Source organism: Bubalus bubalis, chromosome 16, assembly GCF_019923935.1.
Source record: "Bubalus bubalis isolate 160015118507 breed Murrah chromosome 16, NDDB_SH_1, whole genome shotgun sequence".
NCBI classification, from domain to species: domain Eukaryota; kingdom Metazoa; phylum Chordata; class Mammalia; order Artiodactyla; family Bovidae; genus Bubalus; species Bubalus bubalis.
Genome location: NC_059172.1, coordinates 40,849,464 through 41,089,494, shown reverse-complemented (window position 1 = coordinate 41,089,494; position 240,031 = coordinate 40,849,464). Strand labels below are relative to the sequence as shown.

General features: G+C 46.2%; 4 protein-coding genes and 1 non-coding gene across 9 annotated transcripts; 3 read left to right on the top strand and 2 right to left on the bottom strand.

Moving 5' to 3' along the window:
* The first annotated feature begins 41,896 nt into the window (after nt 1-41,896).
* Nucleotides 41,897-104,431, top strand: RIC3 (RIC3 acetylcholine receptor chaperone). Of its 5 annotated transcripts, none has more exons than XM_044929476.2 (6): nt 41,897-42,920; nt 74,015-74,241; nt 75,424-75,499; nt 77,827-77,920; nt 88,191-88,339; nt 103,169-104,431. In XM_044929476.2, exons 1-6 carry the CDS (start codon nt 42,797-42,799, stop codon nt 103,369-103,371), a joined length of 873 nt encoding a protein of 290 aa, XP_044785411.2. In that variant the 5' UTR covers nt 41,897-42,796; the 3' UTR covers nt 103,372-104,431. The 5 variants fall into 5 exon arrangements, with proteins under 5 accessions (XP_044785411.2, XP_006051676.3, XP_006051674.3 ...); XM_006051614.4 differs by lacking the exon at nt 103,169-104,431 and adding an exon at nt 99,293-101,493 and having other exon boundaries at nt 42,414-42,920; XM_006051612.4 differs by lacking the exon at nt 103,169-104,431 and adding an exon at nt 99,254-101,493 and having other exon boundaries at nt 42,427-42,920.
* On the bottom strand, nt 104,292-170,120 carry TUB (TUB bipartite transcription factor). Its single transcript, XM_044929474.2, is given in 14 exon segments — nt 104,292-108,878; nt 109,325-109,496; nt 109,710-109,808; nt 112,002-112,119; nt 112,973-113,085; nt 113,346-113,543; nt 113,980-114,104; nt 115,286-115,468; nt 116,648-116,791; nt 119,761-119,917; nt 120,375-120,426; nt 169,378-169,425; nt 169,949-170,061; nt 170,064-170,120. Coding segments are annotated over 14 exon segments (1,698 nt in total). The 5' UTR covers nt 170,106-170,120; the 3' UTR covers nt 104,292-108,744.
* Nucleotides 159,464-159,536, top strand: TRNAE-UUC. Its single transcript has one exon. It is a non-coding gene; the product is annotated as a tRNA-Glu (tRNA).
* Nucleotides 170,121-204,804: 34,684 nt separating the features above from the next.
* EIF3F (eukaryotic translation initiation factor 3 subunit F) lies at nt 204,805-213,445 on the bottom strand. Its single transcript, XM_006051617.4, has 8 exons — nt 213,013-213,445; nt 208,497-208,567; nt 208,152-208,231; nt 207,586-207,723; nt 206,167-206,258; nt 205,654-205,790; nt 205,421-205,534; nt 204,805-205,040 (listed from the first exon to the last, which is right to left on the bottom strand). Exons 1-8 carry the CDS (start codon nt 213,410-213,412, stop codon nt 204,963-204,965), a joined length of 1,110 nt encoding a protein of 369 aa, XP_006051679.2. The 5' UTR covers nt 213,413-213,445; the 3' UTR covers nt 204,805-204,962.
* A 14,668-nt stretch (nt 213,446-228,113) lies between these two features.
* On the top strand, nt 228,114-233,182 carry NLRP10 (NLR family pyrin domain containing 10). The gene is given in 7 exon segments (XM_025265736.3): nt 228,114-229,302; nt 231,258-231,533; nt 231,535-231,603; nt 231,606-231,752; nt 231,754-232,054; nt 232,057-232,071; nt 232,074-233,182. Coding segments are annotated over 7 exon segments (1,092 nt in total). The 5' UTR covers nt 228,114-229,095; the 3' UTR covers nt 232,151-233,182.
* Nucleotides 233,183-240,031: the final 6,849 nt, after the last annotated feature.

Genomic DNA, 240,031 nt, shown 5'->3' with positions numbered 1-240,031 from the left:
ATTATGTGCCTGGAGAGGATTTGCAAGCCCCCAGGGGAGATGCAGGAAGACCTTGATTTTCTCCACCTCCCTGGTCACTGTGTAGGAGCAACTTGGTTAAATATAGCGCATGAATGGTCCTGACCTGGTTCTCCTTGAGGCTGCCTCCTGCCACCACAGGGGAATGGATTAGAGAAGCCAGGTTGCACTGAACACGAACCAATAGAGGCTATAGTAGCTCCAGCCTCAGCCTGGAGCTTGTGGGTGGTGGGAATGTAGAAGGCCTTGCACTGTAGCGATGCTTAAATCCCCTCTATCCCCAACCAGCCCATGGGACCCCATCTCCCCTCCTGCTTTCCTTAGTGGCTTGGCATCAGAAATACTCTAACAAGAGGCCTGGGGCCCATGGAACATGGCACGTGCTTATGCCCCCACTACTTGATCTGAAGCTGGACCACAGAGTCTGTGTTTGGAAAGAAGTTTGATTCTAGCCTTGAGACTACTACAAGGCCCATCCTGAAATCTCACATGGCCCAGAAACTGTGCCCCACACTACAAGACACATAGGAGCCACGGGTGGAATCCACAAGAAATCTCTGCCTGGGACATCTCATCTCTACATGGAGGCAGCTGCTCTTTCCCTCAAAGCTGTCAGAGATAGTGAAGGGCAGGCTAAATCCGGCACTGAGCGATCCCTAGCATCACCCACCTGGGGATGCTGCCACCGGGTGAGGATAGGTTCAGGAAAGATGCTTTGTAGTTGAGGTTGTGTATCACTTGGTGAAAACTCCAGTGAGAAAATTCTGTCAATCTGCAAATCATTATTTCGCTATATGCTGTTGGTGGTTGCTTAGTCACTCAGACGTGTCCGACTCTTTGCGACCCTGTGGACTGCAGCACACCAGACTTCCCTGTCCTTCACAGTCTCCCGGAATTTGCTCAGACTCAAGCCATCTCATCCTCTGTTGCCCCCTTCTTCTCCTGCCCTCAGTCTTTCCCAGCATCAGGATCTTTTCCAGTGAGTTGGCTCTTCACATCAGGTGGCCAAAGTTTGCTATATATTTCCTCCCATACTATAATTGCCTAATAATGAATAGAGAAGAGCTGACATGAAGGTGAGTTGGTGCAGAAAAATACTTGATCCAGACTGGTTTATCATGAGAAAATGAACCAAACACACACCCACACACAGAACTAAGATCCAGCAAAAAAGTTCTGGTTAATCAGTACCTACTGAGCAAACCTCATCTCTGCTCCGGGCCCCTGGGGCAGACTCTCAGGCTACTTTATCCCAGCAAGAGTGGGAACCTCCTGCTCCCAGATGCAAGGTTTGAGGGGTGTCCAGATTTCTTCAGACTCTTGGTGCCTCCAGAGTAGATTGTTCTTGAGCTCCCTCCTGCTGGGGCCATTTTTTGTCCCCCACCAACAGCCCCTCCAGCCAGTGGGTCTGCCCCCAATCTACCAACACCTCTCTGTTGCTGCTACCATGTTGAGCCCCTGAGGCCCCAGTGGCCTCCAGCACTCACCAACTCTGCCCCTGGGACTGGATCCAATGCTCACATAATAAGTTTCACAGCAAACTTCTTTCCACCCTGTGCTTCTCCCTTTCACCGCCTATACCCATCTTGTTGGATCAGGGGACCTTCTGTGGTGTGGCTCCTTCTACCTGCGTTAGACCCTCACGACCCTCTCTAGGGTCTCAGGGCTGCACCTAAGGAAAGAGAACGCCATTGCTGCTCCGGCATCCATCAGGGGTGCGGGGCAGAGGTGAGAGGTGCTTTACTCTGAAATTGCTGTAGCAGGAAGGAGAGGCTGGACCAGGCCTCAGGTAGGAGGGAACCCTGTAGCTCAGAGAGAGAAGTTAGCCTTAAGAACCTATTTTCAGTGTTCGGGGCGGGGGAAACTTGGATGCAAATGTTTCGGATTCTACAAAATGTTTTTTATTCTGGGGCCACATCCTTCTCCTTTCTGAGAACTGATAGAAGCCCTCTGTGCTGCTGGGTACTCCAAATCACCAGTCGCTCCTGCTTTCCAGACGCCCAGTCTGCACAGCTACCCAAGGCTTCCAGTGGGTGCTGCTCAGCCTCTGATTCTCTGGACTCACATGCTCAGAGCCCAAGACAAGCAGCCCAGTCCCAAGTCCATCTCACCGGTACTGGGCTTTACATAGACTATGACTTTGACAGAGAAAGGCTGAGTCCCTCAGGCTGCTTGAAGCACCCAGTTCGGGGGGTCTGCATACCCACATTCCCCTGCCTTCTCTGCAGGCACAACTAGATCCCAGAGAGAAGCTAAGGCGGGGGCTTCTCCCTCTGCTTGACTTACAGACTCATACCTCCCGGGTCTGCTTTGTGAGCGGAGTGGAGTTTCCTATAGTTCTAGCAATTCCATGGTTGTCTCCCAGAGTCTGAAATGCTAAGGGACTGAGGCAGTTCCCAGGCCACACCTCTTGTACCACCTGGTCTCCCACTGCACTTGGGGACATGGGGGCTCATCCCATAGAGGGGCCAAAGGCTTCCCCAGAGGACCCAGGCTCCCCTTCTTCCTCCTCCCTCCCCATCTGCCAACACAGATCAGGGATCACTTCCCCGAGATAGAGGGACAGGGAGAGCTGAAGCAGGGAATGAGAGAGGGAGCAGGAAGGGAGGAAAGGTGCGAATGAGGAAAGGGAGGAGGAAGGGGACGTGGGGGAAAGAGATGAAAAGAGATGAGACAGAGCGGGAGAGAGAATGGGCAAGAGTCTGGGAAGAATCTGCTAACTGCAGGGAAGACTTGGGGTAGGGGCCGCCATGGTGGCAGAGGGCAGTGTGGCTTGGTGGTGGCACATGACCTGGGAGCCAGTTGTGTGGGTTCAGATGCTCCTCCTCTTGGCAGCTTACTGCCTTGGGCAACTTACTTAGCTTACAGATGAGGCATTGCTCATCTTTATAAGGGGCATGTCAATGGTACCTACTTCTCAGAGCTGCCTTGAGCATTAGCTGAGTCATTACATGGACAACATTTACAACTGCAGCAGGCTCGTGGTAAATACCAGAACATGCAGTTCCACCTCTGGAACGTTCACTGCATTCAGCCATGTCTAGGTCTGGTTCTGAGGCTTGGAGCCCTCCCGTAGGAGGCTTGGGCTCCCCACGGCAGCCTCTAGCCACATGCCACTGGTTGTTCCTGGGCATCGGTGTGTGCTCCCTGGAAAGGGCACTGCACTCTGGGACTCATTGGGCTTTCAAAAGCAAAAACATGCCAGACCCAGTTGAGCCATTCTGGAGCTCTGTTGTTGTTGTTGTTGTTTAGTTGTATCCAACTCTTCGGGGACCCCATGGACTGTAGCCTGCCAGGCTCCTCTGTCCATGGGATTTCCCAGGTAAGAATACTGGAGGGTGGTGCCGTTTCTTTCTCCAAGGGATCGTCCTACCTCAAGGATTGAACCCACATCTCCTGCTTTTCAGGCGGATTCTTTACCACTGAGCCACCAGGGAAGCCATAACTCTATTAGGGAGGTGCTATTTTTGTTACCCCCATTGCTATGGGTGCCACGATTATCATCAGCCCCATTTTACAGCTGAAGAAAGAGGCTCAGAGAGCTGTTCTAGTAAGCAGTAGAACCTAGATCTGAACTCAGACCTGGCCTAATCAGATTCCATGCAGGTAATTTCCATATGAGATGAATAGCTAGAGGCAGCCCCACACAGTGAAAGGATCTGAGAGTACACAGTATGTTTTACCTGTGACAGAGCCCCTGGACTTCCACCTCCCCAGACTACCCCTGAGTCTCACAACCCATCCTCCAAATGAGAACTTATTTCTTGGGTAAGGATGGCCCTTCTATCCCTTACTGCACATCCTAACTGAGCCTGTTACTGGGCCTTGCCTGTGCTGGGTTCTGGGTTGGAAGGGAGCAATTTCAGGTGATGGAGTTAGAGGCAATGCAAGGTGGAACAATGGTGAGACTCCAGCAGCTCATCCACTCCTGGGGCTGGAGGTTTCTCAGTCACCAATCCCAGGGCTGGAAGTTTCTCATTCACCCAATCCCTGGGCTGGAGGTTTCTCAGTGAGACAGTCCTCAATGCATCATCATTCAGTCAGGGAGCCAGCCCATCAGTCAGTCAACAGTCATGAATCAAGTGTCTGCCACATGCCAACATTCCAGGCATGGTTCTGGGTGCAAAGGAATGGAGACGCCAATGGAGAAAGCAGATAGGGTCATTCTCTCTGTGTCATTTACACCCTAGTGGGGGAGACAAATGATAAACAAATAGATCAATAACAAGCTAAATATAGTGTCAAGTGGCTTGAAAGAGGCTTACTTCAGACAGAGTGGGAAGGAATAGGCTTTTCTTGCCCAGTCTTATAGACCATCTTAACCAAGGAGCTCACTTTGGGGAAATTGAGGCCCAGAGAGAAAGCAATGTCTGCAGGCTCACTGTAGCCAGACTGGTTTGGAAGCCTGGCCTCCTGGGCCTCAGCCTGACCCAGGGCTCTGTCTCCCGCATCCTGAGACCTGTATTCCAGCCAAGGATCTTCCTTGGGACACAATGCATGGAGGAGAGAGAGCATCTCTCAGCCCTGATGCCTGCTCGCTGCTTCTCTCCTTTTGTTTTCTAGGTTCATAAGAAGTAGTATTCCTTAAAATACCAAGAACCTGGGCTTGGGTTCTTGGCTGCCATCAGCAGTCTCCCTGCACTGTAATACCACTAACTTGGGACACAGTGGCTGGATCCTTGGCTTCTGGGGATTCTAGTCTGATTGTTCTGAACACTTGGAACGACTGCCCTCCACAGAGGATGCGTCAAGAAAGTAGGTTTCTCTGTAGACTCTGTGTGACCAGTTTTCCAGGGAGAAGAGGTGCTTTAAAAGCAGAAATTGGCAGTGCCCAGAGGGCCACAGGACAATGGGGCAGCATGACCAGCCCTCCTTTACCTCTTCTCCAGACCCTCACTGCCCTCAGCTCTGCTGGTCTGTTCTGAGGGTGGAGGTGATCCAGCTTGAGGCTCAGTCTCAGGGCTCCTACTGGACTGACCTGGCCCAGAGAGGGGCCAATGGAGGTGGGATTCTCTTGACTGTGTGTCACAGAGCTGAGGTTGGGGGATGCTGCCAACAGAGCACCCCATCAGGCACCCCCTGGAGGAAGGGTGGTTTTGACCCCTGAGATGCCCCTCCTGCTTCATTCTGGCCTTTCATCCAGGGCTGTAGATTTCTAGAATCCCCCTGACAGTAGAGCCCCTTGCTTCTAGATGAGGGACACCAGGCCCCCACCCAGCCCTATCAGCTCCCAGTGAAGAAGTGAGGGGAACTTTCACAAAGCAGGGTTGGTGTAGGCACTGGTTCTGTGGGGCTCAGGAAACCCTGGACCCCCTTCTCCAAGTCCGCACAGGTTGGATGCCCCTCATTCTCAGACCCAGCTGGCCTGGCCTGTCCTTCACCCCCTCTCCTGCACCTGTCTTCTTACTCAGGGCCTATTTGGAAGCTAATCCCTGTGTTCATTAAATGACCCCTCCTCCTGCCCCTCTGCTTTCATTAGAAACAAGAGAGCTAATTACCAACTGCTCTGAGGCCCCACCACAGGCCATTTTAGAGCTGATGCAGCCCTTAAAATGTGATTTTAAAATCTCATTTCCCTGTAATGAAATGGGCTACCCATCCCTCCCTGGTAAGGCTAATCACTACTGCTTCCCATCTGAAGAGGGACCTTGCTCCTTGTCCTCCCACCTAGCCTCAGGCTGTGGCTTTTTACAGATGCCTTTCCAGGCTCCGAAGCAGGGAGGCAGTGGGAGCATCATCAGAGGATCCTCTCCCTCCAGGCAAATGTCCAAGTGAGTTCAGGAAAGCTGAGCTTGGAGGAGACTGTGCAAGATAGGTCCAAACTGGTAGCTTTGGATGGAGAGAAGGTATTGAGGAGGAGGGATACAGGGAAAAGCAGGGCTGACTGGTGGCCATCATCCCCTCTGGAGCTTCAAAATTTTCCTGCTCAAACCCAAAGCTTGAACATGCCCTGTAGAAGGGAGAATGGGGTTAGGGCTACAGCGCTCCCTGGAGCTCTCCATGGTTCTGAACTTTTTGAGCCTGAGCTCTCTGGTTCTGTCAGCTACCCAGAGTGGAAAGGATGGTGGAAAGCACCTCCAAGTATCAAGATGTCGCCTTTATCTGGAAGACAGGTGCTCACTGTCTCCAGAAGCAGCTGGAGTCTAAGAAGGGAGACCCCTGTTCAGGCCCCTCTAACTCTGGGAAATGATGGCCAACACAGCCCTTCATAGTGACCCATCTTCTTCTCCACCTCCTGCCTGGAACCTGCAGGTAGAAAAAAAAAAAATAAAAATAAAAAAATAAAAAGGGCAAATCTTCTTTTTTTGGTGGGGGCACAGTTTGTGGGATTAGTTCCCCAACCAGGGACCTTACCGGGGCTCCCCCCTACCCTGAAGCGCAGAGTCCACCAGGAAATTCCCAAAGGACAATCTTAATTTTGTCATATATGTAAGTTTGTTTCATCTCAAAAATGCACTTTTCTTTTGCACTTTAGATATTATATTTATTTTAAATAACATAGGGAGATGCCCTAACATTGTTTCCTTAATTTAGGGCCTCTAACTTGGGCTCCCAACTCCATCTGGCTCTGCTTTCCTGAGTTCACTGGGGGATTTGCTATATAATCCTAGAGATCCCTCCCTTCCCACATTCTGGGAGCCCTTGATTCCCCTCTCAAAGGACATGTGGTGATACTGAATGCTCTTTTCCCAATCCCAGCAGCAATAGATGTCCACCTATGTTCAGCCCATAACCTGTTAAAGTGGAAATATAAGAGGGGGAAAAAAGTAGTATGCTCTGTCCTGTTGGGGACCTCCAGGCCTTCATAGTGCAAGCCCTGGGCCCTCTGTTGATTAAGGTCCGGGGATGCCCTTTATTGGGGAGGACTTTGAGAGACTAGAGTGTTCAACAGGTGGCAGAGTTCAGCACCATGGGGTGATATTTTTAAATGCTGCCTCTCCCAAGAAATAACAATGCTGATTGCAAGCAGAGAGGATCACTCTCTTGGCTAAAAATTGTGCATGACATGGCCCAGGACAGAGTGCTATATCTAATCACTGCTGCTGCTTCTGCTGCTAAGTTGCTTCAGTTGTGTCCGACTCTGTGCGACCCCATAGATGGCAGCCCACCAGGCTCCGCCATCCCTGGGATTCTCCAGGCAAGAGCACTGGAGTGGGTTGCCATTTCCTTCTCCAATGCATGAAAGTGAAAAGTGAAAGTGAAGTCGCTCAGTTGTGTCCAACTCTTCGCAACCCCATGGACTGCAGCCTGCCAGGCTCCTCCGTCCATGGGATTTTCCAGGCAAGAGTACTGGAGTAGGGTGCCCTCACCTTCTCCGATCTGATCACTAGGCACCTCCTATCAAGCTACTACATTTTGTGCTTTTGAGGGGCAAGTCTTCAAACACCTAAGTGTGTGTGATGGAGGCAGAAAAAAAATGAGGTTGTTTTAATTTCTCCATCCATCCCTCCCCACTTCCATTCCCCCTTCCACCCACTTCTCTATCTAGCCAATATATGTTGAGCATCTAATATAGGATATGAAAAGTGAGATACAAAAGAAATGAAGCAAATTAACTGCCTTCAAAAACTCTCAAAGAAAGGAGGGGAGGCAGGAGCCAGCCAGTGAAAAAGTCATAACTCAGAGTGTCAGTGTCATGATAGAGCTTCAGAAAGAAGAAAGAGAAGGTGACTAACTGAGCCTGGGATACAAGAGAATTCCTGAGGAAATGATGCTTCAACCATCAAACAAGGGAAGATGATCATGGCAGGCAGTGGGTAAAGGCCCAGAAGTGCGAGAGAATGAGCTCAGGTGGAGGGTGGCCCAGAGCTCGGTATGCCTGCCACACAGAACACAGAGCCAAGGGAGAGCAGCCAGGCTACTGGCAGGAGCCCTCACACCAGGCTGGGAAGATGGACCTTTATCCTTGAGGCGACAGGGAAATGTCAGGCCTTTGTAAATGGAATAAGGACATGATCAGATCTGCAGTCTTTGAAAGATCATTCTGGAGTGACATAAAGGGTGAATCAGAAGGAGCAGACCCCAGGGGTGGGGACACCTGTGGTTTAAATTGCCCAGGTGAGAAATGAGTTTTGCATGACTTGCTCCTCACGGGCCCCTGCTGGGGGATTTTTTTATGTTTATACCCATTCAAAAAACATATACTTGAACCCCCCTGGGGATGCAGAGGTGAGGTGCTCTACCTGCCATGCCTTCCAAGGTCTGCCTTTTTCCTTTTCAGAAAACCCAGCCTCCCAGATCTCCTCCCAAGGACTTTTACCCATGTTCTGCTCCCAGGGCATCTACAAGCACAGAGAATAAAATGGCCAAAGGAACAGTGTTCACATTGTGTAAACAATTTTTTGTGAGTTGAGCTGGACTGTGGCCAGCTCCTCAGTATCACCCCCTCCATTACCAGGGAAGACATTTGGGGCTCATAGAGAAAGGAATTGAGAATGGTGCCAATATCCCAAATGACTCAAGTGGGAGCATTTTCTGTGAATGGAGGAGCCTGGGAAAGCAGGGTCAGAAATGAGTCAAACACTTCCTTAGCACAGTAATTCCAGGTCATAATTATTGGAGAGAAATAAAAATGAGATTATTAGGAGGAACACGCATTCCTCTGGTGAGAATCAGCTATGTTGCAGTGGCAAATTTCTCTTAGGTAAATCCAGGGAGAAGCCGTGTATGTCTGGTTGAGATACTGAAGCAGAACCAGAGCAGCAACATCCTTTTCTCTCTCACAGGAACCAGGGAGCATCTCCCTGAGACACCCTCTCTGGTGGACATTTGGTTCAAACTGCATTCCACAGATGATCAGTCTCAATCAAAAGGGTCCACCTGACACCAATTAGTGGTCCACTGTGAGTAGGTATCCAGGTTGTCCCAAGGAAGCTCTGTTTGCCACTGGAAGCATCTTATGACCACTAAGGAAACCAGCCTTAGAATGAAGCTGACACCCAGGAGGCAGAATGAAGGAATGGAAACACCTATGTTCTTGATGACTTCATTAAGTCTGGGAGCACATATTGGCTTGGCCAAAAAGTTCATTCAGGTTTTTCTGCACACTGCTATGGCAAACTCAAATGAACTTTTTGACCAATCCAATACTTGGGGTCTCACCCTACTTCTGGTGTCTTTATTCTTTTTGGTTCCTTTTCAGAACAATTAATCTGAACCTTGGAGGACAGGTGGTATTGGGAGAAGAGGGACCCTTGCTAAGAACCTTATTGCCAGCGAGGCTGCATTAACACAGTATAGTGTCTACAATGTGGAAGGTGATGGGCTCCCTCTTCTCTCTCCTGGCCAGACCTCCTCTGGGCTTTGGACAGCAGGAAGGAGGCCCAGGATGGCAAGAAGAAGGGAGACCTTGCTAGACGAGGAGCATCTGCAGCATTAACTGCTGAAGACCTGCCTTGGGGCCATGGTGTTCCTGTCTGGGGAGCAGAGTGGTCAAAAGCAGGGTCTGACAAAGTGGGGTTTGGTGTCTGATGGTGCTACTTTCATGGGTGACCTTAGGTAGTATCATATGTCTGTGCCTCAGACTCCCACTTCCCTCACAGGAATATTAGGAAGACTAAATAAGGTGGTGTGTAATAGGTGCCTAGTACTATGTGTGGTGGGGCTTCCCAGGGGGCACAGTGGTAAAGAATTGGCCTGCCAATGCAGGAGACACAAGAGACATGGGTTCAATCCCTGGAGAAGGAAAGGACAACCCACTCTAGTATTCTTGCCTGGGAAATCCCATAGGCAGAGGATCCTGGTGGGCTATATAGTCCATGGGGTCACAAAGGGTTGGACATGACTGAGTGACTGAGCAACTGAGCACACACACACACACACACACATACACACGGCACATAGTAATTCCTCAATTAACATTAGATACTATTACGATTATTGTGTTATTAGCTAAATTGTTGTCAAGGGAAGGGGAGACTCTGGGTGGGGAAGGTGTTGCAGGGAGGAGCATGCAGACTTCATATAAGCGGACCCTTATTATTAAAGTTTCCCTCCCCTGAAGGTCTTCAAACAAAAGCTGAATGACTCCCCCTCCTCAACTCTAAGGGCCACCTCCAGTTCTCAGCCAGACTTCTGGGTCCCTTCTACAACTTGTGCACCTGGTGGGGATGCCTATGACATCTGTCAGGCTGTCCACTGGGACTCTACTCCAGCCCAGAGGAAGGGAAATGGGCAGATGGCATGATCCCAGCCAGTGTCTGCAGAGGGGGATGCAAGACCGTCTTCCTGACTCATCTCTTTGCTCAGAAAGCCCTCAGAATTCCTCTTTCTGAACAGAAGCAGCAGGATAGGGACAGGAACAAGGGCAGGAAGAGGTGGCTTAATAAAAAATCCCAATAAAACTCTGCAGCCCCTGGTGGCCAGGGCCAGGTCCTGGGCACAAGCCTTCCTTAGACTCACCCACTGGGGGCCCCTGACTAATATTCCTGGAGCCTCTGTCTGCCCCCAGCTTCATTAATGATGCTGAAGGGGGCTGGGAGGTCCAACAGGCTCCCGGATGCTGCCTGAAAATATTGCTGGGCCTTCCACGTGAGCCCCACCCCAGTGCACATACCCCTCTCAGTTCCAGGCCCTCTGCTGAGGAATGGGTTTGATTCAATCAGCCATTTGCCTGTGGGACCACCCAGGTCAACTTATTATGGGCGGGTGTCAGCTCCAGGGAGTCAGGCAGCCCTTGTGTAGAATTCAGAACAGACTTATTGAAGAACAGCAGAGAGATGCTGGGATGGGGTTCTGTCCCCCCAGAGCAACCAGACCCAGGTAGGCTCGGGTGAGGGAAGGGTGGGCTATGACAGGCGAGCGCAGAAAACCAGGTAGAGCCCACAGGCGGCGCTGCTCCGCTGGTTAGAGCTGGCCGCCCTCCACTGGGAGTTCTGGGCGGGACAGGCTTGGAGCTTGTTCCCTCTCCCTGCCCACTAATAGAAAGCACAGTGCTTTAAGGAGTTTGGGCTGCAAAAAAGCGAAGTCTGGCCGGTTTGAAGACAGCCAGACAAAGGCCTGGTGCGGGACCGCCCGGAGTGCTTCGGCCCTCAGCTGCCTACAAAAGGGCGGAGAGGAGTGCGGACGCTGCAGTTCAGCTTAAAAAACAAACCTGTGAAACAGAACCCACTCCCCCCACTTCCCCCTCGCTCCAGCATTAGCAGGAGGGGCTGAAAACATTTGTTCAGAGAGAGAGGAGGGGGGAGAAAACCCTAAGTGCTTCTGCTTCCTTTTTTTTGCCAAATCATGCAGAAGACGCTGGCAGCTGCAAAGATTCAATTATGCACAATGCGAAAAATCATTTACAAAAATAATGGCACTCGAAAAAAATGGCCTCTCCAGAAATGGCGTGGAACAATAAATCCGTTAATTAGCTAATTAATATTCAATTGGGGTCAGTGGGCTTAATAGAACCTTTCTTGGAGACCCAAGAAATTCTAAACTGCTGCGAGGCGCCTGCCCACTGCCATTATCTCGGACGAGCAGGCCCTTATCGGGCTGCCAGCTGTCCCCGAACAATGCGGGCCCTTATCAGCTGGGGCAGCAGCCCTGGCCGCTCACTCCAGCTCCCTCCACCCAGAGGAGCACACAGCCTCTTGGTAATTGATATATGGCGCAGCTTTGTCTGAAACTGTTTGCTCTGCTGGTATTTAAGGCAGCGCGGGCCCCCTGATTGATTGCCATTGGCCAAGTTTCTGCCGGCGATGACAACCCGTCAATGAGGGACCAGCCAATGGCAGCGGCTGACACTCTTGATGCCCCGGCCATCTGGGCCAGGCCAGTGGCTTGACATGTGGCAGCATGGCCTGCTTGGGTCTGGCTTGAGTTTCCTCAAATGTGAGCCTGAGCCCATTGACAGGTATTTGCATGGCTGGCCAGAGTCCCCCGCCCAGTTTTGCTGGGAGGTTGAATCAGGTCTTTGTAACTGTAAGTGAGGTCCCTGGACCTGCAGCATCCATCACCCCGGAGCTTGTTAGAAATACAAATTCTTGCTGCCACCTCAGGTCTTGAATCTGAATATCAGAAGAGAAGGTTTGGGAATCTAGGCTTTAATCAAGTTCTCTAGATGTCTCTGATGCTTGTTAAAGTTTGAGAAGCAGTTGACAAGACCAGAGTTCCCACTCCTGGCTGTCTTACCGTTACCTGAGGTGGGGGATAGTTAAATATACAGATTCCCACTGAAGCATGTGTCCTGAGCACTAAGGTACTCTGGCAACACAAGAACTGGCCAGCAAAAAGGCACAGAAACAGGCTGCCATGGTTAAGGCCCTCCAGGGGTAGGGTGCTAGGTGGGGAGGACTTGTCCAGCATGGAACAAGGCTGCAACAGTGTAGACAAGCTCTGGCTACACAGGGTTTGGGCTCCAGGAACCCACGTGGGAGCCATTCTCTATAGAAATGATGTTCCTCATGGGAGAATGTGTCCCTAGACACTTTGAGACCCGTAGTGAGGCTGTCTCAGCACATCTCCTTAGCAGAAGGGGCCATGGGATGGGGAAAAGAAGAGAAGGAAGTAGAGCTAGAGGAGAAACGGATGGAAAAGAAACTTGTCAGTTCTCTTCTCTGGGCTCACAACATAAAGTCGGGCTTTAGGTGCTCTCCGAGTGGGCAGGTTCCTCCATGTGCCATCCTGCCCCATCTTCTCTCTTCACCCTATGGGGCCATTCTCTATCATCATATCCTCTCCAGTCTGCCTTCGTATGCAGGGCTCAGAGTCCCAGCCTTTTGAGGCCTGCCCTCTCTGCAGTCCAGACACATATGTCCAGAGTCCCAAATACTCAGGGAGCAACATGGTCATGTCTCTGCATATGAAAGAGTCATGAGGATAGAAGGGCTTTGGGGGACCTGGACTTGGAGCCTTCCTAGGATGAGGTGGTTGGGAAAGTCCCCTGCCCTTATCGCACCCCACCTTCTCTCCAGGGCTGAGTGAGAATTAGCCATTAATTAGCAATAGAAACCAGGAGGCCACAGGGAGGGCCAATCACCAGGCATAAGGTTCAATGCCCTGATCCCATGCAGTGCAGAAGGGATCTACAGGTCGAGGAGCTTGGTGGTAGGAATTCATAGCCAGGGCCAGGTGCAAGGAGGACTGAGCATCAGCAGGCAACAGGGCCCCAGCCATAGGGGCTGTGGGCAGGGCTGGTGGGGCAAAGCTGCTCTAAGCAATGAGCAGGGGACCTGGTGGAGCCTCAAGCCTCATAACACGTTAGGATAGACAGCTCAGCCCTGGGCTGGAGGCTGAGGCCCAGTGAGACCAGAGGGATGCCCCCTGGGCCCACTGAGGCCACAGGTGCGGTCAAGTGGCTGATGAAGGGAAGCATCGAGCAGCCAATCCAAGCAGTGCCTTCATCTTTAATGCGGCTCAGCAGCAAGGGCTCAACATGCTGTTCCTCCCTGGTCATTTCCAGGGGCCTTTCGACCCCGGGGTCTTCTGGGCCTTGACCGCTGTGTGAGAGGACTGACAGGCATTTCTAGAGCTGCCGAAGGCCTTGGGGGAGGCTCAGACATGTGCTCCATCTGTGTGGAGGTTACTGGCATGCCCCACTGGAAGGAGCACAGCTGAGACTTGGGTTCCTGACTAAATGCTCCCCATCAGTGCCTTCTCTGGGGCTCCTGGTGATTGAAAGGCTGTCGAAGAATAGCAAAGGTAAACACCCATCACCTGTCACTCTGCTAGGTTAAATGACTGCCATTTTGATATTTGTACAAACCCGAATAAGGAAAATAACTTTCTGTTAAGTAAGCAAACCACTGACTTGAGAACCCATGGATTAACCCAGGTCCTAACCTACTAAGTGAATAGTTCGCTTCTAAAACTGCCCAGTGCAATGAAACAGTGCCTTGCTTCCCCTACACATGTGCACACACATGACTTTTGCCTTTGCGGTGACCCTTAATCCCTCACTGAGCAAGTCTGCTCCTCTGGGCAGCTTAGCTTTGGCCCATCTCATCAGATCTTGGGACTGGAGGCCAAAGGTGGGCTGGGCTGTACACTCCCTTTGGGGCGTGAACGTGTGATTCCAGGTCAGGGGTGCTGCCTTGCATGAGCTGGTGCAAGAGCAAGACACCTCAATCCTCCTTTCCTAGATCAAATCTGCTCTGGTTTCAAGAGGGCCCTGAATGCTGGCCCCTTTGGAGAGGCCTCCATAGCCAGCTGTTGGTGGGAAAGAATGAGAAACAGTGAGAGACTCAGAGACAGAGGAGAGGGGCAGAGGGAGCTGGTTGGTTTGTGTGAGAGTTGGGGGCAGCACTCATCATTGGTTAAATTATCTGGACTCTCCTTCGGCTGCCCCAGAGACTTGCTGTGTCTATGATGACAGTTGTCAAGGTACAGGTCATAGCAGGCTGGGACCTCGCATGCTTCCCAAATCTCTATTCTGATCGAGTCATTGACTTCCTTCAAGCTCAAAGTGAGTTCTTTCTTGAGCAGGTAAAAGGCTGAAAAGTGAAAGTGAAAGTCACTCAGTCATGTCCAACTATTTGCCACCCCATGGATTATACAGTCCATGGAATTCTCCAGACCAGAATACTGGAGTGGGTAGCCTTTCTGTTCTGCAGGGAATCTTCCCAACCCAAGGATCGAACCCAGGTCTCCCACATTGCAGGCAGATTCTTCACCAGCTGAGCCACCAAGGAAGCCCAAGAATACTGGAGTGGGTAGCCTATCATTTCTCCAGTGGATCTTCCCAACCCAGGAATCAAACCAGGGTCTCCTGCATTGCAGGTGGATTCTTTACCAGCTGGGCTACCAGGGAAGCCCAGGAAAAGGGCTGAACTTACTCCCAATCCCCTTTGCCACTTGTCCTTGAAACACTAGACTTTGGGAACCTCAGACCAGCGTCCACCCCAATTTACAGATGAGGAAACTGAGGCTGCCCAAGTACACACTACACGCATGGGGTCAGGGATGGGCTGGGCTGGCACTCTAGGAACTCTCTCTTTCACCTTTATCCATCTACCTACTGCCCACCTTCTCACACCCCTCACGGGTCTCCATGGCGGGGGAGTCCAGGCCCCACCAGCAGCTGAAAGGAAGTCCCACTCCCCTGAAAACCAGCCAGGGAAGCAGGAGCTCTGAGTGCCCCTGCAGAGTTTGGAGCTCCCTCAACTTCAGGACTAATTGCAGAGAGGCGGTGGGCGGGCTCTTGGCAAGCGATTAGCTGTCCCACTGCATGAATAATTTGCATAGAAAATGCTTTATTTTGGCAATCTATTAAAGGGCCCACAGTGCTGTGGCTTATCTCCGTCTCACAGCAAGGAGAAGGCTTGGCTATCTCGTTAAGTTCTGTTGATGCATAACAATTTGAAATGGGCACAAGCTAGTATGACATTTAAAGATGCCTTCACTTAATTATATTACACAAACATGGGGTTGTTTATCCTTGGGAATAAAGTCTTTTTGAAGTCGAAGTTGGCATGTGCATAAAGGAAGGCATTTTAACTGATTTTTTCAAGAGGGGGCCTCCTCACTTCAAACTTGGGGGGTTGCATTTCCCTAGGGCCTCGTAACACAGAGGGCTCTGTGGCTGAGATGCAGGCTTTGAGATTGGTTCTCTCATTCTTCTTCTTCTCTGGGGGTGGCCTACAGTTTGGCACTTAATACAGAATTGTAGAAAGAAAAGCTTATTAGAGCAAGGAAAAGAGATGTGCTGTGTGACCTTGGGCGAGCCCCTCCCCTTCTCTGAGCCTCCAGTGTCTCAGGTGCAACATGTTGGGGTGGGACTTTCCAGCCCCAGGCAACGACTGCCAAACCTCAGTGCATTTTTGCTTTCTCTCTGCCTCTGCTTGTTGACTCTGTAAATAAAAACACAGCCTCTTTGGTAAAAGTCAAATGAGATTCAGGGTCCACGTCATACTCTAAGGACTAGAAACGTGCTGGAAGAGGGAAAATAGGAAGGGGCTTGCCGCTGCAGCAGGTATCGGTATGTTTTTGCTATGCCAAGCCCGAAAGCCCCAAGAGACTCCAGAGCTAACAGCCTTGCCTCAGTTCCCTGACAACTAGGAATTGGGCCCTGGCTGGACGAAATGCAGGGAGAGCCCTAGGACATTGAGAAAATCCCTGAAGTCCTGAGAAGCCTCCCTTGCAGACCTGGGGCTCTGCATCAGAGCAGAGACGTGGGAGGAGCCCTGGACATGAGGTTAGGCGGGCTGGTTTCTGGCACAGTAGGGTCTTTGATGTTTCCAGTGACTGTGCTGCCTGAGTAGGTCACTCAAGAGAAAAAGATGCAGAGAAAGAAGGCCTTTGTCCACAGCCCTGGCTTCCGGGCTCTGTGTTCCTCCTGGATTCAAGCTTTCTGGAAAGCAGACCTCATCCCTCTGTCCACCTGCTTTCTTGCCCCTCCAGGACTGAGGACTGCATTCTTCTTCGCTCACAATGAACTTGCTCCTGCTTCTACCTCTTCCTGGCTTGAAAAAAATACATGTGATTAATGGATGTGTTATCTGTGATTAAGTGTAGAGACAATTCCCATTCCATTATGATTTTCTGGAAATACAACTCTTAAAATAATTGAGGATATTAATTAGCATCAGTAGTTAACTTTATATTTAACTGTGCACCACTTTGAATAAGACCTAAAGGAATGTCAACTCCGAGGCACAATTAGGTAGCTCCCTGGCTAGTCTTTAGCTGTGGCGGTCACTGCCTGCTCTAAGGTGATTGTCCCCAGTCTTGCGTAAAACAAATCCACTGAGTGTGTAAACCTTGAGTCAAAACCTTCCTGGTGGTGCTAGAAAGAGCTTCCTCTCCAAGTATCAGCATAGACAAACAGTTGAGGTAAAGGAATTCGCTGTTAAGCTTGTACCTTCTGGAAAATAAGAAGTGAAGGTACTGCTTACCAGCAATTGTTCTGTACCAAGTCCTGTGCTAAGTGTTTTGTTAAGTTAAAACTGTATGGCATTAGTGTTCTTGTGGTTCAAAAGGGCCAGCTGGTGGCAATTTCATATTGTTCAGCCTCAGATCTCGTTTGATCCTTCCTGTGGTTATTACTCTTTACATATTACACATTAGGAAAACGAGGCGCAGAGAAATGAAATAATTTACCCAGATTACGGAGCAAGTCTGTGGGGCCAGGTGCCATCCAAGAGCTCTGATTCTGTAGGCATCCAACTCTGATACTTCACCTTTTACCAAAATGTTCCCACAAGTAGTTCACATTTCAATCAACAAAGGTGGTCAGAATGAACCTGGTGCATATTGTGTGCTCAATAATGCTTATTAAATAAATGGCTGAATAAATCCAGGCCTGACTGCAGGGGTGCCTGAGGCTCCAGAATCAGGATGGTGTGCAGGAAAGGGGCTGCTCGGGTCCTGCCGAGCCATTGAGTGCTAGACTGTGATTCCTCACACTCTCTTCTCCCAGTCTGACCCCCCCCACACTAGGTTCACTCCGGGAGTTAAATACAGATCAGACACGGCTGGAGGGGTGGAGTAGAGAGCAGACAAACCAAGAAGCTTCCTATCAGGGCAGAGCACTAGAACTTAGGTCTTTTTGGAGGAGAGAGTGAGAAGAACCATCATTCCATGAGACGTGTGCTTCAGCTGGGAGAGATACCACCTCCCTGGGTCTAGATTCGCCCTCCAGATCACCTGCAAAAGGCTGTGAAGTGTCCGTGAAGACATAATTATATGCAACTGAATGGCTTCGAATAACAAGAAACAGATGTACTTAGCATACTATAGCTTTTGTTTCCGTGTGAGGTAGTGTTTCAAAAGGGAGTGGTTGATTAGCAGATACTGGTGTGGTGCATTGCCCTCCCTTTGGGTCATCAGCAGCATTGGACACAGTGATGATAACAGCAGTCCAGAGGAGGCAGCTGGTGAAGAGGGAGGCTTCAGATTCCAGGCTGTTTGCTTGAGGCCCTGATAGGTGGCTGCATGGGTGCCAAAGCAGGAACAACTAATCCCCGGAGGGCAGCAGGATGCAGAGCCTTGCCTTCTTTGGGCCCCAAACCTCCAGATCTAGGTCACTGTGCATGTGTATGTGCTAAGTCTCTTCAGTCATGTCTGATTCTTTGCAACCCTATGGACTGTAGCCTGCCAGGATCCCTGGGATTTCCCAGGCAAGAATATTGGGGCGGGTTGCCATGCCCTCCTCCAGGGGAATCTTTCTGACCCAGGTATCGAACCCATGTCTCTTATGTCTCCTGCATTGGAAGGCAGGTTCTTTACCACTGAGCCAGCCACCAGGGAAGCCCCCTAGGTCACACTAAGGGTCTTTTGAAGAAAGAAATTTAGTCCTACTCGATAACTTACTCAGCATCCATGAACTGCAACAAGGGCAGTGGGAAAGCAGAGGTCAATGGGGTTAAGTGTGTTGACAAGACAGTAGTAAAAGTGATGGATCACTGGAAAGATCAAGAGGTAATAAAACCAGGATATGACTGAAAGACTTCTAGGAAGAGGACTTGAAGAGCTGCCAGGCACAATAAGGACCAAGACAGTAGAAGCAGAGGCAAGGACATGTGAATACCCCAAAATATAAGGTTGCAGTCAGAGACGAATACTATAGAACAAGGCTTCAATAAGTAAAGCAGTTGGGGTAAGAGCAAGGTTAAGAGTGTGCCTATAGAGAAGGAGTGTGTAGGTGAGGGATGGCATGATGTGCAGACGAAGGAAGGAGGTGGAGACACCGAGAAGCCAGGGTATTGAGTGGGTCCCCATAGATATTAGAGTTTCTCGCCTGATCCCCATGATGGCTAAGCATGTGTTCTCAGGGGCATCAGTTTCAGGGAGCCATTGACAACTATGAGCATTTCATGTATATGAATTGTGAGAGCAAAGTCGAAGCACTTAGTGAAAAAAAAATCTCCTTGGTTTCCTTTCCCGTCATTGACACCCAGTTAAGCCTACATCTAAAAACACTGGATCTGAATACAAGGCTTAGGAGCAGTTGCATGTATTTCTGAGCATAAGAGCTCCCTTGGGCTATGCATAGGTCCCCTTTGGTCACCATTTCTCTGCCTGCAGTGGAACCTCATGGTCAGAGTTGGGATGTGTGGTAGGTTGTAAACACAGCTGCACATTCTTCCTCTATTTGCCCTTTTGAAATGCGATTTGCAGCACCTCCCACCAAGAGTCTTTTTCCCTAACCCTTGAATCTAGGGTGCTTTTGTGACTCATTGGCCAAAAGAATATGGCAAAAGAGATGTTGTATGAATTCTGAGCCTAAACCAAACCTTGCAAGCTTCCACTTGATTTCTTTGAAACTTGAGCAGCCATATGGACAAGTACCTTACTAGCTGATGACAGACATGTAGCCCAGGTGCCACTGTTCCCTCAAATGACAGTCTTTCAATGTCCAGAATCAGAACTATCAACCATGCGAGTGATGCCATTCTGGGTTATCCAGCCCATAGCTAAGCCTCTAGCTGAGGGCAGACACATGAAGAAGCTTAGCCTAGATCAGTGAAACAAGGTGCAAATCATCACAAACACCCAGGAACTCATGAGCAATGATAAGTGGCTGCCATTTTAAATCACTAATTTGGAGGACTGTCTGAGTCAGCTTGAGCTGAAAAGACCAGAGAACAGATGGCTCAAACTGCAAGTTCATATTTCTCTCAGTGCTGGAAGCTGAGTTGTCCAAGATCAAAGTGCTGGCTGACTTGGTTCCTGATGAGATTCTCTTTCTTGTCTTAGGTGGGTGCCTTTTTGTCATAACCTCACACGTGGGATAGAAATCATCTCTTTGTGACTCATAATTACGGCACAATCTCATCATGAGGGCTCCACTCTCATGACCTAATTATCTCTCAAATGTCTCACCTCCAAATGCTATTACACTGGACACAGTGGGCTTCAACATGTGAATTTGGAAGAGAAACCATAGCATGAAGAGTTGGTTCGTTATGCAGCAAAAGCTAGCTGATACAGGGTGGTATGAAGAATAGATAAAAGATGCATTGTCCTGAGTGATAAAAAGATTATGTGCTAATCACAGTATCTGATGGAGCCACTTTTCTTCAGCTGGAGGCTTCCTTCCTCTGGGCTGGTGCAGCCCCATACAAAGCTGTATGGTTTGCTCAAGAGTGCGGATGGAACGTCAGCCCCCTTCTGCCCCTTTGGCCAGGCACTCTTGGGCAGGACCCCCCTCACCCAACCATAAGCAGCCCCTTTGCATGCCATCCCAGTGTCTGATATCACCCCCTCCAGGCAGCAAGTGTTGTGCTGTGTAATCTTCCGACACAGCCAACTGGACAAGACTGGTATCTGACCAGGAGATGCTTTTGGCAATCTGGATTATAAAATATGGAGAAAATCGCTTTGTAGCAAGAGTAAGAAGGTAAAACGATATATATAGAAAGGCCTTGCAGTAGAGTGTGAGGTCAAGAGTCCTGAAGGCCCATTGAGGGTTCAGGCAAGTGAAAATTCAGAAAGTACAAGTAAAGAGGAGCTGGAAGCTCCGCGGGCATACAGATGGTGTGTGGGAGAGGAGAGGCAGACACACAGGGTTAGCGATGGAGCCTTACAGTGAGGGATGTGAAGATCAGCCACGTGGGACCTGGCGCCTCCCAGGCCAGGCTCCTGACACCTTGCACCCCTAGCGTTCTGTCCTTGAGCTGCCAGAAGATAGAGATCCCCTGCTTTTTGGCCTTCCTTATTTGGATGCTCGGTTCCTTCTGCACTACAGACTACTGAGTAAGAGAAAAGCTTATCCTCCACCATCTGAGGCCTCAAAGTCAGATGGACTCCACCACTGCTCATCCGTTACCTCCTCTCTGGTCCAGGCTTGGGGGCCAGTGCGGGGCTCCAGGGGCAGGACAACAAGAGCCACCGTTTGCTTCTCTGGGCCCATTTTTCAGGGCACGATGGGGGACATACAGATTGTGCCTAGGGAAGGGGTTCCTGAGAACAGGCTAAGGGCCCACGACCCACCCATGCTTCAGGACATGGAGTGGATGCACAGAGAAAAGAAGCTTTAATCTGAGAGCTGGGATGCATGTGCAGCCGCAGAGCTAGTACACAGGGGCAGGCTTCCCCTAAGTGGGGGTGCCCTGAAGGCCTGTGGCCAATCCTGACCCCACTCAGGCCCACACTCACCTAAGCACTGGGCAGGGCAGGTGGGGCTGACCCCTGAGAAAGAGAGAAGGGACCTGCCATCATCCGGCCCAGCACCTCTGGACAAGCTTCCCCTTAGCAGCAGCTCACCAGGGCAGTTTGTGTCTCTTCAGCAGGATAAAAGACCCCTTAACTGGTTATTCAGCTTTTTGCCAAGAGGAACAGTGGTCCTCTTTCTGCCCTCTTGCCTGCAAAATTGCTGGCTGGCGATCCCAGAAACTGTTGCGTTGGTTCCCATACGCACAGTGCCATCTGCTGGGAGGACGGAGAAGTGATCCAGGGGCTGCCCTGCGCTGGGCACAAGCCAGAAATCACATCCTAGGAAAGCCCCTCTCTCCTGACAGTCCAACCGGAAAGTCCCAGCTTCCCTGCCTGCTTCCTCTGGCCTCCCAAACCGTCTCTCACACCCGCTCTGGGTACCCACCCGTCTGTCCTGGGTTCCTCTCCCCTAACTCCTTACTTTATATAGTTGTTGCCTGAGGATGGATTCACATTCAAGCATGGAGGCAGAGGCTCAGAGTAGGAGCTTCGGGGCACGTGGCCCCTCGGGCAGAAGATGATGTCTGTCCCTCTGTCATGCCAGACCAGGCCAGGCAAGGGGCAGGGAGCCACAGGGTTTGACCTATCACAGGTCTGGAGGGAAGCCTCCAAGGATGTGCTGCCTCCAGTCAGTGCACGGGCTGCCAGGCCACCGGTCCAGGCCCGTTCCAGAGCCAACTGCAGCTGAAGCTGGGAGGGGTGAAGCAGAGTGTACCCCCGATTATGAACTCTGCCAGGAAGTCAGGGGGGTCAGAGCCACACAGTAGAGCAGGAAAGAGAGGGAAAAGACCTCTGAGACTTCCCACAACCCCCACTTTATGGATGGGAAAACTGAGGCCCAGAAATAGGGTGCATCATACTAAGCTTTTGCATAAGAAGAGCTAGGAAACCACGTTCCTGAAGGATTCAGAGGACATCTAGTCTAATCCTTTCCTCTATGGATGGGAAAGTGAGGCCTGGAGGGGAGCAGAGGAGAGGGTTGCTGACCCACTCCAGGTTGCCCTGCTAGTTTGCGTCTGTCCTGGGCTTTTCTGTGCCCCAGCCTGCCCCAGGTGGAAGAGGTCAGCTCCTATTGTAGAAACTGCTTGAAGACAGGGGTCTCGGGGACAGGAGGTGGAAGGCCTCCTAGCCTACTGGGGAGGAAGAATGCTGAGGCAGCAGCCACCGCCGGCTGCCCTGTCCTGCTGTGAGTTCCTACTGGTTTCCTTGCTGCTCAGAGCAAGGCCAAGGTGGGAGGCTTATTTATTCCTGTGCTTTTATTTATTCATCTTTTATTCATTCCCATCCTGTCAGTGTATATTGTTTACATTATAAATCATATGTATTCTCACACTCCCTCTTAAGGAAAAGGCCCAAGAATACAGATTGTTGAAAAGCTGTGAAAACGGTGGCAGCTGCAGCACTCTGTCTGCATCCCCCAGGGGCTCCCTACAGGGCTGCGGAAAGCCGTCATCATACCAGACTGAGGGCTGGGACCACCTAGGCCTCCCCGAGCACCCACTCAGTGCAGCATGCTCCCAACAGAGAATGCACGAGAAGGAAGAGGAATGAGAGTAGATGGCGGTCTGCAGGGAAACCCAAGGATGGCATTTTTCCCCACGCCTCCTTCCTGAGCTGGCCGGGTTGGGCTGGGGCACCGGCTGCTTGAAGCCATCTGGAGGAGTGAGCCACATCCAAGGTAGTCTATAGGAAAGCCTCAAGTCACCAGAGACATAGATTGCAAAAGCCAAGGCCAAAGGAGAAGAAGCAGATTTGTGAAGAAGAGATGGGCCTAGAACTGGTAACCTGGCAGGGCATGGCATTCAAGCAGAAGCAAATAGGCACAGAAGCAGCAGGCTCGGGAGGGGTCTGCTCGGCGATCACACTTCGCATTTACAGACTGACTTGAGTGGAGGGACGACCTAAAGTTCTGGCCAGACTGGGATTTGAAGATTTAAGCTGAGCAAATGTGTCTTGCAGCTGTGAGACTGAGCAAATGGGACATGTATCTCTGAGCAGGAAAAAATTCAATATTTTAATTGCATATCAAAACATTTGAATATGTCTAAAGCTATACTCAGAGGAAGAGTCATAGCCTCAAATACATTTCTAGACAAGTAACTAAAAGCTATCACTACAGGCAAACCCCCAAATTGCAGTGATTTAACACAATAAAGGTTATTTCTTGTTCACGCTACATGCCTGTTTCCATTACTTAGGGATGCCAGCTTTTTACAGGATCTTTTGTCTTGTTGCTGAGCCATCCAGAATACAAGGCCTACAAGACTATGATAAAAGCATAAGGAAGAGGAGGGAGAAAACATATTGGCTCAGTTCAAATAAAACATACATCACTTGTGCCCACAGTCCATTGGCTAGAGCTGCAAATCAAATGGCTGAAACCAAACTTCAAGGGCTCTGTGATATGTAGGTGAATAGCACATATGTATCCAGTGAGCACTGTCCCAGCCACATGTTAAACAGTAGACAAGAAACAATTAAAATAAATGACTTAGGCATCCAACTAAACAAACCAAGAAAAAATATCCTAAGAAAAGTTGCAAGAAGAAATTAATAATAAAAGTAGAAATTAATTCATTAAGAACAATTTATTAACTGCCCAATTGACAAAAAGACTAAAATAAAATGGTTAATCAGGCTTTAAAAGAAATACTATACAAAACAGGGAAATAACCACAAATAAGTAGAAAATTAAAGTAATTATAAAATTAAATAAATTTTAATTATAAAATTAAAGTAATTATAATTTTCAAATGTTATAATTATATGCTATTATGTTTTTAAAGTTGTGAAATTACTTCTAGAAACTATTATAAAAATTAACTAGCAATATGTTAATAATCATAGGAAGTACTGAGAAAATTGTCAAAAAAGAGATTCTCCTGTATACACACACTTGCATGTACACAAACAGTTTCAGAAGTGAATTTTTTCCAACCTCTGAGGAACAAATAATTCTGGAGTTGAACTGTTCCACTGCATAAAAAGAAAAGGAAGCTCCAGGTTATTTGTAACAAAGCTAATAAATTATTGATAGCAAAACGGGACAAGGCATGAAAACAACTATAGATTAATCTCACTTTTGAATAACAAAGCAAAAATCTTAAATAAAATATGAGCAAATAGAACTTAGCATATACTACACGATTATCAAGTGAAAAGCATGCCAAAAATGCAAGTGTGATTTTAAATTAGAAAATACAATTTACCATATTAACACATCTAGATATATGTTCTCAAACTAAAAGTTAGCATCATTTTTAATGTTGCTTACTGTTTAACAATAGAATAATTTCTATCATATTAAAACTAAGACCAGAATATACTCTAACACTACTAATTTTTAGCCCTGTTGTGCAGTTATTGACTAATAGAAACAGATTGCCCATCTCCACTTCACTTAGTGGTTCTTCCGGGGTTTTATCTTGTTCCTTCATCTGAAGCATATTCCTCTGCCACCTCATTCTAAGTTGTTATTTGTATTTTTATGTCTGTGGTAGGTCAGCTCTATTTCTCGTCCTTGGAAAACTGGCCCTCTGTAGGAGGCATCCTACACATCCCAGCAGTGCACTCCCCTCTATCCCCCAAGCTATATGCTCTTGGGCTCCCCCTAAGAGGGCGATGTGGGTCCTTCTCTTGTGCTGGGCTGACTGTGTGATGTGGGTGGTCTGGTGGGCTTGGTTGACCCCTAGTCTGGTTGGTTGCCAGGCTCTGCCTCCTATGCATGTGGCTGGCTGCTGTTTAGCAGGGCCTGGCCACAGCGTGGCTTGTGGAATGTTTGGGGACCCTGGGGCTAGAACTGGCTCACTGCTAGGCAGAGTCAGGGTCCTGGAAGACTTTGGGGCTGCTGCCCACCCGCTGGCAGGTGAAACCAGGGCCCCAGGTTAGTGCAGGACTACTGGCAGGCAGAGCTGTTTCCTGGAGTCTGGCTACAGGCCAGGGATTGTTGTTGTTCAGTTGCTCAGTCATGTCCAACTCTTTGTGACCCCATGGACTGCAACATGCCATGTTCATCATCTCTTGGAGCCTGCTCAAACTCGTGTCCATTGAGTCAGTGATGCCATCCAACCATCTCATCCTCTGTTGCCCCCCTCTCCTCCTGCCTTCAGTCTTTCCCAGCATCAGGGTCTTTTTCAATGAGTTGGCTCTTTGCATCAGGTGGCCAAAGTATTGGAGCTTCAGCTTTAGCATCAGTCCTTTCAACGAATATTTAGGGTCGATTGCCTTTAGGATTGACTGCTTTGATCTCGCTGCTGTCTGAGGGACTCTCAAGAGTCTCCTTCAGGACCACAATTCTAATTAGGCCCTGCTGGCCATCAAAGCCACGTGTCCTGGGGGTTCCTCCCTTCCCCGATGCCAGACCCACAGGCTGGGGAGCATGACATAGGGCTCAGAACTCTTACTTCTATGGGAGAACTTCTGCAATATAACTATTCTCCAGCCTGTGTATTGCCTACCTAGGGGGTATGGGATTTGACCATATTGCAAGTGAACCCCTCCTACCATCCCACTGTGGTTTCTTCTTTATATTCTTGGATGCAGAACATCTTTGGGGGCAGGCTCCAGTCCTTCCATCAGTAGCTGTTCAGCAGTTAATTGTCTCCCTGGTGTGTTAGTGAGAAAAGATGAGCCCAAGTTCCCTTAACTCCACCATCTTTGGGGGCCAGAATTGACCAATACAAATAGCCAAGAGAAATTAATACAAGATAAAATTGGAAAGAAGAGGTAAAATTATGGTTATTTTTAAACAATATGAAAAATCCAGACAATTCAATGGAAACAAAAAATGGTAAATGACAATTAGAAAATTGACATATAAAATCAGATTTTTCCTATGTGAAAAACAACAAGTCAAAGAATAATACCGGGGAGAAGTTCACATTCAAATAACAACAAAGAAATACATGTAAGAGAAAATATTCAGAACTATAAGCTTCACCTGAGGAATTAAAAGACTAGAATGAATGATACAACTAGTATACTGGTATTTGGCTGGAAAAATTCAATTTTATAAAGATGATAATCATTAATAAATGAATTTATACATTAATTGTGATACCAATGCTAACAATCAGTTTAGAAAATGATTCTAAAGTTAATCTGGAAAAATATAAGAATAGGCAGTAAAACTCTGGATAACAAGAGAAAAGAGAATTCATCAGCTCTACCAGAAAATAAAACATAAAGCTTTGGTAAATAAAACAGTACACTACTGGCATAATAGACGATCATTGGCCCAGAATGGAGAGTCCAGAGAGAAGTCAAAATATATATCTACATTTATAGTAAAGCATTTTGAATCAATGATTAAAATATTGTATTATTCAATAAAGAGTGCTCATCCACTAGCTAGTCTTTTTTTGGGAGTGGGTGGGGAGGAGGATGGGAAGAAGAAGAAGGATTCCTGCCTCATTCAATTAGCAAAGTAAATTCCAGGTGGATCTAACATAATTGTGGAGCATAGAATCATAAAAGTACCAAGAGGAGACATGGATGGATGCTTTTCAAATTCTTAAAGTGAGGAAAGCTTTCTTAAGCATATAACCCCAAAGCCTTAGATGAAAGTCTAATAAATCAGGTCATTAACAAGGCAAAATCTCTTCTTCAACAAAATCTGGTTATTTCCAAGTAGCATAGTTTGGAGTGGATATTAGCTTTCTTCTTTGTACCCTGTATTGTTTCTTAAAATAGACATGTATCAGTTTTATAAAAACAAAATCCCTATCTTTAAAAAATGATTTACTTTTTTTTTTTTAAAGATCAGATCAGATCAGTCGGTCAGTCGTGTCCAACTCTTTGCGACCCCATGCGATTCATGGGGTCGCAAAGAGTTGGACACGACTGAGCGACTGATCTGATCTGATCTTTAAAAAAAAAGTAAATCATTTAGGTCTTTAATCCATTTTGAGTTTGTCTTTGTGTATGGTGTTAGGAAGTGTTCTAATTTCATTCTTTTACATTAGCTATCCAATTTTCCCAGCACCATTTATTGAAGAGGCTGTCTTTGCCCCCATTTCTTGTCTCCTTTGTCAAAAATAAGGTACCCATAGGTGCATGGGTTTATTTCTGGGCTTTCTCTCTTGTTCCATTGGTCTGTATTTCTGTTTTTGTGCCAGTACCATACTGTCTTGATGACTGTAGCTTTACAGTATAATCTAGAGTAATAGAAATAAAATCAAAAGTAAACAAGTGGGACCTGATTAAACTTAAAAGCTTTTGTACAGCAAAGGAAACTATAAGCAAGGTGAAAAGACAACTTTCACAATGGTAGAAAATAATTGCAAATGAAACAACTGACAAAGGATTAATTTCTAAAACTATACAAGCAGTTCATACAACTCAAAACCAGAAAAACAAACAACCCAATCAAAAAGTGGGGAAAAGACCTAAACAGACATTTCTCCTAAGAAGACATACAGATGGCTAACAAACACATGAAAAGATGCAAACATTGCTCATTATTAGAGACATGAAAATCAAAGCTACAATGAGATATCACCTCACACTGGTCAGAATGGCCCTTATCAAAAAGTTTACAAATGATAAATGCTGGAGAGGGTGCGGAGAAAAGGAAACACTCTTGCACTGCTGTTGGGAATGTAAATTGATACAGCCACTATGGAAGACGGTATGGAGATTCCTTAAAAAACTAGGAATAAAACCACCATATGACCCAGCAATCCCACTCCTAGGCATATACCCTGAAGAAACCAAAATTGAAAGAGAAACATGTATCCCATTGTTCATTGCAGCACTATTTATGATATCTAGAACATGGAAGCAACCTAGATATCCATTGACAGGTGAATGGATAAAGAAGTTGTGGTACATATACACAATGGAATATTACTCACCCATAAAAAGAAACACATTTGAGTCAGTACTAATGAGGTAGATGAACCTAGAACCTATTATACAGAGTGAAGTGTGTCAGAAAGAGAAAGATAAATACCGTATTCTAACGCATATATAAAGAATTTAGAAAAATGTTTACAGGGCAGCAATGGAGAAACAGAAATAGAGAATAGACTTATGGTGGGAAGAAGAGGGTGAGATGTATGGAAACAGTAACATGGAGACTTACATTACCATATGTAAAATAAATAGCCAACGGGAATTTGCTGTATGGCTCAGGAAACTCAAACAGGGGTTCTGTATCAATCTAGAGGGGTAGGATGGGGAGGGGATGAGAGGGAGGTTCAAAAAGGAGGGGATACATGTATACCTAAGGCTGATTCATGTTGAGGTTTGAGAGAAAACAGTAAAATTCTGTAAAGCAATTATCCTTCAATAAAAAATTAAAAAATTCAAAGATAAAAAGTAAATCAAACAATTAAAACAAATGATCACTTTGAAATGTCAAGAATTAAAAGCAACCATATAAAAATGAACTCAAAATAGATAATATACATAAATGTAAAACTATAAAACATATAGAAGAAAACAAAATCTGCTTGACCTTGAGTTAGGCAAAGAGTTCCTTATATAAAATCCAAAGGACAACACAGAAGAGAAAATATTCATAAGTTGGACCTTACCAAAATTAGAAACTTTTGCTCTATAAAGGATACTTTTAAAAGAAGAAAAATATCAGCCACCGGTTGGCAGAAAATATTTGCAAATCATATACCAGATAAATGGCTTGTACCCAGAATATGAAAAGAATTCTGAAAACTCAACAGTAAGAAAGCAATATAATTGTTTGTTTAAATGGCAAAAGTTTTAGATAGACACTTTGCCAAATAATCACATGAAAGGATGTGCTTTCAATACCACTAGTCATTAGATAAATATAAATTCAAAATATCATGACACTAATATATACAGATTAGAGTGGATAAAATTAAAAAAGAAAAACTGACACTACCAACTTCTGATGAGGCTGTGGAGCAACTAGAATTCTCATACATTCCTGGTAGAAAAGCAAAATAATACAACCTACCGGAAAACCTAGTATAGCAGTTTCTCGGAATCCAATTTCTTTGTATTTATCATAGAGAAATGAAAACCATGTTCACACAAAGACCTGTACAAAATTGCTTATAGCAACATTTCTTAATCACCAAAAACTGAAAATAACTCGTGTCCTTCTATGGGTGAATAGCTAAACTGTGCTATATCCACATAAGAGAATACCACTCAGCAACAAAAAGCTATGAACTATGATACACACATCAACTTGGATGAATCTCAAATGCGTTTGGCTAAGTGAAAGAATTCAGTCTCAAAAGATTACTGCCTTGTTCCATTTATAAGACATTCTGAAAAAGGCAAAAGCATAGGAACAGAAAACAAATGAGTAGTTGCCAAGAGAAGGTACAGAGTGAGGATCTGAAGACAAAGATGCAGCACTCGGGGATTCTCTGGAATGCTGGAGCTGTATCCTGAGGTGACAGTTACAAGAATCTACATTCCCTGGTAGCTCAGACAGTAAAAAATCCACCTGCAATCTGGGAGACCTGGGTTCAATCCCTGGTTTGGGAAGATTCCCTGGCGAAGGGAATGGCAACCCACTCCAGTATTCTTGCTTGGAGAATCCCATGGACAGAGGAGCTCGGCAGGCTACAGTCCATGAGATCGCAAAGACTCAGATACAGCTGAGTGACTAAACACACACACACACACACACACACACACACACACACCCCTGTAAAAACTCATAGGAACAAAAGTGAATTTTACATCTGTCAATTTTTAAAAACAAACAAACCAACCCAGTGATTCAGTTTTCCACATTCAAAGCCCTGATGGAAATGAACAGCTGTTATCAACCCAGAAAGTGAGGGAGAGTATAAAGATATATAGGGTACCAAGACTTTATAAAAACACGAGATTGTATCCTTGTGGTGGCAATAGCTTATCCATCCACATAGCTGCATCAGTTTCATAAGAAAAACAAAAACAAAAGAAGACCACCCAAATAATTACAATTTCAAAAAGTACTGAAAGCAAGGGCTATTGAGGAGAGTTTCTGCTACTTACCAGTTTTGGCACCCAATTTATTTCTGCCTTTTGTTTTGATCACATAGTAGTCAGAACATTCTGGTGCTAGAAGAATGTAGTGAAAATGACAATATATTTTAAGTTCACCTTGCAACCTCAGGATAATCTTCAATTAACCCATTTCAGAAGCTTGAAAGTAAACAGTAGAAAACTTTTTTCAATAGAGAATCACCAAAGTTATCTGTTTGCATTCCTTATTGAATAAAGTGTCACAAATGAAGAACTCCAAACTTATCATTTTTATGAACACATTTATAAGAAGTCCAAATATATTTATATCAGTGGCAGAAGAATGAAGAATGTTTATCCTCAGGCTATACTTCTTTAGAATGAGTTAACTTGACAGTGCTCATTAACACATCAGAAATTGTCATTGTATTCAAATTTAATGTATACTGCATTCAAGTCTGTTCTATTCTCAAATAGTCAAAAATATATTTAAAAATAAAATTCAGAACACACATCGAAGGAAGCCCTGCAGCACCTGAATTTCTACAGAACACTGTTATAAAACACCCAGCCACAGCACGAGGGCTTCCTAGGTGGCTCAGTGGTAAAGAATGTGCCTGCCAATGCAGGAGACACAGGTTTGATCCCTAGGTAGGGAAGATGCCCTGGAGAAGGAAATGGCAACCCACTCCAGTATTCTTGCCTGGAGAATCCTATGGACAGAGGAGCTTGGCGGGCTACAGTCCATAGAGTTGCAAAGAGTCAGACATGACTGATCATGCATGCATGCCTCCCAACCCCCACCCCAGCCACAGCATGATACACACCATTTAAGTCAAACATGAGAATGTGGATAATCAATCATTCACTGTAAACCTGTTACCACTTTATTTACTCAGTTGTGGTTTTCAACTGGTATATAATAGGCACATAAACTGATTTCCAGTCAATTTAGGAGTTTTCCCAAAACACATCTTCATTCATTCATCCAAAGATTACTGAAGTTTACCATGTGCCAGGTACTGTTCTAGAAACTGGTTATGCAAAAGCAAACAAACTCCCTGCCCTCATGCAGCTTGTACTCTAGAAGGGAGGGGCAGGAGACAGCTGAAAGTATTTATAATAAGCTGAAGAATGTGGTAAGTTGATGTGATAGATTGAATGTGCTCACTGGCTTTAGTCATGTCCGACTCTATGCAATCCTATGGACTGTAGCCCGCTGGGCTCCTCTGTCCATGGGATTCTCCAGGCAAGAATACTGGAGTGGGTTGCTATGCCCTTCTCATAGACTAAATGTGTCCCCCTGAGATTCATATGTTGAAACCTAACCCTCTATGTGATGATATTTGGAGGTGGAGACTTTGGGAGATAATTAAATCATGAGGGTGATGAGTTTCATTAGTGACATTAGTGCCTTTATAAAAGAGACCCCCAAAGAGCTCCCTTGCCTCTTCCTCCCCGTGAGAACACAGAAAAGACAGATATCCATGAACTAGGGAGCAGGCTCTCACTGGACACCACATCTGCCAAGGCCCTGTTCTCAGAGCTACAATCTCCAGAGCTGTGAGAAATAAAGTTCTGTTGTTTCTAAGTCTCTGGAACTTTTTTACAGCAGCCTGAAAAGACTAAGACAAGTGCCATAGAGGAAAATAAAGCAGAACAGGGGCTAAGGAGTGTTTTACTTTAAAAGGATTGGCCAGGGAAAGTCTTACTGATAAAAGTGACGTTTGAGCATAGACTTGAAGGAGGTGAGGGGTCAAGCCATGCAGATATCTGGGGCAAGACCATTCCAGCAGGGAGCACGGTGCAAGGGTTCAGGGTGACACCGCCCAGGCACATGTGAGTGACAGCCCGGAGGCCAGCGTAGCTGGTAGAGACTCTCAGGAGATGTGCTCAGAAAGGTGAGGATATTTATGAACCCGGGCTGCTTGGGACCCCTAAGCTCATAGCAGGATCCAGTGCCTCTCTTTGCCTCTTCCCTTGAGGGGTAACCATCTTCCCATGCATTTGGGAGAAGCAGAATTTGTCTTAAGTGCATTCTTGACCAGACACACTGCAGCCTGCTTCTCTGCATTCATCTGACTAGCCTGCAGCCCTGCATTCACATTGCTTCAGGTCACCTTGGCTGTTGTTGTTGTTTAGTCACTAAGTTGTGACCGACTCTTTGCAATCCCATGGACTACAGCCTACCAGGCTCCTCTGTCCACAAGATTTCCCAGGCAAGAATACTGGAGTGGGTTGTCATTTCCTTTTCCAGGGGATCTTCCAGACCCAGGGGTCAAAATCATGTCTCTTGAGTCTCCTGCATTGGCAGGCAGATTCTTTACCACTGAGCCAACAGGGAAGCCCTTCCTGTCACCTTAGCTGTTGGGATTAGAATTCTCCCCTGATACAATGCTCCTACCTCTGCCCTGGCCTTACAAAATGACAGTCCCTGCTTACAGTGGGGCACAGCATCAATGACACAGACATGGTGTGTCACAGACTTTTCTAAAGGCTTGAAGAAATCATAAGAGGAATCAGTGCAGGAGGAAAACTAGGATATCACCATAATAAATCCATAGTCTACCAGGCATCGCCTGTCCCAGGAGTTTTTTCCCAGCTAATTCTCTATTAACCCAAGCTCCTCCACAAATCACCAACCTTCAAACGTTGTTTTCTTTTACCCAGACCTTAAGCTATAAAATTCCTGTCTCTGGGCCACCAGAAAGAGTCCCAAATTTTACAATATAGCAACCTCTCATTGAAAGAAAACACCACTTGAATTTATTCGGAAAAGCCGAATAAATAACCTGCTTTCTGGAAGCAGGTTGGACTTTGAATAATAATTATAGGCTGCTGCTGCTAAGTCGCTTCGGTCATGTCCGACTCTGTGCGACCCCATAGACGGCAGCCCACCAGGCTCCCCCATCCCTGGGATTCTCCGGGCAAGAACACTGGAGTGGGTTGCCATTTCCTTCTCCAATGCATGAATAACAATTCGTCTTCATTGTTTCAACTGAATTCAGACTAACCTCTGGGCCTTGCCTGTGCCTAACCAAAAGTTTCATGGAAGCATTTTTCCTCTGCCAAGATCAAGTCTTCTGCCATGCCCAAAACACACACACATCTGCTGGCAACTTTTCTAAAAATGGCAACATTTTACTTCTAGGATGCTTGATACAATTAAAACCTGTTATATGTGATGGAAAACAGAAAAAAAAGTAGCAGCTGCATTACTAACCATTCAGAATGGCAAATAGATGGGGAAACAGTGTCAGACTTTATTTTTGGGGGGCTCCAAAATCACTGCAGAAGGTGACTGCAGCCATGAAATTAAAAGACGCTTACTCCTTGGAAGGAAAGTTATGACCAACCTAGACAGCATATTAAAAAACAGAGACATTACTTTGCCAACAAAGTTTCGTCTAGTCAAGGCTATGGTTTTTCCAGTGGTCATGTATGGATGTGAGAGTTGGACTATAAAGAAAGCTGAGCGCCAAAGAATTGATGCTTTTGAACTGTGGTGTTGGAGAAAACTCTTGAGAGTCCCTTGGACTTCAAGGAGATCCAATCAGTCCATCCTAAATGAGATGTCCTGAGTGTTTATTGGAAGGACTGATGTTGAAGGTGAAGCTCCAATACTTTGGCCACCTGATGCAAAGAGCTGACTCATTTGAAAAAACTCTGATGCTGGGAAAGATTGAAAGCAGGAGGAGAAGGGGATGACAGAGGATGAGATGGTTGGATGGCATCACTGACTCAGTGGACATAAGTTTGGGTAAACTCCGGGAGTTGGTGATGGACAGGGAGGCCTGGTATGCTGCAGTCCATGGGGTCGCAAAGAGTCGGACACGACTGAGCAACTGAACTGAACTGAACAGACCATTACTAAAATGTTTTAATTTCTCTTAGAAGGAAAGAAGAATTTTTAGGTAGAAAGTGTCTTTATATTTTTTTGGATGCACTGTCTGGCATGTAGGATCTTAGCTCGCCAACCAGGGAGCATGAAGTCTTAACCATTGGACTGCCAGGGAAGTTCCCAAAGTGTCTTAATATATAATACTAATGTATTTGTCTTTATAGCAGTGCAATCATAAAACATAGTTAAAAAATTTTCTTTGGCGGATGGGGCTTTCAACAGTCCTGCTGTAACCATGCAGCCAGTCAGAGCTGCCATGACTTGAACCTTAACTGGGCATTCATGCTGAGAAGTTTGTCTAAACCATTCAGATCTGGTAACAAAATGACAGAAAAACCAATGTGATCCTTAAAAAAATAGAATAATATTTAATTGCTTGTTGTCAGTGATCAATAAGAAGACATTAAGGCTATAGTTATTGATTACATAAATATCTCCCAGTGAGAGAGAAAGTGTACATCAATCCAATCAAGTTATGAAAGAAGACAAAAGGGAGGGAATTAGCTAGAATTAAACTGACTTCTTTATGACTCCTTTCTAGGCTCTAGGTCACTGATCCATAGTCATTTCTGGAAGCAGGTTAGACTTTGAATAATAATTATAGGCTGCTGCTGCTAAGTTGCTTCAGTCGTGTCCAACTCTGTGCAACCCCATAGATGGCAGCCCACCAGGCTCCCCCATCCCTGGGATTCTCCAGGCAAGAACACTGGAGTGGGTTGCCATTTCCTTTTCCAATGCATGAAAGTGAAAAGTGAAAGTGAAGTTGCTCAGTCATGTCCGACTCTTAGCGACCCCATGGACTGCAGCCTACCAGGCTCCTCCATCCATGGGATTTTCCAGGCAAGAGTACTGGAGTGGGTTGCCATTGCCATCTCTGAATAATTATAGGCACTTAATAATAATAGTAGCAGTCATGGTAGTAGCATTTAAACTGAGGCAAGCTCTATTCTAAATGTTTTGCATGCAAAGCATTTTGTTGGTTGCAAGAGTCATAGTACTTTCAGTTTCAAGAGATGGAAGTCCAACTCAAGCAAGCTGAACACACACTAAAATATTGGTTGATATGGTGGGAAGGGTTCAGGACAGACCAAGAAATCAAAGGAGGAGCAGAAGCAAGGAGAGTCCTGGGGTAGAAGCAGGCTCAACACCAGCAGGTTCACTTGCTATCCTCCCCATTTCTGCCCATTTCCTCTGGTTTCACTCTCCTCCTTCAGACAAGCCTATTCCACACAGTGGAGAATAGTTACCTGGAAACTCCAACCGTGCATCTATCTTAGTTTGGGCTCCCCCAAAGCAGACCCCAGGGCTTCCCTGGTGGCTCAGAGGTTAAAGCGTCTGCCCATGATGTGGGAGACCCAGGTTCAATCCCTGGGTCAGGAAGATCCCCTGGAGAAGGAAATGGCAACCCACTCCAGTACTGTTGCCTGGAGAATCCCATGGATGGAGGAGCCTGATAGGCTACAGTTCACAGGGTCGCAAAGAGTCGACTGAGCGACTTCACTTCACTAAAGCAGACCTCAAGGCAAGAGTTTGGGTGCACTGTTCTACTGGGGAGATGATCTCAAGAAGTATCATGAGGGAGTGGGGAGGTGAGACAAAGGAGGAGAGCTGCCACATGCATGTGTGGATGAGCAGTTACAGCTGGGGATGGGAGCTCTCTAGCAAACCTAGCTTGCTCCCCAAGCCAGAGAATGGCCTTATACAGAGAAACACAGAGATACCCAAATGGTGTATAGGAACTTCAGCAGGTGACCTCAAGAGTCACCGTATCAAGGGATATGGTGGCACACTTGTAAGAGCCACAACAACTCTTTCCAGTGCCATGGCCCCCAAAGCAGTGTGGAACTGCTTCTCTTCCAGCTCCAGGCCCAGCGAGCCCTGGAGGAACCCTGATCTAGCTGGCTTAGGTCACACGCCCACGATGGACCAGTCATAGGTCCAGCAGAGGGCTGCATCCTAGGAAGGTGAGGAGCTTCAACTGTTGGAATAGGAAAGGTTTCCTTGGTCCTTTCCTCCATCCTCTTCAGTTACCAAAAGCCATTCACTACCCAAGGACCAGGTCGTGAGGAGAAAGTCAGACAGGCACAAAACTGCCTGGTTCTCCAGGTTTCACCAACTTGATCTCCCTGTAGAAAGAAAACAGTCATTATCAAAAAGCCAATTGTCATTCTGCCTCTCTAGAAAAATTCCCATTAAAGATAAAGCAAATTTTAATTAGATTAAGTATCTAATTACTGTAATTACATTTTTTAAAAATTCACATCATGAAGATGACCCTTTTTAAAAGGGTTACAGGAATAATTAGTGTATTCATATTAACTAAAATGTATTGGATAATATTTATACCCAGAAGACAAAGTACATTACACACATTTCACCTTTGGGGAAAGCCTGCAAATGTTTTGGCAGTGGCATGAATATTTATAGGCGAGAGTGTGCTTTAGCAAGATTATGTGAGGAAGCATTTAAATGCTCACCAATTTTTACCCAGGGGTAAAGTATACAGAAAATGTAATGCACAGATTATGGATATGCAAAGTGTGACTTTAGTGGGGAATTTCTATCAGTTTGCTTAATTAGTTGGAGCCAAAGACTATTTCTTCTCATTGAGGGCAGAAAGGCCCAAGGTATGCAACTGTGACCTCTCTCTGCTCTGTGTCACCAGAGGCAGGGGCCAGTGAGGAGCACTGATAGCAAAGCAGTAAGGACATTCTCACCTTGACCCTTCGCCACCAGGAAGTATGGATCTTCATGTCCTTGACCTTTACCCTCTCAGTCCCATTTGGGTAAAGCTTCAGGGTGTGGAATATGGGCCTTCTAGAAGCTTCCTCCCTATACATTTCCCTCCAAAACCATCTACCCTTTCCTGATTCCAATTTGTTTTCACTGGACTCACTTAGAGCTGTAGCTCCTACTGCTGTTTTTGTCTCACGCACAGTTGCCTTCCAGGCTCCATCACATTTGTTAGCTCACAGGAGGGAGGAAGAGGAGGGTGGTGGCATAGACTCCATTTCACAGGTGAGAAAACTGGGGCTCTGAAGCTTGGAATAACCCCCAGAAGTAGCTGGAAATAACTCCACAGAACTAACCTTGAAAGGGAGCTGCCGCTGGCCCGAGACCTGTAGGGCCTCTGCTCTGCCTTTAGGAAACTACTTAGGGCCTCCACCAACTGCAGGAATATCCACTCTGCTACCACTTACAGCCATCAGAAAAAACAAGACAGCCCAGAGACAACCCCAGTGGCCCAGTGGTTAAGAATCCACCTTCCAATGCAGGGGACTCGGGTTCAATCCCTCGTCAGGAAACTAAAATCAGCCATGGGGCAACTAAGCCCACGTGCAGCAACCTCTGAGAGCACACTCTAGAGCCCTCATGCCACAGTGAAAGATGCTGCACGCCACAACTAAGATCCGAAGCAGCCAAATAAGTAAATATATGTATATACACATACATACACACACATACATATGTATATATACATACATACATATCGGAGAAGGCAATGGCACCCCACTCCAGGACTCTTGCCTGGAAAATCCCATGGACGGAGGAGCCTTGTAGGATGCAGTCCATGAGGTCGCTAAGAGTCAGACATGACTGAGCGACTTCACTTTCACGCATTGGAGAAGGAAATGGCAACCCACTCCAGTGTTCTTGCCTGGAGAATCCCAGGGATGGGGGAGCTTGGTGGGCTGCCATCTATGGGGTCGCACAGAGTCGGACACGACTGAAGCAACTTAGCAGCAGCAGCAGCAGCAGCATACATACATATTTTAAAAAGCAGCCCAGGCATTGATGTTTCCTCTCATAGATAACTTCCAAACTGAAATCTGGGTTCATCTGACTGGGAAACAGAGTTATGTGTCTGCACCCCAGGGGCCAGTGGAAATAAAGTTTGTTGGATTCGACATTGAGAAAGTGAGGTTCTTAATGTGGATAACATCTGACAAAGAAAGGGTATTCAAAAGGTGTTTATCAAATCTCCTTATCCCTGATAGAAATGTCACCCATCTCTAAATGCCCTGGTCCAATAGAGCCTCTTGTGTGTGTCCTGTCCCATCTCTTGCCTGCCTCCATTAGCCTTTCCATTCTGTGCTTTGGAGTTACATGCTTTGCTCCCTTCTGCTCAGTGTTCTGGATATTTGGGTATCACTTCCCTGCTCACCACCGTGATTTCTGCCTTTAATAAGGTTTATGACTCTACAGTGGGGCTGTCATGGTTCCTTATAGGCTCTTTAAAATTGTTTTCAGAGGCCAAGGTACAGCCTTGGAATCTCCCCTGGGACAAAGAAGCCTCAAAAATAGAAGAATTACATTTTTAGAAATAGCCAAAGTCACCGTATTAAAGTTCCCCAGAGAAACAGAGCTAATGGTATACTGCTCAGTACATATTTCACTCTGACTCCATCTCCTATCCTTAACTTCCCAAACTTGCTCCTTACTGTGCTTTCTGGATTCAAGATCTGTCATCAGAAAAAAATCAAGTTTGAAAATCACTAATATAAGTCATAGGAGTAAGTCAACAGCTTATTGACAGCAGGCTAAACATTAGGCTATGATCAACAACTATGAATATGACTTCAGGCTGAGTGACTTTTTGATGTCCCTCATGGAGGAACAGTTCAGGGTACCTAGGCAGGCTCAGTTGGAAGCAGCTGCAATTAAGTGGCTCTAGCTGCAGGGTCTTGAGGGACTTATGTCAGGGAGCCCTGCCGGTCATCACAAAGCAGAATGGAAATAGATTCCAAGGAGGAGGCAAAGAGAGGTCCCCTCTTTTGCGGCCTAAGGCTGAGAGAGCCCCTCTTAACCACTTACTGCACATCAGAGGAAGGCAGGTTCTCTTCCCTGGATCTTGTGGCCCATGAGCAGTTTGTTTCTGTTCTGAAATTGGGTGTTAAGAATGACGAAAGGAGGTAAATCAGGAGTATTGGGAAGGTAGTTATCACCAAGGTAAGAATGCCAGCAACATAGGAGGAGCTGCTAGGGAACAATTTACAAGTTACTCAGCAGTGAGATTGCAGGTGAAAGGGAAAAAAGTTTGTTCTCCGTGTAAAACCATGAACAATAGAATTAGTTACTGACAGTGCTTCCCAGGTGGTGTTAGTGGTAAAGAACCCACCTGCTAATGGAGGAGACTTAAGAGATGTGGGTTCAGTTCCTGGGTGGGGAAGATTCCCTGGAGGAGGGCATGATAACCCACATCAGTATTCTTGCCTGGAGAATCCCATGGACAGAGGAGCCTCGGGGGCTACAGTCCACTGGGTTGCAAAGAGTTGGACACTTCTGAAATGACTTAGCATGCATGCATGCAGTTACTGATAAGAACTTGCATGTATTCAGGAAGTTCTGTATAAGAGTCAATGTATTTTTGTACATAAAGCACTTAGAAGTATGCCTCTGAGTGGTTACTGCAGCCACTGCTTGTTGTTGTTTAGTTGCTAAGTCATGTCCAACTTTTTGTGACCCCATGGACTATAGCCCACCAAGCCTCTCTCTCCATGGGATTTTCCAGACAAGAATACTTGAGTGGGTTGCCACTTCCTTCTCCAGGGGATCGTCCTGACCCAGGGATCGAACCCAATCTCCTGCATTGCATCCTTCACCACTGAACCACCAGGAAAGCTCACCAACACTGCTACACGTCCTCTAAAAACCAACTACAACTCCTTAAAAGAGAAGGTCATCTGACTGCTCATTATACTCTCTGTTCCTGTCACCTTCCAGTGTCTTCATTCATTCAAGACTTTAACACCTGAATCACTGTCTTCTTTTCCATCCCACTTTTGTCATAATACTTGGTAACTTCAATAAAAGGGTGTAACCCAAGTTTCAGTTGTGGCTTATCATTTACACGAGCATTCTGGCTGATGTTATCTTCTCCCAGACTTCATTTACAATTGATAGACTGATCATTTCTATTTTTATTTCCAGTCCAAACATCTTTTCTGAGCTTCAGACCCATCTATCCAACTGGATAGCTACCTCCAGGCTCCTCTGTCCATGGGATTCTCCAGGCAAGGATACTGGAGTGGGTTGCCATGCCCATCTCCAGAGCATCTTCCTGGCACAGGAATTAGACCCACAAGTCTGCCTGCATTTTCAGGCAGATTCTTTACCACTTGTACCACCTGAGAAGCCCACCTGGACACTTCATGGACCCTCAAACTCGGCTCATTAAAATCTGAACTCATCTTTCTCACAAATCTGATCCTTCTGCTCTCAAAATCTTGTTATATGAAGTCAATGTCTATCCAATCACCCAAGCAAGAATTTGGGGGTAATCTGAGATTCCCTCTGTGTCTCTTAGAAGCTATATCCTATCAGTCATCACCCTCCTAAGATGCATCTGCTCTCTGTGAGCCCAGAGCTTCTCTGGTTCCAGAAAGCAAAACTGGTAGTTAAGAGAGCAAGTCCTGGAGTAAGCATGCGTGCCCAGTCATGTTCAATTCTCTGTGACCCCATGGAATGTAGCCCACCAGGCTCTGGACATGGGAATTTCCAGGCAAGAATACTGGAGCGGGTTGCCATTTCCAGGAGTAAGCCTGCCTGGATTCAGATAAAAGCTTCCAAAGTATATTGTGCAGTTGTGGGCAAGTTACTTCAGCTTTCTGTTCCTTAGTTTTCTCATGTGTAAAGTGGGTACATAATAATATTTCTTACTTCATAAAGTTAAGAGAATCAATTGTTATGATATGGAAAATACCTGGACAACAGGAAATGCTCAATAACTTTCAGTACTACTGATGACATCAATAATGATGATGCCCGAGTGATGCTAGTAGGGGCGTCCCCCTGGCTGCAATAATTGAGGATTCAGACTTGGAGGATATCAACTGCTTCTTCACAGACTTGCAATCAATCTTTCTTCATTCAGTCCCACTCCATATCTTTGCCTTTAAAGGAAATCAGTACTTTCAATTCAATACTTTACTAGGTAAAGTACCTAATACTTTATAGGTTCTGAAAGCCAAATTGGTTTGCTTCTTAGAGTCTTTCTCTCTGTAGGCACTTCACTTTTTATTCTCTAAACCTGCACTGTTCAATATGGTAGCCTCTAGGCATATGGCTACTAAGTCATTGAAATGTGACTGACTAGTGTTACACATGTGGAAATAATAATATTTGGGATAGTTTGGGTTAAATAAATTAATTTCACCTGTTTATTTTCACTTTTTAAATGTGTGGCTACTAGAAAATTTTAAATTATTGGTTGACTGAAAATTTTGTTCAGGTTTTTAATCCAAACAAAGTGTTTGACAAACCCAATACATAAGTAACTGGCATTTTATTTCTATTGGATAATGTTGCATCTTATAAACATTTTGACATCTTTATCTGCTGTTATGTTTTCTCCCATCCTCTTCAGTATTTTAGTTGATACACTTTTTTTTTTCATTTTTGTGAGGTGTCTGGAGAAAGCAAAGATAAATGGGTGTGCTCCATCTGCCATGCATGTGTTTACATGAAGTTGCTTCAGTCGTGTCTCTTTGCGACCCCACGGACTGTAGGCTCCTCTATCCATGGGATTTTCCAGGCAAGAATACTGGAGTGGGTTGCCATTTCCTATTCCAGGGGATCTTCCTGACCTGGGGACAAAACCCGCATCTTTTGTATCTCCTGCATTGGCACGAGCACCATAGTGGTACTCCGGCACCACTAGGAGCACCTGGGAAGCCCTCCATCTGCCATGTTCAACTGGAAATTATGTCTAAGCTTCTCATAACCTAGTTCCTGCTTATATTGCCTTATCACTTTATGTCACTGACCCTAAATGAATTACAACCAAAATGAATTACTAATAGTTTTCCCAGCACATAAGGAAGCTTCAAGCTTTCATGTCTTTGCTTTCTTTGCAACCTTTTCCTGGACTATCCTTCGAACTCCTCTCACCTGTCTGCCTAGTAACTTCCTCATTCTTTAAAACACTCACTCAAATTTCACCTACTTTGAAAAGCTCTTTCTTTATTTCTCCTCCTTTCAGTTGAACTGAGTGATCTAGAGTCCAGAATATTTGCTGCATTTTCTTGTTTCTATGACTATCTACCCTATAGGGAACCTATCATATTCGTAAGAACCAAAAGAATGTTTGTTAAAGAAATTTATAAGGACAGTAACAAGAACTGTGGGGACACAGAGGAAAGAGAAGCTGGCTAAAAATGTTTCATGAAGGCAGTACTTTTCTGCCGTTCTTCAGAGATATTTTTAGCAGTGGAGATGTGTTAGGAATTTTCCAGGCAGTGTGAACAGGATAAGCAAAGATTCCAGGAAAGCAAGAAATATGTTAGGGAAATAGCAAATGATCTATTTTGAACGGGGGCGCATTGGTAAAACCAGATCAGGGAGGGCCTTGAGGTCTCAGAAAGCAGCTGGACCTTTCTATGAGGATAAAGGGGAATTTTTCAAGGATTTGAAGCGATGGAGAGCTTTAAACGCATTACACCTGAGTTTTAGCATTATCACCTTGGGCTTCAGATGGAGAATGGATGCGCAGGGTCTTCCAGAGGGGCTGGAAGCTTAACCAGTTAACTGATGGGCGGTTAAGGAGGGGAGTGAGCAGTGTGGTGATGAAGATGAAAGAAGGGCGCGGCCATCCGTAGTTTAGGTGTAGAACGCCCCTGTGGGCGTGGGTTACAGGGAGGAGTTTCTAGCTGGAACGTATGAGAGGGCGCGGGTACCATTCAGCGCACCTGGGGACCGCGCGGGAGGAGCGAATCAGCCCCACGCGCCTCGCTCGCGTGTCCCTCGCGCGGCGCCGTCCGCGCAACGCTCGGTGGGGTTGACGGAGGCCGCGGGCGCTGCGGTTCCGGTTCCGGCGGGAGCCCGCACCTGCGGCGGGGGCGGGCGGTCATGGCGTACTCCACGGTGCAGAGGGTGGCCCTGGCCTCGGGACTCGTCCTGGCTGTGTCGCTGCTGCTGCCCAAGGCCTTCCTGTCCCGCGGAAAGCGGCAGGAGCCGCCGCCGGCGCCCGAAGGTAAGCGCGGGCCGGCTCCCCCACCCCGAGCCGCAGGGCGAGCACGAGCGCCTAGAGCCCTGCTGGAGGGAGGGCGGCCGCGGGGGTCTCCGGCCCCGCGGAGTTTGGGAGGTGCCAAGCGCCAGGGTTCACTTGGCCTCCGTGGGCAGCGGGCGGACCGGGTCCCTTCAGGCCTCCCCTGCAGGAGCGCACGCAGACGAGCCTGGAAGCGCTCTCCGGTTGCTCTCACCTCTTCCCCTCGCTGGCCTAACTCGACTAGTCACTATCTGCCCAAGAGCTTTGAGTCAGGAGGGCTCCCACTTGAATTCCCCTTTTTAGGGTGTCCGTGTGCTTTCTCTCGTGCTTTCGAATGGAATAGTTGGACTGGGTATTGTTAACCTTAATTTGTTGTGAATTTTCAGTTTGGTGTCGAGTGCTCACTGCTTCAGGCTCTTTTTGTGCCTTCGTAAATATAACGTGAAGATTTTAATAATCCGAGTTTCAGTTACTGAGATGAACATGGTTCTGCCTTCCCGTTACGTGAACAAGTATTTGTTAATCCTTTGTTACTGGCATGATGTATGTGGTGGTTAAAAATCCACCCTGTGGTTTGCATTCTGGGGCTTTTGCATAATGGGTGAGTGTAACGGCAGGAATGTCAAAGGCTGGGAGAAGAACTAGAACAGTTCTCTGTAGATTGTGAAGTTCTGGTAACTTTCTTCTGGCAATTGTCTGTGTAACATCCTTGAGACACGGTTTTACAGTTTTCGTGCTTCCACTAATATTCAACCTGTTGATGTTGGACAGCTCCTTGAACTGAAACTCATTTCCCTCTACTTTGTGCACATTGACTGTAACTCCACCCTCTTGTACGTCATAGATTATAAATACAAGAAACGCAAAACACCAAGCTCTAGGGGTGAAGGGCAGATCTAACCCAGAATTCTGTTCATAGACTTTGCTTGATAATCTTTATGTTTGTAAAACTATCTCCCTGGGAGAAACTTCTTATTAAAAAAAAAGCAAACTACCTCATTTGTTGGGTTTTCTTTTTTTTTTTCTTTCTGTCTTATTACAAAACCCCAAAGCTTTTACTCACTTTGTCTAATGATGATGAAGAGAAAATTCACGATGACTCTAAGCTATTAAAGATTCGTCTACAATAGTGCCTTACCACATTAAATTTTTATCATGCTGAATTGTCTTGAATAAGTTCTCTTCAATGCGGGTGGGAGATACTCTTCTAAATGTTGTATAGAGAGATGATCGGAGATGGCTTTTTCTCCTAAGAGTTCAAGTAATAATAATCAGTGTTCTTAGAAACTTTGCAGTTTCTGTTCTCTTCATTCCTGAAGTGTTATTTCCTCGGCATCCTTCTCATTTCTCAGCTTAAATGTAATCTCCTCAGAGACTTTCCCTGATGACTCTAACAAAAGTCACTCTTTACACTCCCATCATTTCCTATTCCTATGCTTTATTTTCTCGACTGAAGGTGTTATTGTATCATATGGCATTTTCTTATATATTTTACTAGTTTGTTTTTTTTTTTTTTTTTTTTTTGGTCTCCACTTTGTAGAGTGTAAGCTCCTGAGGGCAGGCAGTTTGTCTTGTTTACCACTATTTCTTTAGCAGTTGGCATATAATGGACAGTCAGTATTTTTAAATGAATAAAGTGCTCTTTTTGCATTCATTATCAAAGTAGTACAATCTAGATAAAAGTAAGTTAGTGTTAGTTTTTCAGTCGTGTCCAGTTCTTTGCGATGCCATGGACTGCAGCCTGCAGACAGCCCCTCTGTCCATGAAATTCTCCAGTCAAAAATACTGGAGTGGGTGGCCATTCCCTTCTCTAGGGGATCTTCCCCACCCTGGGATTGAATCCAGGTCTCCTACATTGCAGGCAGATTCATTACTGTTTGAGTCACCATAATCGATGTAAAAACCTACCTTAACTGACGTATTCCAGTAACTGAAATTTGCTAACTAAAATCCTTGTCTTGGTACACTGATATTTTAAAAACGGTGACTTCTAACCATTATTGGGTTATATACCCATTTGAGAATCTAATGAAAATTATGGATTTTTTCCCCCAGGAAAAATGCCTATACTTTTTGTACATACATCAAGAATTTGAGTATCAACTCAGAGAAACCACAGAATCCAGAAACCCCTGCTTTGAAGAAAGGGCTAGCCCTGATTATTTGAAAATTAGTGTTATCCATGTCTTAAAATTTGTGTCATTATAGCTTCCATCTCTGCCCATTGGGATATATGAAATGAGCATTGTCCCTTTTGCACATGACAGCCATTAAGGTAGTCTTTAGCAAATATTTATGATGTACCCTTTAACATAGCTTACACACAGTATATAAATACTGTTTAATTCTTAAAAAAAAAAAAAAAAAAGAACCAAATCCCTGCCTTGAGGAACTCACAGTTTAGTAGAGGGGAAAAGACATTGAATAAGTGCAAAAAAGTATCAATTGCAGGTACTCAAATCCTTGCAGGGAAAGGAGTTGACACATGTTAAATGGTTAGTTTTATTGGTGTCTCAAGAAAGGTGTTATGGAAGAGAAGAGCCTTTTCTTTTTTTTTTGGTAATAGCTTTCTTGAGATATAATTCACATACCATGCAGTTCATGTATTTAAACTGTGCGACTGAATCAAAAGATACTCAACATCGCTTATTATTAGAGAAATGCCGATCAAAACTACAATGAGATATCAACTCACACTCGTCAGAATCAGTTCAGTTCAGTCACTCAGTCGTGTCCGACTCTTTGCAACCCCATGGACTACAGCACTCCAGGCTTCTCTGCCCATCATCAACTCCCAGAGCTTGTTCAAACTCATGTCCATCGAGTTGGTGATGCCATCCAACCATCTCATCCTCTGTTGTCCCCTTCTCCTCCTGCCTTCAATCTTTCCCAGCATCAGGGTTTTTTCCAATGAGTCAGTTCTGGTCAGAATGTCCATTATCAAAAAATCTGCAAACAATAAATGCTGGAGAGGCTGTGGAGAAAAGGGACCTCTTTTGCATTGGTGGGAGTGTAAACTGATAGAGTCATTATGGAAAACAGTATAGAGATTCCTTTATAAACTAAGAATAAAACTACCATATGCATGAGGATGCAAAGCAACTGAAACTCTCATATTGCTGGTAACGATGTAGAATGGTACAACCACGTTGGAAAACAATTTGGTAAATGCATTTTAATAAAATTAAACATGCTTCAGTTCAGTTCAGTTGCTCAGTTGTGTCCGACTCTTTGCGACCCCATGAATTGCAGCACGCCAGGCCTCCCTGTCCATCACCAAAACTTCCGGAGTTCACTCAAACTCAAGTCCATCGAGTCGGTGATGCCATCCAGCTATCTCACCCTCTGTCGTCCCCTTCTCCTCCTGCCCCCAATCCCTCCCAGCATCAGTCTTTTCCAATGAGTCAGCTCTTCGCATGAGGTGGCCAAAGTACTGGAGTTTCAGCTTTAGCATCATTCCTTCCAAAGAACACCCAGGAGTGACCTCCTTTAGAATGGACTGGTTGGATCTCCTTGCAGTCCAAAGGACTCTCAAGAGTCTTCTCCAACACCACAGTTCCACATTAAAAAAAACAAAACTACCATATGACCCAACAATCCCACTACTGAGTGTATACCCTGAGGAAATCATAATTGAAAAAGACACATGTACCTCAGTGTTCATTGTAGCACTATTTATAATAGCTAGGACATGGAAGCAACCTAGATGTCCATCAACATATGCTTGGGTAAAGAAGCTGTGGTACACATACACAATGGAATATTACTCAGCCATAAAAGGACACACAGTTGACTCAGTTCTGATGAGGTGGATGAACCGAGAGCCTATTATACAGAGTGAAGTAAGTCAGAGAAAAGCAAATATCATATATTAATGCATATATATAGAATCTAGAAAATGGTACTGATGAACCTATTTGCAGAGCAGCATTGGAGACACAGACATAGAGAACAGACTTGTAGACACAGTGGGGGAAGGAGAGGGTGGGACACATTGAGAGAATAGCATGGAAACATACATACTACCATGTGTAAAATAGATTGCCAGTGGAAATTTACGTGTGACACAGGGAACTCAACCCGTGCTCTGTGACAGCCTAGAGAGGTGGGATGGGTGGGAGGTGCGAGGAAGGTTCAAGAGGAAGGGGACATGTGACTGATTCATGTTGATACATGGCAGAAACCAACACAATATTGTAAAGCAATTATGCTCCAATTAAAAATAAATAAATTTTAGAAAAAGCAGTAGCTATTTGCAGCAATATGAATGGACCTAAGAATATGCATAGTGAAAAAAGTCAGAGACAAATACTATGTGATATCACTTATATGTGAAATCTAAAAAATAACTCGAATGTGTATGCAAAACAGAAACAGAACCACAGATATGGAAAACAAACTTGTGGTTACCAAACAGGAGAGGAAAGGGGGGAGGGGTAAATTAACGGTATGAGATTAACAGATAAAAACTGCTATGTATTATAAAATAGATAAGCAACAAGGATATACTGTATAGCCCGGGGTGTTATAGCCATTATCTTGTAAAAAACCTATAATGGAGTATAATCTGCAAAATGTGGAATCATTGTGCTGTACACCTGAAATGAATATAATATTGTAAATCAACTATATATCAATAAAAAAGTAAGCAAGAAAAAAAGCGTTTGAATGGTTTTTAGCATGGTCACAGAGTTGTGCAACCATCGTCACTAATCAATTTTAGAACACTTTATCATTGCCGCCCCCTCCCCAAACCATCTTTAGCCATCTTTAACCTCTTTAGCCATCTCCCATTAACAGTCCCCCCACCCTGAGCCCCTTCAGCCTTCAATTCAGTTGAGTCATTCAGTTGTGTCCAACACTTTGTGATCCCATGAACTGCAGCACACCAGGCGTCCCTGTCCTCAGCTCAGAGCAATCTCCCTGAGTTTGCTCAAAGCCATATCCATCAAGTTGGTGATGCCATCCAACCATCTCATCCTCTCTTGTCCCCTCCTCCTCCTGCCTTCAATGTTTGCCAGCATCAGGGTCTTTTCTAATGAGTCAGTTCTTCGCATCAGGTGGCCAAAGTATTGGAGCTTCCTAGGCAACCATTAATCTACTTTCTATAGATTTGCCTGCTATGGGCATTTCATGTAAATGGAATCATACAATATGTGATCTTTTGTGACTGGTTTCTTTCACATAGCATGTTTTCAAGTTTCATCCATGTTGTAGCATGTATCAGTGCTTCATTACTTTTCATGGCTGAATAATATTCCATTATGTGGAATATTCCATCTACATTTTATTCATTTATTAGTTGGGCATTTGGGGTTTTGATGATTATGAGTAATGCTGCTATTAACATCCATGTACACATTTTTGTGTGGATATATGCTTTGATTTCTCTTGAATATATGCATTTGGGAAATGTGAACATTTTAGTGTGGCTGGAACTAAGAGTGGAATTTTGCTCATATTATTACTCTATGAGCAGTTTTGAGGAACTGCTAAATTGTTTTCCAAAGTATCTTATGATTTTACATTCCCACCATTAATATGTGAGGCTTCCAGTTTCTCCACACTCTCTCCGATGTCTGTTATCACCAGCCTTTTATTATAGCCATCATAACGGGTGTGAAGTGCTATCTTATTGTGGGCTTTTTTTGGTATTTCCATGATGACTAACAACTTTAATATATTTTCATGTGTTTATAGGCTGTTTGTGTAACAACTTAGAGAAATGTCAGTTCAGACTTTGGCCCATTTTTAAATTGGGTTTCTTGTCTTTATTGTTGAATTATAAAAATTCCTTATGCATTTTAGGTACAAGTTCATTATCAGATATGTGACTTGCAAATATTTTCTTCAACTCTTCACTTTCTTGATGGTGTCCTCTTAAGAAAAGTTTTTAATTTTGATGAAATCTAACTTATTTACCGCCTTCTCTTCTGCTTTTGATGTCAGACCTAAAAAAATAATTGCCAGATCCAAGGTCATGAAGATTTATGTCCATGTCTTCAAGTTTATAGTATTTACTCTTATATTTAATCCTTTGATCCATTTTGAGTTAATTTTTGCTTTTGATATGAGGAAAAGTCCAACTTCATATGGATATACAGTTATCCCAGCATTATTTGTTGAAAAGAATATTCTGTTTACATTGAATTGTTTTAACACCCTTGTTGAAATTCAGTTGACTAAGTGTGAGAGCTTATTTCTGGACTCTCAATTCTGTTCCATTGACAAACATCAGGTATAGAATATATACCTGTCCTTATGTCAGTACCACACTGCCTTGATTACTGAAGCTTTGTAGTTAAATTTTGAGACCATGAAGTGTTAAGTCTCCAAACTGTGTCCTTTTATTATCAAGGTTGATTTCTGAGTGCTGTGGCTCAGGATTTCCATACACATTTTAGGATTAGCTTGTCAGTTTCTGCAAAAACCAGCGGGGATTTTGATTGTGTGGAATCTGTAAATCATTTTGAAGAGTATTGCCATCTTAATAAGTCTTTTAATCTATGAATAGGATATTTTAAATTTTATTTAGGTCTTTAATTGATTTCAGGCTTCCCCGATAACTCAGTTGGTAAAGAAATCCACCTGCAATGCAGGAGACTCACTTTGATTCCTGGATTGGGAAGATCTGCTGGAGAAGGAATAGGCTACCCAGTTCAGTGTTCTTGGGCTTCCCTTGTGGCTCAGCTGGTAAAGAAACCCCCTGCAATGTGGGAGACCTGGGTTCGATCCCTGGGTTGGGAAGATCCCCTGGAGAAGGGAAAGGCTACCCACTTCAGTATTCTGGCCTGGAGAATTCCATGGACTATATAGTCTGTGGGGTCGCAAAGAGTCAGACACGACTGAGTGGCTTTCAGTAGTTTTCAGTGTGCAAGTCTTCTTTTGTTAAATATATCCGTATTTTATTCTTTTTGATGTTATTGTAAATTGAATTATTTTATTAATTTTAAGACTATTCATTACTCAGTTTTAGAAACACAATCTTTGTGTATTAATACTGTATTCTGTAGACTTGCTGAATTGTTTATTGGCCGCAATAAATGATCGTGTTGTCTGCTGCTGCTAAGTCGCGTCAGTCATGTTTGATTCAGTGCGACCCCATAGACGGCAGCCCACCAGGCTCCTCCGTCCCTGGGATTCTCCAGGCAAGAACACTGGAGTGGGTTGCCATTTCCTTCTCCAATGATCGTGTTGTCTCCAAACAGAGATTGTGTTACTTCTTTCTTTCCGATCTACATGCCTTTTCTTTTTCTTGCCTAACTGCCTGGGCTAGAACCTCTAGTACAATGTCAAATAGAAATGGTGAAAGTGAACATCCTTGATTGTTCCTAATCTTAAGAAAGCTTTCATACCATTAAGGATATTGCTAGCTATGGATGCATTAATAGAACTAAAGAATTTTTAAAAGGGGGTCTGTTGAGTATTTTATTATGAAGGGATTGAATTGAATTTTGTCAAGTGCTTTTTCTGTCTATTAAGTGACCATGGGGTTTTTGTCCTTCATTCTATGGATATGATACATTACATAATTGATTTTTGGATGTTAAAACCTTGCTTTTTTTCCTTCTTTTTACTAAATTGAGGAAGTAACTCTAATGTGTTTTTATTAGCCAGATTAACAAGGATATTTCAGGCAGAGAGAACACAGCAAAATCAATACCCAGAGCTTTGAAATAGCTTTAGAGTTGTAAGAGATGAGACAAGGGGCCAAATTGTAAAGATTTTTTTCATGCCATACTTAAGGAGTTTGGATCTTATTCTAAAGATCGGTGAGGCCATTGTGAGTTTGTTAGTAGAAAAGAAACTTACAGTCTGAAAGGACATCTTGGCAACAGTGTAGGGGCTGTATCAGTGAGGGTTTCTTCAGGGAATATGTTGCAGTAGTCCATTTGAGACATCATGAACATCGTTGAGGCAGTGTGTTTGGGCTCATCAGTTTAGGATTGTCATGGTAAGTAACAGAAAATTCAGCTGAGTTGTCAAGTTGAAAGCAGGATGTATTGACTAGTGCACATGAAAAGACTTTGCGTGAGAATTGGCTTCCTGTGTGGTTTGACCCAGAGGTTCACAATCCCATCAGGGCCTCTGAGTTTCTTTGTCCTTTATACTTCTGGGTTCCTTATGTTGGCTCTGTCCTCTGCCTTCTCTCTCAGGCTAGCAACACTAGTTGCAACGATTCCAGATATCACTTCCTCACATTTAATTGTCCAGAGAAAGAATGCTTCTTTTCTTTGGAACTCTTCCTTCACTCCCATCTCACTTTTATCCCCCCACCCCCAGTTCTTTCCCAGTAGTTCCAGCTAACATATCCACCCATCTTACTGACTTGAGTAAAGTTATTTGCAGTGCTCTGGGTAGAAAGAATATGCTGATCCACTGTGGAGTTGAGAGTGGTTCCCAGAGGGAAATAGGGATACCGGAGGAAGAAGGAGTAAATGGAGCAGGGGAAGTGTCCACATTGAACAGGAGGGAAAAGAACAATTTTCAGAGACATTTTAAACTAGAAGTGGAATGTGAGGCAGAGGGAGGCATCTTGAATTATTCTCAGCTTATTGGCTTAGGTGACTATACCAAGTATACTTTTACCAAAATAGTAATGAAGCAAAATAGATTAAAGGGGAAAGACAAGGAGTTCAGAAATTTGTAGAGTAGTATCACGTCCCCCTTTTCCATCTTTTTTCATATGTGACATCCCTAGGTCCCACATCCATTCCTCACGTGATGTAGTCACAAGTATGTAAGTTGGCCCTCTTAGAAGGCAAACAGTAGCAAGTGTGAGCCAGTTAGCTCATGGAAGAGCAGCCTATTGCACCTCCCATCCCCCTTTTTAGGGGGTTCCCTGGTGGCTCAGCAGTTAAGAATCTGCCTGCCAGTGCAGGAGACTCACTTCCTACCCTGGGGGTAGATATTGGAGCAGGAGGAAGTGGCAACCTGGTCCAGTATTCTTGCCTGGAGAATCCCATGGACAGAGAAGCCTGGCAGACTACAGTCCATGGGGTTGCAGAGAGCTGGACTTGACTTAGTGACTAAATGCATATCCCCCTTTTTAAAATTCTTTAGTTCTATTAATGCATCCTGGGGATTGCTTTAGACTTTGGGTGTTTTACTTGCTGATTTTGCTGTGTATTAGAATTTTAAACTTTTTTTTTTTTTAAAGGAGGTACTCCTATAGGTTTGTCCATTTTGTACATTCACTTGGTGTTTTGGAACCAAATAGAGGAATATAGCCTTCCTTGTTGCATTTGATCAAATTCTGGATCAATTTGATCCAGAATTCTAGCCTCTTTTTTTTCAGAACATTTATTGTTTCATTCATTGTATTTGTTTTTACCGTCTCTCTCAGCTATATATCATTCTTGATTTTTAAAAAACCTTTTTTGTTAAAGACATTTTCAAACATAAGAAAAAGTAAAGAGAGTAGTATAATAAGATGAATCCACATCATCCTTCTTCAGCAACCATCATCTTGTATCATGAATATCCCCACTTACTTTCCCCCCTATGAAAATACCAAATCCCAGACATTGGGATTTCATTTCATCCTTAAGTATTTTTGTATACATCTCTAAAGCATAAGAAAATAAAAATTATTTTAAAAATATAGCCTCAATATCATTATCACACCTGAAAGTCAGTAATTCCTTAATGTCATGAAATCAGTATTCAAATTTCTCTCACTGCCTCATAATTTTTTTTCATGATTTCACCCTTGATTGTGATTAGCATATCTTCTTGATCATTCACATTATCTAAAAAAAAAAAATCTGTCAGTCTTTTGAAACTGCTCTTAAGGTCACCCCATTCTCTTCATGGAAACCCATTTGTGTACAGTCATTAAACCAGTTGGTTTGATTGCTTTATTCCATCTTATTCTGCCCAATATAGGCATATGGTTTGCATGCTTCCTTTCTTCCCCCTTCATTGTATCCTCAACATAGAATCCATACTAACCCTGCTAAAGCTTAAGTCTCCCTCCACAGAACCCTCCAGTGGCTTCCTGACTCACTCAGATGAAAAGACACAGTCTGTAGGTGACCTACAAGGCCTGCTTAATCCTCTTCCTGTTGCCCTCTTTCCCATTTTGCTTTGGCCGCACTGGCCGCCGCCTTACTATGGTTTGAAGGTTCCAGCTGTGCTCTCGCCTCAGGGCCTTTGCATTGGTTGCTTCCTCTGCCCCAAATGCTCTTCCTTAGATAGCTGCGTGCATTTCCTTTATCTGCTTTACATCTTAACTTAAAAGACCTCTCCTGAGCCTTCTCTGGATACTCTTGCTAAATCTTTACTTTCTCCCAACACATTCTATCCCCTTTGCCTGCTTCGTTTTTTCTCTGAGTATTTATCATTACCTTGTGTATCATCTCTTTTCTGGTTGAGATAGGAGACTCCATGAGGGTCAGGATTTTTGTTTTGTTCACTGCAGTATCTCCAGCTTTAGATCAGGCCCACACATAGTAGAAAATCAATTAAAGAATTTAATCAATAAATTAAAGAATTAGAATTAAGTGAATTAATGAATTCGCTCCCAAGGATCAAGGTTTCCTCTATTAGCATTTATAAGCCATTATTGTTTAGTTGCTAAGTCGTGTCCAGTTCTTTTGCAACCCAGTGGACTGTAGCCTGTCAGGTTCATCTCTCCATGGGATTTCCCAGGCAAGAATACTGGAGTGGGTTCCCATTTATTATTATTTATGGCTGCGTGAATTATTGTGCATCCATATGATAGACTGTTATGATTCCAGTAAGTTATATTCATGAACTATTTTTTTTGTGTGTGTGTGGCCAGGTTTGTTTTTCTTTGAAATCAAAGGGGAAAAAAATATCGATTTCTCTGGAATCACTAAACCAGTGGTATTGATTTGTAAACAGGGTGGACAATACAAATACAGAATAAATTATACCTAAATTTGAAATCTGGTACTGTGCACCTATTTTTTGAGACTATGTTAATTGAAGTATAGTTGACTTACAATATTGCACTAATTTTTGCTGTTCAAAGTGATTCAGTTATACCTGTATCAGTTCAGTCAATCAGTCGTGTCTGACTCTTTGTGACCCCATGAACCACAGCATGCCAGGCCTCCCTCTCCATCGCCAGCTTCCAGAGTTTACCCAAACTCATGTCCATTGAGTCGGTAATGCCATCCAACCATCTCATCCTCTGTTGTCTCCTCCTCCTCCTGCCCTCAATCTTTCTCAGCTTCAGGGTCTTTTGAAATGAGTCAGCTCTTCGCATCAGGTGACCAAAGTATTGGAGTTTCAACCTCAACATCAGTCCTTTCAATGAACACCCAGGACTGATCTCATTTAGGATGGATTGGTTGGAGAGTCCAGGGGACTCTCAAGAGTCTTCTCCCAACACCACAGTTCAAAAGCATCAATTCTTTGCCACTCAGCTTTCTTTATAGTCAAACTCTCACATCCATACATGACCACTGGAAAAACCATAGCCTTGACTAGACGGACCTTTGTTGGCAAAATAATGTCTCTGCTTTTTAAGATGCTGTCTATGTTGGTCATAACTTTTCTCCCAAGGAGTAGGAGTCTTTTAATTTCATGGCTGAAATCACCATCTGCAGTGATTTTGGAGCCCCCCAAAATAAAGTCAGCCACTGTTTCCACATCTATTTGCCATGAAGTGATGGGACCGGATGCCATGATCTTAGTTTTCTGAATGTTGAGCTTTAAGCCAACTTTTTCACTCTCCTCTTTCACTTTCATCAAGAGGCTCTTTAGTTCTTCACTTTCTGCCATAAGGGTAGTGTCATCTGCATATCTGAGGTTATTGATATTTCTCCCGGCAGTCTTCATTCCTGTATATACATTTTTAAATATTCTTTTCCTTTTCAGTTTATCCTTGGATACTGAATATAGTTCTGTGTGCTGTAAAGTAAGACCTTGTTTATCTGTTCCGTGTGTAATAGTTTGCATCTGCTAGCCCCAGCCTCCCACTTCATCCTTCCCCCAACCCTCTCCCTCGGTAACCGCAAGTCTGTTCTCTATGTCTGTGAGTCTGTTTCTGTTTTGTAGATAGGTTCACTTGCATCATATTTTAGATTCCACATATAAGTGATATCATATGGCATTTGTCTTTCTCTTTCTGAATTCACTTCGTGTGATAATTTGTAGGTCCACCCACGTTGCTTCAAGTGGCATTACTTCATTCTTTCTAACGGCTGAGAAGTATTCCGCTGTATATGTGTACCACATCTTTATCCATTAATCTATCAGTGGACATTTAGCTTGTTTCCATGTCTTGGCTCTTGTGAATACTGCTGCTATGAACATAGGGGTGCATGTATCTTTTTGGATCAGAGTTTTGTCAGGATATATGCCCAGAAGTGGGATTTCTAAATTTCAAATATTTTCTCCCATTCTGTGGGTTGTCCTTTTTATTTATCATTTCCTTTGCTATGAAAAGGTTACAGGTTTGATTAGATCTCATTTGTTTATTTTTGTTTTTATTTCTGTTGCCTTGGGGGACTGACCTAAGGAAACATTGATACAGTTTATGTCAGAGAATGTTTTGCCTATGATCTCTTCTAGGAGTTTTATGGTGTCGTGTCTTATGTTAAGTATTTCAGACATATTGAGTTTATTTTTGTGTATGGTAAGAGAATGTGTTTTAACTACATTGATTTACATAAGGCTGTCCAGTTTTCCCAACACCACTTGCTGAAGAAACAGTCTTTTCCCCATTATTCTTGCCTCCTTTGTTGAGGATTATATATAGTGAAGTCGCTCAGTCGTGTCCGTCTCTTTGGGACCCCATGGGCTGTAGCCTACCAGGCTCCTCTGTCCATGGAGTTTTCCAGGTAATAGTCCTGAAGTGGATTGCCATTTCCTTCTCCAGGGATCTTCCCAACCCAGGGATCGCATTGTAGACAGACGCTTTATCGTCTAAGCCACCAGGGAAGTCTGTTGAGGATTAATTGACCATAAATGTATGAGTTTCTTTCTGGGCTCTCTATTCTGTTCCATTGATCAATGTGTCTGCTGCTGCTGCTGCTACTGCTGCTAAGTCGCTTCAGTCGTGTCCGACTCTGTGCGACCCCATAGATGGCAGCCCACCAGGCACCACCATCCCTGGAATTCTCCAGGCAAGAACACTGGAGTGGGTTGCCATTTCCTTCTCCAATGCATGAAAGTGAAAGTGAAGTCGCTCAGTCGTGTCCGACTCTTAGCGACTCCATGGACCACAGCCCACCAGGTTCCTCCCTCCATGGGATTTTCCAGGCAAGAGAACTGGAGTGGGGTGCCATCGCCTTCTCTGATCAATGTGTCTGTTTTTGTGCTAATACTATGATGTTATGATTACTGTAGCTTTGTAGTATTGTTGGAAATCTAGGAGCGTTACGCCTTCTATTTTGTTCTTTTTCCTCAAGAGTGCATTGGCAATTCTGAGTCTTTTATGGTTCTAAATAAATCTTAGGATTATTTGTTCTAGTTCTGTGAAAAATGTCATGAGTACTTTGTTAGGAATAACATTAAATCTGTAGGTTACTTTGGGTAGTATGGCCATTTTAACAATATTAATTCTTCTAATCCAAGAGCATGGGATATCTTTCTGTTTCTTTGAGTCATCTTTAATTTCCTTTATTTATGTTTTATAGTTCTTAGTGGGTAAGTCTGTCACCTCCTTGCTCAGATTTATTCCTAAGTATTTTATCTTGGGGAGTACAATTTTGAAAGTTATTATTATTATTTTTTACATTCCCTTTCTGATATTTCATTGTTAAAAGAAATACATCTGATTTCTGCATGTTAATCTTATGTCCTGCTACCTTGCTGAATTTCTCAGTTCTAGTTTTTGTATGGAGTCTTTAGGGTTTTCCATTAATATATATAGTATCATGACATCTGTATATAATGACAATTTTACCTCTTCCCTTCATTCGAATACCTTTTATTTCTTGTCTGATTGCCGTGGTAGGACTTCCAATACTATATTGAATAGAAGAGGTGAAAGTGGGCATCCTTGTCTTGTTCTGGACTTTAGTGGGAAGGCTTTCTGCTTTTCACCGTTGAGCCTTGTATTGGCTGTAGGTTTATCATAAGTAGCTTTCATTATGTTGAGGTACGTTCCCTCTATACCCACTTTGGTAAGAGGTATTTTTTTTTTTCAGGATGAATGGATGTTAAATTTTGTGAAATGCTTTTTCTGCATCTGTTGAGATGATCATGTGGTTTTTGTCTTCTCATTTATTTGCTGTATCACATTGATTTGTGTATGTTGAACTAGCCCTGTGAACTTGGAATGAATCCCACTTGGTTGTGGTATATGATCTTTTTATGTGTTGTTGAATTTGGTTTGCTAATATTTTGTTGAACTTTTGCATCTATATTCATCAAAGATATTGGCCTATAATTTTCTTTTTTGGTGGTGTCTTTGTCTGGTTTTGGTATAAGGGTGATGATAGTGGCTTCATAGAATAGAATATCTTTGGGAGTGTTCCTTCCTCTTCAGTTCTTTGGAAGAGTTTGAGAAGGATCAATATAAGGTCTTACTCATATGTTTGGTAGAATTTGCCTGTGAAGCCATTTGGTCCCAGACTTTTGTTTTGCACAGAGTTTTTAAAGATTCTATTTTACTTCTAGCGATCAGTCAGCTCAAATTATCTATTTCTTCTTGATTCAGTTTTGGTGAGCTGTTTATTTCCAGAAGCTTACCCATTTTTCCTAGGTTGTCAAATTTGTTGGCATATAATTTTTCAAAGTATTCTCTTAAGGTTTTTTGTATTTCTGCAGTATTATTTGTTAAGGCCCCTTATTTCTTGTTTTGTTCTTAGTGAGCCTGGCCAGAGGTTTCTCAGTCATGTTTACCCTTTCAAAGAACATGCTGTTGGTTTTACTGATTTTTTTTCTTTTTTTTTTTTTTTTTTTTAATCCCTATTTTATTTATTTCCTCTGTGATCTTTATTTCCTTCCTTTTACTGACTTTAGATTTTGTTTGTTCTTTTTCTAATTCTTTTAGTGAAAGGTTAGGTTGTTTATTTGAGATTTTTTTGTTTCTTGAGGAAGGCCTGTATCACTATGAATTTCCTGATTATCACTATGACTTTCCTCTTAGAACTGCTTTTGCTGCATCTCACAGATTTTGTATGGTTGTGTTTTCGTTGTCATTTGTCTCAAGATATATTTAAATTTCCTCTTTGGTTTCATTATTGGCCCATTGGTTTTTTAGTAGCTTGTTTTTAGTCTCTGTGTAATTGTTTATTTTCTCATTTCTCTTTTCTGTGGTTGCTTTCTAGTTTCATGACATTGTGGTCAGAAAAGATGCTTGAGATAATTTCTATACTCTTTAATTTGTTGAGGCTTATTTTGTGCCCTACTATGTGGTCAGTCTTAATGAATGTTCCATGTGCACTTGGAAGAAATATGTATTCTGGTTTTTTGGATATAATGTTTTGGAAATTTCAACTAAGTCTAAATAGTGTATTGCATAATCTAGGATCTCTGTTGCCTTATTGAATTTTTTGTCTAGTAGATCTATCCGTTGATGTGAATTGTGTTTTAAAACCTCCTACTATTATTGTATTCCTGTTATTTTCTCCCTTTATGTCTGTTAGAATTTGGTTTATGTATTTGGTGCATATATGTTAACAAGTGTAAATTCCTCATTTTGTATCGATCCTTTTATTATTGTATAATGTCCTTTATATTCCTCTGTGGCCTTTGTTTTAAAGTCTGTTGTGTCTGACATGAGTAGTGTAACTCCCATTTTCTTCTCATTTCTGTTTGCATGTAATATCTTTTTGTGTCCCCTCACTTTCATTTTGTCTGTGTCCTTTGCCCTAAAGTGGGTCTCTTATAGGCAGCATATTGTAGCTGTTGTTTTTTCAATCCAGTCTGCTACTCTGTGTCTTTTGATTGGAGCATTTAGTTCATTGACATTTAAGGTAATTACTGATAAATATGAATTTGTTGCATTTTAAGTTGTATTTTCCTGTTGATTTTATATTTATTCTTTTTCTTTTTGCTTTTCCTATTGTGGTTTGATTTTCTTTTGCATTATACTTAAGTTTTCTCTCTCTCTCGCTCTTTTGTTTTTGTGAATGTGTTATGTGTTTTTGTAGTTATTGTGTTTTTCAAGTATGTTAATTCCATTCTTTGTGTACTTTAGACTGGTCATATAGGCTCAGACACACTCTAGGAAATGAAAAAAAATCTACATTTTTTACTCTTCTCTTTCATTTTATGATTTTGATATTTTCTTGTACATCTTCGTATTCATCCATTTGTTTTTCATTGTGGTTATCATCACTTTCACAGAAATTTTGAATTTTTAAAAATCTGTACACTGGCCTTATTTATCTTTTTTAAATTGTAATATTGAGGTTTTTTTTTAATTAAAAAATTTTTTTGACCATACTGCACGGCTTGCAGGACCTTAGTTCCCCAAACAGGAATCAAGCCCAGGTCCCAGGTGGTGGAAGCCTGAAGTCCTAACCACTGGCTCACCGGGGAGTTCCCCGTGTACTGACTTATTTATTAGGTGATTTGCTTTCCAAATGACGTAAATAAGTGATTTAGGTGATTTTGTCTTTCCTATATATTTATAATTTCATTTCTATTTAGAGAGGATCTTTCAATATTTCCTTTAGGATAGGTTTAGTATTGCTGTGTTCTTTTTATCTTTTGCTTATCTGAGAAATTCTTTGTCTCTCCGATTCTAAATGATAATCTTGCTTGGTAGAGTATCCTAGTTTGCAGATTTTTCCCTTTCAGAACTTTGAATATTTCTTGCCATTCCTTTCTGGCCTGCAACATTTCTGCAGAGAAATCAGCTGATAGCCTATGGGAGTTCCCTTGTAATTAACTCCTAGTTTTTTTCTTGCTACCTTTAGAATCCTATTTTTAATTTTTGAAATTTTTATTATTATATGTCTTTTTGTAGGTCTGTTGGGGTTTACCTTGTTTGAGACCTTCTGTGTTTCCTGTACCTAGATATCTGTTTCCTTCTTTAAATTTGGGAAGTTTTCAGCTGTAATTTCTTTTAATACATTTTCATTCTCCTTTTTTCTTTCTTCTCATGACAAGTTGTATGCTATAAATAAAAAGTGAAGATGTGTTCACTCTGCATAGTCACTAGAAAGAAGCAGATCAACATTTTAACAGTGGTTATTTTAGGAATTATAGGTGGTCATTATTTATACTTTTCTGTATTTTTTCAGTTTTCCATAGGTATGCATTTCTTTTGCAACCAGAAAAAAAAAGTTTCTTCCTTCTCATGTCCACTCCATAAAAAAGAGAAGAATCATTTTTAGAATTGAGCCCAAGAGCTACACAAGATGTTCACTTCTCTATTAGTTGAAAAGTCCACTGTCCAGCTTTTGCTTTTTGCAAACTGGAGCAATAGTTATCTATTGCCATTCATTAAAAATTTTTCTTTACCAATTTAATTTCTAAAATTTTTTTTAGTTCAGTGACCTTATTTGCAAGTTTTACCAGTCTTCCTGGAGGAAATTATTTAGTGAATGCATTTGAACTTATTTTCCTCACCCATCTGGGACATTTTTTCCCTCTATAATTGTTAATTTTCTTCCATTTAACCCTAAATTCATATCCTTTGATAGAGAATATGGAAGTAAAATAGAGGTTGAGAAGTTCTGCTTTCTCAGCATTACATTTTATCATCAGGTAAATTTGCATTTTATTTTTTTATTGGAGGATAATTGCTTTACAGTGTGTCAGTTTCTGCCGTACAACAACATGAATCAGTTTTGTGTATATGGGCTGGGCTCCCTGTGTTACACAGCAGCTTCCCACTAGTCATATATCTTACACATGACAGTGTATATATGTCAGTGCCTCAGTTGGTCCAGCCCTCTCCTTCCCCTGCTGTGTCCATAAGTCCATTCTCTATGTCTGCATCTCCATTTCTTCCCTGTGAATAGGTTCATCCATATTATTTTTCTAGATTCCATGTATATGCATTAATATGTGATACTTGTTTTTCTTTTTCTGACTTATTTCACTCTGTGTAACAGGCTCTAGGTTCATTTACCTCACTAAAACTGACTCACTTTTGTTCCTTTTCATGGCTGAGTAATATTCCATTGTATATATGTACCACATCTTATTTATCCATTCATCTGTCAGGGGACATTTAGGTTGCTTCTATGTCCTGGCTGTTGTAAATAGTGCTGCAGTGAACACTGGGGTACATATATCTTTTTGAATTGTGATTTTCTCAGAGTATATGCCCAGTAGTGGGATTGCTGAGTCATATGGTAGTTTTAGTCCAAGTGTTTTAAGAGATCTCCATGGTATTCTCCATAGTGGCTGTATCAGTTTCTATTCCCACTAACTGTGTAGTAGGATTCCCTTTTCTCCACATCCTCTCCAGTGTTTATTGTTTGTAGTTTTATTTTTTTTTAATCTTTTTATTTTGGATTGGGATATAGCCAGCTAACAATGTGGTGATAGTTTCAGGTGATCAGTGAAGGGACTCAGCCACATGTATAGAGGTATCCATTATTCCCCAAACCCACCCCGATCCAGGCTGCCACATAACCTTGAGCAGAGTTATATGTGCTGTACAGTAGGTCCTTGTTATCCATTTTAAATATAGCAGGGTGTACATGTCTATCCCAAGATCCTATGAATTTTGTATTTTCACTCTAAAAATACCCCTTTTGCTTTTGCTAGCCTTTCGTAAACTTATTTTGAACCTTGGCCTCCTTGTGTGGTTTTTCCAAGTCTTGCTACTCTTTCATTCTGATTTCTTGTGTGTTATTTTGTTCATCTTCTGTCTGTTCTTTTAGAACTACCAGTACATGTTTCCCAGGAAAACAGTAGATGTACTGGTAGCTCTTCTAAATATCCAAGCAAAAGTGCATTTCAAGAGCTTTCTTCTTAGAGTTTCATGCCATGGAACTACATGGCTTTATTTTTAGAACTGCTTAATTCTATCTTACTAGAACCTGTGCCACACAACCCCTACGTTATTGCCACAAAGTCTAAGATAGGATGGTCTCTTTTTCCTATGGTTCTCCTTTCATTTCATCAACCAGTTTCTTCTTTGGCCATAACAGCCATTCTCCTCCTCAGTCATCTTACTCACCCGTGGAACATGAAAATGTCAGCATACTAGGTCAGGGGCTTGTCAGTTGTTCCCAGTTAGCTGACTAAGACTTTGCATAGGCGCCAGAGCGTTTGACGTCTTCCACAGTGGCAGAGTGCTGCTTCTGTGCTAGAGTTGACCCCAAGAGAGTCCTGCCCTCCGTCTCTGTTGGCTGGGGCCCATGGCGCTCAACAGTAATGTCACACCTGGCATCTCTCCTGCTGACCCTGCCTGCCTGTTTTCCATTGAGCATCTCACTTTGAATGCCTATAAACAGGGTTCCATACCATCCCCACCTCAGGAACCCTGTTTCTCTGGAATAGTTCAGACTCTTCTCGTCCCCAGATTCTCCTCAAGTGAGTCCTCACTGACTCTTAATCTCATGTATACATATGTTATGTACGTATATAACATCGACATACATACATAATTGTAAGTGCCTGAAACAAATTATTTTGGTCCCTTACTTGTTCTTCTCCTAAGGAAACATCAGGCATCTATTCTGAAAGTGTACACAAAGAAGAGAGGAGACAGTTTGAGAGACTGTGAGTGCATGTGAATTAAACATTTTTTCAAATTCAAAAACCCAGAGGTGTGTGGGTGTGGAGCACCTTGATCAGTCACCCTGACAGCTGTTTTCTTTTCTCAAAACTGTGAAGTTGAAAACACTCAGGATAATGAAGTAAACGTTTAGCCTTGAGAGTGACTGGGCTGGGTCTTGAGATTCCAGAAAGGGCCAAGAGGCCTATATAAGTCATTCAGATCAGTTCAACAAAGTGTATAGCATGTGAGACCCAGAGCATGCCCTGTAGGCATAAAGAAAATACTCGACTTTTATTCAAGAAGTTCATAGTTTATCCTCCAGCCAGGGTACCAGGAGTGCACCTGTAGTTGAGTAAATTGGTTTTATTACCTGTTCAGCAAAGGAAGATGTGTACCATGATGAAGCACGCAGTATCTCAGCAAGAAGAGTGTTAGAAAAGTCTTACTGTAGAGATTGAGGCTTGTGGTAGGTGATTTTGAAGAAGGTTCAAGGACGTGGGGCTTTGCTATGAATTGGGTGCTGTCAGAAAGTTGGGTGAATTTTGTGACTGCGTGTCTTAGTAGAGTTTCTGTAAGGAGAGCAGTCTTAGGAAAAGGTATAGCTATAATTAACAAAGTGGCAGCAGTCAGCAGTCATTCATCATCTAGGAATAGGGGCTGTTTTATATATATATATATATATATATATTTCTTTGGGCAGTGTTTGTGTTTTATGTGTGTTCAGACATTACAGAATGTTGTTATTATTATTATTTTTTTTGCCTTGATCCATCATGGTCACAGAATGGGCTTGTCTGCTGTTGATGTCTGAAATTGCCTACATTTAAGAGAACACCAAGAGCTAACTGTGAGTGCCAGGCCAGCTGGTAGCAACACCAGATCTTTTCTTGTTCTCAGATGTGGTTTGTAGGTTTTGATTAGCACTAACTAAAGTTAAGTAGAAATGGTACTTAGTGGGAGTTGTTACCCATTTCTGTTCCAGTCCATTCAAGTAGGACCTATAAGACACAAAATTTCAATATAACTCTTGAATAAGGCCAGGTGTGATAAGTGTAATTAAAGAAGTTCAGACAGTGTATTCTTAGCAGTGGAGATGATAAGAGAAAATGCTTCAGGGACAAGGGCAGCATTTGGCCTGGGCTTAATCATTGAAGTTGGATGGAGAAGCAAAACCACTGGAATAAGCAAATTTTGGGGCTAAGAGGCAAGAAATGAGAAGGCAGGCTCAAAGCATGGTGAGAAGTCTAGTTTGGCTGAATCGGGGGTATATAATGGGAAAGAAGTGTGAAGAGGTACTTTTGGGCTAGATTATGGAATTTGGTTGTTTAGGAGTTCAGGTTGTAAGGAGGGAAGATCAGAATTTGTTAAGTACCTACTGTGTGTGCTGGGTGCTTTGTATATGTTATCTTATTTAATCTGTAACCCTTGTAACAACTCCAAGAAGGAGGTCTCATGATAGCCATTTTACAGATGATGAAAATGAGCTCTAGGAAGCTTGATTTAACCTCCACTCAAATGTTGGGTGCACAGTGAGAATCTCTGACTGAAGTGGTGGTTCTCATTTTACTTCCCTCTGCCGCCTCCTGCATGATGCAGTCCCTTGTAGATAATGGGAACCATTGAAAGCTTTTGATCAAAGATATGGCAAGACTAGTTAGAATTTTGCTTCAGGAAGATTACTCTGATAACAAACAGTAATGGTTAACATCTGTTGAGTATGTGGACCATACCCTGTGCTAAGCAGCTTAGACCCACAAATATCTCCTTTAGTTACATGTAGTATGAATTGAGAATGGAGAGGTTGGTAAGAGATGAAGAAAGAAATCTGATTAAACAGGCAGAAAACATTAAGGCAGTGGCCAGCAAAGTAGAGTTAGGTAGGAGGGGAATGTGACAAGATGGGCCCTCCGAGGAGACTGGTGAGAAACAGTCAGCTATTGTTGGAGCCGCCACCTTAAGTAATGCTGAATTAAATATGGCCTCGAGAGTGTCCTCAGTATTTAGGGAGAGGCTTTCATATCTTAAAGGACTGGCCATTAAGACCTTTCTTGTATTGTGGTAATCAGAAATATAAACACATCCAGTTCTTTATTGATTTATTTGCCCTGAGAATGAAATGCTGCAGATGGTTTAATGTTGCTTTCAGAAAGCTCTTTTGTTAACAGTGCTCGAGTTTCTGTTTTTGTTTTTAGCAGTGGGGCTGGTTATTAACAAGGGAAAGTAGAGCTTCACTCTGTAAAATCCATTAAGTTTTTAGTCAAGCTTAAATGATTTGCTAAGTGAAATTTTAATAATTAAATAAACCTAAATATGGGGAAAGCTTTCAATAAACAATTGGGATTTAGTCAAGTCCACTTTATAGAATACTTAAGTACATATAGAGATAGGAAACACAGCTGTTTTCTATTTTGGAAGGTCTGCAATTTTAATGTTCTAACATCTTTAATGTTCTGATCTCTCTAGCTGTTTGCTTTAAAGCTTTTTTTTTTTTTTTAATCACAAATCCCAGCTTCCTAATTTATCCCTCTTCTCCTCCCTTTCCCCTTTGGTAACCATAAATTTTCCTATGTCTGAGTTTCTGTTTTGTAGATAAATTCATTTGTATCTTTTTTAAAGATTCCATATATAACTGATATCATACGATATTTGTCTTTGTCTAGCTTTTTTCACTTAGTGTGATAATCTCTAGGTTTATCCATGTTGCTATAAATGGCATTATTTCATTCCTTTTTATGGCCAAGTAATATTTCATTGTATATATATTGCCATATACATGAGATTAATATATGCACGCTGCTGCTGCTGCTGCTAAGTTGCTTCAGTCGTGTCCGACTCTGTGTGACCCCATAGACGGCAGCCCACCAGGCTCCCCCGTCCCTGGGATTCTCCAGGCAAGAACACTGGAGTGGGTTGCCATTTCCTTCTCCAATGCATGAAAGTGAAAAGTGAAAGTGAAGTCGCTCAGTTGTGTCCGACTGTGCAACCCGATAGATGGCAGCCCACCAGGCATCCATCCATGGGATTTTTCAGGCAAGGGTACTGAGTGGGTTTCCATTGCCTTCTCTGATATGCACACTACTATATATAAAATAACCAACAAGGACCTACTGTATAGCACAGGGAACTATACTCAATATTTTGTAATAACCTATAAGGGAAAAATATGAAAGTGTGTGTATATGTGTTTATATATATATACACACACACATATGAAACTGGTTCACTGTGCTGTATATCTGAAGCTAACATGACATTATAAACCAGCTATATTTTTAAAACCCACAAATCCTTCTATAATGTAGCTGTAAAGTAATTTTAATATTTTGTAACATTTATAATAGTGGAAAATTGTGATATAGATATATAAGGAGATGCTATAAAGCAGTTTGAGTGAATGAACTAGAGCTACGTGTATTGATCTGGTTACATTTCTAGGTCAAAATATTAATCCTCACCCAGAAAAAGCAAAAAGAGTTGCAGAAACATCAGTGCAGTGTGATACTGTAATATAAAGGTTTTTTTAATTGTAAAAATATACATGACATTTATCATTTTAACCATTAGGTATACTGTTCAGAGGCATTAAGTATATTCACAGTGTTATACTACCAGTATCCATTCATTATATAAAGTTTTAAAATACTCAGACAATATTGTGCATTGTTCATGGATGTATACTTGCATAGTGAAGCCTAAAAGCATACATTCTGATAATAAGAACTAAATTCAGAGATGTGGCTCTCTCAGTGAGGATGGGAGGAAGAGACACAAGGGGCTCCAGTTAACCTCTGGTGGCAGGTAGTAATACAAGTGCTCATGTATTATCATCTGTAGTTTTTTTTTGTATACTTGCAGTCTTTTCTTTAAATTTTTTTCTTAAAAAAATCATTTCAACCAGACATCTCCAAGTGTTTGCTTGCCATTGACTTTTTAGGCATCCTGGGCTGTTCAGTTCTAAGAAATATGGTGGTACCAAGATTTAAGAGGTCAGGTTACTCCCTATTGAGAACAGTTAACTTTATGGAAAAATCTATTCCAGATTCAGCATTCTGAACTTAGCCTGCCATCTCAAGTATACCTTTGTTTACAGGTGGCAGGGGTTATAGATCCAAAGCCTAATTGACTCTACAAAGAAAAGAAAATACAGGAGGAGAGCAGGTTTTGAAAGGTGAAAACGAGTTTCATTTCATAGCTTTGAGTTGATAGACACACCAAAGGATATATACTAATGGGATTCAGAGATAAGAGATAAGAGCTTGGAGGAAAGGTTAGAACTACTGTACATTTTGGAAATTATAATGTCTGCTTTGAGAATGAATGAATTTACCAAAGGAAAAAGAATAAGGACTTTTGGATCGCAGCCATTCTGACTGGTGTGAAATGGTACCTCATAGTGGTTTTGATTTGCATTTCTCTGGTAATGAGTGATGTTGAGCATCTTTTCATGTGTTTGTTAGCCATCTGTATGTCTTCTTTGGAGAAATGTCTATTTAGTTCTTTGGCCCATTTTTTGATTGGGTCATTTATTTTTCTGGAGTTGAGCTGTAGGAGTTGCTTGTATATTTTTGAGATTAGTTGTTTGTCAGTTGCTTCATTTGCTAAAAAAAAAAAAAAAAAAAGAACAGGTGAAAGAGATGGAAAGAAATAGGTTGACGGACAAGTCAGTGGGCCAAGATCAGGCGAGTGATATGCCACAGATGTCAAGGCAGGAAAGTTTGAGAGATTTGTTCAGATTAATCCAGTATTTATTGAACGACTGCGGTGATCATTTTTTTGTGTAGCAGAGGAATCTTATGAGTGAGAATTGAGTAAAAGCCATTGGACTAGATACTTACGGTATGTTACCATGTTGCTGTAACTATACTTCTTGTCTATAATCTCTTTAAATGCAGAAGTTCTTTTTATTTATTTTAACCTGTGTCTGGCACAGTGTCTGGCATATTGTTAAGTGTTCAGTAGTAAATATGTAAAATGTTACATTGAATATAAAATGCACAGATTTATCCCAGGACATAAAATATGTTTTTACCGTGTAGCCTCTCTCTTCCATTGCTGTCCATTCCCCCTCCTGCCTTTGAAAATAGTATTCTCTACTTTTTCAGTGTTTTTTCCTAGGGATCTTAGTTCCCCAGCCAGGGATCAAACCTGTGCCCCTCATAGTGGAAGCAGAGATTCTTAAACACTGGACCACCAGGGAAATCCTTTTAGTGCTTCTTTGACTCTAATTGTAATCTCCAGTTTGTGCGTGCTAAGTTGCTTCAGTCATGTCCGATTCTGTGCAGCACTATGGACTGTAGCCCTCCAGGCTCCTCTGTCCATGGGGATTCTCCAGACAAGAATCCTGGAATAAGCTGCAATGTCCTCCTCCAGGGGTCTTCCTGACCCAGGGATCGAACCCACATCTCTTAAGTCTCCTGCATTGGCATGCAGGTTCTTTACCACTAATGCCCCCTGGGAAGCCCATAAACACCAATAATCTCCTTTAAAATCAGTTTTATTATGTTTCTCTACTTCTGGCCACATCCTTCAGTGTTGCTTTTTAAACCTCTGTATTACACTTCCTTTCTTCCTCCCATTCAGTTCAGTTCAGTCGCTCAGTCGTGTCCGACTCTTTACGACCCCATGAATCGCAGCACGCCAGGCCTCCCTGTCCATCACCAACTCCCAGAGTTCACTCAGACTCACGTCCATTGAGTCAGTGATGCCATCCAGCCATCTCATCCTCTGTCGTCCCTTTCTCCTCCTGCCCCCAATCCCTCCCAGCATCAGAGTCTTTTCCAATGAGTCAGCTCTTCGCATGAGGCGGCCAAAGTACTGGAGTTTCAGCTTTAGCATCATTCCTCCCATTACTCACCCTTTAACCCAATATAAACAAGATAAATCTAACAGTCACGGCTGTACAGAGGTGGCATGGGCTTCCTGGGGGACATACTGAGTTTTCTGTTTGGTATTTGACAGAATCATGACCACCGCTTAAGGGAAGTTGAGGCTATTGAACGCAGGTGGTTAGATAGCTCTTTTAAAAAATGTCAGCTTTACTGAGATATAATTCACATACTGTGTTGCACAATCAGTGGTTTTTAATAATACTCACAAAGTTGTACAACCATCATCAGAATCAATTTTAGAACATTTTAATCATCGCCCCTCAAGGAAAAATAAAACCCATACCTGTTAGCAGTCACTTTGTTTTGCTCCCTCTCCACCCTCCCTCCCTCTCTCTACCAAGCAACCATGAATCCACTCTGTCTCTGTGGATTTGCCTAATCTGGACATTTCATATTAATGGAATCATATGTGGTCTTGCATGACTGACTTTTTCCCCTTCACTTAGCATTATGATTTCAAAGTTCATCCATACTGTAGCATGTGTCTGTACTTCTTTCCTTTTGTATGGCTGAGTACTATTCCATTGTATGGATATAGCGCATCTGTTTATTAATCAGTTGATGCACATTTTACTGTTACGAATAATGCTGGCTTTAAACATTTGTACATAATTTTTTGTGTAAGCACATTTTGGCGGCATTCTGGCAGCAGCAGCCTGCAGAGGCTGGGTAGAATTGCTGGGTCACAAGGAATTGTTTACCTTTTTGAGGAACTGCCAGACTATTTTTCAAAGCAGCTGCATTATTTTACATTCCCATCCAGCTGAATATGATAGTTCCTTTCTCCACATCCTCCCCAACCCTTTTTATTATCTTGTCTTTTTGATTATAACATCCTAGTGGGTATAAAGTTGTATCTGATTGTAGATTTATTTACTTTACATTTCTTTTTCTTATATACTTGGATACTTGACCTTTATGAGATATGATGTTTTCTTGCATTTAGTGGATTGTCTTCACTTTTTTAAAATGGTGTCCTTTGCAGCACAAAAGCATTAAAATTTGATGAAGTTCATTTAATTTTCTGTTGGTTGCTTGTGCTTTTGGAGGCATATCTAAGCAAGTGTTCCCTAATCTAAGGTCACAAAGATTTATGTTTATGGTTTTTTCCTAAGACTTTTATGGTCTTTGCTCTTATATTTAAGTCTCTATTTTGAGTTAATTTTTAGAAATTTAATGTGGTGTGAGGCAGGGGATCCAACTCATTCTTTTCTATGGATGTCTTGTCCCCATAGCACTTTTTGAAAGATTGGATGGCTTTTAAGGCTCCTTCTGAGTCTGAAGTTTCTATGATCCTTTGTATCATAGTGATTTCTGTTACTGCCATTATTATCCAAACAGATGGACAGTCAAGATTTCATATGTTGGCCATCCTTTTCCCAAGAATACGTTGTGTCTAAAAGCAGGGATAACTATTATTAGTCTTTTATCAGTTTGTTCTAGATTTCTCAGTTGCTTTCAAGTATGTCCTCCTCTGACTTTTCTGATACTGGTTTGCTTCTGGATGCCTTTGACCAGCTAAGGGTTTTTTTTTTTAATTTTCTTTTTTTTTGCTCCTTTTGCACATAACTTTCATATATCCCTCCACTGTTTTTTGGCATGGGGACTGTTCACTCAACTTAATTTTATTTATTAGCTGTGTCATTTAGATAGCACAGGGTTTCTTCTCAAGCCTAACTACAATCAAATAAAAATTCCCTCTGGATGTGCCACCAACACCTAGAATTTAACATGTGCAAATAGGTGTTCAGTCTTCCCCTAACCATAAGCCCTCTCAGTTTTCCTCATTGTTCTCTCTTGGTATCTTAAACCAACCTTCAAGTTTTCTAAACTGCCCCCCTCATTCATTCTTAAATACTGCAGATCATTACAAGGTAAAAGCCCTTGGATCCATCCTTTCCTTTATATAGGTATAGCTGCCACCTTGCTGATTTTCTAGACCCTAGTTTCTGTGTTTGATCTTTACTCAACTGCTAGAATAATCCCCCTCAAACACCCTTCTTGTTAAATCGCTTCCCTGATCCTAGACCCACAGTATTGAATTTATATGACACAAGTTAGCATTTAATCTACCTGCTTTCCTTTCCTTGCTTCTTGTTGCTTCCCTAGAAGGACTTGGTAGTTGGCCTTGTTTATTCTTTCTTTCTTTGTTCGCACCCTTTTCTCATTGCACACATTCCTCTTCTCCTAGTGTGCTTTTGCTTCTCTTGTCTTCTGAATCTCATTCCCTCCAATGATTGATCCCATCTGACTCCTTTCCTTTTTTTGGCATTCTTTCAATACTTAGACATTTAGTTCGTCTGGTAATAAGATCCATGATACTCTGTTCATTTTTTGCTGTTTGTTTTGGGTATACTACTTTTTAAAAGCCTTGCTTCATGTGGGAACCATTGTTTCTGTTTCATTTATGGCTCTCCTTTCCTACCTACAGTACAGAGTAATAATAGCTGTCCAGTACATCTTCTTGGTTGATGGAGCTATATAAGTTTTGGGGGGAGGGAAATGCGTGATGTTTTGCATCATCATTTTTCAATTTTAGAAATGCAAAATAAAGCCTTTTGTGCCATTACTTGGTTTTAATTTTTTATATTTTGTTTTATGCCAAGTTTTGAAAATGGTGTTCTCAGTACAGTAAGATGGAACTCAACAACATATTACTACAGACAGTAAATCTACACTAACCACCGGATATATCAGATTCACTCAAGAAGATGGTTAGCTTTTTGGATGCTGGTTAAGTATTTGTTCAAAGTGCATGATAGCCTTAAAGCTAGTAGTCACCATTTAAACTATTAAGATCCTTGACAATTTAATAGCAAAACAGTCACCAGCACCTAGAATAAACTTCCCAGGCAGCTCAGTGGTAAAGAATCTACCTGCCAATGCAGGAGACCTGGGTTCGGTCCCTGGGTTGGGAGGATCAACTAGAGGAGGAAATGGCAACCCACTCCAGGATTCTTGCCTGGAGAATCCCATGGAGAGGGGGGCCTGGCGGGCTGCAGTCCATAGGATCTCAAGAGTCGGACACGACTGAGGGACTGTGCACATGAGCACAGCACCCAGAATAAGGGGTAGTGACCTGCTGTCTTTCTTCTATTGTCTGAAGCTGTGCTTTTGTTGCTGACCTCCTCTTAAAAAGAAGCATTTCTTCTCAAAATTTCCATGTCATCCAAAGTCATTAACAGGAGGGAAAAGAGGATTATTGGGGTGGAGCTTGTCCGAGAGAAGATACAAAGCAGAGGGCAGCTCCTGGCCAGTGGCTAGCTGTCCACTCTGTGCCTGCCCACCCACTCTCTCTCACCTCAGGAGCAGCAGGCTGACCTAAAGATAGTCCTCAGTTCATCACACCTGATTAATGTCGTCAGTGCAGGCTTGCTTTCTTCATTATTTTCTTTTTAATCCTTTACCTTCAGTCTACATGCCTGTTCCTTTCTCCTGTTCATATGCACCCACTCTAATGTGTCTGTTTTATGTTCTTATGCCTACATATTTGTTTGAAAGATAATGTAGTATAATTATGGTGTGTCTTTAGCTTACACATGGTATTTGCTTATTTATTGTTTAACTCAGTGCTGTGCTTTTAAAAATATGTTCATGCTTCTGTAGGTACATCTAAAGTGTGTTTTCTGAAAGCTACATGAAATTCCATGTTTGTATCTACTCCATTTTGATTTTACGTTCTAACAGTTATGGAGATCAAAGTTCCTTCAGGCTCCCTACTACATCATCACAGGGAACATTCTCACACAGGTCTATAAAGCCTATTGCTTGAATTCAGATATAGACAGCCTTATCTGAGAATTTCTCTGGAACTTATCCATCAGTGTGGGATCACTGGATCATAGGATATACCCTTAACATCACTAAGTACGGCCGTGTCACTAAGAGAATGCCTGCATCTGTGTACGCTCTTACTCATAGTGCACAAGCGTGCTTGTCTCCCACATCTTGCCAGTACCTGCTATTACCCACCGTTCTGATTTTTGCCCTTCTGATAGGTATAGTGCTATCTCATTGTTTAAATTAGTATTTTTCTCGTTGGTTTTACTTTGATCATCTCTTAATATACTTGTTAACCCTTTGAGCTTCTCTTTCTGTGAGTTCCCTACTCATATCTTTTGGGCATTTTTCTATTGGGCTTCCTCTGATGTTCATATTAAATTGTAGGAATTCCTTGACTATTCCAGAGGTTTAATCCCTTGTCAAGTTTAGATACTGCAAAAGCTTTTCCTTCTCTGTCGTCTGTCTTAACCCTGTTCATGGTATTCTTTATTGAACAGAAATCCACAATTTTACTGAAATCAAATCCACCAGTTTTTTTTTTTTACCATATAGTCTGTATTCTCAGAGCCTGAATCAGGAAGTCTTTCTGCTCCTTAGTCTTTTCTGTCAGTGGTTTATCCACAGAAGCCTGTTTATGTGGCTTTTGAAGAGCTGTCCTTCCTTTCTTTCTCACCTATGACTTGGAGGAGGCTTGACAGTTGGTGTTAATGTTTGGCTGCCCTGATGGAGGAAAACTGTGAGAAAATTGATGTGCGCTCCTTTCTCTAAGACCTGTTCTTCCACCCACAGAGATGAGCCCCTGTGACCCTGTTTGTACTACAAGAATCCTGTCTGCTCAGCTGCTGCTGATTGGAAAGTGCCACATACCTACCCAAGCTGAGCCCTCACAATCTTCCTGCAGGGAATTTGGAGTTATGACCAATCTCTGCTGACCCCTTGAAGGACATGCAGATTGAAGGGTTTGGGGGTGAACATCTTCATGTTCAAGGAGAAGCTAGTAACAAAGTAACAGAGAAAAAAACAAAGTAACAGGGAAAAAAGCCTTCTGGCCCTAAAGAGAGGGGGAATGATTGAGGTACAGTGTGAGAGGAGCTGTCTTGAATCCTGATGGCTTTCCTATTTCCAGTTGTATTCTCTTCTGAGACCAAAATTACATATATTGCATTTTCTTACATGTATTAGTTGGGGTGGGTAACTGCTCTAACAGATAGACTCCACAGTGTATCATGGCCCTAACACAATAGAAGTTTATTTCTTACTCACATGAACAGGTCCAGATGGTGCTAAGTTGGTGGGATGGCGACAGTGGAAGGCTCTGTGCCACACAGTTATTCAGGAACTTGGGTTGATAGAGGCTCTGCCATTTTCAACACTTGACTCCCAAATGCCTCCCTAGGTGTCAGAATCCAGCCTGAAGAAAGGAAATGAACACAGAATTCAATACATGAGAAGTTGTATAGACCAGGCCTTGAACTGGCACCTGTCATTCACTTTGCTTTGGCTGGGTCTCATTCACATGGCCATATTTAACTGTATGGGAAGCTGAAAAATGTCATCTACCTGTGGACCAAAAAAGGAAGAGAAAATGGGTTTAGTGAACAGCTAGAGATTGCCAAATAGTGTTTATTATCTGTGTGATACTCTAGTGATACCTGTAAATCCTTATAGTCAAGTTCCAGTTTTTTCTTAAGCTTGTTTGAGTTGGCTTCTATTATTTGTATCTCAGTATGTGACGTGTTTCAAAATAGCTGTATTTAAAATAGTAGAAGAAATAAAGACTGATTAATCTATTTTCTCAGGGAAGTTGGGTCGATTTCCACCTATGATGCATCAGCAGCAGGCACCCTCAGATGGCCAGACCCCTGGGGCTCGTTTCCAGAGGTCTCACCTCGCAGAAGCCTTTGCAAAGGCCAAGGGATCAGGTGGAGGCGCTGGAGGAGGAAGTGGTGGAAGAGGCCTGATGGGGCAAATTATTCCCATCTATGGTTTTGGAATTTTTTTATATATACTGTACATTCTGTTTAAGGTAAGTGGAATCATCCTGATTGTATTACATCAGTGAAAATCTATTATCATCATAATGAGAATCATTGTCAGCATTAAAACCCTTTGTATTTCAGAGCCCTTTTTCAAATCTACCGTCCTTTAAATTTTGCGTCTTCTTTAGAGGATACTTAAGATAGCTGTTATCTCAGTTTCATAGATGAGAAAATCTTCACTCAGAACCCAAATAATTTGCCCCAGAATTCACAATTAAAAATGTAGAAGCAGGGCTTGAACCTGGATTCTTCTAATTCCTAATCCATTGAGCAATAAAGTTCAAAGCCTACTCTCTTGCTGCCCTACCTGGTTTTTTTCTTGACTGGGCATCTTTGCAAGCTGTAAAGGCATAAAGACGTTCTAAGAAGAACTTTGTCATTAGGGTTGGCATTATGATTTCCAGGTAGTCACTGTGAGGCCAAATAGTGACTGTGCCAACACCACGTTTTCCTCCTTTTACCAGGAGTGCTATTTTTAATGTCAGTTGGAGTAATTCGCTCAGTTGTGTCCGCCTCTATGACTCCATGGACTATAGTCTGCCAGGCTCCTCTGTCCATGGAATTCTCCAGGCCAGAATACTGCAGTGGGTTGCCATTTCCTTCTCCAGGGGATCTTCCTGACCCAGGGATTGAACCCGGGTCTCCTGCATCGCAGGCGGGCCCTTTACCATCTGAGCCACCAGGGAAATCCTAATAGTAGCGGTTCTCCTGAAACAGAACTGCCACATCCTGAAACTAAGCCTGATATTTCCTGGTTCTGAGGAGACATGATTTGGGTCCTTTTGAAAGTAGACTCCTAATTAAGTTCCATGTCTAGGCAGGCTGCGGGCCTTAGCACTGCAAGCAGAGGAAGCAGATTCTTTTTGCCCTCCTAACTTGAGTACCAGGTCACTTTTCTCCTGCCTAGGAATTCTACTGGCAGCCCAGGTTGAGTCTTCAGTGAGCATGGGCAAAGCACATGACTTGTGAAGAGACTGTTTTCTTGTGCCTCAATAATTTTTTACTTGGGAACCTTCTGTTGGCTTTTGTTTTTTGAGGTGTTTCGCTAACGTTGCTGCTTGATTTGATTTCTCCCAACCTTTTTGTTTTTTTTTCATTTAATATGAGGGGTTCCGTGACTTTGAGGTTCTGAGCTGCTGTTGATGTGCTGTACCTCCTTCACTTCTCAGCTCTCAAGGGGGAAAAGTACTGCAGAGGATCGGAAGTGCTCTACTGCCACACCTGGAAACACCCACAGGAAAATTAGTGAGTGCCCTTTCAGTATTTCATAAGTTTCATTGAGTCAGACAGCTGTAAAGCAGCCAGAGTGACAGTCTGTGGATATGCCTTAAAAGCATTTCTCAAAAGTTGTCCCAGTTTAATCTGATGCTGTTTTTACCTTAGCTGGCTTCCCTGGTAGCTCAGATGGTAAAGAATCTGCCTGCAATGGGGGAGACCCAGGTTCAATCCCTGGGTCAGGAAGATCCCCTAGAGGAGGAAATGGCAACCCACTCCAGTATTCTTGCCTGGAGAATTCCACAGATGGGCTGTAGTCCATGGGGTTGCAAAGAGTTGGATACGACTGAGCAGCTAACACACACACACTGGGAATTCTCAAAAGTTTCCATGTTGATATTGGGCTTTTAAGGGACAGACAGTTATGAAAAGTACAGAACTGTCAGTTCATTTTTTGTTAACATATATTACAAATTAATATTTTACACTTAGAATGGGTTTCTTCTCATTTCCAGACTTCAGAATATTGGCAGCAAATCTCTTTATTTCACATACAGGAAAACTGAGGCAGTGAGATCAAGTCAGTTGCCAAAGTCAGTTATTAGATCTAGGGATAGAGTATTAAACTGACTCTTGAAACATGATCATCAAATATTTATGGACCAACTAGCATATTCTATGCTCTCTGGAAAAATGAAATGTATATGGCATGACTCTTCACTCAGAATTTATAGTCTAGGATGAATGTTAGGAAGATACAACTGGTGAAAAGTTTATTGCCTAGAAAAAAGGGAGTTGGTGAAAGCCTTCTGGGAAATCGTGTCTAGCTGTGGAGGAGGCCTGATAGGGAACTTGAGTAAGACACAGCCTGAAACAGGGCAGCTGTGTGAAAGCAGGCATGAAGAGTAGGTCAGTTAAGCTGTATTGTTGAAGGCCTTGGAGGCCAAACTATCCTGTGGATAATGAAGCCTCATCAGAGGTTTTTTAAAAGAAAGACATCATCAAAATGAAGAAAGGCTGCGCTACTGAAGCATCTGACCTCAGCCATAGTTGCTGTTTGAATTTACTCTGGAGTCACTATGAAAATAGATATCCCAGTGGCTTCTGCATCCTGAAATCTTAAATATTCAGATTTAAGTGACTGCAATCCTTGCTGTATTCTTAATTGAGATAGTGTCTAACCAAAAGTGATGGTAATATTTGGCAAATCTAATACAGTTATGTAAAGTTTAAAAATAAAATAAAATTAAAGAAAAAAAAAAAAAAAAAAAGATTAATCCAAAAAAAAAAAAAAAAAAAAAAAAAAACAAAAGTGATGGTAAACACATCATAAAATTTTTTAAAAAGATATGTGAGCTAAAGAGTAACAAATTCATAATGTCACATAATACATTTAAAACAGAAAGAAGTAAATAAAATGAATTCCTAAGAGCAGCTGTCTTATGATGTAGTAGCAGTTGTATCAACTTTTTACACTTCAATTTTGAATCATACACAAAATAAAAATAACCCAAGCATTTACATGGCACAGATTGGATGCAGAAAAATATGTTATAAAAGTACTAAAAAGCACTTGAAATGTTACATTTTATAGTGACCCTCTAAATATATCTGTGTAGGATGACACTCAGATATGAAACAGAATGTCTAGATTATCTACATAATGAACAACATTTTATTTTCCTATTGCTTTAAAGTTTATTTCATGTACTGATTGAGTGATTTACTTTTTTGTTCTCCTTTTAGGACCTTAGCATTAGTTTCAGTAGATGTGCTCCTTTCTGACCTTTTTTGAGAAGAGGGCAAGGTTACACAGTTCAAGCACAGATGACTGAAGTGGAAAACCTGGGGCAGGAACATGTCAACCCTAGTTCAAGTCTTTTTCTTTTGAAGAATTAAACTGTTATCTTCCATATGTTTTCAGATCTTAGGTACAGATGAAACAGTGCTCATTTCAAGGCTTCAGTACCTTTTCTGAAGACCTTTACCAGATTTGGTACTTCATCCTCAAGTATTATTTGAATTAGAAAGATGATATTTACCTTCATTTCTTCTTGGCTGACTGTGTAGGGCTGTGTTTTTCACTTGTAGGTGTTTCTTTGGCTGGTCCTGCTGTATTTCTGTGTGTAAGGGAGGCTGATTTATTCATCAGTTTCTCAACGTGTATCCTTTAGATCTTGGTACCTAGACTTCAGTACCCTTTGTGTCTTGATTGGATTAGGTGCAGAGACTGTCAGGCTCTTCTCTGAGTCTCAGGACCAGCCTGGATTATTGTAGAATGTCACAGCCCGCTGTGTTTCAGAAAAGAGCTTAAGGGGTTGTATATGATGGTTCTCAGATTGATGCTTATTTTTCAGCCAATTTTGAGCTTGTTCAACTGCAAGAAAAACTGAAGGAAACAGAGGAAGCCATGGAAAAATTAATCAACAGAGTGGGGCCTAATGGTGAGAGGTATGTTTTCACATAACAGGGATCAGACTGTTGCCCATTTAGAGAGTTAATTCAAAATTTTATTTTTCTGATTTCTGGCCCACTTGATTTCACTTTATATTATTGTTATATTAGTCATTTGCATATTATTTTTCATTTAACATTTCCATTTTCACACTTTCAAGTGTCATTTTCAAGAGTATATGTTCTATGTTGTGCAACGTTATTGTGAGAGTGAGTAAATTTGTGAGTGGATGCCACAAGGTAAAATGACTGGGTTTTAAGGAAGTCATTTCCTAGCTGTCTAAAAATGGCATTATCTTAAGTAAAACAAGAAAGCTATTAAATAGTGTGCTTTCTGTGTGAGACAAAATGGAGGAGCCTAGGTATGCTCAGAGTAGGCATTTGCTTTTTGTTGACTGTGCCAGAACAGAACTGAGTGTGTGAAGTAGGTGTCAGGAGCCAAACTAGCCCTTTAGGATGCCCCATGGTGCAGACACACTCCTCTTGCTACAAGGCTGGCTGAGGACCTGAAATGGTGGCTTTGGGGGCCAGTGGAAGTTCTATACCCACTAAGAAAACGTGGGTATAGAAAGGCGAGAGAGGAGAAGCCGGAATGCGAAATTGAGGACAGAGGGATTCGGTTCATGCTAGGCCTTCTGACAAGGATGGGGTGGGAACTGGGGTGAGTGGCATGCAGGAGGTCCCATGCAGGAGGATGTCTTGAGAGGTCCCTCCTGTAGACTCGGGCTCAGTGCAGAGTCTTCGCCTCAGAAAACTGCTCTACTTTGGCCCCTTCTGTTTGCCATCCATGGTGCTGTTAGTGCCCCGTACTCTTTTCCCTGCTTTCTGGCTCCTGCCTTGCCCATCTTTGGCTGGATATGAAAAAAGTAAACATCCTCAAATTATCGTCCCTTGGTTTGGCTTTTCCCTGCAATGTCTACATTGCTGCTGAAGTGACCTTTTTAAGAGTGATCCCTGCCTAGCTGGGCCCAGCACCCTTGACCTTCTTTTGGTCCAGAAAGCACAGTGACCATCTGGCCTTCTCCAAAGCAGTTGAGGTAGGTGTACATATCTATACATGAGTATATCTGTGTGAGTGAGTAATACTATTTGGTGTTATTAGCAGTTACTAAGAACCAAGCTGTAAGCTAAATACGTACATTATCTGTTTCAATGTTTCATATGAATGTGACTAGTTTGTGCAACTATATGTTTCTGGCCTTTTCTGCCCTTCCCCTATACCACTCAGTCTGGGTGGGCAAGTACCAGACTTTTATAGACCCTTGTGCCTCAGAAAATATCATACCCTGGCCTGGTCTGTTTGAAGCCCTGCTGCTGCTGCTGAGTCGCTTCAGTCGTGTCCGACTCTGCACGACCCCATAGACGGCAGCCCACCAGGCTCCCCATCCCTGGGATTCTCCATGCAAGAACACTGGAGTGGGTTGCCATTTCCTTCTCCAGTGCATGAAAGTGAGAAGTGAAAGTGAAGTTGCTCAGTAGTGTCCAACTCAGCGACCGACCCCATGGACTGCAGCCTACCAGGCTCCTCTGTCCATGGGATTTTCCAGGCAAGAGTACTGGAGTGGGTCGCCAGTGCCTTCTCCAGTTTGAAGCTCTAGGCAACACCTAAAGGTCAGAAAACTATCAGTGAGTATCTGTGGGCAGGGCCTCCCACCTGGGAGACCCAGTCACTCAGCCTTGGGATAAAAAACTACGTGAAGATATTTTCTCACTATTATTCACTGCTGTTCAGACTCCCTTATCTCAGATCAAATAGTGCTACCATGCATCCCATCTGTCCCATTGTCCAGGCTAGGGGTGCGGTACTGTGACTCCTAACTACTGTCTGTCCTCCTTGTGCCAGCCAGCATTGCGTCTCCACATTTCATGTGCAAAAGCAGAGGAGTTGTGTGTCTCCTCCACCACCATGCCATCACCGTTGCATATGAAGTTGTGCCATGATCACTGTTTCTGGGGCAACAGGCCCTAGCTCAGATTATTTCCTCCTTGTCAGATGCTGGAGTGGGGACTTTCTGAGGACACTTGGATTGCACTGCCTCATGGCAGCGGTTGTGTAAAATAGATATTTCCACAGTACCTGTCAGGAACCAGGGATCAGCTCTCCTTTCACTCACGAGAGCATAGCTTGTGTCTCCCTTTCCCACATCTCATTTTCCAGTCCACAGGAGGTGACTTTCTCTCTGAAACGCCTTAATCTAAAACCTTTTATCCTTACGGGTAGGCCCTATGGGTCTTACACCTTCAAAATTGCAAGGGCTAGGTAGCCACATGTTTTATATTCTTGTCCTTTTTATATTTAAATCCTTTAACCTTAGTTTCTGTAGCATTTGTTCTTTTAAGTCTGTGCTTCTAGGGTTATTAGAAGAGCCCAAATAACCCAGTATTTTTTCTATCAGATCAAGATTTTGTCACATTGCCAGGCTTCTGGGGGTCAAGGAGAGGATTGAAGACAAAGAAGACATGTTCATTTGCAGCCTTCCAAGTCCTTTTATATAATATCACTCCGTAACTGTAAGATTTTACTTAAAATTCCCAATATATGCCACTTCTAATACTTTATTTAGAGCTTATGAAAGAATCAAAATATGGGAAAACTTTTCAGACAGCTTTCACCTGTGAGCAATATAAGTCTGCACACATTTTAAAATCATTAGGCCTCCTAGAAGGTTGGTATTGCGCCATGTTATGTCTGATATTAAGCAAACTCTCTAGTCCTGGGACACAAAGACTAAGCAAAGGATCTCGGAACCAGAACTGAGGTGTCCTTATTTCTGTCCTTGTGATCAGCAAAATTTCCTTCCTGGAGCAGCATGTTCAGCTGTAATTATTTTCCTAGAAGCAGGGAGTGCCCCGAGAGGAGACATGAGGTGCAGCCTCTGGCAGCAGACACTTGGCAGGCGTGTTGTATATGTATGTGGGACTGCATGTTTCTGGCAGGCATCGTTGGGATATAAACTCTGCGAGGACAGGCTTAGTCTCTTGCCTGTTCACTGCGTTCACATAGTAGGTGCTAAGTAAATACTTGCCATTGAAAGAGTATATAGTCACTTTTGAGGTGAGCATTTGTACTTATCATGGTAGAAGAGTAAATCCTACCCGTTCCCTGTTGACATCCTTCTCTTCCTTTCCTGATCTTTGTACTCAGAGTTCTATAGGACATGTCACATAGATAGCTGCTCTTTTCCTCATCAGACAGTAAATGTCCTTTGAGTGAATGAACATCCAAAACAGAGCTCATCATCTACCCACAGATGAGCCTATTCTACCTGTAATGTTCCCCATCTCAGCAAACAGCTCCACCAGCTACTTAGTTGCCCCAAAGAGAAATTAAATGTCATCTTAGATTCATCTTTTCTTCACTTCTCATATCTCATTAATTACCTGTCCTGTCATTTCTTCCTGGTTAATAAGTGTCTCCTTGTAAAACATTCTAAACTCTCCCAGGGCAGGAATCCTTCTTATTCCTGGTGCCTAGCACAGGACAGCGGTAGGCTTTAGAAAAGTATTAGTTGAAATGGAAGAATGAGTGAGCGAATGGAGAATGCCTTAACTTTTTTTCCGTAAAGAAATTGGTGTCTTTTAATTTTTTTTTTTTTTTTGGTCCATGTTGTGTGGTATGTAAGATCTTAGTTCCCTGACCAGGTATTGAACCTGGGTCCTCTGTATTGAGATTATGGAGTCTTTGGACTGTCAGGGAAGTCCTGAGAATGCCTTTACTTTTGACATAGGTCAGAACTAACTCATGTGGTTTCTTTTCTTCTAATTTGCCTCCCTTCACTTTCTGCTTTCCAAACCAGTGGATTACATCTTTCAGCCCTTCATTAGGTCCCTGTTGCTTTTGATTAAAAGTAGAATGTTTTACATGACTTACATAGTCTGGGCTCTGCATACCTCAGTTGCTTTATCTTTCCCCATTACTCTTTCTCCATGTCTATGATCCAGCCACACTGAGTACGTGGTTTTCCTCTGAAGTACCTGTGCATTTTTGCTTCTAGGACTTTGCATATACTTTTTTCCTTTGTTTGCCTTTGTTGCCCCAACCCCCTCCCCACAGACACTTATTTTATTTCTTAGTTGTCTTAGAGGTCTCAACTTAGTCATCATTTCCTCTGAGAGCCTTTCCCTGGACCCACAACTTGGTTAGGTGTTCCTCCTATATGCTCCCAGGCCACCTATGTTTACTGGATATTGTAAGCATCGTGTTACTTCCTAATCTTTTGTTAACTTTTCTGGCTTCCCTAATGCCTTATAACCTTCTTGAGAATAGGGAATTTTCATTATTCAGACTTGCATTCCTAATGCTGGCACATTTGACAGTGTCTGTACATGTTAAAAGAATGAATGAGGTGGATGTAAAGAAAGTACTTTAAAGCAGGCATTTTCAGCAACAATTAGAATATTTTTGGTACCTATTTTGATTTGTACAACCCTCTATGGTTGTCAGTTGCAAGTATTATTTTCTCTGTAAGGCACTGCATCTCAGAAAGAAGAGGTGTGCTCTAGGAGTGTGTATTAGTTTTCTGTGGCTGCTGTAATGAATTATCCTGACCTTAATGCCTTAAAACAACACACATGGTTATCTTATAGTTCTATATGTTAGAAGTCCTACATTGGGCTAAAATCAAGGTGTTAGCCAGACTTTTCCCTGCATTCTAGAGGTTCTGGGGTAAAATCTTTCCTCGCCTTTTCCAGATTTTAGAAGCTGCCCATATTCCTTGGCTCATGAACTCTTTACTTTTCACAGCCAGCAACAGTGAGTTGAGACTTTAGCTTCTTCTGCCTTCCCCTTCTACTTTTAAGGACCTTCATAAATGCATTGTGTCCTCCCAGATAATCCAGAATACAGCCCAAACTGGTAGGAATATTATAGCATCAACCAAAATAAAGCACAGAAGAATGAAGATAAGGCTTTGCGATATGAGTCATGAGTTCAGCTTTGAGTATGGTTGAAGAAACATCAGAGCATCCGTGTATTGTATATGGATGGCTGAGTCCCTTCACTGTCCACCTGAAACTATCACAACATTGTTAATCGGCTCTGCTGCTAAGTTGCTAAGTTGCTTCAGTCGTGTCCGACTCTGTGCGACCCCATAGACGGCAGCCCACCAGGCTCCCCCGTCCCTGGGATTCTCCAGGCAAGAACACTGGAGTGGGTTGCCATTTCCTTCTTCAATGCAAGAAAGTGAAAAGTGAAAGTGAAGTCGCTCAGTCATATCTGACTTCACCATCCCATGGACTGCAGCCTACCAGGCTCCTCCGTCCATGGGATTTTCCAGGCAAGAGTACTGGAGTGGGGTGCCATCACCTTCTCTACTCCAATACAAAATGATATGTTTGAAAAGAAAAAAAATAAACAGAACATCCATGTATGAAATATAGCAGCAATAGTAAATTGGGGTATTGTGGTCAGAACAAAGGACTCAAGTTTGGAAGTGTCCATTTGGCTGGGAGTATGAGGGGGAAAAGATGAGATTACCAAATCCTTGAAGCATGTTATGTCATGTGGCCATTGCCAGCAGTCTTCTGCTGGTCTGATTTCTTTTCTCATTTGAGTGATGTTGTAAGAAACTGTTTCATTCTGTGTTTAACTCTTGAATTCAAAACTCGATGACTCCTCGGAGTTTTGAAACATTCAAAAGTCTGAGTTATCTCCCAACTTGACCTTTTATTTTTCTAATGTCTTGGAATCAGCCATACCCAACCTCACCTAGCTTACCTGTTCATGCAGTTGCTAATGATCCTGGGCCACTAGGACATGGTTTTGAAGGGTGAATTTAAGATTAACTTTAGTATAGTGACAAGGCCTCCAAGTAGAAATGCCCAGGAGGTAACTGGAGTTATGAGACTGGCCTTTGTGTGAGAAGTCAAGATTAGAGGTAGAGGCTGAGCATCATGTATGTAGAGGTGATGGTTTAGTCTGTGAATTGGGTCTGCTTCCTGAGGACATGTCTATAGGAGTGGATAAACAGGAGCCCTAGGATTGAGCCTTCAGGAAAACCATGTTGTAGGAGGAGGACATTTCAAGGAGAAGATGGGCTGTAGTACAGAGAAGTCAAGAAGAATGAAATGTGATAAAAAGACTTTTGGACTTAAGAGTAAAGTGGTCATTGGAGAATTCCTTAGTGGTTCAGGGGTTAGGACTCCATGCTTCCATTGCAGTGAGTACAGGTTTGATCCCTGGTTGGGGAAATAAGGTCCTGTGTGCTGTGTGACAAAAGGGACAAAAAGTGGTCATTGATTTTCACAAGGTTTGGTAAAATGATGGAGTGGCAGCCAGATTTCAGGGAGGTAAAAGAAAATGGATGGTGAGGAAGTGGGGACCAGTCAAGCGAACACATTTATTGAGCACTTAAAACGCTCATGGCAGTGTGCCTGTACTGTAGTGAACTTATCTCTGACATCCAGGATTATCAAACCAAAGTGAGACAATGAGGAATCCGTGAAAGTGCTTATTGCAGTAAATTCAGAAGATGTAAAGTGGACCATGATTAATTGCCTAATGCGTGATGCAGACACTGAGTACATTTGAGGACACTTTAGTTTGGAAATCTCTAAGCAAGCTTCTCTCTTCTGTTTCTGCTTTTCTTAGCCTACCCATATCCCTTTAAATTAAGGGCTCTGATTTTCCGTGAATTAGAAAACAAAGTCAAGATTGTTGTATTCAGTAAAAATCAGAATGTACTAAGTACAGTCCAGAGAAGTACATGTGCAACGTGTCATGATAATCACGTAGGCTCTTTGAGCTAAGGGTGACCCAGCTGCCCCAGAAGCCTCCCACAAAATGAGTTGTCATAACAATAAGAGTTAGGGGTTATGGAACAGATGCGTAGTTAAGGTGAGTCAGGTCTCCTCTGCTGATGGAAAGTATAAAGCAGCTGTTCACATCCATGTAGAACAGACAGGCTGTCCTCAGTTCATGGCTTTGAGACCATTTATTGTAGAAAAAGTGGAGCTCCTGGGGTTTTTATTTTCCTCCCACTGAGATTTGTAAAAATGTTGCACCTACATTTTCCTCAGTTAACATCTTAATGTTGACAGGACAAGCAGTTTTTTCTTCTTCCCTGTTAGTCATTAAGGGTAACATAATGTAGGTTAAATGTAAAAAGAAATGTAGGCTCGGGACTGGGAAAGATTGATGACACCTCCATGAGGCTGGTACAGAATATATCATTTCTTTCCTCTTCATGGCTGTTATATTGACTTTCGAGTGCTTTGGGGTTTTAAGAGGAGAATAAGTAGCCTCTGTTAAATCCTGCCAGTAGATAAAACTGGTCCCAAAGCAGACAATTCTCAGTCTTCTGAGTGGGGCCTTGCCTGCCTGTCGATATGATGCAGCGCTTCCCTCTCAAGTAGTCACATGTTATCCTTGAGCCTCATCTTACTCATGCAGGCATTTCCCCAGAGCCAACACAGCTGAATGAGGGGGTCACATACAGGTTTTCTGAACTGTGGAACTTGAGCACTGTGCTTCAAGAATTGCACCGAATGTTATTACAACTTAGGAGACTAGTTTTAAGTAGAGTGCTGACATTAACTAACAGTGTGAATAAATATATAATTTCTTCTCCATGGGCCTCAGTTTCCCCAATTCCTTTGGTCTAGATGATTTGTCAGAATGATCCAACTCTCACATTTTAGGGTATGTCTTTATTTCTGCACAAGTAGGTTCAGTCTGGCAATTCTAGGGTTAGCCTCAGATCAGATCAGATCAGTCACTCAGTCGTGTCCGACTCTTTGCGACCCCATGAATTGCAGCATGCCAGGCCTCCCTGTCCATCACCAACTCCTGGAGTTCACTGAGACTCAAGTCCATCGAGTCAGTGATGCCATCCAGCCATCTCATCCTCTGTCATCCCCTTCTCCTCCTGCCCCCAATCCCTCCCAGCATCAGAGTCTTTTCCAATGAGTCAACTCTTCGCATGAGGTGGCCAAAGTACTGGAGTTTCAGCTTGAGCATCATTCCTTCCAAAGAAATCCCAGGGCTGATCTCCTTCAGAATGGACTGGTTGGATCTCCTTGCAGTCCAAGGGACTCTCAAGAGTCTTCTCCAACACCACAGTTCAAAAGCATCAATTCTTCGGCGCTCAGCCTTCTTCACAGTCCAACTCTCACATCCATACATGACCACAGGAAAAACCATAGCCTTGACTAGACGAACGTTTGTTGGCAAAGTAATGTCTCTGCTTTTGAATATGCTATCTAGGTTGGTCATAACTTTCCTTCCAAGGAGTAAGCGTCTTTTAATTTCATGGCTGCAGTCACCATCTGCAGTGATTTTGGAGCCCAGAAAAATAAAGTCTGACATTGTACAGGAGACAGGGATCAAGACCATTCCCATAGAAAAGAAATGCAAAAAAGCAAAATGGCTGTCTGGGGAGGCCTTACAAATAGCTGTGAAAAGAAGAGAAGTGAAAAGCAAAGGAGAAAAGGAAAGATATAAACATCTGAATGCAGAGTTCCAAAGAATAGCAAGAAGAGATAAGAAAGGCTTCTTCAGCGATCAATGCAAAGAAATAGAGGAAAACAACAGAATGGGAAAGACTAGGGATCTCTTCAGGAAAATCAGAGATACCAAAGGAACATTTCATGCAAAGATGAGCTCGATAAAGGACAGAAATGGTATGGACCTAACAGAAGCAGAAGATATTAAGAAGAGATGGCAAGAATACACAGAAGAACTGTACAAAAAAGATCTTCATGACCCAGATAATCACGATGGTGTGATCACTGACCCAGAGCCAGACATCCTGGAATGTGAAGTAAAGTGGGCCTTAGAAAGCATCACTATGAACAAAGCTAGTGGAGGTGATGGAATTCCAGTTGAGCTATTCCAAATCCTGAAAGATGATACTGTGAAAGTGCTACACTCAATATGCCAGCAAATTTGGAAAACTCAGCAGTGGCCACAGAACTGGAAAAGGTCAATTTTCATTCCAATCCCAAAGAAAGGCAATGCCAAAGAATGCTCAAACTACCGCACAATTGCACTCATCTCACACGCTAGTAAAGTAATGCTCAAAATTCTCCAAGCCAGGCTTCAGCAATGTGTGAACCATGAAATTCCTGATGTTCAAGCTGGTTTTAGAAAAGGCAGAGGAACCACAGATCAAATTGCCAACATCCGCTGGATCAAAGAAAAAGCAAGAGAGTTCCAGAAAAACATCTATTTCTGCTTTATTGACTATGCCAAAGCCTTTGACTGTGTGGATCACAATAAACTGTGGACAATTCTTCAAGAGATGGGAATACCAGACCACCTGATCTTCTTCTTGAGAAATTTGTATGCAGGTTAGGAAGCAACAGTTAGAACTGGACATGGAACAACAGACTGGTTCCAAATAGGAAAAGGAGTTCGTTAAGGCTGTATATTGTCACCCTGTTTATTTAACTTATATGCAGAGTACATCATGAGAAATGCTAGACTGGAAGAAACACAAACTGGAATCAAGATTGCCGGGAGAAATATCAATAACCTCAGATATGCAGATGACACCACCCTTTTGGCAGAAAGTGAAGAGGAACTCAAAAGCCTCTTGATGAAAGTGAAAGAGGAGAGTGAAAAAGTTGGCTTAAAGCTCAACATTCAGAAAACGAAGATCATGGCATCCGGTCCCACCACTTCATGGGAAATAGATGGGGAAACAGTGGAAACAGTGTCAGACTTTATTTTTCTGGGCTCCAAAATCACTGCAGATGGTGACTGCAGCCATGAAATTAAACGACGCTTACTCCTTGGAAGGAAAGTTATGACCAACCTAGATAGCATATTGAAAAGCAGAGACATTACTTTGCCAACAAAGGTTTGTCTAGTCAGCCTAGTAGCGTATTTTTCCCTCATTGAGGCAAGTGGTCCAGCACATTTTCTTTTGATGACATTACTGCAGAGAAAAGTGGCTTGTAGTAAATGGAGTAATGTAAGTAATGGTGAAACTGCTTGAGGATAGGGAATCGGGGCAGTGAGGTGTACTGTGAAAGAATCTGAAGGCTGAGACTTCTGGAGTCTTGTCCCAGAACTGACATTAAATCATTCTGGGACCTCGGACAATCACTTGCTCTGTTCTGGGCCCTAGTTTTCCCATTTATAAAATCAAAACATTGAACTAACATCTCTGGTTCCCATCTATGCAGTTCCAGAATCAACTCCTAGAGTAATTATCTGTTGCTATTGAACTTCCTATTCTAGAGTCCAGACAGATCATAGTAATGTTTATGTTCATTGCCTAGGAGTATTTGCTACTAACTAGCTGGATTGTCTGCTGTTTCTAAGCAGAGCACAGACTGTGACTTCTGACCAAGAAAAACGATTGCTACATCAGCTCCGAGAAATCACCAGGGTCATGAAAGAAGGAAAATTCATTGATAGATCCACTCCAGAGAAAGAAGCTGAGGAGGCCCCTTATATGGAAGACTGGGAAGGTAAACAGTGTTTTCTTATTTCTTTGTTAACCATCAGTCCAGAAAAGAGACCAACAGAATTTTTAAAATCAGCTTTATTACTGAGTTATAAGATATACACAGTTCATCAATTTTAAGTGTATGGTTGGATAAGTTTTGACAGATACATAGAGTTGTATAATCATGTCACAGTCATGAAATAGTCATGATACTTCCATCATCGCAGAAAGTTACCATTCCCTTTGCTGCTAATCCCCTTCTGCCCTGGCAACAGCTGAACTGCTTTCTGTCCCTCTAGCTTTACCTTTTCTGTATAAACGGGTCATACTGCACATGTTCTTTTGTATTCTGGCTTCATTGATTTAGTGTAATGCTTCTGAGCTTCATGTGTTGAGTGTATTAGCAGTTCTTTCTTCTAACTGCAGAGTAGTGTTCTGTTGTCTGGGTAGAGTTTGTTTCTCCATTCGCCAGTTTAGGAACTTTTGGGCTGCCAACTTTGAGCTATTATGAATCAAGCTGCTGTGAACTTTTGCATACACATTTTTATTGGAACATATATTTGTATTTATTTTGGTATATCTCTAAGAATGAGATTTTGGGTTTTATAAGTGTGTATTCAACTTTGGAAAGTAGGTTGATTATTCTAAAATTATTCTAAAATTTTGCTTTCCCAATTTGCAGTGTATGAGAATTGCAGTCACTCCACATCCTCGGTATCACTTGGCATCATCAGTCTTTTTAATTTTAGCTATTCTACTGAGTGTGTAGTGGTGTCTAGCTTGTGACTGTGGTGTGAATTTCCCTGGCAACTGGTGGTGGTGAACATCTTTCACGTACTTATTTGTCATCTGTGTGTCTTTGGTGAAGTGTTCATTCACATTGTGTGCCACTTTCTTGAGTTGGTCATATTCGTATTGAGTTGCAAGAGTTTCTTCTATATTCTGGATATAAGTTGTCAGTTACGAATTTTGCAAATATTTTCTCTTGATTTGTGATTTGCCTTTTAATTTCCTTAGTGGCATCTTTCAAAGACCAGAAGGTTTTTTTTTTTTTTTTTTTTCATTTTGATGAAGTGCAGTTTATCATTTTCTCTTTTATGATTCACTTTCTTTGTGAGCTTTTAAGAAATCTTTCCCGTACTCAAAGTTACCTAAGTCTTCTGCCTTCTTCTAGAATTGTATGGTTTTAGCTCTTACATTTAGGCCTGTGATCTGTTTTTTAGTTTTTATATATGGTGTGCAGTATCAGGATGAGGTTAATATTTTTCCATATTGATATTCTATTGTTCCAGTTTATTTTGTTATATTTAATTATCTTGGTGTGTTGGTTGGAAATCAACCAACCCTTCCCTTTTGGAAAATGGAAAAATCATTTAACCACGTATAGGTGGGTATATTCTGGGTTTTCTGTTCTGTTTCATTGATCTTTGTGTGTATACTTATACTGATATCACAATGTCTTTATATTGTCTTGAAATCTGGTAAGGCAAGTTCTTCAGCTGTTTTTTTCCAAAATCATTTTTGTAATTCTGGGCCCTTCACATTTTCATATAAATTTAAAATCAGTATGTTCAGTTCAGTCGCTCAGTCGTGTCCGATTCTTTGTGACCCCATGGACTGCAGCACGCCAGGCCTCCCTGTCCATCACCAACTCCTGGAGTTTACCCAAACTCATGTCTATCGAGTCAGTGATGCCATCCAGCCATCTCATCCTTTGTCATCCCCTTCTCCTCCCGCTTTCAGTCTTTCTCAGTATCAGGGTCTTTTCCAATGAGTCACCTCTTTGCATCAGGTGGCCAAAGTATTGGAGTTTCAGCTTCAACATCAGTCCTTCCAATGAATATTCAGGACTGATTTCCTTTAAGATTGTCTGGTTGGATCTCCTTGCAATCCAAGGGACTCTCAAGAGTCTTCTCCAATACCACACTTCAAAAGCATCAATTCTTCTGCGCTCAGCTTTCTTTATAGTCCTACTCTCACATCCATACATGGCTACTGGGAAAAACCATAGCCTTGACTAGACGGACCTTTGTTGACAAAGTAATGTCTCTGCTTTTTAATGTGCTGTCTAGGTTGGTCATAACTTTTCTTCCAAGGAAAAGTGTCTTTTAACTTCATGGCTGCAGTCACCATCTGCAGTGATTTTGGAGCCCCAAAAAATAAAGTCAGCCACTGTTTCCACTGTTTCTCCATCTATTTGCCATGAAGTGATGGGACCAGATGCCATGATCTTTGTTTTCTCAATGTTGAGCTTTAAGCCAACTTTTTCACTCTCCTCTTTCACTTTCATTAAGGGGCTTTATGTTACTTTCTACCAAAAAAAAGCCTGATGGGATTTTGATGGCATTGTATTGATTCTTTAGATCAGTTTGGAAAAATTGACATCATAACAATATTGAATCTTCCAATCCATTAACATTTTTATCTTTCCATTTATTTAGATCTTTAGTTTCTCAGCAATGTTTTATAGTTTTCAGTATTTAGGTCTTGTACATGTTTTGTAAATTTATCCTTAAAGTTCATATTTTTGATATCATAAGTGATATTTAAAATTTTTTAAATTATTTATTGCTATCTGTGTAGAAACACAATTTATTTTTGTTTTCTGATCTTGTATCCTGTGACTTTCTTAAACACAAAGTAGCTTCCTTTTTTTTTCTTCAGATTTTTTAAGATTCAGTTTCTTTAAACTTGCTATGTAGACAGTCTCAAATTATTTATATAAGACAGTTTTACTTCTTTTTACTATATAGGTCTTTTCTTTTTCTTGGCTTACTGCACTGGCTAGAACTTCCTTGCACAATATTGAACAGAAGTGGTGAAAACAAACATCCTTGCTTTCCTGATATTAGGTAGAAAGTGCTCACACATTCTCCATTAATATGATGTGAGCTCTTGGTTTATCATGGATGTTCTTTTTCAGTTGAGCAAGCTTCCTTGTGGTTTTACTTTGCTGAGAGTTTTTCATTATGTATGGGTGTTAAGATTTTATGAATGCTTTTTGTTAATCATATGAACTGATCATATTATTTTTCTGTTTTGGTGACTTAAGTTAGTGAATTATACTGATTTTTTTTGTAAAGAAGAGTTTGTGTAGGATTACTTATTTGTTCCTTAAATGTCTGGCAGATTTCTCCAGTGATACCATCTAGGCCTGGAGTTTTCTTTGTGGCAAGACTTATATGACTGAATTTAATTTCTTAACATGAATTGCACTGTATCAGTTTATTTCTTCTTGAGTGAACTTTGATAGATTGTATCTTTCAATGAGTTTACATATTTTATTCTCATTATCAAATTTATTAGTATAAAATTATTTATAATATTCCCTTATTTATTTAACATGTATAAGGTCTATAAGGATGTGTCCTATTCTTCTCCTGATATAGGTAATTGGGCCTTTGTGTAATTTTTTTTTTCCTGATTAGACTGATCAGAGGTTTATCAACACTGTTGATCTTTTCAAGAACTATACTGTGGTTTGGGTTTTTTCTTATTTCCTATTTCATTGATTTCTATGGCTTATTTAGGGTTTGACATTCTTTTTCTAGTTTCTCAAGGTGGAAGCTTAGATCCTTGATCTATTTTTGGCCATTGTTTCATTAATGAGATAGTTCCCTTGAGCTTCTGTGCTCTCTTGATTCTCTGGTTGCATGTTTGTTAGATTTTTTTATATTGTTGCACAGGTCACATATGGCCTCTTTTTTTTTTCTCTTCAGTCTTTTGTTTCCACCATGCTTGATTTTGGATCGTTTTCCTATGTCTTCAGCTTTATTAGTCTTTTTTCCCTGTATATAATCTGCTCTTAGTCTCATTCAGTGTGTTTTTAATCTCAGATAGTGTATTTTCATCTCTAGAAGTTCTGTTTGGGTTTTTTTATGTCTTTCATCTCTCTCATGTATTCATATTTTCTTCTACCTTCTTGAACATATGAGACATATTTATAACAGCTTTCTTAACAGACTTGACTGCTGATCTTATTTTCTGTGTCATTTCTAGATCTCTTTCTAGTTATTGATATTTTCTCCTTGTTATGGGTCTTCATTTCCTGCCCTTTATGCATGCCTGGTAAATTTTGATTGGATGATGGGTATTGTGAGTTTTACATTGTGGAATGCTAGATTTTGTCTTAGTACTTTAGTGTTGGACTTCTTTCTAATACACAGTTAACTTACCAGAAATCAGTTGGATCCTTCAGTGCTTGTTTTTAAGGTTGCACCCCACTCCAGTACTCTTGCCTGGAAAATCCCATGGACGGAGGAGCCTGGTAGGCTGCATGCAGTCCATGGGGTCGCTAAGAGTCGGACACCACTGAGTGACTTCACTTTCACTTTTCACTTTCATGCATTGGAGGAGGAAATGGCAACCCACTCCAGTGTTCTTGCCTGGAGAATCCCAGGGACGGCGGGGCCTGGTGGGCTGCCGTCTATGGGGTCGCACAGAGTCGGACACGACTGAAGCGACTTAGCAGCAGTAGCAGCAGCAGCAGAGTGGGTCCAAAGCAACCTTTATTCTGTGGCTAATTTAGCCCTGTTAGTAAAGCAACATCTTTCTCTGGACTCTGCGTGATGCTTCACAAGGTCTTTCCACTTTGGCTGGTAAGGACATGAACTGTTCCCGGCTGTGTGTGAGCTCCAGGAATTTATAGGCCTAATGCTTTTAGCATTTCTTTTCCTGGCCCTGGTTAGTTTTATCCCATATATGCACAGATTCGAACACAGTTAAAAACATTAGGAGTTCCCTCAATAGATCTCTGGAGCTTTGTTTGCGAAGCTCCTTTCCTTCCAGTATTTTTCCCTATATATTCTCACTGCTCCGGTCTCCCTGACTTTGTGTTCCAAGCTCAGTGAGACTACTGGGCCCTGCTTCCCTTTTCTCAGGATCCATGACTACTTTTGTCATGTAATGTTTGAAAATTGGCTCTTCATAGATTTCATTTGATTTTCTAGTTGTTTAACGGGGGAATCCTCATGCCTTCATTATTGCCAGAGCAGAAGTAAGAGCGTACATATTAACATCAGAATAACCCTAGGTATATTAAATAGTAAAGGATGGAGGGGAGGAACCTTAAAAACTAGAAAAAAAATAGTTGTGAATAGGTATTCGCTCTTAGCAGGAAAAAATTTCTTGAGCATAAAAGCAGTGCAAGATCTGTTCATCGTAAAAACAGAAATTAGGACTAGAGGGGGATTTCTTCAGCTTGATAAAGAGAATCTATGAAACCTACAGTTAATGTTACATTTAATGGTGAACAATGAGTGCTTTCTCCCGAAGATTGGGAACAGGCAAGGATGACCACTTTTATTCAGCATGGTGCTGAAAGTTCTAGGTAGTACAGGAAGAAAAGGAAAGGAAATAAAAGGCCTGCTTGCAGGTTACATGATGGCTGATGGAAAACCCTGAGGAATCTATTTTAAAAGCTAAAACTGATAAATGAGTTCAGCAAGGTAGATAAACATACAGAAATCAGTTGTATTTCTGTACACTAGAATGAACGTGCTGGCATCAAAATGAAAACTTTGTAATCATTCAAAAAAAATGAATGACTTAGGTGTAAATTTCACAAAACATGTACAGGATTTGCATGCTGAAAAACCATACAACACTGATGAAAAAAATCAAAGATCTATTAATAAATAAATGGGGAGACATACTGTGTTTTTCTCACTTGCATTCATTTCACATGCTACCAACGTGATGCTCAAAATCCTTCAAGTTAAGCTTCAACAGTATGTGAACAAAGAACTTCCAGAAGTACAAACTGGATTTAGAAAAGGGAGGGGAACCAGAGGTCAAATTGCCAACATCTGCTGGATCATAGAAAAAGCAAGAGAATTCCAGAAAAACACCTACTTCTGCTTCATTGACTACACTAAAGCCTTTGTGTAGATCACAACAAACTGTGGAAAATTCTTAAAGAGATGGGAATACCAGACCATCTTACCTGTGGCTCTTGAGAAACTTGTATGCAGGTCAAGAAGTAACAGTTAGAACTGGACATGGAACAATGGATTGGTTCAGAATTGGGAAGGGAGTATGTCGAGGCTATATATTGCCATCCTGCTTATTTAACTTGTATGCAGAGTACATCATGAAAAATGGCGTGCTGGATGAAGCACAAGGTGGAATCAAGACTGCCAGGAGAAATATCAGTAACCTCAGATATGCAGATAACACCACCCTTATGGCAGAAAGTGAAGAGAAACTAAAGAGACTCTTGATGAAGGTGAAAGAGGAGAGTGAAAAAGCTGACTTGAAACTCAACACTCAAAAAACTAAGATCATGGCATCCTATCCCATCACTTTATGGCAAATAGAAGGGAAAACAGTGGAAAGTGACAGACTTTATCTTCTTGGGCTCTAGAATCTGTGCAGATGGTGACTGCAGGCATGAAATTAAAAGATGTTTGCTCCTTGGAAGAAAAGCTATGACAAACCTAAACAGCATATTAAAAAAGCAGAGACATTTCTTTGCTGACAAGTCTGTATAGTCAAAGCTATGGTTTTTGCAGTAGTCATATACAGATGTGAAAGTTGGACCGTAAAGAGGGCTGAGCACCAAAGAATTGATGCCTCTGATCTGTGGTGTTGGAGAAGATTTTTGTGAGTCCCTTTGGACTGCAGGGCTTCCCTGGTGGCTCAGATGGTAAAGCATCTGCCTGCAGTGTGGGAGACCCAGGTTTGATCCCTGGGCTGGGAAGATCCCCTGGAGAAGGAAATGGCAACCCATTCCAGAATTCTTGCCTGGAAAATCCCATGGACAGAGGAGCTGGTAGACTATAGTCCATGGGGTCGCAAAGAGTTGGACACGACTGAGAGACTTCACTTTCACTTTGGACTGCAAGGAGATCAAATCAGTCAATCCTAAAGGAAATCAATCCTGAATATTCATTGAAAGGACTGATGCTGAAGCTGAAGCTCTGATACTTTGGCCACGTGATGCAAAGACCCAACTCATTGGAAAGACTCTGATGGCTGGGAAAGATTGTAGCAATAAAAAGGAATGGATTACTGATAAATGCAGCAGTTTGGATGAATTTCCAGATTATGTTGAATTAAAAAAATCCTAATTGTAAAAGGTTATTATGTAATGTGATTCTATTTATATAATAGTATTGAAATGGCAAAATTATAGAAATGGAGAACAGACTAGTAGTTGCCAGAGGTTAAGGAGGGAATTGGGCAGGAGGGAGTAGGTGTGGCCATTAAAGGGCAATATAAGGGATTCTTGTGGTGATAGAAATATTCCTGTATACTGACTATATCAGTATTAACATCCTGGTTGTGACATTATAGTGTATAGTTTTGTAAGGTGTTATCACTAGAAAAAACTAGATAGAGAGTACATGGGGTTTCTGTATTTCTTATAACTACACATGAATCTACAATTAACACAAAATTTAAAAAACTAATTAAAAAATGCAAGAAATTATAAGGGAGAGGATAGTATAACATAAAACTTACATGGTGTACATAAAATTTTTACTTTCTGTAGATCAGACAAGGTCAAAAAGTTTTCAGAACCAACACTAAATTGGAAAAATATTTGTAACAAATATGACTGGTAATCAGCAAAGAAGCTGATATCTTTAATATATAAAAAGTTCTACAACTAATTTAGGAAACACTGATATCCACCTAGCTATGCAGTGCACAAAAGAAAAAAATTCAACTGGCTCACAAAACAGAAGAAAAATTATTTCATTCTCAGTAGTAATCAATGAAATGAAAAATGGAATTACTTCTTTCCTTCCAAATTGCAAATCTTCATTATATAACATGTTCCCAAATAAGGTAAAATTATTCTTATTTATTTTCTACCTACTACTTAGGTTTTGTTGAAATTATGTAGAGTTTTAGGCTCCAAATGATTTATGTAGCTTTTAAAGATACTAGCCTTTTCTAAGTATTTAACAATATCATTAAATTTCTAACCACATTATCAATAATTATTTTACATTGATAATTCTTACAGATTTCATCTTTTACCACTTTCTTATATACAGTATCTTCTTTCTTTAAACTTTTGATTGATTTTTGTATGTCGGAATACTTCCTTAAGGCCCTCCCCCAGCTCCCCCAAAATAGAAGGGTGTGCTTTCTAAGTACTGGACTTAACCATTTTTCACCTTGATACAAATAATTTTTTGGATGGATATAAAATTATATGATCATTTTTTTCCCTTATAGGTCTGAAAACATTGCTTCATTCTCTACTATCATTTGATGTTGAAAATGGTAACTCTTATCCCAGTCTTATTCTTTTTCTCAATGGGCAACCTGTTTTTGGTTAGCTAGTTTCTGTTTTCTGTCTGGAATTCCGTATTCTTTTTATACTTAAAAGTTTGAATTTGTACAAGTTCATCAGCATGTATCTGACTGTGTATTAATGTATGGATTTTTCAAAATATTTTTACCTAGCATTTATCCATCTGAAGACTTGGGACTTTTTTTCAACTCAAGAATATTTTCTTATAATTTCTTTGATTATTGGTCCCATTTAATCTACTCTGCCTTCTCACTGTAGAATTGTAGTAATTCTAAGATTGGATCTTGGATAGGTCTTCTGTGCAGCTTATCTTTTTTCTCATAATTTCCATTTCTTTGTCATATTTATCTTTGTCCTAGGAGAATTCTTCACCTTGAACTTCTAATAATATATTAATTTTGTTCTCAGCCATGTCTGTTTCAACCTACTCTTTTCTTCCTTATTCAGGTTAATTTTTTTTTTTGCAATTAGGATTTTCAGTTTCTGACAGCTCTTTCTTATATTCTGTTTGCTCCTTTTTTTATACTGAAGCCTGATTGGTTTTATACATACAATAACCAGTTGAATATTACTGGAAATGTCATTTAAAAGCTGATTGACCTTAACTCCTGTTTCCTGCATTGGCTTTTTTAAGGGGCTCTTTACATGGTTTGCTTAGTTTGGTTCCCATTTTGAACTGCGGACTTCCTCGTAGGACCAGTGAGTTTTTGTTTCTTGCTTATGTTTTAAGTTCTTGCGTAATCAGTATGTTGGCTGATATGGGATACTCAAGTAATTATGAGAGTCACTGTTTGATTTTCTTCAGCAGGCTTCCCCATCATAAACCAAGGCAGATAGTCATGAAATTTCAACATTAAGCTTTGTTCTTGGTGTAGGGAGAAGGCAGAAACATGCCAGAAAGCAGACTTCACTCTTAAGCATTCAGTGGCTAGGAGCTAACTAGAAGCGGACCTCCCCAGCCTCTGCCTTTGACCAAAGAGACTGTGAGGACCTTGGGTAGCTAAGCTCCAGTTCACCCAGCATACTGGCCACAGTAAGTTAAACCTGGGAACTATCAGACTGCACTGGCGAGATTCTTGACACACTACTGTAGTGCTGGTGAGGATGTGAGAAGAGGGAGTTTTTTTTATATCACTGGTAGGACTAAAAATTTATACCATTCTTCTGGAAAGTAATTTGGCAGAGTATAAAATAGGCTTTTAAAATGTCCATCCCGTTTGGTCTAGTTTTCATATTTCTAAAAGTCTATCTTAAAAAAATAGGGAAGTGGACATGGATTTATATTCAGAGATCTTAACTAATATGAAACTTATAATGGAAAATTGGAAAGAATCTGAATGTCTTACAGAAGGGGCATGGTAAATCATGTCAGTTATGTAGATGTATGATGGGATATTTTGCAGCCAACTTTTAAATGCCTAATAATATGAAGAAGTACTCATGATATAATGTTGAAGGAAAAGAATCTGGGTACAATATTTTATGTACAGTATGATCCCTCTTTGTTAAAAAAGAGAAAAATATATGTTATCATTTGCAGTGATAAAAAGGCCAGAGGTGGTACAACACATTGTTATCAGTGATGGGATTCTAGGTGATTTTTGTTTTCTTTTTTAAAACTTGTCTGGGTTTTTCAGATTTTCTACAATAAGCCTGTGTGACTTTGACTTTTTTTTCCCCCTTGATCATAAATGCTGTAAAAATGTGTCTCCACACTCTGCATGGCACCAAAAAAGACCCCTACTTTTCAGAATTTGTAGGCAAAAAAAAAAAGGTTTATGTTAGGATTCAATTTGCCAATTATCATAATGTGCAAATGGGTTTTGAATTCTCTGGCTTTCACGTTGTACGGTGAGCACGGCTGCTGTTGCCAGCACCGGCATATGAGCTCCAGCACGGCCCATCTGCTGCTTAGGCTTGGCTTGGCTGACACAGATTTATTTCATTTCATTCTTTAATTTGGCAACATTTTCTCTTTTCTCATTATCATTGCTGGGACTCATTTTGTTTACCAGTTTGCTGTTTTCTTTTGTTCCCTGTCGTGAAGACGAAGAAGCCAACAATGGGAATTCTGTCTTCTCAAAATGCAGTCCTTGTCCTTGGGGATCTTGGGCATGTCTTGCTAAAGTGCTCTCTATTTCTGACACTTGCAAGCCATTTCTATTGTTTTGATTAGTAGAAGGCTTTGTGGTGTATTTTTCAAAGAGCTCAACATTGCTTTCCTCCTCCCCCTACCTCCCACCCCACCCCTGGGAAGCTTTGGAAATGGTTCCAGATAGAAATTATAAACATTAGCCTTGAGCTATGCTCTCTCCATCTGGTGTTTGGCACTTTTTTTTTTTAAAACTGAGGATCATGTTGTTTGTTTAATCTTCATCACTACTGCAGAAGCTTGAGGTGTGAGACTTACACTCTGCCCCAAGCAACCTGCACTTGAGAAGGGATTTTCAGCTGAATTGGTTTGTATTTCATAGAGCTGGTGGACAGTCAGCCGAATCGCCAAGAATTTGCTCAAGTGAAACTTGAGAACTGTTAGTCATCTTAGAGATTTCTTGAATGGATTTGTTGGGATAGGATGGCTGCTGCCTTGAGAAGCCTCTTTGAGCCTGACACTGTTTATTTGGAAGAGACATTCTTTGTAAGACTTTGTGCTACTTTTTTCTCTAGGTTATCCCGAAGAGACTTATCCAATTTATGACCTTTCAGATTGCATCAAGCATAGGCAAGAAACAATCTTGGTGGATTACCCTGACTCAAAAGAGCCCTCTGCTGAAGAAATAGCTGAAAGAATGGGAACGCTAGAAGAGGAAGAATCAGACCGTGTGGGTTGGGCAATGCCTACTGAGCCCAGAGCTCAGGAAGATGATTCTGTTACCTCATGTGACCCAGAGCCAGAACCATGTTGCTGCTGGTCTCCTGAAGAAGAGGATCCCGCCATCTTGGCAGAGAATGCTGGATTTGGTGCAAACAGTTACAGTGAGCAGGAGGAAGCCACCAATGAAGTGTGGCCCTACGACTTGAGAGATGAAGGGTCAGGCATCAGTGCAGATAAAGCGGATCCAGGCAGCATGCCGAGGAAGCGGCATCCCCACGGTATAGAGTGAGAACAGTCAGTCCAGGACCATTTCTGTAGTCCCAAGGTGACCTTTCTCTCCTCTCTGATTTTATCCTTGGCCCTGTGCCCTCTACTTCATTGTCTGTGTTTAAGTATCATAGCCAATCAGGCCACTACCATGGATATCGTGTATCCTTCCTGGTGCTTGCACACCTGTCACCTTATAAAACATCATAGAAATTAGTATGAACACAAGACAGCCTCCCTCTTTCTCTTCCTTCTTTGCTCCATCAGAGATTCGATCCACTGAGTAATTTTTGATCTATCATAATTACAGATGGGACCACTCAGGGCAGAGGTCTGACTCTCCATGTTAGAAGTAACAGATGGTTTACCTGTGATGAACATCAAATTACACATGATGAGGACTTAAGGTTGCAAGAGTGACGATTTCAGAGTCCAAGGTGCCTTATTCTGTGGGCCTTGAGCAGGTTAGTGGTCTGCTGGGTTCAAGGAGGAGAATATTTTGTTTGTGGGGATGGTGGGGCCACAGCGGGGACTCTTGCCTGAGCTGAAGCCCCTTACAGCGAGGGCCTTTTGCAGAGCCCCGAGGCTGCCTCAAACCTCCACTTTTCTCCGGCATAGAAGACTCTCACTGACCTGAGAATGAGCCCAGAGGCTTGCTAGTAATAGTAGTAGTAGTGTTAGTCACTCAGTTGTGTCCGACTCGCTGTGACCCCATGGACTGTAGCCCGCCAGGCTCCTCTGTCCATAGAAATCTCCAGGCAAGAATACTGGAGTGGGTGGCCATTTCCTTCTCCAGGGACAGGCCGGGAAACGGTTTTTCTCTAATAATGCTTGGAACTCTAGCTTCCTTTGTCCTTGTTCTACTTAACAGAACTGCCAAACGTAGAAGCACCTTCATACCTCTGGTCTTCTGTGGCTAGAGGAAGCTTGAGATAGAGACTTGAGTCCTTACCCTGTGGAGCCAAGGTTTGAAGCTTCAGGAAAGGCTGCTGAAGGGTGGAAGTCCTGCCATGAGATGCTCACAGGGCCAAGGGGCAGCTGACGGAGAGTAAACCCACGCACTGACAGGCAGTCCTTGCTTAGATGCTGTTTCTGAATGTTGTGCCCTCTGGGAAATTCGTTCTTACAACAAATTAAAACAGAAACGAGGATGATTGAACTTGTAGACCATGTGCTGTCCTTGGTCTAAGGACTTTGGACCCAAGCTATTGGGTCCCTATATTGTAGGGACCCAATATAGCAGTGCCTGGGAACAGACCATGTGTTCCATATTTGGATCTGAGTCTGTTGAGAAAGTTGGGCAAAGTGGGAGGTATTAGGACAGGGAGGACTGTGACCAGACCCAAAGCCTAATTTCTGAGCTGCCATCTGTCATGTGTCTCCTTGAGGTAAGATGTATTCTGTATAGTAAGGATGAGTGAAATCAGTTTACAGGTAAGACCTGAGAGTTTCAAGAGGACATATTCCCGAGGACCACGAAATGTGGAAGACTTGAAAACTAAGACATCATGTAAAGGTGGACCTGGCTTTTAGAGTTCCACTATGCCTGGAATGAGTCAGAGGCCAAGAAAATAATTTAATACCTGTTAAATCACATATAAGCACACACTGCTGTCAGAGGTACAGGACCATATTAAGATCATGTGTCATCTGCAGCTGTGCATTCTTTGTTAATGACTACAGAGAAAAGTCAATGAAGACGAAGTCCATAGGAAGCATATTGTATCTGTCTCTGTGTGGAACATTGGATTCACTTGTAAAGAAAGGAGTTTAAAATGTACCGAGAACAATCTAGATGTAATATAATGCTGAAGGTGAAAAATCACGTAGGTGCTCTTTCCTGTTTCGATAAATTATTTGCCGTGTTCTCTCTCTCCATTCACAGTGGGGGGCTGATTTATGAGGAGAGTTCTGGGACTCTGGTTCAAGTTTCTTTTTTGCCTTAGGATATGATTCCCTTATTAGAGGTGGATATTTGTTTCCTTCTGCTTATTCTCTCATTTATTCATCTTGCAGACCACTGCTCAATTCCTGCCTTTGAAAAAAAAAAAAGTTGAACATGAGAGCCTTATCCAGTTTATTTTTTAAAATGAACTGTGAACTGTAAAAGGGCTCAAGATGGTGAGTTCTGCAGGCAGAGAAATATTGGTCACGGTCCCATACTCGTCTATTCTGGTTGTAGAATCTGGCCAGCTCCTTAACCCTGGGAACTTTGACTTCCTCATTGCTAAAGCTGGGGAGTCAGAGTCCAGCTCTTACAGGGTATGAGGATTAAATCACAGTTACGGAGATGAAGTGAAATCATCATTGCCTATAAAGCAACGCTGGTCCTGTCTCATATAGACATAGGTCCTGTCTCATACTCAGCAAGTGGTGCTTACTTTATTGTGCAAGATTTTATGCTGTAATTGCGATATGGACCCAAATCCATATGAGCACAAAGGAAGAAAAGGTCACTTTTGCTAAAGTACTTCCAAGAAACTCCACGGAGGAGATGGGTCTTGAGGGATGCTATGAACTTCTCCAGATGTGCAAGGTAGAGAAAGGATACAGTTGGCAGAAAGAGTGGTGGTAGAGCAGTGGGTGTGAAAGTAGATGGATGTTCAGGTATTTTGATATTTGAGGCTGGTATGTAAGGTGTCACATAACCAACTCTTTATTTGGAATGTTCATCTCTGGGGGAAATTGGCTTGTAGAAACAGTTCTGCCCCGAGTACTGAGACCTCATGATGATTCTTGCTGCCCTGATTCTTGGTGGGCTTATATAACAGGAAAACATTTATGTATTTATATTTAAAACAATTTACTCTTCAGTCATTTCAGATTAGGCAGTTCTTTTTGAATTTTTCAGAATTATGTTATTCTTCAGGGATGAGATTATAAACCAGGATGACCAGCCTGGTTTTTGTCATCTCTCTTCTCCTGGTCTTCATGGGCCTGGTTTTTGTCATCTCTCTTCTCCTGGTCTTCATTTCTCCAGAACTGATCTGGGTTAAGAACTTGATCAGCCCCCTGGCATTAGGTCTGCAGTGACTCTTGGGCACCGTGGCAGAGCACCGAGTCACACCTCTGGGGTCAGAGAGTTGGCCTAGGAAATAACTGCATTGTGCGGGACCATGCTTAGTAACTCGGGTGGGTGATCTGGCCTGGAAGTGCCCTTTCCTGGTCAGACCAGGCGCACAAGGAGAGCACCTCCCGAGCTCCAGGACTAGTACTGTGGGAGCTCGGAAGCCAGGGTGAGAGAGCTGCAGTGAGGAGCGGAGGCCGGTGTGGGCTCTCGAAGAGCTGCCTGTGAGCACGCCATGCACCTTCCATGGCCTGGGTCATCCAGCGACTTACAGTCCAAACTGGGACACTTTAGGAAAAGGGAGCTTTAATAATAATTACACCAGGATAATAGCTGTCAACCAGGACTCTCCATGGACCCTGTCCAGAGCTGTTAAAGAGATCATGTTTAACCTGATCACTAAACCACAAAACCATCTTTCATTTTTTCATAGTAGTGTCCTGCATATTGCTATTTCCCAGAGGCAAAGCCATGGAGAGAGGCCACAGTCCAGGTAGGTTCTTGATCTGGGGTAATAAACCAACACTACTCATTACCACATTAAATTCCCTCAACCCAGACTACATTCCAGAGGAAAATCGAACACTTCAGCTACCCAGAAAGGAGAAAAACAAAGTATCACAGACTTTGCCTTGATGATTTTCATACAAATCTTTCTAAAATATACCTAACGTTAGGTTTTTCCTTTCCCATTTTCTTATACAAATTAAATAGGCCAAATTTCTTTTTCTTAGACTACTCCTTAACTTCTCTAAGTACCAGTTTCCTCAGTTTTGAATTGGGAAGCTCTCCCCTTGCAGAGCTGTTGGGATGAAATGAGATGGTATATATAGCATCTGTCCAGGGTAGCCAGTGCTGGGGCACCAAGTTCCTGTGCTGCCAGGCTGTTGGACTTGATGCTCCAAGGCTTTTCCTGACTGCCAGGAATGGCCCAGAGCCCAGGTCCTGCAGTCACCGGGGGACTTCAGTTTTGACCTCCCCACCTAGGACCAGACCTGTAGCTGTCAGGCATAACTGCAGCCTCCCTTGCTCTTGACTTCAGATCTGCCACAGGCTGAAAAGAAAAGCATGTAGCATGTCCAGGTTCTGTTCAAACAGGTTGGGCTGCTCTGCATATGGCTAGAGGAACCCAGTGGCTAGGTCTTCATGTTATTTCTACCACTTTGGCCTTCCCTGCCTTTTCTCAGCTCCACAGCCCTGCATGTGTTCCTCTGGGCCAGGCCCACAGGGTTTACTCGGAAGCAGCAGCTTGCTCTTCCGGCTGGCACAGCTGAGCCTGCAAAGGATGTGCTAACTTAGTACTTCCTGTCCTTGCCCTTCCCGGCCTCTGCGTGTGGGTTCTGACCATCTTTAAACTTGAGGAGCACAGCCAGAAGGAAGACAGTTTCCTCCCACAGGTGACTGTTTCCAAACCAGCTATGATCCCCTTGTTACCACCACCCTCCTGCCCTCCCCTGAGGCTTTTAGGGCAGAAGGAATGAACGATGTAGAAAAAAAAACTTCTAGGTAAAGAAACATATTTTCTCTTTCATAGGGGGAAAAAGTGCACAGCAGTGTTGAAACAGTTCAAGTTTAATTTGTTGATATATGGTTTGTACTTAGACAAACATTAAAGTTCTACAACATACATAATGTCAACATGGGAAAATACCAACTTTGTCATTGCACATACCAATAAATAAATACATTTGCTCCAGAAAACCAAAGAGTTTATTCAAAAAAATCACTTAATAAAAGCACAGTTTTGCATGTTTGTCTAAAACTCGGTAATTTTGAACAAAAATAAAATGTCTCACCACTCCAAAATAGGAAAAGACAATCTTGTGCAAACAGACACACACATTGTGGGCATTATGCAAACTGGCTAAATGCACGCTCAACAAGAGAAGTGTCACCATGCTAAGTCCCCGCTGTCACCAAATGCAGGACTAGAGGGGCCAGAGTTGGGCTTCCCTTTCTCTGTCACTCTGTTACTGTCTAGGAAACTCTGGATCTCAGCCTAATCTCCAGCTCTGCCTGGATCTTGAGAGGGAAGCAGGGAGGAACGCGAGAACAGAGGAGGAAAGAGGTGTGACATCTTTCTCAGGAAAGAAAAAAGGCACAGTGATGAGCCAGAAAGTGATGGAGCAAGGACCAGCCTTCATTCAGCCCAAATCCCACCGCGAGCTGTGACAGTCTAACCTCCTCATTCTGTGAGAAAACGGATCTAGAAAAATCCCATGGTTTGCTCAAAATCACTTGATTACTAAGTGCTGTAGTGCGTCCTGTAAGAACCAACTTGCTTCTCAACCTAGTTGGAAAATTCAGAAACCAAACCTGTCCTAAAACTTCTTTTGGACTTTTCCCCCCATATCCTGAGATGAAAGAAAATTGCAAAACTAGAGGCATGGAAGGACAGATGACCAATAAACTCAAAAACAAGAGCCCATAGTTTGGCCTGTTGTGGGGGCTGCTCCAGTTCTCCAGGTCTGGGCCCAGGGCAGTGTAGGGTCGCGGCGCTGGGCCCTGAGTGCCAGGGAGTCAGGCCCCCCTAGTGCTGGGCGTCAGAGCACGCGGCCTCCTTCAGCTCTCTGGAAACGTGTGCTCTGAGCGCCCCCTGGCATCCTGAGGTGACAGGGCTATCTCAGCTGGGGTAAGGAACGGTAGAGAAGGGAGGGCCAGTGTTCCCACAGGAAGGGAAAGCCAGGGACCCCCACCCTGGAGATGGAATTTGTGCTTGCGTTAACAGAGCCGTGGATATGGCCAGCCCACCCATCCCCCTCACCCGCTGTAAGGAAAGCACAGGCATCTTAGTTTGAAATCATCACTGGCTTGTTAAGTTCAGAACTACCTCTGAATAGATGGTAAATTCATTTAGAGGTAAATGCCCCACTATTTCCAGAGGAAAAAAAAAGACATCTGCTTCTACAGTTTTGTTCCTTTTTGTCACTGCAGGAGGCGGGCCCCAAAGGTTCTCTTCTAGCCTGTGATGATAACACTCCTTGGCTTCTAACACCTGTCCTCAGCATGGGTCTGAACCTCACATGCTCGTTCTGAATTAGTGTCATGATTTTTAAGGCACATTCAACTAGAATAAGTTCAAATTCATCCAAAACACGCATGCAACACACCAATTTCTCCAGCTAATGCAGAGTGGAAACTGAAGAACTAAACTTTTCTGGATAGCATCTTCCCAATAAGAACCTCCGGAGAAGGAGTTGGTACTTTCCCAGGTATGCTTTCTGATCAAAGGGCATGAAATGAAGGAACAAAATCCACAGGTGATCACAGCTACATCCTCATTCCTTTCCTATTCATCCACAGAAATATGATCATAATAGGAAACCATTGTTCACCGATTGCCCTTGGCCCCAAATACACACAGAGACAAAGAGACAGACACAGAGCACCTTAGAGCAAGAAGGAAAGAAAAGCCAGGACTGGAGAAGAGTTAGGGATGTGAACCTTACTGCTCTGCAGGACTGTGTGGGGGCAGAGATGGGGTGTGGCCCCAGGAGGAGCTGGCAGCAGGAGCAGTTACAGAGGAGCTGCCTAAGGCCCCAGCTACCCAACTCCCGTGGGGCGTGCTTGCTCCATCAGGGCAACTAAGCATCAGGGAACTAAGTTCCCTGCCCAACCAAGGACCATCTGGGCAGTGGGTACGAAGGGCAAGGACTCTTACCGTGGGAGAGACTAAGCCCAGGTGGTCTCCAGGGGTTCCAGCAGCTTTAGGAGTCTGGGCCCATGGTTAAACCAGCATCACCCAGAATGGGGTCTTAAAAAAGACCTTGCGAGGCTGGGTCTCCAGCAGGTGATGAGTGCTCTTGCCTGTCACTCAGTACCTAACAGGGTTTTGTCGTAGAGCTACCCTTTGCAACACCCAGGCTGGAACTCTGAGGCCACACTCCCAACCCTAATGAAACACCCGTCAACCCATCCTCTGTGTACTGGAGGAATAAGCAGGCGACACGTTTTCCATTGTATGTCTGATGAATTCTCCACTCTGCCACCAGGATCCTCCCTCTCACAAAGATCCAGAATCAACCTTTCTACCTTAAAATCACTGGCCCAGAGAAACAGCTTGACTAGACATTAGGGGTCATCTCACTTCTGTCATTCCAAATGTCAGCAGGTCTCCAAAGTTAAGACAGGAAGAGCCAAGCTGCGACTATGGAAAGGAGGGGAGCACAAAAGTATTTCCCTGGGAAGCAGACCTGCTCCAGGACAGAAAGTTCCAGTGCCCTCAAGAAGGTCCCAAGTCAGAGTGGTCTAGGTACCAGACCATGTTAACAACCATAGATGGATGCCCCAGGTATGGCCAGGTCCCTGCTAGGGCAGGAGGCCTCAGTTTAAGCACTCAACACATGAAAACCTAGATTCCCAGGAAATGAGAACATCCTAGTTCCACTGAAGTCAAAACAGCTCCACCACCTCACTCAGGGCCTTCCTAACATGTTTGAAGTATGACTCTTAAAAAAACCAACTTCTGTGTAGTCTTTCCAAGCACATCCATCTACTCTGAAGTGAGGAACGACTCTCGCTTGCTTCCCATTGATTTCTGATCTCCATCTGGGCCGGCAGCCTCCGTCAGAGTGAACGACACATACGCAAGTGTTCCCAAGTCTGCAGCGTAGATGGTGCCATCCAAGGAGGAGGGTGGCAGAGGGAGAGGTCAGGCCACTCACAACTACCTGTCACACCTGTATAGAAAACTGGGCTGCAGCCTTGGCTGAAGCCTGCCCTCGGGGAGGGGAGGCGGGCAGACACAGGCCAGTCCTGATCAGATGGACGTGCAAAATCAGACACCTTTCAGCAGGGAACTGCCTGGTTTCCCACTGAAATGGCCTCAATCTCACCACCTCTTGACATATTCTAAGTCTGGAATCGGGTGCATGGGCATGCATATTGTGCCCCAGGAAGGCCAGAGACAGCAGTTTTTTGGGAGGAGAGTGGGAACAAGGAAATGAAAGGAGCTGAAATCCAAATTCTGCCCTTAACCAGCCAGGTGACTCCAGGCAAGTCTATCTTCTAGGGGATCTCTAAGGGTTGGTGCTGCCACCTCTGATCCCTTGTGGTTCTAACATGTCTCCTGCTCTCCTCACCCTTTCCCATTCCCAGCTCACAACTGCACACATGCCCTCAGTGGCCACAGCCTAGGCTTTACTGCAGGGAGCTGAAGCACAGGCAGGAGCCCCAGGCACACCTACCTGTGTGCAGTCTGAGGCTGGCATCTTGGGGTTCCCTGTGTCAGCCGACAGGGCTCCTGGACAGCCCTGGCCCACGTGCCACCTGTATGCTCAGTCTGTATGGATCCTACAGATCCTACCTGCTAAGACATTTGACCTTGGGGGCCGGCCTCCTGCCGCCTCTATGCGCACAAGAAATCCTAGAGAAATCAAATGAGCCCCAACCGCAGGCTGCCAGCCAATTCCCACAGCCACAGCCAGGCCCTGCAGCCCTGACAGGGGCCTGCCCCTCACCTTCCCACCCCAATTCCTCCCAGGCCTGGCGGAGGCCAGCTGACGCTTGAGGACTTTCTGCAGTTGTAAGAGCCAGGCTCAGCTACCCAAGCCTGTGCTATGTAAAGCTGTTGTGCCCCAACACTCACATGCACTCTCACACACACACTCTCACCGAGCCCCGCACTGCTGGGGCCCGTGGTCATCGGACCCCGGGCTGAGTGGACGCTGGGCCGCAGCAGCCCTGCCTTGTGCTTGCTCTCCCTCTCCACCTCTTCACGCCTCCCCTGCTGAAGGGGCTGCTCCGCTTGGCAAACAGGACTGCAGCAGGACACGAACCCGAGAGCGGGGGCACAGAAAGGATCTGCGCTGGTCCCCTCGTGCCCCCCACTCCTCTGCCTCAGCAGCAAAGGCAGAGGAGCCCGTTCCCGGATGGCTGAGCCCGGGGCCCACCGAGAGCCACAGGTTCACCTGGCAGGGGGCCTATGTACAGGGGTCGGTGGGGCTGCTCCACAGGCAGGCGGGCAGCGCCACTCCAGGCCGGGCCACCCCAGAGGGCACGAGGCGGCCTCTACTCGCAGGCCAGCTTGCTGTCGAAGCTGGACAGGGCAATGGCAAAGGCCTGCAGCGCACACAACGGGTAGTTGTAATCCATGGTGAACACGTCCTCTGCTACGCGGCCAAACTGCATCACGATGTAGTCCGCTGGAGACAGGCAGAAGTGAGGACACAGAGAGGGGCAGAACAGGGATGCGGAAGGACAGACGGACACCCAAATCATGGGGAGAGAGGCCAGAAGCAGAGATGCCAAGAGGATCCCAGAGGAGGCAAAGCACAGACCGAATGGGAGCAGTGGCAGGAGAGATGGAGCAGGTGACAAGATGCAGACACACAGCAGGAGATGGAGAAGGAGAGGAGGCCATTCAGAGGGTGCTCCCCGCCTGAGACTCTGCCGCGTGCACAGAATCCAGGGTCAGGGCTCCAGGGGAGGCTCTTCCAGGGCCTCCCAGTCATTAAGGTCATAAAGCCCTTTACTAACCCAATAACCCATGTCCTTAAACTTGGAGCTCTACAGGCAGGGCTGAGTGGGCTGAATCCCGAGCTAAGGGCCCCGGTGTCACGCAGTCGTGAGTCAGGGCGGAAACACTCACGGTCATTGCCGTGGATGATCTGGAAGTTCTTCACTGAGGCCTGAGTGACGCGCCCGTGGAAGTTGAGTACGTAGGACTGCGTGTCGTCGTTCCAGACGGGCGTCTTGTTTTGCAGCTCGATGATACTCTCCGTGTTCTTGTTCTGCCAGCGCGCTAGCAGCGTCTCATGCTCCTGGGAGGGCAGCCTTGGCTGAGCCAGGTGCGGGCCTTGGCCCCATGACCGCCCCAGAGTGATCTGCCCCGGGGTGGGGCTCCTTAGAGCCCCCTGAGACCCCCAGGGCTTCTTATACTGTTTACACATGCACACCCGCTGGAGCTGTGCCCTCAGAAGTGCGTGCAGAGACTGGGAGGAGGGGGAAAGCGGGTGGGATGGGTGGAGACTCACGTTGCGGGGCCGGATGGAGACTCTCTCATGAACCATGGTCATGCCCGGGACAATCACACTCATCTTCCGAGGCCCCTTAAAACCTAAGACGTTTGTCTCCTGGGAAAGAGAGAGAGAAGCTCGCTCAATAGTGGCCATCTGAAGACGCTACCTACCTGCTGGATAGACTGGAGGAGCAGATAGAGATGAGCTAGTCTATCGCCACTCGAAGGTACAGGAGGCATCTGTAAACTTACTGTGTCCAGAATCGGCTCCTTAATCTCCACTTTGCCCAAACAAGCTGCTCTTACCATCTTCCTCGCTCCAGTGAACGACATCTCCATTCTTTCATCTGCTCAAACTACCTGGAGTCATAACTTAACTCCGCCCACCCTCACATACCTCTTCTAACCCATCAGCAAATGCTGTCAGCTCTTCCTTCAGGTTATACTCAGAATTCAACCACTTTTCAACCACCATCATCTCTCAGCAAGAGCACAGGACCAGCCTTTAGCTGGACCCTGCATTTCCTCAGCCCCCACTGCACCTCCTTGTCATCTGTTCTCCACACAGCACTGAGCGGTCCTGGTGAGTCAGGTCATTCTTCTCAGTTCACTCAGAGTAAAAGATGGCGGTCTTACCTCGTGCTGCAAGGCCTCATGAAATAGGGCCCCATCACCCCCTCCTCTCTTCACCACCTACTCTCTGCAACATTCCCTGCCCTCCTTCTGCTCCCAACATGCCAGCATTTTTGCTCACCATCTCAACACCTGCACAGTTGGCACTCACTTCCTTCTGGCCTTTACCCAAGCACTACCTCAGAGAGGCCCTCCCTGCCCTCCTTCCTAAAAGAATATTCATAGCCCTCTTCCTCTTCCGGCGTGCTGCGGTTCATGGGGTCACAGAGTCGGACACAACTAAGTGACTGAACTGAACTGAGCCCTGTTCCTGCTTTATCCTTCTTCAGTTCAGTCGCTCAGTCATGTCCGACTCTTTGCAACCCCAAGGACTGCAGCACGCCAGGCCTCCCTGTCCATCACCAACCCCCAGAGCTTACTCAAACTCATGTCTACTGTGTCAGTGATGCCATCCAACCATCTCATCCTCTGTTGTCCCCTTCTCCTCCCGCCTTCAACCTTTCCCAGCATCAGGGTCTTTTCAAATGAGTTGGTTCTTCGCATCAGGTGGCCAAAGTATTGGAGTTTCAGCTTCAGCATCAGTCCTTCCAATGAATATTCAGGATTGATTTTCTTTAGGATTGACTTTAGGATGCCTTTAGTATCTCCTTGCAGTCTAAGGGACTCTCAAGAGTCTTCTCCAACACCACACTTCAAAAGCATCAATTCTTTGGCGTTAAGCTTTCTTTATGGTCCAATTCTCACATCCATACATGACTACTGGAAAAACCATAGCTTTGACTAGACGGACCTTTGTTGGTAAAGTAATGTCTCCCCTTTTTAATATGCTGTCTGGGTTGGTCATAGCTTTTCTTACAAGGAGCAGGTGTCTTCTAATTTCACGGCTGCAGTCACCGTCTGCAGTGATTTTGGAGTCCCCCCAAAATAGTCTGTTTCCATTGTTTCCCCATCTATTTGCCATGAAGTGATGGGCCCAGATGCCATGAATGTTATATAACTGTTCTATAGCTTCCCCCCCACTCAGGGTTCAGGTCCCAGAAGGGTACATCTTTGTTCACTACTGTCTCTGAGTGCCTCAAGTGGCATCTGGGGCTAAGTATCACCTGAAGAGATTCAGACTGCCTCCCCAGAGCTGACCAGCAGGTGGCATCATTGGATCATACGAAACAGCTATAAAGTCCCAAGCTAATGGTACCAGTCCCTCATTTTGAAATGAGATGGAGAAATTCCTTGTGTTTATATCCCAGTTCGGTATCTATGAGCTGTGTGACACTGGCAAGTGACCCAACCTCTGACCTTCAGTTTCCTCATCTATATAATAAAGAAGATAGGCTCGAGCTCTTAGGTTGAATACTCAGTGAGATGATTATGCAAAGGGCCTTACAGTCCATTTAGGACCTGAATACTGGAGGGAAGACTGGAGGGTTGTGCCAACATGAACCCGGGCCTCCTGCCTCCTCTTTCCCAGGAGGCACCCAGGCTGGGCTGCAGAGAGGCAGGCCTAGTTCCCAGAACTTGCCTGGCAGGTGGTCAGCTGTGTTCTGTCCCAGGCAGGGGCCACTCCACTGCCCTCCTTCTCTGCCCGCAAAAGTAGATGGAATAGGCCACAGACAGGTAGAAAGTCCTGAGTGTTCTGTCTAGCTTGAAGCCCAGAGACCCAGGGCCCACGACTCACGTAGCAGACAGCAGCCAGCTCCTGACGCAAGGTTCCAGTTTCCAAAGTAGAGGCTGATGCTTTCTGAGGGTTGACTCCATTGTCATACACGGTGAACTTGGTGCCCATGAGGTTGGACCTGAAGGACAGACACAATCATTGTAAGGTCGTGCATCCTCTGTCCCTGGGCAGGGAGTAGCTCAGAGGCTATCCTAGGGAGAGAATACTGGAGGGGACCTTCATGACCTTTGTGGGCAGACAGCAGCGGACCTGGGGGTACACTGTTCACAGAATCATCTCAGAAGGCGCTTCATGGACAGAAGGCCTCAACTTGCTCTGAGTTTAATCAAAGGGCATCTCAGCTGAGTTCAGGGAAATTGGAGTTCCACAGAAGGTCTCCCTGGAGGAACTGGAGTGGCCCCCCTCATGGAAGGTGAGCCACCCCAGGGGGACCTGGCAAGACTGCAGAGGGGACTCAGTACCCCATGGAGGGTGGAGACAATCCGCTCCTGTCAGCCTGGGAGTTACGGTCCAGCCCCATCTCCAGCTCTAAGCTTGAGTTATGCTCCCGAATCTGCCACACTTCTCAGCACACCCTCCCTCACCTGAGGCCTAGTTCAGAGCCTTCGCCCCACCCCAAGGTTGCTTCCTCTTCCCTCAAGGGCTCACTCCTGCCCCTTGGCACTAACCATGAGACCAAGGCGGCTCTTCCAGGGTGGCCTACATCATCCCTGACATTGTGGTTTGACTTGTCCCCCCTAGTGGGCCTGCGCCCCCTCTACCTGGGAGCAGCTTAGGGTAGGATGAGTGAGGCTCATCTTCAAATCTGGCTGTAAGCTAGCACAGATCTGAGCCTGTGGTTGATCTGATGGACAGAGAGAACCCTGGGAGAGGATCCAACGCTTGACCTCCTTCAGGGGCAGCAGCTGCCCTCTACAGAGCCTGCCCCAGCCTGCCCCACCCCCGCTGGCCTCCTGGGGGCGTGCTGGTACCGCAGTTTCCCGATGTAGCTGTCCCCTCCTCTAGACAAGTCTGTAGGGTCCACGGAGATGAGGTAATTGGAAGTTTTACTCTTCTTTCTCTTCCTTCCCGCCAGGAGGAACACCTTGGGGAGTGGAGCAAAGTCATGCATGTTCCAGGCCCTGCCTCCAGTCCACACGCAATCCCAGGACCACTCACAAAGCGATCCCCTCGCTTCAGCTCTTGAACATACATGTGTGCACACATATGCACCAGTGGGGACACAGGCTTCTGTCTCTCTGGGGGAACTGGCAGGTCAGTGCTGGAGCTGAGGCTTCCAGTCCCACTCCAGCCCCCAGGACTTCAAGCCCACAGGATGAAACTGCACGTCCAAGCCAACCTCACCTTCTTCCCGTCCTCGCGGTCCAGGTGCAGGAAGTAGGTGGGGTACATGCCCCGGTCCATGCCCTTCTTGTCCCGTGTGATGCGGCACTTGATGGTGATCCCCTGGGGGGCTGGCCTCAGGGCAAACTCTTCGAGATCCTGGACCTCAACATCCACCGACGGCTCAGGGGCTGTGGGGCTGGGGGCCGAGGCTGCCTCCTACCAAGGAGAGAGGAGGAGCCTGAGCCCCAGGCAGGGTCCCCGAGCTGCTGAAATTGATGGTCTAGAATCCAAAGCTGCCCCCATATGGTGGTGGTGGGAGACAGGACTAGCACCCTGGGATGTGGGCACAGAGATCTTGCCCCTGGGCCAGCAGCTGGCTTCCTAGCCCTTCCTTCAGCTCAGCACCCCAGGGTAGGGATGGAGGGAATAGGCAGGCTCTCAGAAGCCATGCTGTCCAACTCCAGCTCCCCTGCCCTCTGGCTTGACTGAAGACTGGGAGGACAGAAGAGCCCCAGGGGGAAAAACTCTTGACAGGCACCTGGGCCCAGCCCACGGCCCAGGAAAGCCAAGTCCGCCTCACTTTACTTCATTCCCCTCCCACCTGGGTGGCGCTGCTGTCTGCCCTCCTGCTGAGCAGGAGCTCCTCACTCACCCTGGTGGACTTCCTGCTCGTGGCGGAGCTGGGGCGGGTGTTGCTATTCAGCTGGGAGGAGCTGGAGCTGTTCTCGTCCTCCTCCTCCTCCTCCTCCTCTTCGAAGCTCATGCTGCTGGAGATGCCTGGGCCAGGCAGAGGAGTGGGAGGGGACAAGTGGTCACACAGGCACACCCAGTCACTCACCCGTCCACTGGCTCCAAGTCACCCATTCACACAACACACACAAGCAGAGTGGCACGTACACACGTACATCCACGCACACATTCAGATGCACACTAGGACACTCTCTCTCCGGTGCATATGTGAGCTGGGGCTGGTCACTGTCCCCGGGTGCAGCCCCCCGCCCAGCCTCAGCTGTCAGACCCTATCTGGCAGCCAGGGTGCCCTGTCTCCTGGGTAGCAAGGCCTGAACTGAGCTGGCCCTGCCTGGGAGCCTCCATCTCTGGCCTCAAGTCTACTGGAGGCCTTGGCTGGCAAAACCTAAAAAATATGGAGAAAGTCCCAACTCCTCACTCAGCCTGATGCTCAGGGCCCACCAATCCTCTCCAAAGAAAGTGAAAGTCGCTCAGTTGTGTCTAACTCTTTGCAACCCCATGGCTCCTCTGTCCATGGGGATTCTCCAGGTAAAAAAACTGGAGTGAGTGGCCATTCCCTTCTCCAGGGGATCTTTCTGACCCAGGAATCGAACCAGGGTCTCCAGCACTGCAGGTGGATTCTTTACCAACTGAGCTACCAGGGCAGCCCATCCTCTCCAAAACCTGCCCTGTCTACATGCCTTCACATCTTCACCCCAGCTCCACAGCCCTTCCTCCAGGAAGCTGTCCCTCGTGCAGCGTCTCAGAACGTGTGCACTGCGGGCTCTCCCTACACCACCTCCCTGGGGCAGAGCTCACTCTCTGGGCAGCAGGTCTCCTGGGAGGGTCTGCCTTACCTCTCAACCTCCTGGCCCTGCTCCCTCTAGCTCAACAGAGTGGGGACATTTTGTAAGAAAAGAACTTTCTCAGAGGGACAAAAGGGAAAGGAAATCTGTCCCCACACCTGGGCCTCCCTGCGGGCAGGAGATGGGGATGGGGACCCAGGGCTGGGCTGTGCGCTAGCTGGTTCCTTGAGCCACACTTTTCTCCCTCAACGCAGCCTTTTCAGGGGTCCCTGCCCAAGCTGCTCACTGGTCTCCAAGTGTGCCCCCAACCAGGGCCTTGGAGGAGCTGAAGCAGACACAGGAGGGCCATGCTCCCTGAGAAAGGTGCACCTGAGAACCTGGGGCTGAGCTTTGGGGGTGTCTCTGGACCCCCACGGGGCTCACCCTTCCTCTGCATCGTGGCACGGACGTCCTGCCCACCGGGCCGTGCTCCGCCACCCGCGGCCGTCTCCCCCGCGGCCGTCTCCCCCGCGTCCTGGGCCTGGTCCGACTGGCCCACAGTCAGGATCTGCACAGGGCCTCGGGCCTCAGACTTGTCTTCAGCCAGTGCTGCTGGCCCGCCGGAGCCTGCAGGCCATGGACACTCCTGAGTCCCATCCAGGGGTGTGGAGGGGGCGGGGCAGCCCGGATCCCCAGGTGTCCAGGAAGAGGGTGAGGGAAGAACGGGGACACATCTGAAAACTTTATTTGCAAAACCAATTTTTAAAAAACTGAATGACCGCTGTCAGCCTCTTAATGGTGGATGAGCTAGGAAGGGGCATGGGCTCCATTTCTTCTGCTGTTCCCCCACATCTGCGGCTGAGGGGGGCACTGAAATGCTTCGCGTCCCTAGGCAGCCGGCTCCAGGTACATGGTGAGCAGGACAGGAGGGAGAATGAGGCTGGGTCTGACACAGCGAGGCCACCACTCAGCTCAGACACGGCCAGCTCTGCACTGTCAGTGCCGGCCTTCTCTCTCACATACACACACTCACACACATCAGTGAAACACACGGGGCCCCTGGAAAAAGACAGGTGGGCATACACTCGCCTTCCCAAACGGAGGAGCTCCCACCTCCCCCATCGACCTTCCTGCCCAAGTTGCCACAGCTTTGGGACCAGAAACAAGGCCTGGCCCACGCATCTGGGCTTGGCCTAAAATGCCGCAGTCATTCCACAGGCCCTCGGACCCGACACACCACTGTCCGACCATGACACGGAGGCCTGGAAGCCCCCCAGGTATAAGAGTTGAGGAGTAGGCTGGCCAGCAGAGATGGGACTCAGGGCAGGGCCACTGTAACTGGCCTTGATCTCCAGGGATCTTTTCTGGAGAGGGAGGAGCAGAGGGAACAGACTGGTCTGTGGGCCAAGAGGGTGGAAATGGGACTGGAGAACTGAAGAAGCCCACAGGACAACTGAGCACTGCCCAAGGGGAAACAGGCTGCCTGGGAGACACTGAGGCTCCCAGAGGAAGTGTCCTGATCAGGGTGGAGGTGCTTAGGCGGGCAGGGAGGGGCTTCCTGGGCCACAGCTGAGCTGGACTTCACCTCCTCGGGCAGCAGGAGAGTCCTGCCCATGCCCACGGGCCAGCCGGTCCTACATGAGCAGGAGGCCAGTGAGCCAACTGGGGGATCCTGAGTGCCATTTGGGGCTCTCCCCGAGGACTCTCACCCAGCCCCTCACCCCCCAAGTCTGGAGGACAAGCATCCTGCCAGCCCCACAGTGGGAGCCGGGCCTCCCGAAGAGGGGGCAGTGAAGGCAAGCCAACCTTTGTGCTTCCCCTTCCTCTCCTTCCTCGAGGCCCCACCCTGGCCCCCTGCCGCGGCGGCCGCCTTGGTTCTCTTGGCTGAGGCTGGTGCTGTGGGGTGGGCAGTTCCCAGGGGCACACTGGCAAGCGAGTCGGCCTCTTGAACTGCTCAGGAGAGAGCCGGAGAGAGAGAGAGAGAGATGCATACAAGGTGAGACCAGAGCTCCAGCACAACACTTCCCAGCTCCCCCACCAGGGCCTCTGTACCATCATCCCTCCAGGCAAAGGTGTGCAGGGCAGGCCGGGCTGGAAGGAGGTGGCACCCCCCCAACCCAACAGGGTGCTAAAGTCAACAGCCTGGTCTGCACCACAACCACCCCAGAAGCAGAGCAGCTGGGGAGGCAGAGGGAGTGTGTCTGCAAGAGTGGGGCTCACCGATGACGGTGGGTGAAGACAGAAAAGGCGGCAGCGTCCAGAAGAGACCACAGTGAGGGCAAGCACCCCAGGGACTGCACTGCTCTCCTGGGACAAGCCCTCGAAGCAGGAGAATAAATGGATCCCAAGAGCTGCCTGCCGAGTGCAAGGTCTCGGAAGGGCCACCACTGGGGATCTCCACCCTCTCCAGGCATCAGAAGTCCAATCTGTCAAGGCCCTTGAGTGGCTTCTCACTGCTCAGTGCTCTTAAGATGACGACCAGTGTCCTCCCGCAAGCCCGGCCTTCCCCTTGGCCTAACCGTGCCCTTGTCACCTGTTGGGCATCCCAGGTCCCAGACACACCCCAGACTCCCTCCTGCCTGCCACGGGCCTGCTCTCGCTGTCTCACCACCTGGAGTGCCCTCACCACACAGCCCCCGCTCCCACTAACTCCCATCAGCCTGCGAGTTCCAGCTCAGACGTCACCTCCTCAGGGAAACCCTGCTCTGGCCACTACTCTGCCATCCACTCGCCGAGCTTGGCTTCCTTCTGCAACCCACACCTATGACAGTCTGTTTCATCCTCTCCCTGCTCCTAGATCTTAAGGTCCATCAGAGAACAGAGACTGCATCGGTTTGTGCTCACCCTGGACCCCCAGCCTCTAACCCAGAGCCTGACACAAACAAGCTCTCAATAAATATTTAAGAAATGGGTAAATATATACATGAATGAACACAGCCAGTAGGTCAAAAACTCTCCACTGGGATAAAATGCTGGTTCTGATTTATCTCATCTTCTTCTGGAGTTCCCTAGTTGCTCAGATGGTAAAGAATCGGCGTGCAATGCAGGAGACCTGGGTTCAATCCTTGGGTTGGGAAGGTCCCTTGTAGAAGGGAATGGCTACCCACTCCAGTATTCTTGCTTGGAGAATCCCATGGACAGAGGAGCCTGGCGGTCTACAGTCTATGGAGTCGCAGAGTCAGACATGACTGAGCAACGAACACTTTTTTACCTCTTTCTCTGGGAATGATCCCTGTGTATTTTACACCAACAGCCAGCAGAGGGCAGAGCAGAGGCAGTGGAGGCTGCAGGGGGCGCGGCTCCTGGAAACCTGAATCCCACATTGGCCAGCCTGGTGAGCAGCCTCTAGAGCTGGGGAAGCCTGGACCTGAGACGCTGCCCTCACTCCGCCTGGTCTGGAGTCTGGGCAAGGGACAGCATTCAGCTGACTGGACCTGGGAACACACCACAGCTGCTCCAACCTTCAAAGCCCTGGGACAGAACTTTCCTCACTTTACAGGGAAGGAAACAGACTTGAGAGGGTAGGCAACTGGCTCACAGTGACAAGTGAGCAGGTGACCCACACGACCAGAAACTGTCTGACTTTGGCCATGTACTCTCAGAGGCGCTGCGGTCTTTCTGCAGGCCTGGCCCGGCCCAGCACACGGTCGGTGCTCAAGAAATACCTGCCAAAGTGACTGCACAGATGTGACCTGCCAGACTCTGTCTCAAAGTCTCAAGATGTTGGTTCTGGCACAAACTGGCAGGGCCTGAAGTCCCTGGAGCAGGCTCCCCTGCCACAGGCAGACTCAGATGGCCAGGTGCCAGGCTTGGCAGAGCTGGGGCAGTGATGCTGGGCTCCAGTGGATGCAGACTGAACTCCACCAAACCCAGAATGGTGGGGGGCCTTCTCTGCAAGACACTGTGGCCACCCTTGGGGCAGCACCCACGGACGAGGAGTGAGGGGAAGGCTGCCAGGTAAGGCTGGGGCTGGGGGCCATGCCGGGTGGAGCAGCTGAGGCTGCCTCCCACAGACCATCCCCTTCTCTAAAGGGCTTCTCAGGTGGAACAGACACATCAGCTGCGGCCCACGTGCTGAACTGAAGCGCACACGGGGGCATTACTGTGAAGGAGCCCCATGGCGAGGCAACTACCAGTCATCTGAAGTGGCTGGAGGCCGCACATCCCGAGGAAGCCCGGAAGGAGGGGAGCCTTCCAACTGCAAAGCCAGAGGCCTGCAACCTTCATATAGTCACTTGTCGACGGAGGAGCTGCCGTGATCACTGGCCACCAGCAGGGGGCAGTGGGGACTGAGCCTGAGTCCTCCTTTCAGGCCCAGAGAGACCCACCCTCTGCCCAGCCTGGGGTTCTCAGCAGAAAGGAGGGTCCTGAGCACTGGGGTGAAATCGAGGCGTCCCTGCCCCCACGATGAGCCGCAGAGAATTCCCTTCCCAGGGGACTCCGCTGAGAACCAATGTGTACACAGCTGGGAGCTGGAGGCTGCTGGTCATCACGGCTCCATGCAGGGACCCAGGGGCCAGAGGCTGGGCGCACTGAGGGTTTGGGGAACCCAGGAAGGGGAGGCGACAAGTGTCTGTCTATCTGTGACAAGAGGCATGGGTGGGCAGCATGGGAGATGGAGTCTTCTCGAGAGACAGAAAGCTGGCGGGGAGCAGACTGTTCTGCTCCTGAGAGGTGCCTCCTGCTTTCAGGGAAATGTTCCAGATCAGAAACCTGGGCTTTTGAAGTTCCAGGCCCACAAAGCTGTACCTTCTGGCCCCACACCTGGCATGGGAGCCCAAGGCTTCAGATCCCAGTCTCCCTCCACCTGTCCCACCACTCTGCCCACTGGGCACCCCCAACAGGATGGGCCCCTCAGCTGTCCAGGCCAGCAGGAAGTCCCTGAGGGCCCCTGCAAGCAGTCCCAGGGTGGGGTGTACCTTGGTAGCCGGTGCTGCCGCTGAGGTAGGACTCCACCAGGGGGGCCTGCTCCTCCGACTGCCGGGCCCGCCGGCTCCTGGGCCGCCCGTCGGCATTGGCCTGCACCATCAGGGGCTCCTGGCGCTTCTTCTTCTGCTTCTGCTCCAGCAGGGCCCGCTACAGAGGCAGTGGACACACACAGGGGTTGGCGGGCCCTGAGAGAGCCGACCACCTCCCCAAGGGAAGGCGCCCAGATGAGGACTTGGGGGACCCTGCTGTCTCCGTATGGTTCCAGAGGTCACAGTGGGGTCCACGGCCCACTCTGGCCTTGTGCCCCAGGACTTGGGGTCCAAGGGAAGCAGGCAAGTATCAGTCCAGGTAGCTGCCCTGGCAGGATCACAGCACAGTGACCTGAGCTGCCTCCCAGCAGGAGCCTTAGATGCCAGGGTGGTGCTAAGCTGGTGAAGGAGAGAGCTCACCACTTCTCCCCTGGGAGGGCCCCCTCTCTCCACCACACAGGATCACCCAGGAAGGAGGACTGCTCCCCCACCCCCCGCCCTTGGAGACCCCACCCAGACTCCGGCCTGGATGGCGCGTGCTGGCCGCCCTCCCACCCGGCTCCAGCCTCACTCACCTGCCTATCAAGCTTCTGCTGCCGCAGGTTGCTGCCCTCATCATCTAAGACACTGCAGGGGGAGAGAAGGGCACTCAGGGCTGGCCCACGAGGAGCCAGGACCACCCAGAGCCCTCTCCCAACATATCTGGGTTCTTTAAGCTCCTCCCATCACGGCTGCTGGGCATGGGTCGGGGCAGAAGGGTGAAGCTATATTCTGGGAACTGGCTAGAGACATAGACATGAGCTGTCTTTCTGCTACTTCAAGGACTTACCTCCTATTGCGATCCCTGCTGCCCAAGGACTTCCCAGTCTACCCCGCCCCAGTTAACTGAGGAGGAAACTTTCCCATTGGGCCCATTAGGGCCCGGCCTGACTGAGATCCAGGGGGCATCAGTCACAAGCCAGGCCGCAGGCGGGGCTTCAGACCCAAGAGCCTGCCCCTCTGGCTGCACCCCTCCGGCTGCACCCCTCCATCTTTCCATCCTTCTGGTGGAGGCTGGGTCTTCAGGGGCAGACTCTCGACATCCATTCAAGAGCAACTCCTGGCTCTCCAGGTGGTAAAGTGGAGCTGCTGACACTGCCCACCTCCCTGCCCCCCTTCAAGAGGACCCCGGGATTTGGAGATTGAAACTCAAACACCAGCCAGTCCCTCCAGGCACGGCGAGGGCTGGGTGCAGATGTGTGCAGGGCGGACACAGCACATCGATGCACAGCCCAGCAACCAGCCGCTGGGTCCTTCCTTGGCCGCCTACACGGAGTGGGCGGCATCAAATCCTTGAGTCCTTTAACTAAGGTCGTGGGATGGGCAACCTCATCTCACACGGACTGGCCCTGCCTCCAAGTAAGGCAGAGCATGAGGAGGGAGCGCCAAGCACTTAAGCCTTCTTTCTAGTCTAACACATGCATGAGACCTAGACCCAAGCCTGTAGAGCCAAGGTCAGGCCAGCTGCATGGGCATGCGGCTGGAGCCTGAGAATGCGAGCTCTGGGAACCCCCAGACTGCCCTGGCCCCCTTATTCTGGAGCCTGCCACTGAACCAGACCTTGTGTGGGTACCTGCACAGATGTGTCCAAGTGTGCTGGGTTTGTGTGTGAGGCTGTAGAACTATCTCATGTGTGCGCACACTGGGAGATGTCCACACGTGTAAGCATGTACCTGGATATACATGCATGCAGACACCGTGTCAGAGGTGGGTGTCCTGAGTGCAGCCAAGCACGGTCGCATATAAAGAGGTCATATCACCCTGCAGACAAGGTGAGGTGATCCACCTCCTCCTGACAGCAGCAGCCCTTTCCAACTGGAACAATCATTGACCTGAAATGTCCTTTCAGCTCAGCAAACTGCTTGTGCTGCAGGGGCTGGCCAGGGTTGGCGGGGAGTCCATGGATTGCAGACAGCCCAACACCCAGCCCTCTGGCTTCACTGCCTCGCTGGCCACGACCTGTGAAGACTGCCTATTTTGAACTAGCAGCTGTCCTACCTACTTGACATCTGGGAAGGACTTGCCCAATGTCCATGGGCTGCTCTACACACAAGAAGAGCCCAATTGTGATCTGGGGCCCTTCACAGAACAGCCTCATTCACCAAACCCTCAGCGGCCAGAGCACAGGAGAACACACTACTCAGACATGCTTCTAGTCAAGGCCTCAGTCTCCCTAAAAGAGCCCACCTGCCTAAGAGCATGCAGTTGCACGTGGGCCTCCCCAAGGGCAATGCTAGGCCCAGAGGACAGGGAATAGCTCTGAAAAATCCCAGCTGGCTGGGACAGTGAGGGTCCCAGCACAGGAGGCCGCACACAGGACAGGCAGGGCAGACGGTGAGCAGGATGCCTGGAGGTCCAGCCAGGTCCAGAGGCTACAACTCTTCTCCTGTCTCTCTGCCTCCAGCCAATGGCCTGACTGGAGAGTTCAAGGGCCACACATCCTCAAAGGCTCAGTGTACCAACGCCACTGTCCTCGTGGTCCATGGTGCTACCTGGCTGAGAGGAGCAACGGGGCCTGAAATCCAACTGTGCCCTGCCCGCCACGCTCTGTGCCTTGGCACGTGTGGTGCAGCCTGCATCTCAGGCATGTTGGCCACCTCTGCAAGGCCGTGCTGCCTCCCCTTCCTGCCAGCAGGACAGGCTGTTTCCTGGCTCACCGGGATGACGTGAGCCAGTCATCTAGGTCATCCCTGGCCCTGGGCTTGGCTGAGCAGGACACAGGCAACTATTTCCATGGTGCTGACACCATGCAAGGAACTGACGCCTAACATGAAAGGGCAACATCCTACTGAGAAGTAAGCTCACATCGGCAATGCCACCTCCAAACTGCGGGTCACAGTGCTTGCTCAACTGACAAAAGGTGGTTCCTGCCGCCGTGGCCTCCTTGCCCAGTGCCCCCCACCCCACCCCAACAACCTCGTCCACGCGGGGAGGACATCTTCCTAGCACAGGCACTGTCCCACTGCCATGGACTTTCCACTCCGTTCCATCACTTCCTCTTCCTCTGTCCCCACCTCCATCCCCCAATGGGGGAGAAACAAAGAGCCGCGCCAAGTACGACTACAGGTAGAATGGACTTAATCACCAGCCTTCAGAGAAAGATCGATGAACGCAAGTGTGAGGCTTCTGAAGAGATTCCAGAAACTCAGATACCCCAGAAGTGCCTGGAGAGCCACCCCTCTCCTGAGTGGAGGATGCAGGTGAATGAGGGATGCAGGGCAGGGGGCGGCAACCGGGGAGAAGCAACATGTGCCTGGTGAGCAAGACCCATCCAGGAGGGCTGACAATCAATCCAGCTAAACGAGGAGGCTCTGAGAGCAGGCAGCAGCCCGTGCGGGGCAGCAGGGTGCTTCCTGAGAGCCACAAAAGCAAAGGGTGGACCACATCACCTGGCACCCGCCAGCTGGTAGTGGGTGGTGTTTCTGCCTGACAACAATGTACCCGGAGCGCACAACGTCTGTCGCTGGTGAATAACAAAGAATCCCCTGCACACAGCGCAACAATGACAACAATGATGGCCGTCTCCAGGGAGAGCAGAACCAGAGCTCCTCTCTCACCCCGAAAGCAGCCCAGCCAGTCCTCCCCCCTCACCTCCCCCAGACAGCCCTGCCTCCCACAACAGAACCTCTCCCAGGCATCTTCCTTCCTCACTCCCCGGCCTGCCTCCTTCTGCCTCTGTTCTAGACAGCACTAAACGATAACCATGAAAGGAGACAGTAATGGCCTTTTAATGACTCGGGCTCCAATTATGGAATCACTGCCAAGCCCAGGCTGCCAGCTGCAGCCCCGCCAGGAGACTCGGACAGGAGACAGGGCACTGATGGATGGGTCTTCCAGCTGACCCCGGCGGCTCCTTCACGATAGTCACCAGAGGGGCCAGGGAAGCACTGGCCACTGGCTCGTGAAGGCCAGAGAAACCTAGTCTGTGGTATCCATCCATCCATCTGCTCTGCCCAAGGCCAATCAAGTGACCCCCGAACCTCCCAGGAGACGGCCTCTCCACATCCCCCAGCTTCAAAGCCGCCGGACAGATATCTGAGAGGGAACCATGCATGACAGCAAGGGTCAGGGACACTTCTTCCAGGGGCTGGAAAAGCCAGACTTGGCCAACGTCGCCAGGAACCTAGGTCCCCCCTCTCGTTAGACCCCACCTCCATTCTCCGGCTGGTCCACCAGAGCCGACCAGAGGCCAGGCCCTCCTCGAAGCAGACCCAGTCTCCAGGCCCACTCCCTGCCCTCTGCTCCCTTTCCTCCTGCTCAGCCACAGTGGGGCCTGCCCCTGCTGGACTCGGGCCGTCAGGCAAGTGTGTTGGCAGGAGAGGAAAGACCACCTGCTTGGCTGTGAACTCTGCCCAATGCTGGAACCTCCCCACTCCCCAGCACGTCCAGACCTGTGGCTTCTGTTGCCCAGTGGCTGCTTGGAACATTGCGGGCAACACGGTGGAGGTGGGAACAGAGGCAACCCCAGAAGATAGAGGACCACTGCTCACAAGAGCCAGCCTCCCGGGATGAGGCTTCTCCATGCCAGCCACTGGCTCCCAAACTTACCAGGTCAGTCCCAACTGCTGGGGGCACTCAACCCTGACTTGATAGTTCAGACCTACTGGGGAAGCTGCCCCAGAATCAATCCCCCACCTCACACTTTTCTTTTTCAAAGCCAGTGACACATGTGATTCTAATGCTCGGCCATGCAAATAGAGACCAGGAGTCAGAGCTTGCGATCTCTAAAGAACAAAAAAGAAACTGAGAAGTTGCTCTAAGGCTGGAAGCATGCAAGCAGTCTTCTGTTCAGATGCGGGAAAATATTATAGTGTGCAGAACAGGGTGGAAGGGGTCAACTGAATATCTAGACAGGATGTGACCATTAGGAGCAAGGCCAAGTATGCTGGTAAGTCAGGACACATGTCTTCGGGTCTATCAGAAAAGATGGGAGGACAGTACAGCCAGGCCTCCGCATGGAGCTGCAGGGACCAGTTACCCTACCACATGGGCAAGACAAAGCCATGCCAGTGGTGTGCTGGGTCAGTCAGATGGATAAAGGTGTTGGCAACAATCGGTCATGTCATCATCAAAGGAGGTTTCTATTAATAGCATCATGCTTCTCTTGGTTAGCAGGTTTTTCGATGACCTGACACAAGGCAGGGCTCTGAGCAGACTTACAGGTGAAACAACGTAGAAGAGATACTAACTGTCCACTAAGAGTGTGAATTCAGAAGACCCTAGAAGCCTAACAGGAAGTGGTCAAATCTTACAGGTGGGTCCCCAAACACCCCGTCTTCCCACACAGGCAGAATGGAGAAGACAGGGCTTGACATCAGCCTGATGAAAGACTCTGCAATTTTTCTCACAGAGGCCTTGAGAGGAGTGGTCAGTATCAAAGCCATCCCCCAAGGGTGGTAAGGGCTGGAGGGCAGAGGTCCACTGTGAGGAAATAACACCTCACTCTGCTCAATGCTGGACGTCTGGACAGGCCACAGCCAGGACCCCGCCTGCGGCTCCAGGAGTTGGAGTAGGGCAGAGACCAATCTGAGCACATCCACAGGCTCCCTGCTCCCTGGATCGTTTGTCAACTTTGTGCTCCTGCTCCCTCCACCCCGGGCAGCAGCAAGACGACTTCCCAAAGACGCTCGGGGTGGGAGAGGAGAGAAACTCCCTGTGGAACTACGGGCAGAGGGTCTGCTCTTCCCTCCTGCGGCCAGAGGCAAAGCAGCGGGCCAGAGTCCGGGCACCTCTGAGGCAGAACTGGAAGTCGGGAGTCTTGCCTAATGAGCAGTCATTGCTCTCCCCAGGAAGCGGAGAGAGAAGTGCAGTACCAGGAGGATCTTAATGAGGACCAAAGGAGGGGAAGGGCTTCCTTGGTGGCTCACAAAGTAATGCAATGCAGTAGAACCCAGGTTCGATCCCTGGGTCAGGAAGATCCCCTGGAGAAGGGAATGGCTAACCACTCCAGTATCCTTGCTTGCATGGACAAGAGGAGCCCGAGGGGCCACAGTTCATGGGGTTGCAAAGAGTTGGACATGTCTGAGCGACTCACACACAGAACAAAAGGCGGGGAAACCCAGAGACAGGAGTAGGCTCACTCTAAGGGAGAGTTTTCTAATGGTCTCGTCCATCGGAAGTGAGGCTGCTGGCAGGGATGCTGAGGGGAGCGCTCACACAGAAGACTGGGCAGTCTGTGAGGGCCCTTCTTGCCTGAAATTCTCCTTCTCTGACCTAGAGCTGTGCTTTGCCAGTAGCACTCAGGAAGCCCCGTTTTGAGGGGAGAGTACTGCAGCCCTCAGAGGTGCTGAGAAGCCAGGTGTGGGGCCAGGAGAGCCGGGAAGTCCTACAGTCTACCGGGGAATGCCACTTTGATTCAAAGCAATGGGCACTGTGTCCATGCACGGTCATGCCAGGCATGTGGCTGCTCTTCAGGTGCATTCCCCACTCTCCAGGAGTTGACGGCCGGTGAAGGAGGCGCCAGGCAGCGGGCACAGGACGGTGCAGACAGAGCACAGAGGACAGGGCTGGTCATCACTCCCTACCTCCAATACACCTGCGGACAGCAGGCTTTCCTGACTCTCACTGCTCCTCCTTCAGCCCATAAAACGTAAAATCATGAACCAGGGATGGTTAATACTCCTCAAGAACACAGGTGAAGGAAGAATGGCAGAAATAAAAATCAGTAGTAGTAATAATATGGAAAGAAAAAAAAACCCAAAAAGTTATAACAGTTGTTACACTTTATAAACTAAATGGCTCCCTTCTAAGTCAGAATGTGAGGTTAATCCATGATCATTACAAATTGAGTCACAATTACCCTTAAGAAGATTAACACCAGCTGTCACAGCTTCAAAGAAAATGAGCCAGGTCTGGGCGATGCAGGTGCAAACCACCACTGAGGCAGCAGAACCCCCACCAGGAGAGCTAACAAGATATCGACCCACCTCTGGTCCCCAAGCCAGATGATACCCTCCAGTTCCGACATGCTGTGACACGAGGGAAACCTCACACCAGAGCACGTGCACACCCGCCTCTCCCCCTCATCTCCAAGTGCATCGCCTCACCATCTTCTGCCCCAGTTTCCTCTGTGATCAGGCAGGCATGTGGCTATGACTGCGATCAGCAGCCCTGTGAGTGCAAAAGGCAATTTGCATCTGCTCCTCTGAGGCCAGATCTCCTCATTCTGGAAGTCTACACCCAAGTTCAGTGCTTTCTGGGGCTCACAAAAGCTCAGAAAGACCCCAGCAAGGTGGGAGACACCGACAACTTCTAACTCCAGCTCACCTCCAGCTAGACACCTACCCTCCCTGCCACAGAACAAGAAAGAGGGTGGCAGAGTGATGGGACGGTGGACAAGGCAGGGCTGCAAGGGGGCCAAGATGTTCCTCGGGGCTGGGCTTCAGGGTGGCAGGATTCTGTGCTCCAGATGGAGTGTGTGGGCTCAGGAAAGGAATGAGGGGATGGGGTGGTTGGGCCTGAGCTGGGGCAAGTGCCAAATCCCTCTCTGCAGGATGCCACTGCCTGGGACTCGTGGGAAGACTGAGCACTCCGGGAGACAGCCCCACCTCCCTACTGCCCTCTCCCCCAGAGGCAGGCTTAAGCCTCCCCAGTATGAGGCTGACTTTCTCTAAGACCTGAGCGCTCCCTTCACAAGTTGCTGTGGTTCTTGGCTCCTGGGAGAGGCTTCCCTGAACCATGATCTGGCCTGGTCCCCAGCCTGCGGATCCTAAACACGCCATCACATCCCAGCTCCATGCGCTGCCCCTTTTCTCCCTTCCTTGTAAGTCAGTCTGTGGCCACCAGCCTGCCATCAGCACCCTGGGCAGGTACTTCCACAGCACTCATAGCCTCTAATCTCACAGGTACTGCCCAGGCATCCCTGCTGGGTGGTTAGAAGAGGTTAATGATACTCTGTGAGCTGCAGTGTCTTGTAGAAAGTCCTCAGCACACACGTGTCAAGAAGGCCAGGATGCTCCAGAAACTACTTGCACCCCCAGCCAAGGTGCCCTGTGCGGGGTGACAACCCTTCTGAGTCAACAGAGCCCCAGTCCCCTGATGGGACTGTCTCCTGGTCTATATGAGACTGCAGTGTGACTGCATATGTTCACAGGAAATCCTGGGTTGATGTGTGTGTGTTGGTGGGAGGGGTGCCCACAAAATCTAACTTGGGAAACCCTGAAGCCCCCAAAGCAGCTGAGATTAGAGACCACAACAATTCTCAAGAGAAAACTGTGACGTCTCAGGCCAGGGACAGGTGCTTGTTTGTAGCAGGATCTACTTTTAACAAGCCTCAGGCAGTTTCAGCTGATTTCAATTTGGATGCTGTCTGGACAGACTCATCGAAGAGCCCTGTCAGAATTATTTTCTATCAGTGACTGGAATCAGGTCTCTTTAAGAGCAGGCTGTGTTACAGGCAGGTCTGGAGTCTGTGCCTGCCAGCCACAAGCATGTGCACCTGGGCTGGCAAGAACATGGTGGACCTTAGAAGTCCAGCACCCCTTTTACACACATGCCTCTCAGGGGAGGCCTGGAGATAGCCCCGTAGCCCATGGCAACCAAGGAGCCAATGGGTGGCCAAGGATCTAGTGCTGCCATGGCGATGAGCTCTTTTCCAGTGGTAATGGAGAGACTGGAGTAGAGTGGATGGGGAAAGGCCCGCACCTGTGCAAGCCCCAGAGACCCCCCCCCCCCAACCTCCACACAGGCGTGAACACTCAGCTGTCCTTGGGACAGACCACAGCATCGGGGAACACAGGCAGGCCATGCTTCTCTGAGTGTGCCCAGGGTTCCTAGGTTCGCTCTCTTGTGCATGTGAAGCCAGTTCTCATGTACTGAGTTGGTTTGTATGCAGGTGTTTAAACCAGTTAGCAAGTGGATTTCTGTGTCTTTGATAGATACCAGTGGTACTTGTGTGTGGGTAGTGGGAGGCAGGTATTCCACCAAATACAGGATGTGTGTGTGTACAGATAGGCAGGAGTTCACCTGTGTGATCCCGAGAATCAGGGAGTGTGTGTGTGTACACGCGCGCAGCAATACATGGAGCATGAACATAGAAGCAGCCTGTGCTTTAGGTTCAGAATGACTGTCTCCAGGAATTTATGCTCTGACTGTGTGAAGCGACCAGCAGGAGCGTCTTTGGTCCAGTGGACGTCCGATGGGTGCATGTCTGCAGATGTATGTGTGTGTGCACGCGGCTATACTGGCGTGTGACCAGTATGCTGGGCCTAGGAGGGGGCTCAGCACGGTTAACTCCCTCCCTAGGCAGCCACATGGCGCTGCCCGCCCCAACAAGGCCCATACAGGCCCAGAGAACTGGCCTCTTCCAGCAACCCCGGACGATAAGTGGGGAGGACAGAGCAGGCGGGTTCACTGGGGCCCCCAAAGTTGGGGTAGGAAGGCCCAGTGTCTCCAACCCGCGCCCCTAGGGTAGGGCCAGATGGGGAGGGTACAGCTGTCCTGCGCCCCAGCCCTGCATCCGTAACCAGCCCTGCTCCCGGAGTTCGAAGTGGTGGGCATCCCGACCCAGCACCCTCGACCCTGCCCCGAGCCTTCAGCATTGAAGGGTGGTGGGCTAGACCCGCGCCCGGGGGGGAAGTGAAGGTGGGGGCCGGCGCCCGCGTACCTGTAGGGAATCCAGTCGGAATGCGGCTTGGAAGTCATGTCTCTCGGGGGCGGGGCGGCAGCTGCGGCTCGGAAGGCCGGGGCCCTTGAGGGCCGGCGCGGGGGCCCTGCTCAGCTCCCGGGCCGCCCAGGGCCGCATCCTCCCGGGCCGGGGCGCTGGGCCCCGCCGAGGCCCGCGCTGCACGCCAGGGCCCCGGCCGCGGGTTCGGAGAACGACTGCTTGCGCCGAGCGATGGGCGAAGCGGCGGAGTGCGCGGGGCCGCCACGGGCGTGCGCGCGCGTGGAGGCGGGAGAAGTAGCCCGCACCTACCCCCGCCGCCAGAGGGGCTGGAGCCCGCGCCGGGGGCCCGGCCTTAGCGTGGCAGCGGCGGCCCGCCCCCTCCTCCCTCGCTCCGCCCCGCCCCAGGCGGAGACCCCACCCCCAGATCGGCGCCGGCGTCCCAAACGCCCCCGCCCCCCTCACAGAAAGCTCGGGTCCTCTGGCTCCGCGCAAGTGAGAGCGCCTGCGCCCACTTTGGGTGAATAGAGGCGCTGCCACTGGGCGGGTCCCCGACCTCCAAGCCTCAGTTTCTCCTTCTGTGAAACGGGGATAATTCTAACACCTACCTACCTGAACTACCTATTTCCGCTAAGGGATGGGAAACCGTTGCTTAAATGGGGTGAGGGAGAGAAGAAGAGGGTGGGATCCAGTTGTGTAGGAAAGGAATGATGCTCCAAAAGGCCGAAAGAGGTCCAAAGGGACCTTCAGGTGCCGAGCACGGAGGTTGGCCTTTCCCCTTCCAGGCAGCTCCAACCGCCTCCCCGGGGAACCTTCTTCGGTTTTAGTAAAGGAGGTGTCTTCCCACTGCGGAGGAGTCCTTCCCCTCTAAGCTATAGCCGTCAAGACAAGGATAACATTCAGTCTAGTGCATCCTTAGCCTTTAAATTTTATATTGCTTAATCTCCACAGCAGCCTTGAGAGGCAAGTAGTTGCTGCTGTTTCCCAGAGAATAAAGCCTCGGGAAGGCTAAGATGTCCAAGGACAGAAAGCTCCCAGCGATCCAGCTGAAAAGGACCCAGCGTCTCTGTCTTCCAAAGCCCTAAGGACCACACTTAAACGGAGGCAAAACCTCTCAACAAAGATAACCTTACAGTCTCTGAGCACTGAAGTGGTTCTGGCTGTGACGAGCACCGAGTTCAAAGCGTGTTGAGGTGAAGGGCAGCCAATCCACAGTAGGACTGGCTGAAGCTGGGGGAAACCCGGGGATCGCGGAGGGGTCTCCACACTGCAGGTGGGTATCCTCACGTGCACCGCTGGATTGGGCAGCGCCATTCCCCAGCCAGGCCAGGGGAGTGTCCGTGACTGCCTGGCTAATGGCGAGAGCCTGGAAGGGCAGCCCGCTGTCCTTCCATATAGGAGGGCCCCTACAGCCGCCCTGGGTCCACAACCAGGAGCCCCCATCCCAGGACTCTCCCCACTATAAAAAACAGTAACCAGGATCTTGGTGGGGTGGGGGTGGGGGGCTTTTGCTGAGCATCAGGTGCCAGCTGTATGATTTGTGTAATCCTCACAACCACACAGTGGTAGGTGCTCTTATCATGCCCATTTTATAGCAGAAAAAACAGGCACCAAGAAGACAAAGATCTTGCCCGAAGTCACACACCTGGTCAATGGTGAAGCCAGGATTCACACACCAGTGCCCACAGCCCTTGTCCTTAGCTTCCTCCTGCCTATCACAGTTCTTGCAGTGCGCATGCACATGCACACACACACAAACACACACACAGAGACATATGCACACCGCCTCCTTCTTCAGGCTTCTGGCGCACAGGGCGGTCAGATCCATCTCTGTCTACTGCAGCATCAATGCTCGCCAAAGGCTGTGACCTCTGATTATTTATCAACCTCCAGAGCTATCACTGTCAATGAGAACAGAGAGCAGACCAAAAAAAAAAAAAAATTCACCCCAGGTAGGGTGCAGGGGCAGAAGATAGGGTGGTTTCCTTGTCTGCTGAGACCCTTGGCCTGGGCCTCTCTTTTCACTCCTGTCAGGTTCTAGAAGGGCTGCAAAAAGGGGCTGGTCCCTGCCCTGGAGACCAAGGCAGCACAGCAAATCACTACCCAAGGCCTCTATCTGTCAGGACCTGTGGACGGAACACCGCCTAGAAGCAAGAGGTCAGTACCACCCTCCAGACCACCAGCAGCTACCAACCACTTCAGAGATGAGCTGAGAAGACTGCCTCTTCAAGAACTTCAGGCTACTTTCCTCCTTTTTTCCCAAATTATCTGACACCTTAAAGCAATCAGAATCAAGTTGGAAGGTCTCAGGAGCCTGGAGTAATTGAATCTATTAAATAGACACTTTAAGTTCTGTCCTAAGGGAGCATAAACTGGAGGCAGAGTGAGGTGCAGAAAAAAGACAGTTCTCCATGTCTCTTTCTGTGGAGGCTGTGTGCGCCCATGGGATGTGGGTGAGCCAGAGGGGCTGTGTGCCATGTATGCGTGAATGTGCGTGTGTAAGGTATCCCTGCAATCATAATGGGCCTGCACAAGAACATTTGTTAGTTGATATGTTGATGTGTGTGCATGAGGAGGATCTAAGCATGTACTTCTGTGAGTTCTACAGGGATGTGTGAGTTTCACACTCAATTCAGAACTGGTGATGGGTTTTGCTGCTCAGATGACTTCCCTGGTTGACATTTTAAGCGTATGCCCTTGGCTTGTACTAAAAAACCACTCCAGAAAGGCATGAGAATATTGTGCTAAACTGTGGTTAAAATACAGCTGTGCTGTACAGTGACCCTTGAAGAAGTACCTAAGCTTTTTAAATTTAGCCCAGGAACAAGGGTATCTCTACTGAAACAGAGCAGCCCACACGCCCTCACCACCTGTCCCATTCCTCAAAGATGAGGTATTTGCTGTGAATTTAAATTCTCCTCCCGGCATGTTAGGCATTTTCAAACATGGTCATGGCTTGTCAAGGGAGAGGAAGAATACATCGGGACAGAAACACCCTGAAGGAACCTTCACCAGCTGCCACCCACCTGGAAGGGACCCTAGCGCAAGTTCCCCTCAGTAAGGCTTGTTCAGTTAAGGAAGAAGGTGAGCATGTTGGCACCTTGCTACTTCCATGTGGAATCTTAAATTTTCTGTTCCTAATTTAACAGTTTGAGTGTGGGCCACCTTGCGTCAATTTTGGAAGCAAAAGGATATGAAGAATAAATGAACATGGATTCAGATTGGGCACCAAGTCCCAAGATGTCCTCCCCGCTTCATAGCTTGGCACAGTACCCTTGTATTCTGAGGAAGACAGTGCAATCGACCGAACATCAACTCGACCCAACTGGGCTCAAGGGTCCTTGCAGCAATTGAGCAGGTGTCAGGCTCAACCCTGCTCTCAGGGAGCTTTCAGTTTGGTAGGAGAGACAGAAAACACCAACGTGCCGGTATCACAGTCCAGGTGTACAAAGTGCTGGGAGCAGCCAGTGATTCTAAAGGGAGGGACATCAGGTTAGGATAAGCCTTCCCTGAGAATGAGAAAGGATGGCAGTTGAATTGGGCCTTGATGGATGAGGAAGTTTTTTGTTTTTGTCAGCCAGGGAAGTCCCCAGGAGGGTTTTGATAGACAGCTGAGGAAGGAATGGGCGAAGTTTAACAATTCCTGAGAGTCTATGACTGGCTTGGCATGGTTCTGGGCTCTTTTACCAAAGGGCATTCTAGACAGAGAGGATGACATAAGCAAAGGCAGGGATGTGAGAGTCTGTGACCAACGCACATGAAAATCTAAGTGCAAATCACCTAATGTGGTAGTGTGTAGGTGAGTGGTTTGGTGTGGCAGAAAGGCCTAAAAGTTAAGGTAGGACCAGATCACATGGTCCTCAGAGCATCCGACTGGCGGGCTTGGATTTTATCCTGTAGCCAATGGGGAACCACTAATGGGTTTTAAGCCACGGGTAACCCAAACACTGTGGACGGTGACTGCAGCCATGAAATCAGAAGATGACTGTTTCTCTGCAGGAAAGCGATGACAAATCTAGACAGTGTGTTGAAAAGCAGAGACATCACTCTGCCAACAGAGGTCCAAACAGTCAAAGGCTATGGTCTTCCCAGTGGTCATTTACGGTTGTGAGAGCTGGACCGCAGAAGGCAGAGCGGCAAAGAATTGATGCATTCAAACTGTGGTGCTAGAGAAGACTCCTGAGAGTCCCATGGACAGCAAGGAGATCAAACCAGTCAATCTTCAGGGAAATCAACCCTGAATACTCACTGGAAGGACTAATGCTGAAGCTGAAGCTCCAGTATTTTGGCCACCTGATGCAAACAGCCGACTCATTGGAAAAGTCCCTGATGCTGGGAAAGATTGAAGGCAGGAAGAGAAGGGGGTGTCAGAGGATGAGATGGCTGGATGGTATCACCAATGCAATGGACATGAACTTGGGCAAACTTTGGGAGGTGGTGAGGGCCAGGGAAGCCTGGCTTGCTGCACTCCATAGGGTTGCAATGAGTCGGACATTACTGGGGGTGCAACCCAACAGCAACCTGCCCACGTGCACCTTTTAGAAAAAGAGAATTGGGAACAAAATGGGGGATAAAGACAGACAAGCCCAGAGGTACTGAAACCTGCTAGATGATGGATGGGGAAGTCCAGGGCAGAGATAAAAGGCCCTACACCAGGGACCAGTGCTTTGCAAAGCTGTGGGGCAGACATCATGGCAAGATGGCAGCACATGTGTGGGCAGCCAGAGAAGCCCTCTGAAATTCCATTCAAACTGCAGAATATACGGAGACCACTGCTCCATTACACATGATTAAAGTGAGATAAATAGGCTTACTGATGTCTGTGAAAAAAAATGTAGGGTAACCATTCATAGAATTAAAAGCAATATGTCTATTTTCCAAATCACTGCAGAAGAGAGTAGCAAATAAAAATCTTCAGAACAACAGAAATGGTCACAGTCTAGGGACTTCTCTGGTGGTCCAGTGGTTGAGCCTCTGTGCTGCCAAGACAAAGAATTCCATTACTGATTGGGGAACTAAGATCCCACATGCTGCACAGTGCAGCCAAAAAAAGAAAAAAAATGATTATAGTCTAAGGGAAACATAAAACTCAAAGTATAAAACAAAGTAATAGGAAGAAAACCAAATGTAACGGTGAGGAAGTCAGTGTAAATGAGTGCCTATAAGACTGGCAGACATGAATATCATTTGTGGAGGATGCTCTCTATGCTGGGCACCCTCTGTGTGTTTCATAAAAGCAAAAGGGTGATGAAATGGAACTGTGTGGTTGAGGCTCCAAGGTAATCACATTCCAGGGTTAGGTGGGGCACCACCATATGTGACATGGAAAAGAGGCTGTATCATGAGCTGGCACATCTCTGATATATATAAAATAGGCTGAAAAAAAAAAAAGGTTGTTGGAGGTTCAAAAGGAATTTTAGGAAGAGCCCCCAGGGTCCAGTGAGCCCTGAGTAGGAAGGGTGGAGAGTACTATGTCCTTCATCTCCAACCTGAAGGGTGGAGCTTGATGGAAACCCCTATGAGAACTTAGTGATTGACTCTTTGCAATCCCATGGACTGTAGCCCGCCAGGCTCCTCTGTCCATGGGATTCTTCAGGCAAGAACACTGGAGTGGGTTGCCATTACCTCCTTCAGGGAATCTTCCCAACCCAGCAATTGAACGTGGGTCTCCTGTGTTGCAGGCAGATTCTTTACTGTCTGAGCCACCAGGGAAGCCCAGGATGAGGCCACAGTGCTGGGGCATCTGAGTCACACCTGCCCTGATGGCTGAGAGGGTGCTGCTGCCCCAGGGTCAGCCTGTGCTCTCAGGTTAGTGGGGGTGATGGATACAGTGTGTGCCCCTACACAAGGAACAGGTGTGATTGTCTTAGATCTGAGGCCAGAGGGCCCCCTTGTTAGGGGAGGTCACAGTGGGGGAGGGGATGAGTCCAGCTGCTTCCCCTGGGGCCTGAGAATGGGGCCATAGGGTGAGCCATAGAGCAGAAGCACCAGCCACATCAAAGGAGCTGTACTTGGGGAGACACCCCAGTGATGGAATGATCGCCAAGAATCCACAAAAACACCCCACGCAGAGAGATAGCCCAGAGAGTGTGACACCAGCTCATCAGAATATCGTATCTAGTCAGGGGAGAACTTTCCTCTCCTCTCCTCTCCCCACTTTGTACCTTCATCTTGGACCCTGGAGAGGGTCAGAACTGCTGAGTGGACCCTTGCCTACAAGCAGCTGGCCTGAAGCAGGCTGGGGTGGACAAGAGAAGCTGATGTTATGCCAGAGTTCAAAGATTTTTTTAATCACAATAGATAGAACAGACTAATGGCTGACAGGACCACCTTTGGTTACCTGGAAATGGCCAGAAAAGTCATGGACTTACCTTCAATCTCATCTAGGTTTTGGGGAGGGGGGAACAGCCTCGAAGAAAAAAATCAGAGACCACGGGAGACAAAAATAAAGTTGGCTTTATGATTCCATCTCATGAGTCATGCCTATTCAACCCAACAGCTACACATGGCTTCTCTCATCTAATCCTCACAACAACACAATGAGGTAGGTACTATTATTATCCCCATTCCGCAGATGAAGAAACTGGAGGTTACATAACCTGCTCAAAGCCCCACAGATAATAAGTGAAAGAGTTCAAACTCAGGCAGCACAGAGTTCTAGAGCTCACAGCTCAATGGCTATCATTTAGAGAAAACCCAGTGATGAGGGCTTAGCCCTTTGACTCATTAATTCCTGTCCCAGAAATTCAGCCAAGGGAAACATGCACTGGAGCCGAAGTTGATGTACAGAGATAGTCATCCCAGCTTTATTTCTATGGGGGAAATTGGCAGGAATTGGGCGGGTGGGGGTGGGGTAACAAAATGTGTGTCATCTGGGACTTGGTTAGGTCAACGATTCTACGTTCACAGGATGGATCTCTAAGTATTCTTTAGGAGGAATGTAACTACAGAGCAACAGGTTCATGAGGTAAGGTACAGTATCATAGGAAAGTATAATATCCTACAAAGAAGCTCCACACTAACACATACACACGTGGTCTCAGAAAAAGTTGCCCAGGCTGAGAAAGACACAGTCTGGTCCATTGCAAAGCCGCCCTAGGACCACCTTCCAGGTGCTGGCTTCCACTTAACTCTAGCTTGTGACTCCTTAGATATCCTGCTGACCCCTCCACAGCACAGACAGCACTCTGCCAGTGTGGTTAGGGAGGCAGACAGTAAACGAACACTTGGTACACAACGGGTTTAGGGAATTAATAATATTCTTAAAGCCGTACAACTGAAATATCCTTAATCGTCCTATGTAGTATGATCTGTTACCAAGATGGCACCCAGGTGGCCACTCTCCAGTCCACGTGGGCATTAAAAATGTTTGCAACTTTGAGCTAGGTATTAAATGATTTATCTTGGATGGGGTGGGGAAGTGTGGGAAGGAGGCTTAATACCTGCTCTTGGCCCAGTTTACCAGCTCTGCTTTGAGGATCTGCTGAGCATCTTCTGCTCCGAGGACCCAGACGTGGGTGGGGTTTGGCTGGGGGACCCAGAGCCAAGGCACAGGGTCTCTGCCCACTTCCGCACAGGGCATCCAAGGAGCAGGGGCTGAGGTTAGAAATAGGAAAAGGCTCTGAGGAGGAGCAACCAGGCCCCTGTGCTCAGCCTGCAGGAGGGGTTTGTTTTATCAGTGTTATTGAATTTGCAGATAAGCAACAATGAATTAAGCTGATCAGGAAGAGAGAGAGCGAGTTCTCATTTGTTCATAATGCAAGATTTATCTAGCAGAGCTCTCTCCTTTGTCAAACAGACAGCCACTGCCTTTATATCCTCCAGCAAAGAACATTTTATTTTGTAACCTTTCAGAAAACCTATGAGTTTGCGGTTTTGACCTTCCCCCCTGCCCATCTAAGAAAACCATGGTTATTTAAAATGTGAGATGTATTTTAAACAACCCTACTCTGAATGTGCTAACCCATCACTCTAGCAAGAGGAATCAGACCCTGAAATGAAATTTAAACTATTTGCAAAGTTTATTACCCCTAACATACCATCTTTTCGCTCCACGGCCCTTCTCTTTTGCTGCTAATGGTTTATAAATATCAAATTCTAATCAGATTCTAACGCTACCAGGTCACTGAAGAAGCAGTGTCCTCTAAGGTAAGAGCTATGGGATTGGAATAAAGCTGGTCTACATTTCTGGCTCAGTTTTCCCATCTCTGAAATGAGGAGAAAAGTCACCAAGACCTATAGAGGCAGCAAGTATAGGAGAAAGAACACCAGACCCAGAATTCCAGTCCTGGCTTTGTTGTTAATATGTTGTGTGAGTTTGAGTGAGTATGTTGCCTCTCTGTGCCTCAAGAAATTCAGGGAGTGGGATGTTCTCCAAGGCTACCTTCCAGCGCTACACATCTCTCTGATATTTTAACTCTTTACAGCAGGGCTGTTAGGAGACAAAAGAAGGTGATTAGAATTTGTCCAACTCTGAAATAAGGATAAAAGTCTTACATTTTATAAAAGAAACACACAGCAGTGAAAACACACTAGACTTGAACTGAATTCTTGTCTTCTCTGTGCTGCTAACTCATTGGGTAGCCAAGGACCACTTGCAGGGCTCGCCTCAGTTTCCTCATCTGTTATGTGGGAACAATGCACATCTTGCCTACCACATCGAGTGTGAGAGACTGAACGCAGAGAAGGAATGCGAACCTGCGATCACTGTGTTCCAAGCACCACGGAGATGTGACAACACATAGTAATTAGAGCTTCCGCTTATGGAGCCCTGGTGTGCAGCCAGCACTGCGCTGAGCGTTACCTGTATTATCTCATTGATTGCTCACAGCAACCCTGAGGAGCTATTACACGAAAGGAAACATAAGCTCTATGGGTGGTCACAACAGCAAGGATTTACTAGCTTTGGCGGAAGCCTGGGCTTTGGGGCCTGGGCCCATCTCAGAGGAGGATGAGAACAGGCAGTCCCAGCGGCTGCTGCCCTGCCTGGGCTCTGCGGGGAGGAGAGAGCCACTCCACCTCAGCATCTCTGAGCTCTGGGCAGCTCCTTCTCGACTTCCTCAGTGAGACGGTGCCCGGGGCTGGTGGGGCTGGTGGAGCTGGGTGGGGCAGAACCCACCTATGCCTTTCTCCAACCCCAGGCTGCTTCTGACCTCTCTGCATCTCTCTGCCTGATTCTCAGTCTTCCTCCCAGGCCACCCTCCTTCACATCTCTGCTGCAGGCACCATCCCCCTGCTGCTGCAGAGCCGGCCCCTTCCACGGCCTTAAGGCTGGCATGGGGCAGGTGGCAGGGAATGAGGGGCCCTGCTCAGCAGGACAAGGCCCTGGATTTTGGCTTGATCTTCTCAGGCCAGCTGGCCCTGTCCAGGCCCTCATACTCATCACTACTTCTGGGACCTCCTTGGAGATGGGCAAGCTGGGCTGGCCCTCAGAATGGGCTTCAGAGGTATCCTCTCCCAAGCAGGCAGAGTTCGGAGAGGTGTTGTGTGTTCCTCTAGCTCATGTCACCCTCCACTCTTCTCCAGCTTCTTGGAACACCTGATCCAAAATCCCACAGGCCTCCCTGCTGGGTCCCACCTCTGCATACTTATACCTCAGCCTGTCTGGTTTTCATGGGTGATGGGTACCCATTTCTCTAGCTCAACCCAACCTATTTTTCACTTTGCCCCATCCCACCTCTTGGCTCTGACACACTGTAGGATCTCCCTGGGGACCCCCACCAGAGTAGGTGACTGGACACTTGCTGATGCTGTTGACTGACTTCCTCGCTCATCCAAAGATACTTTTAGTGTCTTGGATGTTGGGAGACCTGAATCTAAGTCCCTGGCCTCCTTTCATGACCATCGACAAATCTCTTCCCAGTTTTCCTGGCCTCACTGTACCAATCCGGAGAAGGCAATGGCACCCCACTCCAGTACTCTTGGCTGGAAAATGCCATGGACAGAGGAGCCTGGTAGGCTGCAGTCCATGGGGTCGCTAAGAGTCACAACTGAGCAACTTCACTTTCACTTTTCACTTTCATGCATTGAAGAAGGAAATGGCAACCCACTCCAGTATTCTTGCCTGGAGAATCCCAGGGACAGGGGAGCCTGGTGGGCTGCCGTCTATGGGGTCACACAGAGTCGGACACAACTGAAGTAACTTAGCAGCAGCAGCATATGTACTAATCTATAAGATGAGGGGATTGGATTAGATAATGTCTAAGGCCCCCAATATCACTGGATTTCCAGTATCCAGGGCCCCATCTGACAATTTACATGAAAAGGATGCACATTTCTCACCTCCCACTCTAAATACCCTGGGAGAGCTGAGTAGGGAACACTCAGAGCAGGTTCACTTCGCTCTCACACCCTTAAGCAAAAGTATAATGAGCAGAGACCATATCCCTCGCCTGGCCGCACACCCAGAAGACACATGGGAGATTCAGAATGCACCCTGGCAATGGATCTGAATTCCTTCTTTCCCCAGAAAATGAGTAGAGGTGATGAGCATGTACAAATAACTCAGTAGAAAATTAAACAGACAAGCCCCACAAAAACTCCAAATGACCACAAGTACATAGGAAAAACTGGAACCATGGTATTTCCTCCCACCACCCTACCGCATGAAATCCATCACCAGGGCCTGCAGCTATGAGCTCCTAAGTATCTCTTCAATTGGTCCCCTTCGTCAATCTTCCCACCATTTCCAATGCCACCACCCTGGTCCATGCTACTTCATCTGAGGTACATGGGATCACCTGTGCGCTTCAGGTGTCCACTCTGGAGCCAGATCTGTGGCTTCAAACCAGGCTCTGCCACAGACTCCCTGTGTACTTGGAGACTTAATAGCTAATATACAGAAACCACTCAGAACAGCGCCTGGCATGTATGAGTTAGCTGCTATTACATAATGAGCTGCACCCCCTTTCCCTCTGGCTCTCCTGCAGTCTGTTCTCACATGGCATTGAGAGTGATCTCTCCATAATGCAAATCTACCATTGCACCTGCTGCATTAAATCCTTCACTGACTTCCCTTGCTTGCAGACCAAAGGAAAAAAAAAAAAAAATGTTTAAGTGTCCACACAACAGAACAAGTTTCCATTCTCCAGCCACACTGGTCTGCTTTCAGACAAGCCAGGCTCACACTCTCCCAACCTCAGCAGAGGCTGTCTCTTAGGTCTAGAACCTACCTCCCACCCTCCCCGCTTCCAGTTCAAGGCTCTATTGCTGAGTATTTTCTTTTCATCTTTTTATGTGGTGACTTTATTGAACTTTCTGATTCTAGAGATTTTCTCATTGATCCACTTTAGTTTTCTCAAGAACCCAGTACAGAGTGCCATTTGCAATAATGTAAATTATTGCAGGTTTGATCCTTGGGTTGATCCCATTTGCAACAAAGTAAATTATGACTCTACTTTCACCACATAAAAAGATGAAAAGAAAATACTCAATATTTCTATTATAATTATAAAACAATAATTTACAGCTTGAAAGATCTCTCATCTACAATGGAAAGATTATGTGTGAAATGTTTTAAAATAATATTAATGAAATTTATTTGTGATCCATATGAAGAAATTTAGGCAATATAATTGAGATTTATAAAAAGAACTTGAATGGAGATTCCTAATATATTCCTACCTGATAAGAAGAGTATTTTAAAGATAGTAATTTTTCCTAAATTAGACTTCACTTAATTCAAAGCAAAAATTGAAGGGAATTTTGAAACTTGATAATGTACAGGGATTTCTTAAGATTCCCTTAGGTGATGACCTGAGGAAAGGAGGGCACAGGCCAAGATGGTCTATGAACCAGGCTTCTAAGACAAGAAAGGCAAAGTAGTCACTTAGCCTTGATGACTAGTGCCAATCAGCAGTGTTCCTAAAAACAGGTCATCAACAAGGATTTTCTGTAGAGCCCAGGGAACTCTTCTCAACACTTTTTAATAACCTACATGGCAAAAGAATCTGAAAAATAATAGATATGTGTGTGTGTGTGTGTGTGTGTGTGTATATAACTGAATCACTTTGCTATATACCTGAAGTTAATACAGCATTATAAATCAACTATACTCTGCTCAAAATTCTCCAAGCCAGGCTTCAGCAATACGTGAACCATGAACTTCCAGATGTTCAAGCTGGTTTTAGAAAAGGCAGAAGAACAAGAGATCAAATTGCCAACATCTGCTGGATCATCGAAAAAGCAAGAGAGTTCCAGAAAAACATCTATTCCTGCTTTATTGACTATGCCAAAGCCTTTGACTGTGTGGATCACAATAAACTGTGGAAAATTCTGAAAGAGATGGGAATACCAGACCACCTGACCTGCCTCTTGAGAAACCTATATGCAGGTCAGGAAGCAACAGTTAGAACTGGACATGGAACAACAGACTGGTTCCAAATAGGAAAAGGAGTACGTCAAGGCTGTATATTGTCACCCTGCTGATTTAACCTCTATGCAGAGTACATCATGAGAAATGCTGGGCTGGATGAAGCACAAGCCAGAATCAAGATTGCCAGGAGAAATATCAATAACCTCAGATATGCAGATGACACCACTCTTATGGCAGAAAGTTAAGAAGAACTAAAGAGCCTCTTGATGAAAGTGAAAGAGGAGAGTGAAAAAGTTGGCTTAAAGGTCGACATTCAGAAAACTAAGATCATGGCATCCAGTCCCATCACTTCATGGCAAATAAATGGGGAAACAGTGGAAACAGTGTCAGACTTTATTTTTCTGGGCTCCAAAATCACTGCAGATGGTGATTTCAGCCATGAAATTAAAAGATGCTTACTCCTTGGAAGGAAAGTTATGACCAACCTAGATAGCATGTTAAAAAGCAGAGATATTACTTTGCCAACAAAGGTCCGTCTAGTCAAGGCTATGATTTTTCCAGTGGAAATGTATGGATGTGAGAATTGGACTATAAAGAAAGCTGAGTGCTGAAGAATTGATGCTTTTGAACTGTGGTGTTGGAGAAGACTCTTGAGAGTCCTTTGGACTGCAAGGAGACCCAACCAGTCCATCCTAAAGGAGATCAGTCCTGGGTGTTCATTGGTAGGACTGATTTTGAAGCTGAAACTCCAGTACTTTGGCCATCTGATGTGAAGAGCTGACTCATTTGAAAAGACCCCGATGCTGGGAAAGATTTAGGGCAGGAGGAGAAGGGGATAACAGAGGATGAGATGGTTGGATGGCATCACCAACTCAATGGACAAGGGTTTGGGTGGACTCTGGGAGTTGGTGATGGACAGGGAGGCCTGGAGTGCTGCAGTTCATGGGGTCACAAAGAGTTGGACATGACTGAACGACTGAACTGAACTGATAGTCTGACATAAAATGAAATTTTTTTTAACAAAGAGGATTCCTAAATTTTGTCTTACAAAGCAATTGGGTCGCTGATAAAATTAGGTGTCCAATCTGTACCTCAAGTAAGTGCTTTTAAGGGTAACTGGTTAATAAGAGGTGAGGTGTTAGTTTTGAGGTACCAACTTTGAGAGAGTAGGCAGTGAGAAGCAGACTCCGGCACAAGAGCACAAAGACCTCAGGGTGCAGACAGACTGGGCCCCTGCTAAGGAGGTGGGACGGCTGCAGGGCTGGCGGTGCATGTTCAGAGGATGTGTGGGCTGGGCCTGCTCCCCCGACTCCCCACCCTACACAGGAAGCTGCCAATAGGCTCCAGGTCTAAGGCAAACCCGTAGTTGCCGAGTGATCTCCCGCACCAGCCACACCCACCCCGAGGAAGCACATCTATCACCATGCGGCCCTCCTGCCCTGCCTCCCAGGACAGGAGGTGAGGCGCAGTGGCAAGGGGAGCTGGTGTCACCACTTCCTTTTTTGCCTATTTTACCCAATCAATGGGTCTCTTTTTCATTTTCAGAGCCGTGAGTTGAGCACACAATTCAACTGATCTGTGTTGATGCCCAAGATTAGGGCAGCCTGGGATAAACTATTTTCCTGCCCTTGATTCCCCTAGATAACCCAGGTAAAAATTATCTGGAGGCAAAGAAAAGTGAGAAAAGCAAAGAAAATTCTGATAATGATGGCTAATGAGAGGAGGACCAGTCTGACTAGATGTTAAAATATATTATAAAGCAACACCAACTAAAACAGGATGCTGACAATAGGAATCTCACTTGAAATGTCAGTGGACAAAGACAAGCAACACAGAAATACATCCCATTTTCTATAGGAACTTAAATATTATCCCAAAAGTACTAAACAAGAAAACAGGAATGCAAAACTGTGATGACAGCTGGATACAATGAGGTGTACATGGAGTTATCTGGAAGGGGAGAGGGGAACAGTCCAGAGCCTTGAGATTTTGGCCGATTTTCAGTGGAAGGAATTGGGGTTACCACAGCACAAAGTTTACGTAGAGAAAGAGCAAAGAAAAAAAAAAAATCTAACAGTTCAGCAAACCAGGAAGTATGCTGGGATCTGAATTCTAGTCACAACTTCTCACTGATGAATGGCCTGGGACTAGGTCTTCCCCTTTCTGGGCCTCAGTCCAACAATTCAAAGATAAAGGATTAACATAGATGACCTCCACTGGCCCTTCCAGCTCAGCCATTCCTCTGGGATTGACAATCTGGGAAATCATCCCCCATTTCTGGTTGCTACAGCAGGATATGATGGGAAAAAAAGAAAGACCCTCAGACCTTTCCTGATCCAAACTGCTGAGTGACACTGGAGGTTGGCTCTGTTCATCTGAGCATGGAGGCTCCCTCTGCAGCCAGCCCTGTTAGTCTCTGGCACCCAGAGATGAGTAAGACATGGTGCCAGCCTATGAGAATCACAGGGCAGTGGAGGACACCGGTGAACACAGACACAACAAGCGATAATCCTGAGCAGAGTGAAGGTCTGGACCAGTGGGGTCCAGTGTTGTGGGGGCATAGGGGTGGGCAGTAGAGATGGGCCAAGGGTCAGGCAGAGCTTTGCAGCAGAGGCACCACTCAAGCTGGATAGAGGTTTAATGAAAAGGAGTAAGGGAGACACGGGAGGCAGGAGAGCACTGGGGTGGGTGGGTGGCGTATGGAATGAATGGGGAGGTTATTCAGGGCCAGGCTGAGGTCTTGAATCTCTTAGCAGCAATAGGAAGTTGGGGAGACACATGGTCCCGCTTGTAAGGCAGATCACAGGCAGCCCTTGGAGCAGGGTCTGGGATGAAGCAAGAGGGATGCAGAGATACAGGTGAGTGGGCTCTTCAACAGCCCAGAACAGAGGGGCCTGGCCTCTGGCTGAGAAGGGGACCAGGGTGAGCGGCACAACTGAGGTGAGCCCACTAAGAAAGGGCTCGGGTCAGGGCGCACAACCAGAGGGAGATAGCTTCTGAGGCCAGGCTGCCTCAAGCTTTTGTGTTTGGAGTATTTTTTGTTTTGGGTTTTTTTTTTTTTTTTTTTTTTAGGCTAATAATCCTGGCTCTGCCGTTTAGAGTCATGGAACCCTGAACTATTCATGTAACCACTCTTGCCTCAGTCTTCTTATCTGCAAACAATTGCAACTCTTTCTTAGGGATTTCAGGAGATTAAGTGATTTAATAAATGAAAGCCTTTGGAATAGTGCCTGACATAGTAAGTGCTCCATGAGAGGTGATGATGACAATGAAGATGACGGAGGAATAGCTGGAGGTGGGGCAGGGATCCCCACAGGAAACACAGTGGGAGAAGAGGTTTGGGAGGGGGGTTGGATATGTGAGTTCCAATTCAGATATGCTAGATTTGCATGTCTGCAGGACACACATTTTGGGTAAGTGGAAGAGCATACACAGAGGATGGGCCAGGAGATGAGTTCAGGGAGTCTTGAGGGAGGATGCTGAGGGAGAGAGGGCAGAGAGGTTGCCCGAGGGGAAGATGCAGAGAAGAGGCTGACAGAAGAGGGGGATTTTGTGGGGGTGAAAACCATCAGAGTGAAAGCTCCCAGGGCAGGGATTTCCTCAGCTTTGCTCCCCAGATTATCCCCATTACCTAGGGCAGTGCTGGAACAAAGCAGATCAATATTTCTTTGCTGGGTATATAAATAAAGATAATCGTCCCTATCTACTCCATAGATTTTCTTAGGCACAAAGTAATACAGAAGCTGCTACTGCTGCTAAGTTGCTTCAGTCGTGTCCGACTCTGTGTGACCCCATAGACGGAAGCCCACCAGGCTCCTCCGTCCCTAGGATTCTCCAGGCAAGAACACTGGAGTGGGTTGCCATTTCCTTCTCCAATGCAGGAAAGTGGAAAGTGAAAAGTGAAAGTGAAGTCGCTCAGTCGTGTCCGACTTTTCGCGACCCCGTGGACTTCAGCCTACCAGGCTCCTCCGTCAAAGGGATTTTCCAGGCAAGAGTACTGGAGTGGTGTGGCATTGCCTTCTCCGAATAACAGAAGCTAATGTTTATTAAACATCTACTATGTGCAAGGACCTGTGCTAAAAACCGCATCTATGGGGTCTCACTGAGTTTTTATGGTAGCTCTACACGGGAGGTACTATCAGTGTTCTCATTTTACAGACCAGGAAACAGGTTTCAAGGGTAAAGCAACTTGCCCGAGTTTACACAGCTAGGAAGGAGCAGACAGGGTCCAAACCTGGGAATCTGTGACTCCTTGACACTGGCTGAACAGGATGGGAAACTGGGAAAGGACAGCCCATCAACAGCCTCATCACACTAACTCCCAAGTGCCCCATAAAGAGTGACAGTTCCTGGATCTTGCTGGAGGAAGGGGGAGGCAGAGGTTCGAGCCAGTGATGCAGGACCTAGTTAGTGTAAGACTGGTGGGGTAAGGCCATCGACAAACCAATATCTTATGCAGCCAGACGCCCGGAGGACAGAGAAATCAGATCAGGAAATCAGAGTGGAGCCGCTGGAGTGAGAGGTTCAGAATGAAGGGCAGAAACAGAGAGAGGGAGGGGTCCTATCTTCACGTGGTGATGGCTCTGTGCATGTGTGAGTGTGTGTGTGCTGGAGTCAGGTGATGGGCTACACAGGTTGCCCAGAGGATCCTGGCAGGTCCAGACAGGTCCAGGGGTGTCCTGGGGGGAAAGGGACTGAGGGTGCAGGGACTGCACACCTGAAAGGGGCAGAGCGTGTGCAGGTGGCTTCACACCCCTTCAGAGTGCTTTTGTAACCACTGCTGAAGTCCCCAAACACCAGCAGTTATTACTGGTGTAATTTACAGGCTAGTTCCTAGACCAAGGAGTCCAGACCCAGGGATCATGTCTGATTCTGGCCCCTGCTGCGTGCCCAGTACAAGCACAGCACCTGATAAACGAGCACATTTTCCAGAAAGGGATATAAACAGTCAAATAGGCTAGACTTGCTCTGGATCTCCAACTTGCAGGTGACAGGCTGGGACTCAGGACCCTGGAATCCTCTTGCCCCAGGGCTGTGGTGCCCAGAGCAGGGGTCCTGGAGGAAGTCTGAGGCAGCTTCAACCCGACTCTTCCCAGACGTCTGGATCCTCTACATGGTCCTCCTGCCTCCAGAGAACAGTCCACCCCCTGGTCCCCTGTGCATAGCAATGGACCAGGCCTGGGATCAGGGCTCGGGCACAGGCAGCTGACCGCACGGAACTGCCTGCCCCGCAGCGTCCTGACCCCATGCTGGGCCCCTCCTGACTCCTTCGCTGTGCTGCCTGCCTGCCTGCCAGCCTGCCTGCCTGCCAGCCTGCCTGCCTCTGGTGATGCTCCTGCAGGGGAAAGGCGGTTCCGTGCTGTGCCAAGCAAGACCTCAGCCCAATCCTGGTCAGACCTGCTGGCTCTGCCACTCTGGGAACTCCTGGTGTGAGAGAGAACTGCTGAGAGCCTGCTCTGCCCCTGGCAGGACCCTGGAGCCCCACAGGTCCCAGGCCTCAGGGCAGTGTCCGGCTGTGCCCTCCCTCCTCAGCCAACTCAAGGATAATACGTTAGCCACAGACTACTTAGCCACAGCACCAGCTGGAGCACTCACCACCAGGCATATACTCGTTCTCTCTGTGACCCTGGGGTCACAGACGTGTCAGCAGTCACAGAAACCACACTGTCACATATGAATGGACCTACTATATGCATGGCTGGTGTGAGTGCTTTCCACGCATCATTGTGACTCATGTGATTCTGGGTTCAAGATGTTAATAAACCCATTTTTCAGATGAGGAAACAGAGGCTCAGGAACTCGCCAGGATTTAACCATCCATTGGGCTAAACTCACCATAACCCTCAGGTCAGATTAACCCAGAAGCTGAGGTTCTGTTCCAGCTCTGCTCCTGGGCTTTGCCAGTGCACATGCTGCCCCTTCCCTCCCCCACCCACCCCCCGGGCCCTCCTGCTGAGCACAGAAGCACACCTGAGACACACATGGCCCTGCTCTAGAAGCTAAAAGAAGCAAAAGGAGGGAAACTGGCATTTGTTGAGCAACAGCTATCTGTGCTGAGCACTTTCATTCATTCCTTTCTAATTCAATTCTTTTGAATTCCTCTGTAATTCAACCACCCTATAGTGAATATCCCCATTTTACAGAAGAGGAAGTGGAGGGTGGGAGATGGTAAACTAAAGTGACACAGAAACACACAGCAACAGGGTCAGACTCAGTTATCTGAATCTGAATCCACATTTCTGCTGCACCAAACCACTTCTCAGCTCTGTCTAGTTGCCATTTGGGGGTCCTGGGGCCATGTCTGGCCTGTCCATGATCACCTGCTCCAGCCCTACCCAAGCCCTGGGTCCATGAGCATTAGGCCAGGAATGAGAGGGAAAGGAGATTCACTTCTGGCCCAAAGGCCGGAGGACCCAGAGCCCAGGACGGCTCCCGGCTGCACCCCCTCAGCCCCATGTCCGTGAGCCAGGCCTCCTCTCAGCAGATCCAAGCCCAGGTGCTGGGCTAGAATGCTGATCCTGGCCAGTTTCTGCCAATTCCCCTCCAAGAGGCCGGCCCCTGTCATCTGTATCACACACTGGCCCTGTGTCCTCCCCTCCCCCAGCATCTGGCTTCAATACAGACAGGCCCTTGGTACAGGAACTCCCAGATGCACTTGGCTCACAAACGGCCCCGTAACTCCATCCTACCCAGGACACCCTTGAATGTCCATATGTGACTGTGTTCTCAAATTTTCTCAGTACTTCGACACTGTGACTGCCAGCCTCACACTCTAGTTTCTGCTGCCCATCAGTCAGGTCTGCCTGGACTTATTCTCCTCCCTCACTCAGGCCTGTTCCCTCTGAGATCCCAGGGTGTCCCGTGGCCCTGCCCACAACGACCACAGCACCCAGTTGCCATCACCGGGTTTCATGCCCTCGAACCTCCCTGTCTCCGTCTTGAGAGCCCCTTACGTCACTGGCGAGCCCTCCTGACGTTACGTGCAGGCCACAGTGCTAGACCTTGACGTGGGTCAAGGCTCCCTAAGACTGTCCCAAACTCAGCAAGCCTGAAGCTCAGCCAAGGCACGGCAGCCCAAAGCTTACAAATGTTCCTGGCCTTACCCAGATGGCCTTGCGGGCCACAGTCAAAGCCCTGGCTTGATGGGCAGTGGACAAACTCCTGGTGTAGCTCCGCAGTGGTGGTCGAGATCAAACAACAGGCAGGTAGACTACAAAGCCCAGAGTTTAACCCCAGGACCAGAACCACAAGCACAACAAGGTAATCTAGGCAGCCAGGCCCCAGCTGGCGCAGGCAGCTATCGCTCAGCCCCGGAGCACGCGGAACTGGGGTCCAGGTGCCCCACCGCGAGGGGCAGAAAGACGAAGTCTAGAAAACCAGCATTTTCCATTTCTCAGCCCTAGTCTAACTCTTTGACTCAGGACTGATCCCACCATAATCCCTGCCTATCAGGTTCTTAGGGTCCTTCAGAGAATGCTCAGCTCCACTGATCATTTCGGGAATACATATGAGAACAACTTTACTGCACCGCTCCTAGCCAATATGGCAAGACAGGAAAAATCAAAATAAAACAAACTCGTGGATGCCAACGAGGAGGGAGGGTGGGGGAGGGATGGTGTGGGAATCTGGGATTAGCAGATGCAAACTATCACACACAGAATGGATAAACATCATGGGCCTACTGTATAGCACAGGGAACTATGTTCAATATCTTGCAACAGACCATAATGGAAAAGAATATGAAAAAGAAAATATATATTTGTACATAAAACTGAATCACTCTGTGGTACAGCAGAAAATAATACAACATTGTAAATGAACTCTATACTTCAATAAATTTTAAAAATAAAAAACAAAACATCTCCAAACAAATAAAAACAATGAATCTTACTACTGGAGGGCTGTGTAGACTGGCCACACATAATAGGCATCATGGTAAACGGGTTCAATATTTCCAGAGAACTATCTAGTAATATGTGACAAGAACTATAAAATTGTGCACGTCCTTTGACCTAGTGATTCCACTCGGGGATTGCTTCCCAGTAAAATACTAAGAAAGTAATTTGTACAGAGATATTCATAGCAGTGATATTTATAATAGCAAGAAATTGGAAAGGGCCCAAAGGTTCAGCCCTTGGGAAGTGACTCAGCAAACTGGGTCGAGTGAGCAGCTCAGAGGCTCCACAGCCAGGAGGTGTGGACGTGCAGGGTCAGGGAAATGAACGTGCAGCCCCGGGCAGGCCAGATGGGAGGTGACCCAGCTCACAGCACCTCAGACTCCAGTTCCACCATGCAAACATCCAGTTAGGTACTTCGTGTTACTTTCACCTTGATTCAGTGAAGTCAGTGACCTTCACGTTAATCAGGAGAGCTTTTAAAGGTCATTTTCCAAAAGACATTAAAAATACTAAAAAAGGAACTCTACTGACAAAATTCCATAATGATCCTTGGGCATGCTCGCCTTCCAAGACAACCTCTCTTGAACCTCTATTCTCCAGTTTCTCTGCTGAAGGAGTCAGGCTCACGGGACCAGATGGGGCGGGGGAGTCAGGCTGGGGATGGGGGCAGTGCGGGGGCTGGTGTGGACCTGGGTGCCTTGGGCCCTGAGCGGGCTATGAGGACCACAAGCCTGGGCGTGAGGCCCCGGACACTCAGGTGCAGGAACCCCATTCTTTCAGGCTTCATCCTTCTCTTCCTCAGTCTTTTTCCCTCAAGGGCCCACCATATGCACCATTCTTTCTCCTCTGGGCCTCAGGAAGAGGTTCCTGAAGAGGTCTTCCACCCTTCACGTGAGATTCTGGGTGACCAGAACGTCTCCAAGAGTCAAAGCCTGAGTATCTACGGGTGGCACTGTGGGAAGGGGCCTGCCTATGGTAGGACTGGGCCGGGGTATGAGTCCTTACCCAGCCACAGAGCTCCATCAGAATCACCTGAGGGGCTTTCAAGAACTAGACTTCTGGGCTTCAACCAATACTCTGTGGGAGTAGGGCCTGGGAACATGTATAAAGGGCCTGGGAACATGTATAAACTCTCCAAAGGCCTGTATGAGGCAAATCACTGTCCTAGCGCCTCTCATGCCTAAGAAAGAAGTCATGGGCCTGTCTTCCTGGGCTCCCGGGTTCTCGTGGCTCTTATCTGGACCAAAGGCCAGCTTGCAGTCAGCAGTCATGGCAGAGACCATAGCCTCCCCACCTCCACACGACCCTCAAGGGAAAGCCCTAGTGCAGTAGCCTAGGACATCTCAGAGGGTCCTCCACAGGCCCCTGAAATGGGAACTAGGCTCCTTAGCTGTCCACAGACTAGTTCCCCACCCCCTGCCTTGGCCCCAGCATTGCACGTCCCTGACACTGGCAGCCCCCCAGCTATCTGGGTTGCCCCATAGCAGCTGCAGCTGCTCCTGGTCCACTCCCACATCCCAGGGTGGGGCAGAGGGGCCTACGGCCCCACCCACCCAGTCCATACTTACGGAGTCATTTTATAAAGCTGCATCCTCCTCTCAAACAGTGACCCTCCCCAGGCCCAGGGCCACACCCCGGCCACGGGCGTGGCCTGGGCAGACTCGGTCTCACTGCCCCCTGTCTCCACGACTCTCTTCAGCTTCACATTGGTGCTTGAGTCCCCCATCCTGTTGTCAGAAACACCAAGAGTCGTCACCCCACCTCCATCCAACCACCCTGCCAAATGACAACTGCTGAAGTGGCCTCCATGGTCCTGGGAACCGAGAAAGCAGGGGAGGGAAAAGGAGGGGGTGGGGGCTCATCCCAGGGGTCCTGGAGCAAGCTTCTGAGCCCTAGCTAGGACACTGATGGGGTGAGAGGGAGGCGGCCACTTCTGCTGAGCTCTCCCTCCAAACTGTTCCCAAGGTAGCAAGAGACCTGGAGACCCTGGAACTCCCCAAAGGCATAGCCTTCAAGCCTGGGATACTGGGGTCCAGTGTGGCCTGGTCTGGGCCATCTGGATGCCTTAGGAGGTAGGGGCAGGGGCAGTACCACCTTCCCAGCATGAGAGGGTGGTGCATGCTGGGCCATGAACTTGGGCTGAAGAAACAAGGGGCAAACAGGCATGAATGCTGGCTCCTCCCAGATGACCACCTCATGGCAGGATCCCAGAGCCAGGGCGTGGGCAGGGGCCTTCCACAGCTCAGAGGCCCTGCCTGGAGAGAGGGAAGCCAGGCATGGGCTTCTTGGGGCTGTGACCGCACACAGGTTTGAAGGGTCTGGGTTTTCCCTAGGGGGCACTGTTAAGGCCATTTCTGCTCCCGTCTCCACTCATCTCCCTCCTGCACACAGGTCTAGGCCCAGTCTCCCTCCAGTTTGCTGACAGTGCCTAGCTTTGAGGGGCATTGGGGGACAGCTGGGTGAGGTGGGGAAGTCTTAACCAGTGGAGGTCTCCAGCACTCAGTGGGCATCATCATGGAGACCAGACTTGAGGAAGAACCCAAGTGTTTTCCATCCTGTTCAGAGAATCCCTTTGGCGCTTCACAACCAACCTCACACTGTGTTGTCCGCAGAAGCTGTGGGGAAGGGCCGGTGTCACACAGACCCCCATGGAGGGGGGGCACTGGCTGGTGGGTCACCAGGGAGGGGGGAGCGAGCTGAGCTGCTGAAATTGCCCACAGCCACGCAGAGTCTTGGGTAAGCATGGGCATGACCACGACTGTGCTACATGGGAAAACGGGCATCAAGGCTCACACAGTATCTGAGTGAGGCTATTTCGTTTTCTCATCGTGTTTTATTACCCTTCAGTCTCCGCAGTGTCTGTGTGGATAAGGCTTCACAGACTTGGGATTCTCTGACCCAGTGGTTCTAGGTGGAAACCAACACAGAGACGATCAAAGCTCTGGTGGCTCTGGACGAAGCTGGGGGAGGCCAGGGACTGGAGGCCTCAGCCTCAGCCTCTCCCTCCCACTCCAAGGATGCCCTCGAGTTAGTTCTGGGTGACTCTGGGGCTTCAAATCTCATGTGAAAACCACTGGTCTGGTCCAACCTTCCCACTTTCAAATAAAGAAGCTGAGGCCCAGAGTGGGTAGTGATTTGTCAAAGGTCATACAGCAAGTTGGCAGCAGAACCAGGACTGGAGCTAGAACTGAGACCCCGAGACTCCTAAGTGCTGTGACCTCCTGCTCTTGTGGAAGGCAGCTGCCCGCCCATGGTTCTGAACTACTCCAGCCTCCTCCAGCCCCCTCTCTGGCTCTCTTGAATGGAGGGACCGGTGTCTGGGCCACCTCTTCCAGAAATAAGGCCAAGTCAGGCACCTGAGCTCCTGGTCCTTCAGGACTGGATCCAGACACCTGTTCTGAGGCTCTTCTCATTGTGTGTTCTCCCAGGGAACCTCTCCAATCCCACCCCAGCCCCCCACCTACCTTCTGGGGCTCACAATCTATATCCTGCAGGTTTCCCTGAGCTCCAAGTGTCTTGGGGTCCCTCCAGAAGCACCCCAGCTCTCCAGGTTCAAAACTGAATTCATCTCACTCCAGAGCTGCTCCTCCTCCTGTGTTTTCTGGCGCCATGAATGGCCCTGCCATCTATCCATTCACCCCCAAACACCCAGATGCCACCCTAACTCATCTGTCCTTCACCTAGCCCTGTGAGTTCAACCATCAAGGCCCTCCTATAGGTCCCTCTCCTCTGTCCCCCATGCTTCTTTCTGGGTTTAGGCCTCACGTGACTCCAGCCTCCTTCCAGAATCCTGACCTCCAGTCCTGCCAGCTCTAAGGGCACCATACTTTTCCAAAGTCAACCTGAGCACGTCGCTTCTTTGCTAACCAGGATCTTTCAACAGCCCCTCATTCCACAAGACAGAATCCATGTGAGGCTATGTGAGCGGCTCCCTCTGCCTCCTGCTTCTCCCTGCCCTCCCCTCCAGGCTGGCCCACCTCCACTTTGCTCCAGCCCCCTCTCCCCTCCTCTGCCCCCATCAAGTCTCATTCCAGATTTCCCAGCATGACTTCATCTTTCTCATCCCTCTGCCTCTGCATGCACCCTCTTCTCTCCCCAGATCAAGACTTCTCCAAGTGTAGCCTGAGGGTCATGCCACACCTAAGCACACTGCAGACTCCTGGGCACCAGATTGCCCAGACCTACTGAAAGAGTCTCTGCCTGTTTAACAGAGAGCCCATGGGTACTGTGCACCCAGTACTGAGAAGCGTCTGTATCAGGCCAGCTGCTCTTGTCCCGGCTTCCCTCTTTCTCCAGCTGGGTGAGGGGTCTCCTTTCTGCGCTATGCTCTCAAGGGGGTGGCTGGCTGGGACTGGGTGTTTCCTCCTCTGGGCTGTAAGTTCCATGTAGGCAGGGACCATGTCCTCCTCTTCCTTGGGAATGCCCAGCACCTGGCAGAGAAGGGGCTTGGGTAGCTATTGCTGAATAAATGGGGCTACCAGGTGAGCCCCAAAGCCCAGGAGCAGGAGGAGGTCACAGCTGAGCTGGTGAGCTGCTACAGCTTGTCTGGAAATCTGAGAAGCAGCTCCCAGTGTCTCTGAGGTTGCACCTGCACTCTTCCCCTCATCCCGTGTACTATAAGGGAGACGTGTGTGGAGGGGGTAGGACCTACTGAGAGCTCCAGTGATGCTTAATACCCGGCTCTCCAGAAAATGTCTGCATGCCTACATACATAAGTTTATCATAAATTTTGCTGATATAAAGGATGTACAGCACATAATTTACAAATAAAAATTCCATATAGCTAGTTGACTGTCCCCCAAACTAATGCATTCATTGATTTCTGCTTTCCTCTTCAGCTGGAGCTGACCTATGATCACAGTGACAGATGGTACAGTTCTGATGCACATGCTGGTTGATAATTCTGTTTAAAAGGTAAGACGAAAATGAAACAACAAAGGCATGTCAAAACGTCAGCCATTCACCAGTGATTTGAGTGGCTTCTTTGCTGAATTGGTAAACAGTTTTTGAATTCTTAAAAAAAATTGTTCAATAGTTAGTGCTGTTGACAATGAAGCAGCCACAGACATTTCAAACTTGAAAATCTGATCTGCATTCATAAAACTGTTTTCCGTCCCTTTCTGAAGTCTAGACCATCAACAAAAGAATAAATCAAGTCTTAACTTGCAGCATCTGTTGACTTCTGGGGAAGGAATACTTGCATTCTGAGACATGATTGAATGTGGAGTCAGGAACAGATGCAAGGCAGTGCCTCAAAAGAAGACCAGCCACAAGAGTGGCTGGACTGAAGGTGCAGTCCAGCGTTGGAAAGACACTTACAAAGTGGGGAGTTTTGAGTATTTCTCACCTTTTTTTAAAAACATAATTTAACTTTACATTTATGTTATTTAAGTTTCAGTAACAGCTATATTCAGAGAAGGCAATGGCACCCCACTCCAGTACTCTTGCCTGGAAAATCCCACGGACGGAGGAGCCTGGTGGGCTGCAGTCCATGGGGTCGCAAAGAGTCGGACACGACTGAGCGACTTTCCTTTCACTTTTCACTTTCATGCATTGGAGAAGGAAATGGCAACCCACTCCAGTGTTCTTGCCTGGAGAATCCCAGGGACGGGGGAGCCTGGTGGGCTGCCGTCTATGGGGTCGCACAGAGTCGGACACAACTGAAGTGACTTAGCAACAACAGCTATATTTAGCAGCTGGCTTACAAAACTTTTTCTTTATTGCACAATTCATCCTCATGGGGTGTGGGAGCCAGCTCCAGGACAATAACCCTAAGGGACTGAACACGACCGGCCATAACCCACCAGCACCAGGCCACCAGAGGGGCCAGTCTCCCCTCAACCCTCAAGAGTCTGGGTTGTGAGCTGCTAGGCATAGGGCCATGCTTATTTCCCTACATGAGCTTCAGGTTCCTCAACTTGGAGAAGGAAGACCACGGCCACCAACGCCTGTCCCTTCTTCACACACTCTCCGCATTCTCACATGCTAGTTCATTTTCGTTACTCCTCTGACACACACTAATGGACACACCATGCATGCAATTTGGATCCACATGTGGCCCTCCCCCTCCCAAGCCACATATACTAACATGCCAGCTCTTCCGGCACAGTCAGGCTCACACGTGTACAGCTGCCTCCCACACGCCACCTCGGACACTCCACAAACATACTTTGCCTCCAGCTCTATTTCACACTATCCATACACCCAACTGTCACACACAATACCCACACACGCATATGTACTTGAAATTCCTTCATGTACTTCATACGTGCATACCCTCCAACAAAGACCTGTCAGCCTCCCATTCAAGGCATTTCACAATCAATGGATACCATACCAGCTCATCACATACCTCCACCGTTCCAGACACACCACACACACTTCCTTCCCCACTGCACACACACACACCGTGCACGCATGTACACCATCACCTGCCTCATCTCTTTCCATGATCACTTAGCACAGGCACTTACACCGGCCACCCCACACCCAGAGCTCATACTTCAGGCATCCTCGTATCACCCCGACATTCCAAGGCAGGAGACTCCCCCCAACCCCTGCCAGAACTCTAAGCCCACCTCCTGGATCAATCATGAGGGTGACCCTGACAGCAAGGGGTGGGAAAGCTGGACGGAGCCTCCCTGGGGTCACAGCTCCATTCCCGGAGGTCAGGCCTCCTTGGGGCACAGGGACGAGGTGGGACAGGGAAGGGATGGACAAGCGCTGCTCGCTCAACAGTTCTGGGTCCTTCAGACCCAGCCTCGGGCACCACGGGTGGCTTTAGCAGCCCACCTCCTTCCTCTCTCCCCAGCACCCCACCTCCCAAATGAAGACACCCTGCCTGCTTCTAGAAGCTCATCCCATGCGTGCCTGGAGAGAGCCTCCCTGGGGCCTGTGGCCCTTGCTCAGGGGCAGTTAGTTCTGGGCTCAGGCTCTCCTAGGCTGGCGGGGAGGTATCAGAAGGCAGGAGGCTCAGGACCCAGGGGGGCAGGAGCAGGCAGCAAGGAGAGCAGGGAAGTAAGGACTCCCAGCTACACCCTCTACAGATGCTCACAGGACTCACAGGCCTCCCCTTCCTGAGTCTTGCCAGACTGAGGCTGTGAAAGAATCACATGCTGGCCTTGGCTGTCCCAACCCTGAGCTCCATCTGAAGGTCAGGCCCTGTCCACTCCTCCTGACCATCACCCTGTGAACTCCTGCACTGTCCTTGCCACCTGGCCCATTATCAATGGAGATGAACCTTGGGGTGAGAGGTCAGTCTCTTCTGTCATCATCCCAGGGTCTGTGTGGCCTGGGTGGGGGTCTCCCTTTGGGCCTTGAGGGAGGAAGAACCAGTGTCCAGCAGATGCCAGCTGGACTCCGGGTCCTACGATGGGCAGATGCTAGCACTTCTGCCTAGAGTGTTTCCAGCTCATGCTAAGAGCAGCCTTGGACACCCCTTCTTACAGCACCACCCAGTGTCAATCTAGAGTACGGCACCAGACCTTAGTAGACAATGATGAAGGGTACCTCTCTCTTTAAAAAGTGTTTCCCTCCCTTTCTCTCTCCCTCTCTCATACACACACACACACACACACACACCCACCCCCACCCACCCACCCACCCTAGACTGGTCCCATCCTAATGTAGTCTGTTCTCTCTAGACTCCACATTCTGGTCCTCCCAGAAGATGAAGCCTCTAGGTTTCCATGGCAACAGTAGTTGGCTCCCTGATTACTGAGTTACAATGAGTCCTTCTCTCCATCTAACTTAGGAGGTTTCTAGGGGACACAGGCTAGGAATCTACTCCTGGGCTCCAGATTCACCTTATGACCAGAGGCAAGACCCTACCCCTCAGGCCTCAGGGTCCCCTGGGCTCAGTGAGGATGAGGCTACACCCGGATCCTTCAGTTCTGACACACTGACTTACATAATTATCTTGCATATCAGAAACATCTAGTTATAAATATAAAACAAGAGATTCTAGCCTCTTCACATATCCAGCAAAACGTCACAAGAAATGTCTCACATATACATGAAAACATAGTAAAATTCTAAAAAAACGCAAGAAATCTCACCTATACAAACACTCCTGATTTAAGGAGAGGAATCCTCTGTTCCTGTCTGGTATTATAATTTTGGTATTCATGTCTACAAATTAATTTATAGGTTTGGTGCCATTCTAATCACAAGTGAAGTGCAATTAAAAAAATTCTACAAATATATCCCAAAATTCACCTGGAAAAAATAAGCCAATTTTCCCAAGATATCCAAGAAAAATTTATAAAAGAATAAGAAGGCACTTGTCATACCAGTTCTCAAACTGTACTAAAACTCTGAAATAACCAAAATAATGGTACTGGCTCGAGAATGACCAAACAGACTAATGCAGTGTGGAAAGAGACCCACGTCTGTAGAGGAAATTGGTTTATGATAAAGATGGCCTTTCAAAAGACTGAAGAAATGTTGCACTATTTGCCAAATGGTTTAGAGATCAACTTGCTATCTGGGGGAAAATAGTGTATCCCTACTTCATATCAGACATAAAAACAAATAACAGATGGATTAAGGTTTATGTAAAAAGGAAAACATTTCTACAAGGAAAAAATATTAGACAATAGTGTTCTAATCATGTGTAGAGAGTAGAGGAGCTGCTCTAAGCAAGTTCCTAAATCCAGAAGCCAAACAGATTGTATAAGGTTTGAAACAGCAGTCTTCTCATATGGCAAGAGACACTGTGACTGAAGCGAGTGCAAAGCTGGTGGACATCCCAAGGGGGTGGCGTGTCATCTATTGTCATATATTGCTGAATGATGCTCTTTCCGGAAGAAATGTCTCACACTGATGTATCAGAGATCGTTAAAGACATTCACTCTTCTGAGCCATTAATTTCGCTTCTCTGAAGCTATTCTAAGAAAGTAATGTAAGGGAGCATGGAAATTTACAATAAGGACGTTCATCATTGAGAATTTAGAAACTATTGAAATAACCAAAACAGGAGAGTGATTAAATTTCAGTAAGTCCATTAAAAAAGCTATTCTAGAGACACTAAAAGTTTTAAGTGTTAAATGATATGGGAAGACAGGCTACAAGAAAACTTTAGATGTCAGTCTATACAACTTTGTGAAAAGGATATCTGCACACATGAACATATATAATTGTCTTCTGGATAAATTCAATCTGTATATTTTTTCAGATAATGCCCAGGAAGATTTTTTTCCTAAAGCATCTAAAGAAAACTTAAATCCATTTTTCAATTAACAAACAATTTCTGCATAGCAGCACAAACAAAACCACCTTATTTCTAGAATTCGCTCTGCTGTGTCCACAATTTGACTCTGCAAAGCTTCTACTGTTCCCAGGAGAATGACAGTAACTTATTCTGGGCATTGGCTACGCAAGGCTTCCCTCTCTCAGCCTGAATTTAAGTTTCTCCTTTGTCACAATAGCTTTTCTTTGAAGAATATTAGTGCAAAGTTTATAAAATTGCATCCCCCACTCCCAAAGATACAAATGCTGTCAGAAAAGTAAGTGAAAATTAAGTGGTTGAGAGAAGCACAGGACGAAAGAGCTAAGAGATGGAACAACAGCAAAGCATATATTTTCTTCAAGGTTTGAAAGTCAGACAGCGTTTATTTTTAATTGACAGACTTCACTGAAGGGGAAAACAACATAGTACTTTACTCTGGTTTTTATTTTACTTTATCAGATTTTTCTTTTGTTTTATGGTTTGGGATGTCTATCTTTTTCTGTTTTTCTTTTTAAATGAACTAAGGGTTGCCAGAGGTGAACACAGAGTAAAAGATTAAAAAGAAATACATGAAGGGTGGGAATTCCCTGATGGTCCAGTGGTTAGGACTCAGTGCTTTCATTGCTATGGGCCCAGATTCAACCCCTGGTCAGGGAATTCAGATCCCATAAGCCACATGTTGCAGCCCCCCAAACCAAAAACCATGAAGGAAAAGATGCTCAACTTCAGTATTCACCAAGGAAATGCAAAGGAAAACCCCAATGTCACACACTATGCCCTCACCGGGATGGCTAAAATAAAAGACAGATTTGGTGAGGATGTGGCACAAGCAGAACTCATATACTACTGGCAAAGGTGCATTTGTAGCAGCATTTTGGAAAACTTGGGCAGTATCTGATAGAGCTGAATGTAAAACTCAGGAATTCCACGCCTAGGTACATACCTCACAGACGTGCAAACACACGTGCGGCAAGAGAAAGGTACAAGAAGTTCATAACAGCACTAGTCACTGTTGCCAAACGCTTTCAACTCCCTAAATGCCATCAGCATTAAAATGGACACATAGACCGTGCTACAGTCACGCAAATACTATACAGAAGCAATAAATGAACTACTAGAGAAGGCGATGGCACCCACTCCAGTACTCTTGCCTGGAAAATCCCACAGACGGAGAAGCCTGGTGGGCTGCAGTCCATGGGGTCGTGAAGAGTCGGACATGACTGACTGACTTCCCTTTCACTTTTCACTTTCATGCATTGGAGAAAGAAATGGCAACCCACTCCAGTGTTCTTGCCTGGAGAATCCCAGGGATGGGGGATCCTGGTGGGATGCCGTCTATGGGGTCGCAGAGTCGGACACGACTGAAGTGACTTAGCAAGAAAATACATTCTTAACACAGATGAAGTTCACAAATACAATATCAGCAAAATAAGCCAGACTCAAAGGGGAGATAAGAAATCCATTTATTTAAATATCAATCATAGGCAAAATTATACAGTTCATGGGCTTCTCATGGCAAGAATACAGATGCTGGGAAAAATTGAAGGCAGAAGGAGAAGAGAGCAACAGAGGATGAGATTATTGGATTGCATCACTGATCCAATGGACATGAGTTTGAGCAAACTGCGGGAGATGGTGAGGGACAGGGAGGCCTGGTGTGCTACAGTCCATGGGGTCGCAAGGAGTCAGACACGACTTGACTGACTGAACAACAATAGGCAAAATTAACTAGTAATGTTAGAAGTCGGTTTAACTGCTTTGGGCTTCCCTGGTGGCTCAGCTGGTAAAGAACCCGCCTGCAGTGCAGGGGACCTAGGTTCGATCCCTGGGTTGGGAAGATCCCCTGGAGAAGGGAAAGGCTACCCACTCCAGTATTCTGGCCTGGAGAATTCCATGAACTATATAGTCCATGGGGTCGCAAAGAGTCAGACACAACTGAGCGACTTTCACTGTTAATTACTTTGGAGGGAGAAGTTACCAGAAAGGAGTTCAAAGGGAGTTTCTTGAGTGCTTTTGATGTTTTGTTCCTTGGTCTGGGTTTTGTTAACATAACTGTGTTCAGCTGTGAAAATTCATTATAAGCTGTGTCCCTAATAATTGTGCATTTTTATGTGTACAAATATACACTTTAAAAAAAAGTTTAAAAAGAGAAATAAATCAAAATGTTAACAGGAGTTGCCTCTAGGTGTTAGGATTATAGGTAATCTTATGTTTCTTCTTTATATTGTTTTATGTATTCCAAATTTACTACAAGGTTTTCTAATATTATTTTCCAATATATGTTCACACCACATGAGGCCACTGTGTTTCTAAAAGGTAGTATAAAGTTGGTCTGGGAAAGAGCCCCCACTTCTTTTCCTAAGGAGTATCCATTTCCTCTTTCCTGAGCCTGGGCTAGTGGTTCCCAAATCAGTCTAGACATCAGAGTCACCTGGGGAGCTGTTTAAAAATTCAGATTCCTGTACCTCCTCCCTGAGGTTCTGATTTAGTTGGTCTAGGATGGGTTCCAATACGGCACCCCCAGCTTCTAAGGGACTAGGACGACGCACCACAATGTCTGAACCGATGAAGTGTCATCTCTCCCTACTGGACAGGGGCTGGGAGGAACTGCCTTGGATAGTGCTGTGAAGTGGGGACCAAGCCCTGGGATTTGGGAGTTTCCTGGAAGAGCGAGAGCTTGGAAAGCCCAAGGCAACCCCTGCCTCAGCCAGGCTGGAGAGGGGAGTACAGCAAAGGCCTTAAGAGCACAGATACGGCGTCAAATAGACAGGGGCTCAAATCCGGCTTTGTGATAAGCTCTGTGACCTTGGGCTTGACCTTTCTGAGCCTTAGTTATATCACAGGGATTCTAACACCAATTTCACTGAATTATGAATATTAAATAAAGCAATTTATATAAAGCCTAGCAGGCTTTATATAAATTTAACACAAAGCCTGGCAGGCAGTAAGATCATGATGTTAATAGTGATGATATATACTATATGTGAGCATTACTTAACACTTAATACTTACAGAATTATTACATTTAATTGAATATTATATTTAATATTATACATATATAATATAGAGAGACATTAATTAACATTGTGTATGGGTACTCAAAATTATAGAAAGTCTGATGTTCTGATGATTGTTTTAGGAACTATACTTTTACCTATTGTGGTCCCCTTTTGTAGACACTATATATCAAAATATTCATTTGTTTATTCAGTAATGATTAAGGGTACACACCTTTGAAAGCTTGCCTCACTACTGATATGACAATGTGACCTAGACCAATTTATTTAACCACTCTGTGTCCCAGTTTCTTCACCTCATATTGTGAATGACAACAGTACCTACCTCATAGGGTAGTTGCAACTTTTTATGAGTTAATATACGTAAATGGCTTAGCATTGTATAAGTCCTCAGGAAATTTTGGTTATTATTGTCCAGTCAACGTTTATTGAGTGCTTACTGTGTACATGCACTGCAGGCTGAGGACAGACAGTGAAAAAAACCAGACATAGCCCCTGCCTTCATGGAGCTTGTAATCAAACAGCAGTAAAGTATATAAACCATTTTTAAAATGGATGAGAGAATGGGACGTTCTTAGCAGAGTTACATGGCATGGTAGTAAGACCTCATGCAGAACGTGAAAAAGAGTATACCAAAATACTTCATAATCAAACTGTTGAAAGCCAAGGATAAAGAGAAAATCCTAAAAGCAACCAGAAAAATGGATGGGGTGGCAGATACTGCAAACAGGAACAAAGAAAAAAATGGCAGAGGATTTCCTCAATCTGACAAGGAGCATCTTATGAAAACCCAAAACTAACATCATACATAAAAGTAAAAGGCTGAATGCATTCCCAATAGGATCAAAACAAATCTATTCAACACTGTACTGGAGGTTCTAGCCAAGATGAATAGGCAAGAAAATGAAATAAAGGCTCCAGATTAGAAAGGAAGAAGTAAAATGATCTCTATTTATAGATGACATGACTTTGTATAAAGAAAATCTAAGGGATCTACTAAAAACCATTAGAACTAATAAACAAGTTCGGCAAGTTTGCAGGATATAAGACCAATATACAAAATTTGTAACATTTCTATACACTTACAGTGAATAATCCAAAAAATGAAATTAAGGATAACTCAATTTACAAAAGCATCAAAAAAATACTTAAGAATGAATTTTTAAAACAAGTATAGATTGTTCATTAAAAACCACAAACTTCTTTCAAAGAAATTAAAGAAGACCTAAATAAACTAAAAGATATCCTGTGTTTATGGATCAGAAGATTCAATGTTGTTAAGATAGCAATACTCCTCAAATTGACCTACAAATTCAACACAATCCCCAATCAAAATACCAGCTGGTTTCTTTTCAGAAATTAACAAGCTGGTCCTAAAGTTCATACAGAAATTCAAGGGACCCAGCACAGAGCCAAAACAATTTTGAAAAAAGACAAATTTGGAGAGCTCATACTTCCTAATTTCAAAACTTACTATGAAACCACAGTAATCGAGACTGTATAAGGTCAGACTCATAAATCAACACAGTAGAACTGAGAGTCCAGAAATAAACTCACATTTACAGTCAGTTGATTTTTGGCGAGGATGCCAAGATTGCTCAATAGGAGAAAAATTAGTTTTTTTCAGCACATGATACTGGGAAAAACTAAATATCCAAAATGAGAAAAACCTGGGATTCCTCTACCGCACACTATATACAAAAACTAACTCAAAATAAATGAAAGACCTTAGTCTGAGAGCTAAAACTATAAAATTCTCAGAGGAAAACATAAATCTTTGTGACTTTATATTAAGCAATTAGATATGACGCCAAAAGCACAAGCAACAACAGATAAATTAGACTTTATCAAAATTCAAAACTTTTGTGTTGTAAAGGACACCATTAATAAAGTGAAAAGCAACCTGAAGAATGAAATAAAATATCTGCAAATCATTATCTGATTAAGGATTTTCATCTAAAATGCAAAAAGAACGTTTACAACTCATTAACAAGACAAATACTCCATTTAAAAATGAGCAAAGGATTTGAATAGACATTTTTCCAAGGAAGACACACAAATGGCCTATGGGCACATTATCACTCATTATTAGTCATTAGGGAGAGATAAGTCAAAACCACAATGAGATACCACTTTAGACTCACTAGGATGATTATTTAGTCAATACCACAGCTAAAACATGTATTGGCAAGAAAGTGGAGAAACTAGATCTCTTATACATACACCGCTGGTGGGAATGTGAATTGGTCCAGCCACTTTGGAAAATAGCCTGGCAGTTGCTCAAAAGGTGGAACATACAGTCTTCCAGAAGTTCTACTTCTAGGCATGCACCCAAGAGAAATGAAGCATGTCTGCAAATATTCACAGCAGCATCATTCATAATAGCTAAAAAGTGGAAAAGTGTGAATGTCCATCAACCAATGAATGGATAAACAAATGTGGTAAATCCAGATAACGGAATAGCATTTGGCAATGAAAAGAAATGCAGTATTGAGACATGATACAACAGGGATGAACCTTGAACACATTGTGATATGTTTGAAAGAAGCCAGTCACAAAAGGCCACTTATGATTCCACTTATATGAAATATCCACAATAGGCAAATCTACAGAGACAGAAGGTAAATCAGCAGTTTTGCAAGGCTAGGGGAAAGGCTAGTTGTGCAAGGCTAGTTGGGTGTGGCTAGAGGGAAGAGGAATGACTACTAATGGGCATGAGTTTTCTGGGGAGATGGGGTAAACGGAAATGTTCTAAAATTGATTGCAGTGTTGGTTGCACAACTTAAAACACATTGAATTGTACACTATAAACAGGTGAATTATATGGTATGTAAGTTATATCCCCCAGAAGTTGTTTTTTAAAGATAATTCACTGTTTAAAGCAAAAATAATAAACTGATAGTTGGGTTTATAAGTAAAAGCAAAATGCATGACAACAACAGCCCAAAAGACAAGAAAGGGGGCCTAAAGTATACTGTAGCAGGTCTCTTATGATATTCAGGAAGTACTGAACATTTTAAGGTAGACTATGACAAAAGAAGGCAATGGCAACCCACTCCAGTACCCTTGCCTAGAAAATCCCATGGACGGAGGAGCCTGGTAGGCTACAGTCCATGGGGTCACAAAGAGTCGGACATGACTGAGCGACTTCACCTCACTTATGACAAGTACAAGGTGTATACTGTAAACTCTAGAGAAAGCTTTCTCCTTTGAAGGAAAGCTACGACAAACCTAGACAGGATATTAAAAGGCGAGATATCACTTTGCCGACAAAGGTCAGTTTAATCAAAGTTAAGCTTTTTCCAGTAGCCACTCAGGGATGTGAGAGTTGGATCATAAAGGAAGGCTGAGCACTGAAGAACTGATGCTTTCAAATTGTGGTGCTGGAGAAGACTCCTGAGAGTCTCTTGGACAGCAAGGAGATCAAACCAGTCAATCCTAAAGGAGATCCACCCTGAATACTCATTGGAATTCATTGGTGCTGAAGTTGAAACTCCAATATTTTGGCCACCTGATGCAAAGAGCCAACTCACTGGAAAAGCCCCTGATGCTGGGAAAGACTGAAGTCAGGAGGAGAAGGGGGAGACAGAGGATGAGATGGTTGGATAGCATCACTGACTCAATGAACATAAGTGTGAGAAACTCCGGGAGACAGAGAAGGACAGGGAGGTCTGGCGTGCTGCAGTCCATGGGGTTGCAAAGAGTCAGACATGACTGAGTGACTGAACAACAACAGAGCAACCACTAAGAAAAACGAACAAAAATGTGTTACAACTAAGAAGCTAAGAATAGAGATAAAATTGAATCATGAGAGACATCCAATCTCAAAGAAAGTAGGAGAAGAAGAAAAAAGAACAAGTGTGACAAATAGAACACTGATAGCAAGATGGTAGATTTAAATTCAACCATATTATGATAACAGTAAATGTAAATGTTTTAAATATTCCAATTAAAAAGTCAAATTTGTCAGATTGGACAAAAATGACACAATGATATAATTCCTAAAAAAAAACCCACTTTAAAGTCAGAGGGTTAAAAGTAAACGGATGGAAAATGATACACCATGCAAACACTAATCAACAGAAAGCTGGAGTGACTAGATTAACATCAGACCAATGGAACTTCAGAACAAGTACTGCCATCGATAAAGAAGGACATTTCTTACCGATGAAGGGGTTAAGTTCTTGAGAGGACATAGCAATCTTATATGTTTATGTACCTATAAAGAAAGCTTCAATACACATGAAGCAAAAACTTATAGAACTAAAAAGAAAAAGTAAAATTAAGGAGAAGGTGTGAAGAGCAGCTCTAGTCATCAGTGAGAGATGAGGTTGAAGCCAGGGTAATCCATGAGACCACCAGGAACAAGTTTATGGGAGAAAAGAGACCAGGACAGACTCCTGGACCACATCAGCATTTCCAGGATGAACAGAAGAAGAAAATCTCATGAAGAAAACTGAGAAACATTTATCAGGATGGCAGGCGGAAAAGGAGAGTGTGTGGTCATGGAATGTAAGGAAGAGAGCTTCTGCAGGCAGAGCATGCTCCATTCTATCAAATGCAGCTGAGAGGTCAACTAGGCACGGAAAGGCTTCAGGGGGATTTACAGCAAGACCCACTGGAGACACAGGATGAGACGCTCCGGTGGTGAAATGGGGGCAGAAGCCAGGTTGTAGCAGATTAATCAGCAGTAGGTGGGGAGGTGGAGATAATAAACACTGACTTTGATTTTAATAGGCTTGGCTGAGAGGGCAGGAGAGAAAAGAGGCTATAAAGTCAAAGTGCTTGTTTCATTTCTTATTTGAGTTACAAATGAAGGAGCCAGGAGAGGAGTGGGGCCAATGAAGATGCGGAGGAGAGAAGGAATAAGCAACAGAGTGGGGAACTTGGATGAAGAGGTAAGGTGGAGGGTCCCCAGATCTCTTGTGGAGAGGCTAACTGGAAGAGGAACACCCATCTCTCAGTGTGATGGGGGCCAGAGGCATGGATAGGCATGGATGCAGGAATGCTGCCCAGAGCAGGGGTTAAACAAATTTCTTCCTGGGGGTGGGGTGGGAGGCAGGCAGAATGGATCCAGGTATATGTATGGCTGAGTCCCTTTGTGTTCACCTGAAACTATCACAACGTTGTTAATCAGCTATACGCCAATATGAAATAAAAAGTTTTAAAAAAAGAAATGTCTTCCTGGCAGATTTTCTTTATAAAGAGAGCCCATGTTGCCTGCTAGGAATGAGGGGGGAAATTGTGGTGTAGAGGGATTATGTGAGAGCTTAGAAACAGCTGAGGGGGCATTGCAGTGGCCTAGGCCAGAGGACTGGAACTCAGGTGAGGCTATGGACCGTGAGTTTGGACTAGTGTTCATTCATGAAGGGATTCCCACCTGCCCCCCTTCCTTGTAAGTCAGGACTAAAGAAGGCAGTCAGTTACCATGTTCTAGGGGTGTGTGGGAGACTAAGGGGCCAGGTGGTGACTGATAAACAGCTGAAGCAAGGTCATAGCGTCCAGACTGGATGGGAACAAGGGTTGATTCAGGGTCAGGAAAAAAACGAGGAGGCAGGAGCCTTAGGTCTCTGTGAACTGATATAGTGCAGCAAAGGGAGACAATGCCTAGGAGGTACAGAGAGATTGAGACTTTGGAGGTGAACAGTTTCATGTGATGATAAGATCCCAGTAATGGGTGACTAAAGTAAAGGTGACAGTCAGTGAGCTGAGGAAAACAAAAGACTCCGAGGCTAGGGTATGGAGGAATGTCCTCGGGGACTTGGAAGCTCCCAGGATGACTGGGAGAACCTGCAATAAAAACGCTGTGACAAGATTCCTTTATTCTGGCTATGTCCTTCCATGGCTAGACCATCAAACTTTATCATCAATTATGACTATTGCCAACTTGCAGAGATATGTCCCCAGAACTCAGCCTTACCACTGAGGCTGCCTGGCTCCCTCGTCCATCTACTCGCCACCCCGCGAGCCCATACAGGACTGGCTATTGGGAGCAAAATGTCACGCTTGTTGGCACCATCTTGAATAACACAGCTTTAAAGGGATACTGGCAGAGCCTTTCAACACAGAAGAGCCAGAGTAGCGGCGGTGGGAGGAGGTCCTGGGTAAAGTAGCAAGGCACCCAACCCCAGAAAGAGTCATCCCAGAACCTGGTATGGCCAGGGGTCCCTGCCAGCCAGGCATCACTGTGGATATATAGCCCACAGTAAGCTCAGGGCCTCCATGCACAGGAGGAAAGGTCATAACCAAAGGACCACTCACTCCTAACAGGCCCCTTGACTCCTACACAGTGAAGTGGCTCCCAGGCCTGCACTGCAGAGAAAGTGCCATGAGCAGGGCGCCTGGGTTCAAGTCCTGACTCTGCTGTCAACTTGCAGTGTGACCCTGCCCTGAGGCCTTCGTTTTGCTGTTAATCAAAGGGTGATCTCAGAGGTTCTTGTGTCCTTGACAGTGTATGGGTGGTGGGTGCCAGAGGGGCCTCATCAGCTCACATCACTCAAATTGCATCAGCTGCAGAAGACAAATGAGCTGAAGTCCTCGAGCCTCATTTGCATCATACAGCAGAGTCTGCCCCCTGGGGTTCAATCCTTACACCCCCTCCTCCTCCCCAGAAGCCTCTGAAGTAGGCTCAAGGGATACACCACGTATCCTCCCCTGCCTCCCATCTTTCTCTTCAGGAGATTTTCTTTAGGCTAAAAAGCCAACTTGGTTTTAGGCCATGTGCAGAAAAGAACAGAGGGCCATAGACACATAACCATGTGTCTAGAGCTCCTCTTTGAGGACAGGTCACTAGAGACCTCATCAGAAACCCAGGACCAACATCCCAGAGGGCACAAACCAGAGCCCCAAATGCCCTCCTATGTCTCTGGCCTGGTCCCTGGAAGATCAGATGCGTTCTGCAGGTTCTGGGAACCCTTGGCAGCCACATCGCACCTGGGAAGGGGATCCTACATCTGGTCTCATCTATGAGGCAAGCTCCCTCCTTCATAGGCAGCTCTTCCTGCCTGTCCTCTGGGCCAGGAAATATATCCCAGGGACCCTACCATCAGTAAGGCACAGAGGAGGCTCTGGTCAGGAGTCCTAGAAAAGACCCATCTCTGGACTATGAAGACAGGCCTTGGGGATGGCAGCCTAGGGCAGGGAGAGTGTGGGTCTGGGAACGCCTGGCCAAGTGACCCAGGACAGGCTGGGGAGTGGAGCCCAGAACTCTAGGCCCTCTCAGCAGCATCACCAGGCTGAAGTTGGGCAAAAGGACCACAGGAAGGGCCAGGAGGAACAAACCAAGCCCACAACAGCCACAGAGAGGGCACACTTCACTTCGGGGTCACACCTCCCTCCGGACTTCATTTCCCACGCACGTAGCCCAGCACATATGGGGTCCATGGCTGCAGAGGTGCCCTCCCCCGCCCACACCCTCCCCGCACAGGCTTCTGTGGGGGGCCTTTCCCCAGCCAGCGCTCCCTCCTCCCCTGCCAGCTCACCGAGCGATCTCCCTTCCTTCCTTCCAGTACTTCCTCCTGGTTGTTCTCCTGAGGACAAAAAGCAGGGGTGACTCCACGGCCTTGTACCTCACCTTGTCATTCCTGCCCCTGGCCTGGCCAGACCGAGCGCTCATCAAGGCCTCCTCCAGGGCCTCAGTCCCAGCTGCTTCCGGTGGGATTAAGTGGGATCAGCTGGAGGGACTTCCGGCAGGTGCTGGCTCTGTGGGGCCCGGGACAGCAGGCAGGCAGCTCAGAAGGAGGGCGATAATGACCAAAGCCAGGGGAATGGAGCACAGGGGGCCGGGTGGAGGCAGAGAGTAGGAGCATGGAGCAGCCAGGAGCAAGGGCCTCACTCCTGTGGTGGAGGATTCCCCTGAGATTTGGGTGAGCAGAGGTGCAAAGGTCCCCATTGACCTGTCCAGAGTCTGAGATTTTGGAAGGGAAGAGCCATGGGACCCCGTGTGGTGGGGGAAGGGAGGGCCTTGGGACTGCAAAGGGAGGAAGTCATGGCGGGTGCCGTGGACACAGGGTTGGGGTCCCTGGGCTAAAGGAGAGGGTGTTGAGAGCTTACCGATCTCTTCGGTGGCCCCGTTTCAGGGGCCCAGGTTTCTTGTGTTGCTTTGAATGCTGAGATCCCATGGGCCGGGGAGTGCCTCCTGGGAACAAAATCCCTGTCTTGGCAAAAGGGTGCAAACCCAAAGAGAAAGCAAAGAAGTCCTTGTCCCCATGGCTGCCAGAGGGTGGGGTGAGTTTGAGGTCTGGTCCTGTCCAGGCTGCACAGAAAGCCCGTTGCAATGCTTTATCTCACCAGCTCAATACTGAAGCTAGCGCCAGTCACCTGGCTGTCTTTCTCCATCACCGTGGCAACAGTCAGGCTAACAGCTGCCATCACTGATTCATTAGGATATGGAAACCCTCTCTGCTGGTCACAGTCTCCCTCCCAAACCCTTCAGAGCAGACTGCATCCTCAAGTTCTCCGTAGCCGTGCCACTGAGGGACATGCAAGTGTTTGTTTCCATGACAACACAGAGACCATGTATCCCTACATTTGTGGTTACTATGGCAACCCTGGCAGATCCAGGTACATTAAGGACAAAGACCTCATCTGGGGGAACCACAGTCAGACACATGCACTGATGTCCTCTCTGTGGTCAGCCCTGGCCTAGGGGTCAGTGGCAGGCCCTGTGCTGGGGGACACCCACAGTGTGCCTTTGAGGAACTGATGGGGGATCTAGGTTTCCTAGTCTGTGTCCTCAGCCTCTTGTCCTCTCACCCCACCTAGAGTGTACAGAGTGATCTTATCCCCTCACAGGGCTTCAAGCCCCACAGCCCTGCCATAGAGAAAATCCATGCCTGCATCATGGGTTCACCTCCTCCTAAGCTCCAGACCCTTTAATCTACTTGCTCTCTGGACACATCCCCCTGGATGTCCTGCAAAACCTCACACTGAGGTACACAGCTCGGGACTTCCTGTGGCTCTGAGCACTTGTTCTATATATTCTATCTCTGTGAGCGACACATCCAGCCCCCCAGGTGCTGTTGTCGCTTCCTCTTTTCCCTGTCCACATTCCTCGACCAATGCAGACAACCATCAAGCCCTTCTGAGGTTACTGACCCAGCATCACTCAGCTCCCCATTCCCCCTTGCCTGGACCCCTATCCTCTGTAGGGCCTCCTCGTCTGTTGCCCAGATCTCGGCATCAGGATGGTGTCTGCTTCCAACTTACTTCTCTCAAATCCATCCTCCAACTGGCACCAGAGTGAGCCAAATCTGATCATGCCTCCTGACCCTGCTTAAACCCCTCAGAAGCACCCTGTTCTGCCTCAAGGCAGAATCTAAGCTGATTTCCTCTGCCAGCCCCTCTAACCTCCTCTGCTCCCAGGCTTCTCTTTGCCTCCTGCTCATGTCACCTTCAGCTTGACTTGTTCCCTTTCTTATCCATCCTCAGCCACACTCTTGTAAAAATTATACTCAGATTTTCAATGAGAGCTTAGAATAGTAATTAGGAATAGTGGGGCTTCAACTTCAAATTCCTGAGCAGGAAATGATGCCTAGTTGCAAAACCAGGCACTTCTGACCCTACCCTGATGGGACCCCAGAGCCCTTGGCCCCTAGGTCTGCCAAACAGACAAAGACTTGTGGGAAGACTGTGAGTAGCCCAGGAGGAAAGTGCAAAGATGATCCCATTCTATCAACTCTAATGGCCCCCAGAGAATAGAACACAGATTGTCAACTGAGAAGGCCTCTCATACCCTGCCCTTTGTGTCACTGATGGCTCAGTGGGAGGAGGGGTCAGAACTGGGCTCCCCAGCTCTCAGTCTGCTGTTCTCTCCACTTTGACACATGCCTCAAAGCTCCGAAGCCAGTGCAGAAAGGCAGCACAAGCGTAGAGTGCAGACATGCTGCACATAGCAACTTCCAGGAGGGTGAGTATACGTGTGTGGCCACCTGGAACCAGAAACCACATCCCTCCACATCCCCAGGAACTTCTTTCAGATGTCTTCTGTCCTGATTCGGGCAGAATGGAACTTTGCAGCCAGAGTCAAAGGGCATCTCAAAGCTGAGGCTCAGGCTTTGCTGCACTTTGCTGTACTTTCTCAAGCACAGCATCCCTGGTGGTCCCCTTTCTGCCCAAGGTCTCAGGTTTATATATTGGTCCATAGGAATGTGGATCAGAAAAAACCTTATCAACTGTAAGTGAAGTCAGCTTTCCCCAAGGAGGCCATTCTCACTTTATGGCTGGCCGTGGGGCCCAGCGGCACAACCCCCCAGGAGAGGACTGGGGAAGGACGGACAAAAGCAGTCACGGAACCTCGGGGCTGGATAGACTGCATCCCTCAAGGGTCACACCTCCTGGGGCCGGAAGCCCTTTGGAAGCTAAGCTGATCAACATGGGGTTATAAAACCTCCACGTGTGCTGCCAGCATCAGGGTGCTCATTCTTCCCAGAGCAGTCCCTCCACCTGCAGTCAGCAATTACTTCTTCCCTTTAAGCCCAGACACACACTTCCCTGTGATTCTCCTTCTGTCCAGCAGGGCCCCACAGAACATCCATCTCAGGACTTGGCCATTTCTGACCTCTTTATATACATTAGCTCTTTTACTGGTGAGCACGACCCTGAAAGGAGGGCGCTGTTCTTGATTCCTTCCCAGGAGAGGAAACCGAGGCTCAGAGGGGGAGTGACTTGCCCAGTAAGTGGCAGAGCAGGCATGGGGTGACCAACTGCCAGGCTGGGGGACTGGACAGCGTGCAGCTCAGCAGGGCTATGGAGCCTCAGCAGGGAGCTGCTGCAGCAAAACAGCAAGGGTGGAAGGCTTCCCATGCATTTCATCCGGGACCCTCAGACCTCCCACTGGGACAGCATAGGTCTGGCCCATGACAGGACAGTGCCTCAAGTCCAGATCAATTTGGTGTCCTGGCCACCTTCAACATTGATCCTTCTGAAACATTTATTTAGCGCTTAGACAAGCTGTGCACAGCTGGAGGGCTGGGCAGTGGGGACAAGTGTCCCTGGGCTCAGAGGCCCTGTTCAGCAAAACAAAAGCCCTTCAGTGAATTCGATCTACCCCCTGCAGAAGGCTGGCTGGCCAGCATCCATGTTTTCCTGTCACAAACAGGTCATCACAGTCTTCCTTTAGCCACATGCCTTCTTAACCCACTCCTGCCCGGGGAGGAGTTATTCTCTCCAGACACCTCCAGCAATGTTTTAACTTCTTTTGAGACTGATGCATCAGGGACATTGTCAGGCATGCCTGCACTTATCTGTCCCTGCCTGGACGGGATTATAGGAGTGGGGCAAGACCAGCAGTGTTCTGTCCTGCAGTTACCGCAGCAGTTACCATGGCAACCTCGAGGTACCCTTTGAAATGCCTGAAGGCTGAAGTGGGGTCCAGAGGGATGGAGTGGAGGAGGGGCACTGGGAAGGATGGCCCATGGTAGGGGCTCCCATTCAGAGATAAGTTGAAACCTCCCCTACCTGAAGCAGTGGACAGTAAGAACTGAAGGCAGCAGCGGGGAGGGGGCCAACAGGAAGTGGGAGAGCAGGGCCAGGACGGGGGTGAGCTGAAGGAGGCACTCACCTGAGGTCCAAAATTTAAGAAGGTGCTCCCAAACCCAGTGATCAAGATAAATTATATTTAAATCAAAATGAATGCAAAAATATCCTGGATAAAATATCACAACTGTAAACAAAGACAGGATCCTATAAAGCTGGAATTAGGGTGAGGCAAGTGAGGCCAAGTCCTGCTATCCATGGTTAGATCCTGTCTTTTTTTTTTTTTTTTTTTTTTGGCTCTTCGGCCTGTGGAGTCTTAGTTCTGCAACCAGGGATCGAACCCAGGCCCCATGCGGTGGAAGCTTGGGATCCCAATCACTGGACTGCCAGGGAAGTCACTGGATTCTGTCTTTACTAAAATTTTTATTTTGTTCACTGTGGATGTTTTTGCATTCCTTTTGATTTTTAAAAGTCACTGCGTTAAGATATTTTCTGTGGTAAAGGCCTCACTGCCTCACCCTAGTCTGGGGCCTGGAAGGGAGGAGAGACCCTATTAAAAACATCATCATGTGACAAGTCACTAGGAGACACGGGTTCACTAAACTGCAGGGATTCCTCTCAGCTCTGATAGAGCCAGATTCAGCTTTTACAAGAGTCTGCAGCATGAAGATTGCTCTTGGGGAGCAGAGATGCCAGGCACATACATGGGCCCCCTACACTTGGGGGTGACAGTGACTCGGAGGTGGCCCCCATCTCTTGGCCTCTCTCAGGCTGGCTGCTAAGGGGAGTGGAGGGGAGGGGAGCAGAGGGGGCGGGCGGGGAAGAGGCTGGCAGTTTTGCACGGCTGGGAGCAGGAATGGCAGATTAGCTGTAATTGCCTGAAGCTGAGAGGCTGTTGATAAATGTTACTAATAATCAACCTTCAGATCTGACACCAGCTCAGGCTGGGATTACTGTTTTGAAAGGAAATCGAACCCAAACCAGTAATTACCCCGGTGAGCGATGCCAGTCTCACTCTGGAGCCTGTTCTAGGCAGGGAAACGGCACCTGCATGTCAGTGTCAGCCCTTTAGTTAGGGTATTCTGCAAGTAGCCCTTTCCCAAGAGCACAAGCCTTGTGCTGGCCTGGCCTCCATTGATCCTGCGGGACACAGTCAATAGAAATACCCACTCTTCTTCCAAGAAACGTCCACCCAACATGCACAGCTTCTAAACAAAATCAGACCTCAGACGTCACTGGCACTGTCCATCCCCCTGGGGTGGATCGGGTCCCTGCTGACATCTTCCTGAGCCATCAGAAGCAGCTGCATAGTGGATGGAGGTCATCCCCAACACCGATGTAGCCCTCTAAGCCTCTGTCTGGGAACCCTGGGGGGCCACACAGTTGTTCCCTGTTAGACTGAATGGCTCTTGGAATGGGCTGAGCTAGGGCCAGGAGAGAGGGATGAGGCGGCCACAGGCACCAGAGCCCACCCCAGCCTGTCTCATCCCTCATAAGCTCATTCTTGCTCCCGGTACCAGGCAAGAGCCAGGAAGCTGGTTCTCTCTGGATACAAGCGGCACTTTCTGGCCCTGGCCTGTGTCTCCTCAGCACCCCTCATCCCATCTAGAGAACCCCTAGAATGTTGGCCCCACCTAGCACAGGACAGAGTGGGACCAGCTCCCTTCCCAGGGCACACTCATGCCCAGGTCCTTTTCCCTCCCCTTCCACCCCACTCCATTCCCCCATCCTTTGAATCCCCGCACCTTTCCTTTCCAGCAGGCTAGCTGGATACTAAAGAAGCACCAGACATACCACAGTGGTAAACAGTTATGGCAAGACTGTCTCTTGTTTGCATGTCATCTCCCACCAAACACCTTCTGCCCCTCCACTGTGCCAGGTCCTGTAGCCCAGAGGAGAAAAAATCAACTTCCCTCAAGCTGCCCTGATGGGGAGGAGGAGAAGTAGGCAGGTGATGTCAAATCATCACAACTGCAGGTTGTCCCTGATGGCCTCTCTCCACAACCCAAGTGAAATGCCCTGAACTACCAGTCCATCCTAAAGGAGATCAGTCCTGGGTGTTCATTGGAAGGACTGATGTTGAAGCTGAAACTCCAATACTTTGGCCACCTGATGTGAAGAGCTGACTCATTGGGAAAGACCCTGATGCTGGGAAAGATTGAGGACAGGAGGAGAAGGGGACGACAGAGGATGAGATGGTTGGATGGCATCACCGACTCAATGGACATGGGTTTGGGTGAACTCCGGGAGTTGGTGATGGACAGGGAGGCCTGGCGTGCTGCGGTTCATGGGGTCGCAAAGAGTCAGACACGACTGAGCGACTGAACTGAACTGAACAAAGTCTGGAGGTGCTGATACGCTGCCTCAGGGGGCAGATAAAGCTGGTCAGGCCTAGTGGGATTCAGAGTGCGTGTGAATAGTCTGAATAGTCACAGTCTTTGAGGCCAGAGCTGGAGGGTGAACAGAAGGCAAGTGGCAGAACATACAGGGCCCTCCCCAGAGGGAGCCAGTACCTCAAGGGTGCCACCTAGTGGCAGTGCAGCAGGACTGCAGCTCTGTTTTCAGGCCCTGGCGTTTTCTCTCTGCTCCTGTCCTTTCCCTTAAACAGACCCCTGAACTCAATTGTGCAAAGGAGAACCAAGGGAAAAGGCTTAGTTTTGTTTTTGAAGACTCAAGGCTTAGAGAAAAGAGGGCACAGGGGCCCCAGGTCTGCCACAGGGTAGCAGGCAGGGGAGGAGCCTTTTCTCTGGAGCTTCCCGACTCCTTCCAGGGCTTACTTGTGCCAATTACCTGCTCACTCAGTAGTGTCTCCCCACTGCACCGCTGGGACCTCAGTCTGTCACCTGCTCCTAGCCTGGCCCACAGGGAGAGGTGACAGGAAGCCCCCACCCCAGAACTGGCTGCTGTGATAGACACGGGGGCCCTGAGACGCTGTGCTACCATCAGCTAACTTGCCTCGTTCCTGGGGCCTAGGAAGGGCTCACTTTCTGCTTGGGGTCAGACACAGGTGCTGCAGGCACTCAGCCCTCAGCTCTTAAACATCCTATTGACTCTGGAATGCCTGTTGCCCCCCGTCATTTTCCTCTCTTGCCAGAGAAAGAAGTAGTGAGGAGACATGAGGTGAATGATCCCCACAGTAAAGTTCCCAGGTGTGCAGAGCACTCAGCCAGGGGTGAGCCGGATGTGTGTCGATGCAAATGTAGGGGGAGAGGAAGACAGCTGTGTAGAGTGAAGGACAGCCTGCCCTGGGGGACAGCTCAGAGAGGTAAAGCTTCTCTTAAAGGGCCAGATAGTACGTACTTTAGGCTTGCAAGCCGAACTGTGTGCAACTCTGAGGTTGTAACTGAAAGCAGCCACAGCTAATATGTAAACAAACAGGCATCCCTGGGCTCCATCATACTATTTACAAAAACAGGCTGCCAGCCCGCTGTCCATAGTTTGCACACCAGTCAAAACTTGCTGCCCACCAGAGAGGCTGTCCACTCTCCACCACCCAGGACTTGGCCCAGGAATAATCGCATCGCCAAGGCTGCCAGCAAGTACACATGCTCAATGGACTATCAGTTCGCTGTGCCCCTGCCACCTAGGGGGAGGCCGGGGTGGTCACAGGGTTAAGATGCAGGGGCTGGAGTAGAGAAGGTCAGGGTGGTGAGACGCTTAGACAACCAGGACCCCCAGATCTCAGTCCTGCCCTCCTCTCCCGTCCACCCAAGCACTCGACACTCACCTGGAGGGAGAGGCTCTCAGTAGCGGCAGCTACTCCCCCACCTTCCCCAGGGGGATCTCTCTCCCTCTAGCTGATGCCCCTCCAGCCCCTTCCTGAGCAGGAAACCCCCAAAGCCAGGCGGGGGGAGGGGACTGAACTGGCCCAAGGACACGCAGCCGCCGCCGGACAGATGACACCCCAGGGAGGGCGAGGTGGCCTGAGCGGGGAGGACGGGTAACCCAGCACCGGGCCCCACGGGCCTAGAAGCGGCCAGGCTGGAACCGACTCCAGCTCCGCGAGCGCGGGCCGGGCGGGACCCCACCCGGTCCCCGTCCCGGGACACAGCACCAGAGTCTGCGCCAGCCTCCCTACCCCGGCCCCGGTATCGCCGCAGGTGGCGTCTAGAGAAGTTCGCGAGTCACCGGCTCGGGCAGGGCCCTGGGCGCTCCAGTTACACTAAAAGTGAGACCCAGCAAGATGGTATCAAGGCCGCTCTGAGGCAGCGCTGGCTCATCCAACATTGATGCGGCCACGGACTGCCCAGAGCCCCTTGAGGCGTGGAGGACACAGGGTTCCGGCTCCGACTCCTTTGGGATGGGCGGGGCCTGGGGTGGTGGGTCCGCCCCCCCTCACTGCCCACGATCACACCTGCACCTTGATCTAAGCGGGCACCTGGGGCGGGGAGTCGGGGAGGGTAGTGGCTCGGTGGGTCAGGCGGGCGCTTCTACAGCCCACCAGCCCCGCAGAAAGTGCCCGGCAAGGCAGTGTCAGAGCAGGCTCCTGGCCCAACCATGCCTAGTCTTGGGCCAAGACAAAGGGCGATGGAATCGTCTTCCCTCCACTTCCCAATCGTCCCTACCAGAGGCAGGAGCAAAAGATGGTGGGAGGGAGGGGGAAGACCGGGAGGAAGCTGGCCAATCCCACACAGAATCAGTCCTCTCCAGCACACTACTTCCATTCACATCCAGGGAGAGCCACTCTTGGTGGTGACACATTCTTCCCTGCAAAGACGTACAAACTCATCAACAGGTACCATGGTGCACACACTCCCCAGCACAACAGGCACACGCCCCAGATACACTCCTACTGGCGCACACACTCAGTTGCACATGCAGGGAAACACGCTGACAGAAGCCTTCTCCCAGTGGAGCCCAACCCATCACTTCATCTACTCTCTGCCACTTGGTGTTGGAGAGGAGAGGACCCCACCCAGAACCTCCCACCCAGGGCCAACCAGACTGGAGGGAGGGGCCGACAGGAGGGCGGTGCCCTCTCTGTGCCCTGTGCCTTCCTGGCCTGATGGTTAGTTGGTCTGCAGTGCCAGAGAGGGCACGGAGGAGGCACAGCCAGGCTGGGATGAAGTCTTTGCTGAGGTGGGGGAGCTGGTCAGAAGATAATCCTAGATCCCCATTACCCTTCTGCAGGCCCTCCCTGATTTCAAAGGTTGCCTGACCTGAACTCTGCACCTCATTCTAACGCTGCCTTCCATTTGGGTCTGGCCCGGTTCACCTGCAGAAGTCTGCCTCCATGGCAACAGCAAGGGCAGGTTGTCCCCTAAAGCCTGCTGGCTCCCCACAGCCGACAGACCCATGCACATGCACACATACACACACACGCAGGGTTTCTTTTGTTCATATTCACATTAGAAGACCAGATCATCTGTCTGAGACCTCAGAGGGGTGCTGACGGGGAACACACACCTGGCTCAGGATGGAGGGCACAGATGGGCATCTCAGCCAGGCACATGCTGGACCAGAATCTCCCAGAGGGGACCCAGGCTCAGCTGACATTTATCTATTGACAAACCACCAATTTTGGCAGGATAAAGGAATTATCCCAGGGGCCCCAGCTTGGCAATTGTCCTCCAAACTGTGGGCATAGCAGGCCCTTCCTTCCTCCTCTGGTCACAGATATATCTGTTTCAGGGTCTTTCTGCTTTCACTTAAATGCATCCAATGATATTAGGGCTTCCCTGGTAGCTCAGCAGTAAAGAATCTGCCTGCTGATGCAGGAGACCCGGGTTGGATCCCTGGGTCGGGAAGATCCCTTGGAGGAGGAAATTGGCAACCCACTCTAGTGTTCTTGCCAAGGAAATTTCATGGAGAGAGGAGACTGGAAGGCTGTAGTCCTTGGGGTTGCAGAGCGACTGAGCACACACTAAATAGAAATACATCCAGTAACCCTACCTGGGAAACCCCAGTGACTGATGACTTCAAACCCGAGTGGGAGTAAGTCCTAAAGTCCTCAAGAAGTCCTTGTCCACAGCCATGACTGACTTTTCTCCCCACCCCCTAATCACCCTGAGCCTCAATCATTCCAGCTATATGGGAGACAGACCATCCCATACTCACCACCCTCCTTCAGAGCTCTCCTCCACTGACCCCTGGACCATCTCTCGCCTTTGACTCACCCAGTCCAGCTCTCTAGATCTTGTACAGCTACAAATTCATCTTAAAAAGAAGAAGAAGAAGAAGCTATATGCTAAAAGCTCTGGAACAAGGCAGGTCTTCAATCACCTACCTCTGGCGGCCACTGCAGCCTCCCCTGCCCAGCAACCCCTAAGCTGGCGCTGCCATGGCCAGGGTCACAATCCCAGCACCCCCCTCCTCCTCTCTCCACCCCAGCCTTCCCAATCACAGAGCACACACTGAGGCTGTAGGCCATGTACTCACAGAACACCAGAACTATGAGTGCTTCAGTAACCAGTCCACCTCCTTCTACTACAGGGGAAATAGGCCCAGAGAACCAAGGGACTAGCCCAGAAACAGAATGGGAACGAATGGAGTGGACTCAAATCCTAGACTCCTGACTCCCTTAACAGTGCTCTGTGCAACACGTCATAAAACCATGTATAGACAGCAGAAGGATCCCATCCTTATTTTGGAATAAGCTGCCGATGAACTCACAAGCTACAGTGATCAGCCCCCAGGCCTGGTCTGCCCTGTTCCCCAGTCCCTTCTAGCTTCTCTGCTTATTCTGGCCCACCAGCACTGGGGATTGGGCTTAACTGACTCATCCTTACAGATCGCTCCACAGTGGTCTCTCAACAGTGATGGCATGGGTCCAAGTCCTCAAAGAGGGGTCTGTTTCCATGTCCTGATGTACTTGTAGATTCTCCACTGAGGCCCAGTGATGAGGCCTAGCCCCAGTCCTTCTTGGGGAAGATGAACCTTGTCACCCACACCTCAGGCACTGGATAAGGTTCTTTACTCTCAAGTCCATCTGCCCCTGGGTCGGAGTTCCTACAGCTGTGCCCTCTTATCCACTTGGTCTCAAGTGGTGCCCACTGGGTCTTCATTAGCCTCTGTAACCCCTGGACTACCTCCCTCCATGTACTCCTGACCCTTCTCTGCCTCCTCCCTTTCCTGCCCACTCTCCTCACAGAGCTGCTCCTGCCTGGGTCACCACACCTGTCCCTGTGCCTAGAAATGGCCCAACTTTCAGATTCCATTGGACAGAATACTCCTTATATTAGTCCTGCTACATGCCAGTTCATAATGACAACAGCTAACACTTAAATAGCACTTGCTATGTGCCAGGCACTGTCCCAAGCACTCGGCACTTATTAAGCCTCCACATATTAATTCATTTAACCCTCACAACAATGCTATGAGATGAGTACTATTATGTCCATTTTAAAGATAAGGAAATGGAGGCTCACAGCAGTTAAGGAGCTTTTCCAAGGTCCCACAGGTACTGTGCAAGTGATCCGAACACTGTGAGGAAAAAGCCAAAGTTCAGGAACATCTAGATGTGGTTCTGGCTGCCCCCCCCCCCCCCTATTCCCACCCCCTCCCCACCAAAAGTATGTGGTTTTGCTGACATCAAGCTAGATTCAAGAACAGGGAGAGACTAATTTTTTTCCCTGTGACAGGAGGGCCTACTTTTTGAAAACAGAAGCACATATTTTGTTAGTGTCACGTTCTCTCGGCATGGTAATGTAAGCCTTAAATACAAAAAGGCTATTTTTATAAGAATTTGGCTGCTTTCTCAAGTTGACAGAAACCTACCTGGGCAGAGTATCACCAGAAGCTTCATGCCCTGTGTGGCAACCAAAGAGCAAAATATGCTGTGAAGACCCCAGCCAGTGTGGTCCCTTGTCACCAACAATCTCCAGGCCAATTAAGTTAGGAAATTCATTCTCTCTAATCCTATAATGGATATGTGTGTGGTCTATTTCTGCTAATCCACAGCCCACCTGAAAGGGTACACAAGCATTATCTCAGCCAATTTTCACAAGACCCTTCCTTCACTATAAGAAAATCATCACCCCATTTTACAGATGGGGATACTGAGACTGCTGCTGCTGCTGCTGCTATGTCACGTCAGTCGTGTCCGACTCTGTGACCCCACAGACAGCAGCCCACCAGGCTCCTGTCTGTGGGATTCTCCAGGCAAGAATACTGAGGTGGGTTGCCATTTCCTTCTCCAGTGTAGGAAAGTTAAAAGTGAAAGTGAAGTTGCTCAGTCGTGTCTGACTCTTCTTAACCCCATGGACTGTAGTCTACCAGGCTCCTCCATCAAAGGGATTTCCCAGGCAAGAGTACCGGAGTGGGCTGCCACTGCCTTCTCCCAAACTAAGACTAAAGAAGATTAAATATCTACTTGATACACTTCTAAACTGTTCAACCTTTGTTTCTTTTATTTTCACAAGTGGCAGTGTGATTTTTTATAATCAACCAAAACAAGAAGGATTTTCCCTTACTGTGCTCCATTTACATAAAAGGCAATGGCACCCCACTCCAGTACTCTTGCCTGGAAAATCCCATGGACGGAGGAGCCTGGTAAGCTGCAGTCCATGGGGTCGCTAAGAGTCGGACACGACTGAGCGACTTCACTTTCCCTTTTCACTTTCATGCATTGGAGAAGGAAATGGCAACCCACTCCAGTGTTCTTGCCTGGAGAATCCCAGGGACGGGGGAGCCTGGTGGGCTGCCGTCTACGGGGTCGCACAGGGTCGGACACGACTGAAGCAACTTAGCAGCAGCAGCAGCAGCAGCAAGAGGTGGAGCTGCGACTTGAACCAGGTCTGTCTAATACCAAAGCTCAATTTCTGCCCCTTTTGTACCATCTCAGTGAGCCAGTCCCTTGGGAGTCACAGCTCTTCCTAAAATGTTTAGTACAGGTCATGTCTTGCTTCCTTTCCCTTGTCTCCCGTTCAAAACTTGTAACAAAGCTGCAGTAATCAAAACAGTGAGGTACAGGCATAAGGATAGACATATAGACCAATGGAATAGAATTGAGCATCCAGAAATAAATCCATATATCTACGGTCAATCGATTTTTTTTAATTTTCAAAACTGAGATATGGTCAATTGATTTTTCACAAGAGTGCTAAGTCCATTCAATGGGGAAAGAATAGTCTCTTTAACAGATGTGCTAGAACAACTGGATTTCCAAAAGAAATGAGGTTGCACTCCCACCTCACATCATATACAAAAAGTAACTCAAAATAAATCCGTGACCTACGTATAAGCTCTAAAGCCACAAAACACTTAGAAGGAATCAGTGGTAAATCTTAATGACCTTGGATTTGGCAATGGATTTATAAATAAGACATCTAAAGCATAAACAAAATAAAAAGGGATACATTTAACTGTCCAAGTTAAAATCTGTTGTGCTTCAAAGAACATTATAAAAAAAGTAAACATTTGTACACTGTTGATGGTAATATAAATTGGTATAGCCATTGTGGAAAACAGAATGGAAATTCCTCAAAAAAATTTGAAATAGAACTATCATATGATCTAGCAATCTAACTTTAGAGTATATCCAGAAAAAAAATGAAATCTGGATCTCAAAGGGATATCTCCACCCCCATGTTCATTGCAGCATCATTCACATTAGCCAAGATATGGAAACAATTTAAATGTCTGTGGACCAATACATGGCTAACAATGTGAGATTTTATATCTATATCTATAGCTATAAGGGAATAATATTTGGTCTTTAAAAAGAAGGAAATTCTGCCATTTGGGACAACATGGATAAATCTGGAAGACATTAGGCTAACTGAAGTAAGCCAGCATAGAAAGAAAAATACTGTATTGTATCACTTATATATAAGTGATATATATATCACTTATATATCTTAAGTGCTCTCACCACAAAAAAAGAGAAAGAAAAGAAAATGGTAACTATGTGAGGTGCACGGCGACAGGTAATGTTAATTAGCTTGATTGTGGTCACCATTTCACAGTATAAGCGTATATCAAACATCATGTTGTACACCTTGTGCTGTGCTTAGCTGCTCAGTCGCGTCCGACTTGTTGCAACCCTATGGACTGTGGCCCACTAGGCTCTTCTGTCCATGGAATTCTCCAGGCAAGAATACTGGAGTGGGTTACCATGCCCTTCTCCAAGGATCTTCCTGACCCTGGGATCGAACCTGCATCTCTTATGTCTCCTGCATTGGCAGGTGGGTTCTTTACCACTAGCGCCACCTGGGAAACCCCCACTCCTAGGTATATATTCAAGGGAACTGAAAACAGAGACTAGAGCAAAACGTTGCACACCAATGTTCACAGCAGCATTTTCACAGTAACCAAAAGGTGGAAACAGCCCAAGTGTTCATCAACAGATTAACAGATAAATAAAATGCAGTATATCCATATAATGGAATGCTGTTCCACCACAAAAGGAATGAAGGGATTTCCCTGGTGGTTCTGTGGCTAGGACTCCACACACTCAACGCGGGGGGTCTGGGTTTAATGCCCAGCTGGGGAGCTAGATCCCACACGCTGCAACTAAAGATCCTGCATACTGCAACTGAGACCAGGCACAGCCAAATAAATACTTTAAAAAAAAATTTTGTTTAAAAAAAAAAAAGAAATGAAATCTCATACATGCTACAACATAGATGAACCTTGAAAACATTATCCTAAGTGAACTAAGCCAGAGACAAAAGAAAAAATATTGTATGATTCCTCTTATATACAATATCTACAATAGACAAATTGATAGAGACAGAAAGTAAGTTAGAGGTGCTGGGAGAAGAGGGTAATGAGGATTTATTTGTTAATGAGCACAAAGTTTTTGTTTGGGGGTGATGAACAGTTTCAGAAATCTACAGTGGTAATGGTTATACAAAATTGTGACTGTAATTGATGCTACTGATTTATACACTTAGGAATCACCAAAATGGCTAATTTTATGCATTTACATATATTTGTGTGTGTGCTCAGTTGCTTCAGTGGTGTCCAACTGTGCGACCCTATGGACTGTAGCCCCCCAGGCTCCTCTGTCCAAGGGATTCTCCAGGCAAGAACACTGGAGTGGGTTGCCAGGCCCTCCTCTGGGGGATCTTCCCGACCCAGGGTTCAAAGCCTCATCCCTTATGTCTCCTGCACTGGCAAGCAGGTTCTTTACCACTAGTGCCGCCTGGGAAGCTCAAATTGATCTACAGTCCTCAACAAAATCCCAGTAGGCTTTTGTTTTGCTATTGTAGAACTTGAATATCTCATTGTAAAATTAATGTGAAGTTTTAAAAAAGGACCCAGAATAGCCAAAACCTTGAAAGAGAACTTCCTGGTATCTCAAGGGCTTCGATGAAAGGCCCTCTCCAAATCATCCTTCTCACATGGTTCTGACTCCACACTCTTCAAGAAACCACCAGATTGTATCTGTTGTGTAGCTTGATTCTGGGTTGGGGATGGGCCCCAGGCAGGACCACAAACACTGTAATAACTGGAAAGAAATCTTCACAATTGTGGAGTAATAGATGAGTACTGTGGTTTGAAAAAAGAAAAAAAAAAGAACCAAGTTGAAGGTCATAAACGACCTGATTTCAAGGCTCATAAAGCTATAGTAATTAAGACAGTGTGGTATTGGTGTCAATAAATACAAGACCAGGCTTCCCTGGTGGCTCAGTGGTAAAGAATCCACCTGGCGATGCAGGAGACACGTGTTCGATCCCTGCTCAGGGAAGGTCCCACACGATGCCGAGCAGCTAGGTCCCTGTGCCGCAACTATTGAGCCTATGCTGTAGAATCTGGGAGTGACAACTACTGAGCCCACGCACTGCAGCTACTGAAGCCTGTAGGTCCTCCAGTCTGTGCTCCACAGGAGAAGCCACCCCAGTGAGAAGCCCACACACTGCAACTAGAGAGTAGCCCCCACTCACCGCGAGTAAAGGAAAGCCCATTAGCAACAAAGACCCAGAACAGCCAAAAAAATAACTCACTCAGTAAATAAATAATTTGTTTAAAAGACAGACAAGATCAACAGAACAGAGAATACAGAAATAAATATATAGGCACATGATAAAGGAGAAAAAAGTAGTCCTTCCAACAAATGGTGCTGGAACAATTGAATATTCATTTAAAAAAATGAACTTCATACCATATACAAAAGTTAACTAAAAATGGAGCACAGATGCAAAAATGTTAAACCTAAAACCAGAAAACTCTTAGGAGAGAACCTTTGTCACCTTGAGTTAGGCAATGATTTTTTTAGATATGACTCCAGAAGCACAATCCACAACAGCAGAAAGTGATAAATTGGACAGCATTGAAAGTGAAAACTTCTGCTCTTCAAAATACATAAGAGAATGAAAAAAAAAAAGCCATAGACTTGGAGAAAATATATGCAAGTCATATATCTGATAAAGGAATGTATCCAGGATATGCAAAGAACTCTCAAAATTCAACAATAAGGAAGAACCCAATTTAAAAAATGGGACCCCAAAGGAGATATATAGATGGCAAATAAGCACATGAAAAGGTGCTCAGTAAATAAATGCAAATTAAAAATCACAATGAGATACTACTACATATCTACTAGAATGGCTAAAATGAAAGAGACTGACCTTATAAAGTTTGTGAAAGGATGTGGAAGAGTTGGGACTCCGCTTGTGGGAATGTAAAATGCTACAACCACTTTGGAAAAGTTGCACAGTTTCTTAAAAAGTTAAACGTACACCTCCCATATGATCCAACCAGTCTGTTTCTAGGTGTGTTTACCGCTGAGAAATAAAAACACATGTCCACACAAAGACTTCTATAGTCACAAAGCTTTAGTTGTAATAGCCAAAAAGTGGAAATAACCCAAGTGTTAACGATCAGATAACGGATTAACAAACTATGACATCTACATATAATGGAATATTACTCAGCAACAAAAAAAATCAACTACAGATCCATGTAAAACATGGAAGAATATCAGAGTAACTATGCTGCATGGAAGAAACCAGACCAAAAAAGAATACATACTGAATGAGTCCCATTCTACAAAATTCTACAAAAGGCAAAGAAATCAGACCAGTAGTTTCCTGAGGATGGGGAGAGTAGGACTTGGTGGTGGAGGGGGAGTTGGAAGTAAGCATTCCCAGGTGGGCTTCCCAGGTGGGGCCAGTGGTAAAGAACCTGCTGGTCAATGCAGGAGATGTCAGTGATGCAGGTTTGATCCCTGGGTAGGGAAGATCGGTAGGGAAGATCCCCTGGGGGAGGGCATGGCAACCCACTCCAGTATTCTTGCCTGGAGAATCCCATGGACAGAGGAGTCTGGTAGACTATAGTCCATGGGGTTGCAAAGAGTCAAACACGACTGAAGTGACTGAGCACAGAGCACATTATAAAGAGGCACAAGGAAACACTTGCCTCTGTGCTGTTCCCAAATAGACACTGGGCTCATTCTTACTGCAGGACCTTTTTACTCGCTATTCCTCTTCCATGGAACATTCTTCCCATTAGCCACACGATTCACTCTCTGGCTCTTTTCAGGTCTCTGCTGAAACATCACCTTATCAGCAAGAGTTGCCCTGACCACACTATATAGTGCAGCATACTCACAACCACCCCAGCCCCCGTGTAGTCAGACTCTGTCCTTATACTGCTTTACTTTTCTTCTGTACACTAACCAGATAATGTTTCACTTAGCACTGATACATACATATATATATATAAATATAAACATAGACCAAACTATTATATATAATTACAATTATATATATATATATATATATATGGAGAAGGCAATGGCACCCCACTCCAGTACTGTTGCCCGGAAAATCCCATGGGTGGAGAAGCCTGGTAGGCTGCAGTCCATGGGGTCGCTAAGAGTCGGACACGACTGAGCGACTTCACTTTCACTTTCCACTTTCATGCATTGGAGAAGGAAATGGCAACCCACTCCAATGTTCTTGCCTGGAGAATCCCATGGACGGAGAAGCCTGGTGGGCTGCAGTCCATGGGGTCGTACAGAGTTGGACACGACGGAAGCAACTTAGCAGCAGCAGCATATATATATAATAGTTTGGTCTATGTCTATCTCCCCTCACTAGACAGTAAGAACTCTGGGACCAAGCACTTTGTTTTGTCCACTGCTCTGTTTCGCATGGCTAAAATATTGTCTGGCATTTAGAAGATGCTCAATAAATACATATTAAATGAATGGACCTACTCAAGAGGCAGGTACAATTATTATTATCTTTTTTTGTAGCTAGAAGTTGTCACTGCTCTAAAGTTACATAACCAACAATTGAGGGAGCTGGGCTTCTAGGTCAGGTCACTTTGGCTCCAAAATCCAAGTTCTGAACAATTATACTACATAGTCTCAGAGTCTGGGAGGTCAAATATTTGATAGACTATTATCTATCAAATAGATAATCATACAACCATGTCGGTAAAGTGACTAAATATGAGAATACAAATCAATTCACTCCTTTTGGAGAAAAATCTGTCAACAATCCCAAAATCTGAAACTAACAATCCCTCTTCTAATCAAATAATCAATCATGAGAAAAAAAATGTTATCTGGGACTTTCCTGGTGGTCCAGTGGCTAAGACTCCACATTTCCAGTGCAAGCGGCCTGGGTTCAATCCCTGGTCAGGGAATTAGATCCCATTTGCCACAACTAAGAGTTTGCACACTGCAACTGAAGATCCCACATGCCATGAGGAAGATCAAAGACCCCACGTACTGCAACTAAGATTGCTGCTGCTGCTGCTAAGTCACTTCAGTCATGTCCGATTCTGTGTGACCCCATAGACGGCAGCCCACCAGGCTTCCCCGTCCCTGGGATTCTCCAGGCAAGAACACTGGAGTGGGTTGCCATTTCCTTCTCCAATGCATGAAAGTGAAAAGGGAAAGTCAAGTCGCTCTGTCGTGTCCGACTCTTAGCGACCCCATGGACTTCAGCCTACCAGGCTCCTCCGTCAAAGGGATTTTCCAGGCAAGAGTACTGGAGTGGGGTGCCATTGCCTTCTCCTGCAACTAAGACTGGGCACAGCCAAATAAATAAATCAATGAATATTTTTAAAGATATAAAATAAAAATAAAGTTTAAAAAAGTGTTATACAAGGATGTTTATCATGGAATGGTTTCTAACAGAAAGATGTGGAAACAATGAAAAAGTCCCCACAAGGGAGTGACTGATGTGCAGGAGAAGTGATGTGGAGACAGGAAGTTACAGAAGATCAAACTGGATGTGACTGATTTTTCTCAAAGGCAATATCATTTTCTTAGAGTCTGGGGACCTGGAGAAAGGGTCAAGTGAGAGGAGTCTTGAGTACGATGCTTTGGAAAAGCCATTGTGGGAAATGAGAGTGAAGGCAACCCAGAAGAAATGAAAAGATTGAGAGGTGATGGAGATAGACAAGCTGCGGTGAAGACCATGAAAGTGAGGACAACCTGCAGAGCTGTGTAGTTTATGTGATAGGGTTCTGGCGCCACCATAAGAAAGAGGGTAGAGATCCAGACAGGGCTAGGGTAGTGGTGAGCATGTTTGAGGAAATACCAAGTGCTGGGAGTGAGTGATTCAAATGACCTCGTATGTGGTCCTGGCTGGGAAGCTAAGAAGAAAGGCCAGGAAAGGGCTGCAGAGATTATGCAGAAATGAGGCACTAAAGGACACTATAGTATCATCCTAGAGGATGGGATGATCATGTGTATGATAGTAGAAGTCAAGCAATTCCAGGTATTAACATCTAGGAATGTATCCTGTAAATAACTGAAGAGAAGCCTCTAGAATAGGAAGATCTGGAAATTGGAAGGAGTACGTTTAGTCATTGACATGGGCATTGAAAGCTCTAGGGATAATGACTGGAGCCTCAATAGATACAAGGTAGTTAGCCAAGTGCCAAGTTGTTGAAAACACATGGAGTTAATGATACTTTGTGCCAGTTATTTTGGATATATCGTCTCATTTTATGTTCCTATAAATCAGTTGTAGAGATAAGGACAGACAGATGAAATGACTAGACTTGGAAAGTTCAAGGTCAGTGTCAAAGTCTTGAGTTGTTCATTTGATTATCAGGGAATCTAAATAGAGAATATAGATTTATCAGGGAAGGGTTTGATTTTGAACATCTTGAGTTAGTTATGAGATGTAGAGATGTAGGGCTAGGCTCAACAAAAAGACTGGGGTTGAGGAATTCCTTGGTGGTCCAGAGGTTAAGAATCTGCCTGCCAATGCAGGAAACAAAGATTAGATCCCTGGTCTGCGAAGATTCCACATGCTGTGAGGCAACAGAGCCTGTATGCCACGGCTACTAAACCTGCGCTCTAGAGCCCACACCCTAGAATCTGTGCTCTGCAACAAGAGAAGCCATGGCAATGAGAAGCCTATGCACCTCGACTAGTGAGTAATCCCCACTTGCAGCAACTAGAGAAAGCCCTTACACAGCAACGAAAGACCTAGTGCAACAAAAAAATTTATCTTTTAAAAACTCTTATTAAAAAATTGGGGTTGAAGATATGGATTTCTATGTTAAAAGCATTGAGCTGATAACTGAGAATAGAATGGAATGGAACAGAATGGAAAAGGGGAAAGAGTTTTGGTGTGTGCTCACATTTAGAAGGTGGGAAACAAGAGGAGGCAACAATTTTTAAAATGTAGGTAGCATATTGTAACAAATGGCCATGAATTCTTTGCAGCTCCTCCCTTCAAGAGGTGAGGCTTACTTCTCTACCCTTTGATTTATTTCGGCGAGTAACTGTGTGGCAAAGTGATGCTGTACAAGTTCTAAACCTAGGCCCAAGAGACCTTACAGCTTCTTCTCTCTCACTGGGAACCCTTCTAGTAGTATGTAAGGAAACCTGAGTTAGCCTGCTTGAAGGAGAGAGGCCCCAGATGGACTAGCCTTAACAGCTGAGGCACCAAACATGTGAGCCAGTGTAGCCAAAAAAAGCTGAGTTTGGCCCAGACCACAAAAACTACCCAACTGCAAAGCCCAAACTGCTGATTCGCAAAATCTTGAGCTAACTCAAACAGTTATTATTCTAAGCCATTAAGTTTAGGAGTGATATGTTACACAGCAATGGATAACTGATACATAAATGGCCTCAGAAGCCAAGGGGAGGGAATTCCCTGGTGGCCCAGTAAGGTTAGGGCTCAGCACTTCCCCAGTTGTGGACCCAGGTTTAATCCCTGGTCAGAGAACTAAGATACAGCAAGCTGCATGGACATGGTAAAAAAAAAAAAATCCAAAAACAAAACCAAACAAACAAAAAAGAAGAAGCAAAGGGGAAAATAGCTTATATGAATAGGTTACACACAGCACAGAGGTCAACTTCAATGGGAATGTGATGGAGAGTACCTTCCCAGGTTCAAAGATATGGTGGGGACAGAGGCTAGAACAGGGTTGGAAAGTGAGGGTTAAACTGTTAGCAGTGGTTTTCTTCTAGGAGTTGGGGGTGGGGGGCTACAGAATCACTGAACTTCACTTTTAATATCTATGCACTATCTGCGTTTGTTGATTGTGTAATCTTTTTAACAGTTTTTTTGAGGACTGCATAACTTTTTTGAATAATTCAATTCTTATGTTTTGAAAACTAAGTAGTAACTAGAAAATGGAAATGGGTGGTATACATCAGTGGTTTCAGCTGTACCAGAATCATCTGGGAAGGTTTACCCAAGTATTGATTCCAAGGGCCCATACTTGGACGTTCAGATTCAGTTTCTTTGGAAAAGGGCCTGGGAACCTGTTTTTCTTCACACAGCTCCCCAGGTGTCAAGGTTGTCAGAGTGAGAAGAAAAGAGTTCTGAGGATAGAATTCCTGGAAATATCTTAATGTGGGGGGCTTATAAAGGAGAATAATGATTTTCAAATAGTTTCTGTGGAAAACCAGGGATCCCAAGAGACATTTACAATACAAGCGTGCTCAGTCGCTTCATTCATGTCCAACTCATTGCGACCAGGGATTGAACCTGCATCTGTCTCCTGCACTGGCAGGCGGGTTCTTTACCACTAGCGCCACCTGGGAAGCCCACAGGAGACGTTTACAATATTTATTAATAAAACAGCAATGAAAGTTGCTTAGTCGTGTCCGACTCTTGGCGACTCCCTGGGATGTACACCAACAGGCTCCTCTGTCCATGGGATTCTCCAGGCAAGAATACTGGAGTGGGTTGCCATCTCCTTCTCCAGGGGATCTTCCTGACCCACAGATCAAACCTGGGTCTCCTATACTGCAGGCAGATTCTTTACCATTTGAGCTACAGGGGGTTCCCAGCAATAGGTTCCACTTTTTACTATGTACCAGGCAGAATGCTAAGGCCTTTATATTTATTAATCCATCTAGTGTATGATATTTTTCCATTTTACAGATGAAGGAACAAGTTCAGAGAGGAAAAATAATGTGTTTAAGCTTAGCTAGGTGGAGTCAGACTTTGAATTCAGGCTGTGTAATTCTAGAGACTTGCTGCTTTTGTTTGTTTGTTTATGCAGGGGGAAAAAAAGTTTAGTTACTATATAGAATTAATTTAATTTAAATACTTCCTCCCATATATGTATTAGACCTTTGGTATAATGCTACTCCCTGGAGAAGGAAATGGCAACCCACTCCAGTATTCTTGCCTGGAGAATCCCATGGACAGAGGAGCTTGGTGGGCTACAGTCCGTGGGTCATAAAGAGTCAGACACGACTGAGCGACCTCACTTTCACTTTCACATAATGCTACTGTGTATTTCTTTCTTTCTTTTTTTACCCCAAATCAAACAGATAATCTTATTAATTTCTTATACAACAGACAGTAACATCAACTTTTTTTTTTAACACAAATCTCAGGTCATTTGAGAGGCCAAATAGATCCGAGGAAGAAAGACAATAATTAAACAGTTGAATTAATCAATAGGCACTACAACACCACCTAAAACCTACTACCGTGGTGGTAGTGGGCTAAGGAAGATTAAGCTACAAATAATCTCATGTTAATGTTACAGATTATATAGCAGGAGTTTGAGCTTGCTTTCCAGAAGACTATGGTACAATCACATGGCACCAAGGGATATTTGGCCGGGGAAAGAAGTTCAGGCCAAATGGACAGGAAAAGGGACAAAAGAGAATCCAAGTGATAGAATCCCAGCAAAGGGTGATGGATCATGCTTTTTCGTGCACATGCATTTTATTTCTCTGAGAATCTAGACAGTGAGCTTAAGTTGGGGAAGGAAGTAATGTACTTTTTTATATCCTTATCTCCAGAGCCCTTAGTTTGCACTCAATACATGTTTGTTGATTACGTGAATGAACGTGTGGTTTGGGATCTGAAAGTTTTGCTATTTTAAGGTTAATATTTCAATCATTTTAGAGTTCCTCTCTATAGACAACACTGCTTTTCAAAAGAGCAAGTTCACTGGAATTGTGAGGCAGACTGCAGGCTGATTACTAGGGCTGTGCAATGAAGGGCGGATGAGGAAACGGCATCAAACCGATCCTTTTCAAAGGAGGCAATGAAAGCCAAGAGAGAGGCGACCCAGGTGCGCCTGTCCTGCGGAGGGAGACAAGACAGGTTTGAAGAGGTTTACAGGCTGAACGGAGGGGACCAGTAAAGAGGGAAAGATGAAGATGGATGGGGTCGGTGGGAGGTGAGACCCAGGAGGGAGGGAAGGAGGGGTGCCAGGGGAATTAGCCTGAGGCAGGAGGGACACCTGTTCCTCTGAATCTTTGAACACAGGGCTGTCAGAGATGCAGGAAGGTTTTAAGCAGAAGAGAGAGGAGGAAGGCAGGAAGCAAGACTTCAGGGAGATGAGAGCAGCCTGGCTACTGAAGTTTCTCTTCCAGGCCTCACCATAAGGGCCACTGCTGCTGCTGCTGCTAAGTCGCTTCAGTCGTGTCCGACTCTGTGCGACCCCATAGACGGCAGCCCATCAGGCTCCACCGTCCCTGGGATTTTCCAGGCAGGAGTACTGGAGTGGGGTGCCATTGCCTTCTCCGATAAGGGGCACGTATCAAAGCAATTAACTTCAGCTTTCTGGAGAATGACAACGGGTTATGAACTTTAACAAAAGCAACATAAAAAATCCATTTACCATCATCATGACTTCATTAAAAAGAGGGGTGACATTTAACACACCAAAAAAGGTAGAAAGAACCAAATCTCAGAATAAATCTACTCTGCTTTATGACCGACTCATTCCGTTGCTTATTTTTCTCATTTCTTCAGAAGGATGGCTGATCCTTCCTCCCGGACGAGTGCGTGGGGAGCGCGGCTTCAAACCGCCCACGCCGGCAGCCGCTTTGCATCCCCACGGGGAGGATACTGAGCCTGGCAACCCGGCGGGCGCGGGTGCCTCTCCTGGGGCCCCAACAGCCGGCCTCGGGCTGCCACCTCTATCCGCCCAGCAGGCAGCGACTAGCGGGTCCCCGACAGTGACCCGGGGCACTCCGCCCTGGGCTAGCCCTGTCCACGCCGAGGCCCTGCGGGGCGCAGACCCAGGCGGCGACTGCAGTGCCAAGGGGGGCGCGGCCCGTACTCGAGGGGCACCCCTTCTCTCCCCACGCATCGCGGGCCCGCCCCGACCCGCAGTCCCTGGAAGCTCTTTTGCGCTGTTTCAGCGCGGATCGCCCCCCGCGGGGCAGCCGGGTGGGGTGGGGGAGGGGTGGGAGGTGAGTGCCAACTCGCGGGTCCCACTGCCCCGGTGCCCTCCTCCGACAGTTCTGCCCCGCAGGTGTGAGGACACTCTCGCTTGGCTCCGGGTTCGGATATCCGAGGCTCTCCGTTCAACCGTCCCGGATACTCAAGCGTTCGAGTGCACCCTGATTGCGGGGTTGGGGGGGCGGTGGTCTGGACGATCACACCCGCTCTCACCCCGCGAGGGCCGGCTTCTCCAGCAAAAGTGCGAGCTTCGAAGAGCGCCCACTCAGGGCCGCCCGGAGGGTCCTTGCGATGCCCATCCTCCAGGCGCCCGCCCTACCTGTCGTAGCTCCAGCGGCTGTAGGACAGGGTCCGGTGGCTGCTGACTCCCTCCATCTCCGCCTCCTGACTCTGCTTCGGACTACGCTGGCGGCGGTGGCGGCGGCGGCGCCGTGGGGATCCGAGCTCGCCTGCTTGCTGCGGGCCGGGCCAGGGCGCGGGTGGAGGACTGTACCATTCGCCCCCCCTCCGGGGGGGTGACCCCCCCTCCGGCTCTGCCAATGGCGGGGACGCGCGGGCTGCGGGGACCCGGGCCCGCAGGGGCCCCCTCCCCCGCGCTCGAGTCCCGCGGGGGCGCGGCTGCTGCAGCCAGAGCTGCTTATTTATTTATTTCCGATGTGTGCTCTACGTCGCCATAGCAACCGTTCCATCTTTTCCGGAGTCACAAGGGCACCGCTGTTTTCAAACCTTCCCGGGACAGGGACTACTTAGAGGTTTTCCCTTCTTCTGTGGGCGTAGGAGGCCCGGACGAACACCCGATAACACAGACCACCCTGGACAGATAGCTCCCCCATCGCCCTCCTTCTGCGTGGGATCTTTATCCATTAAACCTGTCACGGTCTATTGCCTCCCTTCTCAGGAAAGGGAATACCTATCTCGGAATTTCAAAGATTCCCGCCGTGTCCCCGCTCCCATGCCTTCATTAGGGAAAACCTTTAATCACTAGAGTGCCCCCTCTCCTAAAACTGTCGCAACTCAGCCTCCTCCTTACCCGAGAGAAAATCCACTTCTTCCTCCCTCTAAACCCAGCCAGATTCCCTTGGCATATTGTGTCCCCCTTGGGTTCTGAAGACCAAGTTCTGTAAACACTCCTACTTCAGGGCCATCGCTTTCTGTTTATTTTCCTTTATGCTTTCCCTCCATTACCACTCAAACTCCTTTGGAAAAAAAACCCCAGGTATATTGGCTTAACTTCGTCTACACCTGGCTGAGGGTGGCCCAAGGACGAGTGTCTATGGGCGAGGAGCCCGTTGGGTGGGGCGGGCTGGGTGCAGAGAGCCGACCCCGCAGTGGTTCTGCCCCGCTCCTCCTTCCATTCCCTTCCCCCACCCCGGGCTCCTGGCTTGGGGATTTACAGGTATAATCTTCTTGAAGAGGTCGTGGAAGCCTAAGAAGGCCCTTCCAGTGCCTCAGCTGTGGGGAAGTTGCGCTAACAGGCTGAGGCAGGGTCCGGGTGGAGGTGTCAAGGTTCCCTAGAGGTGGAGTGCGCCGCCATAGGGCCCAGCCTACACTAATCCAAGGATCAGGGTCAACTCCCTTGAAACTAGCCTTGCCTGTTAACCTCCTGGATCACAGGGCTTGCCACTAGCAGCTCACCTGTTGCATCCAGCTCACAAACGTATTTTCATTTGTCCTGAGCAGGTTTTTCTTTTTTTCCCCCAGTAACTAAGCAGACAACACTGGAGAAGGAAATGGCAACCCACTCCAGTATTCTTGCCTGGAGAATCCCAAGGACACAGGGTCACAAAGAGTCAGACTGAAACGCCTTAGTACACATATATCAAGGTTTTATTTTCATTCCAAAGAGCCAGGTGTTGACCATCACATCACTGGGGGCACTTCCTTAATAAATCACTTGTGCTTCAGAGTCTGGTTCTGGAGAACCCAGCCTTAGAAAGGGACTATGTTGGCAATTTATTGAGTGACAGGGGGGTTGGGAGGTAGGATTTATTATATGAGACCAGAGAATGCACTATCTTATCTCTTCTAGCTCTAAATGTGGACTAAAGCAAGAAAGGCATCTTTAGCAGGTTCAAGCTGAGGTCCCAGCTGCCGAGTCTTGGGTTCAATTACTCAAAACTCCAACAGCGCCAGAGGCTTCTATGTTAGATGAGGACACTGAGTGGAGTCTGTGGAAAGTTCCAGTAGGAGATCTTTTAGGTCTGAGAGCTAAGCCATGCCTTCAGCAACACAGAATTACTCATTTGAAAAAGCAGCTCATGATGTACTATGGGGCCCGGGTAGCCTGTAAAGACTAGAAAATGGGATATCAAGACACCATGACCAGAAACGCCCATCGTAGTCCCGGTTAGCAGTCAAGTTGGCCCAGTCATTAGTGGGGTGATTATGTTCACTAGTCTTAAATGGACGATTCATTGCATGATGACAGTGGTAGTTTTGGGTCAGGTTCAGAGAGTGCAAGGACGCTGCATGAAAGGAAAGGTGGTTTAGACTCGATGTCATACCCCTATTGCACCAACCTACTCTCTCAGCTCACATTCACACCTGTGGGGGTGTTTCTGACTGTCATAGCTATAGGACAAAAATTTGAGCCCCGGCCTATGGATGAGCTGGCTTCATACAATGTGCAAAATAAAAATGAATTGTAGCAATATCACACACCCACTCAGGAGGAGTGCTAAATGTGAGTGGTGAGGGAAATCCTTCTCGTGGGCAGTACACTTGGCCATCGGCTTTGCAGGTAGGGAGGCACAGCCTGAGGGGAGAATAATACATGGACTTCTGGGCAGTGGGGAGTAACTCAACTGGGTGGTCAGCGGCCTGGATGAAGCAAGACTGGAATCCTGGAGAAGAAAGTCTGGGGGAAAGGCGTGTGGATGGACTAACAGGAGCAGCTTCAGACTGGGCAGATTTTTGAATCTCAGTGTTCATCAGAAAGCATCTGTTGCAGAGGAGGGGCCCTCAACAACCAGGTGCTCAGAATGATGTGTCTGGTGGGTATCAGTTTCTATCCTCAACTAAGAGTTTGGGCCCACGAACGGAGTGGGAAGGTGACAGAGATGGAAGCTTGGCATACGCCCAGACAGGGCTTCCTCTCAGCGAGGCAGATTTGTGTACTGCTACTGCTGAATGCTCATTGCAGAGGCTGGATCCTCACTATGCTGTCGTTCCTTGAGACTGCCCCAACACCAGGGAAGTTGATTGCATCAGACTCCCTCCACCCTGCAGAGGGCAGCAGGGTGTCATTACTGGAACTGAAAGCTTTTCTGAATATGGACTCATCTTCCCTGCTGTAGTCTTTTCTCCAGTGATTTATAGAATGTCTTACTATCAACCCAGGATCCTGTAGAGTGAAATCTCAGTTGAAGGGTGTGTTTTATGGTGAAGGATTGTGACAATGGTTCTGTACAACAATGGGTCTTACCATATTCTTCATTACCTGAAAGCCAAGGGTGGAAAGTGGGAATGCCCTTTCAAAGACTTCACCTAGGAGCCAGCTTTGGGATGATAACCGTGGATGAGGTCACTCACTGTCTTCCAGGATGTAGTACATGTATTAAGCTATTGGCTGATAAACAGCGCTGCGTCCCTGGTAGTTAGAACACACAGGGCCAAGCAGTCAAGGGGTGAAGTAGAATTGACCCCTTTCATCATCACCCTGGGGACTTCCTTGCAGGAACTACGTTCCCCATTTCTGTGACGTGTTCTGGTCCTTGAGGGGACGTCTTTCACTGGTTAACATGGAAAGTTCTCCATTTGGGGCTCTCCGTGCCAGTGGACCATCAGGTAAAAGAGAATTGCTATATTTGAGGGCGTGACCACCCCTGACTGTCCAGAAGAGAGAGGTAAGGATAGTCTGTCTGATGAGGTCAAGGAGGGGTCATCTGACACGTGGTGCTGGAGGGGCTCTTGGTGCTTTCAGGCCTGGTGATGGCAGCAACTAGGCAACCACAGCCAGCACCACCCGATGACGGCAAAGCCGAAGGCTCACACCCTCAGGACTAGCAATCGGACCACCTTTTGTGGGGAAAGAGATGATAAATATTAATAGTGGCTTAGGAGCAGCCACAGCAGGGGAACTACACTTACTATACTTTATTCTACTGACTCTCCTGCTGAAAGTTTTTCTTTTTAAACGTAGAGCTTGCAGCTGACCACTGCCTTTAAAAGTCCCTGGCAGTCCAGTGGTTAAGACTCCATGCTTCCAATATAGGGGGAATGGCTTTGATCCCTGGTCAGGGAACTAAGATCCCATGTGCTGTGTAGCACAGCCAAAAGAAACAAAAAACAAAAAAAGTCAACGACAGAGTGGACTGACTTATTGTGGGTCATGAGCAGATCTGAGCAGTGTAAAGGGTGTATCTTTGCAGACACTTTTGGTTCCCTGTGCCATAGCCCATAATCTCCCTGACTTCAGCACAGCTAAGGTGGACAGCTCTTTGCACAGTGCTTGCATCCCACTTCAAGCTCTCCTGATTAGCTGGAAAAGTATGCTCAGTCCACCTGTGCAAGCAGCCTGCAAGTATGAGGAAGTTAATCTCCTAAGAAATTCTTCAACCAATGGGAGAACTGGTTAAATGTCCCAGCCTTCAAGTCTTTCTGCAGGATAATTCTCAGTGAGATGGAAATGACCAGCTTAATACCATAGATTGTATTTCTTCCCCTGCTTGTCTCCATTCACTTGTTTCTTGGAGGATATTATTGGTTGATTGTGCCCTCCTCTTCCCCAAAGATATGTTGAGATCCTAAGCCCTGGTATCTGCAAATGTGACCTTATTTGGCAACAGAACCTTTGAAGATGTCATCAAATTAAGATGCGGTCAGTAAGGTGAGACCTAATCCAGTATGACTGGTGTCCTTACAAGAGGGATATATGGACACAGGCCACAAGGAGAATGCCATATGACGACAGAGGCAGAGACTGAAGTGCTGCAGCTGCAAACCAAGGGACAGCTGGGCCTACCAGAAGCTGGAAAAGGCGAGGACGGAACCTCTTCCAGAGGCTGCAGAGGGAGCATAACCCTATAAACCCCCTTGACTTCAGACTTCCAGCCTCCAGAACTGCGAGAGTAAGACAGCAAGTTTGTGGTACTTTTAAAATGACAACTCTCAGGACTCTAAAACAGATTGCCTTCCCCATCAGGCACCTTCCACCCAAGTCCTTGCCACAGATATTACTTTCAGAGGACTCAAACTAAGTAGGTCCCTTTTCCAGCTGCATTTTAGGTCAAAATTTGGGGTTTCTCAGCTACCCCTTACCTCGATCCATCTCTCACACCCCCATCAGCTGAGTGGTCTTATCTGGGACAGTTTGGATGTGACCCTGCCTCGTACCATCTTCTTCCAACCTCCTGAGTTTGGAGAGGGTCCCTCACCCACCTGCCCCAAACTCTAGTAACATACTGACAGGCTGGGCTCTTTCACAGGATGCCCAGGACTACTCATGAGCTTTGGTACCACTCTTTACCCTGGATGGAAAGCCCTAGAAACCTCATTTTGATAGTCAGGGCCTGGACGAGAGTTCCTCCTGAAAAGTGGAAGCTGTAAGATTTTTGTATAGAAGGTCTTGTAGATTACAATCTGATGGGAATGAACGTGGGCCCTAGGAGATTTATGCAGAGAAGCATCTCTAGGAGCTTTGTTCACCTATTTTGTACCAAGCTAGCCTCTCCAACGTAGAAGGTGCTTTTTCTTTACCAGGCCTTTGGAAAACCTACTCAGAAAACTGTAAACTGGCAACCAAAAGACTTCAGTTGGTGCCAGGGCACCCTCTGGTGGCCATGACTCAAAGCCTCAGCCTTACAGCAGTGTTCCTCATGGGACTAAGTGGTCCGTCATCACGGACAGAGAGACTGTTACAAAACTGATGGTCATCATCACGAGACAGAAACATCAACACAGGACTAGCAGCCTGAATGAGGCAGAAGATAGATCAAGATGGACCAGACCATCATGGAACAAACGGACCTAATCATAGGCTAGATCAGCACCAAATGCAACTGTTTTCCCTTCTGTGAGACATCACTGGGGAAAAGGGGGTCAAAGCAGGATTTTATTAGCCCTCTAAGAGTTTGAATGGACTCCTAGACATTAGTGAGTGTAAAAGCAACTCAGTTCCAGCAGCTGGGCCCTGTTTGAACATTCCTGGCAATGCTGACCATGGCTAGTATGTGGGAGAAATGCTGATTTCACCAGATAAGACTGATGTCGCAGCCACAGCAGGGCTTGCTGGAGCACAGCCTGGCCATTGCTAGAAGTTCTGTGGATGCTGGAAGGTGAAATGGTCTTTCTGCCTAGAACGGGCTGAGCAGAGCCAAACAAGATGCCACCCCCTGCTGAAGCCTTGCCTCAGACTCCCTGCCTTAGGAGGTGGGGGGGACTCAGTAGATCTGTTCAATCGTTCTTGGCCAGAGCAAGAATCCAGTAAGACCCTATGCCTGCTTCCCTCATAGGTCCACCAGTGATTATGGGCCATGTTCTTCACAGGATCCAGAACTTTCTGGTCCTTGCCAGAGACCTCTTTGTAAAGGCCTCCCAGTACTTCCCTGGCCCAGCTTTTCCCAGGGACAAAGCTCTAAAGTCACTCCCTCTCTAGGGACTCCAGCAGAGCCCAAGGCCTTGCTTATAGCCAAGCAGCCCACAGGCTCAATTGAGAAGGCAGGCTGGAGTCAGGAACAGGGAACCATGTGCAGATTTCCATGTCCCTCCCATGCTCTCCAAACCTACTTTTTTTTTCACAAGGACTCTGGTTTGGGCTGACGGAGGAGAGGTTTATGGTGATTATGGACCCATAGAGGGCAGAGGCTGGGGTCATATGGTCTCTGGTCCCCTCAGCCTCTCCCTCTCTCCACAGTGGAGAGAGGGCAAGTGGAAGCTGTGATTTATTCTCACAAAGGTCTCTTCCCCTTGCAAAGGCTGGGCAGTACTGTGTGGACTTCCTTGGTGACAATGTGTGTCACAGAGTAGGGGACACCGATTACCCCAAAGAAATGTAAAGCCAGATATTCATATCTGCACACAGTTGTTCACCAAGGAATGTTAGCACAAGATTGGAAATAACCCACATGTCAAACATTAAAAAACTATTTAGTCTGTCCACATTTCATAAAATTTAGTTGAAATTTCAAAAAATCGACTCCTGATTCAAAGAACTTGAGATTCTGGGAGGATCTGAGGAAGCAGGTGTCCCCAGAGAGGACAGGTAACAGAAACTGTTGTGGCTTTTATGGCAACTCTATTTTTACCTCTAGGCTGCTACATCCTTGGAAATACAACTCCCTATACACAGACCATTATAAAACTGAGGAATATTTTGATCTTTATCCCACTTTCTTCAAAGCACTTCCTCTTCTGTGCCCAGTCAATTCCTAGTGTTTTTCAAGACTGAAGTCCCTCTGTAGCTTTCAGGCAGATTTAAGCCTGCCCTCTACTGTGTCTTTCCAAGACTTATTCCTATCTTTTTATAGCAATTAATCCATTTTGTCCTATTTATTTTTGTCTCTCCACTTGAAGACTGAAACTCAGGCCAGGGGGTAGAGAACATGGTTCACCTACTTCTGTATCCCCAGCTTCTGATACTGTCTAGCACACATAAACATCACTAAATACCGATACCTGTAGGGTAAGTTAAACAAATGACCTACCTGGTGTGCTCCCTCCCTCTGGCCCTTCTCCAAAGTATCCCAATGCCCCTGATGAACAATGTCCAGTGTGTCTCGAGGTAATTATCTTACAAGCCATCCACTCATTTATTCATGTCACACACATTTACTGAGAACACACATTTTCTGGTATCTAACAGCCAACAGAACAGTTTGGCCCTCACAGAGCTTATGTTCTAACAGAGGGTAAACAGACAAGTCCAAAATGGTGAGACAGATGCTAAGTAGGAGACAGTTGTGGGACCATGGCATGGGAGCACTTTCCAAGAGGAGGCAGCATCTAGACTAACCTAGAGCAGCAGTACTAAGCCAGCCAGAGGTGTTGTATTCCAGGCAGAGGGCAGAGCAAAGGGAGTCCAGCCTGTGACTTCATGGACGAAGCCGAAGAGCCAGGCAAGGCCATGCTGAGCCTACAGACTGTGGCAGAAGCGTGACTTCACCCTGGCAGTAGACACCTATCAACTTCATCAGCAGTTTGTCCTGGTTGGATTTATAAGAGCAGTGTGTCTGCTTTGAGAATGGATGGAAGAGGGGGAACAGGTCAGCTGTCTCCCTCTACTCCACACTACCACATCAAACACTTCTATGACCAGAAGTGCAGCTGATTTCCTCACATCAAGCGATGCCCAGACACCAGGTGAGTGTTCTCCAACCTAACTCAATTCTGACATCAACTGCCTAGTCAGCACCAGATCCTAAGGCTAAAGTCTCAGTCCCACAAGACCGCCTCCCCTCCATATCCCCCTTCCACCTCCATTTCAGATACCAATCACAAGTCCAGGTTGACACCAGAGCTTCTCGTCCACTGGCTATGAACTGGAGGTTCCCACAACTGCCTCCTCAGATCCAATCAACTTGCTGGAGCAGCTCACAGAACTCAGGAAGTCTACCTACTATTACTGCTTTGTTACAAGACATTAAAGGATGTGACTCAATGGCAGATGAAGAGGCACAGGGTGAAGTCTGGAGGGTCTAGAGCAGAGGTCCCTGTCCCTGTGAACTTTATGTGCCCTGTCTTCCTGGTATGTGTCTTGTTGGTGAACACGTGCCTGTTCACCAATCCAGCTCTCCAAACTTTGGGCTTTCAATGGAGGACTCATCACATAGGCACAAGTGATTAAATCAGTGGTCATTGATTGAGTGATCCAAACTTCAGCCCCTCTCCCCTCCCTGAGCTGAATGTTCTAAGCTCCAATCACATGGTTGATTTACCTGGCAACCAGCCCCCATCCTGTGGTGATCCAGCTGCTATACAAACATCGCTCCATTAGCATAAAGTCAGGTGCAGTTGAATGAAGTTGGTTAGGGATAAGACTCTCTCTTTATAGGTCTTATTACTTAGGAAATTCCAAAGGGTTTAAGAACTGCATGCCAGGAATCTAGGAATGTGGATGAAAAAATTTATTTCTTATTGTATCACAGAGGGCAAGAGGGATGGCTGAGTTGTGATGAACTGTTTGAGGCATGATGGTGGGTGGGGGAATTAAGGATTCACCCAGGCTTTCTGGGCTTTGACAACCGCGTACATGGTTGTGTTATTCCCTGAGGAAGTGATTTGTTGGGGAGGAAGAGTCAACTGAATATGAAACATGCTGAATTTAAGATGCTTCTGAGACATCCAGGTGAGAGATATGGTATTTCTGGAATCAGGAAACCAGTTCTGAATTTCAGCCAGAGTTGGAGCCTAGGCATCATTCACGCAGAGGGAGTAATCAGCCCCAAGCTTCTCTCAGCTCCTCCAGGCAGAGGGCTCAAGATGGAACCCTGGGGAATGGAGCTTGTTGGGGGTGGGATGGGATGGGGGATATCAGAGGAGGAAGGACCAGTTTGTAAGAGTGTTGGGAGAAAATCAGGGAAGTGTGGTATCACAGGACTCAAGTAACACATGATGTCACACCCAGACACACTGCAGTGTTTTTAGCAAAGGCACAACCACATACAAAGAGAATGTGTGAAAACACATTTCATAGAAAAAACAAACGTGCACACATAGGCAAAGCCTAGGGAAAGAAAAATTGAGCATCCTTGTAGGCACAGAGGACTGTTCTTGTCTTATAAACAACTCTGTGGCCAGGGTGGGCAACAACGGAGCAACGTTCGGTGACAGTCTTCCTCCAAGCCTTTGCACACACTGTTTTTTGTCTAGAATGCCCTATTTTCCTTTCTTTTCTTTTTCAATCTGCCTCTTTCTCATTCTTCAAGTCCAGCTTAGATTTCATTTCCTAACTGGAAGTCTTCCACGACCTGTAACATCTTATGATTCCCAAAGTGATGGTCTCTTTGTCCCCCCTGCAGGTTCTAAGCAGGCACCAGGACCTCTTGCTTAGCACACTTAGCATTTGATAAGTATTACATGAGCCAACACATAACTTGAATTCTTCAGCCTTTCCTCAAAACATCTGGTGTGGCCCCAGTTTACAAAATAAGTCACATTTATTTGCATTTAAGACTTCACCATTTGCTAAACTACCCTGTAACCCTACCTCTGCATCCTCAGCTTCTACCACTCTCGAGCAGCCAGGGTTTTCAAGTATCACCAGCCCTTCTATCACCTTTATCAGAAACCAGGCAACATCCCAAACTGCCCCCATCTCTCACCATCCAAGTGTCAACCGGACTCCAGGTCCTCCTTGGAGTCTGCCTCCTGAACCCAAGTCTCTGTCACCACCCCCAAGGCCCGGCCTGAACCTGGGCTCTCGTCATCTCTTGACAATCACAGTGACCCTCTGCCTCTCTCTCTGCCTTCTGTTTTTCTCCCTTTCTCTCCTTCCTCTACCCAGTACCCAGTAATCTTCCTGAAATCCAAATCTAATTATCCAATGCCTTCCCACAACTTCCAGGATAAAAATCCAACCTCCACAGGTTGTGGGCCCTTGTGGTCTGGCTCCTGCCTTCTTAGATTCTAAACAGGTTAAGCAATTTTCCATGTACTTCCTTTGTCCCAGTCACCCTTTTCGGATTTTCTGGTTTTAAAAAAAAACATCAGCTCAGATATCATGTCTTACATAGACTCTGACAGACTCTGGTCAGCCCTTATGTTCCCGTTATGTTGTATTTTTGCTTTATGAGAGCAATTATTTCACTGGGCCACTAAACTATGAAGCAGACAGTGGCACAAGAAAGAAATCCAGAGCTGGATTCAGGCCACACACACACGACCAGCTTCCACCAAAGTACTCACTTCCTAGTTCCTGGGTGAGCTCCAGAACTGCCTTTTCTCTTCCACCCAGAGGGAAACTCACATTAGATGGAATTCACTTAACAAAAGGTAGTCTATGTTTATTTAGAGTCACAAGCAGTTGATTGACTCAGTGTGACTCAGACCACAAAGACACCATTTCTCCTTCACTCCATTCTGGGTCCTGGGCTTGGCTGGGGTCCAGCGTGGCAGGAGGGCTGCCTGAGGCCCCTTCACAGGTTCACAAGCTTCTCATTGAGGGCAATTTGTGACTGTGTGAGGTTGGCCAGATAGGTCACCATCAACAGGTCCTAGAAGAGAAGGAATCCAGGATGAGTGCGGGGCTAGGTAGAGAGTAAGCAGAAAGGCTGGCCAGCTGTATGATGGACACTGAGGGTAAGGCAGTCCTGGGCAAATGAAAGCTGGGAGAGGCTGATCATGAGGAGGAGGAAGACAAAACGGAAATGCCTGAGAACACCTTCTCATTTCTGATACACCTGAGCCATGGGAAGCCAAGAAATGGCAGGAGGAGAATCTGAGCACCTGTGCTGTCTTCCTCACAGCTTGGACTGCAAGGGGGCCAAAAGTGCTGCCCTGCCTCCTCTGTCCTCCCCAGGCCACCTCCCCCAACCCCTTTCACACGTGTATGTGCTGAGGCGCAGGCTCCCAGAAGCCCAGGGACGGCACTCACATTGATGTTGCTGTTGAGCATGGTCTCGAAGTCCTCGGGAACTATTTTGGGTACTTGGTTAACCAGACTCATCAAGAAGCGGCCCACGGTATTGTCGGCTGACACCTTTCCAGACTGAGCACCAAAAGAGTCAATGCGGCACAGTTAATTCCTGTCTCTGAGACCGTGGCTTCGCCAGTGCAGCCCCTGCCGCCTCACAGTGGAGACCCACGCCCCTCTCCTCCCGTCCTCACCAGCACGTCCTCCGCATACTGCAACACTGTGCTGAGGGCGTCCTGGATGCGAGCGGAAGCCCCGCCCACTTGCTGCAAGTCACTGGAGAGGCCAATCACCCGGTTGGGGCTAAAACAGGTCTTCATGATCAGGTCAACTGTGGGAGCAGGTGGGGTAGAAGAGACAGAGAATTCAGCCATCCCATCAGAAAAGTGAACTCTACCTCCTTCTGGGCTCAGTCAGCTTCCCCAAACTCCCCCCACTCTGCCCTTACTACCTTTTCTTTCTTCTAAGAGAGTTCAACCCCTGCACCCAGGATGCTAATCACTGGTTTTGGTCTTATATGAATGACCACGTAGCCTCTGGGGCTGATGATTTCCCACCTATAACAACTTCTCAAATAATTCCTTGCGTCCCATACAAACCTTAGATCAATGGTTGCTCTTAACCCACCCAAGGTCCTCCATCCTTGTTATATAGAAATCCCCTCCCTTGAAAAATGTCCAGGACCTAGAAATGGGGAGGTCACTTACCTCCAATGCGTTCAGTGTCGTAATACGTGTATTTCACTGTCAGAGGGGTGAACATCACCCCCATGGTCCTCCCAGGAACACCCATTAAAGTGCTGGGGAGACAGAAGTCAAGGTTAACAGATGGCTTTGGGGGACAGTTTCCATGTTTGGTCCTGGCTGGGAAAGCAGTCATATCAAGAGTATGGCTTCCAAGGTTCTGATATGAGAAGGTTGGACCAGATGAAGCCCAGAGGTCTAAAGAGAACAAGCCACTTTTTTCCCTTAGCTCTTTCCACACACCCAACTCTTGGCCTGAGAGAATGGACTCAGCATTTGGATGGGGCCTGGACCCTTTACAGAGGATTACTTCACACACTGAAATCTCAGTGAAGAGGACAGGACACTGAATATCCCTGTGGAACTGGGTGCCTAGACATCCTTCCCCACAGAAAGAAGTGACAGGACAGGTCTCTTCTGGGACAGAGAAGCACTCATCAGCACTGAAAAAAAAAAATCTATTCTGGTCCATCAAGATTAGACTGGATGCAATAATTAATCTCAGTAAAGGAGACTGCCTTTACTTAGTCAACTATCCACTTTCGTTGGATCTGCAGGAGTCTGAAATATTTGGAAAGGCTAAGAAATCAGGCAACAGCTAGAGTTTAGTGGTACAATAACTGGCCTGTAAGAACTGACATGCACCACCTCTGTCCCACCGCATAATGGTTAACCGGTCACTTCAGTGTCAGACACAGAAACAGCACAAAGTTAAGTGTTGTTAAGAGACGCACTAACAAAGGGTGTCATTCCAAGGAGAAAATATAATCCTTTCAACTCTTTTCTGGCATGCCACTACAGCCTTTCCCAACATCCCCCATTACCCAGCATTCCTGCTGCCTGCAAGCTCAACGTGCCAACAGAACAATGTTACTGTCATTCAAACTGTACTATATCCAGGATTAATAGACATGTGTAAGGTAAGGACAGCCATTCTTTAATCTGTACTGCCCTGTGTTCTATGCACAGTTTTAGGGATAATGACAAAAGGGCAATTCAGAAAATCAATGAACATGGAGAAGAATCCTGGCCAGCACACCATGTGAGGATCGGCAGTAGGAGCTGTGTATGAGTTAACTTCTAGAAAAGATGACAAGAAAGACAAGCTTGCTCAAATACCTAAAGGGCTGCCCTTGGAAACTGGCTATCAGCAATGAGCAGAAGTCTGGGCAGGCAAGGGTCAGCAAGTGGTAACTTCAGGGACAGTTTCTTTCTGAGTAAAACCTCTCCAGTGATAACTGCCGAGAGTGAGGCAGGGGCTTCCTTAGGAGGCAGCAGGTTGCAATTGAAGGATGACACCGGCATGGGGTGGAGGCGGGTGTTACCCAGGCTTAGCATGAACGAAGGAGCCTTCATGCCCTTGTGGCCCAAGCCCCTGGTCACCTGACGTAGGCCTTGATGCTCATGCGGCCGTTCTGGAGGCTGGTGTCCACCGTGAGGTGAATGGGGTTGGGGGCTTCTCGGCTGTAGTACTCATGGATCAGCACTGAGTGCTCCGTGATGTCATGGCCTGTAGCGTACCTGGAAAACAGAAGACTCGTGGACTCATGTCTACATGTGACATCAATACTAAACAGGATGGTGGCATGGGTGTCTCTGGGTACCTGACACCCTTGTAGTGTTATACCCCCAGGGACAACATTGAGGGGAAAAAAAAAAGTGCACTGATAATTTTATTAAATCAAATAAAACAAGGCTGACTTAAAAGCTCATGAAAAACTCTAAGTCACCAGAGAGGCAAAAACAACTCACTCAGAAGCTGCAGCTCAAAGTGAGTATTCCTGGCCTCACAGGATCAGAAGTGCCAGCAAAACACACAGAATTCCTAGCTCCTTGAGACAATACACATTCAATGCCCTGTCTCCAAAAGAGGAAGTATGATAGCTAGTCAGCTGGCAAAAGGCGCTGGCGATCGACCACTGAGATGTTCCACCCCCATCCCAACTCACCAGCCCAGGATGAGCTCGTTTGGAGAGACTTTCTTGTGCAACTCATACATGTTCTTGGCAAACTCCATGTCAACAGCCACCTAAGAAGAAGGGCAGGAAGAAGGCTAAGAAGCCACAAGTCCACAGCAAAATGGGTGAAGAGGACAAGAGGCCACTCCCAACAAAGACAAGAAGCCCGGCAAATATGTCCAAATGGAACAAAGCTCTTTGAACTGCAGTTCTAGTTATGAGCATGGCACACTTGGTGTAGGAGGGCCTCACAGAGAGCCTGGCAAAGGAATAGCTATAGACCACATGGCAAAGGAATAGCTATAGACCGCATGGGGGGCTCAAATCCCCACTCACCTCATCTTCTGACTCATTGTGTGGCACTGAAAAGCAATTGGTGACTTCCACTGAGTGCTTGTCAACGGTTCCTGTGAGAGAGAGTAGTCCAAGTGTTATAAAACCTGGGCTTCCAACTGCCCCAAACGCTTTCAAGAGGTCTCCTCGAAGTCAAGGAACAACAACAAAAATCCACACTGAGCTCATAAGCTCCCAAGTTTCAGCCATGTGCACCAATGGAAGCTGGATTTTCCAGAGAACTCAAACTCCAGAGTTATCTCCAACTCTCTCTTTAACAGGGTCTATTCTTCCTTCTCAGGGCCTCCTTTTGCCTCACTTCCTGCTACCTGTCCTGCTCCAGATCTTCACTGTAAGATCTTCGTCTTTTGGCCTCTGGACTTTCTCCTTAATATAATTTCACCTGAGAGCTGCCTGGAGGATTCCAACCGTGTCTATGTAGACCACTCATGTAGTAGCCCATCCTCAGAGCACACTTTTAGGGAGCTTCCCCTGCACCTCCCTGCAGCCATATGGTCCCAGTCATAACCTTAACCCTACCATCATCCAGAAAACTTCTCCCTGTGAACCCTAAACATCACACCACAAACTTTTATTTTCCTAGTTCTGATATTTTTATTCCTGCTACATTGTTTCTTGACCTCACTAAGACTCCCAGTCCCTGGATTGCTCCATTTTTACCCTAACCTACTAGCCCCTCCTGCTAGGCTTCAGGTGCCTTCCTCTCCATCAGACTACACTGTTGCTCCCGACCCATCAGTGTCTGTTTAATCCCACTTCACTGTGGTTTCTGCCCTCTTGGCTGAAACTATATCCCCAAACCCAATGATACTTTTTCTTTTTAATTGAAGTACAGTTGATTTACAATGTTACAAGTGTACAGAAAAGTGATTCAGTTATAACACACATATTCTTTTTCAGATTCTTTTCTATGAATACTAAGTATAGTTCCCTATGCTATACAATAAGTTCTTGTTTACTTTATATATAGTAGTATGCATACATACTCTTTATCTTATTTGACCTCTTGTCAACAGACTTGACCACTCTGAGCTTCTGAAATAGTCTTCTCTACTTGCATGCCATTATGGCTCCCTTCTATTAGAGCATTTATCACATTATACTCCAGTTACTTGCATATAAGAGTATATCTTCATCTTGAATCTAAGGTTAAGAGTGGCATTTGTTTTATCAGCTTTTGAATTCTAAGTGTTTAATAGTTTTATGGCACATAAAAGGTACTAGTGATTTAATTTAACCAAATGGAATATGTCTCATGAATTGCTTTCTAACTTAAAATTTCTAAGTTCTGCTAAAAACTTAGAATTAAAACTTAAAGAACTTAAAATTTATAAGTTCTTGCTAAAGCAGAATCTGTGCTTCACTCTTCAGTAGGCATTGCCTCTGTAACATCTAGCATTGTACCATGATTCCATTCTGGAAAAGGAGCTGAAAATCTAGATTACAGTTGGTCTAACTCGGGTCACTGTAATATTTGGGGGCACCTAATACAAACCTATTTCTGCTTTATTGACTATGCCAAAGCCTTTAACTGTGTGGATCACAATAAACTGTGGAAAATTCTGAAAGAGATGGGCATACCAGACCACCTGACCTGCCTCCTGAGAAACCTATATGCAGGTCAGGAAGCAACAGTTCAAACTGGACATGGAACAACAGACTGGTTCCAAATAGGAAAAGGAGTATGTCAAGGCTGTATATTGTCACCCTGCTTATTTAACTTCTATGCAGAGTACATCATGAGAAACGCTGGGCTGGAAGAAGCACAAGCTGGAATCACAATTGCCAGGAGAAATATCAATAACCTCAGATATGCAGATGACACCACCCTTATGGCAGAAAGTGAAGAGGAACTAAAAAGCCTCTTGATGAAAGTGAAAGAGGAGAGTGAAAAAGTTGGCTTAAAGCTCAACATTCAGAAAATGAAGATCATGGCATCTGGTCCCATCACTTCATGGAAAATAGATGGGGAAACAGTGGAAACAGTGTCAGAATTTATTTTTTGGGGCTCCAAAATCACTGCAGATGGTGATTGCAGCCATGAAATTAAAAGACGCTTATTTCTTGGAAGGAAAGTTATGACCAACCTAGACAGCATATTAAAAAGTAGAGACATTGCTTTGCCAACAAAGGTCCATCTAGCTAAAGCTATGGTTTTTCCAGTGGTCACGTATGGATGTGAGAGTTGGACTATAAAGAAAGCTGAGCGCAGAAGAATTGATGCTTTTGAACTGTGGTGTTGGAAAAGACTCTTGAGAGTCCCTTGGACTGCAAGGAAATCCAACCAGTCCATCTTAAAGGAGATCAGCCCTGGGTGTTCATTGGAACAACTGATGCTAAAGCTGAAACTCCAATACTTTGGCCACCTTATGTGAAGAGCTGACTCACTGGAAAAGACCCTGATGCTGGGAAAGACTGAGGGCAGGAGGAGAAGGGGACGATAGAGGATGAGATGGCTGGATGGCATCATTGACTCAATGGACATGAGTCTGAGTAAACTCCAGGAGTTGGTGATGGACAGGGAGGCCTGGTGTGCTGCGATTCATGGGGTCGCAAAGAGTCGGACACGACTGAGCAACTGAACTGAACTGAATACAAGCCTAGGGTGGAGAATTTAGAATTGTTTCTTTAATTAATAGCTCTAGAGAATTTGGGAAATCTGACAGTGCAGCTGAAACAATAAAATAGTATTTCTTGAGAGCCAAGTCAATGATGCAAGAGTCATTTATTACAGAAGCTCAAGGCAGGGCATCATTACAGAATTCTGGCATACTGTGGGAGATTGGGACTTCCCTGGTGGCTCAGACTGTAAATACTCTGCCTACAACCAGGAGACCGGGGTTCGATCCCTGGGTCAGGAAGATCCCCTGGAGAAGGAAACGGCAACCCACTCCAGTATTCTCGGAGAATTCCATGGACAGAAGAGCCTGGCAGGCTACAGACCATACAGTCCATGGGGTCACAAAGAGTCCAACAGGACTGAGCGACTAACACTTTCACACTTTGGGAGATTATGAGTAGAGGTGAGGGTGGGGGTGTGGGATGAAGGACAGAGTAAAAACTTTTCCTGGGAACCTGGAAAATGAGTGGAACTTAAAGGAAAAATAAGGAAGAACAAGCAAAGAGAATACAAAGGCTTGGTTTGAGATAGCTATGGCAATGTTTGTAAGATAATGGATCAACTGAAGTTTCCGTAAAATGCTACACTCTCAAAGAGAGAGAATGTGTGTCAGGAGTGTGCCTGATGTGTGGACGACAGCAGCCAACAGCTGCTTCATACCTAGTCTGTGTCAGCACACTTAGACATCTTCAGCAAGCCCCTGAAGGAAAGAGACTTCCCTAACGTTTGCAGAAGTCTGGCCACAACTATTGTCCTCTTCTTAATACACCAATTGTCTTTTACAATGGAAACTATTACAAGTTCAAGGGTTAAGAAACAGAAATCAGAATGGCATTGAAACATGTAAAATATCATGTATGAAACGAGTTGCCAGTCCAGGTTCGATGCACGATACTGGATGCTTGGGGCTGGTGCACTGGGAGGACCCAGAGGGATGGAATGGGGAGGGAGGAGGGAGGAGGGTTCAGGATGGGGAACACATGTATACCTGTGGCGGATTCATTTTGATATTTGGCAAAACTAATACAGTTATGTAAAGTTTAAAAAAAAAAAAAAAAAAAGAACTCAATAAATATTTGTTGAATTACCAAACGGGGAAAAAAAAAAAAAAAAGAAACAGAAATCATAAATGTGACTACAGTGGAATCACAAAAGTGCCCCATATCTGTGATCAAGATGGAGTGAAAATTAATTTGATGGGACCAGAAGTCCCCAGAGAAAAGAATACATTGTCAGAAACCCATTTTTTATGGTTTCTTGGTTTTACTCTAACATAAAATACCCATTCCTCAAATTTGGAACATGGCAGGGAAAAACGTTATTTCTAAATGTGATCGTTAATACAAAGAATAGATTTGTATTGTATTAATTGTTTGTGTCCAAACAAAGAATCAGAGTCTACACTGGGGGAACGGGGGTCAATATTTCACTGGTGACTAGTATTAGAGCGAGGAAAGGAGGATCAGGCTTAGACGTTTAAGAAAGCAGAATACTGAAATTCAAATGGGTTCCTGCCAAACTGGTTAGATGCTGAGAGGGATATCTTTCTACAGATGTCCCCACTCCGTTGCCAACTAGTTAGAAAAAACTTCTCGGTTAGCACTTGGAAAATAAAGACCAGTAGTAGGTAAGGGGGAAAAACTTGGTCACTGGGTTTAGGGAGTCAAAAGGTTTTTGATGTCCCAGTAAGGGTGTGAACACATTTTTCGTCGATCAGGACTAGTAACACTTGAAATGTTACTGTGAAGATTAAAAATAAAACGTGAGTCACGTGGCACACTTATTCAACAAATAACTACAAGGGAGTGAGAAGACAGGGGAACAAGATAAAAGGAGGTGGGAAGTAGAGGAGAACGTCAATTTCCCCTGACCACTCACCCAGCAGGGTCCCGATAACTCGGGCAGCTCCCTCGTTGCGTCGCTCGTAGCTGTCCACGATGGAGGCCAAAATGACCGGGTGCAGCCGGACCACGCGGCCGCCGGGGAAGGGGCCTGGGATAGCAGGGCCAGACAGAGACTGTGCGGGGGTCTGCGCTGGGGCTGGCGCTGAGGCCGGGGTCTGGCCCGGAGCCGCGGTCATAGCCGCTGCTGCTGCCGGGTCTGAAGATGACGCGGGAGCCGGCGATGAAGCTGCAGCCGGAGCCGGCGATGGAGCCGGGGCCGAGGCTGAGGCTGGGGCTGGGGCCGGGACCGGGGCCGAGGCCGGAGATGAAGCCGCAGCTGGGGCTTCGGATGGGGTGGCAGGAGGCGCGCTCGCCGGTACTGCCGGTGTGGCCATCTTGTCGAGAGAGAAGGAGCGAGGAGCGGAAGGGAGCGAGTTGGAGAACATCAGGAGCGCCATAGGCTGAACCTGCACCACGTGAACTAGGTGCTTCTGCTTACTGGCTACTGACGATGCGTCTCAGAGCTACAATTTCCTGCTCTGAGTTTGTGCTCTTTGATTTTGGTCCGATGCGCACTCAGCGAGAATCAAGCTAAGTAGTTCCGAGTAAACTTGGGACCGCCCTGGGAGGAGAGAGACACTGCCACCAGATGGAGCCATACAGCGGTGCAAAGGTCGCAGCTGGCACTTCAATGGGATAATTGGCATTAAGGAAAGAGCTTTGTTCTTGACTGCATCCTAAGGTGCCCATACAGTGTGTCATTCATTAAACAATTTGAATATGAGCCAGACACTTTTAGGAGATATCAGAGAGGAAAACAAAGACCATTGTCCTTGAAAAGTTTACGTTCTAGTACAGAGAGACAAATAAGTACTTTATAAATGTGTTAGTGAAGAGGAAAAGTTAAAATTTTACATAAACTCCTGCTCGTTCTGCCTCTGTAACTCAGTTTGCTCCTTGCAAAGTCTGGGTCATGTAGGTCATGTAGCCTCAGAAAGTGAGGACTTACAATACTAGAAACTGGAGCTTATCTCACGCACCCTTGTCCCGCTCTTTGCAATTGGCCAGCCCCTGCAATCCTGCTTAATCACGCCTGCCCATGTAAAGGTCAGCCATTCATCTCTCCGTTTTGACCCCTGTTTCTGTGCGTGTGAAACGCCTTAGTTTAAATCAACCTGTTGGCAGCTAATGCTGTCCACTATAGTCTGTCTATAAAAACTCCTTAACTCCTTTGTTCAGGGCTCAGAGCTTGGAGTGTTAACTCCTCTGGGTCTGCTGGCTTAACAAACCTGAGTTCTCCAACTCTCCGAGTGTGGTGCTTGGTTTATCGATTACTGGTTTCTGCAACACTATGTGTGGAAGGAGCTCTGATCCTCACTCCTTGTGTAACTTTGGGGAATCTCAGTTCTGTCAGTCAGTTCAGTCGCTCAATCGTGTCCGACTCTTTGGGAACCCATGAATCGCAGCACGCCAGGCCTCCCTGTCCATCACCAACTCCTGGAGTTCACTCAGACTCACGTCCATCGAGTCATTGATGCCATCCAGCCATCTCATCCTCTGTCGTCCCCTTCTCCTCTTGCCCTCAATCCCTCCCAGCATCAGAGTCTTTTCCAATGAGTCAACTCTTCGCATGAGGTGGCCAAAGTACTGGAGTTTCAGCTTCAGCATCATTCCTTCCAAAGAAATTCCAGGGCTGATCTCCTTCAGAATGGACTGGTTGGTTCTCCTTGCAGTCCAAGGGACTCTCAAGAGTTCTCCAACACCACAGGTCAAAAGCATCAATTCTTCCACGCTCAGCTTTCTTCACAGTCTGACTCTCATATCCATACACGACCACTGGAAAAATCATAGCCTTGACTAGACGGATCTTTGTTGGCAAAGTAATGTCTCTGCTTTTGAATATGCTATCTAGGTTTGTTATAACTTTTCTTCCAAGGAGTAAGCGTCTTTTAATTTCATGGCTGCAGTCACCATCTGCAGTGATTTTGGAGCCCCAAAAAATAAAGTCTGACACTGTTTCCACTGTTTCCCCATCTATTTGCCATGAAGTGATGGGATCAGATGCCATGATCTTCGTTTTCTAGAGGGTTTTTATTTTAACTTCCTGAGCCTCAGTTTCCTTTATTGTGTGAGGGGTATGATAACATCTGCCTATGAGGAAACTTGTCAATTCCTTTAGTTGGGTCATGTGCCAGCTTCCAGGTGGCAAGGTGGGTGGGTGAGGTTGGACTTCTTAGCCCGGACTCTCATGCCCAAGAACTACCTTCTCCTTGCATCTACCTTTTTTGATTAGAATTCGCACGATCCTGCTCCTTTGCTGGTATTCTGGGTACATTGTTTCTTTCCATTCCCCTTGAGAAATGGAATATTTCCTGACATATCACTAAACAAAGGAAGTCACAGCCAGTAGTGATTAGCCACCACAGATGGAGAGCTGATGAGCTTGAGGGAATTTAGGAAGGAAAGAATACCAGCCATTTAGCAGCCTCAGACTATAGCCATGCCCCATTGTGAGCCCCAAGGAAATTCAGGATGTGCAAACACAGAATACGGGCCCCAGATAGGTGGATGCATATCAAAGGAATGATTTCTGTGAGCCTAGACTCTTGCATCTTCCCATACAAATAAAAGTGCTAAATTCCTTGAGATATCTGGTTTTCTTTAAATAACAATAGTCTTTTGACATCAGACTTACCAGCCCTTTGTTACAAAACTGTGTAACCTGGCCCCCTGCCTGGCTTCCTTGGAGCAGCTGTATCAGGGTTACTTGAGATGTTGCCTCCTGGGCTTGAAGTCCTAAAAATTCCCATTGAATAAAACATAACTTTTAACTTGTAGGTTGTGAATATTTTTTAAGCTAACACCCCAAACACAGGTAAAGAGCCAACCCCAGGAGGATTGAAGTGATCCTTGCATTTGATGACTTAGATGTTTAGCAGTCCCTATAGAGCAGTGCCAGTGGGTTGGGTTGGATATAGAAGCCAGAATTCAAGAGTGAGGGAAGGGTCAGGTTGACTTCTGGTATGAGTGCTGGCTACTCTCTCAAAGAAACTGCCTGGGAAGGAAAGGAGACAGTTAAAGCAGTAACAGAGGGAACAGCAGGATTGAGATGGGGACAATTCAGGCTGGAAGAGTTTTCAGTTCAGTTCAGTTCAGTTTAGTCGCTCAGTCGTGTCCGACTCTTTGGGAACCCATGAATCGCAGCACGCCAGGCCTCCCTGTCCATCACCAACTCCTGGAGTTCACTCAGACTCACGTCCATCGAATCAGTGATGCCATCCAGCCATCTCATCCTCTGTTGTCCCCTTCTCCTCCTGCTCACAATCCCTCCCAGCATCAGAGTCTTTTCCAATGAGTCAACTCTTCACATGAGGTGGCCAAAGTACTGGAGCTTCAGCTTAAGCATCAGTCCTTCCAAAGAAATTCCAGGGCTGATCTCCTTCAGAATGGACTGGTTGGATCTCCTTGCAGTCCAAGGGACTCTCAAGAGTCTTCTCCAACACCACAGTTCAAAGGCATCAATTCTTCGGTGCTCAGCTTTCTTCACAGTCCAACTCTCACATCCATACATGACCACAGGAAAAACCATAGCCTTGACTAGACGGACCTTTGTTGGCAAAGTAATGTCTCTGCTTTTGAATATGTTATCTAGGTTGGTCATAACTTTTCTTCCAAGGAGTAAGTGTCTTTTAATTTCATGGCTGCAGTCACCATCTGGATTTTGGAGCCCCCCAAAATAAAGTCTGACACTGTTTCCACTGTTTCCCCATCTATTTCCCATGAAGTGATGGGACTGGATGCCATGATCTTCGTTTTCTGAATGTTGAGCTTTAAGCCAACTTTTTCACTCTCCTCTTTAACCTTCATCAAGAGACTTTTTAGTTCCTCTTCACTTTCTGCCATAAGGGTGGTGTCATCTGCATATCTGAGGTTATTGATATTTCTCCTGGCAATTGTGATTCCAGCTTGTGCTTCTTCCAGCCCAGCGTTTCTCATGATGTACTCTGCATAGAAGTTAAATAAGCAGGGTGACAATATACAGCCTTGATGTACTCCTTTTCCTATTTGGAACCAGTCTGTTGTTCCATGTCCAGTTCTAACTATTGCTTCCTGACCTGCATACAAATTGTTCAAGAGACAGGTCAGGTGGTCTGGTATTCCCATCTCTTTCAGAATTTCCCACAGTTTATTGTGATCCACACAGTCAAAGGCTTTGGCATAGTCAATAAAGCAGAAATAGATGTTTTTCTGGAACTCTCTTGCTTTTTCCATGATCCAGCGGATGTTGGCAATTTGGGCTCTGGTTCCTCTGCCTTTTCTAAAACCAGCTTTAAGTGTATTTTAAACCAAGGGTAAGGATTCAGAAGAGAAAAAAAGATTGAATATACAAGTGCAAACAAGGTGAATTGTCTCCAAGGGAGGAAGGAGGACTGGATGGGAAAAGCCTAGTTTAAAGGGATGGTCTTGCATGGCATGAGGGACCTGCTCGAGAGGCTGCCCTGGGCTCTGGCCTGCCTTCTGGATGCCTGGGGGTGGGGGGCAGGCATCTTCCTTAGCCAGGGCTGGTCCCCTGAGATCATCCCATGGGAAAAAGTCCAGAGGCAAGAAGCACTCCAGTGAAGTGTTGCTGCTCCCAAATGACCATGCAGAACCTTGGGACCTCATCTCCATGTGTGGATTTGAGTTGGCTGTGGACACTGCACCCTCAAGAGCTTTGCCTTTATATCAAGGGATTAAGGACCTTTTTTTTTTTTTTTTGGAGGGACAGAGAAAAGGATGAATCAAGATTCAGAGACATTTGAATGGGGGAGAGAAGGGACATTGCAGGAACTCCTGTCAAATGCTTTTCTCAAGAAGGTGGAGGCAAGACCATCTGCTGAGAATGGCCATTAGCGTGGACTTACTCAACATTTAGGCAGGGAGAGTTCACTTAATTTGAGAGAGGGTCAACCTTTTTGTTCTGTTCAAGCATTTGGCGTTACAGAAGGCAATCTGCTTTACTCAGTCTAGCAATTTAAATATTCATTTCATTCAAGAGCACTCACAAACACACCCAGAAAAAATATTTGATTATTTGGGGATCCTGTGCCCATTAAAATTGACACATAAGATTCTCCATCACACATGGGTTCCTGGCTGTCCTGAGGAACATGCTTGCTAGTCCTGCCTGACAAGCCCAGGGTCATAGCTGCAGGCTCATGTTAAAGGTGGACCTATAGCTTGGTGCACCCCCCCACCCCCCGACTCCTGTGATGGCTGGAGTGGAGTGAGCCCCAACTTCAGTGACAACCCATCACTTCATGGCAAATAGAAGGGAAAATAATGGAAACAGTGACAGACTTTATTTTCTTGGGCTCCAAAATCACTGTGGATGGTGACTGCAGCCATGAAATTAAAAGTCGCTTGCTCTTTGGAAGAAAAGCCATGACAAGCTGAGACAGTGTATTAAAAAGCAGAGCCATCACTTTGCAGACAAAGGTCCCTATAGTCAAAGCTATGGTTTTTCCTGTAGTCATGTACGGATGTGAGAGTTGGACTGTGAAGAAGGCTGAGCACCAAAGAATTGATGCTTTTGAACTGTGATGCTTTCAAAAGACTTTTGAGAGTCCCTTGGGCAGTAAGGAGATCAAACCAGTCAATCCTAAAGGAAATCAACCCTGAATATTCTTTGGAAGAACTGATGCTGAAGCTCCAATATTTTGGCCACCTGATGACTCATTGGAAAAGACCCTGATGCTGGGAAAGATTGAAGGCAAGAGGAGAAGTGGGAGATAGAGGATGAGATGGTTGGATGGCAACATTGACTCAACGGAAATGAGTTTGAGCAAATTCTGGGAGATAGTGAAGGACAGGGAAGCCTGGCATGTTGCAGTCCATGGGGCTGCAAAGAGTCAGACAAGACAGAAGCGACTGAACAAAAACAGCAACATGAGAGAACCTCAAGGGGGCACCCCAGGCTCTCTCAACTCTGCAATTGGGACTTGCTTGGGCTGCCCTGTGGGACAGAGCCTACAGGAACCAGTCCCTCAGACAGTGGCTCAGACAGTAAAGACTCTGCCCGCAATGCAGGAGACCCAGTTTCAATCCCTGAGTCAGGAAGATCCCCTGGAGAAGGAAATGGCAACCCACTCCAGTATTCCTGCCTGGAAAATCCCATGGACAGAGGAAACTGGTGGGCTGTGTACAGTCCATGGGGTCACAAAGAACCAGACACGACTGAGTGACTAACACTTTCCACTTTCTGGCTGCCCTTGTGGGGCAGAGACCACGGGAGCCACTCCTTAGTGGACAGTCACCCCATCCTTCTGCAGACTTGGACTGGCACAGGCAGGCTGGTGGGTTGCCTCCCACCAGTAGTTGGTTCCTGACCACTATAGGTGTTTTCAGGAAGCCATGCTCCTTAGCCAGTCTCCACTAGCCTGAGACATTCCCATTACACTGAAATTCAGTGACATTAAAGCCCTCTGCTTGGAGACACTTTCAGTGGCTGCTGCAGACCTGCTTCCTGCAGGAGGAATATTCTACAGCAACCAAACCCCATCAGCTGATTGGTCACCCTGTCAAAAGCCAGCCTGACCAGGCGACCCATGGCTTATAGCACTTGTCTGTCTCTGGGGCTCTCCAAGACCAGTCTCCTTCTTGTCTTCTTGGCTTGGCACTCCCTTCTCTCCATTCTCTGGTTTTCTGATATTCATATCTTAGTTTCTATACCTGCCGCTGGCCTTCCCTCCCTCCCCCCTGGTTTTGGGTCAGTGTAGCTTCTTTCTTTGGCTTGTTAACCCTAACCATCCCTGACTCCTGCCTCTCCAGGACGCTTGGATTCTAGCAGCAGTGAGCCTGACCAACCCCCTTGACTTCATGCCAAGTTGCAGACAGTGGTATGCTACTAAGTGTTCAACAACCAGCTACCTGAAAAAAAAAATGTGGCTCTGGTTTTGGTGTTTCCTTATTTCCATGGTGTATGTATATACATGGTGTATATACATAGTTGACTGCAAACTATGAGCAGTCTAACAACTGGCTCTCAAAATACCAGAAAATTTAACAATTGGCTTTTGTGAGACAGGATGAGCTGGCTGTAGCATCTCTGTTTCATATATACTATGTCTTCCTTTCCAATATTTCATTGCTTCACTGCCCAAACCTTAGAAATGACCATCTATTTAGGGACTTCCCTGGTGGTCCAGTGGCTAAGAGGGTTGAGTTCAGTCCCCAGTCGAACTCAATCCCATATACCACAGCTATCAATAGGAGACTCCACATGCCACAACTAGGGAAAAAAACAAGATCCCACAGGTTACAATTAAAGACCCCGCATGCTGCAATGAAGATCAAAGATCTGTGTGCTGCAACTAAGACCCAGAGCAGCTAATCAATAAATCCTTAAAAAAGAGAGAGAGAAATGACACTTTACCTGAATTTTGTGTCTATCATCATTTACCTAAAATCATGGCTTTATTTAAATTATATATATGACTAAATAACATAGTCTTTAATTTTGCTAGCTTTTGAACTCTATAAGAGTATAATACTGAAAGTGGGAAACATCTGAAATAGTCTTTTCTTCCCAATCTCAGTTCACTAGGATGTATTCATGGTATTGCATTTAACTATATTTCATTCATTTCCCTTGCTGTATGATATTTTGTTGTTTAAATATATCAAATTTTATTTTCCAATTTATTGAGTGGGCATGGAGTTGCTTGCATTTCTTGATACTATGAACAACACTGCTTTAAACATCCTTCTGTATATGTGGCCTTGCTACTGCTGCTAAGTCGCTTCAGTCGTGTCCGACTCTGTGTGACCCTATGGACAGCAGCCCACTGGGGTTACCCCCGTCCCTGGGATTCTCCAGGCAAGAACACTGGAGTGGGTTGCCATTTCCTTCTCCAATGCATGGAAGTGAAACGTGAAAGTGAAGTCGCTCAGTTGTGTCCGACTCTTAGTGACCCCATGGACTGCAGCCTACCAGGCTCCTCCAACCATGGGATTTTCCAGGCAAGAGTACTGGAGTGGCTTGCCATTGCCTTCTCCGATGTGGCCTTGAGCACCTGGTAATTGGTGTTACTTGTCCGACGGCGGCTGCGACCGGCGCACTAAGCGCGACGGCGGCTGCGACCGGCGCACTAAGCGCGACGGCGGCTGCGACCGGCGCACTAAGCGCGACGGCGGCTGCGACCGGCGCACTAAGCGCGACGGCGGCTGCGACCGGCGCACTAAGCGCGACGGCGGCTGCGACCGGCGCACTAAGCGCGACGGCGGCTGCGACCGGCGCACTAAGCGCGACGGCGGCTGCGACCGGCGCACTAAGCGCGACGGCGGCTGCGACCGGCGCACTAAGCGCGACGGCGGCTGCGACCGGCGCACTAAGCGGGGCCGAGAGGAGCTACCCCACGTCCGAGGTCAGGGGCGGAAGCCGGGAGGGCGGTCCAGAGGAGTTACCCCACGTCCGAGGTCAGGGGCAGCGGCTGAGAGCGCCAGGCTGCAACGGTGCAGGAACGGCAGAGAAGAGCTACCCAAGTCCGAGGCCAGGGGCGGCAGCCGGGAGGACCAACCCCACGCCCGAGGCCAGGGGCAGCGGCCGGGAGGACCAACCCGAAGTCCAAGGAGCGGTGGCTACGCAGGCGCAGGAAAGCCTAGAGGTGCTATCCCACGTTGAAGGTCAGGAACGGGGGCGGTGAGGAGATACCCCTCGTCCAAAGTAAGGAGCAGTGGCTGCGCTTTGCTGGAGCAGCCGTGAAGAGATACCCCACTTCCAAGGTAAGAGAAACCCAAATAAGATGGTAGGTGTTGCAAGAGGGCATCAGAGGGCAGACACGCTGAAACCATACTCACAGAAAACTAGTCAATCTAATCACACTAGGACCACAGCCTTGTCTAACTCAAAGAAACTAAGCCATGCCCGTGGGGCAACCTAAGACGGGCGGGTCATGGTGGAGAGATCTGACAGAATGTGGTTCACTGGAGAAGGGAATGGCAAACCACTTCAGTATTCTTGCCTTGAGAACCCCATGAACAGTATGAAAAGGCAAAATGATAGGATACTGAAAAGGAACTCCCCAGGTCAGTAGGTGCCCAATATGCTGCTGGAGATCAGTGGAGAAGTAACTCCAGAAAGAATGAAGGGATGGAGCCAAAGCAAAAACAATACCCAGCTGTGAATATGACTGGTGATAGAAGCAAGGTTCAATGCTGTAAAGAGCAATATTGCATAGGAACCTGGAATGTCAGGTCCATGAATCAAGGCAAATTGGAAGTGGTCAAACAAGAGATGGCAAGAGTGAATGTCGACATTCTAGGAATCAGCGAAATGAAATGGACTGGAATGGGTGAATTTAACTCAGATGACCATTATATCTACTACTGTGGGCAGGAATCCCTCAGAAGAAATGGAGTAGCCATCATGGTCAACAAAAGAGTCCGAAATGCAGTACTTGGATGCAATCTCAAAAACGACAGAATGATCTCTGTTCGTTTCCAAGGCAAACCATTTAATATCACAGTAATCCAAGTCTATGCCCCAACCAGTAATGCTGAAGAAGCTGAAGTTGAACGGTTCTATGAAGACCTACAAGACTTTTTAGAACTAACATCCAAAAAAGATGTCCTTTTCATTATAGGGGACTGGAATGCAAAAGTAGGAGGTCAAGAAACACCTGGAGTAACAGGCAAATTTGGCCTTGGAATACGGAATGAAGCAGGGCAAAGACTAATAGAGTTTTGCCAAGAAAATGCACTGGTCAAAACAAACACCCTCGTCCTACAACACAAGAGAAGACTCTACACATGGACATCACCAGATGGTCAACACTGAAATCAGATTGATTATGTTCTTTGCAGCCAAAGATGGAGAAGCTCTATACAGTCAACAAAAACAAGACCAGGAGCTGACTGTGGCTCAGATCATGAACTGCTTATTACCAAATTCAGACTTAAATTGAAGAAAGTAGGGAAAATCACTAGACCATACAGATATGACCTAAATCAAATCCCTTATGATTATACAGTGGAAGTGAGAAATAGACTTAAGGGCCTAGATCTGATAGATAGAGTGCCTGATGAACTATGGAATGAGATTTGTGACATTGTACAGGAGACAGGGATCAAGACCATCCCCATGGAAAAGAAATGCAGAAAAGCAAAATGGCTGTCTGTGGAGGCCTTCCAAATAGCTGTGAAAAGAAGAGAAGCGAAAAGCAAAGGAGAAAAGGAAAAATATAAGCATCTGAATGCAGAGTTCCAAAGAATAGCAAGAAGAGATAAGAAAGCCTTCTTCAGCGATCAATGCAAAGAAATAGAGGAAAACAACAGAATGGGAGAGACTAGAGATCTCTTCAAGAAAATAAGAGATACCAAGGGAACATTTCATGCAAAGATGGGCTCGATAAAGGACAGAAATGGTATGGACCTAAGAGAAGCAGAAGATATTAAGAAGAGGTGGCAAGAATACACAGAAGAACTGTACAAAAAAGATCTTCATGACCCAGATAATCACGATGATGTGATCACTGACCTAGAGCCATACATCCTGGAATGTGAAGTCCAGTGGGCCTTAGAAAGCATCACTATGAACAAAGCTAGTGGAGGTGATGGAATTCTGGTTGAGCTATTTCAAATCCTGGAAGATGATGCTGTGAAAGTGCTGCACTCAATATGCCAGCAAATTTGGAAAACTCAGCAGTGGCTGGAGGACTGGAAAAGGTCAGTTTTCATTCCCATCCCTAAGAAAGGAAATGCCAAAGAATGCTCAAACTACCGCACAATTGCACTCATCTCACATGCTAGTAAAGTAATGCTCAAAATTCTCCAGCCAGGCTTCAGCACTACGTGAACCGTGAACTTCCTGATGTTCAGGTTGGTTTTAGAAAAGGCAGAGGAACCAGAGATCAAATTGCCAACATCCGCTGGATCATGGAAAAGCAAGAGAGTTCCAGAAAAACATCTATTTCTGCTTTATTGACTATGCCAAAGCCTTTGACTGTGTGGATCACAATAAACTGTGGAAAATTCTGAAAGAGATGGGAATACCAGTCCACCTGATCTGCCTCTTGAGAAATCTGTATGCAGGTCAAGAGACAACAGTTAAAACTGGACATGAAACAACAGACTGGTTCCAAATAGGAAAAGGAGTGCATCAAGGCTGTATATTGTCACCCTGTTTATTTAACTTCTATGCAGAGTACATCATGAGAAATGCTGGACTGGAAGAAACTCAAGCTGGAATCAAGATTGCCAGGAGAAATATCAATAACCTCAGATATGCAGATGACACCACCCTTATGGCAGAAAGTGAAGAGGAACTAAAAAGCCTCTTGAAAGTGAAAGAGGAGAGTGAAAAAGTTGGCTTAAAGCTCAACATTCAGAAAACGAAGATCATGGCATCCGGTCCCATCACTTCATGGGAAATAGATGGGGAAACAGTGGAAACAGTGTCAGACTTTATTTTTTTGGGCTCCAAAATCACTGCAGATGGTGACTGCAGCCATGAAATTAAAAGACACTTACTCCTTGGAAGAAAAGTTATGACCAACTTAGATAGCATATTCAAAAGCAGAGACATTACTTTGCCTACAAAGGTCCGTCTAGTCAAGGATATGGTTTTTCCAGTGGTCATGTATGGATGTGAGAGTTGGACTGTGAAGAAGGCTGAGCGCAGAAGAATTGATGCTTTTGAACTGTGGTGTTGGAGAAGCCTCTTGAGAGTCCTTTGGAAAGCAAGTAGATCCAACCAGTCCATTCTGAAGGAGATCAGCCCTGGGATTTCTTTGGAAGGAATGATGCTGAATCTGAAACTCCAGTACTTTGGACACCTCATGCCAAGAGCTGACTTATTGGAAAAGACTCTGATGCTGGGAGGGATTGGGGGCGGGAGGAGAAGGGGACGGTAGAGGATGAGATGGCTGGATGGCATCACTGACTTGATGGATGTGAGTCTGTGAACTCCCGGAGTTTGTGATGGACAGGGAGGCCTGGCGTGCTGCGATTCATGGGGTCACAAAGAGTCAGACACAACTGAGCGACTGAACTGAACTGAACTGTCCAGTTGTGGCCTCCCAAAATTCATCATAAACCCCAATGGTTATGGTGCTTTATCTCAAGATAGAGTCTTTAAGAAGTAATTAAAGTTGAATAAGGTTATGAGGTTGGGACTTTAATTTAATAGGATTGTGGTCTTATAAGAAGTCCACACTGTGAGGATATAGTGAGAAGATAATGGTCGGTGAGCCAGGAAGAGAGCACTCAAAAGAAACTGACCTTGTTGGCATTCTGATTCCAGACTTCCAGCCTCCAAAGCAACTTGTTTTCCTAGGGGTTTTACCAATTTACACTACTGTTAGCAATATATATAAGTACTCACTGATGAGTGAACTCTGAAACATCTTAATTTTTCCCAATTGAATGAATATTTAATGGTATCTACTTGTGGGCTTAATTTGCATTTTCCAGGTTACTAATGAGGTTGAGTACCTCTTTATATGTCAGTGGCCATGCCTATTTTGACTTCCATGAAAAATCTTTTCATGTCATTTGCTCTGGTTTCTATTAGGTTGCTTATTTATTTACTTGTATATTATTTATTTTATTTTTAAAAGGGATTTCTTTACATCTTTATACCCATCTCTTATCAGTCATAAATGTTTCAAATACATTCTGCAAGTTATATATTTTCCTTTCACTTCCTATGAGGTATTTTTTGAAGAACCAATCTTGGTTGTAGTGTAGTAAAGATTGTCAATACTTTCTTTATGGTTAGAGCTTTTTGGGTCTGGTTTAAGAAATCCTTCCTATTTGAATATCATAAAGATAGGCATATATTTTCTCTATATTTTAATGTTTTTTTAAAATTTTGTTCTAACCCCTAAATTTATCTGGAATTTAAAAATTTTGACTTTTGAATTGTTATTTCTTTCCTCATTGATCTGCCATGATTATATCAAAGTTTCATAAATGTCAGGTACTAATCCTGGCTCTTTTTTTTCTTTTCCATTTTGTCTATTCTGCACAAATATAATTATTTATTAATGAATATATCTCTGGTTTTAGAATAAGTCTTGGGAATTCCCTGGTGGTCCAGTGGTTAGGATTTTGGGCTTTCACTGCTGGGGGCCCAGGTTCAATTCCTGGTCAGAGAACTAAGGTCCTGCCAGCTGCACAATACAGCCAAAAAAAAAAAAAAAGTCTTGAAATCTAGTAGAGCAGGCCTGATATTAGGTTATTTTAATTGCTGTAGTTTTGGAATATGTCTCAGTGTTTGGTAGGGCAGGTTCTTCCTCCCTTCTGCCATCTTTTTCTTTAAAAGTGTTTTGCCTATTCTTGGCCTTTTGTTCTTTCCTATATGTTTTAGGGTAAATTTGTAAAACATTTTTTAATTAATTGTTTTTATTGAAGGATACTTGCTTTATAGAATTTTGTTGTTTTCTGTCAAACCTCAACATGAATCAGCCACAGGTACACATATATCCCCTCCTTTTTGAAACTCCCTCCCATCCTCTCCCCATCCCATCCCTCTAGGTTGATACAGAGCCCCTGTTTGAGTTCCCTGAGCCATACAGCAAATTCTCTTTGGCTATCTATTTTACATATGGTAATGTAAGTTCCCATGTTACTCTTTTTGTACATCTCACCCTCTCCTCTCCTCTCCCCATGTCCATAAGTCTATTCTGTATGTCTGTTTCTCCATTGCTGCCCTGTAAATAAATTCTTCAGTACCGTTTTTCTAGATTCTGTATATATGCGTTAGAATATGATATTTATCTTCGTCTTTTGGACTTACTTCTCTCTGTATAATAGGTTCTAGGTTCATCCATTCGATTAGAACTGACTCAAATGCGTTCCTTTTTATGGCCGAGTGATATTCCATTGTGTATATGTACCACAACTGCTTTATCCACTCATCTGTTGATGGGCATCTAGGTTGCTTCTATGTTCTAGCTATTGTAAATAGTGCTGCAATGAACAATGGGATACATGTGAATTTTTCAATTTTGGTTTCTCAGGATATATCCCTAGGAGTGGTATTGCAGGGTCATTTGGTGGTTTTATTCCTAGTTTTTTTTTTTTTTAAAGGAGTCTCCATACCATCTTCCATAGTGGCTATATCAATGTACATTCCCACCAACAGCGCAAGAGCATTCCCTTTTCTCCACACCGTCTCCAGCACTAACCATTTGCAGACTTTTTGATGATGGTCATTCTGACTTGTGTGAGATGATATCTCATTGTAGTTTTGATTTGCATTTCTCTAATAATGATGGGGAAACAGTGGAAACAGTGTCAGACTTTATTTTTTGGGGCTCCAAAATCACTGCAGATGGTGACTGCAGCCATGAAATTAAAAGACACTTACTTCTTGGAAGGAAAGTTATGACCAACCTAGATAGCATATTCAAAAGCAGAGACATTACTTTGCCAACAAAGGTCTGTCTAGTCAAGGTTATGTTTTTTCCAGTGGTCATGTATGAATGTGAGAGTTGGACTGTGAAGAAAGCTGAGCGCCAAAGAATTGATGCTTTTGAACTGTGGTGTTGGAGAAGACTCTTGAGAGTCCCTTGGACTGCAAGGAGATCCAACCAGTCCATTCTCAAGGAGATCAGTCCTGGATGTTCTTGGAAGGACTGATGCTATAGCTGAAACTCCAGTACTTTGGCCACCTCATGCGAAGAGTTGACTCATTGGAAAAGACTTGATGCTGGGAGGGATGGGGGGCAGGAGGAGAAGGGGATGACAGAGGATGAGATGGCTGGATGGCATCACTGACTCGATGGACTTGAGTCTGAGTGAACTCTAGGAGTTGGTGATGGACAGGGAGGCCTGGCGTGCTGTGATTCATGGGGTCGCAAAGAGTCGGACACGACTGAGCGACTGAATTGAACTGAATAATGAATGATGCTGAGGATCTTTCATGTGTTTGTTCGCCATCAGTATGTATTCTTTGGAGAAATGTCTAGTTAGGTCTTTTTCCCACTTTTCGATTAGGTTGTTTGTTTTTCTGGTATTGAGTTGTATGAGCTGTTTGTATATTTTGGAAATTAATCCTCTGTCAGTTGTTTCATTTGCGATTATTTTCTCCCATTCTGAGGGTTGTCTGTTCACCTTGCTTATAGTTTCCTTTGCTGTGCCAAATCTTTTAAGTTTAATTAGGTCCCACTTGTTTAGATGGATTTAGATTGCATTGGCTCTAAAGATTAGAGCTGAACTGACAACTTTGTGATATTAAGTTGACCTATTTGTGAATATGGTACGTAATTTATTTAGGCCTTATTTGATGTAGTTCTATAAGATTTTATAATTTTTTTGTGTATAGTATACACATATTTTGTTTATATTTTTGTTGCTTTTGTAGATATTGCATTTATAACTATATTTTCTAATTTTTTATTGCTAATTCATAAAACTGAAACAGTTAATCATCTGTCAGCTCTATTCACCTATCATTTTTAATAATTTATCTATTAATTTTTTTTGTTTTCTATGCAGATAATCATTCTTTGCAGAAAATAGCTTTCATTTTTTCATTCCTAATCATTATACCTTTGTCTTCTCCCTCCCCCCACTTTTTTAACTGTGCTGTCTACAGACTCTAGAAAAATAGAATTAAAGTGGTGATAGCAACTGTGCCTGTTTTGGTCCTGATTTTAAAGGGAATAATACTTTTTCTAATCTTTTCTAATCTTTCTAATCTTTACCTATTTGAATAATGTTTCCTGGGGCTATTTTTGTAGGTTCCATTAAAGAGGTTAAGTAATTTCTACAATTCCTAATGAGTTTAAGGAATTCTTTACAATATCTAGTTCACTAAGAAAGTTTCTTAAAAATAGTTATGAATAGTTTTCAATTTTATAGTTTTTTGCTCAATTATGATTATACATTTTATTTCTTTAATTTTTAATGAGATTAATATTTGTAGATTAAAAAAATTAAAACAGTCTCCCATTCTTGAGCTAAACCCAATTTGTTTACTACATATTACTTCTTCCACACAATACTGGGTTCAGATTGCTAATATTTTGTTTAGGATTTTTGTATTTAAATTTATGAGTGTAATGGGTCTGGGTTTTATATTAAGTTCACAAAGATGAATTTAGATTGGATTTGCATTGACTCTAAAGTAATGTATGGAGCCCAGGAGGCTGTGAAAGTGGTGCTCAAGGTTTCAATGGTTGTGAACCTGTTGGCGCTCAGCCACGTTTGCCTGGATGGCGAGTGCAGCAGGGGACAGAGGAGGCCCTGGGACTCTTCCTTGGTCCATGGTATTTCCAGAGACTCCTCTCCCCACAGCCTATAATTCCTGCCTTCTCTCACTCTTGCCCTCTGCCCTTGCCTGGGAGCCCCAGTGCTTCAGGGTCCTAGTGGCCTTGAGCTGAAGGCTCTTACTGATTTTGGGTGGCCTTGGTTAGCAGTAACAGGAAGCAGGATGTCAGTTCCCTGACCAGAGATTGAAGCCAGGCCACGGTAATGAGAGCTCTGAATTCCAACCACTAGACCATGAGGGCCAGTGGCTACTGGCAAGGCCCTGGCTTGTCTGCTTTGTAGAAATGAATTTCAACAAAGAGATGGAAAATAGTGAAACAAGTGTTTATTAGGAAGTAAAAAAAGTACGTGTGAATAGGCACACATGGATGGGGTCAGAGAGAGTTGTGCTTCTGTGTATTTTATATGGGGCATTTCTTCTGGGTTTCCTCTGGCCAATCATCTTATTTTGCCTGGCTCTGAGTCTGTATTTGGTATACCTCAGGGTCCTCTACTCTTAGCCAAGGTGGATTCCAGTGCAGAGGCCTGTGGGAAGCTTGACACCATCTATTATGGGGTGACACCCTCTCCCTTTTTAGCTCTCCAAGAGCTTTTCTGTGCATGGATGGCTGGGAAAGTCTCCTTGACATCAAGAGTTGAGAAATATGTATTTTATTTATCTTTTATCTGGGCAGGACTTGGCTCCTCTCTGCCCCTGCTATTTTGTTTATCTTGGAGTATCTGCCCACAGGGGATTCCCAGGAAGCTCAGTGGCAAAGAATCTGCCTGCCAATACAGGAGATGGGAGGGATGTGGGTTCAATTCCTGGGTTGCGAAGATCCCCTGGAGTAGAAAATGGCAATACACTCTAGTACTGTTGCCTGGAAATGTCCATGGACAGAGGAGCCTAGTGGGCTATAGTCCATGAGGTTGCTATATTCCAAGAGCTGGACTCAACTGAGCAACCGAGCATATACGCACACATCTGTCCACAGGGAACAGACTTCAAGTCCTCAGCCTGGGGCCCATCTATATTCTGCTTCATGGTCACTGCCAGGTGGAGGGTAGGTATTTATTAATAGAAAAACTAGAGTATCTTATAATGCCCTCCCGTCTCCAGTTGTCATACTAGAGGAGGGGAAAGTATGAGGAGCTTAGAAGTTGGGGGTGGTGTTCGTGAAGGTATTTCTGCTAACTAGAAGAAGCAGCCTCAAGCAGTGGGCTCAAACCTTTCCCCAGCTTCTCTCATACAGGCAGCTCAGACTGCTTCTCACAAGGAACCAGTGGACTGATGCCCCCTAGAGGGTGGGGCAGTCATGTTGCCTAAACACACCCCATCCCTTCTAGGGTGCTGGTTGAGAAAGGAGGGTCTGTGGAACCAGTGCTTCCTCCACAGTCTCCTTTAATGCCTGATAGCTCCTATGACAGAGACAGGAGGGTTCTGTAGACCAGGAGTTGGGGAGCTCCTGCTCAGAAGCTGGTTTATCTTTAGCACCTGGCTTACCTTTACTAGGTATGGGCTCCTATGAAGTCACCATTCTCCAGTTTCCCTTTCTCCTCTTTCTGTCTTCACCAATTCACATGGGGACATTTCACATGAACACTCAGACATTTACACACACAGTGACTTTTTCATATACATATATTTTTACAAAGATACATGCTGATGTACACTGATGCCTTCCCTATGCAAAAATACACAAACTTCCATAGCACACTTTCATGAGCATGTGGGGAAACAAGGATTCACTCACACTGCATGTACACCCACACACAAACAGAACACAGCCTTGCACACTCATATAGCTGGGCACAAGCACACCACACATGCATATATGCACAGACACACATACATACACACACTCACATACACATACTTGAAGTGGGCCCTCTCCATGTTGCTAGAAGTATAATCTCAGAGCGGAACACAGAAGATAAGAATAAAGGACAGAGGCCAGCGTTACTCTTTTTATTCCCGTCTCACTACCTAACACCCCACTTGTCTAGCACAGATTATGGACAGGAGACCATGTGCGCCACCTACAGGAGAGTCAAGAAGGGGGCAACAATGGCAACCATGACCAGCTTCTTCCAGTGTCCATGCCCAACTCAGGGAGCCCAGACTCATCTCCCTGCCCCAGCTGGGAGCTGGAGCTGGACTCTGTCGCAGTGGAGGCTCTATTTGATCCATGAGAAGAGCCCTCCTAGGTCCCACCCAGAGTGGCGCTACAGGGGCCAGCTGGCATAGGAAAGATAACCCTGGTCAGAAAAATGGTGCTGGACTAAGACCACTGGCACCCTGTACCCAGGCTGGTTTGATGATATCTTATATGTGAGCTGTAGAGTGGGTCCTTATATGTGGCCCTGCTGGCATAAGGCAAACTGGACCAGCTCCTCCTCTGGTGTTGTAGGGACAATCAAGCAGCTGTCACAGAGCTTCTGAGGCAGCTGGAGTGGTTCCAGTTCATCCTGGATGGCTATGATGATCTGCAGGGGCCCTTGTGCAGAGAGGTTGAAGAGGCTGAGGTCCAGTCTGATGGAGTACGTGCTGCACCCTTGAATGAGGAGGACGGTACTGCCGAGGTCCTCCCTTCTCATCACCACCCAGACCCTGGCTTCGTGGAATCCAGAGCCCTTGCTGAGACAACCACACTCTGACCACATCCTCAGAGGTTTCTCTGAGGACAAGAAGAGGAGTTATTTACGCTCGTATTTCACAGATGAGAAGCAAGTTAGAAATGCCCTTGACATTGTGCAAGCAAATGATGTTCTCTACAAAGCATGTCAGGTTCTAGGAATTTGCTGGTTGTCTGCTCTTGGCTGAAGGGCAGATAGAGAGAGGCAGAGAGGTCTCAGAAGTGCCCAGCACAGTGCCCAGTCTGTACTGTGGTGTAATGTGATCAATTGCAGCTTAAATAAATAGTGGCTTCACAAATTTTGAGAAACTTCTCAAATTTCCATGTTGGAAATGAGCCAAGGCTTGTCACAGACCTTTAGTCTTGGAAGCTGTACTGTGACTTGATTTAGCTCCACGCTAATAACATATCATGACTATCCCCAGAGGTACCTTTACCTGACTTTTCTTTCTGGAAATATCAGTCAGTTCTAAGTGCTAACTCATAATCTCTTTTTTCTGCTTTGGTTTCCTCTGTAGAGAAAAGAAGAAAAAGGGAATTCTAGATGTAGATGTGGTCAGTTCCCAGCTCTCATTCTATTTTTTTTTAAATTTTATTTATTTATATATTCATGAGCCATACCACCTGGCATGTGGGACCTTATTTCCCCAACTACGGATTGAATCCATGTTCCCTGAATTGGAAGTGCAGAGTCTTAACCCTGGACCACCAGGGAAGCCAGCCAGCCCTCATTTTACAGATGAGGAAATTGAAGTTCAGTCAGGGGCCCCATCAAGTTCTGGGGTTCCTCAGGCAGCTCTCTAGTCTCCCACACCTCAGCCCATGGTGTAGAGCAGAGGTCTGCAAAGACTGTTCAGGCGCCGCAAACCTAACCCCATTCAGCAGTCGCCGAGAGCCCCAGTGCAGCTGAGAGTTTTGACACTGCCTTGGACCCTCAGACACCCCTCTTTTTGTCTTTCACACAGTTTTATTGCTGTTATGACTCCTCACGAGTTCACATGGACCAGTTCCAGAAAGCTGCTGGACGTGCTCAGTATATGAATCCAAGTTAACTCAGCCTTGAGTGATCAATGTGGGACCCCATGACACTAATTATTATGAACTCTTCTTCACACGGGAAGTTTGGTGGCTCCACATTTGATAATTATGTACGTACCTGTTGAACACGTAGACTGTGTGTATATACAGAATCTGTGTAAGAAACTGCACGCATGTGTGTGTGCTTGCCCAGTTGCTTTAGTCGTGTCCAACTCTTTGTGACACTGCGGACTGTAGCCCGCCAGTCTCCTCTGTCCGTGGGATTCTCCAGGCAAGAGTACTGGAGTGGGTTGCCATACCCTCCTCCAGGGGATCTTCCTGACCCAGATGCGGGACTGATCCCGCATCTCTTATGTCTCCTGCATTGGCAGGTGGGTTCTTTATCACTAGCACCACCTGGGAAGCCCGAAAGTGTGCACATGTACTTAATTAAAGAGCAGTTTGTACTGGATTACTGAGGAGGCTAGTGGAATCCACTTGGCTAGTTTGTGTTGGCCGCTAGAGAGTTTGAATTTTCTCAGCAGACCAACTCCTGAGAGTCATAGATATTTGGGGAACAACAAAACAGGTGCCCAGTCATGTTGCTGGTTTTTCATGGGAACAAAGAGACCTGTTTTGTTTTTTTTTTTTTTTTTTATCAACTCATATTTATATTTATTCTTGGTTATTTAGCAGTCTTCTTTCACTTTATTTTTTCCCACTTTACAATATTGTATTGGTTTTGCCATACATCAACATGAATCCGCCACGGGTGTACATGTGTTCCCCATCCTGAATCCCCCTCCCACCTCCCTCCCCACACCATCCCTCTGGGTCATCCCAGTGCACCAGCCTCGAGCATCCTGTATCATTCATTGATCCTGGACTGGCGATTTGTTTCACATATGATATTATACATGTTTCAATGCCATTCTCCCAAATTATCCCACCCTCGCCCTCTCCCACAGAGTCCAAAAGACTGTTCTATACATCTGTGTCTCTTCTGCTGTCTCGTATACAGGGTTATCGTTACCATCTTTCTAAATTCCATATATGCAGTAGTATACTGTATTGGTGTTTTTCTTTCTGGCTTACTTCACTCTGTATAATAGGCTCCAGTTTCATCCACCTCATTAGAACTGATTCAAATGTATTCTTTTCAATGGCTGAGTAATACTCCATTGGGTATATGTACCACAGCTTTATTATCCATTCGTCTGCTGATGGACATCTAGGTTGCTTCCATGTCCTGGCTGTTATAAACAGTGCTGCGATGAACATTGGGGTACACGTGTCTCTTTCCCTTCTGGTTTCCTCAGTGTGTATGCCCAGCAGTGGAATTGCTGGGTCATAAGGCAGTTCTATTTCCAGTTTTTTAAGGAATCTCCACACTGTTCTCCATAGTGGCTGTACTAGTTTGCATTCCCACCAACAGTGTAAGAGGATTCCCTTTTCTCCACACCCTCTCCAGCATTTATTGCTTGTAGGCTTTTGGATAGCAGCCATTCTGACTGGCGTGAAATGGTACCTCATTGTGGTTTTGATTTGCATTTCTCTGATAATGAGTGATGTTGAGCATCTTTTCATGTGTTTGTTAGCCATCTGTATGTCTTCTTTGGAGAAATGTCTATTTAGTTCTTTGGCCCATTTTTTGATTGGGTCATTTATTTTTCTGGAGCTGAGCTGCAGGAGTTGCTTGTATATATATATATTTTTAATTTTATTTTATTTTTAAACTTTACAATATTGTATTAGTTTTGCCAAACATCGAAATGAATCCACCACAGTTGCTTGTATATTTTTGAGATTAATTCTTTGTCAGTTTCATTTGCTATTATTTTCTCAGGAGACCTGTTTTTAAAAAAATGAATGTAATATCCAACTGAAGTTTAGACATGCTATTTTACATAGGATTCACATTCAAATCAAATTAGATTAAGCAAAAATTAAATGACCCACTGTTTTCTTTCTTTTCTTTTTTTAAAGCTGATTTCTAGTTAGGTCTGTCTGGCTCTTTCTAACAATGTTATCTGGGCTTCCACTCTCTTTCCCCTCTGTTGCTCTTTCTATAGTTGCCTTTTGCTCTTATATGTCAGAGAAGATGGTCACAAGGGGCATCAACCTAAACCATTCTTACAGCCAATAATTCCATAGGGAGGGAATAGTCTTTATGAATAGCTCCTGCAGGGAAGTTGGAAAATGATTCTGACCTGACCCTGAGCAGGTGTCAAGCCTTGAGCAATCTCTTTAGTCTGGACAATGAACTCTGACTTGGGTGACTCTCATGGCCTAGGTCACGTTTGAAGGGCTGAGTAAGAAAGGACCAGCACCTCCTGAAACAGGGAATGGAAAAGTGGATCCCCTAAGGAAAGAATGCTGAGCAGACAATATATCATACTGTACACTGATAAAGTGTCTACACACTGACCACAGACAAAGGCTAGGCTGGCCTCTAGTCTGGTTGGTTGTCAGACTCTGCCTCGTGGGAATGCTGCTGGCTGCTGTTAAGCAGGGCCTGATAAGAGGTGTCAGGTTGTGGAACCCTCAGAGGCCCCCGGGCTAGTGCTGGCTCACTGGTGGGCAGAGTCAGGGTCTTGAAGACTCTGGGGCTGCTGCCCACCCACTGGCAGGTGAAACCAGGGCCTGGGGTTAGTGCCAGACTACTGGCAGGCAGAGCTGGTTCCTGGAGTCTGGTGGCAGGGCATAGGGATCTGAAGGCCCATTTTAGACTGTATGTGGAGATGGGGAGGTGGCTCCTGACACAGTTGTGTATGGCGTCAACTGAACACAGCTGTTGTTCAGTTGCTAAGTCATATCCAACTCTTTGCAACCCCATGGACTGCAGCATGCTAGGCTCCTCTATCCTCCACCATCTCCTGGAGTTTCCTCAGATTCATGTCCACTGAGTCAATGATGCTATCTAACCATCTCATCCTCTGCCACCCTCTTCTCCTTTTGCCTTCTATTTCCCCCAGCATCAGGGCCTTTTCCAATGATTCAGCTCTTTGTGTCAGGTGGCCAAAGTATTGGCGCTTCAGCATCAGTCCTTCCAATGAGTATTCAGGGTTGATTTCCTTTAGGATTGATTCATTTGATGGGATCTGGAGTGTCCTGAAGTTTGCGTTGCCCTGCTAGTGGGGAGGGTCTGGCCTACATTCTGGTGTCTGCCCTCTGGTGGATGAGGCCGGTCTAGAGGTCTGCGCAGGCTTCCTGGTGGGAGGGGCCCGTGCCTGGCTACTGGTGGGTGGAGTTAGGTCTTGGCCCTCCGGTGGGCAGAGTGGCAGTGGGCTTAGGAGGTCTTTAGGCCCCTGTCTGCAGAAGGCTGGGGCTGTGTCCCTGCCCAGTTAGTTGTTTGGCCTGAGGCATCCAACACTGGTGCCTCCAGACTATTAGGTGGGGCCAGGTCTTGGCCCTAAATGCTGGAGAAAGGAGCCCACACAATGGCGACCGCCTGTCAGCTCCTCCTTCAGCGTAGAATGAGCTCCTAAATATGGGTGCTGCTGGCGTCTACGTCCCCAGGGTGAGCTGCAGGTGTCTCTCCAGGAGACTGTCCAAGACCTGCAAGTAGGTCTGGCCCAGGCTCTTATCAATTACTGCCCTTGCCCTGGGTCCCAGAGTGTGTGAAATTTGTGGAGTGGAGTCTCTATTTCCCCTAGTCCTGAGGGGCTCCTGCAATTTAGCCCTGCTGGCCTTCAAAGCCAAATACCCTGAGGGCTCGTCTTCCCAGTGCTGGACCTTCTAGATTGGGGAACCTGATGCTGGGGCTCAGAACTTTTGCTCCTGTGGGAAGGCCTCTGGGATACAATTATTCTCCAGTTTGTGGGTTTCCCCCCTGGGGGTGGTCCCTCCCACCATGGGTCTTGGTCTCATTTCTTCTTTATGCTGGTAGCTGTGGAAGATCTTTTCTGGTAGGTCCCAGTCTTTTTCACTGATGGTTATTCTGCAGATAGTTGTGATTTTGGTGTGCTCTTTTTTTTGTTGTTTAATGAATATAAAAAAAAAACACCTTTTATTTATTCATTTATTTTTGGCTATGCTGGGTCTTTGTTGCTGCACGGGCTTTTCTCTAGGTGTGACAAGCAGGCGCTACTCTCTAGCCGTGGTGCGCGGGCTTCTCATTATGGTGGTTTCTCTTGTTGCTGAGCATAGGCTCCAGAGTGCTCAAGCTTCTGTAGTTGTGGCTCCTGGGCTCTGGAACACAGGCTCAGTGGTTGTGGTGCACCGGTTTAGTTGTTTCACAGTATGTGGGATTCTCTCAGACCAGGGATCGAACCCGTGTCCCCTGCATTGTCAAGTGCATTCTTTACCACTGAGCTACTGGAGAAATCTGATTTTGGTGTGCTCTTAAAAGGAAATGGGTCTCTTAAAAGGAAGCTCTGGGTCTTTCTCTAGTCTCTTGGCTGCTCTCCTCATCTCCTTACTTAGCTTCCCTTTGTGGGGTGGGAGGTGTGAGCCATGAGAAAGAAAAGGCTATGGTCAAAGGGAAAGAACCAGGAAACAGCTCACGGGTCCTTTCTGAAAGAGTAGGGTTTGAGAGTGGCAGGTAGGTGAATCAGACAAAATATAAGATGTCTAGTTAAATTTGAATTTAAGATGGACAATGAATATTTTTTTTTTACATGGGACATACATTGAAAAATTATTTGTTGTGAAGGCAATGGCACCCCACTCCAGTACTCTTGCCTGGAAAATCCTATGGATGGAAGAGCCTGGTAGGCTGCAGTCCATGGGGTCACTAGGAGTCGGACATGACTGAGCGACTTCACTTTCACTTTTCACTTTCATGCATTGGAGAAGGAAATGGCAACACACTCCAGTGTTCTTGCCTGGATAATCTCAGGGATGGTGGAGAATCTGGTGGGCTGCCGTCTATGGGGTTGCACAGAGTCGGACACGACTGAAGTGACTTAGCAATCTGAACCTCAGATTCAGACTGGTCATCCTGTGCTATTATTTGCTCAATCTGGCTGCCCCATTCAGAGGAGGGTCGTGGCAGAACAGGCAGTAGCCGTGAGCCAGGTGGAGTAAGGTATCAGCTGCTGTAGCTCCAATTACCACTAAAATCCACTGCCACCTCTCCTTGCCTTCCCTGTACTCAAAGGAAAGAGGCCTCTGTATACAACTCACAAACTTGTTAGGATCTGTAGTAGGTTAAAATGTGAATGCTTCTCGGTATACTTGAGAGTATTTGGGAAAGGGTTGCCAGGAAACTAACACCCAAAAAAGATGTCCTTTTCATTATAGGGGACTGGAATGCAAAATGAGGAAGTCAAGAAACACCTGGAGTAACAGGTAAATTTGGCCTTGGAGTACAGAATGAAGCAGGGCAAAGGCTCATAGAGTTTTGCCAAGAGAATGGACTGGTCATAGCAAACACCCTCTTTCAACAACACAAGAGAAGACTCTACACATGGACATCACCAGATGGTCAACACCGAAATCAGATTGATTATATTCTTTGCAGCCAAAGATGGAAAAGCTCTATACAGACAGCAAAAACAAGACCAGGAGCTGACTGTGGCTCAGATCATGAACTCCTTATTGCCAAATTCAGATTAAATTGAAGAAAGTAGGGAAAAACCGCTAGAGCATTCAGGTATGACCTATATCAAATCCCTTACAATTATACAGTGGAAGTGAGAAATAGATTTAAGGGACTAGATCTGATAGATAGAGTGCCTGATAAACTATGGATGGAGGTTTGTGACATTGTACAGGAGACAGGGATCAAGACCATCCCCAGGAAAAAGAAATGCAAAAAAGCAAAATGGCTGTCTGGGGAGGCCTTACAAATAGCTGTGAAAAGAAGAGAAGCAAAAAACAAAGGAGAAAGGGAAAGATATACCCATTTGAATGCAGAGTTCCAAAGAATAGCAAGGAGATAAGAAAGCCTTTCTCAATGATCAGTGCAAAGAAATAGAGGAAAACAATAGAATGGGAAAGACTAGAGATCTCTTCAAGAAAATTAGAGATACCAAGGGAACGTTTCATGCAAAGATGGGCTCAATAAAGGACAGAAATGGTATGGACCTAACAGAAGCAGAAGATATTAAGAAGAGGTGGCAAGAATACACAGAAAAACTGTACAAAAAAGATCTTCACGACCTAGATGATCACGATGGTGTGATCACTGACCTAGAGCCAGACATCCTGGAATGTGAAGTCAAGTGGGCCTTAGAAAGCATCACTACAAACAAAGCTAGTGGAGGTGATGGAATTCCAGTTTAACTATTTCAAATCCTAAAAGATGATGCTGTGAGAGTGCTGCACTCAATATGCCAGCAAATTTGGAAAACTCAGCAGTGGCCACAGGACGGGAAAAGGTGTTTTCATTCCAATCCCAAAGAAAGGCAATGCCAAAGAATGTTCAAAAAAAAAAAAAAAAAAAAAAAAGAATGTTCAAACTACCACACAATTGCATTCATCTCTCACGCTAGTAAAGTAATGCTCAAAATTCTCCAAACCAGGCTTCAGCAGTATGTGAACTGTGAACTTCCAGATGTTCAAGCTGGTTTTAGAAAAGGCGGAGGAACCAGAGATCAAATTGTCAGCATCTGCTGGGTTATCAAAAATGCAAGAGAGTTCCAGAAAAATATCTATATCTGCTTTATTGACTATTCCAAAGCCTTTGTGTGGATCACAACAAACTGGAAAATTCTGAAAGAGATGGGAATACCAGACCACCTGACCTGCCTCTTGAGAAATCTGTATGCAGGTCAGGAAGAAACAGTTAGAACTGGACATAGGACAACAGACTGGTTCCAAATAGGAAAAGGAGTACGTCAAGGCTGTATATTGTCACCCTGCTTATTTAACTTCTATGCAGAGTACATCATGAGAAACGCTGGGCTGGATGAAGTACAAGCTGAAATCAAGATTGCCGGGAGAAATATCAATAACCTCAGATATGCAGATGACACCACCCTTATGGCAGAAAGTGAAGAGAAACTAAAAAGCCTCTTGATGAAAGTGAAAGAGGAGAGTGAAAAAGTTGGCTTAAAGCTCAACATTCAGAAAACTAAGATCATGGCATCCAGTCTCATCAGTTCATGGCAAATATGCAGGAAAACAGTGGAAACAGTGTCAGACTTTATATTTTTGGGCTCCCAAATCACTGAAGATGGTGAC

Coding starts and splice junctions, on each gene's coding strand:
- RIC3 (XM_006051612.4), top strand. CDS start 42,797: ATGGCGTACTCCACGGTGCAGAGGGTGGCCCTGGCCTCGGGACTCGTC. Junction 42,921..74,014: donor GCCGCCGCCGGCGCCCGAAG/GTAAGCGCGGGC, acceptor CTATTTTCTCAG/GGAAGTTGGGTCGATTTCCA. Junction 75,500..77,826: donor AAACACCCACAGGAAAATTA/GTGAGTGCCCTT, acceptor CTTATTTTTCAG/CCAATTTTGAGCTTGTTCAA.
- EIF3F (XM_006051617.4), bottom strand. CDS start 213,412: ATGGCCACACCGGCAGTACCGGCGAGCGCGCCTCCTGCCACCCCATCC. Junction 208,568..213,012: donor AGTTATCGGGACCCTGCTGG/GTGAGTGGTCAG, acceptor TCTCTCTCACAG/GAACCGTTGACAAGCACTCA. Junction 207,724..208,151: donor AACGAGCTCATCCTGGGCTG/GTGAGTTGGGAT, acceptor TCTGTTTTCCAG/GTACGCTACAGGCCATGACA.